General features: G+C 40.9%; 1 protein-coding gene across 1 annotated transcript; it reads right to left on the minus strand.

Annotated features, from left to right (window-relative positions):
- Positions 1 to 94,685: 94,685 nt before the first annotated feature.
- SMARCA2 (SWI/SNF related BAF chromatin remodeling complex subunit ATPase 2) lies at positions 94,686 to 205,555 on the minus strand. Its single transcript, XM_084278945.1, has 34 exons — positions 205,429 to 205,555; positions 195,726 to 195,986; positions 189,215 to 189,338; positions 182,677 to 183,009; positions 181,744 to 181,845; positions 179,339 to 179,588; positions 168,403 to 168,529; positions 166,996 to 167,169; positions 166,597 to 166,770; positions 159,617 to 159,787; positions 155,819 to 155,872; positions 154,291 to 154,421; positions 154,043 to 154,103; positions 151,907 to 152,007; positions 151,458 to 151,605; positions 148,845 to 149,008; positions 147,191 to 147,257; positions 146,546 to 146,656; positions 144,532 to 144,774; positions 144,125 to 144,238; positions 142,093 to 142,200; positions 140,214 to 140,300; positions 139,282 to 139,328; positions 137,714 to 137,880; positions 134,249 to 134,412; positions 131,638 to 131,865; positions 127,910 to 127,987; positions 124,934 to 125,152; positions 111,406 to 111,623; positions 101,425 to 101,530; positions 100,624 to 100,725; positions 97,445 to 97,577; positions 96,204 to 96,346; positions 94,686 to 95,607 (listed from the first exon to the last, which is right to left on the minus strand). The coding sequence occupies exons 2-34, from the start codon at positions 195,948 to 195,950 to the stop codon at positions 95,572 to 95,574; spliced, it is 4,710 nt and encodes a 1,569-aa protein (XP_084135071.1). The 5' UTR covers positions 195,951 to 195,986; positions 205,429 to 205,555; the 3' UTR covers positions 94,686 to 95,571.
- Between the last annotated feature and the right edge of the window lie 82,803 nt (positions 205,556 to 288,358).

Consider the following 288,358-nt stretch of genomic DNA (forward strand, 5'->3'; position numbering starts at 1 on the left):
CTAATTTGCCTATAAAATTTTCATCTTCTCAGATGATGTACTGCAGGCCTTCAGCATTAGGAGCTATAAATTATTAACTTCTGGAAAAATTATTTAAAATGCATAGTGTAAAAAGAAGAATGCTGAGATAGCGCTTAAATTGGCTGCTAGCCAGAGGCTGTGACACCTAGGCAGAATTTCATTTCTTAGGTGTCTTTTATCCCATTCTTTATCAAACAGATCCTTTTGGGTCAATTTCTTGGATATGGTTTCTTCTTTGTGCTGTCTTTTATGATTTATCTATTTTGGAAGAAATAGTATCAGGACTATTGGATTGGTCGTCAGAAAGATCGTTTCTGATTTCAGTGACAGAAAGGAATATAGACAGAGGGAGTGTCAAAATAACAGAAATCTAGGAATAACCTTTGCTATTATTAAGCTTTTTACTTCTGGAAAGGAAGAGAATTGGTGCTTACCACTTACTTTATTCATTTCCCTGTAGATGAATAAAGCTGTTGTTACTGTGTTGTGCTGGTTTATCTGTGCCAGATAGTTTAAGATAGCATTAAAAACCACCAAATGGTACACACTCTCCTATATGCCAGCAACTTGAACGTAAGCTGTTCAGGGAACAAGGGCACTGAACTATTCATTCTCTTCAAGACATAGCCGATTACGTTGCTTGCTAACTGCGTAAGTACTAGCACAGTATCTGTAAATGTTCTAATTTCATTTAAGAATGGGATAACAACATATCTGAGGTCTGAATGTTCTTGTGGAAGGACTACAACTCAGCTACATCTGGCAGATTCTGCTTTGCCTCTAGTTTAGCTAATTAATTTGTAAGGCAATTTGCCAAAATTGGCTATTGTGTTAGCTCTTTGAAGCTGTATAAGATGAGATGTATCTGGAAGTCCACTTCGTGTTTAATTAAACTGAAGGTTTACAATTATTTATATTAATTATTGATACTGAACTCTAAAGCATGTGGCAGAGGGAGGATTATCTCTAGTACAATTCACACTTTGCTTTCTTGTTGCAGCACAGCAATACAATTACCTTCCTATAACATCCTCTAATGACTTAAAACATCTCATAACCGTAATCTTCTCTGGTACCCCAAAATCAGAACAAGTCCTCACAGCACAAGTCCTTGCCATCACAGTCCCTACAGCTGAGGTTCCCCACACAGACCAAGCAAAAGCCTGGGTACAGGAAAAAGCTTTGCTGCTTACTTATGGTGTACTGTCAAGGTGTGGAATAAGCATTGGCACATAGTAGTATCTGCTGTTGACTTGCTGTAGGCTTTTTGCCTTGCTTCTGAAATATGCAAAGAACATCTTCAGCACAGATGTCTAAAACATTTGAAATGGGGAGAGAGAAAGAAGAGGAAAACTTGAAAAGATCATAGGTTACTTACATAAGCATGAGTTTAAAAGGTAAAAGGAGAAAGTAGTGAGTAAAAAAAAGAACAGAAATTATAGAAGGCAATACGTTCAGGTAGCAAGTACTATACCTTTGGAAGTGCTAGCCGATGTCCTTGCTATGTAAGTGATGCTTTTTACAAGAGCGAAGGCTTGACACTGTAAAAGATGCTTTTGCAACTTCTTAATTTCATCTCAAGCAAAAGAAGAGGTTTGAAACCAAATTGATCCTCTGGACTTGGAGACAGTGGTTATCTGCTTGGAAACCATCTTCCATACCTCATGTATTACACTGCCTAATGCCCTTGCAATGCAGCATTTGTTTGATACTTGCAGGCAAGATGTCCTCCAGCTACAGTAGCCAAGGGAGATGATTTTTATATATATAAACTGATGGCTCTGTTATAAACTCCACAGCTGATAGGCATCCTGGAGCTTGTTCCAAAGAAATCAGCAAATCTATTGCATGGGACCAGTGGCTCAGGACTGGTCTTGGGCAGGTTCTGTCAGGTGCCAAGTGCAGATCACAGCACTTATCGACTGCCACTGGGTTATGTGGGAGAAGTGCTGTGGTCCTATTTCAAACTGCTACATTCCTACCTGTGAAAATCTGTTCTAGAGTTTAAAAAAGCAAGGTTTTATTTCTTTTTTAAAAAACCAAACCCTTCTTGTGTTAACACTGCAAAATAATTCCCTTTCCAAGCTCAGAAGTGTTTTCATATTGTGTGGGCAAATCCACAGAAAATTTTGGAAAAAGCAATGAAACCTCTGAGATAAGGTGCTTTTCATTTATACAAAATATCCCCAGCACCCCCAGAACATAGAAGTTTTTCCCAAATTTCTAAAAACTTATTAAAATCTGTGACACTCTGCATGTAACTCTATTTTTGTAGTGTCTTGTGCTATGACCTTTGAGCATCTCTTGGTTTTGGCTCTCACAGTACTTAAGGGAGCTGCATTACCCCAGGGAAGTCTCCAGGCAGGCCAGGGGCTTAAAACTGGTTTCTAGGGCATATTGGCTGTTTATTATTGTTTGGCCCACACATTAGCTGTGTGGAGTACAAGGAGCAAAGCTGTAAGCTATCTTCTGAAAATTATTGGGGTTCAGCGGATAAAACTGCAGGGCCTTCATTTACTTGTCACAGCTGAAGAAATTGTCGGGTTTGGCACAGCCTGCTTACAGCCTTTGATAGAGTGAACTGGAGTAATCAAGCTCAGAAGTGATCATGCCTGGGTCATTGTGACCATTGCTTATCTGGGGAGAAGGGATGACTCCTGCTCAGCTGGAGGTGATAAAAGGCCTTCTCACAGCCTTAATAATATATCCTGAGGGCTTAACTTGATGCACTTTGAGAGATGCTCTGTGGAGGATAAGGCCAGTTTTCTTCAAAGGATTTCTCTTCCCCAATCAGCACTAACTCAGCCATACTGGCTCCTCTTGAGATCTGCCTTGGAGGCATGCTGATGCCCTGGGGGACAGCACTGTTGGTGAACAGACTTTTGGTGTTTGCTGGCAATAACCATGGGTCCATTGTTGAAATGCCTGGAGCAATCTTGGCTGTGCTCCCTCAGGACGGTCTTTTGGTCGTTGTGCATGAGGACAGTATCTGCCTACATGACAGTTACACTGTTCAAAATCTAGGTTATGTTCCCAGGCAAGCTGTTGGTCATCTGCACTGAGCTGAGAGGATACTCACAGCCAGCAGCAAATTGATGTTCCCCTGAGGAAAGAAGGAGAACTAAGGCTATTAATGCCTGACTCACTCCTGTTGTGGCTGCTGCAGGGGATGAGCATCTCTATTCTTACCCTTACACAGCTTATGGAAAATCACTAGTAAATCCAGTATTACAGGTGGTAAGATAGTTGTCTGTGCTGTTAAGGTTTTGCATACTCTCTCCCAGCTACTCTGAAGAATCTTATTCCATAACTGCTTGTCACTCACCGCTCGTCTTTCAGTCTCTTGATAGCTGCTTTCATTGGTCAGCCTGCAGAGGTCCAGAGGAGTCCTGTGTGTACACACTTACAGACCATGCTGCTACTATTGCAAAGTGTATGCTGATGATTGCTATCAGCGTCTCTCACAGTATGTTGTTTTTCAGCACACATCTCTACTGGACAGCCATTTCCTCTGCTCCAAGAGGCACCATTTCAGTCCTTAAGTGAAGCCCTGGGCATAAAACTACCTGCTCTGTTATGTACCATTTCCCTCTTTCCCATGAAGGGTTTGGTAGCATAAAGCCAAAGGTAGCTTACCTCATTTCTGAGCAACAATAGCTTTATTAGTCAGCCTTAGCAGCAGAACAAAGAATAGGGTGGTACACACAAGCTTAATCATAGATATTAAGCTATTTCTGTAAAATACTGGGTTGCTAAAAGTTTGCACAAAAAAAAATCTCATAACCTTTTGTAGAAAACCAGTATAGAAAAGAAAAATGGCTTTTCAATTAAATACATCAAATCCTTTCTCAACATTTATCAAACCAATTAGTGTATTCTGAAGAAAGACTGTCCTTCTGAGCATGTGGCATTTGTTCATCTTCTATCTACAAACAGCGAACTGAAGACATTAAATGAAGTGCTTCCAGTATGCTTGGAAAAGTGACATTGTTTCATTCTGCATACAAATATATATGTATACATACATATATATGCACATATATATACACACATATAAGGCCGCAGAAACATCCCAAGTGTTCATTGTGATTTTTCCAGGAATATCTCTTGGAATTCTAAGAACAGGCTTTTGCATTTGCAAATATGGAAGAAGTAACAAGGGTCAATTTTCACCTTAAAAGTGATTGGAGGAGAAGAGAAGGAAATCAGACAATCATAGACTCATGGTTGGAAGTGACCTTAAAGATCATAGGAAGAAACTTTAACACCATCTAGTTGCAACCCCCCGTGCCCTGGGCAGGGACACCCTCCACTAGACCAGGTTGCCCAAAGCCCCATCCAACCTGGCCTTGAACACTGCCATGGAGGGGGCAGCCACAGGTCCTCTGTGCAACTTGGTCGAGTGCCTCACCACCCTCATAGTAAAGAGTTTCTTCCTAATATCTAGCCTAAATCTACCCCTTGTCCTATCACTCCATGCCCTTGTAAACAGCCCCTCTCCAGCTTTACTTTTGGTCCCCTTCCAGGTACTGGAAAGCCACTTCAAGGTCTCCCCATAGCTTTCTCTTCTCCAGGCTGAATAATCCTAACTCTTTCAGTCTGTCTTCATAGGAGAGGTGCTCCAGCTCTGTCAGTATCTCTGTAGCCTTATCTTTCCAGTGGCCTTTCTGTATAGAAAACAGTGCATGTTCCATAACAATGATTTCATATACAAAGGAAAATTATGTAAGCCCAACACAATTGGAATAACAGATGGGTACTTATGACAAACAAATTTTTAGCTTTTTGACTTTTACTTCCACTTGCTTTGTATTTTGTAGAGGACATGAGTTGTTTTTTATTGACCTTAATATCTAATACAACAATGCTCCTCCTAGTCAACAGAAGATAATAAATAGAAAAGAACCTGTCCTATGGATAATTAAAAAATAGAAAAGTTAATGCAGGTAATCTAACCTAACATCTGTTAAAGCTACAGCATTAATTTTAAGTATCTTGAATGACTCTGAGTATGTTCAGTAAAATGTGCGTGTCAACCCACAACATGCTCTGGCTGGACTCCTGCGAAAATCAGATAAGGTACAGGTTGTTTTCTTCATCAGAGTCTTTGGAAGATATTGTCTGGGTGGAAATGTTTAATAAACTTTAGTAAGAATAGCTAAAATGCTAATTCACGACAATCTTTGCATTTGCTCTAATCCTTGAGACAGAGACAGGCATTTTCATCATTAAAGCCAAAGGAATGGGTATGGTTGAACGCACCATCGGTATGGTTGAACAAATGCAGCTTTTGCATGTAGCTAATGTGTTAGCAAATAAAGTAGTTTGAAAAGAAAGAAATGTACAAATGCAATGGTTATTTTTATCCTATTCAGGGACTGATTGCTCTTAATAACACTGAGATTATAAAGGGGTTTTTGGACTGATGATCAAAGCACATGGCATGCTTCCTAAACCGGAAAGGGGGAGGTGGAAAAAACATGTACAGAACTGGGAAAGATTTCAGAAGATGTAGGAAAGAACACTCCTTTCAGAGAGGAAGAAGTTGTGCCAAGTTTCTTGATGATGTTGTTCTCAATGACGTTGTTCTCTGTTTGGAGTGTTTATGTAAGTACGTATTTATACTTAGCAAGGTAGGACATGGCAAACCACAAATAACAAAGTAAGATTCTTTGGGAGCAAAACCCTGTAAAGGATGTGAAGGCTGATGATATGCTATTGGATGTCATTTCTTGGGCTGAGTGAGCTTTCTGTACCAAATAAGAAGTTTTCTTATTTCAGGACTTTTGCTTGCTAATTTTTTTCTTTCTTTGTTCAAAACATGGTTTCAAAGTGGAATCTTCAGTGATTTTTGAAGTCATTCTTAAAAGACTGATAAGGCAGAGCAACTAATTAGTCACCATGGCCCTTGACATTTCGAAATAATTCTGCCCTGCTTAACAAGGAAGACATGATGGAGGAACTATACACTTGATGAAAAAAAGACTTTGGTCTATCAGGGATGAATAGGTCATTTGGTGATTATGTAAATATTGCTTACAGACGTTCTGTGTGAATAGAATGGTATACCAGAGGGATGATTTCTTCCAGAAATCTGGGGTGAAAGAAGGAGGAAAGCAAAAAGAGTGTCAATTGCATAAAATAAATGACTACTTTTGAGGAACAGTTGAATGGCCAAGAATATAAGCTAAGTGATGTAAGCTTAATTGCAGCTACAAAAAAGATGCTCATTATAGTGTAGAGTGACCTGGATTTCCCTGCTTCTGTAAGGGAAAGGACAGTACAGACTGAGTCCTGGTGTACTGAAGTTTTAGGGTAGTTTCCTCCCTCCTTTCCAGTGAAGTCACAGTGCTACGCTGGTTAGTTTTTTTCTTTTCTTCTTTTTTAAAAAGCATGCTGAGAAGTGCTACAGCTCTCAGGCTTTGAAAATACTGTAGCTGCCCTCATGCAGTTCATCCTGACCTAGTAAGCCAAACAGAATCCCTTATCACTTCAGGAGCAGTGCTGCTTGTTGAGCCTGTGTGGGGACTGTCGGAGTGCTCTCCCATGAGATAGCGGAGCCCAGGGCATTCGTATCTTTTCACAGGACCTCTCCATGAGGCTGGAGAAAAGTTGTATACCTGCTTCCAGACTTTTCCTAGCCACTGTCTTCTCTCTACATATATAGGCATCACTGATTTTATCTGGTAAAGCAGGCTACCGCATTGACCAATTCACTCCCTAAAGTAATTTCTTGTCAGGAAAGCTAAGGCACATCAACTGATGGTGTGAAGATGAAGTGTTGAATTAAACCATGTTATGCTACTCTCATTCAAGTGTAACATCATTGCATTGCAGCAACTTTCTCCTTCTCAGTGGAAGGATAATTTACTGTGATCACAGAAAAAATGTACAGGAGGGAATGGGAGTCCTCTCAGAGGGTGAAGGGCTAATAGTCTGAATTTATGTACATCTACAGTCCTTGTGTGGCAAACCCACTCTAATTGCCACAGAGAAGTCTGGTTGAGTTTTTTATTATTACTTTTTGTAGCAATGCATTTTTAAAAGGCAAGCAAAACCACCTTGTGTCACCTGCTTAGTCTGGGTGCGTGCATTGGGCCTTTAGTTGTATCTCACTTATCACCTTCAAGTCCCTGTCCCCACATCAAACCATTCTGCAGGAGTCTGGGAGTAAGTCAGTCCTGAGCTGGCACAGGATGTGAAAACATACATTTTGAATGCAAGAACTTTGTGTGACCTTCTCATCTGGTTCATTTTACTGTTCTGCCTAGCTGCTGTTACGTGTCATGTCACAAATTTTCCATTCCCCTGAGTTGAGCACCCAGCAGGCTAATGAAGCTATGGCAGTGTGCAGCTTGCAGGGCTTGCATGAGAGATTGTTCTTGATTTCAGTGACTTGAGACTAAACCAGAGATTTTCCACACCACTCCCTCACCCCCTTTTTTTCATTTATTTGTTTCAGGTTGGGGTGGGGTGGGGGTGGGCAGGACGTGTGCATCTCAGTCCTGTAAGTCTATAAATTACATCCACATGGTCCACATAAGGTAGCTAACAGACCCTGCTGGCAGGAAGATAGATCTTGCTATGCAAGGTGTCCAGCTTTCCCAGGAAGCATTTAGGCATTCACAGATTGAAAACCTCTGCAGAAAACCCAGTGGCACAGTAAATGCCTCAGGATTAATGCCTGCTTTATTTGATAAGAGGTTTGTTTACATGGTTTAATGTCTTTAATTAGTCTGCATTGTTGCTGAACTGCTGCTGTAGTTTGCATTAAAATTGTTCTTTGAGGTTGGTAACTGAATACATTTCCTTAAAGTATTTACGACTCTTTAGGCTTTGATTTCACAGGTCCCTGTGCAAAATATTGGCTTTTGATTGGGCTCAGCAGGTATTCCTGTGACCAGTCTGACCAGCTGTCTTCTTTCTCTTTCTTTTGTGTTCACAGATCAAATTTATCTCACAGAAACAAATGCTGCCAAGTGGTTTGTATTAATAATGCACTGAAAGCTGCAGCCACATCTGATGTTTTCCCCTACTCTTAAGGAAAGGACTGTTTTACACCTTGAATGTTCCAACTTCTTCCTGTTCCAGTCTGAGTAATCTTGAGGGCTCTTGAGGTACTCTAGGAGGGCTTACAGGAATGTTTGTGGGCTCTTCAGAAAAAAAAAAAAATCCTACATTTTCAGTTAGTTCCAAAGAAGCTTGTCTCCTGCTGTGGAGGAATCCTGCTCAAATACAAAAGGCCTGCAACACATTCTACCCTGTGGATTAAAAATGGGCAATGCTTTTGGTTAAATTAGCCAACATTATGCAGGATTGTTTCTTCTGATGTCTTTTTGTTGTGGGGCTTTATTTTTTCCCTGTCTCATACTTAAAGAAGTTAAAGGATAGAAGGCTTTTTTTTCTCTTATCCCCATAGTGGAGTTCATCTAGGCCCTAAACATGCTTTGTTGTTCTCTGAATTTCATCCCTCCTTTGAACATCTGTGCCTTTACAGCAATCAGATCTAAATTCTTCTACTGGTGTCCTAGGGACCTTGGTACTATCTGTGGTCCTGCAGTCTGGGACCAGGAGTGAGGTGCCTGTGCTCCCTGCCCCTGCATGGAATACGGCTGAGTAGTGGTGCTTACTTGTCTTGGGGCTGCACGGGGACAGCAAAAAGGCTATAGTATGCATGGGCATTTGAAGTTCTATCAATCTCTGTTGGACCTATCTTTACCATATGGCCTAGAAGCCTGAACAGCAAATGAGGGACCAGTGCATTTATTCTGCGATCTTTTTCCAATGTCATAACTCTTTTCATAACTCACAGAGTGGCACAGTTATTTACAATAGGAAATGCTGGTTCAGGGTATCTTCTCCCTCACTTGTACTAGACCACACCTCTTAGTGCTCTCCAATGGCAGATAAGGCCATGAACTGCCATTATCCTCTTAGCCCTATAGAAATCCTGAGGTAAGAGGCAGTGTGTTGCACACTATCTTTTTTCCATTCTCTCTGGCAGCAAATCCAGGCTTAAGCCACCATGGTCAGCATCAAGGAACTACCCTGAAAGATTCTGAGCTACTTTCTATTGAACACATTTTCCTTAACATGTTTGGTTGGGCTTTTTCTTACTAACAAGATCTCATTGTACTTTCTGCTTTAGTTTCTGTCTTCTTTTGTCATTCTTTGGATCTTGCCCTCTCACTGAATTGATAGATGTGATGAATACTAGCATCAGCTGTGCATGTCCTTTAATTTCTTTTCCAGTCTATAATGTGAATGTTACACCACGTGCTGGGTCTCACATGCTTCCTGCTACATCTGTCTCTACAGGTCCTCATGAGACAAATGCACTTACATTATCTTGCATTTGCGTTTATTTTTCAATTAGGCAGTACTCACTTGCAAACCTGTGACAGTGTAAAGCATCTTGCAATTTCTGACAATATGAATCAAACTCTAAATGAGATCTGTTTATGGCAGGGTGTTTTGTGTGGAGTGGTAGTTAGTTGATTTTAATGCCACTAGATGTTTTGATAGACTGACACTTTCACACCTGGTACTGCAGGCTGACCCTGCAGAAACTAATAAGGCATTAAAATCACCATCAAAGGAGTGAATGGACCATCAGCTGATTTTATAAATCAGTAATAAATATTTCAGAAATGTCTATATCTGTGTTCTGGGGAGACCTGCAAAAAAGTACATTGCGCTTCTTACAGAAGAGAAAATTGTAAACAGTGACTGAAAGTCAGAAAACTCTTTTGAAATCCAAATAGATCTTTATGTTTCATTGGTTACAATGATGCAGTTATGGGCTGGTGTTTCACTGGAACAGTGGTCTTGAGCATGATTGGTTGGCTTTTGAAGTAACAGAATGCCAAACAAAATAAATATGCAATTATAGGATTAATGGGGTTATTTCTTTTCTTGTTTTCATGGTATCTGGCACACCTACTACTCTATTGCACACGGTTTCTCTCGTATATATATGTATATATTGACTAAACCAGCTTTGAGCGTCTCTACAGGTTTAGCTGGAGATACCTGCTGGATCCCGTTAGGAAGGTTTCTGAAACAGTCTGAATGTTCCCTATACCTTGTTCTGTTTTTTATAGTATATCTTCCCTAGGAATCAGGCCATTTATGGCCCTATGTGTGACTTTGTGTGTGTGTGTGTGCTGCATGCACAATCTTAAAGTATGTTACAGAAGGGCAAAGGAAATCTGAGTGTGACTGGTGTAAATGGTGGGCGGGACCTTTGGTGTGGGGACCACATGCTGGGAGGATGCAGTGGTGGAAAGGTGAAGAGAATGAAGCAAATTGAGGTACTTGTGGCAGGAGAGATGAGCAGCGAGACTGGAGCATGTGTAGGGAGAATAACAGATCTAAGGAAGATGGGAAAAGGAAAGAAGATTGTGAGCAGCTGAATGTCTATGTGGGTTAGCTTGGAGTGTAGAATATTGGGAAGGAAGAGAGCAAGTTAGAAGAAGCTAGCAAGTGGAGATAAAAGGGAACTGCAATATTACGAGGAGATGGTTTGGGAAGAGTGGGTGAGTTTTGGCATGGTGGAGAAGAGAGGGATGTATGTGCTGATAATTTTGCATTGTCAAACAACAGGAATTCTTCAAGTCTAGGAACACCAGCCAAAATCTGTTACTGGGGAGTTAAGTAAAGCTACTGTTTTACCCATTACGCCCACTGCTGTGATGAAGAAATGTGATTTTCAGAAGCAATTGTTCAATGGAATATGGATCCTGTTGTGACAACACAATTTTTAGTGATCCCAAAACAGTTTGCTGTAAGGAGATAGATTTTAAAGAAAAATCCTGTGAATTTAATGGGGAGATGGGGGAGAGAAGGCAAATCACCAAAGAGACTTTCAGACTGTCATTTTGCTACACTGTTCAGCGCCTACCATAGTCCTCTCTATGGAAAGACTCCACAGGGCTTGGGCTTCTCTCAAGTCACTTTGAAGGTTCAAGTGGCTTGTGAACCTTGTGGTGGGCATTGGCAAACAGCTGTATTTTTGTCTTTAAGGCACAGCTGGTGCTACTCTGAAACATGAATGTTAAAGCTGTGTTTTGTTACGAGAGTGGGTTCTTGTCTTCTGATCTATGTCATTAGGTTTGCCAGGAAGCTGGAGCTGCCAGTGATTACTTGTAGGGAAGTTACCCCTTTGGCCAGGCCTTTGCTTACTAATGAGATAATTTCTGTAGCAAGACACTTCAGTTCTCGGGAATTAATACAGCCACCAAATTTTACAGTAATGCAGGTTAAAAATCAAGCCAAATAATGTCACTTATGTTCCTGTAAATTAATAGAAATGGTAGGCTTATAAAATCATCATCAGGAAAGCAAAGTATAATGGGGAGGCTCAGCTTCTTTTTTACACTTACTCTAAAATAGCCATAAAGTGGATAAGACAAATAAGTGCCAAAAATACTGTAAAATAAGATGTCATTAGATTTTTTGTATCTGGTGCACTTTCCTGTTTGTACTCAAAGATGCTCTAAGGCATTGCAGAGATTTCCCATGAAGCATAAAACTGGATCTGATAAGCAAGCTCTTGACTCCAAAATATATTGACAACTTACACGTTTCTATTATCCTTCTTTTAAAAAAGCTGGCCACATTAACAGTAACAAAAGCATTCCGGGGAGAAAAATGAGACCTTGAAAGCAACCCAGGGTGCAGACTTGAGCTAAAGAAGGAATAGGAACAATCTGTGTGTGTTGTGCTTATGCTGTGTTACGCTGCTTTCCTGTTTACACCTGAGGGCAGGTGTAAGTACAGTTCCAAATCAAAACATGGTGAAACTGCTGAACTTGAATGTGTAGGTAGTGGATGTTGAGATAGCCTAGATCTGAATGGCCTAAGATGTTATTTTTGTCATTTGAAAGCATCCTGGGAGATCTTTTGCTATTAAAGTCCTGTTACCTCTGAGCAGCTTGGCAGAGAAGGGTAACATTGATTCAGGTCTTCATCATTCAATGTCTTCATGTTCTGATCTGTGAAAAGGGTGTTACAGGAGATGGATACATTTCTGACACATTTTAGAAGGTTGAAGTGGAGCTAGCAAAAGCACTCTGTACTGCTTGCATGCATATTTATCAGGAAAGATCAATTACATCAAATATCCTATTGATTCCTGTAAAGAAAGGTTGATATTAATTCGACCAGATGGGACAAGTACTGAAAAATGCATCGTTGGAGACTCCCACTGTGTGAGTACCCTGTCAGATTGTGTAGATGATTGCTGCAAAATGGGCTGAATCTGGTTCTCCCTGGTAAAAGGTATCCAAAGGTATTGGCAGAGTAGGCAATGATTAAAAGAATTGCTCAGTTTTTAATTTTTTTTTTTTCAATAAGCTTGTAAATGTGTAGCAAATGCATGGGAGAGCCTGCTCTGTTTCAGCTGCTCTGCTGGACCACTTCATCACGGAAAGAAAGACACAAATCTACTAAATTTGCAACCTGTGATTCTGTACTTGTATGGCTGGAAAAAAAGAAAATATATCTGGTCCTAATTCTTTGTCTTTGTAGGATTCTTGAATTGTTTGAAGCAGTGTAAGGGCACCTTAATATTCACAGGTAATCAATCGATCCTTGAATACTTGACAAAATGCAAAGTTGTTTTTCATAAAAACCAGTGCATTATGTATTGCTTTTATAAATCCTAAATAAATACACCAATGATGGCTCTACACAACATTTTACACTGAAAAAAAGGAATAGTTCTTACAAGTCAAAATGAGAAAATCATAACCAGAGTAGCTGAATTTTCCCTAAGATTATGTGGATGTAATGAAATATAGACAAAACCAAACAAATTTCTGTGTCAATAACAGTATGAAAACTGCTCTGAATATAGGACAGGATGACCAAGTTTTCTTCATAAACTCTTATTTTTGCACATTCTTTTATCCAAATATTGTTGGCACATCTCAATATTCTGACTACAGTTACATAAACAGAATGGATTCTGATACCTCTGTACATGAGGTTATATGTGAAGTCAGCTTTCTGTGTAAAGCAACCTTAGCACAACAATTTTGCAAACAAATCTAATTCTCACATTAAGAAGAATGCACACCCCTTTGCAAGTCTGTGAAGAAAATTCTGTAATTTAGAATAAGTGTAAATAAGCAATACAGATTTTCTTTGCCTTATACCAACACTTTGAATATACAATGTGTGCATAAGGGCACTCTGAAAGCTTCCTTTCCAATCTTCTAATAGTTAATCATCATCGACTCAAGTTGGATATGATTCCACATACCAAAAAGCAATCTGTGTCAGTTTTTTCCCCACCCCCAATATCCATCACTGTTTCTTAGCATTTGTTTTTAGCATCTACATGCTCATTCAGATACAAGCTAGACTCCCTTCCCAGAGGATTTAGTGAGAGAGTGTACAGGTACAGAGTCACTTGCATGCAAATGCCAATTTAAGTCCGAGCTTTTGTGAACAGTTCTAAGTAGAATGAAAAGAAGAGTAAGATTCTCAGCATTTCCTTCTGTTTGTATAAAAACAGTGCTCTTGTGTCGATGTACTGTAGTGAATCCTTAGTACGGACCTATAAATATAATTCATGTTAACATAGAGACATTCAACAGCATGATGGGTGAGCAAATGTTCAATTCCCTGTTCAAGGGCCTAGTTATCCTCTGCTCTTTAAGGACTATGATTCTGGCACTTCTGAATTTTTGACAGCATAAAGCAATAGAATTTTGTAATATTGACTTTGTGTATTGAGACCTTCTCTGGGTTCTCTGACTCAGAACATCAGATACTTACTCTGAAGTAACCATCTGAGCCAATGTTGCAGGTGAAGTACTCAGAACGGCTTTTTCAGACCCTTGCACAAAGGTGTTTGAATGGTCCACACCTACTGTATCTACATGGACCCCTATGCGTAATTAAAATGATGTCACTTCACGTATCTAGGCTTAAAAATTAGAGCTGAGCATTGTAGAGGGAATGAGCAATAGTTCTTAAATACTTAAAGTGGAGAAAAATGCTCACAGTAAAAATTAAGAAATACAGAGAAGCATAGGAAGTTTTAATATCTTAGGCAGCCTACGCCTCCCCCACTCCATCCCCTTCTGCAGCTTTTTCTGTGCGTTGCTGCTTTTGTTTGCTGCTCATTTCTCTGCTCTGTCCCTCTCCTCTACACTTGAAGTGTGGGTGAAAATCACCTGCAAGTGCAGATGGCCATCCATCTCTTGTGAGCAGAGTACTGGTGCCTCTGTCTTGTATTTAACGGGACCTAGTGACTAAAGCAATTGAATCCAGCACAACTTCGAGACCCTATGGTTCATCTCCAGCCTCTATTAACAGAAGTAGAAAGTCATTCCTGGTGATGGCTTTTCAGTAGCCAGGGAGAAATAATCAAGTGCTGTTAGCCTATTCCTTATGACTAAATTGCTTCTGAGTAAAACAAACACCCTGGAGATTAACCCATAGACAGACTTCAAGGCTTGAGAGCAGAAAACACAAACACTGCGTTGATGCTTTGAAGGCTGCTCAATTAGGTCAGGAGTAAAATGTGCAGTGAGGAGAATATAGACCTGTCTCTTGTTTCAAACACTCCTTTCAGATAACACATTCGGTTAAAAGGGGAGGGGAAAAACCCCATCTTGCTTCAAGTAGCCTAGCTTGCATGTACAGTGAGAAATGGCACAAAAAAGCAAGGAACTGCACAAGCTGGTTATTGCTGCTTCTGTACTTAAGAAAAAATACTAGAAAAACATGCTGTATTTGCATAGGAACCATAATAATGGTTTGCCAATATTTACATAACTAAACATTTATGGTAGAAATAGTCCCTTGAAATAGAATTGTCAGATCTGTGTAGTTTGCGTATCCCCCCCAGGGTGTCCCTGCCTACCTGCAAGAGCTCAGTACGTCTGTACCACTGAGATGTACCTGCTAAAATCAGTGCCACCTTGTTCCCAGCACCCTATCACACACTGACAAGACAGCCTGTGTTCCCAAGTATTTACAGTGAATAGAGATAAACTGATCATCATCTCTTTTTACACAGCAGGGAAGTAAGGCACAGATTTCAGTCAAGCTTAAAACAAGAGAGGTGGCCAGCAAGGACGGGGAGGTGATTGTCCCTCTCTACTCTGCCCTCGTGAGGCTTCATCTGGAGTACTGTGTCCAGATCTGGGGCCCCCAATACAAGAAAGATGTAGAACTGTTGGAGAGGGTTCAGAGGAGGGCCACAAAGATGATTACAGGGCTGGAGCACCTCCCCTACAAAGAGAGGCTGAGGGAGCTGGGCTTGTTCAGCTTGGAGAAGAGAAGGCTGCAGGGGGACCTCATTGCAGCCTTCCAGTACCTGAAGGGAACATACAAACAGGAGGGGAATCGACTTTTTTAAAGGGTAGACAATAGCAAGACAAGGGGGATTGAAGCTAAAGGAAGGAAGGTTTAGATTAGATATTAGGGGGAAGTTCTTTACAGAGAGAATGGTGGGGTGCTGGAACAGGCTGCCCAGGTGGTTGCCACGTCCCTGGAAGTGTTCAAGGCCAGGTTGGCTGGGGCCCTGGGCAGCCTTGTGTGGATCCAGGCCTGGAGGTTGGTGGCCCTGCCTGAGGCATGGGGGCTGGAACTCTGTGATCCTTGGGGTCCCTTCTAACCCATGCCATTCTATGATTGATCCTATAGTAAACCATATCCTTAAGTACCTGATGTACCCTTTTTTTGAACACATCCAGGGATGGTGTCTCAACCACCTCCCTGGGCAGCCTGTTCCAGGCCCCGACAACTCTTTCAGAAAAATTTTTTTTCCTGACATCTAATCTGAACCTGCCCTGGTGCAGCTTCTTGCCATTCCCCCTTGTCCTAACTCCTGTAACTTGGCTGAAGATACCATCACCCACCTCTCTACAACCTCCTTTCAGGTAGTTGTAGGTGATGATAAGGTCTCCCCTCAGCCTCCTCTTCTCCAAGCTAAACAGCCCCAGCTCCCTCAGCCGCTTCTCATAGGGTTTTCCTTCCAGCCCCTTCCCCAGCCTGGTTGCCCTTCTCTGGACTCACTTGAGGACCTCAATGTCCTTCTTCTGTTGAGGAGTCCAGAACTGGACACAGTAGTCCAGAACTAGATACAGTTCATCTTCTTACAGAGGAAAACCTAGTAATACACATCAAATCTAAAGCCTTTAATAATATCGCTCTTGAAGAAGAATGTGGGCAATGAAGCCCTTATCTCTCACTTCTAAAACATCTCAAGGACATGCTGCTGGTTTATATAAATATATCAATGTCCAGTCATGAAATTGATGTTAATATTCACACCACAGAATGCATACTTAGTTTTGAAACCTTCTGTTTTCTGCCTAGGCTGTTGTATGATGTTTTTAAAGTGCCAGTGCTTGGAACAAAGCTGACTTTTGTTGCCTAAAAATGTAGCCACTTTCTTAGAACTTTGGGAAAGTTTTGATTAAGTCATATTGTCTGTCACACAGACCCTGAGCACTGATGAGAAGCTGAACACAGAACTGAATCAATACTCTACTGGTTTTTTTTTTTGCTTCAGACTTTCAAAAATAATTTTCTTAGTCTTGTAAACCCAGAAGGATGCACCCTGCAAATGCAATGCAAAGCAGGGCTCTTACCCAAATCAGCAACTGCTTTAAACAGAGCTCTTTGAAGGCAAAGAGGTAAGAAGGCCTGAGACAGTGAAGAAAGCAGGATAAATTAGGAATTAATTTCATAAGGAACTTTGAATTTTAACTGTGTTCAGAAATCTTAGTAATAATCTTGATCATGCCTAAACAACGTGGCTTTTCCTTATCAAAACTCATTTACTGGGACTTGTATTGTTTCTCATAAGGTGTGAATGGCTATATTAAATGACTAATCCTTTCTAACATATAAAATATAAACCATCAACATAAATGAGTCTATATTTCCTATCCATCTGGCCTTCATTTTACTGTGGAATGTGAAATCAATGATCTGTCTTCAAAGCAAGCAAGATCAACAAATTATTTTATCTGAGGTTGTGACATGATGCCTAAAAATAGAACACAAAAAGGAAACAGAGCAAGAGAACCAGCATTTTTATTATTTTTTTCTGTTAAGTCTTGGAACTGGTTAAGATGTTTTATCTTGAAAGTCTCAGTCACTGGCAAAGATTTTTCTCAGACAAACTATAGTTCAGCAAACATGAAATGAGACGGTGATAATAGGGCAGAATTAAGATCATACCAGTCAACAGAATGTGTCTCCTTTCTGTGAACTTTCCACCAAACTGCTCACAAATATTCTTGCATAGCTCAAAACTTGAGGATTTCTTCCTTAAATATTGAATTTCCACCTCTTAAGACAGTAACAGTTTTCATTTTACAGACATTACTCAGCTCTAGTTCGTATATGTGGCTGTGTATTTTCTAAGCATGTATTTAATAATTATTGTTTTTATCTTATTCATAAACTCAATCCTTTCCTATCTTCTCATGCCAAGAGGTTCAGTAGCCATAGATTTACTAGATTTAATAATAGAATAGCCTCTTGTAATAGAATGCAATATCCTGTGTCTTGTACAAGTACAGTGTTTTGTTTTCCTGGAGAACCACTCATACAAGAAGAAGTTAGCTTCTCTCTGGTTTTGACAGTAGGTTAGATCAGTGCCTGATGGGTATGCTAACACAGTCACTAAATAATAGAAATTGCAGATTAGACACTAAAAGCAGCCTGTGGAAGTTTAGCATTTTAATGCAATAAGTGATTCCCTAGCAATCAGGCTATATTTACTAACAGTCTTTAAATATCTGAGCATGCTCATTCTAAAAAGGGTACTAAAAACTGAGAAGTTCAAATACCATTTTCCCCCCCATAATTATGCATAAAGACTAACAGTATTGTCATGGAGATGCAGTGAATTTGTACCTGGAACTAGTGAACAAGAGCTGAAACTTTGAACTGCTTGGGAGCATCTGTTATGATAAAAAAACCTATGCCTAACAATAAGGTTTCTGAATTGAATCAATGTATTATGGACCCACAGGACTAGATACACCAACTATACACTGTAAAATCTCTTTTACATGTATGGTACTTGCATGGTTGTAAAGTGAACCAGGGACATTTTTATGTAAAGGTCAGGGACTGTCATGACAGAATGAGGCAAACTGGTTGTGCCATATGGGCAGACCCCCATAACATGCCATGCTTCTTGCTAATGCCAGTTAGAGATGGGAGAGATATTCGGGAACTTATTTACATTAAGTCTTAAAGTGAAATAGACTTAGTACTGAAAAGTGGAATTAAGGTGAAAGACTCTGGCATCTTAATCTTACTTGTTTGTTTGGAGATGAAGTCCCTTGTCCATTAGTGTCAATATCTATCTGAACACATTTTGCTATGACCAGACAACATTGAGTAAAGGTTCAGGATGTACCAATGTCAGGTATCACAGAGTAGTTCATAGAGAAAATCTGTGTGCCAGCATTCCTGATTTTAGGTTTTGTTAAAGTATTACCTGTGACACAAGTTAGGAATCTGCATTAGGTGGCTTTAGGTACAGAAGTTTTCCTTCTGGATGCCCGTGACTGCCAAGCAGTTGCACTAAGTCATGCATTTGGCATAGGTTGTCTTCTTCTCGCCACACAGCTACCTGACACTGGTAGTACTCTGAAAGAGAATGTGGGTTTTTAATTAATTAATTGAACCTTTGGTAGATGTACAAACCAGATTTTAAAACAGCTGTATATTTGGAAACTGCATGAGCCACTGAATTGATTTCAACTCTCAGTTTATGGCATGGGTGTGCAGTGTGGTCCTGGCATGGGGGGAAGGAGCTGCTGAGTCACTCACCAGTGACTCTCACTGGTCAGGAAGGTTTCCCAGGTGGCATCTAAACCTGTTCAAAACAGCCAGAGTGGAAGTCCTACCATCAGTTCAAATGGAATCAGAGAACAACTCTTTATAACAGCATGACTTCAGAAGGCCTTTCTTTTTGTTCTCTGGGATAGTGTGTGCTGTAAGGGCTCTTGGTCATGCTGGTTAGTGGATCCTAACTGACAGTTGTGTGAGAACTGATGGTGATGATGGTTCCCCTTCCTTCTAGTTAAACTCCTTGAAGTCCATGAATGAAAAAAGAGATTGGGTGTTAAATTGCCCTGGACTAAAAGCCTACAATCTAATGCTAATTTTACAGTCAGTTGAACTACTTCAGTTTTTCCACAAAGCATGGGAGAATTTATGCCTGTGCATCAACTCTGACATCTGGAGTAGGGATTGATAGTTCTCCTCTATCCAAGAGTTACTAATCTGACCAAGATGATAGAGAAAATGGCACAACTTTCTGTTGACATAGGCCAGCAGCAACCTGTTAGCACTCCTGATGACTTGCTCGGAGGACCAATGTTCATTTTTACAACCGTTTATTTTAATAGGAAGATCTGTTGCTACTAGAGAAAAACACACTTCCCAAAACATTGACAATTCAGATCATTTTCCTTCTATTTGCTTGGAGCCTCTAAATCAGCTTGGGTTTTCTGGAGTTTGGGGCAGATTTTGCTTTTCTTTAAGCTATCTCATGGGTTAATAGAAACTGTGCAGCCGACTCCCTCCTGAATTGCAGTAATCATGGTTGAGTCTGCTACATCATTTCCAAGTGGCTTGTTCTATTACAACACTACTTTGTCCAAGAGACCGAACAATGTAGATATACAAGTTCATTTGAAGACAAGTTCAAAGATGAGGTCATAAGCTGTTCCCTTTTTCTTGTTAAACATCTGCTTGAAATATCAGTGTGTTTTATTTTTCAATGCCACTTACATCAATTAAGTATTGTTTCAGTACCCCAAAGATGCACTGAAGCTTACTGTTACACTTGCAACTAACCCAGCTGACTTGTTTCTGAGATTTGCTGTGCAAGCGGAAAGGAGAGAGGTGGTTGTAACATACAGTGCCATGGGAAGAATAAGGTACTTCAGAAGCTGGTATGTACGCTTGTTGTACTTTGGAGCACAACTTCTGAATCTGAGACAAACACAAAAACGAAAGGATTATGAGAGACACAAGGTACAGCCAGGGCCTGGCAGAAGAACTTGCTCTTGTTGATGTGGATATAAAATGCATGCCTTGCAGGTACTACTGCTCTGGCCTTGTGCTACAGAACTTTACGTCAGGTGTAACAAATAATAATTAAGAAAATATTAATTAGAACAGATCAGACACAATTTTTTGAAGGAATATCCTCCCTTTCCTGCCACTTATTAGAGTGACAGAGTAAAATGAGGTCAGACGACTTCTAAGCCTGCACAACAGATATTCCCTCAAATATTTTAAGTTGTTAAGAACTAGTCTGTCAGATCTTTGAACTGGAAATGCTTCTGTAGTGCTCAACTGGTCAGCTCCCAAGTTTCTGCAAAGGATAAAGCTGCCACTCCACTCCTATCCCAGTGTTTTGCCTAATGGCAAGTAAGCCATCATATTAAAGCTACACAAACTCAAGAAGTCCATGAATAGTTCCACGGGAAGCACCACTTCATTACAGCTGTGTTTCCATACACATTAGATCTGAGATGTAATGAAAGAGTTTTGAGAGTATATTACCATATTTAACCAAATTGAAAATTAATCTTTTAAAGACATCTGACTGTTTGGAATATAACAGACCAGTGAAAAAATTTCACTGCTTGTAAATATGCTTTTTTTGGTAACACTGTAGCCTTGAGGCTGATGGTTTGGATTTTGATGTCAGGTTTTTTTTCCATACCAGTCAGGAAGATAATTGAAAATATATTTTATACAACCAATGGGTTGTTCAACATGGGACAGCTCACAGATCAACCCATGTAAAGTTGCTGTACAGAAGAAAAAGAGAGTTTAAGGTTTTGACGCTGTTGACCTAACTTTGCCTTTTGACTTTCCTAGGAGCCTAGTATTAACGTCATACTAGTTTTCCCTCGTTGTAACTTTGCCTCTTGCATTTTAAGAGATGCAAGTGAATTCTGTGTATTTAGTGAAATACTGATAAGCCAAGACAATCATTCTGGTGTGATGTGCAGGATCAAAGCAATTTTTTGTGGTAAAGTATTTTAAAGGTATTCTTGCACCCTTAAATTAATATCAGTATTCTTGGAGGGTGGAGTAGACTGGATGTTTTGCTCCCCCCCCTGCATCACTGTGTTGGTACTGGTATTCAGAGCTGGGGTCATAGCTCTCAGAATAGCAGCTGTTCTTCATCGTACAGCACCATATCACAATTAGGGAGAAAAAGTCCAGACAAAGAAATCTTCATTATTTTCAGGTTGAATTATGCTTTGCATAATCAAGGAGGAGACAGAAATTCCTCAGCATCTAATTACTCACTGCAATCCAGAAGAGTGAAGGCCATTTCTTTTTCATGTCTTCAAAGTGGATAGCCATATGAAGCAATAGAGGTGATGCTCTCTGCATGTGGTGATCCACAAAACAGGTATTTTGTACTTCTAAAATATGAGGGTGGAGAGATTCCCTCAGTTAATTTCTTCATGAATAAACCACCATTTTCCTACAAGTTTAGTATTAACAGCAGCTCAGTAGAGAGCACAATGCTGAATAATATGTATTTCTAAACTAGAGACATTGTTCCCTACAGCTTTTGTAATCTTCTAGCTGTGTGACAAGAAATAGTAGCCTCTATATGTCTCACAATCTGCCAAGGCACTGCTCTGTTTCAAACATTTTCTTTACCCAGTAAAGCAGTAGTCTTGATCCTCCAACTGCTGTCAGATTTGTGCTTGCACCAGTCTTCTGGCATATGACCTTGTCAGCTCACAAGAACAAGACTGAGGGTTTTGCAAGTGCTGGTCTCACCAAAAGCCAAACAACTTGTGCCTTCCTCTCCTCCATTTCATCTTTTTCAATAATAGGAAAGAAAGACCGAGAAAGCAAATTTTACTTTAGCATAGAACTCATCTGCTATATGACCACTGTTGGCTCAGTAAAATAATTCTCAGAAAACTTCCTTATTAAGGTTGAAGGACCATAAAAAATAACGTCTAATACTTCAGTTCATTGATAGAAGACAAATGCAGCAATAATTAATATCTTTCTTTGATCAAGGAGGCAACACAGGTTGAAACCTAGTAGTATTTCTTCTGACAGTAAGAACAAGGCCACAAGTAAATGAACAGTTAGGGATCACTAAGCTCCAAGCTGGAAAGGCAATCACTCCATGTTATCACTGATTAATTTTATGGAGGATTCATAGTTGTTCTGGCATGTCTCTTTTCATGCAAATGGATTTCTATCTCATCCTGCAGACAGAGTTATGTGCTGCTGTGAGGCTGCATTGACTCCAGCAGGCGCAAGAGATTGTAGGCACTGAAGTCCCAAGGACTATTTCTCTTAAAGCTAAGAAGCGTAGACAGGCAAATATTTCTGAAATCTTCTTGCATATATATGGTTTATGTATCAAGGGACACTGTATAGCCAGTCTGGAAATTGGTGGGTAGTCAGCACTTTGAAGAACTGGGCTTGTAGTGAGAATTTTCTGTGAATGTTGCTTCCCTTCTTTGAAGGCAGTGGGGAGGGAGAGGGAGGAAATCTGAAAAGAATGTATTGCACATTTTTTTGTCTTGATATTTTAGAAAACATACCTTTTCAGATTTCATTGCTTGTAAATTGCTCCTTTATATGCTTTATGATTTTTGTCATGTGGCTTATAAATAACTGATAAAGAAGTTCAAGGAAAACCACAAAAATTACTTAAAAGGATGCTGTCAAAATTTATGTTACCTTTAATTTTTTTCCCTCGCCTTCAATATTTAATGACTTGATTTTCCTTGTTTCATACTAGAAAAGAAAAGCTCCACCATGCAGCTAAAGTGTTGGATCTTTTTAAAAATATAGCACAGTAGAATCTCAGTTATCTTACTATGTATGCTTTTCTGAGTATTTATGAAATAGCATGCAAAAAGTATTATTGTGGCTTTATTAGATACTGTGAAACAAAGTCCACATATTGAGCTCTTCAAATCAGATTTGAAGATGGTCCATGTATGTTTTCAATGAGACTTCCAGACTCTGAAAGTAGATCAGTGCTAAAGACAGGTATGGAAAATGGAAAGACATGGAGTCTATTTCTGTAGAACTCCACAAGAAAGCCTTGTTTTTTTTCTCCATTGGTGAGTTCAAAGTTCAGAACTCCCCAGGTCACTTCCTAGAAGGAGAAGAGGAATCAATGTTGCAGAGTGATATGGTATATCTGATGCCATGTTTACCTAAGTGAAGTGAATGTCATTCACAATTTTGGAGCACAAGTCATGAAATTACAGGAGAGCATTTTCTTAGTTCCAGCCATAAACGTCTTTCAGCCAGCATTCAGTTCAAAACTTCGCTTTGATTTTCCTCAGTCCACACAGAGATCTCCCTTTTTCCTTCTCCTTAACCTTTCTACTGCTTTGGATGTATGATCCAAAGATCCACAGTCCAACTACTGCTCTTGTTCATGTATTTATTTGCCATTGTTATTTGGTCTCCAAGGAAACCCTTTAGACCACAAATGAGTTTTCTTTTAAGGACTGTCATGTGCCAATAACTTATATTGTTTTTTATATATATATAATTTTAATTACATTAAAACTACATCCAAGCAGCTAAGAGTTTAAGAGAGGCCACAGCAATAACACTTGCTGCTTTACAAGGTGATGGAATAAAGGTGATGGGACAGAGTGATCTAGTGAAAGGACGTGATCTAGTATTTGCACCTGAGTTGTTCTGGATCTGCCTGTTTCCTGGCTCCAGCTGCACAACACAGCATAACCTTTACTTTGATCCTGGAATAAATATAATTTCCTCAAACAGCATTTGATGAGCTGTGAAGTGAGTAGAATGGCAATTTTGTGACTGTCCTATAGAGACAATGGACCTTCCCACCGTGGAAAGCAAAGCTGAAGTTCTAAGAGAAAAGGAAACTTGTGCTGTGGACGGACTGAATCCTTATTCATTCGGAGATACTAAAGGTAATTTCTTCCTAGTGAAAGGTCTACAAGTTTTCAGAGATTTATAACTGTACATGTTTTCTCACAGCTAATTTGATAAACTGTTTATACAATAATAAGCATTGAAAAATAGAGCAATTAGGAAAAGTAGAAACCAAGTAAAAATTATACAAAGTCATACAAGAGTAGGTGATACCAACTGTGTTAGGTGTGAGCCGGTGGATGATTTGGTCAGCATGGTGGTGGAGCTTAGGGAGGAGGTGGAGTGACAGAGGAGCATCAGAGAGTGGGCAAGGGAGATGGACTGGTGGAGCCACTCCCTGTCATCCTCAGAAGAAAGGCACTTGGGGGGGGAGGAGGGAAGAGGAGGGGTGTGTGCTCCACAAGATGCTTTCAAAGTAGCAGGGGTTCCCTTACCCCATGTCCATTAGGCTGAAGGAGGGGACCAAGGGGACAGGGATGAATCGAGGTGGGTCCCTACTCAGAAATGCAGGTGCATCTCCTCCAAGTCATCTTTGCCTTCCCAGGTGCTCTTGCACAACAGATTTGAAGCTCTGGAATTCAAGGGGCAAGAAAATGAGGATGACAGAGGATCAGCTAGGGTGAGTTCATCATCCCCTCACCTCAAGACTGCCTCTGCAAAAAAACAAAAGGATGATTGTCATAGGCTTCTGACTGGAACAGAGGGGCCAAAATGTCACCCAGACCCTACCCACATGGAAGTCTCTCTGATGCCCAGTCAGGGACATCATTAGGCAGCTCCCTAAACTGGGATGGCCCTCCGACTGCTACCCACTTATGGTGTTCCAGGTTAGCAGTGATGACATGGCAGAGAGAAACCCGAGGGCTATCAAAAGGGACTTTAGGGCATTGGGGTGATTAGTTAGAGCTGCAGGGGCACAGGTGGTGTTTTCCTCCATCCATTTAGAAACCAGGAAAAACACTGAGTGGAGCAGAAAAACACCCCTGATCAACTCATGGCTAAGAGGCTGGGGCCGTCAGTGGAATTTTGGTTTTCTTGATCATGGGATTATTTATTCAGAACTGGGATTGCTGGTGGTAGGTGGGGTCCCAAAGTGGGAAAAGGATCCTAGTGTGGGAGTTGGCAGGGCTTGTGAAAAGGGCTTTAAACTAGATCTGAAGGGGCTAAACCCAGGTTCCCCAGCAGTGAGTCAAGAGACAGGGTGTCAGGGTTGGGGGTAGGACCAAAAATCCACCTGGAGTCCGTCGACATGGCTGGTGATAAAACAGGGATAGGTGTGCTACAATCAGAGGCTCTCTGTGTTAGTGAGTTCCTTAGGTCTGCTCCAAGACATGCAAGGTACATTGAAGCACATCTGAAGTGCTTCTACACAAGGCACGTAACAGGAGGAACAAGCAAGAAGAGCTAAAAATCCTGGCTTGGTTCCAGAGGTTTGACATCATTGGCTGGGAAGAGTCCTGACTGGTGTGCAGTGATGGATAGCTACAGGCTCTTTCAGAAGGGAAAGGCAGGGCAGGAGAGGTGTAGGGCAGGGGGGATGGCACTGTATGTAATGGAGGGGCTGGACTACACTGAGCTGTCAGTTGGCAGTGACACAACTGAGAGTCTCTGGGTAAGGATTGATGGACAAACAAATAAAGGGGATGTGATTGTGGGAGTCTACTATAATCCACCTGGCCAGAACAACGACATTATCAAATTATTCTTCAACAAACTAAGAGGCATCTCTAGATTGACTGTCCTTGTCCTTATAAAGGATTTCAACTTGCCAGATGTTAACTGGGAACACCACACAGCTGATACAAACAGGTCCAAGAGCAACCACATGATAACTTCCTCGTTCAGGTATTAATGGAGCTGACAAGGAAAGGTGCCCTCCTAGATTAGTTGCTTGTGATCATGGGGGAAGAGGTGGGAGGTGGTCATCTTGGCCATAGTGACCATGAAGTAGTGGAATTCAGAATCTTTGGTGAGATTTTTGTCTCCAAAAATTCAACACTAGATATTGGGGGAAAGGAGATTTTGGGCTGCTCAGGGAACTAGTTGGTAAGGTCTCCTGGGAAACTGCTTTTGAAGGCACTGGGGTCCATCAGTCCCGGTCACCTCATAAACGCACAGGAACAGGAAATTCCAAAACTTCTTAAATCAAGCAGGCGAGGCAGGAAGCCAATTTGCCTGAATAGGGGTCTTCTAGAGCCTAAGTGGAAAAAGAAAGCCTATGACCAATGGAAAAAATGTCACTGTGGGAATGTGGGAGAATTACAGGGATGCTGTTTACCTTTGTAGGGAGAAAATTTGTGTGGTCAAAGCTCAGTTAGAGGTGAGGCTGGCCAATGCTGTGGCAGACAATAACAAGAGATTTTTCAAATACATTAACAAGAGGAGGACCAGAAAGAACATTGGTCTGATACTTGGTGAGAACAGGGACATAGACAAAGCAGAGATGTTTTAATACCTTCTTTGCCTCTGTCTTCAATATAGTTGATGGGGTCTGGGAGCCCAGATGCCCCTAGTTGCAGGATTATGACTGCAGTAATGATGTGAACTCCAAACTTGTGGGTGATCTGCTGCTCCATCTGAATCAATATAAGTTCATGGGCTCTGATGTGAGTCATTGCAGGGTACTCAGGGAACTGACTGATGTCATAGCGGGGCCTGTCTCAGTATTTTTCAATGGTCTTGGGAATCTGAAGAGGTCCCAGTTGACAGGAAGCTGGAAAACATTGATCCAATTTTTAAGAAGGGTAAGAAAGAAGACCCTGGTAATCACAGGCCTTCAGTCTCACTTTAGTCCCTGGTAAAATTATGGAGAAAATCATGCTGGGAGTTACTGAAAAACACCTGAAGGATAACAGTCATTGGTCACAGCCAACATGGGTTCAGGAGACGAAGGTCCTGTCTATCCAATCTGATTTTCTTTTATGACAAGGTCACCCAGCTGAAGACCAAGAGAAACCAGTTGTTGGGAGATTTTTGGATTTCAGTAAAGCTTTTGATACTGTGTCTCACAGTATCTTGATGGACAAAATGTCCGGCTTATAATTAGGAAAAGCCATAATGCATTGGATTGGGAATTGTCTGAAGGGTCAGGCCTAATGGGAGATAATAAATGGGATTACATCTAGCTGGTGGCCAGTCACTAGTGGGGTTCCCCAGGGCTCCATTTTAGGCCCAGTTCTTTTTAACATTTTCATAAATGACCTGGATTCAGGAATAGAGGGTGTCTTAAGTAAATTTGCAGAAGATACCAGATTAAAAGTAGCTGTGGACTCCACTGAGGATGGAGAAATCTTGCAGGGAGACCTGGACAGATTAGAGAGCTGGGCAACCACCAACTGCATGAAGTTTAAGAAGGTCAAGAGCTGGATTCTCCACCTAGAAAGGGGCAACACTGGCTACACATCCAGACTGGGGGTTCAGATACTGGAGGCCACCCATGCTGAGAGGGAGTTGAGCTCTCGCTGAACAGCAAGTTAAACATGAGCCGGCAGTGTACCCAGGCAGCCAGGAGGCATCAAGCCAGCATCATTGCCAGCGAGTCCAAGGAGGGCATTGTCCCACTCTACACTGCACTGGTGTGGCCTCACCTTGATTACTATGCGGAGTTTTGGGTATCACAGAAACTGTTGGAGAGTCTCCAGAGGAGGGCAATGATGATGGTGAAGGGTCTGGAGGGGAAGTATTATGAGGAAAGGATGAAGTCCCCTGGTTTGTATAACCTGGAGAAAAGGAGACTGAGGGGAGGCCTCATCACGATCTATGCCTTCTTGATAAGGGGGAGCAAAGGGGCAGGTGCCAGTCTTTGATGACCAGTGATAGAACCTGAGGGAATGGTATGAAGCTGAGACTGGGGAGGTTTAAATTGGATATTAGGAAGAGGTTCTTTACTTGGAGGGTGGCTGGGAACTGGCACAGATTCCCCAGGGATGTGGTCAAAGCACTGAGCTTGGCTGAGTTCATGAAGCAAATCCTTAACATCAGGCAGCAACCATAAATTTCCCATTAAGATCTGTGCTTGGAAAAAAAAATTCCTTGCGTTACCAGTTTAACAGGAGCTTTAAGGATTATACTTTATCAATCTAGTTTTGAGATGTGCTCAACCTGGTTGGTGACTGGAGGGCAATGGAAAGATTTAAGATTTCTCATGAAGATAGGAATCAAACAGCATTCTACAGCACCATTTCAGGGAGAACATGACCAATCTAGAGCACAAAGTAGCTTAGGATCATCACTGTCATACGTTATCCTCTTAGAATAACAAAATCTCTGGAAAGGTATGCATCTTTGGTACTTCAGTCCATATTGAATTGCATTGTGACAATTCAGGCTGCAGTCCAGTGGAGGTCAATGGAAAGATTTCCATTTATTTTCAATAGCTTTTGAATCAGAGATATAACGCTGGTGTTTTGCTGTCAGAATTTGCTTAGGCAGACCAGGACAAGTAAGTATGCATTTCGCAGAAGAGCAGTAGAACACTGAAACTGGTCTATCCCCTGCAGCTATATCGAGGATCATGCCTGATTGGCAAAGCTTTCCAGAACATTTATTCTTCAAATTAATTTGATGGTCGTGCTCAGCACAGGCTAACACAGCAGCACAATGTTCTGTGTTATTTATTCACATTTTTAAATGAATGGTTGTCAACAGTATTTTATTTCTCTTTGTTTGCCTTTTTGATAAATCATTCTGGTGAATAAGTTTGCTAGCTGGAAGGGATTGCTGAAACAGCAAACCTTAAATTGGTTGTACTCTTCAGTCTATTAGTGGTGAAGTCCATGCTTGCTATAGCTAAGGGTGCAGCTGCAGTTTGTGTGGTTGTGCACAGGCGAGTTTTGTACCGTCAGCTGTGCTGAGTGGTCTAATTTATGCAGCTGATCACAACATGCAGTGTAGCCACTGCAGATTGAGCTGTCTCTGGATCCTAGTAAATACAAGACTGGCACAGCTTTTTTTAGTGGAGTAACTGCTTGGCACATCTCCTGCTGTTGGCAGTACATGGGAAAACGCATCACTTTTATCACCTACAAGTTGCAGGGAATTTATGTCTGGTAGAGATATTGCACATCAGCAGGTTTTAAAGGCAGTGCCCAGTGGCAGTAGGAAAAAGTATGAAAGTTAACTAGACACCTGATTTGTTAATGCTCACTTTACAGAGTCCTTAAAATAATTTCAGATATTGCAAGAGTTGGTATCTAAGTTTCTTTAAAAATTACACTGCTACATCCATCTCTTTCTTAAGATGCTTTCTCTAAACAGTAAAACCATGCAGTGGTAATCAAGAGGATAACACCAATTGTCTACTTTGAGACAAAATAAAGGATGAGTCTGTAATTCATGATCTGGATTTTAGAGGTCTGGGCTCTTCCATTTTAATTGCTTTTCTGACTGGTTTCTAAGATGTTGCTCATTCTCCTGTCAGTTCTGCACTGTGAAACAGGAAGAATCTCCTGATTTTAGGGAGAAATTTGTCAATTTTTTACTACCTGCCATGAATTCACTTGTATTAGAATCGAGCAGATCCAAATCAATACATTGAAAATGGTGCTAGAATGGCTTTCATTTATACTGCAGTGCCATTGTTTATTTTGAAATTGTTAAGACAACATAGAAGAGGCATTTCTTGTACCCAAGTTTATAGATTTTTCTGAAAGTGATGGGAAAGAGCTATCATTTCTAGCAGATAGTTAACAGGTGGCCACAGCCTCTGTGGGAATTTCCGATTGTTGATACTTGTAGCCTGCAAGTATTCATGGTCAGAAAGAAGCTGTTCTAGCAGATCAGTACTCCTACCACACTATCCAGAGAAATGGGAAAATAAAGTGGATTTATTGTACCACACACACAATTTCAGCTTTAAAACATCATCCACTATGAAGGAAGTGATTCTGTATGATCCCGACGGGTAACATGACAAGTTGGTGAACAGGCTACAGCTGAAGATATTTACTCTGTCCTCAAGTGTGTGTTCAGGATGGATCATCTACACAACCACAAAATGTATGCAAGTGTTAGGTGTATGTAAATATTTAATACATAGAAGTCTGTAAAATTTTCAGTAGTCTTCAAGACGAGGCACTATTCTTGCAAAAACTGTAAATCAGACAAGCTTGATAAAAGCATGGATGAGAGCTACTGCTTCTCCAAGCAGTCACAGGATGTCCCCAGCAGGATATTGCTCCTGGCATACACGCTGACCTGGCTCCCCCTTCATAATGCTGCTTCATAATGTTCTTCTCACCAAGAGAAGTAGGGTACTGTGACTGAAACTGCAGACAGCAACTCCCAGTTTTTTGTGTGAATGTTTACCATTCTACTACTGGGAATGAGAGGTGAAGGGAAAGATCTTTTACCCTGAAGCCAAACAAACCCTCAGCCTTGAAATTAGGTATTAGTTATTAGTAGCAATTTGTATTATCAAATGCAGGCAGAAAAGATACTAAAAACATCCAAACTTATCATCGGAGTCCTGGGAAAGGTTTTCCTGTTAGCTACTACGGGTTCTTCTGAACGTATCACTGGAGAATAGAGGAAAAAGTGGGAAATTTTGCTTTAACTATAGGCAGTACACAATTTCTTTTCTTAGAACACTAGAATACTTTCCTCATTTTAAATTATCTGGCATATACATTTATGTTCTGCTGATGCATTATATCTGCATTATGAATTATATCTTCATATAATAATATGTGTTCCTATAAATCTTTTTCAGCCCTGTTAAATAAACTCCCCCAAAACACTGCTAACAGCAGAGGTGACAAACTACCTTTGGCTATCCAGATTAAATACTTACAAGATACATTCTGACTTGCACCTTTAGGGATTTCTGTCTGTTTTCCTTCCTGTTGTAAAACTCTTGAAAGAAAAATTGAAAAGGTAGGGAAAAATATTCAAACCTTTCTCCTTTGAATAAAAAAATTTAATCTGTTGTCTGATACTGCTTTCTGTTCCATGAACTATTTACAATCTATACAAATACAGTTTATGATGCTGAATTTTTTCCTCCCTGGACCTGAATTTATTCTCCCATTTTGTTCAGGATGGGACAGCCTGATCATTCAGTAAAATGACAATTGAATCTTGCTCTGAAACTGTGAAGTCCTAGAAAGCACCCTCCTGCCAGAGGAGATCAGCATGTTCCTCGGAGCTGTTTATGGCAAATAATGTCTCCTGCAACAAGGTTCATGTCTCAATGCTGTGGTTAGTATTACATAAAGAGAGCAATGTTCCTGTGACCTCTATAAGAATTTTGTTTCTAATCATTTGTGGCAGGTTTCTCTGATACCAAGCCTCAGTGCCCACACCCTTCTTCTCTGTGTCAGACTGACAGAAAGACTCCCCATGCAGTTGGACCACCTTCCTCCGCTCAGCCCATCTGTAAGAGGTGCTTGGTGAAGAGCATTCCGCCTGCTGCAGAAATACGGGACAGTTTTACTACTTGCTTCAGCTTGGCTTTTGCTGTGGATGTTTAGCTGCTTTGGATTTGCCACCAACATGCTGTTTCCTGCAGCTTTGAGGCTTTTTGTGCTCAGCTTTCCACTGGCAGCTGCAGTGCCGTGTCCCACCCAGTCACCCCTGGATGTCACCTGCATCTGTGGAAGTTGAGTCAGCCCCACTCCACCTCCACAGTGGTAGCACTGGTGGAATCACACCACCATGGAGTAGGTTACACCATCCTTGATTTTCAGAAGATTTTTTTAGTCCCTCTGTACTTGGCTACAACCCCACATATCTTCCCCATTCAGGTGGGCTAGTGGCTCTGTGGAAAATTTTCCAGAACACATAGCTTAACCCTGCTTCCAGTGAGGCCAGCAGCAAAAATGATCACAACCTCGGTACCTGCAGGGCTGGATTTACTGTAAAGGAAGATGCAGCAGCAAAGCAAGTTCATAGTGCATAGCATCCTCCTTTCATAAACCTGGGAGAGGATATAACTCTTATATGACTAGAAGGATATGTAGGAAGCAACTGGTTCTGGTATGGCAGAAATACTTTGAAAATATATGGTTTCATTAAGAAGATTAAATTTATCCTGAATTTCCAGGAGAGGCAATATTTTATTTTAGCCTTACATACCTGCTTTATGTGGCTTTAAGTGTGTAGCTGTATTAATATTTGTTGATTAAAAGCTGTCTCCAATAAGAGATGATCAGTAATCAACCTTCTCACATACCTTTTCTCAGCCAGTCTGTTTTGGAGTGTAGTGAGTAGCACTGAGTAAAACCTGATGAAAATTAACACATCTGAAAGTCTTCCCACCCCTAGACTGGCAGAAGCAGGAAGACTTTAGTGCTTTATGATTACACAAACACAGACATCACCCCTCTTTGTTTCTGAGCAAAGAGGGCTGGACTCATCAGGTAAGGCAGCAGGTGATGTTTTAGTGTGCATCGCACAGCTTGGTGGGATCACGGTGAGAGAAGGAGAGAAAACTTGCTTCTGTCACTTCTCTGGCATTTTAAACCAATCTTGTCTGGGATTAATTTGAATCCTGGCCCTCTGTCTCTTGTATCAACATCCCCACCAGACCAACAAACGCTTAAATTAAAAAAAAAAAAAGCTCCATCTAGTGGTTCTGGCTGCTTTCATTGGAACAACTTCTACAAAGTAGTGATGGGGGTTGCGGTTGGCCTCCGACTTTCCAAGACGCCGCAGGCTGGTGCTGACAACATGCTGGCTGTTGCAGAACCCTTTCTTACCTCTGGATCTGCCTCCAAATCAACAACACTGATTCCTGTCAGTGACCAGAAATAGGCTACACAAAGCAGTGACTACAAGACACAGAGGAATCGAACATCCTGGTCTTCTAGCTGCTGCTGGTCAGCTGCTGATAAAATACATTTTTAAACACTAACCTTTTGCTGTAATTATAATACCTGCAGCAAATTTTTGAAGCCGTAACACTTGATTTTTTGAAAACATCTGGTAGCAGCAAGTAGCAACCATTATCTAGGAAAGGTTCTTTTCACCAGTGTCTGACTTTGTAACCCATCCCTCCCACAAGGTTTTGTTGTACATTGATTATCTCTGTAGCCGTGTTTCATGTGCCTCTGACTTTAAAAACACCTCAGTAGCACCAACTTTCTGTGGGAAAAAATGAGTTTTTATGAATTTCACAAACTAGTTTCTGGGTAGATCTACAGGGGCATTGAGACTTCCATAAAAAGGAATTTCAGCATTAAGCTTTAAAAAAAATCAGTGATAGACTAAAAGTGGTCTGTCTTCAGGTTATTTCTGCTATTGGACTATAGTACAGTGAGTAAGTGCTGGTCACACATGAAGACACACCTCTTGAACAAGCTAAAATGCTACCAACCAGAAAACTTACTGCTGGTGCAGATGCAGGGTGGCAGTCAGGACTGAAGCAGCTCCTAGCTGCAGACTGGTCCTGCAGTGTCAGTGCATCCTGACTGTGAGAAGGGGAAGACCCAGGGTGACAAGATGTAGTCCAAGTGAAGCATACAAAGTCAGTGACGTGTAGGTAGTGACACCCAGAAATATAGGTGGGACTGTAAACAGCAATTCACTCTTTATACCCAGCATATCAGTTGCTGGTATGCACTAACTCCAACAACACATCTGAAGGGGGACAGGACAACATGCTAAAAGCCAGTCAAGTTAGGATGGAGGGTGCTGGCAGCTGACTTGCCAGGCAGAACTTCACACCCCCTCAACCTTGAAAAGCACGAAAATTCAAATGACATTTTAAAGACTTCTGCCATGCATAAGTTTTTCCCAAAGCATTTTGATTCCTATGGTTATTAATACACATCACAGATCAACAGAGAAACAAATTAGCACAATGAAAGGAATTATTAAGCTTTTTGTAGCTATACATCTTCTCCTATCTCACCTGCCCAGCTGCAAAGGCACATTATGACACAGCTTGTGATAAAAAGCCAGACAGATATGCACTTATTTCAGGATTGAGTTTCAGAGAATTGGGTATCAGCTCAGTAAAAGGAGCAGGTTATGGGGAGCAAAGGCTCTTGCAAGAAGTGTGTTGTCCCCTTCCCTTCAGCAATGGGATGTGGGGAAACACAGGTAAGGCCTTCACATTACATGTTGGTTTAACCCCAGGCAGCTGCTTGCAGATGAGAAGATCTTGGTGTGTGGCTTATAAATCTCTGTGCAAAGCAGTGGCAAGAAGCAGCAGTCTACATACAGCAAGTGCAGGAACTGGAGCTTTGATGCACTTGCCTGCAGGGTACAGTAACAGCGTGCAGATAGTACTGCCACAGCCAGAACTCATTCATTCCATGCCTCATGCTGTGTAGACCCACATTTAATAGGCAGTTTAGTTCCACACTCACTGGAAGGTCCTAATTGTGTCATTCACAAAATAACCTCAAACTGACATCTTGATATATCTTATCGGAAATCCTCTAGGACACAGTAATGTGGAAGAGTCCTCCCAAGATTGTATGGCTGCTTTAATCACATAAACTAATTTTTAACTATTTTAACTGACATTCAGATAATATCAGTATTGCTTTTTCATTCTTTAATTTCTTTTTTTTTTTTATTTTAAAAATATTTTTTCAGACTTCTTTTTTTTCCTAAGGTTATCAGTGGTAAAAAAATCACCCAGGGTAACCACACATTTTCTTGATATAGAACCATATACATGACTTTTAATTTATGTCTCCAGCAGGATTTAATTTCAGATTTGGGTATTGAAGAGTGAAATGTTTGCCCTCCAAAAATTCAAAACACAAATGTTTTCTTGCCAAAAATAAAGAACCTGTAATAAAAACTGCATAGGCTTCATAGTCTGTATTGTTCTCAAGTTTGTAAGAAACTGAACTTTTCAGCACTTACACAGTGTGGTATTCCGTGTGAGGGAGCAGTGGGTACACATGCAGCTCTGCCTGAGCACATGCAAAAAACCACCTGAGAGTTTATAAATTAGAGGGCAGACCAATGTGAGCAATATCTTAGTGGGTATCTGCTACAGAGACCACCTGCTCAGGAAAAAATAGACAAGGGACCCCTTCATCTGGAAGAAGCCTCATTTTCAGAGTTCCTGAGACATCGAAGTACCCTGGTAGTTGCTGGAGGGACAACACAGCAGGACACAAGCATTCAAAAAACTTTCTGAAGTCTGTCAACAATGACTTCCTGACACAGGTGATTGAGGAGCCAAACAGGAAAGATGCTTTGCTAGACCTCATATTTACAAACAAGGAAGAACTGGTGGGAGATGTGAAGATTGGGGCACCCTTGGCTGCAGTGACCATGAGATGGTAAAGGTCAGGATCCAGAGAGAGACTAGCAGCAAACTAACAGCAGAGTCACAGCCCTGGACTTCTGAAGAGCAGACTCTAAGTCCCTCAGAGATATGCTTGGAAGAATCTCATGGGAGACAGGCCTGGAAAAGAAGAGTCCAGAACAGCTGTTTGATTTTCAAGGACCTCTTCTAAACTCCCATGCCAACAAGCAGAAACTCACCTGGAGTTGAATCAGAATCATAGCATGTGTTAGGTTGGAAGGCACCTTTAAAGTTCATCTAGTCCAATCCCCCTGCAGTAAGTAGGGACATCTTCACTAGAGCAGGTTGCTCAGAGCCCCATCAAGCCTTACCTTGAATATCTCCAAGGATTTGGCCTCCACTACCCCTTCGGGCCAGCTGGTCCAGTGATCTAACACCCTCATATTGAAGATTCTTTTTCCCAATGTCCAATCTAAATGTACCCTTTTTTCATTTAAAACTATTACCCCTCATCCGATTGCTACATGCACTTGTCAACAGTTCTACCCCTGTTTTCTTACAGGCACCTTTCAGGTACTGGAATGCCAGTATAGGTCCCCCTGGAGCCTTCTCTTCTCCAGGCTGAATAAGCCAAACTCTCTCAGCCTGTCTTCACAGGAGAGGTGCTCCACCATTTTTGTGGCCCTCCTCTGGATGCGCCCCAACAGGTCCATGTTCTTCTTGTGTTGAGGGCTCCAAAGCTGGATTCAGTGTTCCAGGTGAGATCTCACCAGAGCAGAGTAGAGAGGCAGAGTCACCTCTCTCTCGAGCTGCTGGCTACACATCTTTTGATATAGCCCAGGATGTGTTTGGCCTTCTGGGCTGCAGATGCACACTGGTGCCCAGCTTTTCATCCACAAGAACTCCCAAGTCCTTTTTCTCAAGGCTGCTTTCTAGCACATCATCTCCTAACCTGTATGGATAACATGGATTGTCCAGATCCAGGTGCCGGACCCTGCACTTGGGTTTTGTTGAACCTCATGAGGTTCACCTGGGCCCACTTCTCCAGCCTGCCCAGGTCCCTCTGGATGGCATCCAGTCCATCCAGCACATTAACCTCACCACTCAGCTTGGTATCATCAGCAAACTTGCAATTACTAACAATATTAAATAGCATCAGTTGCAGTACAGACTGCTGAGCAACACCACTTCTCACAGTCTTCCATCTGGACATTGGCCAATTGACCACCAGCTTCTGGATGCGACCATCCAGCTAATTCCTTATCCACTGAACAGTCCACCCATCAAATCCATATCTCTCCAACTTAGAGAGAAGGATGTTGTGGGGGACTGTGTCAGGGGCCTTGCAGTTATCCAGAGAGATGACATCCACAGCTCTTCCCTTGGCTACTGATGCAGTTACTCCATTGTACAAAGCCACAAGATTGGTCAGGCAGGACTTGCCCCTAGTAAAGCCATGCTGGCTGTCTCAAATCATCTCCCTGTCCTCCAGGTGCCCCAATATAACTTCCAGGAGGATCTATTCCATGATCTTCCCAGGAACAGAGGTGAAACTGACAGGTGGGTAGTTCCCAGGGTTGTCCTTCCTACCCTTTTTAAAAATGGCCATGATGTTTCCTCTCTCCCAGTCACTAGGGACTACACCTGACCACCATGACTTTTCAGATATCATAGAGAGTGGCTTGGCAACTATATCAGGCAATTCCTTCAGGACTCTGGGATGCATCTCATGAGGTTCCATGGACTTGTGCATGTTCAGGTTCCTCAGATGGTCACAAACCTCACTTTCACTTACAGTGGGAGGGACTCTGTTTCCCTGGTCCCCGTCTTGTGGGCCATCAACTTGAGAATGGTGAGGACAGAGGTCACCAGTGAAGACTGAGGCAGAAAATCTGTTGAGCACCTCAGCCTTTTCCTCATCTACTGTCACCGGTTCACCATTGTTGCTCATTGGGGGTACACTTTTTTTAACCTCCCTTTTCTGGTTTATGTACCTGTAGAAGTCCTTGTTTTTCTTGGCATCCCTTGACAAGTTCAGCTCCAGCCTTCCTGACCTCGTCCCTACACAACCAGGTAACATCCCTGTACTTTTCCCAGGATACCTGTCCCCGCTTCCACTGCCTGTGTAGTTTCATCTTGCCTTTTGGTTTGACCAGCAGGTCTTGACTCAGCCATGCTGGTCTCTTGCTTCCCTTGCCCTATTTCTTACACCTAGTGACCGAGAGCTCTTGTGCTCTGTTAAAAGTGTCCTTAAAGATCTGCCAGCTCTGTTCTGTCCCTTTGCCTTTGAGGGACACTTCCCAGGGGGTCCTGTTGCCTAACTCCTTCAAGAGATGGAATTCAGCTTCCCTGAAATTCAGGGTTCTGACTACACTTTTTGTTACACTAATTTCTAACCTGAACCTCTCCTGGCACAACTTGCTGCGATTCCTTCTTGTCCCATTGCTACTTATCTGTGAGAAGAGGCTGATCCCCAGCTCATCACAACATCCTTTCAGGCAGTTGTAGAGATCAATAAGGTCTCCCTTGAGTCTCCTCTTCTCCAGGCTAAATAGTGACTGTTCCCTTAGCTGCTCCTCATAAGACTTGTGTTCTAGACCCTTCACCAGCTTCATTCCCCTTCTCTGGACACACTCCAGGTCTTCGATATCTTTCTTGTAGTGAGGTGCCCAAAACTGAACCCAGTATTCAAGGTGAAGCCTCACCACAGCTGAGTACAGGGGGATGCTCACCTCCCTGGTCCTGCTGGCTAGTCTACCTCTGATACAAGTAAGGATGCCATGGGCCTTTCTGACCACCTGGGCACACTGCTGGCTCATGTTCAGAAGCTTATTCTTTCAGACCTTCAATCAATAAAATGAATGTGATATCTACTTCCCTTGAAACTTTCTTTTTGTTTCAGAGAATGGTGTAGACAGTGACATTTTAAGACACTTAGTGGAGGAAAATGGATTGCAACAGATGTCTCAAACTCAGAGGTTTCTAATTTTCCGGCTCCCAGTCACTTCGACTAAAATTTTCCAAAGACTCCTTTGGGTACTTAATGAAAAGCCACATTAGCAGCTGCTGCTAATCACAATGGACAAAGTAAAAAATGTAAGTCTTGCAGATTCAGGGCTATGCAGTATTACTTGTACATGAAACACAGCTTCATGTCTGCTAGCAAGCTGGAAATTATTTCTGACCTGGCAAGGATATCCTATACCCTGCAAATGAAAGACTCCACATGAGTGCAAAGCAGAGCAGTGTTCTGGCATGACATGTCTCGGTTTTTTTGGTTGGCTGGTTGGTTGGTTGGTTGGTTGGTGGGGAGGGGTTATTTGTGTGGTGGTTTTTGTTGGGTTTTTTGGGGGTGGTTTTATGGGGTATTTTTGTTGGTTTGGTTTGGTTTGTTTGTTTGTTTTTCAAAAGTGTTATGAATGTCAACAGAATTTTATATGGGGTCACTTTATGTTTTAGTCATAGGAAAGGTCTTCCATACTCCTCAATTTATTCATCATGGCACACAGAGTGTTCACTTAATTTGGCTATCAACCTGCTCTGTGGCTTTAGGCAAGCTATTTTATTGTCTAAGTTGCCTTTGTAAAATGAGGACAGTGACACTAGCATCCTTTTAAAAAGGCTTTCACATGCATTTCATGTACTGCCCAGCAAGTAAGAACTGAACATGCTGTGCTTTAGTGCCAAAGATGCAGCTTATCTGTTCCTGGGGAGATCAAAAACACTTTGATGCATGAATCAATTTCAGTAGAGATAAGATCATATTAATGGCATTACACAAGGCATTGGCAACATTTCTGCAGCATACTGTGCAAGTTTCTCATTGCCCATGCTTAGGAAAGATCTACCTAAATTGAGAAAGATATTGGACAGGATTAGCAAAATTGTTAGGAGAAGGGGATGTAAACACCTTTGAGTTGCTTAGTTTAGAAAAACCTTTCTTTTTGTTAGAGGTCATGACTTATCTAGAGAAATACACAGGAAAGGAGGGAGATCTGAACAAAAAAAGAAAGAGAAGAAATCAATTAACCAATGTTGGCATGGGAACAAATGGGCAGTGCCTGCAGAACTAAACCAGAAATTAAAGGTTTAGTTCTTCCAGGCTAGTGAGATTGTCTGTAGTTTGGCTAATAGTGTAATGAGATCACAGGGAAGCGCCTGTTCACTTTATAAACAGTATTACTGTTACTGTCACCAGTATTACAGGTTTCTGGTGATACCTGGGACAGACAGGTCTCAGTGACAGGAAAAAACGTATTATGGAACTGTATGTTACTTCCCTCTGAGTATCCTGTTTGCTACTCCTTCTTACTCCCCTCAGCCTCCTACCTTCACTGGTGCCAGTAAGAACAATGACCTGAGCAAAGGTTAAATGGAGGAACCAGCCCCATGTTGCACTGAAGACCACGGTGTGGTAATGTCTTTTAATAGCCTGCTCTAAAAATTACTTGGGCAAGGGAGGCACAAAACTTCTTGAACGAACCTTGTTAGCAATATAATGACTTGGAATAAATGGTGAAAGCTTTTAACTAAATTAAATTAAATCCATTGGAAATGTAATTTTAAAATGTCTTACCCAAAAGGAAAAACATTTATGTTTTGTCAGTGCTGAATTATTTGCACTAATCCTTATAAAGCAGTCTTGTGTGATGACTAGGGTTTTACTTTCCCAGTTGATAAAATAAAAAGCAGATGGGAAAAACATAGCTGCCACAGATGTGCCTGCTCTTTCTTCATAATCTGCCTGCCTTTGAGCAAACTGTAACATAGATGTTGAGATGCTAGATCCTGTCCAGTAATGAAAAACTGTCCTCAAAGCTACAGTATGCTTTCAAGCTGCAAACATAGTCTGGACTCTGAAAAAACTGCTTAGACAATCTTCTGTAACTCTGTCATTGCTGGCTTCACAGTACTCAAGGTCTGTGAATCACATGGAAGGAAATATGCATTTCCCTCTGCCTCACTCCAAGCAGCCAGGGCACTGGCTGTCACAGCAGTTATATGAGGTGGTCTCTGGGGGCCTGCTCTTGTGACACATGTGCTGCAGGAGACTCAGCAACTCACGGTTCCGTCTCTTCCCAAAAAGATCCAGAGGTGGCGAGAAGATGAGATCAGCCGGAGACTAAGGGAATAGAATGATGGAAACATATTGGATATATTTGTAAAAATTCAACAGTAAAATGGGAGGGACAGCAAATGGAAGGGAAGGTACATTTTCCTCTCCAACTTCATAAAAAGATTAGAAAATATAGGAAAACATCTAAGCTCAATTTTTTTTTTCCTAGATAATACTTAAAGGCTTGCCTATAGAATAGACAGTCTTTAAATCTGGATTAAAATTAACAAAAGTAATTTGATATTTCCTGCACTTTATAAATTAGTATATCAGCATCCTATCCATGGCTGAGTGCCAGCACCCCATTATGGAGTGTCTCAAAGAAAGTGAAGTCCCAGTAATTGGTAATTATGGAGCAAGCTGCCCCATGGGGGTGTTTCCTCTTTGCTCCTGTCATTTAATAGTTGGGTTATGGTCCTAAGCACAGGTGTTTATATACAGAGAGCTCGATGCATTTCTACTTCCATGTCCTGTGTCAGAAATCCACATAATTTGTTTTAATAATCTTGCTGGATGCTCTTCATTTTCTTCTACTTTAATACACCTCCCTGGCTGCACTTATGATGGAAACAGTGTGAAAGAGGCCTAGCTCAGCAGCCTTTCCTGGGAGAAACATGCTCCCTCCTATTAAGCCAGTTATGACACGACTGGAGCTCTGAGCAGCTGAAGCACTGTTTACTCTGTCTCTACAGGGTTACAGAATGGTTGAAGATGGAAGGGACCTTGTCTAGAGAATAGTCTACTTTCCCTGCTCAAAGGAGGGTCAGATTGAGCAGGCTAGTAAAAGCTGTGTCCAGCAGAGATTTGCATTCCTCCACTGGTGGAGACTCCATAACAAATGACACCAGACAGGTTCCTCAGCATTCAGTGCATTCCATCAGATCTCACAGACTGGAGTAAGTCCAGTTTGTTTAATGCTTCTGAACCTGATTATCCTCCAGCAAGGCATAGTCTGCATCACCCTGGCCTTTCCCCTTTGTCTCAGGAACCTGGGATTCCTGAAGGCTGAGGTAAAGAAGGCACAGATTAACTTGGCATTTGCTGTATTCTTTGCCATGAAGTCCCTGCTTTGTGTAGTCACAGGACTACATTTTGTCTAAGATGTTCTTTACTTCTGGTGTTTCTGTAACAGTCTTTCTCTTTTACCTTCTGCTAGAGTAAATTTGAGGTGAGTTTTGGCTTTCCCTCCATGGCCGGACAGCATGTCCCTCTTAGGTCAACTGCCTCTGCTTCCATATCCTGTACACTTCTCTTTTATGTCTGCATCTAGTCAGGAGCCCTTGCTCATCTATGCAGGTCTCCTGGCCCCTTTGCTTGGTTTCTGTTTGTGGCATGGACCATTATGGAGTTTGGAGGAGATGATCCTTGAAAATCAAACCGCTCTTCTCAATTCTTCTTCTCCCTAGGGCCATATCCTATGGGATTCTTCCAAACTAATCTCTGAACAGGACAAATTCTGGTCTCCAGAAGTCCAAGGCTGCAGTCCTGCTGTTTGTCCCATTATTCCATCCTCTCAGATCCTAATCTTCACCATCCCATGGTCCCTGCAGCCAAGGTTGTTCCTGATCTTCACATCCCTGACCAATTCCTCCTTGTTTGTAAGTATCAGATCCAGCAAGGCATCTCTGCTCCTTGGTTCCTTGATCACCCGTGCTGGTAAACTGTTCATTCTCACACTGGAAATGTCTTGAACATCAAGTCTATTGGTGTAAAAACACAGTAGGTAACAAACCCTTTTGGAAAGAACAGCTTGTTAACTTCATAGATACAGGTGTTTGCTATTTGCGTAAATGCTGACCTCAACCTGAAACACATCTATAGTTTTTTCTTATTGCACAAACAGGAGCCTGAGGATTACGGTGACTTATTTCTCAAATGAAATTGGCACAGATACCAATCCTTGACTCACCGGGCAGTGGAATGATGGTTCAGTTTGTCAGTAAGTTGTCTATTTTAGAAGCTGCTGGACTGTAAATTACAGAAAAACATAAATGTAACTTTGCATTTTTGAAATACGGTTACTGCACAGATTTGTAAATCTGTACCAAATGTGTTTTGGGCTTGCATGGCAAGGCTTTGGTAATGCGATGGCTACATGGGTGGTTTCTGCAAGACATTGCTAGAAGCTTCCTGTAGATCTGACAGAGCCAATACAATTTCGCTACAAGACAGACCCACAGCAGGACAAGGCCAAGCCAATCAGTGATGGTGATAGCACCTCTGGGAAAGCATAGTTAAGAAGGAAGTAAAACCAAACAACCTGGAAGCAGCTTTTGCAGCTAGAGAGAGGCATGAGAATATGTGAGAAATTTTGCAGCCACCCAGGTCAGTGAAGAAGGAGGGGAAAGAAGTTCTTCAGGTGCTGGAGCAGAGATTCCTTTGGATTCCCCTGAAGCCTGTGGAGAAAAGCATGGTGAAGCAGGTTGTCCCTCTGAAGCACATGGAATAGGACAGGGAGTAGAGATCCCATCTGCAGCCCATGCAGGACTCCACGCTGGAGCAGGTGGGTGCACTGGAAGGACGATGTGACCCTGTGGGAAGCCAGTGCTAGAACAGGCTCCTGCCAGGACCTGCAGCCCATGGAGAGAGGACCTCATGCTGGAGCAGCTTTGCTAGCGATACTTGTGACCCCATAGGAGACAAGAGCAGTCTGGTAGAGCAGTCTGGTCCTGAAGGTCTGCACCCTGTGGAAGAGACCCATGCTGGAACAGTCTGTAAAAAACTGCAGCCCGAGGGAAAGACGCATATTGAAGAAGTTCAGGGAGAATTGTCTCCTGTGAGAGGAACCCCACGCTGAAGCAGAGGAAGACTGTGATAAGTCCTCCCCCTGAGGAGGAAAAAGTGGCAGAGACTACATGTGATGAACTGACTGCAACACCCATTCCCCATCCCTCTGCTGCTGCTTGTGAGGAGAAGGGACAGAAATTGGGAGTAAAGATGAGTCTGGGAAGAAAGAAGGGTGGGAGGAGGTGTCTTAAGATTTGTGGTTTTTCTCTACTTGTTTGGCTTGGGTAATAAACCAGGTTAATTTTTTTTTTTCTAAGTTGAGCCCATGACAATGATCAGTGAGTGATCTTTCCCTCTCCTTATCTAGATCCACAAGCCTTTCACTGTATCTGCTCTCCCCTGCCCAGTTGAGGAGGAGGAGGAGTGATAGAATAGCTTTGGTAGGCATCTGGCCTCCAGCCAGGGTCAACCCACTGCACAATGACATGGACTTACATTTTTTACTGTATTAATTTACCATATCATCTTACTACATTTAATTAGCTGTTTGCAATATGTTTATTTGCTTTTTGTGCTACTAATTGTGCTGTGAGAAAGGCTTCTATAGTGCCTCCATCAAAGATGTTACTATACAGTGATGGTTTAACTAATTCTTGCTCCACTCCCTACTTAATTTTTAACTTTAATTAATAGTTGAAGACATTTGCTTGCTTTTGATTTGGGGGTTTTTGGGAGAGGTAGGGGGATGTATGACTGTTTTTTATATAAACCAAAATGGAGAAATTCCAAAAATGTTTTTTTCTGCCAGTCTGTATTTAATAAGAAAGTTTATCCAGAATAGGGAATGAGGTTGGTTTTTTTTTTTTTAATTTCAGTGAGTGTAGAACTGCCATGTGAGATGGGGAAACTACATTTTACCATCATTAACTCTGCTCTCCTGACTTGCTGGAAGGTTCCCCAGGGCTCTTTCAAAGCCCTGTCAAGGCTGGAGAAGGAGAAGGAACATGAGTGTAGAAAAAGGGAGAGAGGAATCTCTAGTGCATCCTACAAGTCATTAGGAAATCAACAGTTACAGTGCTGTAGGCTTAGAGGGTGGTCTTAGTGCTGTAAAAGAGATTGAGCCCTGTGACACTAGGAACAGCTGGTTGGGGAACAGTCCTTGCCAGTATGGTCTTCTTACAAAAAGAACCTTTCATCCTGTTGGCTGAAACAACCAGAATCATGAGGGCTACAGACAACAATGCAGCTTTTGCTCCCAGCGAGCCAAGGAGTACTTTGTTCTCCATTTTCACCAGATTCCTCAGTCTTCTTGCTCCTTTGGCATGTTGTCAGTTCCTGCTATAAAGTACAATGAACTCTGTGTTTGTTCTCACCCAGAAGGTGACACCAAGTTTAGAGAACCATAGCACCATTTAGTGCTTCTGTATTATTGCTTATATACAACAAAAGGGTCCAAAATCTAAACCCTTTTCGAATAAGTAAGCTATTTAGCATAGAGATGAAGTCCAGTTAAAGTCCAGTTAAGTCCATTATTTCAAACTTGGAGCAAAGTGTATGTATTGATACACCCATTCACCTTGTGCTATATCTCAAGAACTTGAAAAATTTTAGAAATAAACTTTATTTTATTAATAAATTACCCAGTTAATAAATTAAAAATCTAGAATTAGTATGTTTACTTGTTTATTTAAATAGATGTTTTAGTGTTTTCATGCAGAAGAAAGTAAGTGGAAGGCAGTGACAGAAGAACAAATGGACAGTAACTTCTGTGTTAAAACTTTGCTATTCAAGACTAGTATGGAAATAAACCAAAATTATACTGTTCCTAGAAAAAACTGGAACAGGACAGAATGCCTCATTTATCTGTGTTAACTAACTGCCTGCCACAGTGCTGGGGCTGAAGTTGTCCACTCTAAGGAAATGCTTCAGATGTTGGTTGTACACACAAGATCTCATGAGAATATAATTCAGCCACCACCATGCTGAAGTGGGTCCATTCTCTCCCTATTTATTGTGCTTATGGAGATATAAAATGCATTGAAACCAAAGCGAACAGTACACAAGGAATGCAGAATTAGCCCGGTGAATGACAATTTTCTAGAAGATATTTATGTGTGCAATTGAAGAGTAATAGCTAACAGATTTTAAAAACAAGGAATCCTAATACAGTTTTGGTACAAAGTTTTGCACCTGGAGAAGCAACTTATTGCACTGTAAAAGTCAAACAAAAATATTTCAGGAGTTCTAGTGCTTATTTGCACTGCATCCAATTTAAACAGCAGGCGGGACTGCTGAAGAACTGCTAGAGATTTAACAGCTAAAGTCTATCTGATGCCAAGTTATACTAAGACATAGAAAGTGAAGTTGATCTCAAGCTTGTTTGGATGATCCCTATGTGTCCCTCCTAACTGGAGATACTCTATGGTTCTGTGATTCTAAATTCAGTCTAGGAGAAGAAAAAGTCATTGTAGGACAATTGCATTCAAGAAATGAAAAACTGTGCAGAGATTATTATGCAGGCCTGTTTTCCTTCTTTCATACTTTAAAGAGTTCCATACTTGCTTCTAGAGGACTTCTGACCCAAACCTTCGGAAAAGGTTTTCCTTAGAATATGGAATTTCTTCTTGGAGTGCAGCAGAGCTGGAAGTCAGCACATAAGAATTTGTATTTTGGCTTCACATTGTCCTGATACCTTTCAAACTGGATGACTAAATTGAAATGGAATTTGCCACCTGGGGATATATCACTCAAGCAGATGATCTTATTTCTGCCTTGACCAAAGCGCTTTTGTGAATTACAGATGTTTGTATGAAATATAGTCATATGAAGGCACTTAGTGGGTTAAAAATTTCTGACCCACCCATCTAGCCCCCTTGCACATAACACACAAGAGTGTTATCTTCCATGAGTGTGGATGTTCTCTGCACTTTCTGACAACATCAACATCAACAGACAACTTAGATGGAGTATTTCTACTGGTTTGTCTCTAATTATAACCTCCAACATGTCAATCATTAAGGGGAGAAAGGCACAGTTATCTCTCTTTAAGAAGAGAGCAGATAGACCAAAGTTATGTTTTGCATTAAAGATTTCATCAGCAGGTAATACAAAAAGCCAAAAATATGGGCATAGTATATTTAGACTTAGTACCAAGGTGGTTTTTTATCCAAGTAATCCTGCTTGCATTTTTTGACATTCACATTTTTACTCCCAATGAAGCATGAAATCCTGTAATAATTTTGGTAGTAGTGTTTTCAGACGTTGTAATAAGAAGTAGATGAAGTATTTTCAAGCTAAAATAAAAGATAGGACTTAAGGTATTTCTGTAATATTGCTTGTCATATCACAAGCACATATTGTACAGCTTCATGTTACCAACCCATTTTAACTTTCCCAGATTTTAGCAAAGGTTATCCAGACTTTGTCTTGTCAATCATTATTCTTCCAACTATTTTTCAGCATTTTAAAGCACAATTTAGTCTTCTTTTTGCTGTGTTCCAATAGTCCTAGTAAAGCAGCACTTCTAATGTTTCAGGTTAGATGTTCATAGCAAACTGGACCATGCTGACCTTTTCCTACTTTTTCTACAAGGCTGAAAGAACTTCAAGATAAAAATACTGTTTATTTTACATGTAACTGTAATCTTAGAAGTAGCAGAGCAGCTACACTTTATGATTATCAAATGTATCTATGAGCTAATGCTGAAATGAAATGATGTTGTTTGTGTTATTGTGAAGAACTATAGGCACACAGAAGTTGTGGAACTTCTCATTTCCTGCCAGACATTTTAAATTACAAAAGAGAAGACTCGCTTGATAAAATTCCAAATGAAGAGACATAGCCAGGAAATCAACTTCAACATTCTTATTCTTTAAGTTGTTTCAGAACCCCTTAAACATAAAGCCATATAATTCGCATGTTGCTCTGTTGAAGAGAGGATGAGGCAAGCAAGCATTCTCACAGATGGAGTTCTGGTGTGGATTTAAATCCTCCCATTAGATATGCTCGTCTGTATTTTCAGAGTGCTTTGCTAAAAGTGTAAGTACTAAAAGCACTACTTGTGCACTACTAAACCCAGCAGCTTTCTTATCCATATTTACACTGTAACGTATCCACCAGTTGTGTAAAGCTGGCTACCACATACTTTGGGACAAAAGCACTGACAACATACAGTTAGGATTGTTGGTCGGCCAATGTGTTAGTTAGCATATTGACATATAGCTTATGTAGCTGGTACGCATAATGCCTGTAATACTAAATTAACCAGACCGTTTAGACCAGTTTGAAATATCTTGTTTGTTTCTCTTACATTTCATGGGTATGTTCTTCCTTCCTTTTGAGTTTTTCAGTCTTCCTCCCCAGCACCTATGTTGAAGTGAGAGTGAACAAAGTCCCATGCTTTCATTTGAAAAGACAGTTTTAAGCTAGCCTTAGGGATCATTCAACTTCTTGGACTACGCCCACGCTCCTTAATATTGAGCAGCTGAATTGTACAGCAGAGGCGGAATCAAGGCAGGAGGTTTGCTTGTGTGTTTCCGAGCCTGTATTATACACCATCTGTATTTCTGCAGCTAGAAAACGATCCTTTTCAGTCACTTCTAACAGATGACATCCCCTGTCACACCCCAACAGCTGTGTGTCCTATGTCAGCTTTCATGGAACTTGCCTGATAAAATTATCACAGATGACGCCATCAGGATGATTACCTTAAAATATGTTTTATTATATCTGTTGCTTTTTTGGGTCAGAATTGGTACCAAGATCACCTCTAAGCTGTGGAAATCCATTTTAAACCTCGCCATTTGAGAAACAGCAGCCTAGAGTTCAGAAACCTGTTAGAGGTGGTAGCAAATACCCTTGCAATGGCAGTTACCACTTCACTCATCAGCCTACTGGACTGATATCCAGGAACTGTGACAAGTTTCTACCTTTGTACATTTTCAGTACCCACCCAGACAAATCCACAGCTAATATGACTGCATCTTCAAGAAGTAGGTTAGACTGGGTGCCTTCCAGACATATTTCTTTGTACTAACTCATAGAGGAAAACCGTCAAAACTCAACATCTGTGGATGGAGTTTTTCTGTTTGTTAACTGTTGTTTCTCAGAACAGGCAGCACTGATTGTTTAGGTTTTCTATTGTAGAGATTGTGAAAAAGCTGCCTGCTCTGGCCTTATGCTATGAAATTGTCCCCTTGAGCAGAACTAGTGTGTAGCTGCAGTGTGTTGTTGTTCTGTCTCAAAAAGACAAAAAGTTTAATAGGCTACTCAGGAAGAACCCAAACAGACTGGTGTAACAGGAGTTGCATCAAACAAAAGATGACCAGCAAGGATTAAATTCAGCTGTTCTGTATAATCACCTGATCACTGGAGTTTGTTTGCATCTCAGTACTCCAGAGAAGTGCAGAACTGGGGAGAGAAGAGACAACCCACCTGTGCAGAAGAAGCTATGTTCAGCAAAGTAAGTTCAGTCTTCAAATATTAGTGGTTGAGACCATAGAGAAAGAAACAATCTATAACAATTGTACAACATGTGAACAAGCTGAGGGAAAAGCCTTCAGGCCAGTACTAATGCAAACAGAAATCACATGGAATAGGTCAGATTTGAATACCTTGACTTACACATCATAATGCTAGGACTCAAAGGACAGCTGGTTGTAAGTTCTACCAACTTAAATTTAAAAGAAAAATCATTAACAGTAGCAAAAGAGGGAGGTTTTCTTTAGAACAACTAACGTATGTGGAGAGCAAAATACATGTTAGCTTTGACTTTATTTGGAGAGTTCTTAAAGCCAAATTCTTTTTGTTTGGCAGTACTGAGTCCCCTTGAAAGACAGTATGGTAAAGGTTAGAGATAGTCTCTAATGTCCTATTCACTGTAGCCTGACTTTAACTGACCACACATTTTATTTATTTGGTTGTTATCTTGTGGCTTCTATTGCTATGCACTGAAATGTTTCCCAGATGTCTTAGTGATGTCCCTGTGTCAGCAAAATTTATGTGCTGCAAATTGTCTGAAAGTTATCAGGTCCAGGTTGACTATTTTCCATTGTTTAACACGTCCTAGGATACGTTCCTTTCCTATTAAATGTTCATGTTTCTACAGAGTTTGCTATATGTTAATGTATTCTTTCTAGAGTGACAAAAGTTACTACACATTCAGGTTATGTTATCAATAGCTTGCAAAAAGAGTGGTGGATTGCAGTTTGGTAACAAATGCAAGATGATAATATTTTCTCCATCTTTGATACCTTGCTATCAGCAACTAGATAAAGGTGGACAGCAATGGAAGACCTGTCACACAGATAAATCCAGGTCAAATTTTTCCACAGAACAATCCCTGAAATAATTTTTGTAATGTGAGAAGAGGATTACCTACTGCAGCAACTTCCTTTCAACTCGTCATGTAGAAATCAGAGGTCCTGGACATCTTTCTGGGGCCCTCTAACTACTTTAAAATATGACATTAATTTGCAGAGTTATCTAATATTTCAAAGATACTTACACCCAGTTTAATTTAGTCCTAATCCATACTTGTACTTCCGATCTTTCCAGGTTTGTTTCATGGAAAGGTGCAGTCTTGACATTTTGAATAAAGTTGTATTTATCTTCACAATAAAATCTATATAAACTGTTTATCTGCTCTGTGAAAAAATCCTGTGAATAAAGCATGGGAAAACATGTCCTAGAGAAATTTCTTAGATAGAAACAAACAGCGGGTCCATCTTTAAAAAACAATGTTTTGGTGATTCTTAGCACTGCCAGTCATACGGAAGTATGACTGTATTGGGGTCTGAATCCCATTTTCAAGGTGTCCTTGGCTCTTCAGGGAGAATTTATAACCTTTAAACGTGGCTATAGATCTTCATCTTGTTACTGAAAGATATGTATCTTCAGAAGGCATTCAGAAGATCTGAATAAATGCTCAGAGGTAAACCATGGAATTCGCTAAAGGGAACAACATGCACAGAAACTGCTCTGTATTATAGACAACTTGCACCTTACTAATTCAGTAAGGATTATATAACTTTAAGTATTTGATACTAGTTAATGGTAGCAGAAAACACATTTCTATGTCATGTCCAAGAAGCATCAGAAGAGTGGTTTTATAAGCTGTTAAAACATATTTCCTCCAAGTTATGTTGAGAAGAAAAACCACAGAAACCAGAATGGTCACCCAAAGGGCTTGAGAGGCTTTTCTCATGATAACTCTCCGTCCAAAGGCACTGTGGTTGTCTGCGCAGACCTTGACAGGTTTGGTCCCTACAGCAGCTTCTACAGTGTACTGACCTTTTAAGTATACTTCTTTGTACTAATTAATATCCCCACTATTAAGTGAACAGGAGCAGGATCTGTGAAATGCTGATGCTTCTTTCACCAGCACTAATTAATATCCCCACTATTAAGTGAACAGGAGCAGGATCTGTGAAATGCTGATGCTTCTTTCACCAGCATGGATGTTTTTTGCATGGACTGAATGCTTTCTTCCAGAAAAAGAGAGGACATGATATGCACATCTTTTCTGTGTATGAACCCTAAATATTTGAGTTGGTAACATGCATGAGATTTACATTGCATGTCGCTCTCTGCCAAAGATAGAGCCATTCCCTTATTGCCACAGTCAAGTTCAGCCACTCTACTGTAACTTCACTAACTTCAGTAAACATTTCCTTCATGTCCTCTAACCCTTCCCACACAATGCTGTGGTCTGGGCATACACTTAGGTCAGTGTATGTCTCACTCATTTAATGACCAGAGTCACAGATAGAGTCTTATTTTATCATTGCTTTTGGTAAAGGTGAGGAACAGCAAAAAACCTGGTGATGACCAATGAGTCCTTCCTGTGAGAAGACAAAATTGTCTTCCATGTTAAAGCTAATCATTAAAATAAATTACCAAGTCCTGTCTTGAGGTAAGTAGCTCACTAAATCAGCAGAATATAATGACATCAGAAGAATAGTTCCTTCTAGATTGATTTTACCAAGTTTTGCTAGGCACAGGAGGCACATTTTTTGTTGTCTTGAACGTATTGCATTGTATTTCCAGCCAGAGAACCATGAAGCTACAAAAAACACAACAACTTTACTATCTTCTGACTGTATACATCAACATCCATATTTATACATTTAAGCAAGGATATTCAGTGGGCATTTATAACCCACCAACAAGCAACCACTTAATTATGGCAAAGAGTTAATCCTACAAAGAGGGGAAAGGGAAGAGGGGACATATGGGTCAACTCATCAATAGGATAAGGGAAGGAAAGTCCTTGACTCATTTGTTTATATACTGTGTCACAAAGTTTGCTGTCAAGTTTTAGTTGATAGCCATTAAGAGTGCCTTCCAGAGTGATCCCTTGCTAAACAATTAGCATGTTTAAGTCAGAACTCTTAGATCCAAGTAGGTAACCAAGGAGGTATAGCCAGAAGAAAAGGAAGGACTGCATTATGCAATCATGGGACTGGGATGCAAGACTGTTAGGTCCCCTTCCCTGATCTCATCCAGATGTACCAGCCTTCTGCGGGGCAGATGGGTTTAGTCTGCAGCAAAGCTAGGTGCTTAGTTGAAGGCTGCTGAGTATTCTATGTACCAAGGAATAAACAGATGTTTGGTCGCAGCAAGCCAACTACCTAAGAGAAGGGAATGTAGGTACAGAGATTATACCATGGAAGGTCACCTGCAGAGCGTTGCCTCTTGTGAAGCTGCATTGCAAACAGGCGGTTTTGAACTCCCATGGGTCCTGCCTCTGAAGCACACAGCCCAGTTAGGAGGATTTGTACTAAGGTATCAAGTATAAAGGCTTTGGCCAGAACAGAACAGACTTCTATTTACTAGTGTAGAGTCACAAAGCATACTTAAAAGTCATACAACATGGACACACTGCATGGGACATTTGTGTTTCCTAAACACTGTCATAATGCAGCCAGCAGTTAGATTAATTGAATAAAACTATCTGAGTTGCTATAGGGTACCATCTCTGACTCTGTGATTATTTCCATCTAGTTAACTAAATTCTCAATCTGAAACTGTTCAATTTGAAGCTTTCCCTGTTTCTGGAAACAAACAAACAAAAACCACTCCACACAACCAACACTTCTCTTAGAAGAGGGAATTTGTTTGGCAAGCTCAACCTGTTGCCTTTCTACTAACTTAGCCTCTAAAAGAGAAAGAGTTGCACTATTAAGAAACAGAGTGGGAAGGAGGAGTAAGCCAATCAGCTGTGCCAAGTACTATTGGTAGATTAATTTTTCATCTTGGCATATTCTAAAACAATGTAGTGCAGAAGAAATCCTTCCCTGGTGTCATGCTTCTTCCCTTCTCTAAAGATGCTCCCATGAAGGCTTCTGCAAGCATAGGTGAAAGAGATAAACTTTGGTATCGTCTCAGTGCTCACTGAGTGATGCTGGTGAGTGCATGTTTTGCTGCCTCTCCTCCCCGTATTCTTTCTTCCACATGAATGCCATCTTCTGATACCAAGCACACAAAAAACGGCATTTGAAACTCTTGTAAGATTTCAGTAGAACAGTAACACAACAGTAAGTTATTAAGTATACCAATTCCTCCAACATTTAATTTATAAGGAAAGCAAACAGAGGGAGAGATCAGCAGGACAATGGAAGATTTTGGCTTCCAGCAAGCATTCTGTGTTCAATTTCCAAGTGTCTATCAACTATATTGAGAAAAGCAAATTATTCTTTTTTTCCCTGCCTGGCATTATCTGTCCTTTGACAGTGCCTTTTCAAAACTGTATGAACTCATTGGAGTGTTAACATGCATTAGTGTGTTAGTGTGACATTTTCAACAAAACATTCTAGTCATCCAAGATAGCTACGCAGGAATTCACGCACTGTGTGAAGGTACAAGATGCTTTTCTTTATCTGCATCATCATCAGGAGATGCTATTCAACATCGGCCACCTCTAACAGGGAAAAAAGTGAGAAAGAAGTCCCTGCAGATAGAGCAAGCAACATTAAGCTGCTGCTGACATCAATGACCCAGAAGAGTTTTGTTTTGTGTGTGAGTGCGCTGCAACTAATTTTTCCTTTGCAATCTAGAGATTAGCACAGGTGCCACATACTTTGACCTCAAACACAGCACTCAAATCCAGTTATAATAGATCAAATTGAGGATAATAAATTCCAAGATTGGCTGAATTCTTCTGTATTTGTCCATGGGTATTTTTTCCCAATCCTTAAGGTGACAGTGTAGTAGTTTTTTTGTCCAAAGCATGGTACAGCTTAAGCAGAACACATCTCAACAAGCAAGACTGAGCTGCCTTTCCCCCCTGCTGTATGGCACCCTGAATGTGCATGCTGCACTGCTTATTAGAGACACAGCCAATACATTCTCAGGGAAACACTGACTTCAGCCAAAATACAAAGGCTTTGACACATAGATTTTGATGAAACTTCTTCATTGAGCTAAACATTGCCGTCAAATACTTAGGGAAACATAAGTTTACTGAAGGTGCTCAAAAGGATTTTTGTTAGTTAAAGTCACCACACAGCTGCATCACACTGTCAGGCTGTGTCCCGTCTGGGTCGTGTCATCCTGTGTTCGCCCCACCCATGCGATAAAACTGATCTCGGGCATGGGTCTAGCAAGACTTGTACAAAAACTACACAGATCACTAATACCATCTCAGCTTCCATCAACAACCAGGGAGTTTGGTGCTTCGCTATTTGGAACCAGACACATGTCAAACTACACACCAAATAAACAGCACTCTAAAACCACGGAGTGGTATACTTCATCACTTCATCAGTGATGAACTTCATGCTGAAGTCTGAATGGACATTTCTAAGTGCCTAACTTAGAACTTCCACTTCAGCCTTTATTATAAAATGAGAAAAGGTGATGGAAAAGCATATACTTTGCATACAAAATAAATGCACACCTGACCTTTGTTGAAATAATGGTTAAATTGTAGATTTCTACATCACAAACCCTCTTTCTCCCTTCAAATTGCAAGAGATGCAAGAATAGCACATGGGGCTCATTACAGCACAGTTGCATTTTCAGTTGATGCTCTTTCTTTTTTTTAGCTTGATCAGACAAACTCAACAGGAAGACTCACTGAGATCAATCCCTACACAAATAGTCCTCTGCAGTAGCCAGAGGCAACTTCCCCATGGTGCTGGAGCAAAGGAGGTTTGGCGTGGAAACCAAGATTTGTACTTCAACTGTGCCTTGAGTCTCTGTCCCAGGGGCAGAGGGATCCCTCATTCACTCTTCTGAGGCTTTTCATCATGCTTCAATTCAGTGTGGCTTTGCACAAGACTACCAATTTACAGGACACTGTGAGAGGGGCCTTTTGAGTGACAACCTCTCCTGTCCACCTAACAGGGCTGCAACAGAGCTCCCCTTTCACAGACTATGGGAACCAGTTGTTCATTTCAGCCACTAGTACCATGTTCCTGTACTCCAGGCATGTTGTTAGATTCACATCTCATTGCACACTGCTGCAACAGGAATATTTCATTGATAGTAACAAAGCAGAACCAAGTAGTGGTTTCTAAAAGAGATTATGCCATAGAATATTATTAAACAGATGTAATACATAGTCAGAAGCTGATAACATTCACCCAGTTCCCTCTGTGCCATGACACAGTGGAATGGATTTGTTGCATGGCAGAGTCTCTATTTGTTTTCCTCCTTTTCCCAGCATGTGGGATTTTAAGTTAAACAGTTCTCTTTCTACTCAAATTCAGTACTGTATCCCAGATTGGCTCCTTGACAACTTCACGGACATTTCTGATTCATAACATCTTCATCCAGAGACATTACAGTAACTAGGAGGGAGCCTGAATGTAGGAACAGACTTTTTCCTGGAGAGTTATCCTTGGGATTTTAATGTAATAAGGCACCCGTATTAATTGAAAGCTTATCTGGAATGGCAATATGGGTGCAAGAGCTAATCCTGTTTACATGAGCACAGGAATGTTTGGTATTTGCACTCAGCTTCAGAACAACCACCAGCTCAGGAAGCCTCAGTTTCTGGGTCATTTGCCCAAGGATGTTCACAGCATTATATGTAATTTTCCTGAAAATTTGGCTCATTTTCTAGACAGCAGTGAGACAAAAATTTATAGACAAAGCATTGCACTGTAGATGCACTGTAGATGAATTGCATTGTAGATGAATCAAGATTTCACAAAAAAGTTCTGGCAAATCAGTTTAGAAGGAATCATTGGGTTTGATGCTGTAAGAAAGGTCCAGGAACAAAAGGGCTTTAATTTCCTGAGTTTACAGGTTTTTAATCTGGACATTACCTTTTTCTTTTTTTCTTCCCCTGGCAGCACACATACACACAGTCCTGTTATATACTATTTTATTATATCTAGGAAAAACTTGTGAGTTAATGCATGACCTCAGTGATCTTCTTTCAACAGATATGACATATCTGTTACTGTTTATACAGACTGACATGATTCTCCATATTTGGCCCTGTCTCTCTAGTCACACCTGGATCTACCAGCCAACATTAGTTATTCAACTCCTTTTGCTTTTGTTTCAAGACAAGATGGACCACCTTGAGGATCCCTATATCTGCTAAGCAAAAGCTCCTGTTATTTTGAAGCTTAGTGATCTGAGGGGAGATGGATGTTGAACAGTCATTTAGTCAGCTCAGCACAAACCAGTCTAGTGGAGAACTGTAGACACCCATGTTCATAGTTTGAAGTGGCTCTTTGTGGTTGTGAGGTTACGATGGCAAAGGGGCCTACCTAGATGTGTCAGGCAGGAAGTAGAGGAGGTAGATGAAGTAGGGGAGGCAGGAAGCAGAGGAGGTAGATGAAACAAAAAGGTAGATGTAAGGTAGATCTGGTACAAACATACCCCTTGATTTCTTTCTGAAGAAAAAAAAAACACATAGAGTTGCAGCAAGGGGTGCATCTGCAGCATTTATGTCAAAATACTGTTTCCCCCAGTGACAGGCAGCTGTCAAGAATAAAGACAGCAGAAAAGCAGAAAAGCTATAGGAAGCGAATTTGTTACTTACAAGAAGAAGGAAGGGGTGACCACCTAGACAACCACCATCAGTTTTTTTGTTTTCACAGATTCATCAGCCTCATACTATCTCTATTTGTATCAGGTCTTTGTGTGCTTCCAGTTCTGCTGGAGCTTTTGTTTCAGAAGAAATCTGGACAGATGAAGAAAAAAACCAAACCAAAACCCTGTAAAAAAATCAAGTACAGTGTCTCTCTAATTCTGATGAAACATTAACCAAATAATGCTTCCAAGAGAGCACTAAAGGCCGAATAGCTTCTAGCTTGTGTATCAGTTAAGTGCTAAAGAAAGAGCAAGAGGAAGAATGGAATTGCTGTGGAGAAGGAAACAATAAGATGGTTATGGTCTTTCAGAAATACAGGCATGAAAGACAGACATGCTGAAGGAATTGCATACAGTATAATTCGTGTTTTAGAAATGGCCTTTCTGCCCATGATCACAGCCTGACCTTAAGCTGTACCCACCACAGATCCTTTCACTGCTACTGGACAAAATGCTGGACCAAGGCCAAGGTGAACACATTTCTTGTTTTGTTACGAAGGATAAATGCCAGTTTAAGTGCACTGTAAGCCAAGAGGAGAACAGCTGCCTGTAGAAGGGGAAGACAAGAGGAGATTGTCTGAGCCATAACTCTGCTTTGTACCCCTAGGATATAGGCCACAGGGCAGCAAAATGTGGTAGTGGTGTGGGATTCCCAGGGGACACCCAGAGGGCAGAGACACTCTTAGCCTTTCTTTGCATGTTCAACATAAAGGACAGATCCAGAAAGAAAGGAACCAGACAGCAGATCTCTTCAGAAACTCTCCAGAAACTGTGCTGCCCACAGTAGCCCAGCTTAGAGAAGCAGCTCAAAGCCTGGGAACTCCTGGGGACTGTATCACTGCTCACAATGCCGACACAGGGAAACTAATAGTCCTGGTTACTACCTTCATTTCTTCTACCAGTAGACCACTAAAGCCCTGATCAGCCCTTGATCCAGACCCTAGCATGACCAGCTCCTGTAAAGCCTCCTGCCCCTTCCTTTCTACTGCTGCTGATGGCAAGGCATCCGTCATCAATAGTGGGGTTCCACGCTCCTGCTTGAGAAAACCTGGGGAGTATCTGGGGTCCTGCATGAGGAGGACTCATGTACTATTAGGCTTACAGTTTTGAACACCATCTTTCATTGCTTTTGCTTATTTTCCAAACCCTTTAATCACAGCTTCCTCCTGTTGCTCCTGCCAACACCCTCCAACAGCATCTGGGCCCTCCAGCCTTTTACAGCTGCTCTTTAAGCTTCACAGGCAGTAATTAATTCTATGATGGACCAGGCCAAGTTCCCTTTATAATGCTCACACCATCTCAGACCTGCCCAGGCAGCTGGAATAGTACAGCAGAGGTTTAAATATGCTCCTTCCTCTGTGACCTCTGTCTTCATGGATCCTGGCTCCAGAATCACATATATTCATGCCAGCAGGTCAGGAAGGATAATGTTTGAAAGCCCAGCTGTTAGAGGAAGCAACAGTGGCTGGCTGAAACACCAGTACAGTGAATTTTGACAACATCCTGAAATGCACCGTCTGGGATAAAATGGTAGAATAAGCTTTTGAGGTCTGACACGAGTTCATCGAGTCAAATCAAGAGAAGACATTTCCATAGTTATTTATACAGGAGTGTTCAGGGCCTGGAACACAGAAGTAGCCCTGCTTTACCAGGCTAAGCTTCACATGAGGCTTAACAGGAGATGGCTTCAGGTGGATTCCCATCTTGCTCTTGCTTTACAACCAGGTAACTAAGACTTCTCTACTGGATACTCCCAAAATGCTTCTGTCTGAAGCAGTAAACGATGTTGTCTTTTGGTTTAAAAATCAGCTGAAGCTGTGTTGAACTTAACAAAGATGAAAGGATTAAACCAATAACTATGAGGATTCGTTATTTTTTTAATATGCTCTACTCCTCTGAATTAACTTTTATTGATCAGAAAGGAGAAAATTTCTCCTTTATTATGAGAGAGCATTAAACAGATAGATTTGGCTCTTTTCTCCTCCCTTATCTTTACCTAAAAAGACTTGGCTCTTTCCTCCTCCCGTATCTATAATTCAATTTGGCCCACATGACATGTCTTTCTGATGTCGGAAGCAGGAACTGAAAACACATTTCCCTATTTATTACATCAGAAGCTATTTATCAGAAGCAAGGCTGTTTCATGGCATTTTGCCAGCCTTCCCCCAAAAGTGTAGGCGAGCCATCAGTACGATAACATTGGCAGACCCAGCTGGTGTGTCATGCCCTTGTATTTTACTCTCAGGTGCAACACGAATAAATTTGCACAACCACCTTCCCTGCACACACATTGTGGAAATGTTTCTGCAAAGCCATCAGGGAAAGAAAGTAGGGCCAGAGAAAGTATGAATTACATTAGCACCTAAAATACTGAAACCTTGTAGCCCAAAGGGTGCAATGACAGCATTGCAAAACCCTCCTGAAGTTACGCTCAAGATATTTGCATTTGGAAAATGATTTTCTGTTCCACCATGGATAACAAGAATAAACCAGTGGTATGGAGAGCAAAAAAAGCATTCGCTTCTGTAGTGCACACTGAGAGGGTGGCTGGAGAGAGAGAATCTTGTTTTCTGCCTCTAACCTGGGCTGGGAAATGTAGTCTCTTATTTTGACTGTGAAACTGTGAGAGACATCTTCTTTTTAATCACCTAGCTGTCATGCTGATAGTGGCTTACTGGACAGAAAAGTAATTTCAGCAAACAGCTGTAATCTGTACAAGAAAATGTATGTGTGTAAGTGGTAAGCAAATGACAACTGAGCAGAGGTGTGATCAAAAATACTAGAATATATCTCTTTACAGATCTTACTTATTTGTATGTATACATACATAGATTTTTTGTATTATATACACACACATACCCTTATGCAGGCTGGATTTATTTTGCTTTAGAAATAGGGGGTTTTATTGTTTGGTTTGTAGGTTTGTGTGGATTTTTTTTTCTTTTTTTTATCATTGCTCTCTTCCTGTCCTCCCCAGAGAAAAATCAACTGCATACTCAAACAGGATATCGGATGAGTATTGGACTTGGAGGATCATAAGTTAATTAAGTTAAATAAAGTAAATCCTTTACATGCTTAATTTTAGATGTGTTGAAAACATCTCTTTATCAGTTCAGAACACCAAAAGTAATTGGTGATGAAAAGCTGTTCAACAGTTTGTTGTGCTACAGCTCAGGTGAGATGTGGGACAAAGCTGTCTGGGTTATACCAGAGTCAGAAAAAACAAGAGGCTTGTGGTGGGCACATCTTTTTTTCTTCAATGTTTTCTTCCCAGAAGCCCTCTTTCTGTGAGTTGGGGGATCATCAGCAGGGAAGCTTGGGGTTTAGAGGAAAAAGGAGACATGCTGCTGAGTGGGCAGGGGTGAGTGGAGCAGCCTTGGGGACAAGGGGAGGGAAAGGTTGGAATTACAGTGAGAAAATAAGCAGGGAGAAAGGCACGGGAATGCCATGTGTTCTGCCTATGCACCTACTGGGAAGGAGGACTCCTGCAGTCTGAGGATGCTAACAGAGAGACAAGGGGAAAGATTAAGTAGCGAAAAAAAGAACAAAAAATGGAAAGAGGACAGACATGGTGGTAAAAGGGAAAAGAAAGACTTGAAAATGAGAGCTTGAATAGGAACAAGGTGGAAGGGAAAGACAGAGACAGCCAGTATGGTATTTTAGACATTAAATGTCAACAATATGTTGTGGTGATGGCTTTTGTATGTGTCCCTTCCTCTTCTCAGCTCAACTTGTGTCAGACTGTGGGACAGTCTGACATAGGAAAAATTGTGATTTAATGAGCAGAAAACTGATATGAATCATAACTGTAGCAAGGAAAAACTGCAGGAATTTCACCTTGGACATGTGTACTGGGAGAGGAAGGTTACTGCTCTGCTGTAGTGAGTACCATTACAATGCTTAGCACAGACTCCCTTCAGACTCCTTAAGGAAATCTAACTTACTTGGTTTAGAGTTTGGAAAGGAAAGTTTATGTAAATTTAGTATGAAATAGTAAATTCTGTATACTTGGATCACAATAATCTGTTGGTTTATTACATGGACAGCCTGAGGCTGTGCTCTTCTTTGTTTCTTAGGATTTCAAAATTATGTGAATGCTTATAGTACTGATGAACAACATAACCTAGTCTTCGATATTGATTTATTTCTTTTCAGACCAATGGGCAGATCTTTAAACACTTTGAATACTCAGGCAGAGGTAACACAACTAAACAACAACAAAAAACCCAACTCAGTAATGCATTTTGAATAAGTTTATCATTTCACTCTCTTTTCTTTTTAATTTTTAAAATTTTTTACACAGTAAGTCCTGTACAGATGCTATGAATACATACATTCAGTTTAAGTACCTATACCCATATAAAGTGGATTTCCCAACAAAAATGATTCTTGGGGATACGACAGGTCAAAACCAGTATATTTGACTCACTCAACAATTTTGACCTGAGCTTGAAAATGAAGGTAAGACAGATCAAAACACACTTTTAGGAGGAAACGAAGAGGGGTCTGCTTCTGAACTCCCATAGAAGAGGTCCCTGTGGCTTTCACAAAAGGGTCAGAGAGAAATAGTTGTTAGCATTTTCTAATCACATAGCTTCGGTGAGGGAATATATCATTGTTATTTCAAAGTTGGGAAAATCTGGGCAGAGAGATGACAATGTGATTCCTTCAAGGGCAGATAATGAGTCAGAGGTGGAACAACACAGAGTGATGTTCAGATTTCTAGGCTGGAGTCACAGCTATTGGGTGCACTGACTCCCTTGGCAGTATCACATGATGAACATGCCTAATTATCTACCAGTTGTGCAATTTCTATTTGCACTTCTGATAAAAGCTTCCAAAGACCCAGAGCCAGACTCAGGCATCTCAATACCCAACTCCAGTTAACTGTTAATGAAATAAAGAGCTGTTTATGCTGAAGCAAGGGTACATGAACGCAGAAACACAGCTCTGTGTTTAGGCAAATTTATGGCAAAACTGTGGTGCCATGGAGGTAGCAGGCTTTCAGTAGAGATGGCAATTGCACTGAAGTGATAGGAACGTAGTTGGGAATTTAGGTTCTGAGAGTAGGACTTAAGGAGAGCTTGGGTCCTTAAATCCTTTGTAAAATTCAGCCCTCGAATCTCAATTTGTGCTTCTCTTTCTCTGTGTATTGATCTCTTCTGATTTGAAAGCAATTTAATAGCAGAAGGTCTAGTCCCACTCACAGAATTCTTGAATATCTGGCTCCAGGAATCTCATCAGAAAGGAGTTTGTTGCATTGCCAGCCTATACACTCTCCAGTGCTCTAATATAAAAGATTTTTTTTCCTTCTGCACAAGAAATTCAGTTGCTGAGGTAGTGGCTTGGCAGCTTGAGAGTTGCAGGTGTGCACACAATGCAGACAGTGATCCACTGCAAAATGTTATTTCTATCACTGTTTCCAGGGTCATATGTAATATTTGCTACACCTTTTTCTGATTTTAGATTGTCAGAAACTAGCAAGTACACAAGGGTTATTGATTTTATGGCACTGGTGACTGAGACACCATGAATACACTCCATTATGCTTGATACAATAAAAAAACTTTTGGACACATCTTAGAGGGATGCATTCTCTTTTCACACATGAGCCAGGTTTAGTAAACTGTAGTTTGTGCACACAATTCTGTGCATTCATGTAAACATGAGAAAAGACTCATGTGCCTTGCAGTTCCAGTGCAAGGAACCTGTGTTGTCAGGCTAGTATTTCAGCAGTGTAAAAGTTGTTGGCATTTTGGAGGGATGCCAAAGGGTCACAAAGCAGGATTTTGCACATGTGTTTGAAGACATCTTTTTATTACAGTCACTAGCACAGAGGTTGGTACTGAGGCATTCGGGAGCAGTAACAATGCCATACACCTCAGACAACAAGAGAAGCACGTTTTTCCTCATACTTCAGACCCAGAGGAGAAACCCATGAAACGTAGCTTTGGGGGTTTTGGTTTGGGTTTTTTTCACCCTAACATAACTGCAAATGTATGGCCCCATCTCTGGTGCATTTCCCCATGCTCCATCCCTTCTGTGCAAGGCTGCTCCGTCATTGCCTTCCGGTGCAATTTTGCTGCTTCACCTGCATGCTGACAAACATGGCAGATGGGTTCAGTTTTCCACCACACGCAGTGAGGAGCCAGAAAACAGCCAACCAGGGAAAAAACACAAGCATCTAAATCCAGGTTTGACTTCAGTTGTTTTCAGACACATTGCAGGTTCTTCACATCACATTCTTATTGGTGTTACTGGGGCTTGGACAGAAAGCTGTATACCAGTGGAGACAGGAGGTAAGGGAGGTTTACTCAACAAGTTGGGGGAGTATCCTTGCTACTGCCTTCAGTTGTGAAGAATTTTCAGGGAATGACCTTGAAGTTTCTGCCTCTCAGAAACCATGGCAACCAGTATTTGTTCTCGTAAAATAATTTCTTGTCGTGCAATGAGTGATCACATGCCTCATCCAAACTCTGAGGTAGAATGTCTCCATAAAGGAAAAAAAATATTGAAGAGAAAGCCTGAGTTGATTGTTCTGAATTGCTATATCCTAAATAATGCACTGCACTGTAGTTTGCTGCCAACTGAACAACTAGCTGAAGAGTAGCTGCTGGATCATGGTTCATTCCTGTTTCTAGGTTAGCATAACTAAGCCTGAAATAAACACAGACATAGTTGGTGAATGGTGTTCATCTCTAATTAAAATCTGACAACTCTCAGGAAAAAACACTCCAAGATTATACTGAGGCACTTGCTGAGTCTTTCATGTTTGTGAATCAGTCATACAGGCATTTGCCTGTTCTTAAACATATTTTAAAGCCATTTGTGAGTTATCTGTTGCTCATAAAGTCAGTCTGTGTGATTCTGCCTGTAGCATCTTATGTATCTTTTGCTTATTCCATGGAAAATATCCCATTATCTGGCCATACGATGGAAGATAAATGACTCATACATGTATACAGCTGAAAAAGTTTATAGAAAAAAACCCCAAACCACAAACAAAACAAAATCTAAAAAAGATTAAGCTGCAATAGCAGCTGAGATTGTCCTTGTACCACAACATGGTTCACTTGTGGTCTCTCAGCAGTGAAAAAATGCATTAAAAAGACATGGACAAGCCTCCATACCTGCTTTAGGGTCATCTCTGAAGTGGCTGGCATTTCATTTTATGTCAAGGCAGGTTGCTAAGGCAGTCAACTGTGGTCTACTCATCACAGCTTTATAGCTGCTTCCTTTAGTCTGAAAAAAAGGTCCAGTTGCTGAAAATTGCATATTTTAAGTCTGGGTCCTAAGGAAATAAATCCTAAGGGAGATCCAGCTGTTTTTGTCAGTGTATAATCCCCCTTCTGCAGCAATTTTCAGCCTTTTGGCAGAATTCGAACACATCTGAATGAGGAGGTGGAAACCTTAAGAACACTGATGATTTTACAGGTGTGCTGAGCACTGGAACTTGAGTAGGAAACAGACACCAGTATTACCTTCCTTCCCCTGCTGCTCTCTGCCCAATGGCTCTGCACATCCCAGCAGCAGATCATGAGGTGATGACCCCAACTTGCTTGTGAGAATCCTGCAGTTGTCTTCTCTGGCTCCACAGGGAGTCCCACAAGTTCAAGTTCTTTAAGGTGTGCCAGGGCAGGTTCAGATTAGATGTTAGGAAAAAAATTTTCACTGAAAGAGTTGTCAGGGCCTGAAACAGGCTGTCCAGTGAGGTGGTTGAGTCACCTTCCCTGGATGGGTTTAAAAAAAGGGTAGATAATGTACTTAGCATAGGACAGGTACAGTTGGACTCGATGATCTTAAAGGTCTTTGCCAACCTTGTGATTCTGTGAAGTCCGGAGTCTTCTTCAGCCTGTTGCATGAGGCAAGGAGAAGATGCTGGGAACATACATCTAACTGCTGTTGCAGTTGCCCTTTAAAGCATTTTGTTTCACCTGATGTACCTCTCCTTGCAGCCTGTGACCTCCCTGGCAAAGCTAACCCACAACAGGTTTGCAGTCACACCATCTCAGCAGCTTCTACAGCACCCTGTCCCAAGGTCTGACCCAGGGGGTACAGCCACTGGAAGGGCAACAAGCAGGCAGGGCGGTCATCTCAACAGCTCTAGGGAAGACCCTCTGCAGCCATTTTCCTCCATTAGGTCTCTCCTCACCCTTCCTTCAGGGCTCAGCCACCTTCCCTGGAGCCTGGGTCACCCCTTGTGCCCCCTGTCACCTGTGCACCAGACAGACTGCACAGGCAAGATTTATGTGTGCTGTAGTATCCCCACAGTTAATGCCCTTTGCTGCTTTCCTTTATCACAGACAAATATCTCTACATTAGAAGTAATTACCACTCATAGCATTGTTAGTAGCAATTAAATGTCAGTATAAAGTCTTATTTCATCATGAGGCTGCTTTCCTGTTGCTTGCAGCTTTAAATCACTGTGCCATGGTCCACAGCTAAGCCAGGATTTGGAGTCCTCCTATCAACACCATCACTCCCTACAACCCCACAAACAGCCTCAGGGAAGATGCAGCTAAGGCTCATTTTTAGGGGATCAGAACCTATGTTGCTCCTGACCTCTGGCCAGCATGGTGGCTGGGAGAGGGGCAGGTTACAGTGAGACCTGCGTGTACCAGTTCAAGGCACTACTGCCAAAACTGGCAGTAGAGGGGCTGTGAACCAAGGAGGGATACCCGCTGCTTGAGGAGGCTTGCTTCAGCATGTGGTGGAAAAACAGCCCCATGCAGAGCTCTATGGTGGGAGATAAAGGAGCTCTCTGGGAACTCTGATAGCTCTTGGTGCTTTGGGACCACAATAGGGTCCATCACAGACCCACAAAACCACCAGCAGCTGTGGTTTTATGTGGGGAATATTATTGCACCCGTGCACACACAAGGACTAGGTGTCCATACCATCCCAGCCTCAAAGCCTGGGAGCCTGGAGACCAGAGCTTTCCCCAGCCCCAGCCAAAGGGTTTTGCAGAGGGGTGCAATGGTGCTGCAGCCAGACCTGCAGGAGCCCTATGTCTAATAGATCCCCAACCCTCTTGGGCCACAAGTATACATTGCCCAGGTGTCTCTTTTGAAAAAAAAAATTCTTAGCAGACATGTGCATTAGCTCCAAAACTATCTCTGCAGCCTTTCCCAACTGGGCACTAGGAAGTGGGAATTGAGAGCTGAAAGCATTGCATGGAATTAGCCATGCATCTGCCATTAAAATCAATCCTCTGCACTCAATTTCCAGCTATCTGCCTCTGGGACACAAGGGAAGAAAGGAGAGGAAAGGAGAAAGGAGAAAGGGGAGAATGAATCCAGAAACTTCTCATATATACACATTGTGACTACATGGCACTTCTTAATGATATTGGAAGAGGTTCACTTTATTCATCATGTCAAGATCTTCAGAATATTTTAGTTCAGGTTCAGTTCTAAGTGTCTGAAAGAACAGAAGCATGACACAGTAATCAGGGAAAAAAAAAAGAATCTACTTGTTTTATATTATACTGATGGACTCAGGCACAAAACTTAACTCAGGTCCTAAATACACACATTTTTCACTAGATTAGGAAAAAAATACAAATGTCTATTTTCTGTTACTCTAAACTTAGGGTTTGTGTGGAGGGGTTTTTTTTTTAGCCTTGGCCCAGGTGAGGACTTCAGCGCTTTCCATGCAGCATGTGTGTGAGAGACTTGCACAAACAAACAAACCAGCACCTGAAAATCTTCTGTGATTGCTCACTTCTGGATATTGTCACCTTCAGAAATCAAAAGCTGCAAGGACTGGTGTGGTTGTGAGCTAGCATGTGTAGGGGGTGGTGATGTATGTTGGGAAAGAAGGAAGCTAGAATGATAAAACAAAAACAGTTTTAAAAGTTGCAGGGGAAAAAAAAAAGTTAAATCCATGAAACAGGTGGTTAAATGTTTCTGTGTATGCTCCCAGGGCTTTTTTTTTTTTCCAGAAGAATGTTTAATATGCCAGACACAGAAAAGCTGGGGTACCTGTTGGTGTTAGGAAATGATACCAAAGAAAAGAATCATATCACAAAGCAAATACTGATTGCAAAGCAATCACACGCACAAAAAAAAAATTCACAAACCAACATGGTAATTCCTAGCTTTGTTCCCCAGCTGCTTTACACCTGTTTCTTATGCAGGTAGATCAGAGTGGTAGACTTGCCCTTTATCCCCCATTTGGCTCCCAGAGCAAGGGAAGTCTAGCAATGTATCTCTCTAGGAAGAAAAATGGGTTATGAAAGTGAATTGAGGGTAACAGTGCTGCAAACTGAGAGACCAAGAATGAACACAGGAAGAAGGGAGGAAGGATGTTGCAAGAAGCAGATTTCCATGGGCTAGGGCAACAAGGAAGACAAGGGGAAAGAGGTGGCCACTACAGACAAAGGAGTGAGAGGAATCAGGCTGCTGAATGGGCACTGCAGCTGCTCATCTTTACCTTTATTCCCAGTCCTAACATTTCATTCTTCATATGACTATGCTTATTTGTTAAGCTGAAACCTGAAAAATTCCCTTTTGTGCCAGTTTTCATCCTAGCCTAAACAAAAGCATCTGATTTTGTAGCCAGTGTATCAAAAGCAGAGGAAGCAGCTCAAGGGTGAGCAGAAGAACATGAAGGTTTTCATCCCAGCTCCACCAATATCTTAGTGATTTTATCAACAGGATTTCTGTAGCAGTCCCTGAGATCAGAGGGAGACGCTGGACTCTGGTCTCACACACCTTAGGCAGGTGGAGCCCTTGATAGGAGAAACTGTTTAATTAGTAACATGTCTGTTGCCCACCACCCTGGGCCTGACCTTTTTATGAAAACAGTATCGAGTACATTGTTCAATGAAGAAACCAATTCCTCAAACCCCACTGCTCAGGAGAATGGCTCTAACAGCTATAGCATCACTGAGAAGGCTGTGAAACTAAAACAGGGTGGAAGTTGCTCTGTGTTTCTAAGCATTTTATTAGTAGGCCTGCCAAAAGACAGCACCAAAATACAGAGTGACTATGGCAGCCGCCAAACAGGGTTCGCGCTGGGGGAGAAGGTGATGAGAGAGCAGAGGTGTCACAGTAAGTGCTGCCTGCAAAAAGAGTAAGTGGGTAGAGAGCCAGTTTCATTTGCACAACGTGCTACTAACCACTCGTGACCAGCAGAGCTTCAAGATGCACAAATGCTTGGAATAATTAGGTCAGCTCTGTCTAGGTGCAGAGACAGTTAGACTGGGCTTTGCCGTGCTCTAGCTTTCATCGGCAAGCTGTCACTGTCGCAGCACTGGAGATAGGAGAGGACTATAAAAGGGGATACTAAAGCTACCCTATTGCCAACAAACTGAACAGGACATAGGTGCTGCCTACACCTAAAAACTCCCTTTGGTCCCTGAGGATTGCTTGCATAGGCAAGTGTTTGACTACAGAGGCTAACTGTGAGTAAACAGGGGAGATCAAATGTACCCATCCTGTTTAAAGAAAATTCTCTATATGGCAGAACATGTATGTCCACGCAACACAGTGTGTTTTCAAGCCAAAGCTCACACTAAAGGATTTCTGTGGGCAGGGAAGGACTCTGGGATGGCAGCCCGAATGTTAAGTAGCTTCACTACTTCCACAATATCAAAACATCACCTTACGGTCAAAGAGGATTCTTTGATTAATATAATTAGCACTGTTTTCCCTGGTATGTGAGGCAGTAGGTGTGTCAGACCCAAGTTTTCACTGGCTCCTGTTAGCACAAAGAAGGGAATGAGTACTTCTGGCATCAGAGCTAAACAAGCATGACAGTAGCAGGCACATCACCAGGTCCCAGACGGTTGCATCAGTGTCCTCACACCAGAAAAATCAAAGGAGTAACCCCTTCCTGTAGCACTATTCTCATTTTGTTTTCACAATGTAACAAAGAACTTCACTAGCAAGAGCACGAGAAACTAATCCAGTTTGGTTTTGTTTCAAATAGGAGATTTGCAGGTCCCTGTGACAGGAAAGAGAAGAAAGATTCCCTCGGTGTAAGAACAAAGACTGTGATAAATAAGTTCTTGAAATTGGCTGCATTCTTATAATGAATCAAGTATTCACTCAAGCAACTCTGTTTCCTTCTTTGGTGTGCATTACAGGCCACACCATTTATTTTTCATTTGATTTAAAGTGAAATACAGAGAAGCTTGCTAATTAGCAGTAGCATAAGACTACAGTACAAGCCAGTCCCATGCTCTGACTCAGCTGGCCCTACGCACAGCCAGGAGTTGGACTTGATGATCATTATGGGTTCCTTCCAACTCAGTGTATTCTGTGATTCTATGATTCTAAGTGGAATCTAGATATTTGGTAAGAATAAAGGGACATTTTTTTCCCACAACAGCATTCAGAGATTTTATCCCTACACATAGGAGTTCTTTTAGCTTATGATGCAAATTATTCTGAAGAAACCTCAGTGCTAACAGAACTGCAGTCCTATCCAAAATTATTATATTTTACCTTTACTGCTAGCTGTCAGTATTTTAAACATTCTCTACAATTGCCGTAATTTTTTCTTGCCTGCCACAACATCAGTAAAGAGCTTAGAGCCAAATACAGTGGCTTATACTACAAATATAAATAGATCAATAAAACATCACAGAAAAAGAACTCACAAAACAGCAGTTACTGAAACAATACTAGTTGATTATCTAAGTACTCACTTCCTACATTCAATCTCTGTGTATCCAGTAATTTATGGAGAAAGCCATTGTATTTTAATATACACTATGCTTATTGTAGACACCACAGGATTTCTAATATCATAAGACCTCCTAGAAGCTTTCAGCTGTGGAAGCAAAGAGTGTAACCATGCCAAGGACATTACATCATACACAGGCCCCGGTCAGCCAGTACCTTATGAGAGAGTTGTGGAAAAGATTAGATTTTTATATTGTAACTCACAACAGCATACCACCACCTCAGGAAACAAAATATGACAGCAGTTGACAGGAATATACCATATTTCTGGACGACAACTGAAGGATGTCAGCCTGCCAGGTGTGACAGGACAACAAATGAAGTTTAACAATGTTAAGTCATGAAAATTAATTAGAAGCAGTGATTCCAGGATCTGGATTTCAGTCTCATCTAAAAGGTAACACATATTATGTGCTTATGTGTTCCCTGTCCCACTATTGCTTCAGAAAAACCCTCACTTTGATTCTCCTTATGATATTAGATGTTTCCTGGCATAAACCCTGCAGTTGCCCAAGTGGCCAACAGCATCCTGCCTTTTAACAGGAAGAGTGTGGCCAGCAGGAGTAGAGAAGTGACTGTCCCCTTGTACATCCTCCCTCACTGGTGAGGCCACAATGTTCAGTTTTGGGCCCCTCACTACCAGAAGGACATTGAGGTCCTGGAGTGGGTCCAGAGAAGGGCAAGGAATCTGGTGAATGTTCTAGAGCACAAGTCTTATAAGGAATGGCTGAGGGAACCAGGGTTGTTTAGCCTGGAGAAAAGGAGGCTGAGGGGAGACCTTATCACTCTACAACTATGTGAAAGGAGGTTGTTAGCTCTGTGTGTGTTGGTCTTTTATCCCAAGTAAGAAGTGATAGGACAAGAAGAAATGAACTCAAGTTGTGCCTGGGAGGTCTGGATTGGATATTAGGGAAAAATTTTCACCCAAAGGGTTGTTAGGGATTGGAACAGGTTGTCCAGGGAGGTGGTGGAGTCACCATCCCTGGAGGTATTTAAAAGGCGTGCAGAGGTTGTGCTTAGGGGCATGGTTTAGTGGTGGACTTTGCTGTGCTAATTCGGGATCTGACAATGCGAAAAGTACTTTCCAGTTTAAATGATTCTGTGGTTCTGTAATTCTTTTCTTTTCCCTATGCCTGCACTTTGAACACTCACAGCACATAAGAGTCATCTTTTATGCTAAAATGCTGGTTACATTGCTGTAAAGGGTGAGCAGGTCCGGAGACCTTCTCAAATGCAGTGTTCTTTGGTGCCCTCTTTGGGACTAAGACCCACAAAGCTCTCAGGGAAAGTGGCATGGGCAGCTGGGAGCAGAAAGTGCAAGAGGAGGCCTGTATAGAGTGGACCAGCAGTGTAGCAGCAGTTCAGCCAGAGAAAGGAGTCTTTATACAGTAAAGCTTTGGGAACAGTTCTCAGTCCATGTGTACTATCTGTACTAGCAAGGGGCCGTCCAACCACAGCACCAGTTGCCCCGAAGAACTGAATTACTGAGGCTCCAGCTGTACCCAACCCTGAGTTCTCCTGTGGGCTTTGCCCTTTCATGCAGTTCCTTTGTGTATTTAAATGTCTCAAATTAATGAACTCACTACTTGTGTCAGGAAAGGGAGAGCAACTGGAGAGGTTGTTTGCCAAGGGAGGGGGATTGGCCAAGCTTGCATCACTTTAACATTTCCAGGCAATCCAGCCTACTGGGACTGACAGGAGAGAAGGAGGCCAGGAGAGAAATCCTGGGAACACTTAACACCACTTGGCTCTGCTGTCAGAACCCAAATTCAGGGCATTTGTTTGCAATGTTGTTTTGGGGGTGGGATGAAGCTACAGCGACGAGCTTTAGACAGTGAGGAAAACTGTCCTCATGTCATTTGTCCCATCTTTCCTTCTGGAGAATCCCTTGGAAATATCAGTGTCTCTGAGCCTGATCATACTGATGCATCCAAACAGCAATTCTTCAAAAAAAAAAATTCATTCTTGGCTTATTTCAGGCTTACAGTAAGATGGCCAAAATTGAGAGTGAATTCTTCTCCTAGAAATGCTAGCATTTCAGAATTTTTCTGTCAAGACATTCTGTAAATGAGTCCTTTTACTGAGATTTCAGTGTTGAAACAACTGCATGTGGAATGTTTGAAGTTACAACTCACAGCTTAATTTTTTAAGAAATTAATTTTTAATTCAGTAGGAATAGCACAGCTTTGTCAGGAAATAGAAAACAACAAAAGCATCACACACCATTCACATGACAAACTGTTCAGTGCAGCACATGCACCTGAAAGGGACATCTTATCAGTTTGTTGAAATACCTAAAGAGAGTAAAATCATCTGAGCACACTGCTGGACAGCCAGCAGTGTGCTCAAACACTTGAGCAGAGAGGTTGGACCAGGTGATTTTAAACTGTGTTACACTTTTCCACATGTTGTTGTAATTTTACTTTTTCTGGTTTTGACTGTTTATGTGTTTGCATTTTGGTACTCTGATCTGCAGAGGTCATTTCCAGACTCAGACATTCTATGACTTTCTGAAAATCTGTATTGCTTTCAGCAAAATTAGTCCTGTATATTTATATTAAAAAAAAAAAAAAAACCAAAAAACAAAAAACCCACCAAAAAGCCAAACCCACATATCTTCTTACTTCTAAGGACAACAATGCTGATTCATGTGTAGTGCAGCATACCTCAGACCCTGTATCCTCACCTGGAGAATGTTGTGCTAGAACACGGCTTTGGAAGTCATTTGTTTTATGCCTATTACATAAGCAGAGGATGTGTTCAGGATCTTTTAGTGTATTATCAAACAATGTTATAAAGAAAGCATGAGAAATCAAACCAGAACTGGATGTGCATCATTTTCTCTCCAGAGTGATGCATCATAGCCTACCTTCTATTTATATGTGACCTGCACAGTCTGACAGGACAGAAAGAGACCTTCATTTTTTCCTTGGATTTCATGTTCCATGGAAGTCTAGTGCTGTTTCCTCTGAAACGAGTTTTTAAATTATCATTAAGTTTAATGAGAGTGGGACTGGTCTACCTGCCTTTAGTTGAAAAGCAAGTCTTAGGCTGAATAGCCAAAATAAATCAGAACTTTGAATAGAGCCTTTAAGTTTTCTGCATGTTGTTATGAGTGTCTGTGGACAGTATCAGGGAAGAGCATTAACAAAATAGGCTGTTAGCAAAGAATGATGGTTCCCTGCTGTTAGATGGTTTCAAAAGGGAAGATACCACGTTTATCTCCCTGTGACAGTGCTATGTTTCATTTAACTTCATTTTTCTACAATTGTTTTTGTATGGTGTTGATAATTTTTCCAAGGGAAATTAGTGCTATTACCCTTTCTTTCCCTCCCTGTCTCTGCAAGTAAGAGAGGAAATAGTTTTTAACTGTTACAGATGCTATACCTGGTTTTCCACTATTACAGACACACCAGCGAATCAATTTTCTAGAGGTGAAACCATGTCACATTTACATGGGATGTGTGCTTACACAAACTGGGGTTTTAATCAAAAAGGACCAGACAACAGCTAAGACACAGTTGCACAGCTGTGTCAAACTTGAACTGGGTCGGTGTCATTCTAGGAGATGAGGCAGCATGCATCTGCAAAGCCACTACTTTACCAGTGTTGTTCAGTGGGGTTCAGCAGAGCAGTATTCCATGAGTGAATCTGGCTTTATGCTTTCAGATCAAACATGCTTACCCTGGAATTACATTGTTTGAAGTTTCATGCAAAAGGGAATTTATGTGCCTGTTTCGTGAAAGTAAAATTAAACCTCCAGTAATTATTGTGAAAGTTAATTACCAGAATCTACTAAGAAATGGTCAGTTCTTTATTTCTTACTCTCTCCTGATCAAGTGTAGATTTTTTTTACTTTTTTTTTTAAATTATTTTGTTGGGGTTGGGGTTTTTGTTCTGTGTGTGAAGGCAATGCTTTCTTTCATTAGACACCAATTTTAAGACTCCACACAGAGTAGCCAGTCAGAACTGTATGGTGTGCATCAAGCAAGAACTCACTGCAAGCAGCCAAGTAGTGCTTTCTGAGCATGGGCTCTATTAAAATAGGGTAATAAAACGCAGCTGCATTACACTACATAGGATGAAATCCCTTTGGACTGAAACTTTCCCTAAATTTAAAAAAAAAGATCAACCAAACCCAAATCAAAATGCTGGTTTTGCGCTGATCAACAAAAGATTACAACAGGAATTCCCAAGAAAGGAAATAGTCTCGGAGACAAAGCTGTAAATAGAAAGATATACATTTGGCAATTACTTTTTTTTTTTTTAAATTCAGGCCCTTACAAATTTTTTGACACTATTACAGCTAGAAGCTAACCTAATTCTTATCAAGGCACTTTGTAAACTATCTACACTGCCTAATTTTTTTGTTCTTTTACTGCTCTGCCAACTCTGTCTTAGAATCATAGCCTTACCTTCTCCCCCACCACCATCCCTGCATAACTTTCTAATCTTGGAACACTGTGCTCCTGTTCCTTCCTTGTTAGATTATCATCATCAGAGCAAACAGAGCATTGCTCAGGTCAGACAGGATGGGGCTTCTCAAGCAGCCCACACAAAGGAGTGTGGCTTTCCCAGTAGCCGTCTGTTACATTAGCTTGTAGCCTGAGTAGCACAGTGTATTCTCATTAAAAAAGCTTAGATTATAAAAACTGGTTGGCCTCCATGCTGTATGACAAGGTCATGCCCTCAGATGTTCACTGAAATTCACTTCTTTCATAGCTGTGGCCCTTGGTCTTCTCTACCACTGAACTACATGAGAGGAGAGAAAGAGCCACATGGAAAAATCCCAGAAAGATTTCTCTAGGCCATCCTGTGAATTTTTTGTCTGTTTTGAAGATCTCAGGCTAGCCACAATAGAAACAGTGTTTTATTGGTGTCCAGATAAGGCCAAAACTGTTGTTGCTGCTTGACTAGAGAGTGGTAGGGATGCACGTGGTGGCTAAGGTACCACTTCAGGACTAGGGTAAAGAAATAGAGAATTGTAATAGTTTTGCTTGTCCTACTTAGGTTGCCTGGATGTGTCACAAAGATAAACATTGAGCAGAATATGAATTAACCTAGTTCGTTAACTGGACTGAAACCACCTACAAAGACAGAACATTTCAAGTTACCATCTTTTTCTAGTGACACGTGTCCTTCATCCTAAAAACACAGGTAAGAGAAAGATGAGTGACGGTCATCTGGGAGCTTGGTACAAATGAGGAGTTCTACCATTTCAGAAAAGCAACCTCATGCAGAGGTTGTTCCTGAGAACAGATTTCCCAGCAAAGGCCGCTGGTCTGCTGATTCTTCTGTTCCCACGGCCTGACTTGGAAAAGCTGTGGTGTGATTTAATGAAGCACAAGGCACCTGCAGCTCTCAGAGCACTATTAGCATTTCCAAGCTTGGTGTCGCTTACCAGTGAGCCAGACACGCCAGAGGTTCCCTATGCGTCTGTAGGGAGGTTCCATACCTACTGAGAGTTGTCAGAAGCACCTGATCTTGCTAGCATCTGCACAGATAAAACTTGTCAAAGGAATCACAGAAAGGGCTCCTCTGCTCTGTTATGTGCATATAAAGTTCAGATCTCAGAAATCCACTGAAAATCAAAAGCTGAACTTGAAAATAACGGTCTTTTTAAATACTTCCTAAATCCCACTCAAAAACTGGCTGGATGGGACTTTGGGCAACCTGGTCTAGTGGAAGGTGTCCCTGCCCAGGTAGATGATCTTAAAGGTCCCCTCCAACCCAAACCATTGTATGATTCCAGGGCAATCTGTCTTCTTTTTCTCCCCACTCAGGCACACTTGGGTTTTTCTATTTCAAACAAATAATAAATAGAATTAACCACAGTGATGATCCAGTGTACAGAAAAGATTTGATTTTGCTCAATGTAGCTCAGGACAGATACATCAGTAATACAAGAACAAAAGGAGTAAAAAAGCCATGGGGTATTAAGCAAAGTTTATCTTCAAGCAGAAAGTCAGTAGCTCAAGAATTGAGGGGAAAAAGCAAGTGGTTTTGGCCTAAAGAAGTCACTGTTGTAATTCTCCCTCGGCATTTTACCCAGGATGATTCTTACTCAGGCAAAATATTAACAAATATGGGGAAAGCTTCCTATTTATTTGGCTTTTGTGATAGTAGAATAAGGGCAGACTGAAAGGAAAACATTTCAGACCATTATTAGGAAATTACTTCATACACATCACAAGACCACAAGGAATCCATTGTCACAAATTAAAAGTGAAACCGGTAGTTTAGGAGGATTATTAGGACTGAAGATTATTTAGGAGGATTATTTAGGACTGAAGAACAGATATTGGCAGCATGGCATCTGGCTACAGGAGGCTGCCAAAGACTAATTACTGTCCAGAAAAATCATTGTGCCATCACCATGAGAATGATAAAAAAAATTAAAATGTTTCCTCTTTGGGCTGAATAGTTCCTGACAGCCTTTCTTGCATGTTCTTCTAATACATCTAACGCTAACCTGTCAGAGACAGAAGCAGGACAGGTCCAACCCGCTCTGTCTGACTGTGGCTAGTTTAGCAGTTTTTACTCATGCTTAGGCCTGTCTTTGTTAGGCATGGAAAGTGTGCAAAGAGGAAAAGGAGGGGGTGGGCAAGTGTGAGGAACATATTCTCAACTCTTAAAGCAAAAAGGCACATCAGCTGCTGAAAACAGTCCATTCATAAAAGAGATGTCACTTGGTTGGCAGGTCGGCTCCATTATGGTTCTTCCTAAAAATAAAGTAGATATGCTTGTGGTGGTGGGCGTTTTTGAAGATGCAGACTGACAAAACAGCACCTCCTTTATCTTTGCATTTTTCTCTTGATCTCTCAGTAATCCTTCCATGTCAAATATTTAAAAGAGAGCTATCTTTTCCCAATCAACATATTTACTCCTCCAGAAATGCTAATAGGGACTCAGCACCAAAGTAAGAGAGGAACACAAAGAGGGTAGCAGAGCTGCTTTAATCTGCTACAGCAAGCAGCTGTCAGTGCCAGTATAAAAATTACCCCACAGGCAGGCCAACTTTGTGCTAAGTAAACATTTCCTGAATCTATCACATACAGCAGGAACCTAGTTTTTCTCTGGTCAACGCTCTGAGTAATTATTTCCCATTCTTTCTTTCACAGATTCACGGAATCACAGAGTGGTAGGGTTTAGAAGGGAACTCTGGAGATCATCTGGTCCAACATCCCCCCTGCTAAAGCAGGATTATCTAGAACATGTTTTACAGGATCACGTTGAAGTGGGTTTTGAGTATCTCCAGAGAAGGAGACTCCACAAACTCTCAGGGCAGTCTCTGCCAGTGCTTGGTCAACCTCAAAATAAAGGAGTTTTTTCTCATGTTAAGAAGGAAATTCCTGTGTTCCAATTTGTGCCCATTGCTCCTTGTCCTGGGCACCATCGAGAGGAGTTTGTCCCCATCATCTAGACATCCACCTTTTAGATATTTATAAGTATTGATAAGATCCCCTCTCAATATTCTCCAGATTGAACAGACCCAGCTCTCAGCCTTTCCTCTTGAGAGAGATGTTCAAGTGCCCTTATCATCTCTTAAACCCTCTGCTGGATTTTCTTCAGTAGTTCCCTGTCTTTCTTGAACTGGGAAGCCCAGAACTGGACACAGTACTCAAAATGTGGCCTCATCAGGGCAGAGTAGAGGGAGAGGAGAACCTCCCTTAACCTCCTGGCCTCATTCTTCTTAATGTGCCCCAGGATACTATTTGACTTAAGGGGGACATCAGAACAAGCACCTTAGACTTCCGTAGGGCTGACTTTGGTCTGTTCAGGAAGCTGCTCAAAAAGATTCCTTGGGAGGCAGCCCTTGAGGGCAGAGAAGCCCAAGAGGGTTGGTTGCTCCTCAAGAAGGAAATCTTGGTGGCACAAGAACAGGCTGTCCCAGTCTGTCGGAAGAGGAGTCAGCAAGGTAGGAAGCCAGCTTGGCTTAGTAGGGAGATCCAGGAAGATATTCGGGAAAAGAGGGAAAAATATGACCTTCGGAAGAAGGGGCAGGTGTCTTGGGCCGACTATGGGAATTTAGTGAGATCATGTAGGGAGAAAGTCAGAAGGGCTAAAGCTGAACTGGAACGCAGACTGTTCAGTTCTGTAAAAGATAATACAAAGTCCTTCTATAGGTACATTAACAGTAAGAGGAGGATGAAGGAGAATCTCCAGCCCTTACTGGATACTGAGGGAACAGTAGTGACAAGGGATAAGGACAAGGCTGAGGTCCTTAATTCCTTCTTTACCTCAGTCTATAATAGTAAAGATGGTTATTCCCTGAGTACTCATCCTCAGGATCTGGCTGACAGAGAGGGGAAGAATAGCATAATTCCCACGGTTAAGGAGGAAATGATTAGTGACCTACTTGTCCAGTTAGATACTAACAAGTCAATGGGGCCAGATGAGATTCACCTGAGGGTGCTGAGAGAGCCGGCAGATGTGCTTGCCAAACCCCTTTCCATCATCTACCAGAAATCCTGGCAGACTGGGGAAGTTCCACTCGACTGGAGGCTGGCAGATGTGACACCCATATATAAGAACGGCCGGAAGGAGGATCCGGGGAACTACAGGCCTGTCAGTCTGACCTCAGTCCCGGGGAAGATCAGGGAGAGGGTCATCTTGGGAGCTATCATGCAGCACGTGAGTGATGGCCAGGGGATCAGGTCTAGTCAACAGGGGTGTACAAAAGGTAGATCCTGTCAAACTAACCTGATCACCTTCTATGACAAGGTGACCCGCTTAATGGACCAGGGCAAGGCTGTGGATGTGGTCTACCTGGACTTCAGTAAAGCCTTTGACATGGTTTCTCACAGCATTCTGACTGAGAAACTGGCTGCCACTGACCTTGACAGGTGGACCCTCTGCTGGGTTAAAAACTGGCTGGATGGACGGGCCCAAAGGGTGAATGGAACCAAATCCAGCTGGAGGCCAGTCATGAGTGGCATCCCCCAGGGCTCAGTCCTGGGTCCAGTCTTGTTCAACATCTTTATCAATGACCTCGATGAAGGGATGGAATGCTCCCTCGGTAAGTTTGCAGATGACACTAAGGTGGGAGGAAGTGTTGATCTGCCTGAGGGTAGGGAAGCTCTTCAGAGGGATCTGAACAGACTGGACCGATGGGCTGAGACCAAAGGGATGAAGTTTAACATGGCCAAGTGTAAAGTGCTGCACATGGGATATAACAACCCCATGCAGCACTACAGACTTGGGGGATACTGGCTGGAGAGCTGTCAGGCAGAGAAGGACTTGGGGGTGATGGTTGACTGCAGACTGAATATGAGCCAGCACTGTGCCTGGGCGGCCAAGAAGGCCAATGGCATCTTGGCTTGTATCAAAAACAGTGTGGCCAGTAGGTCTAGGGAGGTAATTGTGCCCCTCTACTCGGCATTGGTGAGGCCACACCTTGAGTACTGTGTGCAGTTCTGGGCTCCTCACCATAAAAAGGACACTGAGGTCCTTGAGCAAGTGCAGAGAAGGGCAAACAAGCTGGTGAAGGGGCTGGAGGGCAAATCCTATGAGGAACGGCTGAGGGAGCTGGGGCTGTTTAGCCTGGAGAAGAGGAGGCTGAGGAGAGACCTTATCACCACCTACAACTACCCGAAAAGAGGTTGTAGAGAGGTGGGTGATGGTCTCTTCAGCCAGGTGACAGGAAATAGGACAAGGGGAAATGGCATGAAGCTGTGCCAGGGCAGGTTTAGATTGGATATTAGAAAAAAATTTTTCACTGAAAGAGTTGTTGGGGCTTGGAATAGGCTGCCCAGGGAGGTGGTTGAGTCACCTTCCCTGGATGTGTTCAAAAAAAGGGTAGATGAGGTTCTTAGGGATATGGTTTATCATAGGATGGGAATGGTTGGACTCAATGATCTTCAACGGTCTCTTCCAACCTTGTGATTCTGTGATTCTGTGACTTCTTGGCCACAAGGGCACACTGCTGGCTCCTGGAGAACTTGTCTACCAGGACTCCCAGACCCTGTTCTGCAGAGCTGCTTGCCAGCATGTCAGCTCCTAACCTGTACAGGTGCCCAGGTTTATTCCTCCCTAGGTGCAGGACCCTATCATTTGATTTTTCTTTGCCCCATTCTCAAATCTGTCAAGATCTTGCTGAATGGCAGTGCGGCCTTCTGCCTCCTCCCAGTTTTGTATCATCAGCAAACATACTCAGAGTACACTCTTCCCCCTCATCCAGGCCATCGATGAATATGTAGAGTAAGACCAGACCCAGTATTGACCCCTGGGGCACACCACTAGCTACAGGCCTTCCCACTAGAATCTCTACTGTTTATCACAACTTGTCAAGCCCTGCCACTCAGCCAGATGTCAATCCACCACACTGTCCACTGATCTAACCCACACTTCCCAAGTTTGCTTATGAGGATGTTATGTGAGGTGGTGTCAAAAGCCTTGCTGAAGTCAAGGTAGGAAACTTCCACTGCTCTCCCTTCATCCACCTGGCCAATGATGCCATTATAGAAAGCTACCAGATCGGTCAGGCATGATTTTCCCTGGTGAATCCATGTTGAACACTCCCAATAAACTTCTTCTCTTCCACATGCTTATTAACAACACACAAAATAAGCTGTTCCATCATTTTTCCAGGGATGGAGGTGAGGCTGACTGGCCTGTAGTTTACTGGGTCATCCTTCTCACCCTTTTTTAAAACCGGAGTGACATTGGCTTTCCTATTGTTCCTACATACACGAAGCCAGTTACCTCACTGTGGAAAGCCACAGTCAATCTGGTCAAGCATGGTTTCCCCATTGTAACTCCCATCTACTGTAGAAGGGGATGAAGTCCCTGTGGTGTGCATGAAAAACCTTTTGGGGAAGACAGTCTGGATTATCTTTGCTTCAGGCAAAGGCAAACCCATCTATGGGACTGCTTTTGCTCAGGGACCCAGGTGCACTTGGCGGGTAATGTGCATGCACAGTCATGTCCAGTGTGTGACCCAAGGGGATCTGATTTTGGGTGAGGATAGACATTAAATTGTGTAATGTTAATTGCTGTATGATGTATCGATGGTATTATTTTATGAACCATCAAAATTAATGAAGACTTTAATTAATGATAGAGTTTAATTAATGATAGATTTTGATGAAACTGAGCAAAGTTCTGTGGTAATGAACCTAGAACTGACTTCAGCAACCAGTGCCCAGCATCTTAGTCTCCATCTCTGGAGATACTAGTCTCAATCTCTGGAGATATTCAAGACCCATCTGGACAGCTATCTGAGTGATATGTCCTAGGGAGCCTGCTTTGGCAGGGGGGTTGGACCCGATGATCTCTTGAGGTCCCTTCCAACCCCTACAATTCTATGATTCTATGATCTTCCTTGAGATCGACAACTTCAACAGACTGCAAGCATGGACCACACCAGGCACACCCCAGCTGCAGGTTCCAGATGCAGCGTTCAACAGCTCAGTATCACACACCATCACTCCTGCCCTGAGAGACTGTTAGGACAAATTGAACCTGAAGTCATGGACTAAATGAACTCACTCAGCATTTTAGAGGGGTGGCCCATAGACTGAAGGAATGGCATCTGTATATATGTCTTAAAGTAGGGGGGAGCAGTAGTGTTTAATTGAAAATGTAGGATCCAGGCATGATGTAGATGTTATGGAATAAGGGGTGGATAATGCCCTGGTTTTTGCTAGGATAGAGTTAATTTTCACAAAAAGCCAGCACAAGTGAGTTGAGCTGGTCCAGGGTGTTTTCCATACCAAGTTGGGGAGGATCCATGTCTCCAGGACAGTATGATTGTGGGCTGAGTGGCCGGTCATAAGGTTGGTAAAGTGCTTTGTGTTATCACCATTTGTACATTCTGTCACAAGTCCTGCTGTTGCCCTTCCTCTCTCCCTGTGCTGTCCCAGCAAACTGTCCTTACCCCAGCCCGTGGCTACTTTTGTCAATTTCTCCTCCTCCTCCTACTGGGGGAGGAGTGAGCAAGCAGTGTGTGGTGGTCGGCTGCCAGCAGGGGGCTGAACCACAACACTCCTCCCACATCCTATGGGATTCTTCCAAGCTAATCTCTGAACAGGACAAATTCTGGTCTCCAGAAGTCCAAGGCTGCAGTCTTGCTGTTTGTCCCATTATTCTGTCCTCTCAGGATCCTAATCTTCACCATCCCATGGTCCCTGCAGCCAAGGTTGTTCCTGATCTTCACATCCCTGACCAATTCCTCCTTGTTTATAAGTATCAGATCCAGCAAGGCATCTCTGCTCCTTGGTTCCTTGATCTTTACAGTGCTGGTAAACTGTTCATTCTCACACTGGAAATGTCTTGAACATCAAGTCTATTGGTGTAAAATCACAGTATGTAATGAACACTTCCTTTTAGAGGGAACAGCTTGTTACTTCATAGATGAAGGCTCATGTCAGTCTCCCTGACACTGCAGTGATACAGCCTTGCTGTTCTGAAAAAATGCTCTTGGACTATCATGTGCATTCCCCTTGCACACGAAGAAGTGAGTAAAACCAAGGAAAAACTTTAAAATGGCCAGTAGGTATGGAGAGAAAAGAGAATTTGGTCAGTGCTTTTCAGAACAAACAGCACTGGCACTGAAGTTTGGAAATCAGTGTCAGGATTTGTGGAAACAGTAATGAAGGGTTGTCAGAATGTGCATGCAAAGCATGACATCTGATCAGCCAGACACTCTGATACGGGGGCTAAAACACTACTTGAACTAAATATTAAGTTTCTTTAACAGTTACCTTTCCCTTAAGTCACATGGGCAGAAAAGAGCTGCCATTTCCTGAGAGAAAACCCTGTTGGACACAAGAAACCAAAAGCGCAACAGGATGCTGTAGGTTACTGAACCATCATATGCAATTCTAGTGGGAATGCAATTCTTTACTAAACTGAATTGAATAGGTATGGAAAAGCTGGGTGAAGTGCCAGGAAGGAAGCATGGGCTGGATACTCCTGCCACTTCATTCTCTAACTGCTAAAAAACTCCCCTCTTTCAGTCACTGCCATTTCCTCTGTACCGCAAAGAAAGAAAATTGCAAGATTTGTGCTACAAATGGAAATGCCTCAACACAGAGGTTTGACAAGAGCCAGGCTGTCTGATAATTTGCTGCATTAAAGGCTTAGTTCCCACTTGCAGGACCAACAAGGGACCTGTACACAACGATGCCTTTCAGTGAGTCAGAGTCTGGTGGTGATGTTTAGCTTATGCTCCAAGGACTTAGAACTAAGCCTGCTTGGCCCCAGGCTGTGATGCTGACTGAAGAGGGCAAACTAAATGAGTTAATTCCCAAAGCCACTTCATGGGAAATTGGGAGAAGAGGTCAGAGCAGGAGAAATGGTAGGCTGAAAGAAAGCATGAGGGGAAGAAAAGGAGAAAGACACCTGCTTATAATGCCTGATTAAACAACTCAGCTGAACTCCTGATAAAAAGTAAAGCAAGCCCTCTGACCAAACTTGTGCAGAAACACATAGCAGAAATTCAGGGCTATTGTGGCTCCTAAAAGAACTGGGTTTTGTGGACTTGATTTATTTTCTTAATTAGTTTGTGTGTAACCCTAAGCATAAATATTGAACAAAGCCAACATAATGCAGGAGAAAACTTATGGACCTCCCAGAAAGACTTTAGTTGGCACTGAGGGACAAAAAGTGCCACAAACAAAGCACTATATTTCAGTGACTTGCTGCAGCCAGAAGAGAAAAGGAAACAGCAGATCTACTTCTTTCCAGACGTGAGGTCAATTGGACAGGAAAGGACTTCTTTGAGCCTAAGCAAGTTTTTCCAAGATTTGAATGTCACCTAACTCTATTATGCCAACTAATTAAGAGAGAGGAAGAATGGAGCTTTCCTCAAGCAGCAGGATCCCATCACAGGATTCAACAGACTGTACCAAGTCACATGGGGTGAGACTCCAGGGCTGGTAGTGACCAGCATCCATGTGCGGTCTGCTGGTGCTGGGCAAGAATATCCTTGGGGATTTTATTTTCTTACATTCCATAGAGAATGTAAGCAGAAAAAGTGGAAGTAGAAGATCACCTTCACCTTTTTCGTCTCAGATTGTATCAGATTTCTGCACCATTAAAAAAAAATCAAAAGCTCCATAGGTTAGAATTGTCCATTTTGCTGTAATATTCCCTGATCAGTCACCAGCTGCAATTCCATTGTGGAAGGAACAGTTTCAGTTTAGGTTGGCCAGGAAGTAAGAAAAGAAATGACTTTTTATTTCTTTAGGTTGATGTAACAAAGTGGCTTTGAGCTTGTTGGAGGTGAAGTGGAGGTTTACATTCTGTGTGCTGTGAGTTAAAAGGCAGATGTCTGCTTCAATGAGAAGTCACCTTACCTGAAGTTACTATCTTGGTTAAGAGTTAAATACATTTCAAAGGCTGTTTTTTGCATTATAATTACCATGGCTATCCCACTGATCAAAACAAAGAGTACAGTCATACCGCCCTTCCCCTTCCAGATCTGAGGACAAACAACAGAGAGATGAGAGAAAGTAAACGGGGACAGGCCAAGACTAACACAAGGTGAAAAGTTTGCAAGTAAAAACCCCTAAATTTGATTTCACTTTGAGGACTTGTGCACTTCCTTGCTGATTAGGTTTTTTGATACTTTTGCCTTTTTCTTTCTGCTAAAGTTTTATTTCCATGGAAACAGACACTGTATTGAGGAAAACAAGGAAGCAGGTTCTAAAAGCTGACATTTAAAGAAAACCCACCTCTTTGTACCTGTTTATGCAGAAAGGTACTATTTTAACAGCAAACTGCATCTACATGGTCCATATGTCTACAGAAATGTAAAATTTTGGATTGCAGTAGTTAGCCTGGTTTTATACAAATATACCATCCACGGAAGGCTTTTGTTTCAAACAAGCTTTTGTCCCTTGACTCCTAAGGGCATTGTACTACCTCAAAGCATGACCAGCCAGTGGGGGCTTGTTCAGAAAATACCTGGTCACTTTACTGCTTCATCAGTATAAATTACTGACATGGACCTGTCAGTGCATGAGTTTTCAAGGTAGAAGTCTTCAGGAATTCAGTGGAACAGTCTGCAGTTTTCCTTTATTTTAGGCTTCCAATTGTAATCATCCTAAGCAGACCTGGATGAGACCATTGCTTTTGGTTACCAGCAGCCCCTTGCATACACATAAGCAGCCATTTTTCAGCTGGGGTAACCTGTGGGCTGGTCTCTGAGCATGACCTCAGCCATGTGCCTGTCCCAGTGATGAGGCCCCTGGTCATTGTCACTGGCCTGCCATGCCACCATCTGCCGCTCCCAACTCTCCTGCCCTTGCATGGCCCTGACAAGGCTGTTCCTTTGCTCCAGGAATATTAAATTCAAATTATGTCTTAATTACTAGCTATTTCTATGTTACAGTTGCATTAATTTACAAGGAGAAAAAAGAATTAAAGACCCAAAAATACAAGATCATTAATCAAATACCTTCCTTGGCAGTAGACGTAGGTTTATATAACGTTCTTTTAGGTTCGCTAATATTTTCAGTTCTTGCAGTATATTAAAGTCTGGGTTATGTTTCCAACATGCTAAGATGGCATTGAAATACTCCATTGGCACACATAGGTTTACACAGGATCATAAAACCAAGAAGCTGATGGTTTGCTTAAGGAAGTATTACTGCAAGGCATGTTTCTCCCACTGAAATTCAAGAAACCTAAATACTTGTATCCTTAAATGTTTTTTGTTTGTTTGTTTAAATCAGTTTTCTTTGGTAATATTTGCAATTTGATGTAATCCAGAGATTCCCACCAGCCTTGAGATACACCAGCGTTCTTCAGAGATTCATGGAGAAATGTTTCCTTTTCCTTGGTCTATAAAGTCTGGAGAAGAAATAGATGCATTTCCATATTGAGCGGGCAGTCAAACACTGGAACTGGCTTTCTGGAGGCGTTTGATGCACCAAGCCTGTTGCGGTCTAAGAGTTCTTTGGACAATGCCCTTAACAGCAGGCTTTAACTTGTGTTCCGCACTGAAGTGGTCAGGAAGTTGGGCCAGATGATGACTGTAGGTACTTTCCAGCTAGAAACAGTTCTGTTCTGTTCTGTTCTATTCTATTCTGGGTTTATATTCTATTCTATTCTTCTATTTTACAGTGGAATACAATGAAGCAAAACATTGAAGATAGCTGAACAAACAGGTTTTTCAACTTTTTTTTTTACATTTTCAATTAAGTGGTTCTACAGCAAAAGGTAAGTATCTTTTCTAGCACCTAGTAATGCCACCCACGTCTTAGTCTGCATGTCTTCACATTCACTGCATTCATGTTTCTGGCACTTTCTGCTAGAGTTCATTCATGTCATTGGTTTTGTTTGGTTTTTGTTTGGTTTTGTTTGTTAGTTTTTCTTTCCCCAGAATGTGTATCACAGAGTAAGTCGCCTCCTCAGCTTTATTTTTGTTTTCAGTGAAAAATGAAACACAACAGTCAGGATATCTGTCAGACTACCTGGAGTTCAGGGTTGGAGAAGCAAAGGACTTCTGGTGGCCAATTAGGAAAGCCTTACATATTTAACCAGCACCACACTGCAACTGCCTTATGATCTTATGATTCACTGGGGGAAAAGGAGGTCAATGAGTAGGATCAGTCAAGATTTTGGGGTCTGAAAAAGTTCACACAAGCCTGAAAAGGGAAATTAAGTCACATGACATTTAGCAAAAACATAAACAGAGGGAAGGAAAAGACGTAAATCTGGTAGCCAGGGTGGAGCAGGATGACTCTGTAATAGGGTTTATATATGCCTGTAAATATTGCTATTTCCAATTGTAGCAACATATATTTTTCATGTCTTTCAGTAAAAATTCTAAGAGATTGCTTTTTCTAGTATTTTTCAAATGGACTATTTTTTCCTCATTTCTCTTGTATCTTTTGTATTCCTTTTCACACATTGGGGTACTCTGGACAGGAATTTTGAGGTCCAGTAGGACCGTGCTGAAGAACGCGTCTTAGCAAGAGCTCAGCACTCGCTCAGTACAGCATGTCCCATGCCTTGAACCAGATTTAAACCCTTGCTACCTTCCAAAGCTGTTGTATGAGTCCACAAATGACACTACAACAAAAGAGCAGAATGTATACATAATAAGACCTTCTCTTCAAGTTAGCTGTAATTCACTCCTACATCAGGATTTCAGTGCCTGCCAGGTGGAGGGGAAGCTTTGCTGAGGTGCTTGTCCATGACCACTGTGAATCATGATGTGCAAGTTTCAGAGGTTTAAGAGAAAACTGCAAGCCAGTGGTGCAGAGATAAAATGCAGAGGGTTACAGGCATATTCCTGTTCCTTTCATATATTATCCTCTTTATTCTTTATAATGGAAGTCTATCACAGTGGCCTTTACAGGAGAACATAAGTTTCAGACAAAATCTCAGTGGGCTTGACTTTCTTTGCACTGAATTGTTAATAACAGTCTGATTTCCACTTGCTGTACACCTACAAGTAGATCCTGTCACTGCTGGTACTCCCAAAATATTTCACAGAATCAGAATCACAGCGTGAAAGGGATTGGAAGGCACCACAGGACATTATGTAGTCCAACCTCTCCCTGACAGAGCAGGATCACCTACAGCAGTCTGCAGAGGCCAGCATTCATGTGGGTTTTGGGTATCTCCAGAGAAGGAAACTCCCCAGCCTCTCTGGGCACTTCAGGTTGTTTTTTTTTTTAAATAAAGTTTAAAACAATGTGATGTTGAAATTTAGACTGTGTTTATGAAACATCACTACCCAGATAGATGTGGATGAGAAGAAAATATTCATTAAAAATAAACAGGCTACTATATAGCTCAAAGGATCAACTGCAAGGTTTGAAACCTGTCAGCTTTATTTCTGTTCACATCGGAGGAAATAGAAGTTGAGCTTGAATTTACTCAGCCAATAATTGCTACAATTTGTCATTTGCTTGCTGGTTTACATGAAATACTGATAGCGTAACTCAAATTCCTGTTGAACAGGTATCCTCAGTGCAAACCCGGCAGTGACTGAGACTGCTGGTCATCTGAAAGAGCCGACTTCCTGGGCTCTCCTCCCCTGCAGCAACAAAGAAGCTCCTTGCTGTAGTGGAGAGACCACATGGCCAGAGAGGCCTACAGAGGCTCCTCAGACTAAGGTGGCTACTCGCAGGTCTCTGAACACACGCCTGCAAGACCTCTCATCAGGCTGAAATTAATTTCTGAAAGAGAGCAAGAGATACTTCAGTAGAGATCTCAAAAATTACTTTCTTGACCATGAATGTAGACGGTTTTTTACACTTCCCACTCACTCCTCACTTAAGGAGTTTCATTTTTGTTTAAAGGCCCCCCTAGGGTTTGCCGTTATGAAAGTAAAATTGTCCTTGCTATCTAAAATCTTCAGGGCAAAATACAATCCTCTGCAAGGAGGGATCATTTAATACACTGTTGAGTTACTGTCTTTGACAAGACAAACCTTGTCACTGACTACAGGGTGCAAAGGCTACCAGAAGACAGCTGATGCGTTTATGTGAGACAAGGTATTTTCTGGCAAAAGTAGAGGGCAAAATAAGCCTCACCAGTGAACATGCAGAAAAGACATGTGCAACCTTCCTGACAATGTTTGCACCTGCAGTGAGTGCAGCTTTCACAGAAGAATTATTTGCCGTAGCTGCCTGCATTACTAACATTTAAAAAATGTGTACTGATGTTTCATCTTTCTAGCATTTTTCAGGAGTGAATAGTCTAATCAAGTCGAATAGTGACATCACATGGCGCACTGACAGACCTTCCTTGAGCTGGCTGCAGCATATGCATCCTGAGCTGCAGCTTAACCCAGGTGAATAAAGGGCGGCCTTACTCAAACAGGTCTGTCATTTGACTCGTCCCAGTGCTCGTTACCAAAGTACGTGGTAAAACTGAGGTGGGGGCTGACAGCTGAAAAGGACGACAGAACTTTAGGAGGCATGATGAGTTGGAGATATAGTCTTCTGGCAAATCCTTGGGGTACATTTTGCTCTCTTTTTGCATAGCAAAGTGTGAAATCTTGTATGGAGAGTCTTTTTTTTCATTTTTTTTTTTGAAGATAATTGTGAGAATTCTATAAATGGGAGGTACATTTCAGAGTTTAAAATTATGATCTTTTCATGAAACTGTTACTGTCCAGCACTGTGTTAGTTCATCCTGTGTCTGGACACAATTATCCCCATTCTGGGGTAAGTTAAAAAATATTTCACTGTGCAAGGTCATTTAGTTTAGAGACCACTTTTTGCTCAGTGACCCCAGAGGATGAGCAGCCTGAGGGGGCTCAGGCAGGTGAGGTGGCTGAAGGTGAAAGGCACACCATGACACAGTGTAGGTGATTGCCTTCGCCATTTTTGTAGGGTTAGCATGTGATTTGCTTTATCCACCTAAGGTAGATCCCCATAGTGTTACACTATGGGTGACAGCAGAAGCAGTGACTCCAGTGTCTCCAGGGTGAATGCCATGAACTCTTGGAAAGTAGCAGAGAGCCAGTCACATCTGGCTGTTACCAGAGAGGTAATGGGATTGTTCCCCAAGGCCAGAAATCTCATATCAGTCTCATATCAGCCAGATGTTAGGCCATTAACACAAGCAGCCTCGAGGAAGCCAGCAGCACCCTGTGATCACTGAATTCAGGTGTGATGATAGTGCTCACCTAAGCTCTGAGAGGTGATGAGCTGCCCATGTGCACAGCTGGGCCTACCAAAAGTTTGCCTCCTTTATTAACCCCTGTACGTCATCCAGGGAAGCAAGCGTGTTCATATGGAAGGGTGGCTTTGAATTAGCTTCTGCTCCACTGACTGCAGCAGCCATTTTTCTTGGGTGCCACTTTGCATTAGGACTCGGCCCAACTGTGAGGGTAGAAAGCACCACCCATGGATGTAGTCAGAATGATGGAATAAATGCATACAACCTCTTAAGGAAAAACGCATCACTTTAGTGCTTATGAGGAGTACACTCAAGCTTCTTCCTTTAATGTCCAGTTTGGTGGCTGGCTCTCAAGCAGGCTGAACCTAGGGTTTATGTTCTGGGAATGAGGAGGAGGCTTTAAAGTGAATCTAAGTGACATGGAGAAAGAAACAGTAATATCCTTTTCAATATGTTTATCCCTAAGCAGAAATAATCAACTTGCCAGATACAGGACAAGTTTGCTGGTTTGGGTTTGTTTTAACCCATCCATCTCAGGGAAATCATCACTGAGCAATGTATCCAGATTCTGGTATGGGCCCTGCAACACAGGGTTTCCTTATCTGCCAGGTTCCCAAGAAATAGTGAAAAATTGGACTAATTATGCAGGGTAAATTATTTTCCTATAAGCACTCAAGACGATCACTATTTAAGCCTTGACTGGGACACAGAAACATCAGGATACAGGGACGGCATGAAGAAATGGTACAAAAAGTTACGTCCAGTGATACAGCAACGTAAATCAGGTCTATAGGGTTTTCCAAGGCTGAAGTAAAGTACTCTTACTTAGTTAAGATTGCCCGTTATGTAGATTAAATGAATAGTGAAGTCTTAAATACCTATTTTGGTTAGTGCTTCTGAGCACTTAAGTGCACTGACTTGGAATACTTACCATCTTTCATGTGTCTGCAGAATGTCAGACGTGCTCAGCCTCGCTGCTTTGTTCCTTGACCTCAAGAACTGCAGGAGCACTGATGTGTCCCTAGGGTTGTGCCAGTGGGTAACAGCAGTTAACCACAACAAGGTGTCCTGGTACCAGAGAATGATAAGCCCTAAGTGAATGGTCAGGCAGTGCCTTTTTCCTCCTTCTTTCTCTCATTTCATGCTGGAAGGGCAAAGGAGATGGCAAATAATGCTGCACAATAAAGCAGAAACTGTTGCAGGTCTGTAAGGCATTCAGGTGAATTTAAAGTTGATTTCAGGGGAAGGTTATGGGCAGAGGAACAACTACGCTGGAAGCCCAAAGGGATAATATACATAATTGATACTACTACAGTAAAATGGGATGTAAACTGTAATGCAAATAACACACGTGGATATAAATTCAGCTGATGTTTGACATACAAATAGTTCTCTTTCATTTGCAGGGAATTCATGTATTAGGATTGGAGTCTTCTCTTCAACTCCATCTCCTGGTGTAAGGAGAAGAGCCTAAGTAACAGCTGGGTTCACAGGTGGCACGTGATACAATACACAAAACAGTCGGTCCCATCAAAAGTGTAAAATGTAATGAAGCATCAGTGTATGACACCACAGCAATGGGTTCTATGTGAAAATATGACACTAAATACCAAGCATTAACTAAGGAGGCAGCTGCCCAAGCTAGAAGTTGTCATGAAAATGGTCTCTGTCTCAGGTATAATTACCAATACAATTCTTCTCGTCACATAAAATAATTTTATTTGCTGTGATTCAGCCTTTAACAGCAAGTTGGCATATATGGGAAGAAAACACAATCTGTCATCATCTAATTGGAATGAATTTCTTGCAATGTCTGCTGTGGCCATGAAAATACGGGAGAAGCAAAATACCATATGTATTGAAATACAAGCCCTGTAATAGAGGCAGAGGAATAAAAATATTTTACCTCCTAAGTGTCAGATCAAGGCAGAGAGTTCAATAGCTCTTCAGCACAACCACTTCCATGTATGAACACAGAGTCAAAAGTATGGCAAGTATCACCACATTCACAATGGTCACACAAGAAAAGCACACAGAGACACAAGGACCAGTGTCTAGAAAGCAGGTGTGACCTCTATGTGAGAAAGAAGTAGGGATAGGCCTGCACCGACCTTCTCTCATTTGAGGAGAGGATGAGCTTGCTTCTGGTTGTTAAGAGAAAGTAAGAGACGGGTGCTGGAACCTCCAGTTAACTTCTGGTTTATGTCATGTTTAAATAATTGTTGGATAAAATCTCATTTTCTGACTTTCCTCATAGAGAATAAGCAGACTGCATTTGGGTAATCCCTTATGACATTTTTGCTTTACATTTTAGTCAATAAAGTCACCCCAAACATAAATATGGTCCTTCATCTTTAAACACCTAAACTGTATGACTGCACAATCCCAAAGTAGAGTTTCCACAGAACAGGATGTTCCAATTTCAGTAAAACAGAACTACCTAAATGTTTATTGGTAACTTGTTTCACATCCTCTGCTTATTTTCTGTTTCATCTACCTTCTATCCCTTGCTCAGCAGACTAAGATGGGTGATGAGGTACTCCTAAAATGATATACAGTTCTACTGCAAAGAAGTCAAAATTGTGTACCACTCACCTCTTTACCTGCCCTGAACCTACTTCCCCTTCCTCCTTACAGCCAAGGCACACACACAAAGTACTTTTGCTAGCACTTTCTGTGCACCTACAGAACTTGACATACAGTCAGGTTTCAACTTACAGTTTGAACCCCTATTGAAAACGGAAAATTAATTTTTTTTGAATTCTAAAATATTTCAGATAATGAGCAGAAAGGAAAGAAAGAGACCAGACTAAAAATCATTTTATAAAACCTTCCCAACTTGTGTTGTGACCTGTTTTGTAGACCAGACAATGTGTTCAGTAAGCCTGAGTTTCACTACTAGTGAAAAAGTGGCAGCAGACTGTGTTATTAATGTCCTCTTTGGATACCTGACCAGGACTGAGCACGTACCAACAGCTTAATAAGCAGATGCTACTAGAGGCTTACCACTGCACCAGCAATGCCTCTGTCTTACAGCACATAGAAGCTGTGGCAGCATTTCACAGAATCACTAGGTTGGAAAAGAACTTTGAGATCATCAACCAACTATACCTGTTTGCTACTAAACCATATCCCTGAGATCCTCATCCATCTGTCTTTTAAATACATCCAGGGATGGTGACTCAGCTACCTCCCTGGGCAGCCTGTTTCAATGCCTGAACAATCCTTTTGGTGAAGAATGTTTTCCCTCATTTCATGCTGTGTCTAATCTGAACCTGCCCTGGCACAGATTGAGTCTATTCCCCCTGGTCCTATCACCTGTAACTTGGGCAGAGACTAACACCCGACTTTCTACAGCCTCCTCTCAGGTAATTTGTTACAATACACCCTGCCCCATCTCTCTGCCTCAACCGTCACTGAGTTACCAGCTTTATTCACGACCCAAGTGAGTGACCAGAGAGATGTGTGGGTGACAGGGACATCCTGACACTTCTAAAGGCGGCATACGTGACAAGGAAAGCGAAGACACATGTGCGTCTGAAAACAGAGCAAGCGCAATACTTTGCACCGAGGATCAGACACATTTAAGCAAGAAACTACTTGTATTAATGAGCAAAAGGTTTTGCGTATTGTTTCTTTCAGAAGGTGTGCGAGGGGAAAAGAAAGAATATTAATAACATCTGAAATGTGTAAAAGCTGTTAAATGTTAATCATCTGGCCCACTCACACCACTGCCTGCTTCCCAGGAGAAGCAGACGCAACAAGAAAACCTCATACCATTTACTTCACTTTGTTTACCTTCCTTGGTGCCCAAGCTACACCATTTCCAATTTTGCTAGCGAATTTTCTGAAATTAAGGTAGAAAATGAGTTAACTTCTGTCAATACGGCTTGTAGCATTGGGCTTTTATTCGTGTATTGTCCAAATATTATTCCAAGTGCTCTGCACTTGGAATTTGTGTAAGAAAGGGAATCATGTAAAACAGAAAGCATTCCTCCATCTATAACATGGACTTGTACACACCTTAAAAAAAAGATTTCTCTTTTTTTTTTTTTGGTAAAGCATTTGGAAGGTTACACATGACAACAATTTACCTAGAACCTTTTTCTTTATATAGTGAAGAGCTGAGATTACCAGAAAAAAAATGCTCTTGCAAAATGCAATAAATTTATGCAGAAAAAGAGCAAGATAACAATTAGAAAATTACTCTGGGAAGAAATTAATTAAAATGCTAACTAAAATAACAGGACCAACTGCAGTGGAAGTATGGGCACACTTTAACAGTAATATATAAGATTTAATCCAATGATACATGCAGTTGTTTCTTCTTGAAACTCAAGAGGGGCATTGAAAATATTTTTAAATTACTTAAACCTGACAAAAACCAAAATTGGCAGCAAGGAATTAAAATGGATTTCTTCACGCAAACTGATAGGCTCCTCATACAGCTTATAGTTATTGATTTAAAAAGTTATTTTCATTTCTAACAGAACATTGGGTTGTCTTAGTTCATTTTTATTCTCCAGCTGAACACTCATCTGTAAATAATGCGTTCTTGAAAAATAAATCAAAGTGGGTCACTGCAAAGTCATAAGGCACTCTGGGGATGGGTAACATGATACTGTGCTTTTTATATCTAAGTTGCTAGTTTAAATCCAGTCTAGGCCAGCAGCAGTCGAAGCCTACTGCCAGATGTTTCTTGTCATGCACAATGGGTTGGTAGGCTTAGTTCATTTTGCAGTGAAAGAACAACTTTATGGTGTTGTGAAACTATCACTGAAGCCAATATGGCTTCTCAAACAAAACTACGCTGTATCAGAGAATCACAGAGTGGCTGAGTTTGGCAGGGACTTCTGCAGGTCATCTGGTCCAACCACTCTACTCAAGCAGGGCCACCAACAGTCAGTTGCCCAGGACTGTGTCCAGGTGGCTTTTGAATGGAGACTCTACCACCCCTCTGGGCAACCTGTTCCGATGTTCAGTCTGCTCTCACAGTAAAAACATGCTTTCTGATGTCCAGAGGGAACCTTCTTTGGTTTAGCCTATGCCCATTGGTCACATCACTGGGCACCACTGAGAAGAGCCTGCCTCTGTTGTCTTGGCACCCCACCCTCCCTTTAGATACTAATTCAGGTCTGTAAGGTCCATTTCGAGCCTTTGCTTCTTCAGGCTGAACCATCGCAGCTTTCTCAGCCTGCCTTTTTATGCCATGTGCTCTAGTCCTTTAACCATCTTAGCAGGCCTTTGCTGCACTGGCATAGTATGTCCATGTCTGTCTTCTACTGGGGAGCCCACCACTAGACAAGGGACTCCAGATATATATCATCAGGGAAGAGTAGAGGGGAAGAACAACCTCCCTCAACCTGCTGTCAATACTCCTCCTAAGGCTGACCAGGATATTGTTAACCTTCATTGCCACAAGGGTGCATTGTTGGCTCATGTTCAAGTTGGTGCCCACCGGGTCCACCGGGTCATTTTCTGGAAAGCTGCTAGAGACATTAGTTTCGTCCATGTGTCCCTCTGAGACCAATGGTGTATCTCTGTGACATACAGTCCCTTCCATTCAGGTGGGGCACACGTTAGGAATGAAATGTCTGAAGTTGCTAACACTTCTGCAGCAAAGCTGACTTTCCTCAGTGTAGGGCTAAGACACACAAATGGGCACCTGACAAACTTAATTTTTTTTTCAACTGAAATAGAAAAATCTGAAGCAGTTAACATTCTGCAAGGCAGTATTCAGAGAGGTGATGCAGACACATACTGAGAAACACACTTCCTGTAACAATGAAATGTTCTGTTTACAAATCAGCTCCTAGGCTTGCATATTTTCTATTCAGTATCGGTTCAACTCTAAGAAGTTTTGATTTTCCAGAGTAGCAACGTTAACTGTAGGTGCATCATTCAAATTTTTAGACTACTGTATCTTGGTGCATCACAACCCCGATACCTCAAGATCATACTTAAAATAAACTTACAGTTGGGCTGACTGCCTGCATAACTAAATGTATTCATGCCCACTGAGACCTATGGACACACATTCTTGGAAGAAAAAGAAACGTTAATTTATTGCTTAATCACTTCAATTGTACTTAGGTTATGAATTACACTTCTACTTCAAGGTGTTATTTTACTACTTCGATTTAATTATACTTATTTTAACACGTATTGCATATCTTCTCTTTGTATCTGAGAACGTTGCTTTGGTATTTGAATGAGTTCTTATTTTACATTCAGGACACACCACAGTGGACCTCTCTACAGCAGACATTCCTGTCCTCCTGTCCCTACTATAAAAAGATTTTTGTGGAACTTGTAACACAAGGTTGCTAAATTATCTTTTTAATAAGAAAGCACTGACACCATGGTCTTCAAAATTACTGGAATTTTATTTGCCTCAGGCTTATGACTTGCAACCAAAGACATTGTGCAAAGAAAGCAAAGATTAAGTACACTTTAGGGAAAAGGTGATAATCCACGTTGGTAACATAGAAGATCAGTCTGATGAAAAAAGCCATCCATTACACTATATAGATTGCAATATTCAATAGCATTTTTTTAACCCAACTTTTTGAATCAAGGGAAAAAAAAGTTAAGCAAAGTTTACAGTAGACATAAATTTGATACAATTCAAAAAGCATTTTTCTGAAGATCATCAAGCATAAAGGGGAAAAACGTATATGGGACAGGCAGATGAAAGCTAACTACTGTACATTTATAAGCTATTAAAATAAAGTTGCATATATGTACCACAGTGTAAAAAACCAATGCAGGACAAATAAAAACTCTGAAAACTGCCTGATGAAAAATAAAATAACCAGTGGCTTTTAATGGCTTCTCCTGGTTATCAATGCTACAAAAGACTTCTTCTTTTTTGTCTTTCTGATGCCACTGAAAAACATCACTAAATGATAAAACCAGGCATAGTCAAACCATTACTGAGTCAAAACCGGTCTATAGAAATATACTATCAACCCACATTTTCCATCAAAAGCTTTTTTGCTGTTTATTTTTAAATCCTTTGAGGCCCACTTGGTCACAATATGTTATATTTTTTCCTTTTTTTTTTCTTTTTTTTTACACTATGATATCATATGTTTGTCTGGCACTATCCTAAAGCTAATTTATAGAGTATGAGAATACAGAAACAACCCAATGTCTATTTGACAAAATAAGTTCACTGGGTGTAAAATAGGAGAAAGGAGAAGAGAAGGGGAAGGGGTCAGTTCTGCCAAGAAAATAAACCCTATGGATCACTCATCATCACTTCCGCTTGCTTCCGACTGGTCCTAGAGGTAAGAGACACAAGACAAGTGAGAAATTCTTTGCCAGCTATTCTGTGGAACTTGTTAAAGAAGGAAAAATAAAGTAAAAGGAAGAAAAATGACAAACTGACAAATCAAGACAACCTTAAGAAAGTTGCTTTGTTATCTAGTATTTTTCTGTCATGCCTTTTAATTTAATTGCTGTAGACTTCTTTAGAGAAAGGAAGGGAAGAGACAGTTAGGAAACACCGTATGCTTCTTTCTACCCAGACATTTATAATTAAGACAGAAGAAGTCTGATTTCAATTGTTGCGAGAGCAGCAGCACCCACCAAAAAAAAAAAAAAAAAAATTAAGCTATGAATAAACAGACCATTAGTTTTAAATGTTCAGTGGAAGTAGGAACAGCTCCGAACCTCTTAAGACTTCTTGTCTTTCAGCACCAGGGCCACTTCTCACACCCAGATACAATTAACACCCCTGCCCAATTCTCTCAAGGATCATCAATACAGATCAAAAGTGTGCTTAAGCATTAATAGTTGGGAATTCTGACAGGAACCAGAACCGGGCAGAGACGCAATCACTGCAACCACTTCCACAGCCTCAATGAACAGAACTTACATTTTCATCTTGATCCTCATCACTATCATCATCACTCACGACAGGCTTGGCTTTTGCTCGGCTTTGCCTCTTCTTGCCTTTTCCTTTCTCCCGACTTTTTTCATCCTTCTTATTTAGCTTGATTTTGACTTTCACTGATTTTGCTGCAAAATGTTTTACAGCATACATGAATGTAACTTTCACTTACCAACTTTTAAATGCTGTTTACGTTAACAAAAATTCATGCCTGGAAGCAACCTGGAAAGATACCCCCACTCTATTCTTCACATGGACTGTAGGACAGTGAAGCTGAAGGATTTGCTTTTATTTCCTTACTTCTAAGTAGTTTTAATGGTAATTCTATTAAACTATAAGGAATAACTTTTAAGTTGGCCATGTGCATCTTCTTTTCATTTTCAGAAAGCATGGTGTCTACATGCCTCTATGGTCCTGTGAGAAATAGTTTCTTCCTTGCATATAAAAAGGTTTACACCTTGTACAAACAATCAACTTCCTTGCTTTAAACTACAGAAGTGCTATATGGAGATGACTGGCAAATTCTCAGTTGACACCTTTCTGAAAAACATGTTAATATCCACTCATTTCCAAATGAGGTCCTCAAGCGGCATGCTTTGCACACCCATGTCACATACTTGGAAGAGCCACTCAGGGCAAAGTACTATGGTTTCTGTAACCAGAGAGATAGGGTATCTGGAGGATATGGGTAGATGGGTGGCAGAAAGAAGAATGAAATGATTCCTCCTTTTCTACCATATCATATTTACAACTCTTCAGGGACTGAATGAGTGTGACCTCCTGCTTCTGAAACAATCAGACTTGGTGTTGCACTGAAGAATATTTGCAACATCGTCTGGTTCTTAACCAGGTGATGAATTCTATGTGTCACACGATGCCTGAATATTGACCACCCATGGATAAAGACTGTTTTTACAGGCATTTTGATTTAAAAATAGCATGAGCAGAACCAGAAGGAGTCACAAACACTCATGGTCGGTCAGATCTTTTTCCACAAAGTACCTCTGTGATTTGTTTCTGGCTTAAAAATAGCTTACTAAGCTCTAAAAGGTAGAGCAGGGACGTACACTCAAAAGACTTAAGCTCAATGTTAACAACCAAAAGCAGCAAACTCAGTAAGAAGTTACTTCCACCCATATAAAACAGACCTTTTAATCAGTCTCCAGTAGAAACTGGAAAGCTTCCCCTAGATGTACTTTCTTTTCAGTATTTAACAGGGGACTCACATTCTGATTCTGATTCCTCCTCTTCATCATCATCTTCATCATCATTGCTTTCATCCTCACTTTCTTCTTCTTTGGCAATTTTCTGTCGTGCACTTTTGAACACAGACTGAAGAACAATGGAATCCTCATAGATCTACAGTGTGAATACAAACCTCTCTCAGAACCACAAAGTCAAGCGCTATCAACAACTGACAGAATAGATCTTCATTTCCAGTGCAGACAAATACTGAATAATAATGCTGGAGGATGAGAGGACTCTCAAGAGTGAGAGGACTACCTTTGACTTTTAAGACATTTCTCAGATAAACACAGTAAAAATTTTGTCGTCTTGCTGCGTATCTGTGACTTCATAATCACATTAACAAATGAGCTTGTACATTTTGTTCTGTAAAAGGTCAGAAGCCAAGCACTGGGCAATTCAGAACTAGAAAATTAAGAACATTTAACAGAAAGGTAGAGAGTCCTAAATTGTATCTGGTTTTGTCATCATCATCATCACTTGAACTACACTGGCTGTCCTCCTACTATTCCTTTGGCTGAATTACAGACTTTCTTGTATGAAGGGACACCAGGTATACGTGAGAAAGATAAGGGAAGGATTTTTGGTTGCCATTATATGATAGGTATATGAAACTCCATGAAACTGCTGTAACACTTTGCAGGTTCAAAAAAATTAAGAGATTTTTTTCAGAACACTTCACATGAAACATGCTTTTTTTTGAGTGCCAAAACTTTCTTAGAAAAACAGTCTCTCACTGAAGATTGTTTCCCAGTTCTCTAAGTACTGCTGTGCTATTTGTTATGAGGTGTTTGATAGCTCTTGACCACAGTAAAATTCCTTGACAAATACATATAATGATTATTAATGTTTTGAAAAGGCTTTTTTCCTATTGTCTTAAAACATTAGTGGGCTGTGAGACCCCACAGTTCCTTCCTCAGTCATATGACTTTTTACCTGCTTACTTTCAAGTCAGTTAACTGATGGAGAACCCTGAGTTCCTCCTGAGGACCACTTATTTTTCTAATGTATTCCTTTGTTTTTAGGAATGGATGTTTCAATTAACCCTGCTTTCCTTTCTCAGGCTGTATACTTTTCTACAACAAAAAGAATTATACTTTTTAAATGCCAGTTAGTACATATTTAGGGTATCACTGTGACCCAGATTTTAAACAGAATTTCCTAGGGAAATAAAGGGGGGTTTAAAAATATTTTAACCTTCTTAACATGGAGTTATTTGTGATATTCAGTATCTATTTTGATTCAGAATAAACCTTGGGCTGCTTCAGGAAAAGCTATGCAAATGGAAACTTTCTTATTTTGACCAAAATCCAACTCCAATTGATTTCATGAACACAAGCAGCAATGACAATGGAACTTCCTTCAAAAAGAAAGAAACAAAGATAACAGAACTTCATGACAAATCTTCTATTTCAATAGAATGCGTATTATTTTTAACCCATGCCTGTGCTTCATTTGACCATTACAATATGAAACACTTCAACCTACTAAGGTTTCAATGACGAGAAAAGACTCAATACACCAAAGTCTCTCTCCCTTAAAACCCCTCCTAAGGTTCCAGCTTAGATCGAACAGCTTTGCTTCAAGGATGCATCATAAAAACAGAACAAACACGTAGAATTTCACTTGAAGTCGCTGTGTACTTAATTGCCTGAAGTAGCCTTCTGATTCTGGATACGGACACAACTGATCTGGTTTACTAATGTGAATTATGTCACTGCACAGGTGGACCCAAAGTATTACAAGTAACATGAGAAAGCCTTAAAAACTGGAGGACTGCTGCAAAAATGTCCTGAAATTCACTGGAAATCAAAATGAATGGTATGAGTACTTACCAGAAAGAAACCTAAAAAAAGTATTTTAGAAATTAGTTATTTAGGCTTCATGACATAGAAAGTAATACTTTAGCTATTGATTTATCTATGCTTCTGTTTTACCCCCTCTACCAAGTTTTACTATTTTCCTAACTTTTTAGTATTAGCTTTCCTTCATGGTTTTTTTACCATTAGATACTTAGAGCTGTTTTACTGCTACATGACTACGCAGTAAACTGGCAATTTACCTTTGGAAGTGCAGGAAAATTTTGTCCCATGCTTCCTATAATCATAAATTTTCTTACTCTAAATTATTTAGCTGAACTATTTTTAGGTTGTTTCCATAAAGATGAAGAAAGTAAAAATACTGCATGTACATGCAACAGAAAACATTTTCTGTATCTAGATAACAAAAACAACTAAAAGATGGTAAGCTGTATTCAACAATCCTTCCTAATTAACTGCATGCTCATTTTAATTTTTAATTCTCAAATTTTAATATGAATTCCCCATTTTAACTAAGGGCTATCAGTAATATTTAAGAATTTAAAGGATGCATTAGTATGGGCAGCGTCAACCTTAGGTGTTTTTAATGTCTTTTTTTTTTTTTACACATTATGGGAGTTGCTTTCATATCGTCTGTTTCAATTTAATATTGTGTGCGCATCACATTATTTGGACCTCATCTACAGAAGTAATCATCCAAGACTATGTTTCACTGTATTGTGAGACAACTTTCTTATGTTTTGTTCAGATTTTGTAGTCTTTCATGTCAGTGTCCTGTTCTGAATTCACAGCACTGAGATTGTGCCTTCTAAACCTCATCCAGGATTTATTATTTCTGTCTCTTAAAACAGACACTGATCTTTCAGCAATAAAAAAGAAAAAATTACCAAAGGGCTCAAAGAGTATAATGCTTTACACGCAAAGCTTCACTGTTGGACAAACCTTGTATTTTTCCATTAGTAGAACTGCAAAGTTCTGCTATGAAGTATTTCCTTGACATCCCGTCTGAAGCTGTACTGTCACAACTGCATCCATGGTGGCAAACCAAGCTGATGTATCACTCCACACGCATTGTCTTATCTAATCTTACCACAGATTCAAATGGTCTTATGACAGCATTAAACTGCACACAGATCAGAAAAACCTGATCTCGGAATTAGCATCAAAACGAATTCCTCTGCAAGTGTCAAGTTAATTCTGGTTGATCTGAGCTTTTATCAGTATTCAAAACAAGAATTGAAATACAGTGTTTATAACATTACATAATGTAATAATCCACAAGCACTGAAACATTAGGTAGGGGAAATCTTGTCTTTAAACACTAAGCTGTTCATACAGACCTGTGATCCCTCTAAATTGAATGTCTGAGCATTGTGACACAGCAACATGACATCCTTCTCCAAGTCTCCAAGACTGCGGTACTTATGGTTGCGAATTCTCTCCTGTTGTGGAAATGAAGAGAAGTGTGGATGCGCAGTAGTGTAGAAAAAAACCCCAGCAGACAGGACACTGAATATTTGAATCAAATCTTAAAATGTATTGCTAACATATTATTTAAAAAAAATACACCAGGGTAACAGGGTGGCTGTGTGAACCAGAAGGGACAAAAGCAACGCAGATGAAACCCTTCTGGTAAAAGGAGTTCCAGTTTCTTCTTTCTAGCATAGAAACAAATTAAGCTATGACATGGATCAAAGTCACCTAACGTGCAACAAGCTGCCCAAATCCCACCTGCACAACTGTGTTTGGATCTGACCTGACTGGTCCAAGATGTGATGCTAGTTTAGGAATGACTATATTCCCCTAGATCCATTAAACTCTCAAAAATGCTGTGTTTTTACCAAGTATGTACTTACAGATTCACAGTTCAGTCTATGCAAAGAAAACACTGAGATGTCATCTCTGAAAGTGCCACTCATGTCACACCACTACATTTTGATCCAGCTTTGAAATTACAGTGAAATGTCACGATTATACACTTAAAACTCCTAGCAAGGTAGGTCACAACGATTAAACTCTAAGCCACAAATACAGGTACATGCAATATTCATGCTGTTGTAGTTTTAATGATGACTTCATGCTCACCCTTCTGTATTACAAAAAGAAATGGAGGAATCTCCATTTCCTAAAATGGTGATTACCTTTATCTTTTTGAAATCCACGGGTTTCCTAATCAATTCATAATACTCTGGTAATTCTTTCCTAGATGGGAGCTGAATGAAGACTTCACTTAACTGCCGTCCTGAACTGTTGAGAAAAACAAGTACATCATGCAAAGAATTATTAGAGCTTTCTCACAAATAACACACAATCTATTCTTAAGGAAAAAAAAATAGAAAGAAAAAAAAAAATCACAATTTCTTCTTTCAGATAATTAGAAATTTAACCCTGCTTTGATTTTTTAGTTTGGCACAGACTAATTTACAATATGAAGCATATGTCTTGCGGCAAACACCCCTCCTGTTACTTTTGACTGGTCATTTTGTGTTGCTTTGTACCTCCTGATCATTGCAAACCATGTGTTCATGCTGATTTCCATTGATAGCTGATTCCTACCAGACTAACTAGAAGTTACAGCATGCCTCCCCCCGGGGCAATTTCCATTAATGTCTCTGAGGTTTCTGCTAACATCACGGTTAACTGTATTGAAAATCACCACTGCCATTTGGACTTCTTCAGTCGTCTGAAATAAAGCAATGAGTTAACTAAAACCCTAGGATACTCTAGGAACATTGCCTATTACTTACAGGTGTTTAGAATTTTTCAGATTACCAGATTTCCCATTGTTCACCCTTTATGAATAGCTATTTTAACATTTCCAACTTCAGGATTTTTCTGATCTTATTTGTGGCTTCCCAAATAACACATGGCTATGTCACCTGGAAAGGAAATGTGTTAATGGCACTGACGGGCTTAGTCTTTCTCCCCCATCCCACATGTGCATGTTTTGTTTTCTCACAACGCAGCAGAAAAAACCCTCTTCTGAGAGAAGCTGTAATTCAGTGCAGATAGCAATCATAAGCATTTCCCAGTCTACATTTGCATGGTTCCTCCTCACAGACACTCCAAAAAGGTCCTCTTTTCTTACCTGCATCTTCACTTGGTAACTCAGGATACCAATCTTAACAAGACTTTGGCAAGAAGGCTGCCAAGTCCTGATCTACCTCAGCTTCTCTCTGGCAGTCACCCTCCACAGTGGTGTGGAATCTTATATTGAATCTGAGGTTAACTGAGGTACTTCTGCCATAGAGGGTAAGGATGATAAAATCACAGAACAGCTCTGCCCTTTATGAATAAAGTAATGAAAGCCTACAATGTCTTACGCATTTCTTAATGCTTGATATAGCATCAGAACTTGAGGAGTTGCTGCTTTTCTTATGGACCTGACAGGCCAATGAAGAAGTAGGAATAAACAGAAATTCCTCATTTCCTAAGTAGCTGTTGCTCACCTAATCCAGGACTTCTTACTGTTCTCAGTTTAGTGCTGGGACACTGCTGCTCCTTATATACTTTGCATCAGAGAGGACAGTAAACTAAGCAGCTTGCTCATCAGTGCTGTTTAACTATTATCCTGAGGGACAACCAGCAGCTACAGTATTTTCCAAAAGCCTCTATCTCATTCTGACAACTTTTGTGTGGCTTGCAGCAGCAGAAGCCATTCCATTTGTCTGCTTAGCAGTAACTGCTGCCTCCCAGACTGCAGCAGAATTTTGGCACATGCATGAATACACTTCTGGATGCTGCTGCTGCATGACAAGACAAGGTGGTGTAACTGTGCACTTTTCCCAAGGAAGGTGAGATTCAATTCTCTGTACCCCATGCAGCTATTGGGGTAGATACCCTGACAGACCACCTGCACCTCATACTCCAGGCAACTACTAGCAATTTCATGCAGCAGATCTAATTTATTTGGGAAGCACACTGCTACTGAAATAGAGGACACCATAAATTGGCCAGATAATTGTCATCCCAAGTGTAACTATTTCTCTCCTGTTAGCAAATAACTGTGAAAGTCAGACCACTGCACTTCCCATCTCCTTTGGTACTGATTCACACCAAAGAGACAGACTCATTACTTTCGTACTTCCCCTGTGGAAGTGGGAGGTGTTTATACTATGGATTTAAAGGCACCAATCTCGTTAATGATCTGCGTGAGAGACTACTTCATGCCGCATGCCAGAACTTGTCATCTTCTCATCCCTCCCAAAGAGAAACTGGAAGCAATACAAGGAAAAGCAATGCATTAAGTACATTTTACATGAGTAAGTTAACAGGTGTTTCTGCTTTGTTGCAAACTGAGGACTGTATTTTATTTTTCTTAATACAGAGAAGCATTGAGGACTCATAACTGCAACTGAGACCAATGAAATTTGTTCTGAACCTACAGAACACTAAGCAGTCTTGAGAAATCAGTTCTCAGGTGCCCCAATGGTGTCTTCCAATTAAAGTTTCTATTCCTTATTTCTAAAGTTAGAATAAAATGTGAAAAAAGTTCCATATATCACAGAAACATAGTGGTTGGAAGGAACCTTAAGAGGTCATCAGGTCCAACCCCACATGGGAAACATTCACACTCCTTATGTGAATAAACCCAGGGGGAATTCAACCGTACATCAAGTGATCAGTGCCCACCCTGTATGTGCCACACACTGATCCTGTGGAAAAGTAAAGCAACATAGAGCAAAGCAGAACAGTACACTGCTGCACCATACACAGTATACTGTAATATATCTGCCTGAGGGAATTGCATTGGCTTTCCTTTTTTTTTTAAAAAAAAATATATCCTATTTTTCTGTTGGCTTGACTATATGAACATACATAAATCTGTGCAATATACTGACATATGATACAGATGTAATCTAATCCTTTTAACAGTGTGAAAAGTTGTGTTCAAAACTTTGTGCAGTATGAATCTGGATTTGCTATGCAGTGCTTTAACTTTCAGCAGATTCTTTTAGCACAGGTATCTATTTGAGAATAATTACTAAACCACTGACACTGGTGTTGCTTCAACTACACAACAGAGTCTAGCAATAAACAGAATTATTTACATATAAAGGAAAACAGCTACCAATAATCTAATTTTGATCAGAGTTTAAAACATATATAGCATATCTGTCCTATTAAAAAAGGTCCTGATGTTTATTATAGATATTTTCATCTCATGGATGTTCCTCCCCCCCTTTTTACATACTTCCCCATATTGTATTTTATATTAAAAATATAATGGCAGTAAATTACTAAACTAATATTCTATTTTCAAGATTTAAATCTAGCCAACTGTGATTTGTTCACACATGTTATTAAACTAAGAATGCCAAAGAAAACCTTCAAGCTTTGGCTTGATGTAGTTAATTACTGAGAATCATTTAAGGCCATGAAAGAAAAAGCACCGAGGGCATGAAATATGCAACAGACAGACGAGTAGCGCCTGATTTTGTATACTCAGATCATTAACGGTTTATTCTGTTCTACCGTTTTTTAGAACTTCCCCTCACAAAGGCATATTAGCTTCTGCTCCCTTTCTATATATGCGTCTATACTGCAGATTAATGTGATCTTTTCTTACATCATCCCAAACGCCTGTGTTGTGAATACAACAGGAGAAAGTTACTAATTATTAATGCAACTCTGATTTTAATCTGTCCCCGCTTTTGTAATTACAAAATAATAACCACCACAGCTACCACATAAAATTCATGCGTAGTAAAAAAAAAAAAAAAAAAAATCACTTATGGTTGCCTAGCAACTAGCAGGATACGTGCTGAAGGGAAGAAGGATCAGAATAAATTAAAAGACCTGACTGTGAAAGAACTGTGAGTGACAGTTCACTGCTGCTGCATCGACTCAATATGCTAGTCTTATGTGCGCTCACGTAAAAAAATACTTGCATGATGTGAAAGTTAAAAATCACCAAGAAATACCACCACTTTAAAAAATGTTTTTGCTTAGAAAAATAATTGTGGCTTTGTGTTTTTTACATGCACTCATTCTTGTCAAACTGCTTACCAGGTACACAGAAGCATGTATTTCCACCCATTTACTCAGTATTATCTTCAGTGGAATTAAATGCAGGAGCAATTAGGACTCATTTGTACAAACCTCCTTTTGTATTTTTTTCTCTTGGTAATATGTGGCCAGAAGCAAGCCACCACTGACCTGTTTGCAATCAACACCTTTTCTCCTCTGAAATCAAAGCAAGAGGCAACTATGAAGCTGAAACCACAAGATATTCTTATATTTCTGCCAAATTTCAGTTCTAACAAATACTGAAATTCAATTTGTGTGTATAATAAAGAGTGGGTAGAATAAAAAGTCCTGCATGCTCACAGAACCACAGTGTGCAAATTAAAAGTCCTAATCAAATGCAACTCTCAAGGATGCTCTTTAAAAAAAAGTGTGTGGGGGGGAGAAGAATTAACAGCTCACATATCAAGGTGGCTCCTCTGTATTTAACAACTTCCCACAGTAACCCAGCTACATAGGAAGATGATTCATTTTTCTTAAACTGTATTTAACAGTGCTTCATTTTTTGAACTGTCTGCAGTAATACATGGTGGACCCGTCCCCTCATTGAAATGGAAATGGGAAAAAATACTTCAAAATATAACTCCTGGTTTTGACATCTGGCTATATACTCCATTGCTGTAGCTTTGCTATAAGGAAGGATTATTTACTTTGCCTGTTTGAATACTCAAGATACCAGTTGGCATAATTAATTGTTAGATTAGCAATGGCTAATTACATTACTTACCATTTTACAACAGTTACAAACTGGCCACATATGCAAAGAGCTGGAAATAATCTGAGTAAAATTCTTTTCACATACAGAGGAAAGCAGTCTTTCCCTGATTTATGTACCATCAAACTGAAATGCAGTGGGCACAAATTAAGGTATTTTGACTTTAACAATGCAGTGATCAAAATGCTCCAACTGTGTAATCAGCTTTTTATTAAAATATGTTCAACAGCCCCCATAGTTTTGTGAAGTTAACTGGTACACCATGCAAGTTTTTAAGTCTCATGAATAGAGCAGAGATCTAGGGAAATGTTAAATGAAAATCACTCCATGTAAGACAGCTATCAGCATCCTGGGCCTCTTGAAGTTAGTTGCTGCTATGTAAACAAAGCTAATGCTAACAAGCAGTTGCTTCAAATCCACATCTAGACAAGAAACATGAAAATCTGATGCAAGGCAGAAGAGGACAGTGCATTTGTAGGTAAACTGAAGGATTATAAAGTATGAAGTAATATTCTTCAAGTTAAGTAACTTAATTTTAACATTCAGGAAAGGGAACCTACACTTATAGCTTGTGTTCTTCAGAAAAAAAAAGAAAGAAAAACTTCAAAGAGGAAAAGACTAAAAAGGACTAAGCCTGCATGCACATGATGCAAAATCAGCATCTGGGGGTCATACTTGCAAACAAATTCTTAATTCTGTAAAGAACATCTATCTCCAGTAAAACTGTCGCTGCTTTCAAGAGGCTGAAGTGTTTAAACTAGACATACAAACTAATTCTGTTTCCTGAAAATATAAGTATTAAACATCTGATTCTATGATTATCCATTTCTATCTAAAGTCCCTAATTCTAGAGGGCAGTAAAGAAGGGTTTCTACTGGAACTGAGAAAAAGCGTGATGATAATACTGGATTATCACTGAAACGACTGCATTTCAACTTGCTCTCTTCTAAACAAGTGTTTTATACTGCAAGATCAGAACAAGGTACAAGGGTGCAAAGAAACCTAAATCTTAGTTTACTTATTAATTGCAACAAAATCCCAAATTAAAATACATTATTGACATGGATAGTCTGCAAAGATGATGCATATCCTTCACACTGAAGAACCAGGTTCTTGAATCTAGGTCCTCGGTATTGTAAATGGTCATATGAATGTTTTGTAACTCAAAAGTTTCCTATTTTTAGTCTATTAAGTACCTTATAATGTACTCTGAGGTATTGTATTTCATGCCACTTCTTTTACTTCAGACATAACTGTGTCAGTCCTCCATTAATACCATCTCAATATTAATATTTTAAAACTATATTTTGGCTAGGACACTCCTTGACTTTTTAAATAAGTGATCGGTGATTTGTAAATAATGAATATTGTGATTTATGCCAACACCAATACTTCAGGAACTTTCGTAGTATCTTCTTTCCAATTTGATAGTTCATTTATTAATGGTGTGTTCAGGTACAGATTTTTCCTTGTTTTCATTCAGATTGGAGAGCTTACTCAGTAGATCGCTTTCAAATTTGACTACAATTTTCCTGTGGTACTCTAACAAAGGCATTATCAATAGAAAAAACGAATCATAAAATGGTTTGTTTGGAAGGGACCTCTGAAGATAATTAAGTCAACTTCCCTCTTGTGGGTGGACAGGGACATCTTCTGTTAGATCAGGTGATTAAAGGTCAGAGGATTCTGATCTTTTTTATCTTACTTTTGCTTCACTACAGATTTATTCTGCATTCTCCAGATTAACTCAGGTTCACCTATGATTGCAAAGGGAAAAAAATAAAAGGCTCTGCATACGTAGTACTGTTCTGTATCTACAGTTGGCCACGTCGTATGGTTTGTACTTAAAAGCTCAATAATAGGAGCACAGGTGCAGTTTAAAAAGGTTGCACTGAATCCAACAAACATTTTTACAGCACTTACCTCACTTCTTCACATTGAGGTACAACTATTTGTTTCAAGAATAACAAAGATAGATACAGAGTTATGATAAAGAAATGCCTATCAACATGAAGAAATGCTTAAAGCACACCACCCAATACTGTAATCCAAAGCACAGTAACCTGCAGAAAGCAAGTTATTGTCAAGGGCCTCAACAACTCCCACACCAAAGGAGTCAAAACAGTCTGAGTTGAGCATATTCACAGCTCCTCACATCTCTGTCGTTTTTCTCTCTCTTTACTTGTTTTTTTCTTCTTCCTTTCCATGGGAGACCGACCAGGTACCAGATTCTGGGAAACTAATGCACTTAGGCTGCCAGTCAAGTCAAAACTCAGCATAAACACTGAAGTTTTCTCTCCTTCAGTGCGTTCCTAGTTCTCTAGAAAGACCCAGAGAATCTCAGCTATAGTTATAAATTGTTCTGTAAGAAATATTAAACTTACCATTAAAATCAGGATTATGTTGGGAATGGGGGGGGGGGGACAAAAAGGAAATGAGAGTTGCTATACACTACTGCACAGGAGAGAAGAATCTAAAGAACAAGCTTGAATTTGCACTGAGGATATGACAGGGACAAACAGTAATTTGACCTCAATGATAACTTCCACTATCTTGCCTGCAGTTCTTCAACTGGGGTTTGCAAGAAGCTGGATATACACCTCAGAATTTCCTCTTGAAAGGATCATATGCTGTATTTCTCTACACTGAAAGTTTACCTCAAACATTGCTGATCTGTCTGACTAATCTTTATTTTAACCTTTATATAATTGTGTAGCTCAAACTTCACTTTAATAGAACTTACTGCTTGCATTATTGTAGCCTCCCAGTCATAGCAAACCCAGCCTAATTTTTTTTTTTTAAGCAACGAAAGGATTCTTTTGTCCCCAGATGCCTTCAACAAATCAAATACAAAGGAGTTAGGAAAGTACTTGGACACTCTACATAAATATTATATAGAATCACTACAGAAAACCAAGCAACTGATAACTCCTGTTTTTTTTCTGGGCACCATGGAGAAATGTTTTTTTAAAAAGAAAGATTTTAATAAGAACAAAGAAGCAGTTCTGTGTTGACAAGCAGTTCTACTCAAAAGCAAGGGGAAACATGAGATAAAGCACACAGAAGTTCATTAATTTAGCAATGCATTTTCCTGTTTTTTGGGGTGGTTTGTTTTTTTTTTCTCCGAGTTATTAACTGCAGCAAAACTTTATTAAAAACTGTAGAATTGGTTTTGGCAAAGAAACTCAGGCCAAAGTCAGTAGATTTTGGATGGCGTAATTTGACCACATTTTGGTACACAATCAGCTCTCTGTGGTCCTTATCCACCATCTGGGCTTTTGTATAGTGGAGATGAAACATCTTCTAGCACTGGAAATTTAGCTTAAGACAAAGCATTCAAATAGTAAATACATGAACAACCTTTTTTTATTTCCCCAGATGAAGCTCCCGGCCTACTTTTCTTCCAGTTACTCTGTCCCTCTATATTTGCCCCAATTGCCTTCACACACACAAAAACCTAGAAGCTGAACAAATATGAACCTCCAAAAAAGCTGAAGGGTTTCAACGCCTAAAACACAGTTAGTTCTACAGCTGCAAATCCTGGAAATGTTCATCGAACTCTAGAAAAACCTTGACCTACAAGTCTTTAAGACATTAAAGTTACTCAATGCCCAAATTTGCAATTTTGTTCTGTCTCAGCTTTAGCAGGATTGAGTGATTTGATGCTAGCTCACAAAAAAAATCCGAATACAGGAATGCGGAACTCCTCTGTGTAGCTAATCACACTATAGAACTCAGTTTGACTAGCATTTTTAATTCCTAACAGACTAGAGCTCCATACACTCTTTAAAGTGGGAACCAATTCTGTCTTGCATAAATGTGGGTTCCTGGAAGACAGAATATTATGTCTTGTCACTACACAATAGTACAGCAGTTAACTTGTTCGACAGGAATCAGATACGAACTTTCTGTGGAGAGGTAAAACCCTTTCACTATCCCAGTAACAACCAGTTATTATCAGCAGCCATTCCCTACTTGGAGGCTAACGGAAGTAACTTAGCTTGCTATTTTAAAAATGAGAAGAAGGTGTCCTGGTCAGAAGTCCTTTCCTTCAGGAGAAGGCTCAAGGCCAGGAATCAAAAATGAAGAGACACTTCCTTGCAGTCCTTTACTGGAATACCTGAACTTTAAGCACTTCTCCCCCCTAAGCCATTCCATTAGTTAAGAGTGGCAGCAAGCTGAATATGTCAAGCTTGTAGTCAGTTTCATGCTCATCATGTTCACTGCTGTGATCACTATTCCAATGAAATAAACTTTTTAATAAACTCTAGAGAGAGCCCATAGATAACAGAAAGCTGCGTTTCAAGAGTTACATGACAGAACAATAAGATACCACAGTTCTGCGTGCTTCACCAGGTAGGTACCACTCAAGTTAACCTTGTACAGACAGACAGACCCCAAACCAGCAGCTGCAAAAAAGAAGAAATCCAACTTGCCATTTGAAGTCACAAATTAAAAGCTGTTTATGTGCAAAAATTATACTGTTAGGATTGTGCAGCTGACTTAATGCAAATACTTCTTGATTTTCTCTGATTGCACTTAATATTTATTCAGCTTACAATTGTTCTTTACATGATTTAAGTAATCCAACATACAGCAAAGAAGGGACAAGTAGACCAAGAAGTCTTTACTGACTCCTGCAAAATAGCAGTTTAGTTAAAAATACAACTTTCTTGAGCAAGTCTGCTTCAAAGATGCTATTAAGTAATTCTCAATTTCTTCCTCATGAATCACAGATGATTTGCAGTTTGAAAACCTGCAAAGCAGAAGTCTTCAAATGACATTTCAGATTAGAAGGGATACTTTTTCCTAAGGTCCAAATATTTAGCATTTTGTTATTCTGAAAATAGGGATTTTTTGACAAACAAGCTTGCTTCTCAGCTGCGGACCACATAATATGCTCAGTATTTCTCCATTTTTTATTTTGGTTCATGATGTGAGCTCTACATTTTTGGGAAGTCTTTCAGATCATGGTGAAACCCAAGTTAACTTGTATTAATAAATCTGTAGTTATGTATTTGAAAAGATTAACCTTAACACACACTGCACAACTAAAACGAAAGAAAATCCTGCTTCATCTAGGTGTTCTTAAATACAACTCCTGAGCAGAATGACTTCATTTCTAAGATGAAACTCTACACTTGCTTTTTGGATTTCAGCAACTTCTTACCAGATAGGACTTTAAAAAAAAAAAAAAAACAACAAACCACCACCTTTCTCAAAAAGTGAGACTTACAGGATCAGGCCCTAAGTGGAATTACCTTTCAGAAATGTCAGGAAATCCTTCTAAAGTTTGAAAATAGTAAATCCATTAAAAAACACAGAGAGATAGAGACAGGGAGAGAGCACATGTATCACGGAGAAGCACCTCCAACCTCACCTATCCTTGTAGTTTATCACAGTATCAATGATAGCATTCATTTGTTTTGTCAGTTTGGGAGGGTTTGGTGACAACTTCTCTGCAGGAGGTCTGCCTCTTCTTTTCTTTGCTTTCTCTCCATCCTCCTTCCCAGAATCTTTATCCACATTTCTTCGTCTCTTCCGTTTTTTAAGGCGGACTTCCTCTTCCATTTCTTCCAAATTGCCGTCTTCAATTGCCTGACAACCATGCATTTAAAAAAGTATGATTTAAAAAAAAGAGATATTGCAAAAGAAATTACAAACGGCTTTAAAAAAAAACTATAACAAAAACCAAAACCCCGTAACTCAAAATGTTCAGCTAATTTGTAAATGAAAGTGCAATGAGAAATTGAGTTACTGGAAATCCAAGGGACACTAACTACTAATTTGTTCCAAGAATCCTGCTGTCATCTAAATAGATGTGTGTTTTCTGAACCTTTAATTCCACAGCAACTCAGTTTCACACACAGCTATGGCCTGTATCAGTAACCATACAACATTCGTTCGTTCACATCAGTGGCAGATATGGCTTATATAGTTCCATCCAAAACAGACCTTGATATTGCAGGTTTTTAAACAGGACAGTCTGAACATGCTTGGCTCCTAAAGCCAGATCACATTCAGCTCTGTGTATGCAAACACCACACAGGTACTTTATGCAGTTACCAACCCAACTTCTCCTCTGTATAAGCTTAAGCAATTTCCAAATTTACTAAGCATTAAGCAATACCTAAAATGTATTTTTTTTTATAATTGTAAATGACAGGCAGAAGTACTAATGACACAGTATTTTACTGTAAAAAGCACTCAAAAATAATAATAAAAAAATCCACAAACCAAAACCCAAACCCCATACAGCCACAAAGAAAGAACACTAGTTTCAATTACCTGGATGTACGCTTTTAACCAGACCCAGCAGCACTATGCAGAGGGATAAAAAAAATTGCTACAAAAAACCCAAGCTAGGAAAAAAGGGAACCTGTTCATATACTGACTATCAGATCCATGTAATAAAGCAAGAAGCTGAACTTTTCTTGATTTGGGAAAACCAACAAAAGGTAAGGAAAAAAACCCAAACTAGATCATAAGAGAATGGAAATCAAAAATAAGAAAAAAATATTTAAAATAATATTAAAACTAGGCTTTCTGACTAATGCTTTCTCAGAGCGTAACTGATGTTGATATTTGTCCCTTTGCCTCTCAATATTGCCTTGAGTACATGCAAATGCTAATCATTCCTTTCTCGTAGCTCAAAGAGCTCTAATCATAAGGCAATTACCTTCATTTTTCCACAGCACCAAACATGGCTAATATTTATGATCATGTGAGCATAACAATAAATATAAAAAGAGTGATTACAGCCCAGACATAATTTTTCTCAATTGTGTACAATGTCTCTTGAAAACATTTTGTGAACAAAACCTGATATACAAAACAAAACAACCTGGCATGTTAAAAACACCAGTGGGATTTTGAAATCTGTTTCCTACGCATCCTCCAATGTGCAAATCCACAGAACAAACACGAATGCAGAATCCTGAGGGACAGCCTGAAACTAGGCCTTAATAATCAAAAGACAATTTACATCATGCTTCCACAGTATTCAGATAAACCATTATGAAGGAGGCTTGAGATCTGATGAGTTAGGAATTAAAAAGAAGGAAAAGAAATATTATGATTTGCACACAAATTCATTAATATTCATTTGGCTAAAGCAGGACACCCACTATAAACCACTGCAGCTAACAAAGGTTACGAAAAAGAAATTTCTCTGCGTATCTTGGAAGCTAGAAAAGCAAATAATAAATACAGCATGCAAGGCTGTCAACAGTTAATGTCATTGCTCTCCTTAAGCACTCGGTTGTACATTGAAATACAAAGAACACCGACTTTTGATGTGTAACACACCTACACATGCCTGTGATGTAGTTCTACTGAATCTTCAAGACGGCAATGAAAAAGGATATTTACCTTACCACTATCAGCAGGCCGGCTATCGGAAATCACAGTTAGTGGGGATAAAATTAACAAGCCAGCAAAGCAGCGAGCTGCTAGTCTCTTCATCAGCTGATCAGGAAAAAAAAGAGAGCTGGGGAAAGGCTATGTTTTCATATACAAGTAATTTTATTTTACTGAAAATTTAATACTGAAAGGATTGTGGATACTCAAATATGCTGTTTCATTCTACCTACTACAAGGCCCAAAGCCTAGTTCCTTCAGCCTGCTTCGATATTGACAACTACTTATCATATTTCTCCCCTTGTTATTCAAGGCATCCGAATTAAGATTTGTAGCTGGGCAGTTACTGATTCTTGTTAGCATTTTAATTACAATATTATGATTACACAATTTCATGTACAATTTATAACTGAAATATGCTGCATGCCCTTTGAAGATGCATTTATTACAGAAAATGTATTATTACTGCTCCGCAGGGAACAGATCAGCTTTTGGTTATTGAAACCAATTAAAAAAAAAATCTATTCTGATTTATAAGAAATTAAACCAAAACATAACAAGTTATCATTTTGCTCACTTTGGTGATGTTTTGCTGTCCTTCAGAAAACCAGTATGCACCTAACAAAAATATGTTTTTCTTTGCTTGACAAATTTTCTACCACTACAAAGTAACATCTCTCTGAGATGTTTTCTAATATCTCACTGTAGAATTTTGCAGAAAGTTTTTATTTGGAGTAGGGAATATTGTATATCATGACAAAATGATAAAAGTATTTTTTTTTTTAATATTACATATAATAATGTAGCAAAGACAAAATAAAAACCCACTCAAACAACCCAAGTAAATTAACATACATTCCTGCACTCTTTAAATTAGTGACTCACAGTTTCCAAATTATTTCTTAGCACATTAAAGATCTGTAAACAAATACTGGCCTGGCTACTTAGCTAGTAATATATCATTTGATTACTACACTCTGCTTTCAAAATGCAGATGCACGAATATAAACTTGGACAGTTTTCCTTATTTTAAGACTTTAGTGACACCACTTGGAAATGTCCATGACAATACCAGCAGTCCAGTATTGCTATTATGACTCCTAACATTATTTTTCAAGTGGCAAATTTATATTTTGTACATGAACAGTGATATTTAAAACTAAACCTATATGATTTAGGCTGCCTTAAAAGATGGCTTAAAACTCTATTACATAAATCAGTGATCAACAGAGATATTAATGCTCTGTCCGTATGCCTACACATATTATCCATTCATGTGTGTTTGAGCAACAGAGTATTTATCAAACTAATTCATCTGGCTGAGCTCTTCTGTTAGAAAAACTTTCTTTACTAGGGCTGAAGTCCCACACTGAAAAGAATGACCTTCCAAACATTTAGTAGTATGATACTGATACAAATCCCAGGCACACATCTCCAGTTGGTAACAGACCGTGTCAGAGTAGCACAGACATCTCCGATGTTCGGATGCCTCTGGATTAGTGAGGTGAACACCAAAGGAATCAAGGACAGTAGTACACAAGTAAAAATTTAAGGCTTCCCTTAAGGAAGCAGGACAAAAGAATACAATAACATTTGGAGATTTCATTTTTTGAAAGAAAAGCTGTGAATATTTAATGTCAAATTTTACCAAGGGTGGGACACCTCATTAAAGGCAGACATGCCAGTGAAAGTGTGAGGACCCAATGTTAAGTCCAGTACTGACAAAATCTTCTGCCTTTAAGAATCTTATTGCTGCATCCTTAGTCCATATACACAAAACAATCTCCCTGCTAAAGAGCTAATAGTATGCCAGCTTCTCAGGACACTAGAATTTTAAGAGACCATACCGACTATGGATTAAAGAAACCCTGATCTTCCCTAAAAAAGGAGAACATTCTTCCTCCCAAAACCAAAACTGGATTTTTAAGAGGCAAGTAGAAGTGAATTCTGAGACAGCTGTCCTTCCTATTGCTGCCTACAATTACATTTTCCTCTTCATAAAGGAAGACAGCCGTTCTGAGGTGGAAGTATTCTAAGTGAACATTGATACAGATATAGAAGCACCACAGAAAAAAAAAAAAATAAAACTTATATGGAAATTATTTTGTTTATTTGGGCATTACGGGTGTATTATTAACTCTTTAGAACATGACAGAGCACCATGACCAGCTTTCCAATTGCGAATTATGGACCAAATTAAGCACTGAGAGCTACAGGTCTGAATTTTGTTTCATGATTGCCCCCTGCTATTCAACAATCATGACAGTCTTATATTAGTTTTAAATTAATTTTACAGGAATTGAGTAACTCAAGCGTGGTCATAGTCAATCAGTGGAGGTGTCTAAAATCAGTTCTGGTGTCTAAGTGTCTGTCTCTGATAGTAAGATGACACAACACTCTAAGACATGGTTATTATTCCAAGAGAAATTCCACATTTTTTTCTCTTGCTCTATTTGAAATCCCTCCTCTCTTCATTTTACTTTATTCTTCCCAGATTATATCTCACAACTGATGAAGACTTAAACTTTCCCAGCAGAAGTTCATCTGCCGGAAAAGATCTCTTAAAAAAACAGTTCTTAGTTTCTCAACAGTGACATTCCCGATGTCTAACTTCACACAGAACCACAGAATCACAAGTTGGAAAAGACCTCTGAAGATCATCAAGTCCAACCATTCCCATCCTATGCTAAACCATATCCCTAAGTACCTCATCTACCCTTTTTTTGAACACATCCAGGGAAGGTGACTCAACCACCTCCCTGGGCAGCCTGTTCCAGGCCCCGACAACTCTTTCAGTAAATTTTTTTTTTCTAATATCCAATCTAAACCTGCCCTGGCACAGCTTCATGCCATTTCCCCTTGCCCTATCTTCTGTCACCTGGCTGAAGAGACCATCGCCCACCTCTCTACAACCTCCCTTCAGGTAGTTGTAGGTGGTGATAAGGTCTCCCCTCAGCCTCCTCTTCTCCAAGCTAAACAGCCCCAGCTCCCTCAGTCATTCCTCGTAGGAGTTTCCCTCCAGCCACTTCCCCAGCCTGGTTGATGACTGTTCGCTGATTTCCACACACTGGAATTATTTCTTGGGTCTCTAGAGCAAGTTTGCTTACAGTGTAACTAATTATCTCTTGATATGCTATAGCATAGAGTTCGGGATACTACAGATAAAGGCTGAAGAACAGTGTCATAATACTTAAGAATTACATGAAAGGGTGTTAAGATACTCTATCAACAGCGCAATACTTAAAGATAATTATAAAGACTGATTAAGAGTTATCCTCTCCTTGTTGGAGAGGACTGCACATTTACCAGACCAGTTTTGCTGGGACTAAACTGAAACAGAGTATAAATTAATATCTGCCAAAGACAAAAAATTAGTGAATACATCCAGCAATACCTCCTTGCTTTTAACGCTGACTCATTTTCTTACACATTAGGAACATTCCAAAAGTCCCCATCCAGTACTTAGTCAGAAATGAAAGTGGTTTTATTTTAAATGCAAACAAAATGCCAATTATTGCAAAAATACAAACTTCCATAAAAAAAGGAAACTGAGTCCTTCATCCATATGTTCATCAGTTAGGGTCTGCATTTTAATATCACTGACACTTGCTTTTTTTTTGAGAGGCAAGAGAAAATTTTCTTTTTTGCATATGGAAACTATTTGCAGTTCGGTAATTTGCAAAGAAACTCCAGGGTTGTTGTTTTTTTTTTTTAATTTGACATTGAAGAAAGCAATAATGAAAACTATAAATAGATTTTCCTTGCATTTTGACTTAAACATTGATGCCAAAAAGATGTGATAGAACCATGCAAGAACATACTTTCCTTTAAAGAGAAATGGTCTTAACCAAAGAACAAAGTGTAACATTAAAAAGTGGTATTCAGGTATCTGCATAAAATATTTATAGGATAAAGGATTTTCTCTGGTCTGGGAAAAATATTTTAGATAAATTATCCTAATACTTAATATTAATGTAAATATACCTTAGTGCTTAAACTTAATCTTTAATGTGACAATTACTAAGTAAAGCATCACACAGAGCCAAGCACTGAGAAGCTTGCTCCAAGTCATGGCAAACTACCCTGATAAGGACATAATTTTTCTTCTGCTCAAAAATGAAATGTCTTTTAAAAAAATATCAATAGTCTCATTGCTCATTCCTGCAAAAGACAATAATTTTCAATGGAACCACTCAAAATATTTTGCACCTAATGAGGTTTTCATAAACTTTGGGGCCAGTGAGACTGAAGAGCACAATAATTACCAATGACAACAGGACCCACAGGCCTGCTCAGAGAGCACAGAAGGGCTCCATCAGGGGGAAGGAACTGGGTGATAAAGGGAACAACTGTACCAGGACCTGTGTTTTTCAAATCTCCTTTCCCAAAAGTTAATCAGATTTTTAAAAAATAAGAACCTCTCATCAAGGCTGGTAAGAAGAGCAGAAGTCTTGGATTTTTTGATGACTTCAGCTGCCAAAGGCTTGCTGAATTAAAATAGTCAAGCAAGAAATTCAAGCAAACATCTGACAGGAACTCAAGTAGGAAGCATTTTATTTCACACCAATCACAGAAATGTCCTATTTAGGAAAGAGGGCTCTGACAAGTCTTCCTTGGTACCTGCTGTACCAGCAAGAAAAACAGCTGATGGAAGACAGATATTTCCTGACTTCAGATTCACCAAGAATCCATCCTGAAGTAGAATCTAACATGACAGATTCCTCAATTTTCCCCTTTATCTTGTTCACTGTGACAGAGATGCATAGACAGGATTCTGGAGCAGTTAGTGACTGGTGTTTTCTTCCTTTTTTCTTTTATCAATGTTTCCTCCTTGACTTATCCAGAATTCTCTCTCAGGAAAGTCTATTTTAGCAGTGTAGAGGAAGTATACTGACAAAGATATTGTGATGTAACTATTACTATGCTTTTTTTCTTGATCATTATCTTCTCCAGAAAAGGTGAAGAAGATGCTGCTTGAGAAAATTACCTTTTCTGAGGGGTGCTGGGAAAGTGAGAGATTATTTTTTTCCACTTTTTCCTAAATTTCTTTAAAACAACAAGCATGGAATTTAGTCAATGGCATAACACTTTTATGCCCTACAAAAGGAGGTTTACCATTTTCCTTCACATCTTCATAAGGAAACACAATTAAGGGTTTTATGGCTTAGTTTGCACTGTGGCTTTCACTTTCAGATCTTCCTTCTTTAGTCTAGAATAAATCTTTTTAATGGAGTGATATACCATTCTGCTGAGATTATTTTTTCCTTCAATTTTTAATGATTTGTTAAAACAGTTGATAATTAGTTTAGAACTTATGAACGAAGTTTAAGACAATTTACTAGTATTTCTCATAACATCTACATTCCATTCAGGCTCACTGACAAACGTCAGAGAGCAGGACACAAGCTGCAATAAAGTCATGAAGACACACAAAACTAAAGACCAGATCCCAAAAAAAACCAGAGGAACTCTACAACATCTGTAGGATTTACCGTCTCCCAGTCAGATAAGACACTGCTTTTTGTATTTATGAGTTCACTTGAAAAATAAACAAACAATCAGAAACACATTTATGTATGACCACTGTTATATAAGATGTCTTCTCTTCAAAGTCTTGAGACAATCATTCTCTATTGCTGTTCACCTTCTCTTTCACAAAATACTGTTTCAGTTGCCAAAGGTCTTTGGCTCCTTGATGCCACAAAATTATTTTTTTCTTGAATAATAGGATTAGTTTTATTGACATTTACCATTCTTTTATGGACATTATGTTCTTCTGTTGTAATGCTGCATGTCCTTGTAGACTGGCAGTGTAGCTAATGTTCTGCAGTTAGTAATGCTGAGAACTAAAGACAGACCTCTCATGTTCAACTTTCTTCCTCATCAAAAAGTTCTCAAAATTAAATCCTTCAAAATGGAAATTAATGGATTGTATTAAAATTTATTTTAAAACTTTCCAGGGCTTAGCCTTCCTTCAGACAAAGAGCATCATTTTCATTTTCTTCTGAGACCCTAACAATTAAATCAGAAAGATATGCAGTACAAAGATAGGGTTTATACCCTTACCAGATCAGTCTTTTCTAAAATAACTGCAGTATTGGCTGTTTCTAAGACCACATGCACTTCCAGTGAACGCTGCTGACATTTGCAGTGATAGATACCCTTTCTATGGTAAAAATAAGCACTGGATAAAACTAACTAGAGAGGACTAACTCTTGCTGTGCAACTCACCCTACAAGAGGATATCATAGCCTAGTAGAAAGAAAAATACTAGAAGTATTTTCTCCCTTTTTGATCAGCAGTAGAACAGACTTAACTAAAAACATCTATTTTATATGTGAGCATAAATTTTATGTGTGCCCTGCAACACCACTGTTCTAAAGATGGAACATAAGAAGCTTGTAGTACAAAGCTTAAACTGGCACTTTCATGTGTGTCAAAGTAAACTCAGCTTCTGCCCACAGTCACACCCTGGTACTCTGTTTGATATGTTCTTTATGCCTTGTATTCTAAGAATATTCACACATTCTCAGGTATGTTTTATTCCAGGTTTAAAATGTGGAAGATAACCAAACAGGAGCAAGATGGAGAAAATAAATTCAAAAGAAAACACATCTTGCATTAAACAAATATAATGGGGAAAAATAGCTTTCAGAAAACATTATATTTTCATTATTTTTCAGTGGACGTTCATAGCATCTCTTGTATCTACTTATTCATAGAAAAGGATTTTTGCAATAGCATGGTAAATTTGGATACAGACATCTATCACTATTAATGCAAGTACTCTGAGGCAATTAAGAATGGGGAGCATGCAATGTTAACAGAGCATGATACAAGAAAACATGCAGCAAGAGATTAGCCTAGTCACCTACACTGCCTATGACCTATCATTGTAACTGTCAAGGAATGTCAAAGAACATAATGATGGAGCAGACCAACATATTAAAAAGTTTGCTGCTCTCTTTCCAGTGCGAAATGAAGGTCCTAGCAACACCAACATTTCAAAGTATTAATGCAGACTTTCATTTTTGTGAATCTTGTGAAGTATTTAATAGTTCTTTGTGTTTCAGTTTTGGAAGTTTAGTTCAACATTTATCTTCTATGTGAAGTATTTCAGGCATCTTACCTTTTGCGTTTGAAACAACAGCAAAACAACAAAACCTGAAACCCAGAGTTCTACCTCACAGTTGCTAGGCTGTATAAACTTAGTATTTTAGAAAAGTATAGCTGTTTCAAAGAAACTGTATTTTATTTTAGTTGGAAGTTTACAAAACTATAAACCTCTTTTAAAAATACAGGAAGGTGTTTATATGACATTATTATTCTAATGTTTTCTATTACATTCTAAATGTAACAATTCAAATCAAAACATATAGAACATAATATGGACTAAAGCACAGACTAAAACCAAAGAAATCCTACAAATCCTTCCAGAAATCAGCTTCTACTTGCACAAGACTTAACAGCTTCACCTTGCACATTAAAAAATAGTACGTGGAGCATCCTAGTGATCGCAGGTCACAAAATTGCTAACACCCTGGGTCAGTGGACTTTTTAAACCTCCAATGACAAAATCTTTTACATTACTTTTAAATGTGATTTGTTTTTCCCTACAGCTTAACAAATTTAATTGGATCTGCAAGTCAATACTACATAACACAGTTTAGATCAGACTGCCATTTTCTTGAAGCACCCTGGGCAAATACTCATTCAGCTGTTAGAGGTTTAGCAGCAAGTAAAGACATTTTGGAATTGTAACCAGAAATGGTATAGAGCACTAAGGAAGGGAGAAAACCAGGGGTAGATGTACGTGAACTACGCAAAAAACACGCACTGGGTAAAAAGTTAATTCTTTTCTTCTCCTTCACAGAATCTTAGCTTACAGCTCAGACTATATAAAAACCCCTGTTACAATTGAAAGTAATAAGCAGTATATGAAAAATTACAAATATCAAATGTAAAGACAATTTTCCACACAGCTTTTTCAGTATCTAACAAAGACTACTGTACGATCAAAGTTTACAAAACAGGTCCTAAAATACCTTCTTAGTATTGATTCTGAAGTTGTGCGCCTAAAAGTGAAGCTCTCTCAGAAAATACAAACCTAACTGAAAAAAACATTCAATAATTTGTATCAAGTTATAGGAAAAAGTTGACCCAACCTTACTACCTCTTACACCAGACCTAACTTTCAACAGACTATTAGAGACTGTGTAAAATGAAAAAAAAGTTATGTGAAGTTCTACCTGATGAGAAAACAGTTGAAAACATGCCTAACATTTTCCTGCTATGTAGCTTCATTTACTATACAACATATTTACCTTAGTAAACTTACACAAAAAAGCAAATAATCCTTCTGTCGTGATTACATTAAACAACAATCACCCAATATTCTGTGTGTATGAAAGCCAGCACTTGTTTTCTTTAAATTTAAATAAGACTGGTTAATTACAGACCAAAAGCTTGAATTTCACTTACTATTCTTCAGATCAGCAAAGCAAGCAGTTCACAATAGTTGACTTTTGCCTGTGTGTATGAGGTAAACAAGATACTGTCATTTCCTTGACCAACAGCCAAAGCTATTTCAAATGAACTGCACAACTAGGGAGTAAAACTTTGTTCTTGTCACCTATTCACAATTAAACTGAATGAGAAGCTGAATCCAGGTGCAACTGTCTTAGGAATCTTTTAATTACTCAAATAAATCCTCTGATTCTTGGAAGAGTGCCCTAAGCAGTGGAGTCTTTAGTAAATGACTCCTCTAGAAAATAACCTTCCTCAGAATCTAACAAAGCATTCTGCAGTCCTGTTAGAATAGTGAAAGGATAGAATCTGCTAGTGTATGAAATACTTCCAGAACAGAAATGCACTCTAGGTTCAGGATGCAAACTCCTCCTTCCTGTGTGGGCTACTTTTTTTTTTTTTTTAACAAAATGTGGTTGTCATGACAACAGTTACAGAACAGCAGGCTGCAGCGACAGCTAGTGATGAAGCCTGTTTGTGTCTTGGGGAAGCTGTTAGTGAATTACAAGTTGTTCAGTGTAGCAGCACAATCTCACTAAACACTGTGTTTGTCCACAGATTAGGCTTCCGTAATTATTTTGTCTCCTGCTTCCAAAGTCAGGTACCTGACCTCCTACCAAGGAGGGAGCTGGCACACTTTTTCCGTATACATGAATGCATACGGACCTTGAGGTGTACAGCAGAACCCATGGGGATCTGACATGATCTTAATGAGACTCAGAGTCAGGGCCTAACTGAAAAGCAGCAGGTAATTGACGTCCACAGTTGTGGCTGCTGACTGAGGCAAATCTCCTCATAAGTGATCTAATCAACTTGCCCAAGGCACATAAAGGAAGACAACTGAGGACTGGATATTGATATGAAACACACTTATTGGTCAGAAATGTAAAGTTTTACTCCAGAAAACCCCAGGAGAAGATAGCAATAGATCTGTAACAGCAGCACATAACTATAGAGCTGTAACAGCAGCACAGTGAAAGACAAAATGAGGGGTACCCCCTGAAATAAATGTCATTCTTCTGTAACACTACAGTAAGAATAGGACTATGAACAGTTACTTTTGGAGACTGGCAGGATATAGAACATAGGTAAAAGGGTGTGTAATAAATTAAAATACTGTTCTTAATTCAGAACTTACCGGATCTTATTTTTTTTGTTTTACTCATATAAATAGTTTGCTGTATCCAACTTAATGTGCAATGACTGATTGATTCAAAGTTTTCATGCAATATGCACAATACTGCTACCTTAAAAAGACCTTAGACAGTCCCTTGAAAATGTTTTACAAGATTATTATCGCTTTTTCTACACTTTTCCAGAGATGTCATTACAGAAAAAGGTGAACACTTAAATTCTCAAAGATAACACAAAAGTGATGGTGGTAGGAAGGAGATCAATGGGTGTGACACAGACATCTGTTTTACGCACGTGCGCGCACACACACACACATAGACACACACACACACACACACAAAGATAATGAAAAACCTCAGAAAACTTTACTTAGATTTCAGGATCCACCCAACAGAAAGGAGGTTTTGTGGTTTTTTTTCTGAACCCACATAAGCAGTGTTACACTGTAATGCCTCTGAATAAGGAGTCTAGAAAGTATTAGACTACACTTGCATTTGTTTGAACACACTCTCAAGTCCACCTGAAAGCATAAGTTAAAATATGTATACAATAGTCACGGTTCTCTGCAACACACTGTGCAGCAATGTGACCATACTTGACAGTAAAACACTTAACACAGGTATCAGAGCCAACACAATACACAAAACGTACAAGCTGAAGCTATTTTCCATGTTGCCATATGCACAGTATGCCATCATTAAAACTAATAATCTTAAAATAATCTTGAGTAGATGTACACTATACTGCAAGCATTTCCACTGTAGGAAAGGGTAAATGCTTGAGAATCTGGACAGGAGTTTATATTTCAAGGTTTTTCTTCTCCAATGACTACTCGAAAATGTCAGGTATGTACTTTCACAAACTTGCTTAGATTTAAGGCTAATGCGTAATTTAAACCCTTTGCCCTAAATTTTACACTCAGCAGCTGAATTTGGATTAGATCTTGCCGTAGCACTGCAAAATGCACTCTCACAAATACCACATTTGTAACAGAATTTCGACCTATCTTTTGTAAATTATACACAAAAACAATGCTTCAAGCTACCATTAAGGGTATAATTGTTCCATGACAAAATGTACTCTGTCAAACCATGTAGACTAGTTTTGCATATACAATACGTTACATGTTTTGGAAATCATAACATTATCAGATTTCCTGGTCTGAAAAGACTTTCCAACAATTAATCCTCACCTCCTTACTACACCTGCTACTACCATTCTAGAAAGACACATGCATTAGAATTCATTAGATATAGTTTGCAGAAGAATGGCAAGAATCTTCAAATACAATGAAATCACTGATTTTGTGTGATTCAGAATCACACCAGTTCAGCAGTTCAGAATCTTTACTTTCAGATCTTAAATTCTTGTATTATTTATCAACAGTTTTGATCTCAGTGGAGCCAAGCAATATTCAGGACTTGGAAATGAAAGAGCATGAGAGAAAGTAGACTTACATAGAATTTTCCAAATTCTTAAAAGGGTGAAACTCAGGTATTTAAAAAAATGAAATAAAACTTCTGCAGCAAAGAAAGCTGTTATATCCACTGATCACTGCTCCTCTCCACTGGAAAAGAATTCATGTAACTTATGAAAGTCTCTAAAGATGAAGATACGTATCAAGATCCAAAGCAACAGAATAGTTGCAACTGAAAACTATCAAAGCCCTGATGGAACCTTTAGTAACACTGATAAAAGTTTCATCAATGCAGCCTAAAACTTACTTCTGCCATCAACACAGGAGCAAAACTTGAATAATGAGGATATTAGGCATTAACTAATTAAGTACATTGTGTTTCCCTGGTGCAACTGTGCAGTCTTCAAGAAGAAAAAAAAAAATCCACTATGAACGAAGTACTTTCAACTGTTAAAAAACCGGGACAACCTACCCGCAGCCATTGTTTCTCTGTGAGAGCATCACTGTAGTCCACATCCCTGCGTTGACGGGATCCTCTCCCAAATATTTTCTCTTCTTCTTCTTCACATGTAAGCCTTTCAACTTCAGCATCATCCTTAATAATCCAAGATGGTAATTCATCCTCCTCCATCAAGCGAGGCTTACGCTTTGGGTTTCTGGCATCCTCCCTGCGTCTGTCCATGTCCATGCGCTGAAATGGTAGTTGGGAAAGTATAAAACACTTGCTCTTCAAACTGTTAGTGAACCATGGAAATTCCTGGCTACGTAATGATATTTGAAGCTAAATCCTTCCATGATACTTGTAAATACTTCTAAAATGCAACAATAAAAAGAATCTACACTAGACTGTTGATTTTCGGTAAAGTTCACTACTCCAAAACTAGGCTTTGATGAAGTAACGGAGAGAAATATGTGCTTTTACACTTCTTAAGCCTAAAAACAATAACAAACTAAATCACATTTTTCTTGGATATTACAGTTCCGTGAATTCTGATTACATTTGCACAGCCTTAAAGGGGGAATGAGACAGCACAGCACTGAGGTAAGGAGAACATAAACCTATCTCTATGCTACTTATTGAACTATGCAAGACATAAAATATTGATAAAAAGAAGACAAGCCCTGACCACCAAACTTGTTTTTCAGGAATTTCTAATTAAATTTACTAAATTCTTTAGCAAAATTCTTTACTAAAATTTAAAATTATTTCATAGCCATATTTAACTTCACTATTTCTGTTCTAAGTACTTTCAAAACCCCTGCCTTTCACAAAGCACATTAGCTTTGCCATCTTCAAATTTTATTACCTACGAAGAAATATCTATTTTCCCTTAAATACTCCAAGTAAATTAATACAAATAACAAAAATTCAGCCCAAATAGTGCTAAAATTGTCTTCGCTCTTGGGCCTTTAACTGTTTTACTGAATGGCTGTCAATAGCCTTCAAACATAATCCATTAAGATGAAGCTGTAAAAATTTCCTGCAAATAAACATAAATTCATCAGCTTCTTTCAATCCATGGAAAGGGCCTTTCCTTCTGCATCTGAAGAAGGAGTACTGAAAAGATTTTTCCAGCAGCAAATACATTTCCACAGAACTGCAGGCTGAATATAAGCCAGCAGTGTGCCCAGGTGGCCAAGAAGGCCAATGGCATCTTGGCTTGCAGCAAAAACAGTGTGGCCAGTAGGTCTAGGGAGGTAATTGTGCCCCTGTACTCAGCATTGGTGAGGCCACACCTTGAGCACTGTGTGCAGTTCTGGGCTCCTCACCATAAGAAGGACATTGAGACCCTTGAGCAAGTGCAGAAAAGGGCAACCAGGCTGGGGAAGTGGTTGGAGGGAAACTCCTATGAGGAATGACTGAGGGAGCTGGGGCTGTTTAGCTTGGAGAAGAGGAGGCTGAGGGGAGACCTTATCACCACCTACAACTACCTGAAGGGAGGTTGTAGAGAGGTGGGCGATGGTCTCTTCAGCCAGGTGACAGAAGATAGGGCAAGGGGAAATGGCATGAAGCTGTGCCAGGGCAGGTTTAGATTGGATATTAGAAAAAAATTTTTTACTGAAAGAGTTGTCAGGGCCTGGAACAGGCTGCCCAGGGAGGTGGTTGAGTCACCTTCCCTGGATGTGTTCAAAAAAAGGGTAGATGAGGTACTTAGGGATATGGTTTAGCATAGGATGGGAATGGTTGGACTCAATGATCTTCAGAGGTCTTTTCCAACCTTGTGATTCTGTGAACTCAGGTTACTTTCAGACAATAACTTGACTGAAATTATTCCTTCTGAGTTTTGAATCAAATGGCCACCTCTTGACTTCTGTCATGCAAATCTCTTACAACTGAATCACTCAAGGAAAATTTAAAAAGACTGGCATCTGTAAGCATTCATTTTCTCTGCAGTCTAGCTTTAGGGATGTCAGTTCTGAATGGCACTAAATGAAACTTAGCACAAAAGAACTCAACTGGTAAGTCAGCAATGGTAAAAGGCATGACCATGTGGGAGAATATGGACTGTGAACTATGCACCTGAACAACTGTTCCTTAAGTAAAAAGTGTCCCTGCACATTTGTGTAACAGCGAAGTGTTACAGAGAAATCCTTCAACAGGAGATAGTGAGAGATTAAAAACCTGTGGTTTTTAATGGTTGTTTCTATGGATACCATTTGATGCACTTTTTAAATGCACATATGAGTATATCTTGTTCCACCTTGCAGAACAAAGCGATCTCTGTAGAATCAGAGGGGATGGTACTTCATCTTCAGTATTCCTATGTTGCTGTGTCAGTGAATCGCAAAAGTCCTCCAGCAACCTCACACTACACTCACTAAAAGGCAAGAGTCATGCCTCCACTGACATTTTAGTAATCATTCCATCAGTGTTGTTTCAGCACTAACGAAAAGGGAAATACTAATAAAAATGAGTTCCTTGCATCTGAACCACTGTCACTACCTCTACTGCAGTAACTGTTCAACAGTTGTAGCAAAAATATGTGGCTAACTGGGCCCTGGACAAAAGCATGAGCGAATCCCAGTTAACTCACAAAGAAAACAGCACTGTCAGTCTACTGATTTACCATCCTGTTAAGTTCCTGTAGTTGTCCTTGCCAATATCATAGCCTGAAAGATGGAAGAAATACTGAGGAAAAAAAAGGACACTGTAGAATTAGCAAGTCAAACTGGGACCATCAATTTTGCACTGTACATTTCTCAGGTTACGCCAGACTTTTCCTCCAGACTCTAACTGTTCCACTATACTGTTTGCAAGGATCTCTGAAGTCTTTCCGTTATATGAAGAACTCTGTATTAAGTACACTGCCCTTCTTTACTCAAATAAACAATACAAGTAAATACAGCCTATTCATCCCACAGAGGTTCGGAGAATTTGAATGCCAAGGGGTTAATGCCTTTATTAAAAACACTACCGAAGATATTCTTATAATCGTATCATCCTTACCATAAAGAGATCAAATTCCTCCTCACGTCGAGCAATCATCTGATTCAGCGTCTCATCATCAGGAACTTCATCTTCCTCCTAGGTACACAGATGGACGAAGGTGTTAGAAAGAACCTACATATAACCTGAAGTAACAGCCTCCATCAGGCTAGTGTTGGACAGGCCATCGTTCTGTCATGACACATGTGAGAGATGAAAAAGGAAACTAAAACCTCTAAAACTGTTCACCAATTCAGAAGTAATGCAAAACACACATAACTAGAGAGACAATCGGGACTTATTACCACCTTCATAAATTCAGAATGAGGAAATGAGCAAATATGCAACCAGGAAATTTTGGGTTGTGGTTTTCCTGGGTCAGATGCACAGTTAGTGCTTCAGTTAAAACATATGCATTTCCGTTCTGCTGTTCTACTGTACTCCTTTCACAATACCATTCTGTATTACATGAAAAAGATGTTGAAAAAGAAGAGAAGGGGGGGGGGGGAAGAAACATCATTCCCCTGAAAAATATTTCTGCTGAATCCCTCTTTCTCTTGATTATTATCTGCTTATAAATTGAGATGTGAACCTCCGACTTTGGACAAAAATAATTATTTCATAAAAACAGTAGCAGTCCTTAGAAAAACAATTTAGAAGTGTAGAATTCAACTAAAAATGGTACACATTTTAACACAGAGCCCACAATGTTCAGTGTTCCTCTCTGAATTATTTTGAGAACACATGTCATTTAAAATCAGACAACAGGTTAATCAAAAAAGAAAAACAAACTACAGATTAGCTCCTACACAGAACAACCTGTGTTACATAGGTTCCAACCTATGCTACAGAATGTTGCAGACATTTTAATGAAAACTCAGTGCAATAGAAGTACAGAATACTGCATATAGCACACAAAAACCTAGCGTTCTGTAACTTTTTTCCCCCTGGAATAAACAGAAAAGGCCTTTATTTGTATCCATATATCTTATTTTTCCCACACATGCAAAATTTCTAGACCTAAAAAACCCCCCAAAACATTCCTTATCAATGTAATTCTCAGTGAACACCTCTGCACTGTAAAGTACATATAATTTAAATTTTTACATGAAAAAAGCAACTGAGAAAATGACAGAGAGTTCTTATTTCTAGTCAATGCTCCTTCAGTGTTCAGGGAAAGGAAGTCATATAGTTACAGAGAAAAAAAAAAAGAGTACACATCCCTTCTTTTATGACCAGTGAAGAATGCGACTCTCATGAAGGTTCTGCATGCTTCCTATCACCTCTAACAAAGCAATCTGCCACCTGAAAAGAAATGGATCTCACAGCAGAAACTTTCAGAACCAGTGTCCACATCATCTGTGATTAGTGTGAATAATGCTACTGCCAACCAGGTAGGCTTGGCAGAAGAAAAAATTATAAACGCTAGTGCCAACAAAATCTAAGTGCAAAAAGTTTTGATATGCAAGTTCAAGTCATGCTTATCATGGGAATATTTAAGTGGTGGTCACTAAACAATCTCTTTATTATATATTTCAGTCTATGTTTCCAAGTCAAATTGATTTGATATTAATAACTTCTAACTGAGAGATTTAATTTTCTTATCAATCCTTCATTTGAAACTCAAATTTTCTTTCCAGTGCTGTTGCAATGAAGAAGCAATGGCTGACTGTTGCAGAATGGCTTGAGAAGCAAGGCCATGAGCCTATTGAGAAGTTGTCCAAGCAGTCGCCTGTGTAGCTTAGTAAGGCTAGGCCCCACGCCATCTTGGTGAGAACTGAAGGGTCAACAATCGGTCAGCGTATTTTTGTGTATCATACAGCATGGCCACAAGATGTGGGAACAGGAGGTGTGATAAGGATTCAGCACTCCTGGGACTGAGAAGAAGACATGATTCCCAGGCTGCAAGATGGGTGGAGTATGTAAATGTAACCTTTAGTTAAGAGCCAATTAGAATACAACAAGTGTAACACGTGGTAGGAATAGTGTAAAAGGAAGTGTGTGCCTGCAATAAAGTTGAAGTGCTTTATCAATCACATTGATTGGCAGCATTCTTCCCTCTCGTCGCAGCAGCTGACCAGTGCAGGATGGTGCAAATTCAATCCCTCTTACTGCCCCCAGCAGTTTCAGTGTTTGGGCAAAGTTTTGCATAGTGACTGTTCACAAATTTTACTTGATAGTTTCAGCTTCAGTCTGACTGTCAGGAGTCAGACAACAATACCAATGCTTGCTTTAAAGACTGATGCCGGCTTATGGCAAGTAATTAAACCTGTACTTGACACAGGCTGGTGAATCAAGTGTGTGCAAACAACACACAAGAAGCAGATTGCTCTGAAGCCATCTATGAAATAAGGCTGGTCTGGCTTTTTTAGAAGTCTTGACTTTCATGATATTTGCAGGTAAGTATTTTCCAGGCCTTTGAAAACATAAGATTATGCCAATTTTAAAAACAGATCCACATACTGGAAATTTCTATTGGTTTCCAGTTAATCTATCTTCACATATAGATGGTGTTGGCTGCTCGAGAACTGAACTTTTACTTCATCAAAAATGGTACATATACATCATTGCATTTCTGCTTTCACACTCTAAATAAAAGACAATTACTGCTAAAATTGTCACTCTTTAATTTCCTATGAAAAATACTAAAACAACAAGAGAAAATTCTATCCTGAAAATATACTAGCTTTTTATAAACACAAAAGAATTTAAATTACTGAAGAAGTAAACTCCTTGGGTTTTGAAACTTTACACCACATAATGAAGGATACCAGTGAAACAGACTACACAATCTTCTTTCAGTGTGCACAATATTCAGACACACAAGGCAGACTAAGAAGCAAAATTAGGCTTAGCAATCTCTGTGTCTTAGACCAGTATAGGGTATTCCTGAGCTGGGAAAAAGTCATTGGAGAATGGGGTATTTTTGTGTGTGTCTTCAGCCTGTGTGTCTTCAGCCTAATTACCACATCTATATACATGCTCTTCCATAAGCAGCTTTCATCCAATTGCTGAATTTTGTTCACACTGAGAGAAGAGTCTGCAGTGACAGGCAGAAGAAGGGTATAACCATTCCATAATCACAATTCCAGGGAAGAACACAATGAAAAAACAGGGGCATAGAATCAGTGTTACTATAACCTCACTTCCCACTATTATAGGAAAGACTTGCCAGCTGTTTTTAAACAGTTAATTGTTTCTTGAAGAACAAGCAGTAATGAGAAGTCCAGGTTGGACACAGGAACAGAAAGAAACCGTCATTTTGCTAGCTAACCCTAAGTCCAAAACACATCAAAGCAGATCTTAACTCTTACCCAGGATCCAAGAGAAGGCCAGTAAGCAGGTCTTTCATGACTTGAACCTAAGTACTGTTAGTTGCTCAGCATGTCTGAAAATCAGATTACCTAGTTTAGCAAATTAACTGTATTTAGACACTGTTTTATAATCTGTTTTGGAAAAAATCTTTGGATAATTTTGGCCAAAATTATGAAAGGACAGAACAGGCTTAAATCACAATGCTTAATTCTACACTAAGATTTAATCTTAAATACTCCATCATGGCCACTGCACTATAATCTGCTACTGTGACCAAAAAAAAAAAAAAAATTAAGTTGTTTCTTTGACTGGGTGGTAAGAATATGATGACATTTCTGATTTCAAAGATCATGACAATCTTTGTAATCGATGATAAAAAAATGACTTGGTACTTCCTGAAACATCCTCTTTCAGATTATTTCTAATTGCCTTACCTCATTTTCTTCTTCATGCTCCAATATAGCCTGTAGGAAGGCTCTCCTTTCATGGCTTGAAGATTTCTGATCAAACATTCCAGCCTGAATAACTTTCTGATCTACATTCAACTTATACTTTGCAGCAGCAAGTATTTTCTCTTCCACACTGTTCACTGTGCACAGCCGCAGGACTCGAACTTCATTCTGTTGACCAATTCGGTGAGCTCTATCTTGGGCCTGCAAGTCCTATTAGGCAAAGAACACAGAGAACAACTCATATTCTAAATGTGCCACAGAAATCATTCTCTACTTAAAGGATATCATAATGCTGAATCCTTTTTGATATAAAAAGTAGTCAAACAACAGTCCACCACAATTCACATAGTTTGCTCCTCATGGTTTTCTTGCCCAAAGTTTCTTCAGTCCCAGGTAGTGGGAAAATAGAAAAGAAAGAAAAATGCTCTGTACCATGTAAATGCAGTAAGCCAGTAACTTCTTGAAAGCATGTGTAGTGACTTGAGAAGGACTGATGTATATACTTTCCCTTTCTCTTAAAAGATCACGATTTTCCAAGCTGGAATGAACCTTAAATTATCCCTTGACTGCAGGAAAAGAAAGCACCAAAATTACTAAGAAAAATGCTATATAAGATCTGCCAAGGGAGAGCCATTGCTAAATCTTAACTATGATAACTAAACATTATTTGATCTGGGGAATTGACTTTTAACCTGGATTATCTATGTTAAAAGAGCTTAAATATGATCTTCCTGATTGAAAGTTCTTATGTACAAAACCCAATGTAACTGTTTTCTCATCAGATGACTGCATTTAGAAGTCACCTGCACTGCAGGTCATCACTAAAGAATTTCTTTTACTAATTCGAAATCTTCTTTGTTGAAAAGAGAAATCCATTAACTCCTACAAATCATGTGTGTCTACTTCAGCATAGTGAGATTATGAAGAGTGCCTAACTTAAAAATGCTATCATAGTTTCATACTAGCTCACAATGCAGAAAATCCTTAACATAGAGGAAAAAAAATATCACAGGCAAGGAGTTTGCCTGTTTCAGACCAACACTTTGCTTTTGCTACCACTCTCAGCACTGCATACAATGCAGCTGCTGTCATCTAAAGATGTATTTGAACATTAACAGTGAAGATGAAGCTACAATTTGAATTTATTTGTAGAATCATTCTTGGAAGCACATGAAAAAAGTAAAGCAAGGAAAGAGAAGTTTTTATTTCTGGAAATACAGTGTTTTAGCGCTACTCTCCACCATGCTCCCTGCCCTAGCTATCCCCTTTAGAACACATCGCTCCAATCTGCAGTAGAGGAGAAACTGAATGTATTGAAAGGAGGCTGAGAAGAGACATTATCATTCTCTACAACTACCTGAAAGGAGGTTGTAGCCAGATGCTGGTCTGTTCTCCCTGGTAACAAGTGACAGAACAAGAGGAAACGGACTCAAGCTGTGCCAGGGGAGGTTTGGATTGGTTATTAGGAAAAATTCCTTCACCAAAGGGGTGGTCAGGCATTGGAAGATTGCCCAGGGAAGGGTGGAGTCACCATCCCTGGAATTAGTTCAAAGATGTGCAGATGTGGCACATAGAAATGTTTAGTGGTGGACATAGCAGTGCAAGGTTAACAGTTGGACTTAATGACCTTAAATGTCTTTTAAACCTAAATAAGTCTATGATTTAGCAATCTGCCCATTGAATAATCCAGAAAATATTCTGCAACTTTAAATTCAAGGATTTATTGTTATCCAACTGTTGAAATATGCAGTACTCTACATAAAGCTTTCTGTGAAAGTGATCTAAACACAACCACAAAATACAAAGAATGAAGCACTTTCTGATCTCATTTTAAAACCTCTAAACATAATTGCTCTGGATTTCTTAAGCCTTGCTGTAAAGAATTCACCATGGCATCTATGGGAATGCTGCTTTAAAAGTTCTATATAAAGTCTCACTTCCCTTACTTTTACATGTGGCCACTAGAATGATCTGGTTTACAGATAGTTACGGAATAGCTGACAGCACACACAGAGCTATGTACTTCCAGAGGTATCTAACTCATTTTTTTTTAAAAAAGGCACTAAACGACAGACTACTGGTAAGCCTTTCTGGCTATTTTGAAGAAGCCAAAATGTTTTGATACCCTTTTTTCCCTGGTGATCTATACTCACATCTGTACACACAAACATTATAAGTTTAGTGTCTCAGGCCAAGACTGCTGTCCTCACACAGTCACTAACTTCGTAAGACAGGCAGCACTCTGCACAGCCTTTACCAAAATATTGCAACCTACCTACCAAGAACTCAAAATGGGGAGTTACTTAGTAAGGTACTAAGAGTTAAATAATTAGTACAGTTATATATAGGTAGGTGTATAAGGTCCCTAGCTCTGAGGATTGCTTGAGATGCAGATAAAACATACCAAGAATTACTTCAGTGATTCAAACAAAAATGTTTCCCAATTACATTTTTCTTCACAAAACAGAATTTTAAGACTTACCTGGGTCTATTCATTCCACCCTAGGCTACACTTCCAAGTTAAAGAAGCAACCCAAAAAATCATTATGAATTCTTCTGCACATTACATGAAGGTAAGTAAATAAAAATAAACCTGGTGAGGATTCCAGTCACTATCAAAGATTATAACAGTGTCAGCAGCCTGGAGATTTAAGCCCAGCCCTCCAGCTCTTGTACTCAGCAAGAAGATGAAATATTGTGATCCAGGTTCATTGAACTTCTTCAGCAGAGCAGCTCGATCCTCTGATTTTGTTGTGCCTGAAAATAAATAATAAAAAACCCCGTACCTATAACAAAGATGTGAACTGAAATAATGTAAATACAGTGTCACTTGCTAAAGATTCATATGAAAGGGAAATTTTAACTCACTTGCTCTTTGCTATCTCTGCCAAATTTCCCGTAATACAAAATATATAGTGAATGTTTTGGACAACTGCCTAACAGGCGGACTTCTTTCAGACATTTCAAAGGCAGACTTTAAAATGGTGTATAGCATTGTTATATCTTTTTATGACTCACGTAAATTTCAGTAGAAGTTACGATACTATATAAGCCAATAGGGAGAGGGGCACTACTGGACCTAATGCTGAAAAAGAAAGAGGGACTGATGGAGAGCATTAAGGTGGGGGCAGCCTTGTTTGTAGTGATCACGAGAAAATAAGAGCTCAGTAGGACTGCAGCCTTGGACTTTAGGAAGGCTAATTTTGACCTCTTTAAGAAACCGCTCAGAGAAATCCTATGGCCCGGATCTCTGGCATGGGGACTCACGAGAGCTGGCTGATATTCAAGGACCACTTCCACAAAGCTCAGGATTGCTGTATCCCTAAGAGCAAGTATACAGGCGTGGGAAGCAGCAGACCTGCTTGGTTGAGCAGCATGCTTCTGAAAAAGCTCAAGTGGAAGAAGGAAGTTATGTTTTGTAGAGGAAGGGACTGACCACTTGGGAAGATTACAGAAATGCTATCAGGGTAAGCAGGGATGAAACGAGAAAAGCCAAGGTATCCTTGGAGCTAAGCTTGGCAAGGGACATCATTGTTAACAGGAAGGATTTCTTCAAGTATACTCCTTCCTGAGATACTCAAAACCTGTCTGAATGCTGTCCTGTGCAGCCTGCTCTAGGTGATCCTGCTCTGGCAGTGGGGTTGGACTAAGTGATCTCCAGAGATAACTTCCAACCCCTATCACTCTCTGATACATAAACAATGGAAAGCTCCAGTTTTGGTAATACGTTCTGGCCACAACAGCATCTAAGTATTTTTAAAAGTTATTTACATAGAGAATTAATAAAATGTCAGAGATGTCTTTCATAATTATAATATGAAAACTGAGAATTCTTAAAATTCCTTATCTTGAGGCTTATGGTGTACAATGCCTGAGGGACAGCAGGCAAGGAATTCAATCACAGTGAAAACATAGACAAAGATGCACAGGACATGATTTTTCTTCTATTACTCTGGGGGATAGTCCACCTCCCACCCACTTCTCTCACTCTTCCTCAATAGTACAGAGAGAGAAAATACAAAAAAGAAGCTCCTGAGCTGAGGTAAAGGCAGTTTAATCAAAGCAAAAGATGTGCATGTAAGCAAAGCAAAAAGAGGAATTTATAAACTACTTCCCATCACAGGCAGATGTCGAGTCACCTTCTGGAATGCAGAGCCTCAGCACCAGTAGTAATTTCTTGTGAAGACAAATGCTGTAGTGAGGAATGTCCCTGTGCGCTTTTATTTCCCCTCAGCTTTTATTGCTGAGCACGCCCCTTTTGTCAGCTTGGGTCAGCTGTCCCAGCTGGGTCCCCTCTCAACTTCTTACCCATCCTCAGCCTACTGGCCTTGGGGTTGCAGGGGTGATTTGGAGAGGAAGCCTTGACACTATCAAGTACTGTTCAGCAACATCCAACACACTGAAGGCCTACCCCTGCTGTGTTATGAACCGTGCCTAGCCAAAAATGCAAAGCACAGAACTATATGAGCCGCTAGGAGGAAAGTTAACTTTATCCCAGCCAGATACAGTACAGTCACAGGGCAAATCACTGGCCCACAGAATCCCACTCCCTTATGAAGCACATGACTTGGGCAGTAAGCACTGCATCTGAAAAGACAGACAGATAGAAGCTATATAAATGGAAGATATCTGTCATCATAAAGAAGAAAAAAGGGTTCATCCCGCTAATTTAATCAATTAGCTGCAAAATCTTAAAGAAAATGAGTTGTATATATGTGCTGCATATTTTGATAGAAGTTCTATCATAAAAATAATTCATTTTAAAATATGTGGTGTGAGGTAATTTAATGTACTATAATTAGTCTTTCTTGAATGGAAAAATTATAACAGCTTCAAGCCTGTTAGTGTTAGTGTGATACTATTTTCTTCAGCCAGTTTTAAAAAAGACATTCTGTGGCACAGTAAGACAGCTTTTTTATGTATCAGTTTCATTGCCCCATCTTACATTTGAGGTAAGTGTTTCAAGTTTATGTTCATTAATATTTGTAGAGAAGGAAAACAATTGTAAGAACTGCTTTTACTTCCAAATAAGGCATAAAGTCATGAGTCAACTTAAAATGCTGTAAAAAGAATATTCAAAAGGACTTAAACTCTGACTTTATTCATGCTGTTCTCTACATTTTTCTTAAATCACTGCTTCAGGTATTCTGATAAATGCTGTAGGACCTATGTAATACTATGATTTGGGAGATAAATGCATTAAGTAAAAATAATTGGTATTTAAGAAGGTCAGTATGATGTAGATCATGAGTATGGAAGAAGAACATGGTTTAAGCCTCAGGTGGGATATGATATTTTTAGTATTGTTCCTTTCAATATGGAAACTTTTAAACACCACTGAGTTTCTAAACATGTAGACATAAAGTAGTAGAAGAGAAAAAAAAAACAAACAGGAAGAGAACTACAGGTCAACTACTACAGCAAAACTACTATTTTCCCTATAACTGAAATTCAGCTATCCTGGGAAGAACAGCAGTCAAACTTTAAACAGGCACAAATTAATTAATTTTACTGGAATCTAAGTAGAACATTGGCATTATGTCATCATGAGAATACTTCCAGGCAACTTAGTGATGACTCTTTTGGACCTTGGATTTTCAACCTTGCTCAAAAGAGAGATCAATCCCTCCACATCAAACCTCTACATAATTTGCATTCCAGGAACAGATTTGAGTGTTCGTCACTACAATCCCTGACCAAATGGTTTGAAGGTTAAACAGATAAAAGAAAATTGTCAAAAAGCCAGGGAGATGGAGAACTACTTAATATAAACTCTACCAAGAGAGGCAAGAGTACATCCTGCTCAGTATCTTGTCTGTAAGAACAGGGAAAATTCTAGTAAGCTGTGGTTTAAGCTACTGCCATAACTTGATAAATACACTAGCAGACTCTTCATTTATGGATTTGTCAAATAATTTCTTGAACCTGTCTACGCTTCTGTATAGCCACATCACAGCACTGGCATGCCAGAAGGATGCTAGGAAGAGGTCCTTCCATGCCCAAACTAATGAAGCATGCTATCTCCTAACATATTAGTCATGTTTTTTAGTTATCTTACCATCCAGACGCAGGTAAAGGAAATTTCTGAAGGCAAAGTAGTCTTCCATAATAGTCATAAGTGATGTCATTTGACAGAAAAGAAGCACACGGTGGTTAGTGGCTCGTAACTTTGGTAGGATACGATCAAGTAGCTCAAATTTCCCTGAGGCCCGATAAAGTTCAGCTCTGTTGAAGAGAAAAAGCACAGTAAATGCCGAATTAACCTGCATTTAGAAAAGTTTTTAGTCATTATAATGTCAGAGTATAACAGAGAGATTAATTTACTTAAGATAAAAAAGACTGGTATCACCTCTCTCTTTAAAATTGTTTATGTTATTTGAAAAAAAAAACCACCCCAAAACCCAAACCAAAGTGTAACACCCATATATTATTCCCCTGTTTGGAAAGGACTTTTCTTCAATTGCAAAAACACCGTGGTCTTTCAAACACATTGAATGCCTTCCTTTATGAAACTCAATTCTATTAATTTTTTATTGAAATGAACTTTATTTCTTAGCTAGATAAGCCTTTTATCAGCTAAGGCATTCATCTGCTAGTTTTGGTTTCAACTGGTATTTACTTTAGCTCTAAGTTGTACTCATCAGGCATATGTTAGAGACAATTCCCCTTCCACTCAATTACTATGCACGTGGAAGTTAAATATTCCAAACTGAACAAATATAGAGAGACAATAGGAGGAGCAATACAGGCTCTTTAACCATATAACCTTAGCAGTCCTGAACAGCAGTTACTTTGATTAGCTGCTCTTCTGTCTTCTATGCTATGAGTTATGAAACAGACTCTTAGCACTGAAATTCAAGTGGTGACTGAGAAAATGAATAAAAGTAAGTAAGCATAACAGTGATACGCTTTCCAAAAATAAGATTCTCATAACTGTTTTCTTATCTTGAGTCTGTACTCTCAAAATACAATTTATCATTAGCAACACTACAATTGAAACCACAAGATACATGGCCTTCTTGTATGCATACATATGTAATCAGCAAATGACTAAACCATTTAGGAGACAAGTAGTCTCCTAGTCTCCTTAGCTAAGGCAACAATCTGGTCTTCTACATAAAAAAAAAATAAAATAAAAAAAAAGATGTTCATTAACAAGAACGGGGTCAAGTGTCAGATACACACCTTTCCTTCAGAAGGCAGTCATTTCTGGACAGTTGCACAAAAAAGTGCCAAGAACAAAATTTTAATCTATTTCATTTCAAATAATGGAAAAAATACTGTTTTATTTTGGAGTAAAGATGGCAGCAGAAGGCAAAAGTAACAAGAAAGAGAAGAAAATCCCAACTGTTCAAAATGATTTTCAGATGGTAACTAATCTATTTCAAAATAACAAGAAGAAATCTGTTTATAGCCTTCTCTGCCTATCCTCCTGAAAGAGACGGAGGTTCATAAAAAGCTCGTAGAATACATCTAGTACTGCTCTTTAGCTTTAGATATGTGGCTTGTGCCTCCTCTGACGTTCTAAAAACTGCTCAAGTTTGTAAGCATGCACCTTTTAGAAAAAGAATATGATACATTACTTCAAATACAACATTATGAACAGCAGGAAAAACTGAGACTTACCCGTTGATGACACCATTTGAGTAGCCTAAATGTTCAGCAAAGGACTCCTGCAGAGTTACAAGCAATAAACAGATTTATCGCAAACTCCACAGTAACCCAAAATTTGGCATTCTCATATAATTTAAATTAATCCATGACGTGTTCATGTTACATTATATTCGTGCTCTTGGAATACACCTTGTACCAACAGTGTTCTGCCTAATGTTTTCTCGTACTACTATCATCTAAAATTCACAGTTTGCAGAAGTAGCTTCTGTTAGCACACATTTTACCAGACTACAAATGCAGTAGAACTTGATTAATCTATATGGAATATCTATTTGCAAATTACTCAATGAATCAGCAAACTAGAGGAAAAAAAGGAGTGAAATTATAAAGATAATACTTCACAACACATAATTATCCATCCATAAATGTAGCTGCAGTCCAGGTATTTATTACACTTGATCTTTCCAGATATATTATTATATTTATGTACTTTGGGTGTTAATGAGAGATGCTATATAGAAAGTATAATTTTGTTTCAAAAAAATATGAATAGGTCAATTTGGTTTGATACTTTAAACAGTTAGCAGCCTTCTATTTATAAAGATACTATACGCAGCACTTTGAACTACAGTCTCTACATCATAAATTAGGTCTCAGTAGATACTAAATTGCTCTGGAACATCTTACATTCAAAAAACCTCCACTTTTTAAAGAAACTGTGTCCACAAGATTAAAAACTTCAGACTCCAGATTACCAGTAAAAAGTTGGCGGCTGGTCATTTGCTTCCACAAATAAGGCACTGTAATGATTGTGTTTTGCAAATGTGTCCACAAATGAAGTAGACACAGATGTCCCCTCCCACACACATAGGATCAATGGCAGTTTCCTATTATGCTAGTCATCTAATAAATGCAACTCTCAAAATCAAGCCTGTCAGTCTTACCTCGATGTGTTGAAACATGTATGGGTGATTGCATATCTTTCTCAACTGCATGATAGTGTTCATCAGAGTTTTTGCCCCACCTTTTCCCTATGGGTACAAATAATGCAAATCAAAAGATGAACCTAACTTCTTTACTCATTAATGAAGGTTCTGAAAGATATTTTTAAATGCAGGCATAAAAACACTTCTACCTCAAACCTGAATATGACACCACTACTGAAAAAAAAGCAACCCCCCCAAAAAAAACCAACAAAAAACCATCCAAAAACCCAAAAAAACCCCAAAACAACACCCCATTCACAAAGGGAAAACAAACCAGAAGCTACTGTGCACTAAATTGTTTTTCTTTATAAATTCACCTACCATAAGGATGCTTCACAACAGAAAAGGAAGATCTGTAAGTGATCTGTGAACTGCATCACATCTCTACCTGCAGTATTTACAGTGGGAAGCAGGGCAGCTACAGTCCTGCATACTGTTTATTTATACTGTTTATTATGAAACCATACAAATTCCATTGGGTCTGACCCTCTAATAGGAAATTATGCTAGCTGGATGCTTTTCAATTCCACAGTATCTCCTCCTGTCTGTTAACCAGATATATGGGTTTCTCAGGCCACAAAAAACACAGGGCCACAGGCAGATAAAAAACTAGCGATAAGCAAATCTCATGAGTCATCTTAATATTGAAAAAAGTATATTCTCATAACCTATTGTACAGTGAATCTTTTTTAGAATAAGGGCAGATTTCACGCAATAGTCAGGTGTGGTAAACTCAACTGTATGGTTAAAAACTAATTGCAACTGGTAGATACAAGTTTGAGAACTTCGTAGTAATATTGCCGAACACCTGACACTTTCAGATGCCAATTTTTTTGTTCCAATTTTATGAAAATATAATCAGACTAATGTAATATGATTTGTCGCAATATTCCAGGCTTACTGCTTGACTAGAGAATTATTTTTAAAGTCCACAACAATTTAGCAATTTCTAATAGTAAGATTATGGAAAAGTAGACTACTTGATCATACTATATACTACTCTCTTCTGGAAAGTACACTAAAACCATTAACTTCCATCTAGAGCAGAGGTTTTATGTTTAAAGGGGGTATGGCACACTAATATAACTTATTTTAGTTCCTTTCAAAATCTTCTCAGGTTTGCTCCAAAATGACTTGTTCTAAGAGTAATTTCCTAGAGCTGTCCAGCTTAAGAAATTCCCTATAGTCTGAGCAGTTTTCCTAACATAGTAGTTAGTTGAGCATTGAAGGCAAGAATTCTCAACCACCACTTCCCTCTGCTGGAAACAGGTAGCATGGATAAAGAAAGCCTAATGAAGCCATTAAAGAAAAAAATTAATTGAGAGATGGTGGCAAGAAAGGAAAAGTTTAAGACCCTTAGGTAGAGGGGAAGGAGATAGAGGTGTTAGAAGACAGGAAAGGCGATTTGAACTAGTTAAGCAAAAAGCTGGGCGGAGAAGCAAGTAGGGAAAAAGTTGCAGAAGAAAAACCAGCTCTGAAATACAAGATGAATGTCCTGCAGCCAACACTGCCACAATCACAATTATTCAAGTACATTATTGGATTAAACTTGTCCATGGGAAATGCTGGGCTTTTGGGTTTAGGGTTTTTTTTGTCCAAACATTGCCTGTCTGCAGAAAGGCACTGTAACTACAGGGAATACAAGTGCTATCCTTCCCTTGGGAACAGAGAGCACAAATTTCCATCTTGTAAAACAAAAGCATGTCTGACAGACCTGTCTTTTCCCATGACAGACACCTACAGCAAGAGCCTATATACATATTTTGTAAACAGAAATAGTGTTACATATTTAATTGTAATACATTGTTTCCTACATGTTTAAGTCTTTCTATTGTACCTTCTTATCTTTTTCAGAACCATCCGTAAGAAGAATTCCTTTGGCTTGCATGTGACGGTACAGGATCTTCTGAAGAGCCGACATATCACATTTGATAACATATTCCACCTGGTATAAAAAATTCAAACCCAACCATAAACACACTGACATAACAATGTTAGGATCTAACCACAGATTCTCATCACCCTAAAACATAAACCAAAAAACCCTCATATTTTATCCATTACCACCACCACCACATACAATTCCAGTGGGCAGTAGTCCAACTGCAGGCACAGCAATGAGCATCTCTAATTAGAGATTAGATATCTGAGACCCACAACTACTATCGGACATTTCAATTTAAATAATGCAACTGCAGAATTGCCAAACATTTTTTCTCATTCTGCAATTTTAACAATTAAATTTTTTTTCATACTTAACATGCAATGAAAAACAAAATATGTTTAATAGCCTGTGGACTTCAATGTGGCTATAAAGCATTATAAAAATATCATCCTTGGATACCTAGCAAATAAGCAACCCTCAAGAGCGTCTAATTAGCATTATTTTTATGTCTGTATTACTCTAGCCTGGCATAGAAATATATTGTTTTCTCAACATCAGCTAAAACCACAGAGAATTAATCAAGCACTCACCCACATTCAGTTAGACTTCTTGTTCACCTTTGAGACGCTACATTTATTAAAGTGCACACTATCTTCAAATCCAGTAATACAAAGACTTCATATCACAATTTAAAACTTTCTTCTATCACTCAATTTCCAGATTACAGTCAGTATGCTTTTAATAAATTATATAAAAAGTCACATAATAATGCCACGCTACGTGGCTAGAAGTCTTTAAAGTGGTACCTAAAAGTGTAAGATTCCTAATGTTTGATAAATAAATAGAATAAAAAATCATCAGGTTATTTTCTTCTCAGAAAGACAAGAGGATGAACATATTAAAGAGAAGTGGCTATTTCTTCAATGGCTTCTTTACAAAGATTTGTAAGATCAAATGAAACTGATTAACAGGTTTTGGTTAATAAGTTCACTTCTCATAGTTGGACTAATTTCTTTTTTCATAAACAAATTAATGGAAACAAAAAAACACATGGTCCCCTGAGCATCAATATGTATAAAACTTCTAAATCCTCCTCCTCCAATGCCATTTAACAGCTTTATCAAATTCAGTGGCTCTAAGTAGCAGATTTCTGAATAGAAAAATATTTCAGTGATATTTTTAAATGTAAATGTTCTTAAATATTTTTTGAAATAAATGCTTCTGAAGATACTGGGGAATCTGACATTTGAAGGAACAGAAATTCACAACAGTAGCTGTCCACAACATTATAAAGATGAGAAGACATTTTAAAAAAGCCTTTCCTTTGAACACTGTCACAGAGCTCTTTGTTAATTCAGCCAGTGTTATGCAGTCCATAACTTAAAAAATTCCATTTTGCTATGGCTTTAACCCAGTTGACCTTAGCACTCAACTTTCTCTAGCAGAGGAGGAGAGAGCGGGGCAAGGTGAGCTGCCCAGAGATAAAAACAATGATCTTTCAAATCAGAAAAGAAATGTATGTTCTTAATTAAAAAGGCAACAGTTTAAAAAAAACAACAACTCATGCAATTTCAAAAGGGCATTTTCCACAGGACCACGTTCTGCCTGCTTCATAAGGTTATGGAGTACTTCAGGAATTTGAGCAAATTAGCCAGGAAGCAAAGCTTCTACATGGTGCAAAAAGAATGGGACAGGACAGAATCTAATCTTCAGTGTATTGCTGATTCACTTCACAACTTGAATCCAGGTATTATAGGAATAAGTTGCACATATTACAGGAACTGCTACAAATGGAATTTGTAAGATTGGTTCAGGTATTCAGGCTTCCTCTGTGGCCAACTTTCTTTGCAGAGTTACTAGCAAACCAACGACAGCAATAACACATGCTAAAGACCTCTTCTGCAAAATAGATCTGAAAATGGAACATTACACAATGCTTTAAATGAAGTATTAAACCCCTTCTACAACTCCTCTCATTGCAAACCTTTTCTGGCAGTTGAGACTCAACCTCTTTCTTCAATCTTCTCAGCAAGAAGGGTCGGAGGACTTTATGGAGACGACGGATGATCAGAATAGTTTCTTCCTCATTTAAGTCCACCTACAGAAGTTTATAAAAGTCACTACAAGGCAACTTAGTGTATTAGGTAATGTCTTCTCTCACATGAAAGGTTAAGCATGTGCAATATTTACTTGCATGTTACAACCAAACTGACTCTGAGTCAAAGAGACACTGCTATTAAAATTTGCCAGCATTATAAAAAAAAGGTGGCTTTTAGTTATGTTAATTCCCTAAGTACCAGGGAGACTTCAAAAACTAATCCTTCTGCATAAGCTCCTTTCTCTTTTCAAAGTGTTTTTTTTCTGATGTTTTAAAAAAAACTGCCACAGTACCCTTTCTCCAGTCATGGCAAATGGAGCGTTGAACCACTGTTCAAAGGTGCTACAGCTCTTGAAAATGGTTGGGAGGAGGAAATTGAGAAGAGCCCAAAGTTCAGGCAATTTGTTCTGCAATGGAGTCCCAGTCAGCAGTATTCGCCTGGGGGCCACATAGTGAGTATTCAAGACCTGAGTCAACTTGCAGTGGTGGTTCTTCATTCGATGGCCTTCATCTACTATCATGTATTTCCACCGAATCTGTAAGGAAAAGAAGTTGGCAAAGTGAGGGTAGATCAGACTTGGTCAAATTCCTTCCAGCAGGTGTAAAGCAAAAATATTACAAACCGAAGATATAAGTCAGTCTCATTTATGAGAAAAGCCAAATCAAGCTTGCCCTTGCAAGCATCAAAACCAGAAAACAAACACTACGTACACTGAGTCTGATGCTGAATTCTGGCTTGAAATGCAACAGCAAACAGTGGATTTCTCCCATATCTGGGAAACAAATTAAGGTGGCTGGTTCTTTAAGGCTAGAATAATGTTCATAGGGGAAAAAAGAAGCCACATAAACTCCAAATAAACATATCTTTAACAAGAACCTTGGCAGGAGATAAAGGTATTTTCAAACATAACTATCCTCACAAACAACAGCAACCCTGAACTTTGTGGTCATAGAATCACAGAATATCCTGAGTTGGAAGGGATCCGTAAGGATCACCAAGTCCAACTCCTGGCTCTACATAGGGCCAGCTAAGTCAAAGCATGGGTCTGAGTGCATTGTCCAGATGCTTCTTGAACTCAGTCAAGCTGGGTGCTGTGACCCCATCCCTGGGGAGCCTGTTCCAGTACCTGACCACCCCTCTAGTGAAAAGCCTCTTCCTAATATGCAGCCTAAGCCTCCCCTGTCACAGATTTATATTGTTCCCTCGGGTTTTATCACTGGTCACTGAAGACCAGTGATAGGACAAAGGCTGTTTTGTTTCAGGTAATCCTACATTTTTACTCAAGAAGAAAATAGCATAATTACAAGTATCTCATGTCAGTTTCTGCATCTTCAAATGAAGCTCCTTTTTTCTTAAAATGAAAGCTTAAAGGCAGTCTGGAAAGAAAGTTGTTCAGGCTTTTTGTTACCACCTGTACGACAACATGGACAGTCAACACACATGCCACATTGACCATATGAGCAGGTGAGCCTAAGTTTATACTTTCATAGATAATAATCCTTTCCCCAGGACAGGTTGAATGGCACAGTGTTATCCTTATCTTTTAGCAAAGGTGGGCAAAACCCTATAGGGGAAGGAAAGTCTCAGATGGTCCTCAGGCATTCAGAATTGAGCTAAGAAAATGTACTGCCTTTCTAGCAGAGAGAAAAAATAATATGCAGCATGTAACAGAATTAAATAAAGTGAAAATCAACAGGAAAGGAACAGTATGACCATATGGTTTCTCCCTATGGCAAAATATTCTCTAGTCCACTTTGTGCATGTATGAAATAATCTCAGATTACAGTACCTTTCAAATTAAATCATTACAGTTGAGGCACACCTGTACACAGTGAGTCTTTAAGAACACAGCCTTATGTAGTAAAGAGTCAGGATTCATGATACAGTTAACTGTCTCATCATTTGGCAAAAAGCAACCACACAGCTGTGGTTCTAGCAAAAGTGAGCTTCAGGTCAGGAAAGAAATGGAAAAAAAAATCAAGCCAGGGGTGCAGATGAGGTTAAATGCCATTAAGCAGAAGGGAGAAAAGTCATGTTTTTCCAGGAACAGCCAGGCATACAGTACTGTCAGAATTGCAGAAAGGAAAAGTCTCCCGGCAATGTACAGGAAAATCTTGATGCTTACAGGAAGAAGCACTATGACTGAGAAGTCCAACCATAAACAGAGGAACAGAAAAGTAAATTAAAGCTTTTTTTTTTTTTAGAGGAACAACTGGGGCTCTGTAAAACAAAAATGTGGTTTCTGCTATGCACTATATGAAGGTGTCTCCAGGGTCTTGCTGTTAAGAGATGACAGTCATTGTTACCTTAGCAAGGATATGTTTGTCCTTTATTATGTACTCGTAAGTAGTTAAAAGAACATTAAATTTTCCACTTCGAAGCTGAGGAACAAGTGAGCGGCGCATTGCAGGCGTACCCTAAGAGAGAGAAGTGAATGATCAAGAAAATATACCATTTTTAAGAATACCAAACACAGAGAAGCCACATGAACTTGTAATCCCACAGTACTGTATACAGGATATTGATGCAGTTCAGATTTCTTCAGAATGTTTTCTCTAAATGGTTGCTAGACCATAAAGCTCTGTTTATTAGGCACTGCAAACACAGCTAGTGGTCTAGTCTCCTTAAAAATTGCTTGGCCATACCAGTGCTACAGTAGTCAAACAGCAAATTATTCAGTTATGTACACACTGTGAAGTAGTTTTCATTTGTATTGCTTTCACCTGAAGCCTTGCAGTATGATAATTAACTATTTTACTCCGAATTTCACTATGTGGAAGTAATTACAGTTTATTACAGTTTTCTTCTTAGTATGATTAACTCTCACTGCTTAGTAACTGATCTACATGAATCAACAAGCAAACAGCTTGGAAATGAATGGAGAGGCAAAGGAAAAACTGCCTCTGTTATCATTCCTTCAACTTTATAATCATATAAAAAGTAAATCAAACCTTGTAAGATATCTTCACCACAGAAGGAGCCCATTTGTCAAATTCGTATGTCCAATTGGATAAAGTCCTATCATGGAGATTATAAAGAAAAAATAGTATGTTTCATCATTTGCAGGTCAAACTTTAGAAATGATTACAAGTGGCTGCAAACTCTTCAACACATTTCAGGTAATCCCCTCAATTAACAGTATGTTTAAAAAAATGCGCTTTGTATATTGTAATAAAATCTCGGGCGTGGAGGGAAGTAAACAGAAAAAAGCGTAAAACCCTCTTCCCGCTCATATTCAGAGGCCTCTTTGAAACCAATTTAGAATAGTATTTTACTTGCATCCTTGTATTTTGGAGCGTATTAAGGATAAGAAACACAACCCTGAACAAAAAATAGATTTTTAAGTTCTTTTATACTGCTTACGATCCAAAAACTGACATTACAATTTTCCAAATACAGCCTCACTAAGGTGATAATAGAATTCACCTGTGTTCTACTCAAGTAGAACTACTCATAGTGCCACCCAGTGCCTCTATGAAGGTTCATTTTTGCACCATGTTTCTGCCTTCTGATCTCAACAAATAGGTTTTCGTGGTTAAGATATTTGCTATCATGATACAGCAACACAAAAATAACAGTAAGATTTTTCTGGTTGCTTTTCTTGGGTTGGTTTTTTTTTTTCTGATTATTTTGGATTTTGTTTTCTTTCTTCATTTAGGTTTTTTTCTTTCTTCTTATTGGACCTGTGATGACAGCAATACCATTCAAGAACAGCAGGGAAAGGTGGCTTTTACAATGTATAAAAGAAAGTCCAGTTCCTGTCTTTTAGAGAAATCAGTTACTACTTCAGTACAGTCAGAAGACAAGATACCTCAGAAGAAATCAAAAGAGATGGTCATGGATAAAATGTATCCCAATCCTGCAAAACATTTCCATGCTCAGCACAATTGGTGGATACATTAGCTAGCAAAAAGGACAGGGAACTTCTGCACATCAAGTCATTTACACAAGAATAAACACAAAATCTTCGATATCCTACATCAGTTTTACAATGCCTGATAGTTCTTCTCTAAAACACAGTACTTCAAGTCACTAAAACCCACATCTCGCCTTTAGAGAAAGGAAGCACATAAGAAGATGTGTATAAAATGCACAGCACCTTGGAAAGCTAAGGAAAAGCAGAAGAGGTTGGCACAATAAACAGTCATGATCTGGACACCTGACCAAAGTGCAAATATTGCTCATCAAGGCTACATCCAGAGTTAGTTATACAGTACTTAAAAGAACATCCAACCTCATTAAAGCACGATTACTTTGTATCAGATGGGGTGCCAGTTGAAACAGATTTTTAATGTTGCAATTATTAATTGAACGGGGAACTCAGGCATGCAATATGAAAGAAATACCACCCCCCTCTTGTGGCTTAGGAGTGAATTACAGTAAGTTCACTAAGTTCAAAATTGGAATCAGGTGCTTTATCAGCTTTCTAGTTATCCCTCCAATGGGGATATTATCTGGGAAGAAATGATCAATGAAAACACTTAATACATGCTCACTGAAATCCCACTGTGCATTTCATCTTGTCATGAAAAACAAGTATTTGTTCTGAATAAGTCAATCTGTGATGCTCTGAATGGTAATAGCAGAAAGAGATCCTTTACTTACGAAAGCGGAACAATGATGAGATAGGGGCCATTGAGTCTTTTGTGCTCCATCAGGTAAGTGATGAGTGCAATAGTCTGTATTGTTTTTCCTAGTCCCATTTCATCAGCTAAAATTCCATTCAGATTATTATTATAGAGCGAAACCATCCATTCCAGTCCCTGGAGCTGAAATCAAGAATTACGTTTTCAGTTTTTTAAGATCCACACAAATCATTAACACCAGTACTACAGAAACAATCTGACATCTCTTTCTAATTTCCTTTAGCAATACTATATGCACAGGAATCCCTGGCTGTCTAAACAGCTTCCCCTCAGAAAACCCAAATCTAATGTAAACTTCTGGCAACAGCTATATGAAAATCATCACTCCTGTTTAGCAGAGTCCATAATATGAAGTCGTATTTCATATATGAATGGTCTTTTTTGTGCTGTACACAAAGCAACACAAGCACTGGGGATGTAAGATTGATAAACACTCAGCATTACAAGAATTTGTTCTTCAAGCTCTACACAGTCAAATGTTAAACTTTCTGTGTATATTTCATGCCACTTATCTGTGTCAGTTAAAAGCTCTCAAAACCAAGCCTATCAAGTCCATACAAACCATCTAAGCCTCGTGTGTGCCAAATGCACCAGTGGTACGCTAAAGCTCTTACAGTATATATCCATTTAGTGTTTGCTGTACACGCGTCCACATGTCAGAGTGGGCCCCTGTGCGTATAAAATCCCAGAGCTAGAAGCAAGTCAGAGTTCAAAGAAATGTCTACATAACAAAGTTTCCCTAAAGTGTACTGCTAGAAAGCACTGACTCAGATTATTCTCATCACAGACTATGTGTGTATCACATGACTCAAGTAAGGGCAAAGTAAGTTTTTGTTTCTAATATCCAGACTTTTGGTTTGTCCCTGCATGAAGAGAGAATGAAAAGACCTGAAGAAGTTCAAAAAAGCCGACACTACATCCTTGAAGTAACCTGTTGTCTCTGTGAGAGAGCATCCAAAATAATTTTGCCAATTTACTGGCTTTTGGGAACACAATGACTTCTAATATTAAATACACAGGCCACTAAGATTTCACCAGAGTTTGTTCTGTATCTGCATGTCCCACTTACAAAGTAGCTTCAGAACTGAGAACAGGAAAACTGTCTCTTAGGTCATTGTCTCCTGTCAGTGGAGAAAGTTCAATCTAAGCAAACTTGACATTAGTAAACAAGGAAAAGCAGAAAAAAATATTGAGAAAGTAAAAGCATGTAAAAGGTACAGGACACAGCAACACTGGGAGGGAAGGGGACAGCTGCCCAACTGTCTCTTCCTGAACGTTCTTTCTAGAACTGCCAAGCCTCAATGCTCCAGACATCCATCTCCTTAGGCAAGTTGCCCCTTACCTCTGGTGCATAACGAACAAATCCACGCATTGAATTGCTAGATACCATATTGAGCAGCTAAAGGACCTGCTCTGATTGATAATCCTTGTGAGTGTCTGTGTAACTCCACAGACTGAATTATTTTGCTTTGTGGCACAAAGAGAAATTGCATTGCAAAGCACAGGTCTGAATAATTTAAGAGTATTTCTATGCTCCATAAGTAATTACAATTCAGGAGGTAAAGGAATTATCACCATCTTAATTCCTCATCCATGAGCACTTTAAGACAATATGGCCATCACATTAGTATCATTATACATCATTTATTACACCAGGTAAACATTCCCAGACAAGATTATGGGGTAAAGACTGCGAACTGCATCTATTGGCTTTCTGCTTCATTGGGTGCACAAACTGGACAATGTATTCACAGAGGCAGCAAAAATAAAGATGGTATCATAACTGAGAAAACAGTATATTTTTCTACATCTCTCCCTCTCTCAAGAGCCCCTGCCCCACAGCACCACTGTCCTCTTCTGTACACCCAGTCTGAACCCTCATTTCAGCTTTTGTTTGCCTCTTTTTTCCCCACCATGTCAAACAGTGAGGAACCCAACATAAAAATGCTAAAATACTTTGAAAAGAGAAATCATCTTAACTTTTGAATTTTAAAAGACTTAAGGTACTGTAATAGCTGTCAGCGCTGATGAGCTTAGGAATAAGGAGCTTTAATCGTAATGTTTCGCACACTTAGGAAACAGTGTTCCTCCTAGTTCTGTGCAAGTAGAAATAGATATACATATACATATACATGAATAAGTATTACTCTTTATGTAGAAATAATGTTCTGACTGAAGAAAAGATGCAGGTTCCAGGAGTTTAACAGAAAGCTGTACAGTAATAGAAATGTTGAAAACATGTACCAAGGACATTTTCAATCATACATGAATCTACCTTATGTCAGAATACAGAAGTATAATACAGGAGGACACCAAAACCTTTAAATATTATTGATCTGCAATGAAATAAAAAATAACAGGCATATGCAGAAAGTTAGGATTATTCTTCAAGCATTATTTTTGAAATGTTAGCTCTGGTAACCATCATTCCTTTGTCCAGATAATTCCTAAATTCTCATTATTAAAGAGCTTCTATTTCTTAACAGATTTTCAGTTTGCCACTTGAAATACCACACTGAAATGTCAAGTGTAATTCCAGTTCACATATTTTAATATTTCAATGATTTCTTACCTGATAATGTTTTAGTGTGCCATTAATAAGGAGGGAAGACTGTTTTTCCACCCTTTCTGTGATCGCATGGGCAACAGTGTAGTAGGACTGAGACCCTCTAGCACTATATTGCATGCTATATTCATCATCCACATCTTGTTTGGCTGTCCTGGAAAGCAGAAGAAGAACTAAAGTGAATTTCCACAAACAAACAGGGTTTTTTGACTACAGCTCACATATGCATGCCTCAAGAAAAAGTGCCAATTCTCAACTGTGGTGAGTACACCAAAGCATGCAGGCTACTTTATGAACAGTATACAATTAATACCAAATGACCATATTCCTTCTGCAGATGTTCATACCAGAGAAGCTACCACAACTCAGTGTAATCTAGAGCAATATACTTCTGGGAAGCACCATCGTAAGAAATCATGATTCCTAGCAAAAAGCAGCATGTAATCAACACTCACTCAATGATTTGCTTTGCATCTTTCTCAGAAACTTCTTCACTGTTAGGATCCAGGACGATCTTCTCATCTGCTTCTAACCTGCTCGATTCTTCTTCATCATCCTATAGATTACAGAAAAATAACAGGGGTGCTAGGAAGTGCAGCATCATTCAAAGTCATACTTTGAACTTGCATTCACATATTCACAGATTTCACTGATCAAGGCTTTATGAGAAAAACCTGAATAATAAAATTCAACTTATACTTATTCTCCAACAGAATTGCACCATAGCATACAATGACAAATTTTGAGATACATTAACCAACAAGAAGTCATGATACTTTGAAATACTCCTTTAATGATCTTACTTTTAAAAGTCTTACTCTGTCCACCATGTTCACCAAAAGAATTCCAGTGCCATGTATAGATCATACTCCAGGTGCACAGGATCACAGAATAATAGGGTTTGGAAGTTACCTCTGGAGATCATTAGTCCAACCCCACTGCCAGAGCAGGATCACCCAGAGCAGGCTGTACAGGACAGCATCCAGCTGGGTTCTGAATATCTCCAGTGAAGGAGACTCTACAACCTCTCTGGGCAGCCTGTCCCAGTGCTCTGCCACCCTCACAGTAAAGAAGTTCCTCCTCATGTCCAGGTCAACCTTCCTATATCCAAGTTTGTGCCCATTGCCTCTTGCTCTGTCACTGGGCACCACTGAAAAAAGACTGATGCCATCCTCCTGACACCCACCCCTCAAGTATTTATAAGAGACCCCCTCAGTCTTCTCCTCTCTAGGCTGAACAGTCCCAAGTGCCTCAGCCTCTCTTTCCAAGAGAGATGTTCTAGTCCCCTAACCACCTTTGTAGACCTTTAGTGCACCCCCTCTAGTACCTCCTTGCCCTTCCTGAGCTGGGGAGACCGAACGATGCACACTATTCCAGATGAAGCCTCACCAGGGCAGAGGGGGAGAAGAACCTTCCCTCCACCTGCTGGCAACACTGTTCTTGATACACCCCAGCATGCCATTTAGTAAACATAAAATGTTGCCAAGAGCTACTACTTTAGGATTCTAGTTTCATTGTTTTTTAGTATCAGACCACATTTTACTTTTTTAAAAAATAACTCATTTTCTGGCTATAGTTGCAACCGGTAACAAGCTGAACAAAACACTGCTCTGAGTTCTGCAAACATATTCTAAGAATTACTTCCACAGTTCTAAATGATATCGCTGCTAAAGAGTCTGTGCTCAAACTGCAACATTCCTCCTAGAATATGACAGGTATCAGGCCCTTTCCTCTGTCAATATTGAGAGCTTTGTAGAATTACATTAGCAGTAATCAGTCCTACAAAGGTATGTGCCTTAACATTATACAGTCCAGTCAATTTTGGTGGTTATTTGGGCTAGTATTATAAAGGCTAATAGACTTAAGAAATCTGAATTCTATAATTAGTTCCACTATTAGCCTGTTGATTGAACAGGGTCCTTCTCCTCAGTTGTCCTCTCTCTTAGAAAGCACTTCTCTGAAAAATACTACACAAGTATTGGCACTGATTATTCATAATATCTAATATCATGACCCTGAGGAATTGGGATCTTTGTGTGTGTTAACTTCCAGATTCTTTTTAAATTTTTGTAATAAGAGTATTTAAATCATCATTAAAGTACTGAATACAATAAGGCTAGCCTTATTGTATTAGAACCTAAATCCTTGGCATAATCCCTAACTTTTTAATAAAAACTAATATATAAATAATAACTGTGTTATTCAGAATAACACCTCCAATGTACAAACATTAAAGACATTAACTTCATTCAGTACAAAGCCACAATACAGCCTTTCCTGACATTTTTATTTTAAAATAGGAACCTGCTTATATTCTCTAGTTCATGATTATTAAGTCAGAGTGAAGTAATTGCTTTTCCTAAGCTTGATTACCAGTTAGGCATTTACAGCATGTATAAAGGGCAACTGCTATGAAGTGAAAAGATTAACAAAACTATTTACTTGTCCTGCTTGTATTATTCTTAAAATACCTACCCACCTGCTACTATTTTCCTTTCCTTTGTTATTAGAAAAGAGGAAAAGATCACATGGACTAAGTACTATTTTTTACCAAATTGATTGTCACAGTATTTTTTTTTTAAAACACATACCTCCTCCTCATATTCAGAGCCACTTTCATCTTCACTGTCTGACCTGGGAGCAACTTCATAGCTAGGACAAAAAGATTAGGAATTACAGGTAAGAGAAGAGATTAGGTTAAATACATCTACTCCACTTACACATAATAAATTAATTGTGTAGGTAAAAAAGAAAAAAGAGTAACAAAGAGAAGCCCATGAAAAAACCAATAAATCAATGCAAACAGAAAAAGCGGGTTGCTTGTATGCTAACTACTTACCCAGGGTTCATTTCCAGCCAGGCATCCAGCTGACTTGCTTTTGGTGCTTCTGGACCAAGAAGAACTTTGCCTGTTTCAGTGTGAGTCACTTTGACGGGTAGGTCACTCATCTGACTGCTCTCATCTATGGGCTAAAAATTCAGATGAAATTTTACACTGTCATGCTTGTCATACATAATACAAAGAACCAATAGCACCTTTGAAATTCCAGATTTGAAGAAGCAGTGAAGTTTTGTTACCACAAGCCAAACCTTTCCACATGACTATCAAGTAAAAAATAAGCCACAGTATTTTTGTGTCTAACATACTCTATGACATCCACAAACACACAGCAGTATTCCAAATAAATTAACAAGAGCAGCATGGATATGAGAAACACTGTTGGCTTCTGTGAAACAAGACACAGGGTATGTCTGTTTATAGACATTTAATCCTGTTACTTACATCAATAAACATCTGTAACAAAAAACCCATTCACTGACCTTGCGACATTTCTGTTACATGGAGCAGCAATTTAGCTAGCTTTTTAAGTAAAGAAGGTATATTGCAAAGAGTTAATGTCCTGACTTCTTCAATTACTCTGACTGAAAACCTACAATAACAAAACCTTTTACCGATTCTTGTGCTCTAACAAAACCAGAATAGTATCATTACTTTTCCTATTACTTCTTTGCCCTGTTCCATCACAGGTTTACTATTTTAAAAACTTTATGCCTTCTAATACTGCTTCTCCTGAAGAATCTTTTCCTTATATGTATATGAACAAGAAAAAGTAATTCTGAAGAATTATAAATGCAGTGACTGATACAATACAAAACTTACCCCATTTCTGAAAATACTGAAGTTTTAGGAATGTTACATGTAACATTCCTTGTGCAACCGTATTTTTTTGCTACCTCAGCAAAAATATCGCTCATAAGACCAAAAGTAAAACAATAAATGTAATTCTCAAGCCTTTATATAAAATAAAATGGAACAGAAAAACAGCATTAACAGAATAGTTCTTAATGAGGCAGCAGACGCTCTGCTACTGAATGAAAAATATTATTCAAATGACACAGAAAAATTACCCACGTCCATATGCTTCTGAGAAAGAACTTTTGCATCTCTTAAGCTATTAGAATACTACAGTCTATCCTGTGTCTGAATGATAATTCCATGTAATATCAATAGTGTATTTTGTAAAAATGAGAAGCTAGAATATATTATGTTTACAATCTCATTTTACAATGTAAATGGTGTTTACACAGAGACTGCAAGAACACCATTTACTTTTAAGCCTGTATCAAAGCTGAGAGGGACTCTTCAGTATACTCAAGAGAGAGAGATTAAATGTATTTTTCTTTAAGTCTTCAACTTTGAGTCAAATAGGCTGCATAAATGCTGGTCAGGATAATTTTTCTTGCTGGTTATAAAGAACAGCTCTTCTTAGAGCATTTCTAGTCATGATTTTGTTTTTAGGCCATAGCAATGGCATGTAGAACAATCATTGGAGAGTTAAAAAACCCCTTCCTTGTAAAATTCATACCTCTCCATCAGGACCAAGACCAGACGCCATTCCTTCTGCATTTTCTTCAGCCTTCTACAACAAATGAAAAAGTGAAAAATATCATGGTCAGATTACAATTACAGAGAAAATACTTTATATGGTGTGTTTTGGACCATGAATATGTTTCACTCGATTTCTGAATAGCCTGGGATGCTCACAATTTAAGGTGTGGGTGGATAGAGATAGGCACAGAGTTACTACTGCACACACAAAACATTTACTAGTACGGTGTACCTACACCAACTCTAATCACTGCATTAAATCTGCATCTAAAAAGTGGCTGGCCTACTGAATTCCTGGTCCGCCTAGAGTTCAGTTGCTTACCAGAGGTTTCCCTAGGCACTGCACACTGAAATTCATACAGCACTTCTGATTTGGGTATGGACACAACTTTTTTTTTTTTGTCTAACAACTAACTAGAAAGGGTATTTAGGGAGTCCTTTGCACTGTGTTTCAATTAAGTTGAGACACCATTATGCAAATTACAACCAAGAAGAACCCTGGATTTCTTATCTGGATTAAGATAGATTTTCTTTTTCCCCAGGCATCACTCAGAAATAAGTAGTATTTTCAACAAATCCTGTCCTCATTTCCCCTACTTAAAAATATCAGGATAGTATGAGAAATTGGAAGACATGGGTTCTTTCTGAATTGGAACTTTACTAAACAATTCTCACAAAGAGCAAGAAAGGCAAGAATACAGCTTCTGCACCTGTCACAGTGCTTGATTTGTAATATTACAGCACAGTTCTGTTTTGTTTACAAATGTAAACAGACCAGACTAACAAGAACAGTTCTCTTAAACTGTGTTTTACAGGTGAACAATTTGCAAGCATTGTTAATGTGTGATAAATTTAGATAATCAGGTAGTTTCTTTTTTTAAAAGAAGTATAATTGAGGAATAGCCACACTTCCAAATATTGTGATGACTTTCAATAGTTCCTTCAGATCAAGCTTTGAGCCTTTGTTTTTGCCTTTGAAGTCCATTTTCCAAGGTATGAACTTCAAATGAACATGCAGCAGCACACATGGGTCAATTCTACTTTTTAAAAAAAGCTTATTCTTGTATCTTTTCACAGCCTTCATACTTCAGGACATATGCCTAATTACATTTGCCAACTACTCTTCCACCAATATTACCATAAATGAAATCTGGCTTGGCTTAATTCTAGTCTAAAACCTTTAAAATATTTATGAACTATAATACTCCTAGTATACAAAAAATAACCTGAAGAAGAGGCTTATAAATATTTCACTGGGCTACACAAATGTCATTGGTCCTGATCAACACAAACAGCTGATGCTCAGTTAGAATCCTACCAACATGAGCCTGAATGCTGCTTGTTCCAGAGTGTTCCAGAGTCATAGGTATGTTTGCTGACAAAGAAAGGAACTGTACCAGAACTAAAAAGTTAAGTGAACAGAGGGGGAGGATAAGTTACAATAGCACATATCTGATCTCAGGTGAATAACCTACACTGATCGAGGATACTTCCTCCTGGGATGAACAAGAGGAGAGGTGCACTCTTTTGCAGATGAGACTGCTCTCTTATACATAAAGATTGTTATAGCTTTGCTATAGTCAATGGAAAGAACCTTACAATTCAAAACACCACAAATAAGCAGTAAGCATCAGTGCTGCTCACTGTGCAAAGATTAGATCCTGTTATGAGACCACAAACATGTTATAAAAGAGATCAATGTAAATAATGACTCATATCTTGCACTTGCATTTTGGGCTAAGCAAAGATGTCTTTAATCTTGAAAAATTTGCTCATTGACAAGGAAATAAGCAATTTTATAGAAATAGGAAGCTATGCTTCCTTCATTCTCCATATGACAGGAAAAACTCCTACAGACAAAGGTGAAGGCTTGCAGAGAAAGTTAAACTGGTCCATCAGGTGAAAATTTAATCTCAAGGTTTGGAGGTTTTTTTAATCTACGACTGCAGTTGCAGTGTGGGACATTACATGAACAGGAGGCTGGAGACATATGACATAAATAAAGGAATGTGAAAAAAGCAAAGAGGGAAAATCTACCATAAAGATTCCCCAAATTGTAACCCCCCCCCAAAAAAAAGGAAATAATTTCAAATGTTATCATTATAAGAACAGATAGCATATAATGTGATCCCTGGCAAAGACAAGTACTTCTTCGTCTTCCACTTCCTCATTGCCATTTCTAGGAGAAAACCCTAGAGAACTCCCTTCTCTCATTTCTCTGGAAGTACAAAATATTTAACTCCAGGTATTAATAGATAAAACTTTGTTTTACATGGATTAAAAACATAAAAGGGTATTAAAAGTGTATGACTCAGGAAAAAGGCATAGTGCCCGCTAACTTCAATGAGTGCTGCAGATGTGAAGTAACAAATTTACAGAATGTTAAATTAAGAGTGCATCCCTGTATTCTTGAGAGATAAGCAAAAGCTTGGTACAAAGAACTTAATTATAAACAAAAATCTGCAAATGATCAAGACAAAGTTGAGATTTTTTTTTCTGTTAATCGTCCTTTAGGTTTCAAGCTGGAGTATTTATAAACACTGAATATTTATGGAACTTATTTCCTTCTTCCTTATCTTGACAGAAAATTGTATCTTTATTGACATGACCAGAAGGTACTCTGTACCTTTTACATACTTGAGCTAAATTATCATAGAAATATAAAGATACCATAAAAGTACAGTTTTGGAGGAATTAATATTTTTCATTAGAGCAGTGCATTTACTCCACACACTATCTCATTAAGGATTATCTGTACTGTGAATTCCATACATTAATCCAGGTCTGCTCTCACTGGCAATACAGGTCAAGAACTGCACGTAAGTTACATCTTAACATTGTAGGCGGAGGACTGTTCATATGTTAAGAACATACTCTCAATAAAAAGTACATAGGTTTTTGAGAGAGACAGTAGAAAACATGAGAGCATTTTTTAGGTCATTCATCTCCAAAATTAGTTTTTATATGCTGGTATTTATTAGCATATTTAGAGTACTGCTTGTAAACCATGTAAAGTTTCGTATCAGCAATTAGTTGCAAACCAGGCATAGAAATAGCTTTATAAAAATCCTCTTATGCATCCTGCAAGAGATGAAATGTACTGAGGTCACAAAAATTACTTAATGTCTTAATTTTTATTTCACACACAGATTTTTTTCCCTTTTTTTTTTAAAAAATAGTATTGCTCCGTTTCCACAACTAGTCTCTCTCACAGGGTAAAGTATTTCATACAAAGAAAAGTAATTTTGAAAAGCTTCAATTAAATGAACAAACCATGAACAATACTACAGGAAGAATACCCATTTACTATAATAAAACTACCCAAGTTCCAATGGTCCTTGTTTCCAATGGTCCTCATTTTCAGTGGTCCTACAAAATGTACTGAGCCAAGAGCATAATATGGAGGTCTAAAAAAATTACCCTATATGAAAGAGATGCACAAACCAGGCTTCTCCTAACTTCTTCATGTAACGTGTTTCAGTTTTATTGCATCCTTTTGGGATACTTTAATCTCAATTTATATGTCTGGCCCAATTTTGCCTCTACAAAGTTTATTAACAGGCCATAACTTTCTAATCCTGCCTTCTTCTCACCTAACGATAATTAATGATAGCACGTTTCATAGAAAATTCAGTGGAGAGAGATGAGTTAAGAATTTGACAGCGTAAATGATTTTCGATACTCTGGAATGACAATTGTGTATCACTACATTTATCAACATTAAAAGTGACTTTGAGGAGGAGATGGTCTTAAAATACCAGATGTAATTACTTGCCTTCTTTCTTCTCCTTCTCTTCTTCTTCTCTTTGGCTGCTTGTGCCTGTTTATGCTCCCATACCAGGTTAGTCAAGTTAGCCACATACTCGTCTGTCTGCTGCAATAGGTAGGCCAGGCGTCGATCCTTCTTTTGGTCAATCAACTTACGGTACCCTTCTTCATCTTCAGCCTAGCAATACAAAACAGACACCAGCCATGACAGCAATGCTTCCAAAGACACACCAACTAATTCCCATATCAGTGATCACTTGTCACATTATATAGGTCATTATGATCTGTGTAGGACAACTAGATGGATAAAGAGCTCGATAGATGATCATACCTAAAGGGTCATACATTTGCATTAGTAGATAATAGGATTCTAGAAACATAAAATCACAGAATGGTTTGTGTTGGAAGGGACCTGCAAAGATCATGTAGTTCCAACCCCATCCAACCTAGCCTTGAACACCACCAGGGAGGGGGCTGCCACAGCTTCTCTGGACAGCCTGTGCCAGGGCCTCACCACCCTCCGTGTAAAGAATTTCTGCCTAATATCTAATCCAAATCTACCCTCTTTCATCTTAAGGCCATTACCCATTGTCCTATCACTACACATGCTGATAAACAGTCCCTCCCTGTTTGTCCTGTAGACTTCCTTTAGGTTCTGAAAGGCTGCAATAACATATCCCCTTAGCCTTCTCTTCTCCAGGCTGAACAAGTCAAACTCCCTCAGACTGTCCTCATAGGAGAGGTGCTCCAGCCCTCTCATCCTCTTCACAGCCCTCCTCCGGACTTGCTTCAACGTCTCCATGTCTTCCTGTACTGAGGATGCCAGAGCTGGATGCAATATTCCAGGTGGGGTCTCAGGAGAGCATCACCTCCCTCAACCTGCTGGCCACACTTCTTTTGATGCAGCCCAGGATGCAACACGTTTTCAGGGCTGTGAGCATGCCAGCTCATGTCTAGCTTTTCAGATAGCAATAACACCCAAGACTTTCTTTGTAGGGCATGGAGGGTCATACTCTATCCAGAGACAATAAGAGGAGGGATACAACAGGGTCCATCCTGGGGCACGTCATGTTTAACATTTCTGTTAATGACCCAGAGGAAGGTATGAAGAGCACAGCATTTAAGAATATAGATGACATGGAACAGGAGGATACTAGTCAATATACTTGAGGACTGGGCTGGACTTCAGAAGGACCTGAACAGTTACTTGAACAGAAGTTGTAGCCTTTCTGATCACAGAGTTTTTTGAGACACGACTGAAAAAAACCCCTTGAGTGACCTGCTTTGAACATGCTGGTATTGCTCTGGGAAGCTAGTTGAACTACAGAGCTCCCTGTAACTCTATGGATTCTAAGCATTTCAAATTATAATGGACTAATGACTGGAAAGTCTACAGGACTTATAACAGGTAAAGGGGAAAAAAATAACATAATTACTTAACATCAAACCAAACAGATTACAATGTCCCCAAACAGAGATGCTTGGTAAGTCTCCTACAGATGACTTTTCAAAGACATGAACTGCAGGTAGTCCATAAGCACAGGAAGGACATGGGAGCTGGATGTGAACTTGCACTTAGTCCTTTTTCCAGTATTAATACCGGTAGATGACTTATCACCTTTCTACACTGGTGTTATTTTATCTTTGATACAGATCATTATCAGAGACAGCATCCAATAGATAAGCCATATCTCTGAGTCATTCTGGCACCTTCTGCATTCTTTATGGCACTGTGTATTAGGGGTAAGAGATACCAGGAAGTATTATTTTCATGTGCTTCACATATATCATGTAAAGATATAATGCAGCATTTGATCTTGTCAGAAAAAATACAATGAAAGCAGCAGAGATGCTTTTGTCAACTTTGGCTCAAACAAAAAAGGAAGTATACAACGACTGAAAAAAAAAAAAAAACCCTAAAAAACCTAAACATAACTAAGAAATATTTTAAGATGATAAATTTAAAAGACAACACTCAGGGAGATACAAAAGAATCTCCTGCCTTTCTGGAGACAGAACGTAACTCTAAAAGTTGGCAACAACAGCTGTAACATTCACCATCAGCTTGTAAAATTGTTTGTAAAATTCAGTTCTAAAGTTCAAGCATTCAGAACTACTATACTGGAAACCTAAGTTGTTATTGTTTTTTCATTATAATTGCTGAATACATTGTCATTGTAATACAGCAAAGATACTTCCTTTATACATTTGAGTTTGTCCAGACAGTATCTTTTAAAATCATACCCATGATCATTCCTCCACGCAACATATACTATCATTAATGACCTGTGACACAATCACAATTCCTAATCTTGGTCAGTGAAGTGTACTATCAATTCAATATTCCTGAAAAGATATGTGATAAATTTTAGACACAGCAGATTTCCTAGAACACATCAAACGTCTCAGAGGAGAGGCTTGTACAAATGTACATATCTTCATATTAAAAATTTATCACAACTGGGCTAAAACTAATTTAGGAAAAATGGCCCCATTAACATACAAAGTTTATTTTTTCAGAAGGATTTAACTGAGCAACAGGGGCAAAGGGTTCTGAGTGCAAAGACACAAACTAAAAATGAAGTGCTGTATCTATGGTGAGAGCTTAGCCACAGCCTTGATGAAACAGTGTTAGGAGAAAGCACAAATATTCTGGAAACATTGGTATCCCCTGCCATTTCATAAAACCATAAAATCACAGAATACCCTGAGTTGGAAGGGACTCATAAGGATCATCAACTCCAACTCCTGGCTCCACGTAGGGCCAGCCAAGTCAGAGCATGGGACGGCATGCATTGTCCAGATGCTTCTTGAACTCAGTCAAGCTGAGTGCTGTGATCACTTCCCTGAGGAGCCTGTTCCAGTGCCCAGCTACCAAAGAATCACAGAATAACAAGGTTGGAAGAGACCTTTGAAGATCACCGAGTCCAACCATTCCCATCCTATGTTAAACCATATCCCTGAGTACCTCATCTACCCTTTTTTTGAACACATCCAGGGAAGGTGACTCAACCACCTCCCTGGGCAGCCTGTTCCAGGCCCTGACAACTCTTTCAGTAAATTTTTTTTTTCTAATATCCAATCTAAACCTGCCCTGGCACAGCTTCATGCCATTTCCCCTTGTTCTATCTCCACTTACCTGGCTAAAGATACCATCGCCCACCTCTCTACAACCTCCCTTCAGGTAGTTGTAGGTGGTGATAAGGTCTCCCCTCAGCCTCCTCTTCTCCAAGCTAAACATCACCAGCTCCCTCAGCCATTCCTCATATGATTTGCCTGACCCTTCAGACAATTCCCCACCCAATGCATTATGGCTTTGTCTAGTTATATGCCGGACATTTTGTCCAGCAAGGTACTGTGAGACACAGTATCAAAAGCTTTACTGAAATCCAAAAACCTCCCAACAACTGGTTTCTCTTGGTCTTCAGCTGGGTGACCTTGTCATAAAAGAAAATCTGATTGGATAGGCAGGACCTTCTTCTCCTGAACCCATGTTGGCTGTGACCAATGACTGTGTTGTCCTTCAGGTGTTTTTCAGTAACTCCCAGCATGATTTTCTGCATCATTTTACCAGGAACTAAAGCAAGACTGACAGGCCTGTAGTTACCAGAGTCTTTTCTTACCCTTCTTGAAAACTGGGACATTTGCCAGCTTTCAGTCAACTGGGACCATTTCGGATTCCCAAGACCTTTGAAAAATAATTGAGGGAGGTCTCGCGATGACATCAGCCAGTTCCCCGAGTACCCTGCGATGAATCACATCAAGGCCCATGGACTTAAGTGGATTCAAGTGGAGCAGCAAACTTCCCACAGGTTCGGGGTTTACTAGGAATTTATCATTACTGCAGTCATAGTCCTGCAACTAGGGGCATGTGGAGTCCTGGAGCCCATCGACTATATTGAAGACAGAGGCAAAGAAGGCATTAAAACATCTCTGCTTTGTCTATGTCCCTGTTAGTAAGGTGACCACTCTCATCAAGTATCTGATCAATGTTCTCTCTCACCTTCTGTTGTTAACGTATTTGAGAAACTCCTTGTTATTATTTGCCACAGCATTGGTCAGCCTCACCTCTAACTGAGCTCTGGCCACGGGAATTTCTCCCCTATGAAGACAAACTGCGACTTTAGAATTCTCTCGCATTGTCTGACCTTGCTTCCATTGGCTGTGGAGACTTTCTTTTCCCACTGAAGCTCTAGGAAAAGATCCCTGTTCAGTCAGGCTGGCCTTGTGTCCCATCTGCATCATTTCCGACATTTTGGAATTTGCTGTTCTGCTGCTTTTAGATGGTGGTACTTAAAAAGTGACCAGGATTGATGGACTCCAATGCCTTCAAAAGCAGTTTCCCAGGAGACCTTACCAACCAGTTCCCTGAGCAGCCCAAAATCTGCGCCCCCCAATATCTAGTGTTGAAGTTTTGGAGGCAGTTCCCCTCCTCTCACCAAAGATTTTAAATTCCACTACTTCATGGTCACTATGGCCAAGACAGCCACCTCCCACCACTTCCCCCATGAGACCTTCTCTGTTTGTGAGCAAGAGATCTAGGAGGGCACCTTTCCTTGTCAGCTCCATTAATACCTGATAAGGAAGTTATCATCCAGTTGCCTTCAGGAATTTCCTGGACCTGTTTGTATCAGCTGTGTGGTGTTCCCAGTTAACATCTGGCAAGTAAAAGCCCTCCCATAAGGACAAGGACAGTTGATCTAGAGTTGTCTCTTAGTTTGTTGAAGAATAACTCACCAATGTCGTTGTTCTGGCCAGCCAGTCTACAGTAGACTCCCACAATCACACCCCCTTTGTTTGACCATTAATCCTTACTCAGAGACTCTCAATGGTGTCATTGCCAACTGACAGCTCGGTGCAGCCCAGCCCCCCCATTACATACAGCGCCACCGCCCACCCCTCCAGCCTTGCCTGTCTCTTCTGAAGAGCCTGTAGCCATCCGTTGCTGCACACCAGTCACAGGACTCTTCCCAGCATGTTTCACTTAAGCCAATGATGTCATACCTCTAGGACCCAGCCAGGCCTCCTAGCTCTTCTTGCTTGCTCCTCACGCTGTGCACATTGCTTAGAGGCACTTCAGATGTGCTTCAATGTACCCTGCACCTCCTGCAGCAGAACTAATGAACTCACTAACACACAGCGTCTCTGATCATAGCACACCATCCTGTTTTTATCACCAGCTGTGTGGACACACTCCAGCTGAAAAATTTTGGTCCCACCCCCAACTCTGACACCCTGCCTCTTGACTCACTGCTAGGGAACCTGGGTTTAGCCCCTTTAGATCATCTTTAAAGCCCTCTCCACAGCCCTACCAACTCCTGCACTAGGATCCTTTTCCCACTTTGGGACCCCACCTACCACCAGCAATCCCAGTGCCGAATAAATAATCCCATGATCAAGCAAACCAAAATTCCACTGAGGGTCCCAGCCTCTTAGCCATGAGTTGATCAGGGGTGTTTTTCTGCTCCTCTCAGTGTTCTTCCTGGTTTCTAAATGGATGGAAGAAAACACCACCTGTCCCCCTGCAGCTCTAACTAATCACCCCAATGCCCTAAAGTCCCTTTTGATAGCCCTCGGGCTTCTCTCTGACATTTCATCACTGCTAACCGGGAACACCAAAACTGGGTAGCAGTTGGAGGGCTGTAACAGTGTGGGAAGCATTTCTGGACATTTAAATTTGTTTCATATTTTTCAGCAGTGGAAATACTACTTATCACACCACATGTAAGACTGACATAGGTCAACCTCTCAATGTACAAAGGTATTTCTAAAATATCAAGATTACTTTTTTTTTTTAAATCGGCTCTTTTCTCTAATCTTTAACATTTTTATGAGCTTGTTTACATAGACTACTGGTAATCAACTCTTATTATAAAAAAAGCTCTATAATTCTGATTACTATGTAATTTTAAGAACAGCTCTAGGGCCTAAACATTTGTTATTCTCTTATGCAGGGCCTTTATTTAAATTCTGCACACACTTTTATTTCTAAAGATAATGGTCTTGATCTTGAAGGTCTTTTCCAACCTAAGTGATTCCATAACACTAAGGTTCTTTTATCACTTTTATTTTGTATTATTTCTGCATTTTATTTTGTGAATTTTAAAACCAAACTTTTCTGTTCTGCTCCACAGTGCGTACAGGTTTTGGACAGTGACTAGAGTTTTGAACTATATCTGTACCCATCTTAGACATTTACTGTTTTTTACCAGCATGTTTCAAAGTAAGCATGCTAATTCCCATTCAATTCCATGTTGGTAAAGTGTTAATAAAGCATTGAAAATAAGCTAACGAACACTTTGAAGGAATTTTTGCAACCCAAGTTGCTAATATACTTGTGCATATGCATTAATCTGTCTGAACCTTAAATTCCAGCATTATTTAACTCCTGAAAAAGGGGTTCTCTCCTGCAAGGAAGGGAAAACTATGTAACAGGAAGAAGGATTATGATCCTGGAGCATTAATGGGTAGAATTCGCTACTATTAATTCCCAAGATACATGCATTTATGCTATTGGTTACGTATTTCATATGTGAAATCATCTGCATGTATAAGTTGCAGAGTAATGCCATGAACAAGTTAAATCACACGGAATCTCCAAAACTATAAAACTAGAAATAAAGTACAATCCAGTATTCATACAATGGAGAAATACTCCTGTAATTATATAACACTGCTAATATAAGAAGGTCATGAGATTAAGTAGTGTTATAGATAAGTGGCTGCGCTAAGTTTTCATGCTGGTAGAAAAAACAATCTTAACAAAAACCTTAAAAAAGAAGTAGCTCTAAGTTAAAAACTAACAGTGTCACATCACTACCACTACCAGAAATACACATAATCAAGCTGCAGCAGCTCTATACTTTTTGCCTCACGGAGGTTTTAGTCTGCAAAAGAAATACATGGGTCTGGCTGAGACTGAAATACTAAAAAGATACAGTATGCAAATTCACCTAAAATAACCATATTCCTTCTTCCAGGTCTTACCATTAGTCTCCTCATTCTTTCTTTCTCAATTCTCTCAGTTTCTTTTTTCTGCTCACGCTCAGTGTTGGCATGCCAAGTTGCCACAGCTTTAGAAAGCTTCTGAATTTTCCCAGCAACTGAACGGTGGTACTCTTTAAAATCTTTAGCATGCTGCAATATGCTATTCAGATATTCCTAGAAAGAGAAACAGGTTAGTGCAGACACTTGGACAAAACAATGTATTTGAAGTTAGGAATACAGAAGTTCTAATCTTAGAATTTTCCAATTGCTTATCACATGATTTGGAGTTTTTTTAAATCTTAAAAACTAGAAAGGTAAATACAGTACATACTAGAAAAGATCTGCACAGCAAGCAAAGTGCATTTCTCTCACGGGGAAATAGCTCGTAAGTTAAAATACCTGATGCTTCTGCCTGCGTTTCCTTTCCTGTTCTATCTTCTGCTGTTTCTCAAGCTTTTCTGTCATACGGGCCTCCCTCAAAGTCTGGCGCTTGCTTCGTTTGTAAGCTTTGGAGTTCAATGCTGTCTCCAGCGTTGTATCACGACGCATGCAAGCTACTACCTCTTGCCTTAGCTAACAGTGCAAATAAGAAAGAAAGAAAGAAAACTTTAATTTTAAAACATGGAGGAACAATGTTAAACACTGGTTTGGTACAGTCAAACATTAACAGTCCAGAAGATGTTCCAGCCTCCTCTTCCCTTCCCATTAACGTTCTGAAAAGATTCTATACAGTTGCAGCAGCTATGTTCCACCTCTCTAAACAACTCTTAAATCTTCACAGGATAGACAAAAGTGTTAATCAGTCTTGGGTAATCATCACTTCTTCCTTCTTTACAAGATGTTGCAAGTAACTGTCCTGCTGCGATGCAGACAAGATGTTACACCATCAAAGTAGAACACAAATGCACAACATACATATTTTGCAGCGCTGTACCTGAACATAGCTGACAACTTGTTTCACTGCAGCAGCACAGGTGACAGCAGGGAGAGAGCTTGGAACAACATTGCCACAGTCCCAGCAGCAAAGCAAGGACGGCACGCTATTTTTCATCTGACCTCTGACAAAACTTGATTAAAGGAGTGCCAAGGGGAGAGGGAAGGAAGACTCGGACATCATGGCACAACTACTGCCAAGGCTTCTGCCAGGAAGTATTTTTGCTTGATTTGCCAAACCACATCTTTGTTCTTCCAAACTAGCTAGAAAAGCCAATGGCAAGAGGTCTGTTAAGAGTCTGGCAGTGTGATTCCTTTTCTGAAATTCATTTATTGACATATACAATCAACATCCAACTTTTGTCTTAGGTATGATCTTGTTACATTTAATTTTCAAATTCCCTGCATTACAGTAGAAATTCTGGAAACAGATCACAGAGAAATACCACACCAAATACCAACATGCAACTCTTCCTAAAACAAGGGGATCCTTGACAAACATTAAGTATGGCCACAAAGAGATGTCTATTGGGATTTGTGTTGAAAATCCACTTGCAGATGGTCCAGCTCTTGTTTGGTCTTTGTGCCAATGCCATGTTCCTTATTAAAGACACAGTTTTACAGATACACTTTTCAGACTTGGAGACACACCACAAAGAAAGCAGGAAATGAAATGAGCTCTTGCACATTTTTAAGAAAAAAAACTAAAGCTCAACATTTTTGTGTCTTCCTTGTTGGTTAAATTTGCTCTTATTCAAAGCCTCCTGCACAGGCTCAGTGCTGCTACAAAGTCTCTTGCCAGTTTACTCTTTGTTACATGAATACATTTGCATGTGACCTCTATGAGAACTTTCCTGAAGCTAAAGGCATTACCTGGCGCTGGAAATTCAGTAATCTGAGTGCCTTCAACTCCACTGTGGCTTTGGTTCGCAGATCAGGTGGAAGAGAACCAGGCAAATTCTCCAGCTCCTGGATTCTGTGAGCAATTCGAGCCTGTAGCCTAAGTAAATAGAAAACTGGGTAAGACACCAGGCGAAATCTTTAAGTGGTTATCAAAATTATACAGTAAAAAATAGCCAATTTCTCTCTGGCATTTGTTTGGCTACTAATTGTTTCTGAACTAAAAAGCTTTTGCAGAAACGGCATTAGGTGTCCTTTTCCACTTTGGAAAGAAATTGACAAATAATGAAATTGGCTCTTGATCCTTCTTTTAATTTTGACTAAAAGTATACACATGAAAAGAAACTTAAGAATTTTATTTTACTTATATAGGATTCATCAAAGACCCTTCTTTCACGGGTGCTATTTTAATCACAGCAGTCAGTGATGACACAGACAGAACTTCCCTCAATATCTGGAATTCTGCTTGCTTATTTTATCAACAAATTAGATGTTCATTTGTAAAATATTCACACTTACATAGCTGTTACACTGTAAATCAAATTGCATTTTACTCTTCATTTACAAGCTCCTTTTGCATTCATTTGAAATTCAAGAGAGAAAGAGAGAATAATGGACAGGACAGACAGAATTTCATTGGTTTTTTTCTTTCTTCTTCTCCTTTTAATATTGAAAAGAAATATCACAGAGCTAACAATTGCATAGGTGTCCTGGTTTTGGTCAGGATGGAGTTAATTTCATTTGTAACAGCGGATGAATGCTGTGTTTGAGAGTAAGATGGGAGTAGTGCTGATAACACCCTGTTTCTAGTTGCTGTCAGACAGTCAAGGACTTTCTCAGCTCTTCATGAGAAAGGAGGGGCAAAGCCAGGACAGGTGACCCAACTGACCAAAGAGAGTATTCCACGCCAGTTACGTCCTGCCCAGGGTATCGGGGGCTGACGGGAGGAAGGCCTGGGTCGGCTCCGGGACGCGCGGTTCTTGGGGGACGGTCGGGTTCTGGGACGGCTCTGGGTGGCACGGCCTGAGTTGTGTGGTTCGGTGAGAAACTGCATTGTGTATCAACAGCTTCATATATTTTTGCTTTGAAGTCCTGTTAGTATTGTTACATTGTATTTTTCTGTTATCTTAGTAAACTATCCTTATCCCAACCCACGGGCCTCTTAATTTCTTGATTTTGGGGTTATTTGCCCCTTTCTCTTCCTTTTCCCTTCCCTTACTTCTCACCCCCCTTCCCCTTCCCTTTAACCTGCCCTTTTTCTTAAAGGAGCAGGCAGCTGCGTGGATCTTGGCCCTCAGCCGGGTGAAACCACGACAGTCTTTTTGGCGCCCAACGTGGGGCCCGAAAGGTTGGGATAACGGTAGACCTGACCCTGACTGGATTGTAATTAAGTCAAAGTTGTGATAAGCACTTTGATTTAAGCAGTCTCTGGTCACGATGCTCCGGTATGTGTATAAGATTTTGCTGCTCTGTCTATTCTTTAGACCGGCAGGGATTAACAATGGCAGCTGGTATGGTGGGAGTACAGAAAGAAATATCTATGCTGTTTTCTCTTCCTTTGGGCTAAATACAACAGCTCTGGTAACAGTTTTTGAAAATTTCCAATACCCCTGGGATATTCAAACTAGCATTTTGCTGTTGTTGTGTTTGGTGAATATGGTTCTGCTTTTGTTAAATATTAAGCAAAGGTTTATGAATACCACTCAAGAGTGTTCTGCGAGGCCAGATAATCATGAGTGGCAGGGTACGTGGCAGAGTATGGGCAACTACCTAGGCACTTTCTCACGTCCGATGTTTTGGAGTTTCACTCCCGAACAGTTACAGGACCCTGATAAAGTGGCTGCATATCTGAAAAGAAATTGCCGTAAGTTTCCCAGAGATGCACAGTTTACTTCACTGTGCTGGGCCCTGGCCACTATTTACCAAACACTGCTTGATAGCAGTCAGCAGTGTCAGAGGGAAAGGAAGGAAAACAGACCAACTGAAACTGCAGCTACTGTAACCACTGGGACTAACACTGAGGCCACTGTAACTTCTATGACTAGAACTGTGGCTACTGCAACCTGCCCAACTGAAACTGCAGCTACTGTAACCACTGGGACTAACACTGAGGCCACTGTAACTTCTATGACTAGAACTGTGGCTACTGCAACCTGCCCAACTGAAACTGCAGCTACTGTAACCACTGGGACTAACACTGAGGCCACTGTAACTTCTGTGACTAGCACTGTGGCTACTGCAACCTGCCCAAGCGATGCTGCAGCTACTGCTGCCCCTACAGCAGATACTGCCGGTAAAACAAAAAATCAACCCACATCAGTGTCTGTTGCTCCCGTACGAAAGAGGAAATACACAAAGAAAGTTGTTCCTGTAGTGAAGGATGAGGATGAGGATGAAATTGAATCAGGGCCACCCGATGAAGGTCAGGATAAAGCGGGGTCATCTGATGAAGGTCAGGATAAAGCAGGGTCATCTGATGAATCTCAGGATAAGGCAGGGCCATCCAAACCATCTCAGGATAAGGCAAAGCCATCTCAACCATCCCGGGATAAGGTTGTTCCATCTCAACCATCTCAGGATGAGGTTGTTGTTACACGATCCCTGTCCCTGAGCGAGCTGCGTGAAATTCGAAAAGATTTCAGCCGCCGCCCAGGTGAGCACATCATCACTTGGTTGCTCCGATGCTGGGATCACGGAGCCAGTAGTCTGGAATTAGATGGCAGAGAGGCCAAGCAGTTGGCATCCCTAGCTAGAGAAGGAGGCATTGATAAGGCAATTGGGGAAAAGCCTGAAATCCTCAGCCTCTGGAGGCGACTACTGTCAAGTGTGAGGGAAAGGTATCCCATAAAGGAATACATCACATGTCAAACACCCAAGTGTAACAACCTAGAGGCAGTTATCCAGCACCTGAGAGAATTAGCTGTACGGGAGGTAATTTATTATGATCTGGACAACCCACAGCTTCCCTCTGATCCTGATGACGTCCTATGCACCCCAGATATGTGGCGTAAGGTGGTACGAAGTGCACCAGCAGGGCACACCAATTCATTGGCAACAATGGACTGGAGTGATACGTATCCACCAACCGTATCTGAGGTGTCCAGCCACCTCCGGAGATATCAGGACAATGTTTCTCTCTCTGTGATCGCAGCAGTAGAGAAACTGGTCGAGCGACTTGACGAAAATGTGTCCATCTCCCAACCCGTATGCAGCCATGTTGCAGCTATTGGGAGAAAGCGTCCATCATCCCAGAAGGGAGGATACAGTAGGTACACACCGCGAGAGACGCTGTGGTTTTACCTGCGTGACCATGGTGAGGACATGATGAAGTGGGGTATGCAGCCCACCTCAGCCCTTCAAGCACGAGTAAATGAGTTGCGAGGTAAAGGAATTGCACAACGCGGTTCTGCCAGGAAGAACGCTGCACCAGTGAACAGCCAACACAGTCAGCAACAATAGAGGTGCCCTGCCTCCAGCCAGGTGGAGGAGAGGGATAACCGTGTTTATTGGACTGTGTGGATCCGATGGCCTGGCACGTCAGACCCACAAGAGTACAAGGCTCTGGTGGATACTGGTGCCCAGTGTACGATAATGCCATCGAATCATGTTGGGACTGAACCTGTTAGCATTTTTGGAGTGACAGGGGGATCCCAACAATTGACTGTGTTAGAGGCTGAAATGAGCTTAACTGGGAAGGACTGGGAGAAACACCCAATTGTGACTGGCCCAGAAGCTCCGTGCACTTTAGGTATGGATTATCTCCATAGAGGTTATTTTAAGGACCCAAAAGGGTACCGATGGGCTTTTGGAATAGCTGCTTTGGAGACAGAAGAAACTGAGCAATTGCGTGGCTTGCCTGGACTCTCAGACAATCCTTCTGTTGTGGGGTTGTTGAAGGTCGAAGAACAGCAAGTGCCAATTGCTACAACGACAGTGCACAGGAGACAATACCGCACTAACCGGGATTCCCTGATCCCCATCCATAAGCTGATTCGTCAACTGGAGAGTCAAGGAGTGATCAGCCGAACCCGCTCACCCTTTAACAGTCCCATATGGCCAGTGCGGAAGTCTGATGGAGAGTGGAGGCTGACAGTGGATTATCGTGGCCTAAATGAAGTCACTCCAGGTATGAGTGCTGCTGTACCGGACATGCTGGAACTGCAGTATGAACTGGAGTCAAAGGCAGCCAAGTGGTATGCCACAATTGACATTGCAAATGCTTTCTTCTCAATACCACTGGCGCCAGAGTGCAGGCCACAGTTTGCTTTCACCTGGAGGGGCATCCAATACACATGGAATCGTCTGCCCCAGGGGTGGAAACACAGCCCCACCATCTGCCATGGACTAATTCAGACTACACTGGAAAAGGGTGAAGCCCCAGAGCACCTGCAGTATATTGATGACATCATTGTATGGGGCAATACAGCAGAGGAAGTATTTGAGAAAGGAAAAAGGATAATTCAAATCCTTCTAGAAGCTGGTTTTGCTATAAAGCACAGTAAAGTCAAGGGACCTACGCAAGAAATCCAGTTTTTAGGAATAAAATGGCAGGATGGGCGTCGTCAGATCCCAATGGACATTGTCAATAAAATTGCAGCTATGTCTCCACCAAGCAACAAAAAGGAAACACAAGCTTTCTTAGGTGTTATAGGTTTCTGGCGAATGCATGTCCCAAACTACAGTCTCATTGTGAGCCCACTTTACCACGTAACTCGGAAGAAGAATGATTTCCAATGGGGCCCTGAGCAGCAGCAAGCCTTTGAGCAGATCAAACGTGAGATAGTCCATGCAGTGGCCCTTGGGCCTGTCCGGACAGGGACAGATGTTAAAAATGTGCTTTACACTGCGGCCGGGGAGAATGGCCCTACCTGGAGTCTCTGGCAGAAAGCACAAGGGGAGACTCGAGGTCGACCACTGGGGTTTTGGAGTCGGGCCTACAAAGGCTCTGAGGCCAATTACACTCCAACAGAAAAGGAAATACTGGCCGCCTATGAAGGGGTTCGAGCTGCTTCAGAAGTGATTGGAACTGAAGCCCAGCTCCTCCTGGCACCCCGACTACCGGTGCTGGGTTGGATGTTCAAAGGGAAAGTCCCTTCCACACACCATGCCACTGATGCTACGTGGAGCAAGTGGGTTGCACTAATTAGTCAGCGGGCTCGAATAGGAAACCCTAATCGCCCAGGAATTGTGGAAGTGATCACAGACTGGCCTGAAGGCAAAGATTTTGGGATGTCACCAGAGGATGAGGAGGTGACACGGGCTGAAGAAGCCCCACCTTACAACAAACTGCCAGAGAATGAAAAGCAATATGCCCTTTTCACTGATGGCTCCTGTCGCCTTGTGGGAAAGCAACGAAGATGGAAAGCTGCTGTGTGGAGCCCTACAAGACGAGTAGCAGAAGCCACTGAAGGAAAAGGTGAATCAAGCCAGTTCGCTGAGGTGAAAGCCATCCAGTTAGCCCTGGACATTGCTGAGAGAGAAAAGTGGCCAATGCTCTACCTTTATACTGATTCATGGATGGTAGCCAATGCCCTGTGGGGTTGGTTGCAACAGTGGAAAAAGAACAACTGGCAGCGTAGAGGCAAACCCATATGGGCTGCTGACTTATGGCAAGATATTGCTGCCCGGTTAGAGAAGCTCATTGTAAAGGTACGTCATGTTGATGCCCATGTGCCTAAGAGTCGAGCCATGGAGGAACATCGATACAACCATCAGGTAGATAAGGCTGCTAGGATTGAAGTGGCTCAGGTAGACCTAGACTGGCAACGTAAAGGTGAATTATTCCTAGCTCGATGGGCTCATGATTCCTCAGGTCATCAAGGGAGAGATGCAACATATAGATGGGCTCGAGATCGAGGGGTGGACTTAACCATGGATGCTATTGCACAAGTTATCCATGAATGTGAGACGTGTGCCGCAATCAAGCAAGCTAAGCGCTTGAAGCCACTTTGGTATGGAGGACGGTGGATGAAATACAGATATGGGGAGGCTTGGCAGATTGATTACATCACCCTCCCACGCACCCGCCATGGCAAGCGTTACGTGCTTACGATGGTGGAGGCAACCACTGGCTGGCTAGAAACATATCCTGTACCCCATGCCACTGCCCGGAATACAATCCTGGGTCTTGAAAGGCAAGTCCTATGGCGACACGGCACCCCAGAAAGAATCGAGTCAGACAATGGGACTCATTTCCGAAATGCTCTCATAGACACCTGGGCAAAAGAGCATGGCATTGAGTGGGTGTATCACATTCCTTATCATGCACCAGCCTCTGGGAAAATTGAGAGATATAATGGTCTCTTAAAGACTACCCTGAAAGCGATGGGTGGTGGAACATTCAAACACTGGGATACACATTTAGCCAAAGCCACATGGTTAGTTAACTCTAGAGGATCCACCAATCGATCTGGTCCTGCCGAGTCAAAATTTCCATGTACTGTAGAAGGAGACAGAGTCCCAGTGGTGCATATGAAGAGTATATTAGGGAAGACGGTTTGGGTCATCCCTGCTTCAGGCAAAGGTAAACCCATGTCTGGGATTGCTTTTGCTCAAGGACCTGGTTGTACTTGGTGGGTAATGCAGAAGAATGGAGAAGTTCGATGTGTACCCCAGAGGGATTTGATTTTAGGTGAGACTGGCCAATATAATTAATAAGGTAGAAATTGTATTATAATAATTGCTCTGTACATTCATTATTGCTATTATTGCTGTATGTTGTTGTATGTTGTACCAATGGAGTTACAGCCGGAGTCATACAAGTCAATGAAAGAAGAGTGCCACGATGACGGGACCAAGACCTGGTGTTCCAAGAACTTTTTCCTCCTTCCCTTTGAAAATGAACATCTTTGATTCACAGACTATGAATATGGACCATGTCAGATGTATCGGTCGACAGCCCGAGATGTAGCATGCAACGATCCAATGGCGCATACTGACACCACGAGAGACTGTTACGACGAATGAAGCCTGAAGATCATCATGGACTAAATGTTCATTCACTCAACAAACTCGGAGGAATGGACTAAGGGAATAATACCTGTATGCACATATGTGCGTATACATGTGTGCACACATATATGTGTGTCTGAAAGAAGAAATGGTTGGATTTGGTCATGACGTAAATGGTATGGAATAAGGGGTGGATAATGTCCTGGTTTTGGTCAGGATGGAGTTAATTTCATTTGTAACAGCGGATGAATGCTGTGTTTGAGAGTAAGATGGGAGTAGTGCTGATAACACCCTGTTTCTAGTTGCTGTCAGACAGTCAAGGACTTTCTCAGCTCTTCATGAGAAAGGAGGGGCAAAGCCAGGACAGGTGACCCAACTGACCAAAGAGAGTATTCCACGCCAGTTACGTCCTGCCCAGGGTATCGGGGGCTGACGGGAGGAAGGCCTGGGTCGGCTCCGGGACGCGCGGTTCTTGGGGGACGGTCGGGTTCTGGGACGGCTCTGGGTGGCACGGCCTGAGTTGTGTGGTTCGGTGAGAAACTGCATTGTGTATCAACAGCTTCATATATTTTTGCTTTGAAGTCCTGTTAGTATTGTTACATTGTATTTTTCTGTTATCTTAGTAAACTATCCTTATCCCAACCCACGGGCCTCTTAATTTCTTGATTTTGGGGTTATTTGCCCCTTTCTCTTCCTTTTCCCTTCCCTTACTTCTCACCCCCCTTCCCCTTCCCTTTAACCTGCCCTTTTTCTTAAAGGAGCAGGCAGCTGCGTGGATCTTGGCCCTCAGCCGGGTGAAACCACGACAATAGGTTTTGCGGGCTTGTTTACAAATAAATACTTCTGTTAACTGCAATTTTTAACACTGCACTAAAATAACAGACCCCAAAATTTTAAGTTACCCATAATTTGTATCTAAGTTCAACTGAATCAGTTCCTCCACTTCCCACGTGCTTTAGGAAAAAAAAACCAAACCCACATCACCAAGCCAAAAAAGCCCAAAACCCCCAACCAAAAGCACACCTGCTCCTTCCCCCAAAACTAGAGCCCCCACTCCCAAACACAAAATCCTAAAAAACCAAGAGCAGGAAGGTATCTCATCTCCCTGTACAGCACAGATGTGAAAAAAATTTCCTTTTCTTTATTTTTACAACACATCAGATCATGTCAGTAAAAGGGGTCTGATGAGGTCTTTGGAACAGCTATGAAGGGAAAAAGAATACACTTTCTATAGGTCTTCTTTCCATACAGTGATCATGTTTCCCCTGCCCTTCCTCCCCCTCATCACTCCACAGTGACATAAACTCTCAATATGTCACCCTCACAGCTGGAAAGTAATTCCCACATAAGGCAAAATGGCTACACCTGGTATATGAAGGAAGAACAAATGAAAATACTAGTATCTCACAGAAAACTCCATGCATCATGACTTATGTATAATCTGAAAAGCAACTGGAATCACTTGTGCAGTTTCAGCTGCCTTCTGGTCTTCAAAGAGAATGACTGCAGTTTGTTGGACTAAGCTATCTTTGTGGAAAAATATTAATATCTATCGGATAAACAAGATCCAAATAAAATGTTTCCTAGATGCTTTTCAATAAGGACTTGAAGGATATCACCTTGTCATGTAAAGAATTTAATTAACCTCTGCAGTTCAGCAATTTATCTTCATCCATGCAGAAAGTGGCTAGTACATCTACACAGACATCATTCTGCAAAACTAGTGAGGCACACCTCTTTGTCACTGCCAGGTTACTCTTGCACATTCAAACCTGTCTGTCATGGACGCCATGCAGTAAGCCACAAAAATACGTAAGAACAGACTTTGCAGGTAACAGAAAGGTAACATGGACAACCTACAGTACAAGAGCCAGTGCATTTTTTTTTTAAAACCAGCAGTAAAAAGGCAGAAACAAGCCCTTTCACATAACAGAACACCTTTAAATTATACATATTATTAGCTTTAGGAGATCTGTTCAAGTGATATTAAAAAGTAGCATTTTGTTTTTTAAAAATTGTAAAGGAGAGTTTTACAAAATCATGGTATGAATATTTCATTCTGGCCAGATTTCAAGGAACACAACAACTTTAACATCTCCCATATATAAGTAATTTAAACTTCTTACATTGAGAAGAATTTTAACTATCTAAATTTCTTTAGGAATGTTATGCTGTACTTTTAAGTGCACTTCTCATTAATTATTTGATTAAGCAAACTATGTAACTTCTATTAATGTGGAGAGGAAAAAGAGTTGATATCACTGACAAAAAATAATTCGATGTAATTCTCTAACAACAAAAAATAAAGTATTTAATGTTCACAATATTGTTCTGTGTGTAAGACATGCTCTAATATATAAATGATGTACATAATCCATTAAGAAATGGAAATGTGTATGCAGTAGCATGTATCCTTGCTCAGAAATCTGCCGGTATGCCCTTGAGAGGTGTGTATACAAAAGAAATAGCCAACCTATCTCAGCAATTAACTTTTTATCATGTACCTCATGAATTAGAACTGAATTACTCTCTCCTCAGCAACACATACTGGAACTTTAGTCCAGAAACACCTTCTTCAGGGTCACTAGTGTAGTTTAACCCTGCCCAGCAACTGAGTACCACAAAGCCACTGGCTCACTCCTCCCAAAACCTTGTGTGACGTGGGGAGAAGGATAAGAGTGAGAAAGAAACTCAAGGGTTCAGATAAAAACAGTTAGTAATTAAAAAAAAAAAGCAAACAAACAGAGAAGAAAATACAATCCAAGAATAACAAGTGATAGAAATGAAAACAATTTCTCACCAAAAAGCAACTAATGCCCAGACAGTTTCTGAGCAGCAGGCTCCTGTTAACCTCCCTCACAGTTTTATTTCTGAGCATGATGATGACAGAAGGTACGGAATATCCCTGGGGTCAGTCAGCCATCCCAGCTGCACTCCCTCGCAACTCCTTGTGCACTCTCAGCCTACTCACTCATGGGATGGTGTGAGAAGCATGGTTTTCTAAGTATTTATTGTATCCAGGTCTGGGCCCCTCACTGCAAGGACATCGAGGTCCTGGAACATGTTCAGAGACAGGCAACCGGCTGGTGAAGGGGCTGAAGGGCAAATCTTAGTACGAGCGGCTCAGGAAGCTGGGTTTGTTTATTCTGGAGAAGTGAAGGCTGAGGGGAGACCTTATCACTGGCCTGTAATTATCTGAAATGAGGTTGTAGAGAGGTGGGTGATGTCTCTTCACCCAAATAACAGGAGATAAGACAAGGGGAAATGGCATTAAGCTGTGCCAGGGCAGTTTCAGCATAGATGTTAGGAAAAAGTTGTTCACTGAAAGAGCTGTTGGGACATGGAACAGGCTGCCCAGGGAGGTGGTTGAGTCACCTTCCCTGGATGTGTTTAAAAGAAGGGTAGATGGGGTACTTAGGGGTATGGTTTAGTAGAAGACTGGAACAACTGGACTCAATGATCTTACAGGTCTTTTCCAACCTAGTCAGTCTGTGATTTATTAAAAAATTTAACTATTGAGAGATTGCTACAAAGACCAAATTCCAGAAGTGTTCAACATTAAAACAGCTTGCATCATTATCTGTGTGCTACCATAAAAAATAAAAATAAACCCCTTCTGTCACAGAATCCGTATTGTAGAACCTAAAGGGTTCTCCATATTAGTAAATGCATCCCCAGCTCCCTCAGCCATTCCTCATATGATTTGCCCTCCAGCCCCTTCCCCATCCTGGTTGCCCTTCTCTGCACTTGCTCAAAGACCTCAGTGTCCTTTTTATGGTGGGGAGCGCAGAACTGGACACAGTACTCAAGGTGTGGCCTCACCAATGCCAAGTACAGGGGCACAATTACCTCCCTAGACCTACTGGCCACACTGGTTTTGATACAAGCCAAGATGCCATTGGCCTTCTTGGCTGCCCAGGCACACTGCTGGCCCATATTCCGCCTGATGTCAACTTACCTATATTCACGTTCTTGGAGTATTTCAACAGGATCCAGTCCCTGTGGCTTCTGGATAGGGCTGATGCGATTCTGCTTTTGCTGCAGCTGAACAATGGGCGAAGGCTGTCCAGGTGGTGGCTGTGGTACAGACGGCCCAGGCATGGAGGCAGCAGGCTGTGCAGCTGGGGGGGCAGGAGAAGGTCTCCCACTGGGTGGGGGCGCAGGAAGTTTCTGCTGTGCATTGGAGGCACTCAAATCTGGGTTTTGGCCTGAATGATAAAACGTGCTTATTCATAACATGAAATATGGAGGCAGGGAAAAGAACATCAAGATGGTTTCTGAAGACTGAACATGAAGCTAAGGTAAACACCCAAAATTAGCAGAAAAAGCACACTGAGACAGACTCCACTCCATATTCAAATAACATAAGAAACTTCAGGTAGAAGTCCAGAGAAAAATAAAACACCTGAAACTATGACACACGTCATTTCTTTCCCCGTTCCTACTGACTTCTGATTCTAGCATAAAAAGAATAAAACAGCTGGAGAACTGATTTCATGCAAGTGTAGGACCTAATTGTGCCTCATGTTCACTACCCTTCCAGCACTTAGAAGGTATATATAATCACAACCTAACAACAAGCACAAGCAGGTCTGCTTAAAATTTCTACAACTGTACTCAGAAGTATCTATCATATGTTAATAGCCTTTGTGTTGTTACGATTTCCTATGAATTGTATTTAAATATTTCAATACCATGAATTTGATTACTGGTTTTTCTAACAGTCTTGAAAATTAACCTCAGTTAACATGAAAATAGTACCTGCCATTTATGGACACCAAGGGTGATATATTTCAGTATGTGATTATGATAACCAGTCACTTGTGCATTCAGACATTCAAAAACAACAGTTGCCATTACAAAGATGGCACTTAATTGTCTAAGGAGTCATTTAATGCCACAAATACAAAGTACATGTACCATCTTGTCATCAACCTTAATTTAAACACAAGATCCTGAAATCACCATTCAAAGATCACCATTTGTCATTCAAACATCCACATCAAACTCCAGAATAGCAACTTGCGCACAAGCAGCAGATTCTGTATTTAGCAACACCCCATTTCAGTTGATACAAAATAAAGGAACCAAGAACACCAAAAAGCTCTGTGTAGTCAGGGAATCATTTTTACCTGTAAAATAGACACTACCATGTAATAGACACTACTATGTAATGAATGGAAAAAAAAAGAATTAAAGAATAAGCACAATCTTTAAAAATACTTCAAATAAAACTGCCAAAGAGATACAACTAGGACAAGTATTTTTTTTCTAATAACACTATCAGCAGTGAGAAAAGACAATTGGTAAAGAGGTTATAGTTAAACAGGATATATGACTATGACATACTGGATTATTTACATAAAACTATCCATCTAGGGATTCAGTACACCTGCCAGCATTTTTACTAGCAGAACTTGATCTAGAAGGCACTGTCTGGTAAATGCATACATACAACCTCTTAAAAACACTTTTTCTCCTTTTTATTATCCTATTCAAATTGTAAGCATTCATTCCAAGAAAAGCGGTTCTACAACTGATTACATACTAGCATTTAATTTCCATTTTGTGCTGCCCTAAGTAACAGACTAACTACAGGGAATTTCTTATGGCAAACTATCAGAGTCACTGTCCCCAGATTTACCCATAGGCAACAACATATCCTAACATTTCTGCCATATAAGCAGCCTGTGTTATTTGCAAGCCTGCATGCAATATTGAATTTACTTTTAAATGGCCTCTTATAAAACCCCAAAACTTCAAAATATAAACATTGCTAAGAATTTCTAATTTTTCTCAATACAATACTTCTTCCACTCTACTTTCAAACAATACAATCAGCCTGTAAAACCAAATCTGAATTACTTGATTCAAAAATCTTATTATCATGCAGTAATAAGTAAGTCGCACTGTTCATTAGATTTCAAGAACTACACTGAACTTCCAAAGCAATCCAATTTAAAAAAATAAATTTTACCAAGGTTTGAAAACATTTGTTTACAGTAGCAGAGACCATAATTGAAAGACACACTTGCTGCAATTATGCATGCTCAGAACATAACTTAAGTAGATTTTATGGGTGTCCCCTCAGGCAGCTTACATATTTAATTCTGATTGTAAAAAAGTGCTTCAGGTTCAGACTGCCTAACATCTGCAGTAATTTCATGTGGTTGAGTAATTCATGGATAAATAAATGGTTCGACTCTCCTTGATTCAAGTCCTCGCCCCAGTAAAGGTTACACTATTTTACTGCATGCTTTTTTACCTTTGCTTGTTTCATGCATCTTTTCCTCAAAGACTACCCACTTTGTTTAATCCTAAAGTCTGGATATGACATAAAATCAGCAATATAATCTGCTATACCTTCAGTCCAAGTTTTAGGGGTAATAGAAGCTGTATGTCCAGGCACCGCTGGAGCAGGCCCTGGTCCAGTTGCAGAACCACCCATTGTATGTAACCCAATACCTGCGATTTGACAGAGGAAAGAAAATTATTAAGATACTAAGCATTTCCAAATATTCAACAGTTATTCCACTTTCTAGCATACCAGTCTGTTCAGGCAAGTAGTATTTTTCTTCATTAAATATGGATTTAAGTAGGAAAAAAACTCATGTAAACAAGTTTATTAAAAACATGCCTCCTAAAAAACCACCTTGGAAGCACAGCCATATCCATGAAGTGAACAGTGTAATTATTAAAATCATTACTAAAAAGTATATACTCAATTTCTAATGAAAACTCAATAATGGCAGTGGTTAGAAACTAATAGGCACAGGATATTTAATGTAACACAGTTTTCTTAGGACCAAAACATGCTTGCTTGTGGCACTGTAACACCTATCACCATCAGAAGAAAAAACCCACAACACATTTTCTTTTCCTTATATTTTGTCCCTGACTGCACACTATACATTGTTGTTTTTACTTTCAACAACCTAAATAATCACTCAACTTACTCCAGATTTCTGAAACTACTTTTCTGCATAGTGACAGGAGACTGAAATTCACTATAAGAAAAAACTAAATTTATGATCAGTCAAGTTTGACTAAGATTCAAATCAGGACAGATGCAGTACTACCATATTGAAATCTCTTCTGTTTCTGTTTTCACAATATCCTGTTAACAATAAATGTGTTCTATGCACTTGCTCAAGCTCAAAACCAAAGGTTGCCGTTCATTTAGATGCCAGAATGCAGACCCAAACTGCAGTCCCGCAGAGCAGCTGTTTCTTAATTTTCCACAGGTAGATCTTTAAGAATTACCTACACAATAACACAAGGCCTAGATTCACTTACCAGATTGTCTGTTGAAGGCACCGGGAGGCTGCTGCTGCTGAATGCCAGGCAGAGTTCTCTTGCCCTGAACAGCAAGCTGAAGGTTTTCTGGTAAAGGCTGACCTCTAGCTAACATTTTGTACGCTAGGATCTGAGCCCGCAGCTGATGCAGCTGTACAGGGCTGAAAGGGGAAGGACCTCTGCTAGGCTGACTCATAACTTGTGGGTCTCCTGGTATAATGGGTCCCGGCTGGCTGGAAGTCATCTGGGGTGGAGTTGGACCTCCTCCTCCAGACATGGGACTTGACACATGCTCTGGTGCTCCTAGTGGGGATGGGTGTGGAGACATATAACCTGGAACAGGTAAGAGGATCACAAACTTAACACTCTGGTTAGTCAAATCAAAATTCTATCAAATTTCTTTTAACAATACATGGAGTATAAAAACATCTCTCCCAAGTCAGGATAGACAAGTATTTTCTGCAAGACCAAAAGTGCAACAGTATAAATTTATTTTGATGACACACATCAAGGAATACCCATACACTGACACAGGCCCTCTCTGGCAAAGCTAACAAACATACAGAAATAGAAAAAGATGGTATTAAAATTCTATACAATTGCTCTTTAATTTATGTAGATTAAAATTTTAGCCAGACAAAGAGCACTCAATACCTTTTACCATCTTGGGTGCTCAAGAACTTAGAACGTCAACTACAACCACAGAAATCACCTTCTGAAGAAGCTGCTGAAGACTCTTACTCTACAGAGTTCTAGGAGAATAAGCACAGCTCTGAAAAGACTAGTATCTCATAGCACCTGAAACCAGAGTGGTTTTAAGTCTGAATTTTAATTACACTTAATAAACTTTTCCTTGAGCTTCACAATGTATCAATACAAAGAGATGACATGGATTTTCCCATTCCCAAAAACACATAGCATGTCAGAGAAAAAAAATTCAAGAAGCAGTTCTTTGGGTAATGTGTAACAGTCCGCTAGATTTTAAAGATGTTCACCAAGAGTGAAAAGAGGTAATAATACTTACCCACTCCACTCTGGTATTGTGGAGTACAAATAGTGCTCTTACCATTTTGAAAAGCCTAAAAATGACTTCAGAAATAAATCAAGGAATCTTCTGGCTCGGTACCATACTCTTTAGCAAGCCATGAACTGAACTCCAAAGGTCATGCCACTGTTCATGATTCTATGACATCAAACTCTGCACACTTTATGACACTCTTGCTGACACTTTGAAGTGAAATTACATCAATTAATCAATTAATCAATAGATAGCCCAGATCACAGAAGCAAGTAATTTAGCCCTCTGTCTTCACTGTTCTTAGTGGCCCTTGCAACACAGGCAAAATCTCAATGTAATTTCAACTTTCTGAATTATAGTAGCTGTTGAGTCACTAGAACTTGTGTAAGTGGATAGTTGAGAGTGCTGATAAATTCGAAGTCTATCAATGCTGAGCTCAGGGGTTCAAAATATTCTAGGATAAAGTAATGATTTGGAACGTCTGAGATAAAGGCTAAAGAAGAGATATTTTCAGCTCTTCTTTAAAAAAAAATAAAAGGAAAATGAAGTAGGGAAGAAGACCAGGTAAGACAGAAAATGAGAAGACACAACGAGTCCAATACAGAAAAATACAGAAGTGAGGTGAGGAATTCAAAGAGAAAGGAGAAAAGAGACCGTAACAAGTTAAAATTACTGATGTTATTTATTAAGTCAATATAAAAAATCGTTTATACATGCAGTGGTGGTGATAAAAGCTATGACAAATCACTCTAAATTTTCTCTAAATATTCATCTCTTTCCACTAACTTAATTTACCTCCTTTTTTTTCAGAGGAAGTTAAAAATCCTTCTTGCTGAGCACACTGCTTTAAAAGAACCACCACTATGCCACAACAAAAAATATATTTTATTATTGTTTTATACTATAAAACAGGGTTTATTGTATTGTTTATCCATTACTACACATTTCTAAATAAATCTCAGAATTTACTTTAAATAGCATCTATTTTGAATTACATTGTTTTCAAAACTGACTTTCAAAGAAAGGTTTCATTCCCTTCTCAAGTGATATTGTCCCAGTTATATATTCCTTAATTACTGACACATTTCAAACGCAGGATCTTGAAATTCAGCTGGACTATAAAAATCTAAAACTGTAATGTACACTGTATTGAGCACTTATTTTCAGTCCTGACAATTCCAGACACAAGTCTGGGACTTTGCAAAGAGTTTTCAGAAGCAGGCTTTTTTTTTTTTTTTTTTTTTAGTTTTCTCAGTATGTATTACTTATGCTTTTTCTCTCCCTCAAAGTCCTATTCATTAAGACTCTTAGCAATAGGAAACTAGGCTTGATGAGAGTAAGAATGAAGAAAAATAAAATGCAATGACATATCTCAGGAAAGGAAAAAAGTTTTCCAAACTTCTCGTAAAGGCTAGAAGAGGTGACATTTACAGAAATTAAATTTTGTAATGCTATATTTTCCAAATTTAAAAGCTTTCAGAAGATTTAGTAGTGTGACAATATATGCAGTCACAAGTCTTTATACCACCTGCTTTTGTCCTTTATTATTACACATCAATCCATGTGCACACATGCGTTCTGAGTAAGTGCACATGAAGACTCACAAAGATTGAAATAAAACAGTGTATGTCATAAAAGAAAAAAACCCCAGTCCATATGAATGTTTAGTATACAAGCAAGAACAGGCATCTTCTTGAACTTTGCTAACTCACTTTCATCCACTATGAAGTATTTAAATGCATTTTCTTCTGGCACACATGAATTTCCACAGCAAGTTTTAAAATATTTCATTCATTAGTCATTACTTACTGTATTGCTACGTACTTATTCCTCTAGATTTTGCACCAAAAAAAAATCCTGTTTTCTATCCTGCATTCAGTTTAACTTAACCTTCAGACTGGAAGATGACTGATGAATTTGCAGACCACTCTCAATAAAAGAATTCTATGCACTGGCAAAGGATAACAGATAACTAACTATAGGTCTGAAAAATTAATAGAGTAGAAGACAACAAATACCAGGAAAGGGAAGCCAAACAGCCCAACCCACCATTTAAAGCTGTGGTAATTCCAAAGCTTTATCAGGCTTCTCCAGGTCTTATGCAGCTAAGTTCTGAAAATCTCCAATGACAATTTTTAATTGTTCTCATGGTGAATTTCAAGTCCCATGAGAATTTCACTTACTTAACTCGCAACCATTACATTTCAACTGTAAACTACATACAGAAAGACTACTGCCTATGCATTTACCACAACTGCTCTACTCAGAGCTGTAAGAACAGCAGTGTTCTATGTAGGATGTCCACCTTCTCTTTGTCAAAGAATTGAAACCACTGTTCCCTCCTCTAGTTTACCAGTTCTCCACAGTCTTGGATCATGTTTAGAAGTTCACAGATTTCTGTCAATAAGGTACCGGTACAGCTACATCATCCTATCTGACTAGTGTAAAACAGACCAAAAACTCTTACCTCTAAACAATTTACATCCACTAGTCTACGGAACAGACAAGGAAAAAAAAAATTCAGTATTGACTTAAATTTCATGTGACAAAACCTACCACAAATACTCAGGTAATCCTTGTTCAAAAGGTTAATTATCTTGATCAAGTTAGATGCAGATATTTAATACAGTCTGAATTCAACTAATATAAATTTGCAGGTACCAAAATTCATTGCACTTTTTTAAAGATAAAAAATATCTCCATTTACAAAGCTTTCTACCACCTCAGAATGTGCAAACTGATTAACTCATCTTTTAGCTTTCAGAGTAAAAAAATCGGGTTTTACATTCTCTTCAAAGTCTTCCAAGTTTCAAATCATTCCTTGGTCTTCTAAAGAAGAGTGAATTTCATAAAATTAAAGAATCATGAAGGCTGGAAGGGGCTTTTCAAGGTCATCTAGTCCCACCCCCTGTTTAAAAAGGGTCAGCTACCGCAGGCTGCTGAGTAATGCATCCAGTCAGGTTTTGACTATATCCATGGACAGCAACTAGACAACCTCTCTGGGCAATGTGCTCCACCATTCAGCCATGTTTATGCTAAAATAACAGTTTCTTATGTTGCAGTGGAATTTCATGTGTTCCCACATGTGCCAGTTCTCTTCCATCACTAATAATCATTGCAAAGACTCCCTCTTCATCGCTCTGTCCCATCAGGTATTCCTGAGCCTGCTCTTTCTCACACAATGCAAGCTTCAGCTCCTTCAGCCTCTCCTTATAGAACAGTTGCTAGAAACATTCAATGCTACATTAAATGTCTTTCTGCTTTGTATGATACAGTCTCATACCATCTACACAATGTACTACATTACTCCTACACATACAACACTGTTGGTTGTGCTAAAATCCATGCTGGAGAAATAACAACGTTCTATTGAGCATCCTGACCAGCGTTTGTAATCAACTTAGAATTTGCAGGTAGCACAGAGTTTTAGCAGTATATAATTACTATCAGCCTGATTTTACACTTTTTTCCCAGATCACTGACAAATACATTAAACAGGAGTGAACCCAGACAGAGTTCTACAAGACAAACTAGAAAAGTCCACAACTGGATGATCACCTTCTATTTACAGTCAGGTTTATCATCTATCATCCAACTAGCTTAATATATTTAATATAGGTTAGATTTTCAAACTAAACACTCTGTTTACTTTAAGGAATGGCTTCTTTACAAGCAAAAGAGTGTCTCTGAATGCAGCGTCAGGTAAAATTTTCCTGATGATCATGCTTGCATTTCAAGGAAATCAGTGGAAGAGTTAAGTGATGGGGAATTTGTCTCTGAAAAGTCAGTCCTGTTTTACTGAACTCATTATTGAACAGTGTGATGGAAAAACAGTACTTTCTAGTGTTCAAGGTCCCAGACAGGGTTTCAGCGGACAGACACTAGGACTTCAGTCACAGACTGAAAAGTCACAATACAGTTCAGTATTTTCTCATTCCAGCATTTCTCTTATCCTATGTAATAAATGTGTAAATACATCAAAGATCAGACCATCTCTTATCAGATATTTACAGCGTGACAAACCAAGATGAGATTCTTCAGGTGTTACTGTAATATAACTAACTATGCAATACAAAAAGCCTTATCTGCTGAACTAAGTAATACTAGCAGGAGTTAAATCTCCAACACACTGTGCTGCTTATAGAATGCATGTCCTTTTATACTGGATACTAAAGGACACGAAGAAGGCACGTGGCAATATAGTAAAACAGAGTTTCCACATTCTGGCATAAAAATATTTGGAAAGAACTTTAATCAGCTCTTGACCAAACATTATAGATATTAGAGAAGGCTTGCCAAGGTTTCCTTGGGTTATTCTCTCTTAACATTCTGTGACCAGGGGATTAAAATAAATGATATTCTAATGCATTTACATTTACCATAGCCAAATAAGACAGGAAAGAAATAGGTGGGGTTTTTTAGTGATGTGAACTGAAATCTGCAATAGATTTAGTCCAATTACTTGCCCCAGACACATACTTGAACTTTAGCTTGACACATGGACAATCCAGAAAGCAAGGGGGTTGAAGTTTGCAGAGCTCACTAAACTGGGAGGAAGTGTTGATCTGCCTGAGGGTAGGGAGGCTCTTCAGAGGGATCTAAACAGGCTGGACCAATGGGCCAAGACCACTGGGATGAAGTTTAACAGCGCCAAGTGTAGAGTGCTGCACATGGCACATAACAACCCCATGCAGCACTACAGGCTTTGGGGAGACTGGCTGGAGAGCTGTCAGGAAGAGAAGGACTTGGGGGTGTTGGTTAACTGCAGGCAGAATAGGAGTCAGCAGTGTGCCCAGGCAGCCAGGAAGGCCAATGGCATCTTGGCTTGTATCAAAAACAGTGTGGCCAGTAGGTCTAGGGAGGTAATTGTGTCCCTGTACTCAGCATTGGTGAGGCTGCACCTTGAGTACTGTGTCCAGTTCTGGGCTTCCCACCATAAGAAAGATATTGAGGTCCTGGAGCGAGTCCAAAGAAGGGCAACCAGGATGGGGAAGGGGCTGGAGGGCAAATCGTATGAGGAACGGCTGAGGGAGCTGGGGATGTTTAGTCTGGAGAAGAAGAGGCTGAGGGAGACCTTATCACCACTGACAACTACCTGAAGAGAGGTTGTAGAGAAGTGGGCAACGGTCTCTTCAGCCAGGTGACAGGAGATAGAACAAGGGAAAGTAGCAAGAAGCTGTGACAGGGCAGGTTTAGATTGGATGTTAGAGAAAAAAATTGTTACTGAAAGAGTCATCAGGGCCTGGAACAGGCTGCCCAGGGAGGTGGTTGAGTCACCTTCCCTGGATGTGTTCAAAAAAAAAGGTAAGATGAGGTACTTGAGGATATGGTTTAGCTTAGGATGGAATTGTTTGGACTTTTCCAACCTTGTGATTCTGTGATTCTGTAATTATTCACCTTGCCTGTGGTATCAGTTCAGCCATTCCAAATGCAGCTGAATGAAAATAATTGGAAAACTAATTGACTCTTTGTGGAATAAAGGGGCCCCAAAATGATACAGCATGCACAACATGTAGAAACCTTGGCTGTGCTGGTCCATTGGACTCTGAGGTGGGCCCATTCCAGGGTGAGGAGGTCGCATACTCTTCATGGAACCACAATGAACATCTTCAACCATTCCTTTTTCGTGCAAGCCATCCATAGACTGTGAAAACAAAGTAAGTATTTATATAGAGATGGTATATAAATCCACTACAAAAATCCAAATGACTTTAAATAAAAATCTAAAGAAATTGATAGAGAGCACAAACTTCTCTTATCAGTCCTTCAAAATAAATACAATGGGAAACTTTACCCTAGATCAGACTTCTGGGGAAGCACAGAGCACCGTTAGACTGCTTGCTCCTTGCTTCCTTTTTTGCCTTTATTTTTTTATTTTATATAAACTGTTTAGCAATGCCAGAAAGGCAAACTGTCCAAATACAAATGCATGAACTGCACTGGACTCATATTACAAAGCAGTGTAACACACACCAACTTATAAAAGTACAGTCTTTGGCTTGGCTCAATTATTTTTAGCCCAAACTTTGCCCTTTCAGTCACCGCTCTACTGGAATGCCCCAAACACTCTTTCTTTTCAAAAACAAAGATGACATTGCAGGACATAAATTCTTCTTTACAGTCAAAACCAGGGATAGCCTGTCAAGGAAGAGAATATATTCTACTCGAATATTCTACTCGAATACTTGAGCTCCCTACAGTTCCTGCTACCTCATTCACTCCTCAAAAACTTGTTCCCATGGTATTTGAAATGCAAAACAGGGCCAAATGCCTTCAGAGATTGAAGAGCAGACAGCTTGGAGTCAGAAAAACACACTGAAGGCATGCAGAGCCCTGGAAAATGCTCCATAATAGAAACTGGAGGACTCTAGATGTGAAAATAGGGGAAAAGTAACATCAGAAGGAAGATACCTTAAGAAAACTAAAAAGTTTTACTTGAAAGCAAAAATTATATAAGGTCCTTAACTAGGGAATAGATCATGCTCATTAATTTCTAACTTAGAGGTCTGCAAGGCTGGCAAAATAAAAAGCTGGCATCAGTTCTCTCTACAGTAACACACAGCTCTGCCCCTCTCTGTAACACACGCATGCCTGCACATTAAATACTGTTCTTGCAAACTGTACAGGCTTTGCCATCAGTTTTACCGAAATTCACACCTATTTATTGACAATTTCTCTTTAAAAACAGAAAACTGACTTCCACAGAAAACACAGGCAGTTAATAAAGAGTGTGCATGAAGTTACATCAAGAAATACAAGTACACTGTCATGTTTCTGCTTTTTGACCAACTTACTGCAAGAATCAATTTAAGAAGAACTAGATATAGGTCATCCTTTATACAAAAGAAAAAAAATACTTCTACTTTTTCATTTGTAAACCCTTCATATAAATATTCCAGGTACACTGGCAACAATCAGATTTGATTGGAAGTATATTTAAGTACTTTTTTTAAATCAGCATCTTTCAATGACTTGAATATATTTTTTCCTTATCAGAAAGTATGGGTTAGGAGGAGAAAAGTTATAGAAAAGGAGAAGTAAAATGGAATTTTGTATTTCATCAAATCATTTAGCTATCATGACAGTATAAACACATTTGCAAGAGAAGAACTTGTATCAGAAAAATACCCTTTACTTGAAAAGCTATTTTTGATGACAAGAACTTGGGCTATGAAGTAGAAATGTAAAGATAGATGACTGACAGACTAAAAATAGCTATCTGAGTAAATCCCAACACCCTCTCCTAAGGCATGAAGATCCCTTCCTCTCCCTTCATCCCTACTCACAAAGACAGGCAACCCAGAAGGGAGCACTCAGTTTACATTCTGCTTGCAGGAGCTGAATACTTCAGAAACTGCAACACCAGTAAAGCTGGATCCATTCCTATTTTATCATGGCATGTGTCAGGGCAACCGAGAGGAGGAGGACCCTGGAGGAAATTTGGTCTGATTTCCAGAGCAGAAGACACCAGCTGTACACATTTGTAGTGTTGATGCACTAATGGGTGTTAACTTTGAAACCTCTGTGAATGTAGGCAGGTCTGATGGGATAAGCTAAGATGGGATATAGCACTGATACTCAGGGCACTAGAAGTACCAGCATATAGAAAGTCAGGAAAGGAGCATTAACAAAGAGCAGCAGTAAGAGGGAAACAACTGTGTGGCCCTTCATAAGAGAATTTAAAAAAAAAACCAAACAAAAAAAACCCAACCCAGGAACAGAAAGGTAAAGATATGACCACACAAAAAATTATCAGTTTAAGTGTTTTTACTATCAAAGCTACAAAAGATGAAAATGGAATAAACTTTTTTGAATACACTAGTTGTACTGATCACAGTTCTGCTAATTTATGCAGAGGCTTGTATTTTCAATAATATTTTTCATCTGAAAGTCCTTCTGCTATGTATGGGAAAAGGCTATAAGAAGACAAGTCAGTGGAGTATTACAAGAACTAAAAAATAGTTATTTTTCATATTTTCTTTGAATCACGGTGTAATTACAGGGTTAAATGATAACTTTAGATCTAAGTAACAGGTTAAAACTTACAGAAAGGATCTTAGAAATAATGTGATTTCTAACCTATACTACCAATAAAGTACTATTACCACATTGGGGTGCTTGTTTTTATTCTTTTAGTATGACAGAAGGGAAACAGGAAGTTGTGACATATTCAACTGGGAGTACACATGACTCTTAACTGGTCTCTGTAAGTAAAGGACAAGCACAGAACAGGCCAGATATATAACCAGTGCTTCCAGAAAAGATAATGAGGGATGAGCTTCAACTGTATGCAAGCCCACACCTACAGACTTGGCAGAATTACAGACTTTACATAATGCCTAACGTATAAGGAACATTTTGCTTACACCGCTTCTACTCTGAATTTAACTAAGGTCTTCTCGCAGACAGCACTGCATCACAGTTTGACTTATTTCCAGGTAAACAGTCATATTATGGTGTATTCTTTTGTTTCCTTCCTTCTTAAAAAAACAAAGACACAAAACACTGGCTTTGATATTAGAGACTAAGATCAAGTGATTTCTTCTAGACCATGCATCCTTTATACAAAAAAAAAATTACACAGACCAAACAGCAACGTGTTGTCACATAACTGCATAGCGTAACTGAATGCATCACTGTTCGATGGCCAGACTGACTCTGGTTGCTCTTGCACTAGGGACTTGGCCAACAATTCTGCTGATCTCTTAAAAATCACTGAAACACCATTTTATATGAGGTCTCTGATGATTTTTCAAGGTTGACAAAAATATTTTGTTTTTCACTGATGTACATATAAAAATATGCAAGGAACATGGCTGTTTAATAAAAATGCTTTACTTCCATGAGAGAATTTTAATATTCTCAGAATGTCTAATGTGCACAGACCTACGATTCAACAATATTTGAAACAGGAAACCATTTACCTTCTGTTTTAATGGAATATCTGAGTGAACAAATGCTGTATTTATTAAAACAGACTATTTTTGTAGGAAAGTATTTTTTTCTGTCACTCACTTTTTTCCCCCCTCACTCAAAACCAGTAATATTGCCGATGAAATCATAATAATTTTTCAACAGCCAGTAATCATTTACAGTACACACCATTACAAATTCATAAAAGAAGTGATTACGGTTCAGGTTATAACTACATGGAAGAGAAAACAAACTAAGAACTCATCCTTCAAGTGATAACCATGCAAACTAAATAGATAGTGTGATAACCAACAGTTAAGCAGGTAAAATCATGTGGGCCAGCTCATGTGTAAGACATAGAAGACTGCATCTGTTCAGACTAAAACCATCTAATGCCATCTGCTACCTCCAGAGGAGCTCATATGTGGATGCTGAGGAAAAATAAGACTAGGGTAACCACATAAAAATGCTTTGCTTTAGTATCTTCCCAGATTCCAAATATTTTCTTCTCATGAGACTCTCTGAAGCTGTTACGGTTTGTTTACTTAGCAGTACCCCCCAACAGTCTTCCAAGTGTTTCTCCTTAAGTGTACCTGTCTTGCATCCAAGATATACCTCAGTAAAACCTGGAACTGTAAGAATTTCCCTGGCAATCTGATCAATATTCTAAATACCACTTATGAAAAATAGCTTATTTATAGTTTCTGCCAATCAAAAGTAAATTTTCCTATGAAAGTGTTTGTTGGTTACTAAGTGATTAAGTAGTCAAATTTCCATATTAACATTTGTTAAGTAAACATAATTTAGGAATTATGGCTTCTTTATTTATATCAGCCAGTGTTTTATCTATTATTGGATACTTTTGATTTTTATTTTTCATATGTTATATTATAACATTTCATATGTTATATATTCTAACAGAATGAAGGTATCGTGAATTTTACAAGAATTGTGTCCCACTGCATACATGGGATGTGTACCCCATGAGCAATTGCATAACTGGGACACAATTTGCGCAATCTCTCACTTTCCCTGCATTTCACAGGGAAAAAAAGTGGTATGTTACATCAGGATGTGAAAGTCAAACTACTTTGCATAACACTATCCAGAAAGAACATGTTTACTTGGTCAAACTGCAGGTGGCTGATCAGTTTTTCAATTACATGGAAGAACAGTCACATAGTATTTGTAAAATAGCCTAGAGACACCTTTCCACAGCATTTCTTAAACAGACCTGTCCCTCAAAGCACTATTTCTGGGTTTGCTCAGGAAAATAGACCACAAAATTGGTCTAGACTGAAAAAATAACCAAGATTTTGTTTTTCTTCACCTGGATCAGTTTGACTGACCCATTTTCTAGCTTAGTCACACACAAAAAGGTGCAGTGGAACTTGTGAAATGGCAACCTGGAGGACAGCAAGGCTGTGGCTGCTAAAATAAAGATTTGTGAAATTACAGCCTTTGTTCCACTATCGGAATCAACACAGAAAATGAAAGTAGTTTTATTACAATTATTCTGGTTAATCATCTTTTAATTAGCTATTCAGGCTCTTCACATTCATGGTACATTTTTCAAAACATTTCAAAACACGATTCAAAACTAGAATTTCTAGTCTCGCTCACTCAACTTCTCATCCTTCTGAAGTGTCTGAAAGAACTTAGTGGGATCACATTTGTTGGTTTGTTTTTATTGCTATCACAGCATTAAAAACAAGTTGAAAAACAGGATATAGCACCTAAAAACATCATGTATGGAGCGTTCAACCACTCAAATGGAAAATTTGTGGCGCTCTCTCTTCTGCAGAAGAAAGCAGAAAGAAACAAGAGAAATGAAGGAGGTAAAACTGGCTGTCTGTGAAGCTCAGGGAAATCACTACAGTCCTGGAAGCTTGAGCTGTAACTGACCCCAAAACCAAGGAAATGCCAATTGCAAACACCTAATCTGGCTAACAGCTAAATTACACATTTCAAGATACAAATGTAAAGGCTTTAGTAACTGAATGTACTGACATCTCAGAAATCATAACAGTTCAGTACAAAGGAGCAGCTGGATCACGGTCTTCATTTCAGCTGCTTTTACACTACTAGAAATTTTAATCATACATTTCTTCATGCAATAGGTAGCAGTGTCATGTCCCTACTGACTGGACAATGTTCTAATTCTTTTAATGAATGAAACTGATCCATATACAAAAATGGCAACTTGAAAAAGCTGCCAATTCATGAGTAAAATTAAAATATGCTTATGTTACTTTAGAACTATATTATTATTTTAAATTTAATTACTTTCTATGTGTATATAATGATTTCCAGTAGAATCAAAAATAGTTATCATAATGTTTTCAATATCTTAGCTCTGTAAGCTGTTAACACATATTTCTGAGAGTAGGACACCAGTGAAATTGAAATTATCCTAAGATCTAAATCTCTGGTGCACAACCAAATAAAAATGACAATATATAAAGAGGCAGTTCTCACAAAAGAAATTCCACACAAACAAATATTTCCTTAAAGCAAAAGACATTAATAACCTAAGCACACATGTAATTTTAAGTGTATGAAAATAACCACTATAAGCACTAAAATGCAATTATTCACATGCTCTAGAATACATAGTTTTAAATTCCTTCCTAAGATGAAGCCTTTACAGAATAACTTTGGGAAACCAAGTTTTTCATCAACATTAAAGAGTTAACAGATTTGCAAGCACATACACATTAAGAGTTAAAAATTATTTTTTTTAAAAAAGAAGAAGTCCATGCAAAACTAAAAACTACGCCAGAAAGGCGAAGAATATGTCTGGACCAAAAAAAGAAAAAAAAAGGCAGCAGTTAGAACTGTCTACCACAAAGTTTCAACACTAGAATTCTTTTTTTTCCTAGGAATATGTATCTTACTGAAAAGTATAATTTACAATGAAAATTTGCAAGGAACAAGGAAACTCTGTTTAATCTAATATATGCATCATCTTTAGTAAGACAGGAGTGTACCTGCAGTTTTTCAGGTGATACCATGTGTTACAGCACTTATGCATGTCTAAATGTACTATAAGTATTTTTTTCAATCTGTGGAGAGAACTCTAGGATAAAAAGATTCACTTTTAGTAATAAACTATTACCTTATGCATTTGGTGCATGCCTTCCTGTGGATAATCAGTAGGCCCCATTGTTGGCATTGGATGTGGGACACTGGGTGGACCAGGACTTGGCCCCATCATGCTGTGAACTGAGCCAGGAGATGGCCCTGGTCCTGGGCTAGGTCCTAGAATCGGTCCAGGTGAAGGTCCCGGCCCAGGGGAAGGACCAGGATGAGGCATGGCACCCGGGTCTGTAGGCGTGGACATCTATTTTCTGTCTCCTTTTCAGTTAGCAGAGTATGTCTAACAACAAAAACAAAACAAAAACAAAACCAGAATTTTTATGTGACATTAGGAGCATTGAAATATAACAAAATCTACTGGCAAGCATTACACACACACACACACACAAGCTGTCATCTGCAGAAGATGCTTAAGTGAACCGTAATATTGCACACTAATTTGACTGTCCTTCTAAAAGTCAGCTAGAAGAATAAGGATCCTGGTAGTTCAGTCAACTTCTGGATGTTTGTGCATTACTAATAGAGCAAAGCAACTACTACTATGCTACGAGAAACATCTACCAGAGACAATGGTGGTTCAACTGACTTGCTATCATCAGCTGTATCACGCAGGGTCAAGCACAGTACTACTAAAGGCAGGAAAACACCCAGACACCTCTGTAATATATGTGCATTCAGAAACCTCTCCCTAAAGGGATGTGACTGCACTGGGATTTGTACTTACAAAATTCATGTTAGCAACAAAACACGTATTAAAAACATTATTATTTCCTGTTTTTTATTTTTTTAAGGTAGACATTAATGCAGGACCTCTCTGGTTATCTCTGTATGCTTTCACAATATCACACAAAACAGACAACAGAAAAGACCATTATGTTGGGCTGAAGACTTGTAATTCACTCCAGGGGTTCTGCTGATGTCATAAGCCAGAATAGTGCATCTCAAGTGGCTTAAAAAACACTAAATGCCCTGAGAACAAATGACAACCTTTTACAGGCTGGAGAATCAACTATTATTTTAGTTTTATTTCCACATTCCTAGTAGAACAAATTGAAGCAGGCTACAGGAATTGAAACAATTCTTCACTTTTCCAAGAACTTCTATTAATGTCTAATATTGGGAACTCTTTGTTTACTAATGTCAGTGATGCAGCTGCCGTATTTTTACAAAACTGATTGTTGGTTAGTGCTACCAAAATCTGTTACTTTCTTGATGTTCCACACTCACAACAGCATCATTTTCATGTGCTTGATCATGCAGTGACCTCATTATCTGAATAGTTAAGCTGGCAGAAAAGTAATCATCTACTAAAAAAAAAAAAAAAACCAACCAAAAACCCAACACAAACCAAAACCAAACCAAACCAAAAACCTAACAAACCATCTAATCATTCAGGTTACTAAACTGATTTTCTGAACAGACAGATGAGTCCCAGTGCAAGTATAATGAAGCAAGTAGGATCACCACTTTCAGCAGTAGACTTACTGCTAGCAATCAGGGAATTAAAAGTTTACAGAACTGATCCTCTTTCAAGAGCAAGAGTCTTTACTTATCAGAACCCACACAGAAGATAATATGCCACTACCTCAAGCCCATTTTAACTTAGTTACCCCCAATTACCTAATCATTCTGTCAGAATCAAACCCTGCTTTGTAACTTTTGCTTATAAAGTCCCTTTTGTTATATTTTAATAGCTACTATTCTCTTCTGATTAAAGGCAAAAAAACCTGAACTCATTTAAAAAGAATATCCCCACCTGATATAAGCTACCTTGGGATCCTGCTTCCTTCCAAGACAGAACAGGGATATGTCTATGAAGCTTCCCTGTTCAAAACAAAACACTGTAGTTGCTAATTAGTCCCCTACAGCCCCACATTACCACAAAAGGAATCAAGTTATTAAATGGTCACGGCTTCATACACCATGCCATATCTTCCTGTAAGAGCCCTACCATGTGGCTGTAGGAACCAACATCTCCACAAAACAAAGAGGCAACCATTACATTGCAAAACAAGACCTACACTCTCACCTTTGACTCTTTCTCTTCCTTGTAACCCAAATTCAGTCAAGGCAGAACCTAAGAACACTACTGCTATCCAGAGAAAAGTATAGTGAACCATAACACAATCAATACAAAACTACCATCAGTATACTGTAACACAAAATATCCAATTTCACAAAAGACGTCTACCTACATCTGTGCATTAAAATGGGTATAAAAGTCTCCCTATTCACCTCTATTTCAAATTCAACTTCCAGTTCTCATAAAAAATAACTGGCTCCAGTCACAGCTTCACTAGTTACACTGTTATTTAGACACACATTAAACATGTCTTGTATGATTTTTTTTAATTAAAATTTAATGGGCTAGCAAGTGTCCAACCTGTGAAAAACATTAATTACTGGAGGGAAAGTTGCATCTTACACCAGACCAAGTCCTTTCACTATCCTTCTGTAAAAGCATATGAACTGACCTAGTCCTATATGTGAATTGTCTTAAACAGATTCATATTGAGAGATTTTTGTTGTATCTAGAACACACTACCATAAAAAAAAAGAAAGTACTTTATAGGATCTATATCAGGAGAACATATATTAAGAAATACTACCTGAACACAAGTAATAAATCTTGTCCAAAGAGACCCAGAGACATAAAGAGACAAAGCAATTTTCTCTGGCAATAGTAGTCCATGAAACTAAAAAAAACCCAAACAAACCAGCCACTGCCATACACCAGAACACGATACATGGTTCTCTCAACTAAGGATCTATTCAAAGAACAAAACTGCTAAAAATCTCATGATTTAACATATTGCAAAACTAGCTTTGTTTATATTTACTAAGACTGTATAAAAAACTTAGAAACAGGCACCCTGCTGTTCTTAAAATTCAGTAAGAGCTCGATATCTAATTTCTCTTGGCCCTTACAAAAGTCTCATTAAGGTCAAGGCAAAAAATCTACTAAGAGGCAACAAGTGCAATAGTTCCATCCAGACAACATTGCTATTTGTTTGGCTAAATTCTGGTGCCTGTAAAGAAATACGCAAAAGCAAACCAAACTCCTGCCAAAGCCAGTGTCAACCCATTTGTCTGGACTACATTTTCATGAGCAGTACCTGTTAGAACTACAAAGTGAGGAAGAGAAAGGAGGAATAAAAACCCTAAGTGCTTCTATCAGATTATAAGGACTTTAATAAATTAATAACAAAACAAACAAACAAACCCCACACCACCACCCCCAAAAAGACAATCTGATTGTCTCAAATGATAGGGCTTTGTCACAATACCAGGTCTGCTGGCCCTGATTCTCAAATGTGTTACATACTTCCCAATTGTTTCTGCAGTATCCAATCTTAACATTTCCTCAAAATACTCATGGGAGTAGTATTATTCACATAACTTCAAATAAAACCTCTCCTTTCTTTAACTGTAATCCTTTCTCACTTCTTAGGGTTTTTTTACAACAACATCATCAAATCTTTTTTTGGGAACAGCCCGACATGGAACTAGTGGGGATTGAATTGTGGTGTATCACGCAGTTCTTCCTATGGTCCTGGAGAATTTTTCCGCCTCTGCTGGACACACCAGAGTAAAGGCAGAGGAAAAAAAAAAATCTATCATTGTCAAGATAACTTCAGCCAGATGCAAAAAGAAGGAAGAAGAGCCACTAAACTAAGAACTGAAGCTGCAGAGACAAGACTTCAGACATCTGCTCAACTATTTCTAAATCAAATGGTTTAAGACAGTGAATATCTGCATTACAAAGAATTTGTGGGAATGTTCCCCAAGTGTAAATGTTTCTGCACTATCACTTTATATGCACCTAGACTGTTTTCTAGTTATAGCTAATTTTTTGTATAATAGGATGTCCATCAACTCAATGTTCCAGAACCCACAACATCCAAGCACATCATACATACTTTGGTACTAACCTGCTACCAACCCAAAGGTAACAAAGGCACAGATTTCTTCCACACGAAGGAAGCCTACAATATTAGTATATCCAAAATAAAACACAGCAGTTAAACTAGTCGCATCACTTAGGAATGCAAAAGCAGCTGGATACCCAAAGAGATCCAGTATAAACACCTCTGACACAGGGCACACACCCATCAAATCGAAGAACAGATGTAGCAGTAGGCACTTAGGATTCTTCTAGCTGCTTCCCTTCACCATCCAATAAAACTTCTGCCTTTTCACGACACAGTCAACCCAAATTGAACTTCAGCCAGGGCATTTTGGCTGGAACCCCTGCCTTGTGATAAGTAGCGGAAAGCAAGGAAACTGCACCACTTAGATCTGATGAAAAGGAAATGTGGATCCACACAGCAGCCACACATAGACTGCAAAGCAGACTGTAACTCTGCCTTTGCCGAAAAAATAATTACCATCTACTCTCCCCACATGTCCAACTGAAGTAATGATTCACGAGTGGCTTTGAAAAGACATACTGTGAAACTGCGATACACTACAGGCTAAAGGAGTTATCTTTATTACACTACCACAGAAAACACAGAATTATACTGTCAATGATTTGTAGTATTGGCTTAATCTGCTAGCCATAATCAAATGAAGATGTTAAAAGTTTACGAAATCATTAATAATGACAGCAGTTCATACCAATGAAAATAACTCAAAATGCTTAGAAGCAAATCAGTGGGTTTTTATGATACAACCCCACAGGACACAGAGTTAAGATTTATTAGGATTTAACTATTGTCATTTCATCAAACAATGATTCTATTAATAAACAGGTTTACATAAAACAATAGATCAGCGGGAGAAGAGTTGAAGATTCAACTAATATAGATCAGTTACTCAGTTCACATAAGCAAAGCCAAACAGTAATACCAACAGCTGAGAGACTCTGCCTTTGCATACTCTTTTACGTGACTTCATTGTCATTTCAAAACCTTCTGGAAGGGAATTTGCAGTGTAAACTACAAACAACAAAATCAGAAATGCTGCACCTTAGTTGCTTATCCAGACATTCAGGCCAAAGACAAAAAGTTCTGGACACTGCTTTAGGCGCTTGTTTGGCTGTCTACCAAAGACTGCCCTCATGCGCTCCTGCAGAGCCAGCAGAATAGATGGTGTGCTCACAACAAAACCTTCACTGTGGAGTCACTCAGCATTAAGTCTCCATTCCACATAAAAAGTCAGTTTACTATGGAACTCCTACATTCAACCCCTTTAAAATATTCTTGCAGAAATTCCTATTCTTACTTTGTAGCTGTTTTGACTTTCTCATAAAGTAAATTCTCCACTGCTCTCAACTTCCAGCTTACTTTCTTAGGAAAAAATATGAGCACCAAGAAATGACTGGCCAACTGCTGGGTATTCAATGTACTACAGTCAAAAGGCATCGTCACAAGCCACAAGTTCATACAAGTCAGACTAAACTATGCCACCAAGCCTTTCAATGAAGAGGCTAAAGCATAGAGGTATGATTCTTTCTCGTGGCTTTGCTGCAGAGGGCAACTGCATTCAGAAAGAGGAGGGCATACAGCTGCAGTCAGAAGTTTTAATTGACTGCTACAGTCATGGCAGACAAGTCTATGTTTGCCATGTGGGTAGATTCCACTTGGGCACAAAAAACCTGACTTACGACAGCACTGACTGGTTACAGATCAAGTTTCCATACCATGACCTTTACTATGTATATTCATCAGAGTTATTGAACATCCTCACATTAGATTCTAAAACACAAAAGCCATAATGACAGGTAGGGAGAAGGAAGGGTATTATTAATGACGGGGTTTTTTTTACTTAAATGAAGGAGCAGAGGAAGAAAGGAGGGGACTTTTACATACAAGTTACTTATGGTAAAATATCAGTGAAGAAAAAATGGTACAGCTTCTGTAACAACAAAAGCTCCTTTTAACATTATTCCCAAAGGTCTCAGCTGTGAATGATCACCTAGGTGCTCTATCAAACGGAGACAAAGAGGAAAATGTTTACGCCTAAGTTGATGTCTTTACACGTGTCAGCAACAAATAAAACTATTTAGTTTTAGTTGTCTTCTGCTATACTTCGTTGTCTTCTGCTATAATTGCAAACTGCATAGTATATATAGAAATCCTTACATAAAAGGGTTTCTTTCCCTTATTCACCCTTCCTTATTTTATCTTGCCAATTAGGCATAGACTTTTCTCTGCTGCTACAAGTGATCTTTATGTTAGTGTTACGATTACTAGAGGATCAAAGAAACGAACAGCTAAACAAAGTTCAAAAGAGGTGAAGGTCAAGGAAACACTCTTTACACCCAGACAGCATAAACTGTGGCAAGAAAAGACAAAAAAAAGCATAACCATTTTCATTAGTAACTTGCAGAAGTATTCTCAGTCATATGAAGAATGAAAAGTCTTCTGAAAAGGATCACCACTTCACAGCAATATTACTAATCAAGACCATTGAAACTGGAAGTAAAAGTGCAGATGGGTTTTAAAGTTGCTGCTGTGCACATTCTGACCTTAACTTCAAAAGTCCTACAAAAAATTGAGAAAATATATCCGTATATATTAATTTCATACAGATCTTTGTCAAGAATATATTTAATATAACAGAGCTGGCTGGAGCACTTTTTTTCCTGTCAATTTTCAAGCCTCAGGTGCCGGTGAAAGCATTTTTCAAACTTGACAAGGAACACACAGACCACTTCAGAAATGAACAAAAGATCTAAGACTGCTTTGAACGCGCTCTTCTGGCGCACGTTCTGTGAACCACCACAGAAATACTAGTCTTAAGTATTTAATGAAGCTTTACCCTCACTTCTGTGACGTCCACATATGCTGTAAAATACACTTAACTATAAAGTTATTTTTGAACACTTATTGTATGGATAATATTTTTGCTTTCTATTACTTATGGGCATGAAAATTTGCCTCCAATCCTATCCTTCTGGTACACCGTTGTTTTTTTTTTCTTTAGAATAACAAAAGGAAAAGAGAAACAAAGTCAGTAATAGGGCAATTACGTTCCCAAAGAGAAAGTGTGCCTTTATTTGCACAACAATACTAACTTACACAGAAGAGACTGCCCCACCCCAAACGTGTAACTGGTATACTCCCAAAGGAATTAAAATCTGGTACAATGCTGTCTGGGTCTTAGAGACTGCGGTTACAAGCAAGTAACACTGAAGAAGTGTAAAGTAAAACAGAAAAAGAATATAAACAGAACAACAACTTGTTACATATCCCCTATTTTTTATAGAAAGCATGAGGAACGCTTGAAATTGTGAAAGAAAAAAATTTTAAATCTGTACAGCTTCGTCAGTTGGTTATTTAGCTACCTACCTAAAATATTCACCATAAGACATCTTAAAGCAGAGCTAATTTAAAGTTTGGACAGTCTGAGCAAGCAGCGGATACCAAGGCAATCCAATTTCAGTGAGACCTATGCAGTCATGCTGACACCTAACCACTCTTTCCCTGACCATAATGCACGCTTAGGAGGAAAAAATAACAAACCCAAATAAATAAGGACAACCAGTTAACGCGCTTCCGAGGAGTTTAGAAGAGCTGTAACTTTTCCAGCCGTGAGCCGTTTGTTGTCCGTTCCAACACCATAAATTTGGGCGGGGGAAAGGGGGAGGAGACAAAAACTCCATTTTCCCCCGCACCACGGACATAATGAAACGCAGTCGGGCGGGGGGGGACGGACACGGCACCATGTGTTCGCGCGGGCACACGGCCGGCCGCACGACACGGAGCGCTTGCGAAGGGTCGGCAGCGGGCCGCCCGCTTCCTCCGCGGCAGCGCTCTGCCTCGGCAGCGCCGCGCGGGTCTTCCGGCCCTGACGGGCGGCGCGTAGGCCTCAGCGCCGCGCCGCCCCGCCGCCTCCCCCAGCGAAGGCGCCGCGGCGGGCGCGCACGAAAAGCGTAGCTCTATTCTCCACCTCCGGCCCTTCTTAAAAGTTTTTGCCCCCTTCAACAAGCTCTGAGACGTCCCTGCCCGGAGATCCAGCCCCGCTGTCTGCTTCCTTAAACCCCCCCACGAAGCAATGGCTGCGTCGCTCCCGGCGGCGGGCCGTGCAGGGCCCCGTACCTCGACGGCGGTGGAAGGGTGGAGGTCGGCGACGGCAAGCTGGCGACCAGCCGGGAGCGTGCCTCACAGCTGGGCTGGGCCCGTGTCCCTGCCGCTCCTTTCTTCCGCCACCATGTCACGCCGACCAAACATGTCTGTGCGCCTGTGTGTGGCGGCGGTGACTTCCTAATCCTCCGCTGCCGCCCGCACAGGCAGAGGGACGAGAAAGGCCATCCCACACCGCCACCGGCTTGCCGCCGCCTCCCTCTCCCCCGCGGGGAGCCCGCAGACAGGCTCCGCTGCCCTCCTGCCCCACCCAGGATCTAGCTGCAGCAGCGGCCCGCAGCTTGCCCCCGCCTCCAGTCGGGGAAAGAACTTTTCCAGGTGCCGACCACCGCCGTCCCCTTCTCCCAGCGGAGCGGGCAAGCCGCGTCTACCTGAGCATCCGCGTGTGCATGGATCCTCGCTCCCGCCCGACACGATCGGAAAAAAAAAAATAAAAAGATTTCCGCGCACACCGGAAATAAAAAGCTTTTTGCTTGGAAGGCGATTACAAAATTGCAAGCGCATGTTTTGTGCTACTCTGCTTCGTCGACTGCTGCGAGGCGGGGGGGGGGGGGGGGGGGGGGAAAGGGTGCAGAGAAAATAGAGAGAGGGGAAATAACAAGGGATTTCGGGAAGTAAATCGCGACACCTTTACAGCAAGAGTGTCTGACTGCACAGTTAAAGACAGAGACCGAAAAGCAACAGGACCCGCAGCCTGTCGGGCGAAGTCCCAGCCCCCATCTCCTCCCCCCTCCCCGGTGCGTGTAGTGCTTGTGACAAGCAGGCAAGGAGATTATCCGGATCATGGCATCCCTGGCTCTGCCGGGTAACGCCGCTACTTTCACAGGCAAGACCGCTCCCCGACGCACCATCTTCCTCCGTCCTCATGCCTCCCCACTTCCCCTTTCTCGGCCGGGTCTACGTGAGCGTGTGCCACAGCGGAGAAACAACCCCACCGCAACACACTCTCCCGCCGCCGGGCACTCACAACTTCACCCTGCCAACCCCCGGCAGCCGCCGAAACGCAGCACACCAGGCGGGGCAGCAGGCGAGGCCGCCCCCGGCCCACCGAGCTGCCCCGGGGAAAGAGGAGGAGAAGGAGAACATACTGTCGCTCCCCCGGATCTGTTTCTCTGCCGGTCGCGCCGCGCGGAGCTTGCGACACGCTCGCTTGATCGCAAGACCCGGGGTGCCACGAACCACTCGTCGTGTCCGGGCGAGCCCGCCGGTTGCGCCGGTGCGAAGCGCCGAGCGCCCCGCCGCACGCCGCGGCACGGCGGTAACAGACGCGCGGGCACGGCGCCCCGCCGCTTCCCGGTACCTCCCGCGGGTGTCACTGACTCACAAGTCAGGCACAAGCGACGCCTCGGGGGTTTTTCCATCACAGCCTCCCACCCCGGAGACTTGCATCGTTATTGTTCAAAAAATACCGGATCAAAACTTTCTTCTCCCCACCCACTGGGAGATGTAAATATTCGGGAGGGCCGGGCGCCGGAGTAGGTGGGGAGAGGAAGCAGGTGGCACCGGGAGCCAGCGGGAACGTTCCTGGGGAAGGTGGGCACGGAGCGTACCAGCGCGATCACTAACAATAAAGGACGGCGCAGGCACCGCTGTCAGGGACGGGGAGCGGACCGAGTTGCAAGTTACATCTACCTTCCGCCGTGCTGGATGTCGCTCCTCTCCCCCTCGGTGAGTCATCCGAGTCCGGAACCGGAGTGAGGGACTAGATTATGAACATGACTTCACTGATGACAGCCATTCCCTCCTCTTACTAAACTCCTGCCCCTCCTCCGGCCCCCTGCCACCGCCTCTCCTCACAGCCACCATCGCTCAGGAAGCGGCGTTTCTATTGGTTTGAGGGCTAAGGAGTGCCCGCCCCCTGCTCGGACAGGATGGCCTTATTGGTGTTGGTTTGCTGTCACTCGCTCGGGAGGCTGGGTGGGAGGTGTTGAGGAGCGTGGTGTATGGAGACCGTTGATTGAGTTTGCGTGTGCCCGCCTGCTGAGGGCTCCCGCTTGTGTGATTGCCGTGTAGTGGCGGGGCGGTTTGGGCTACGACTCGGGGGCGTTTTTGGCGCCCTCTCACCACTCCCCGGCTCGGATGCCCTAGTAGGAGGTGTGGGGAGGAAAAGCGCCGTCCGTCTGGGAGCAGTGGTAGAAGAAGTCGTGGGTGTAGTTTGAGGGGAGGCGAAGAAGGTGCTGGAATTTCGTCGTGTTGCTGCCCCGGCCTGCCGGGGCTAGCGCGTTGCGGCTGGGAGGGGGTCAGGGAGGAGCCACCCTGCGCTGGGGTTTCCTTTACCTGGCGGGGCGAGGGGAGGGTACCCTCTCCCGCCCTTTAAGGAACAGAGCGGGGGAAATGACAACAAGCGTGGGAGAGCGCTGTCGGGCACCCCGAAACTTTACATACACTCCACCCGCCACCCCCCCCCCACCGCGCCCCCAGCCCCGTGCCCCGTTCGCCATGGCGGAGGATGCCGAGAACATTGTAGCCGAACCTGCCTGTTGTTCAGGCGAGCTCTCGCTCCCGAGGCCGCCCGCGAAGAAGCACTTCCGCGGCTAGCGCCCGCCCGTTTGGCAGGCACGTCTGCTGCTCGTCGCCGGCCTGGAGGCGGCTTTTGGGAGAACTCGCCAGATACGATAAAGTTGTGTGAGGGGCCGAGGTGGATCTCACCATCTTTCTTAGGGATAGGAAGGGTAAATGGCGCAACCGAGTGTGTTCCGTCTCGCTTGCAGCTTTTTAACGCCGGGTTTGGAGCCACGCTTTCAAACTCGGCGTGCCGGTGCTTAATTTTTTTGTTTGGTTTTTTTTTTTTTTAACGCTGTAGATCTTATACCCGGTTGCAGAGCTGTCGCCTTGTTTGTTTGTGGAAGCTATACTTGTTTAACGCGGCGAACGACCACGTACTTCATTAAAGAAATGGGCCTGCCTGTCCTCAGGGTTTTGGTTTGTTTGTTTGGGGTTTTTTGTTGGGTTTTGTTTTTTTTTTTTGAACACAAGCTGTAAAATCGACTTAAAACCAAAAGGCGAAGCTTGGTTCTATGCAATTACGTATTTTCTTTACTTTGTCACGTGGGGAGGTATTTGCCGCTGTATTTGCCTCCTACGGCGGGCTTTGCCTTGTGCCATGAGGTAACAGTGCCAGGAGGAGCTCCACTATTAAAATCGGCAGCTACTACGACCGTTCAGGCTAACAGGATTTTAACTCTGCTGTGGCCAGGTGGAGTAGCTAAGGTCCTGAAGCAATGCTGGAAGCACCGAAAGTACCTCCTCGTCATGAAGTGACAGCTGTTGTTTACGCGGTGTTTAGCTTGGGGCTTTTCCACTGGTTGAATGGGAGAAGTATCTCCCAAGTTGCAATGCTGACAGTACAGTACTGCTGTGGGCTTACAGGGTGGTACGAACTGCTGAGCTTCATCGTTGCTTGTGAAGTAGCTACCAAAATGACGAAAGATAAGGGTGTAAAATAATTAGTGTAACTGGACAGCACTGAGTATGCAGAGGCAAAAAAAAAAAAAAAAAAGCTGTATTCTTAATTAGCTGTTGTCCGTGAAAAATGCTTGGGAACAAAATCAAAATATACAAATACAAAATAGCCAATATAATTTTGTAAAACTTCTAATCCACAAGTAATTTAGAGGTTTGATTTTAGTTTTGTCTTACATGAGTTGCAACCCAGTGTCTTACAGATAAAATAATGTAGTTAACGTTCTTGGGAAGTGATGCCAATGGAAATAAAAGGGGTAAAGGGATTGTACCTTTTTTTCTTTTTGTCTTTTTTCATGCTGTACTGTAATTCTCATTAGGCTTTTTTTTTTTTTTCCACTATTCCCTAGAGTAAATCTGAGGGCCCTTTGACTATCCTCTATCCAAAAGAAAAAACAAGGCTTAAATAATGGAGGGGAAGATTCTTTGCAAAACAGCTCAACTGCAGCACTCAAACCATTCTAAACCAGCTCAAACCATTCTTTTTGGTAGAAAGTGTACGGGGGGGGGGGGTATGAATGAAAAAATAATCTTTCAGGCAAAAGAATAAAAAAATTTGCATTTGACTGGGATAAATTTGCCTACGTTTAGTTAATAATTCTGCTTATTTTGTTAAGGCTGCAGTGGCCAATTTAATTTTGGAGCAACAAAATCTCCAGTTGAATGGGCATTTTGTTGATGTCAATCTGAATGCTTTTTGTGTTTTGATGAAGTATCATTTAATCTCCTTGTAGCCTATATTGAGGCTTTTGTCAAGGCAGGCATATGTTCAACTGATGTCAAAATATTTCCTGAAATTGGTAGGATCGATAAGAGTTTACTATGAGACATGGACAGCTGAAATTTCATGCATAATGAATATGCAAACATGGCATATTATCACATAATAAAGGATAAATCCGTTCTCCCCTGATTGATTTGTCCAGCTTAGCAAAAGGAGAAAAGGATGAGCCCTTAATTGAACTAATGCCTTGGATGGTGCCAACAACAGCAAACTTGCGCATAAAATTTTTAAACTAGATGAAATTACCACAGTGAAAGAGGTGCCATTTTGATTAGCTAGATGTGGTGACATGAAACTAAAGCTCGTTCACGTGAGGGATGATACCAATATAGTTAAAGCTGTTTAGAAACTGATAGATGAGTGGAAGTCTTGCAGGATGCCTGTACACCAAAAGAAGGTCATTACTATCAGGTAGTTGCAGATGTGTACAGCAGATACTTATACCTCAGGACCCCTCCTGTAATACTTTGTGGTGATATTTCTCTGTTTGGTGCCAACTCTCTGCCAGAGGTTGCAGCCACTGAAGCAGAAATGGCAGCATTTTGTAGTGCATCAGCTAGTTCCTAGCAAAGTCCGGATGGCTAAATGAGGTGGCCAGTAAAAATGGGTTTGAGCTAGAATGTTCCATGAAGATTGGTTAATGCTCAGGTTTCATATAAACAACAAAACAGAACAAAAAGATATTATTTCATATATGTTCAGGGAGGTCATCAGCAAACAAACTTAAGACTTGCCTTACAGAAATGTACAACTTTTTGCTTATGTTTATTTCTTTAGTGGGTAGTGTTTGCCTCTAAAATCAAAGAGAAAAAACATACATGTTTGAACTTTAATCAAAGTATTTGAAGGTGAAAATGGGGTAATGGCAAGATACTTCTGCAGCTTTATAGTGAGGTAAGTTCATTGAGGTGTCATCACATGGGGAAGGAAGACTGGCCTTTGTGACTTTGCTGCAGTAGGGTGGAAGTCTCTTGTACACTGAGGTAATTTATGTGTCTTGGGTAACTAACAAAAAAAAACAAGGGTTCTTTTGTTGATTTTTTGTTTTTTTTTACTAAGCAGTGAAGGTAAACTCTGTTTTTACAAGAATATCACTTCCAACTTGATTTTACTGAATTCTGTCTTGAGCATTTGTGAGTTTCTCTGCATTTTCTTGACATTATTTTAAGTTCTAATCCTCTCTTCTAGGGTCACTAGCTTTGTGTGAGCTGCAGACTCTATAAACAAACTGATCGCCAAAGTAATTTAAATTAATATTGAATAGAACAATGCTCAGAATAGATTTCTCTGAGATTCTGAGGTGTCCTCAGTTATTAAGTACTCATTCATGGGTGCTAACCTGTTCAGTTTCTGGCATCTTTTGCTATGTTTTGCTAAGGTAATCCGTTTCTTAGGTCAGGCTATGCCTAGCCTGTTGAACTGCCTGCTGGAAGTGGTCAAACAACTTTTGCTTAGTGGGGCAAACCCAGGATTCTGAACTGGTTCCAGTAGTTCTGAGAGAGGCCCTTTTGCTGCTCTACTTGTGGTTAGTAGTGCTCCTACTGCAAATGTGAACTTGCCCGTCTTGAAAGAGACTCAGTGTTTGTCTCTTGAGCACAAGAGACGGAAGTCAAGTCACTTGTGTTATGCTTTCTTCCCTGTATATGTTCCTTCAGTGCTGTTTATGCCAGTGTCATGTACCTAAGAAATACTCAAATGAGAGCTCACTGTTTCTTACAAAATTCAAGAACCACTCCTTCTTAGGCTCCTCTTCTCGAAATACGGACATGGTTTTGTCCAGATACAAGTATGATTAAAACAGTGGAATCAAAATAAGGTGAAATGTGGCCCAAATTTTTAAACAGCTTCTAGCTTCGTAACACAAAAGATGGGATACACTTTTACTGACAACCAAGGGTGGGGGGTGGGGAGACACAAAAGAATAACTCACACTCTGAAGAGGAAAAAGTAGAGATTTTGGCCTATTTTCACAGTATTATTCTGTTTCCTGTGTTCTCAGGTGTGAGACTACAACGTGGTGAATCTACAAGCAAAGTACAGGTTTTGTCAATGTAATTCTGTTTTGTTCTGTGAATAGTAGAATATGTTTGCAATTTTGCAATCATGGCATCTTTTTTCACATAATAGCACTTACCAAGTAAGAGTATAAAATTTGCAGTATGTTTTAAGTCAACCCAAACAAAAGTCTGTTTTGTATCAAGTAGCAGAATATGTTCAGATTCTCTCCTACTTAAAGGTGTAACTCTTGAGACAAGTCCAAGAACTTCTCATTAACCTTCATATCAAAAATGTATTTTATAAAAAAATCAACCCAGTGGGTATAGTGATAAGGGAAAACAAAACAGTAAAGAGGGTAATGGTCAATTATTTCAGCATTTGTTAAATATATTTCCAGTGTGCAAGGGCAGTTTTGACATGTGTACTATAATTCAATTTCCGTGGATGAATGACAGCTGTCTGCTCAGTTACACAATTTGATCAGAAAGGCCAAAGGCAAATAGCAGACTTGGGATGTGTAAGCTTCTCCAGATGCTATCAAACACCTAGATAAATTGGGACCATCTCTGCTGTCATTCAACATGTAGAATAATGGCAAGGTACAGCCTAAGGTTCTGTTCATTCTCGCTTATGAGCTCATTGTTAGCTGTTACAGGTAAGTCAGACTCTGGAGATATTTTTATTTTAAGCTTTTTCCTCACCAAATAAGACTCGTGAACATGAAATACAGCTGCTTGGTAAGAAAAGTACCTGATTTAAGGTGTGGAGTTTGATTTTTGCTAGAACATACTGGTCACATCAATATGCAGACTTTCCTAGTTTTGTTTTCACACATTGCTTAGGGTATAAGAATGGTTTGATTCCGTTTTAGTCTGTTGATCTTGAAGCCAAAATAAATAATTTGCTGTGGAACCATGTACAGGATACCCCTAGATTTAGCTATTTCAGTGGAAGTGTCAGCTTCTGCTGCTGCTTGTAGTGATTTCCCAACACAACAATTCATAGGACCACTCTGATACTGGAAATGCAGATACATCACGTTAATTTTGACTGCAAGGTAAATGGTGAGAGCTGACCCATCAGATTCTTCTGTAGAGACAGGAGAAAAGAGAATGCTCCTGGAATTGGTCTACTAGATCCTTAGATATTTGTGGTGATAAGCTACTGTCAGAGGCTTGAGTGTGCTGTTCTAGTGTAACCCATGGTAGCTGAGGTGCGGTCATGGCACTGCTGCTGAGCCAAAAACATGGAAATGCTGATTTTTGCTATTGTCGGGGGATGTGAACTAGGACAAGGTGGTCTTACAAAGATGTGGAAGAGCAGCTTGTTCTGAGGGTCAGTTGAGGATTGGAACACCTTGGAAACAGCTTTTCCCTTGAGAAGGTGTGGGGTGGAACTGGATCTATATGCTGAAGGCTTTAAAAACAGGCAAATTAGTAAACATGCAAGATTCAAAGACAAAGTTACTCCTTTAAGAGAACATTAAAGGGTAGTGGTGACTGACCCAAATAAGAAAAGAGATTCTGTTGCTGTCCATTTCACAAAGTCACCCAATTCTTTTGTTGAACTGAAACTAGAGCCTACTGAAAAGGTGGCATCCTGGTGGCTGGGACACTCTTTTCCTGGCTGGCAAAAGGCAGAACTATCTGTGTGCTGCAGTTTGCTGCAATGCTTCTGAGACAGTCCTACAGCTCTTTCCAAGCACAGGTGAAATGCAAGCTCTTTAACGCTCAGGTGAAATGCAATATATGTGAGACACCATTATGTAAATCCAGAATACCTTGTTCTGGTCACCTGTTTGCTTTTTAGGACTTGTAAAAGCCTGTATCAGTGTGAAAGCCACTAATTGTGTCTCAAACATAGATGTGTCTAGCCTCATGCTTTTTTCCCAGAGAGAATAATTTTGATGAAAAAACCGTGTGCGTAGGGCTACAATCTTGATTTTTTATTTTTTTTTTCCCCTAAACAAGCCAAGTTTGAACAATGTGAAAATACCCTGTTTCTGGTAAGATGCTTAGAAAAGTTAAGTTTTGTGTAAAAGGCTGATATCAGTCATTTCAAATACTTCTGTTAGCAACTGTCAAGAAACAAATTATTTTATTTCACTTTCTCTAGAAGGTATAAAATATACACATTTTACCAACCCTCCTAAATTTCTGATAATTTACCACTTCCCAAAAATACCTAGGACTTTTCTGTGAAATTAATGATGACTTCTTCCTCTGTAAAATGTGTATAGAGTGACCAGCTAAGAGCAGTAACAACAAAACAAAGCAAAGAATCTTAAATGTCAGGTCACTCCCTGGGGCAGAGTAGGGAAATCTGGGGAAAAAAATCAATTACCGTTTGTTATCTGAGGTAGTTGTTGGGGTCAGAGAGAGTCTTAAATGACCTGAAAGTAGTTAAAAAGTATTGCTATAAGATACTACTGAGAAAGATGTCACAGGATCTTAACAGACTTGTATCAGGGAGAAAGTAGGTAAGTTTAAAATCTTAGAATTCATTTGCTCAAGATGAGAGATGAAAGTATCAAAGAGAACTGCACATCAGGCTACTGAGCTTGTACTTGAGGTTTGTTTAGGAGGGATTCAAACTCTAGAGCACTTTCTAATTTCAGTAAATATACAGGGATGCATTTAAATGGATCATCATCCGCAGGCACAGTGATTCGGCTCCCTGAAAGCCGAGGAGCTAGATAAACTCACACTCCTTAGTTACAAAGAGCCTGATGCTAATAGCTTGGAGGATGGAAGTGGGTAGATATATCATCATTACATATATCATCATTACATATGTGTAATATATGTATATAAAACTCATATTTAGCAGGACAAATGGAATTTTCTAAGGAGTCAGGGGTGCAGTTCCCCACCTCAGTGTTGTCTCTATTCATTCTGATAACATTATGCTCATGATAACATTAAGGATTATCCCTGTGCACCTTTTGCCCCTGACTGCCATCTGCCTTCTGGCTATTTAGGTTGCCTGGCAAATTTGCCTCTGGAGCAGGCCTGTAAAACTCTGCTTGTCACAACATGCAGAATTTTGGAAGAAATGGATCAGACCATACACCTTAAGGCAGTAGCAGCAAGATCTCATTTCAGCCCATGGGCAACTTGATGGTAAGGCTGCTAAAAAAACTCCTGGACACTGGGTCTCACTGCTATTAGGCCAGCACCCACACAAAATGTTTACAAGGTGTGGTACTGTATTACTCTGCCCAACCTAGAGGTGAGGGTCCATTACCAGCAGTGTTAATATATCCATAGTTACACACTGCTGCCTGTCCTACCACCTACTAAACAAGCAAAATTTTGGCCGTTCTGAAGAACGGAGGATGCCATTAGAGAATGTGTACTTGTCTACACACCTGTTTCCTTTCCTATACCAAATTCTTCCTTTCCCTTTCACTTTTTTTTTTTTTTTAAATCTGTCCTCAAATGTGCAAACGTACATAAAACCTGCCAGCTTGCTTCTGTATTAGTATCTGCTGTGCATGGTCTGCCTGGATGAAAAATGGCCTTTGTTTATTTGAGGGAGGAGGAGAAGAATAAAGACAGTGATGATCAGAAGAAGCGCGAGAGGAAGTAAGAATGAGAGGTAGGCCATAATAGCAATGAGAAATAAGCAGAGACTTACGAGATGGAATTCAGGTCAGGGAGTGTGCAATGAAGGTTCTTGGCAGCTAGTGGGAAAAGCATTCGACTGAGCCATTTTTTTTGCCTTCTCGTGGCTCCTTCAGCTGTTGCTGGTGTATAACTTCAAAACAGGTATTTATATGTTGCTTCATCAGGTGTTTTTTGAACATTCTGCATAAGCAACTTCTCACAGAATCAGTTATGATTGTAGTTGGGTGGAGGATGAAGTAGCCTGTGTAGAGATTGAAGTAAGTAACCCTCTTAAAATGCTACCTTGACTAGCATACACTTTGTTGTTTTCTATTACAGTTTAAGCAATGATAACTAATTTAAGAAACAAGTACTTAAACACTTCTGCAACTGTGGAGAGGTTACTGCTGATCTGAGGAGTAAGGAAGTCAGCCTTCAGAGAAGATATTATTTATTACATGGGCAGGCTGGATCAACGGGCAGAGGCCAACTTTATGGGGTTCAACAAGGCCATGTGCTGGGTCCTACACTTGGTCACAATAACCCCAGGCAATGTTACAGGCTTGGGGCAGAGTGTCTGGAGAGCTCCCTGGAGCAGAAGGACCTGGGGGTGTTAGTTGACAGCCAGCTGAACTTGAGCCAGCAGTGTGTCCAGGTGGCCAAGAAGGCCAACAGCATCCTGGTTTGTATCCAGAATAGTGGGACCAGCAGGAACAGGACAGTGATAGTTCCATTATGCTCAGCTGTGGTGAGGTGGTGCCTTGAGTACTGTGTTCAGTTTTGGGCTCCTTATTATAGGAAGGATGTGGAGATGCTAGAGCGGGTCCAGAGGAGACCAACAAAGCTGATAAAGGGTTTGGAGCACAAGTCCTGTGAGGAGTGATTGAGGGAGCTGGGGCTTTTTAGTCTTGAGAAAAGGAGGCTGTGGGGAGATCTTACCACTCTCAAGAACTGCCTGCAAGGTGGTTGCAGAGATGTTGGGGTTGGTCTCTTCTCTCAGGTGACAAGCGATAGGACAAGAGGAAATGGCTTAAAATTGCACCGGGAATATTTAGGTTAGATATCATAAAGAATGTCTTTACTGAAAGGTTTGTCAAGCATTGGAATAGGCTGATGGTGGAGTCACCATCCCTGGAGGTATTTAAAAGGCATATAGATCAAGTGCTTAAGGACATGATCTATGGTTGGACATGATGATCTAAAGGGTCTCTTCTAACCCAGGTGATTCTGTGATCTCCAGTGTCAGTCATTGCCACAGTATCATTTTCCAGGCAGTGCTGTTCAATATGTAGGTAGATTTTTTGTTTTGTATTTTGGGATATTTTCACTAAAGAAACCTTCTGGCTATTAGCAGGCACTGGTGAGTAGAAAATTTGTTGCAGAAAGGACTGTGATGTTTATCACAGGCCATACAAGGGAGCAATATAACCCACAGATCAGACAGGAACAGAGGTCTGCAGCTATATTGTGTTTTGTGTTGAATGACCGAGCTTTGACAGAGATCCTCTGGAAAAGAAACAAAGCACTGATTCCGAGAACTGGCAAAGATATTAGTGCAGATGGGACTTGAAATGTCACGGGTGGAACATTTCCTACTTTGTTTCTGAAAGTATACACGTGTGATAGTTTGTCCTTCTTTGGAAATTCTTCAATTTTTAACTTAAGTAACAGCAAGTGAATTGCTGCCAACGCTTTCTGGAACTATACTGCACATAGCTAGCACATTGTTATCTTCCTGAGAATACTGCTTTCATTTATTTTGTACATTGGGTTAAAGAAAGCAGCATTAAATTGCTTTGGATGCTAAAATGAGTTAGTAAACACTACCAAAGCTCCTGTTCAGATCCCTCACACTGGCCTTCTTACATCCTGGCATATGAAACCATGTTGACACATGATGGTAGAATTTCTAGCTCAGCATGCCATGATGGTGAATTTTATCCCCCAGTGTTTCTTATTGTCTGCAAGTGTACTGTGGAGAATAATATCCTCGTTTTGCAAATGCAATTTGGCCAAGCACCAAATTCGTGCAAGACAGAGAGTCCCTACTTCGAAAGCACAAAGACAGCATGTGGTTTCCCAAAAAGAAAAAACAAACTAGTGGCTGAGGTATGGACTGCAGACAGCGGTCAACTCTTTATCCACTGTTCTAAGTGGTAGAAATGTTTGGTGATACAGTGACTTTCCCCTTGCAGCTCAATAAATTGCATTAATTACTTGAGGGAAACAAAAGGGGTGTTTTGAAGGCATTCAGTGAAACAGCCACTATCAACAAGAAATATGATGGGTAGGTTTAAAACTTGTAGCTTTAAATTTGCTTTCCATTCAGTAAAAAAAATAAAAATCTTTAAAAAACAAGCCTTCCAAGAATAGTTAATGAAAATAAATAGTGACTCATCCTTGTAACAACTTGCTGAGTAACTCCATGGGGTGGAAATTGTTTGTAGGAGGATGTACTTTGATTTCAAATACAAGCAGGGCTTTGTAAATATGTTCAAATCACTGTGCACATAACGGCTTTGTGCCTGGAACCTACTCCAGATAGATTATATATAAATGGAATACAATCCTTGTGCTACAGTTACAGTATTATGCAATTAACGTATTTAAAGGTTTGCTAAGATACCTTGTAGTTTTCTATCCAATCCCATAGAAATTCTGCCATCCAACTGATCATCAATTTTTTGCCTTTCAGAGTTTCTTTGTTGCTGTCTCCAAAAAGCACATTACAGATCTGCTGCAGTATTGGTCTGTGCTGGTTTTTTTGCCTTGCAGCTGGATTGTTGATTGCATGTCAGGGTAAAACTACATCCAGTTCCAGAAGAGCCGTTTTTTGGTATTAACTGGTACAGCTCACCATGACTCGTAATCCAGTCTTCAAGATCCATGACCCACAACCACTTTTTGGGCAAATTTAAGGCTGAAAAAGGGGAACCAAAGAGTGGCTGAGTCACTTCTGTTGTATGCCAACAAGTCACTCATTTGCTGATTGGCCACCTGCCTTTGATCTGGATTACATCTTACCAGGGAGCTGCTCCGGCTAGCCAGAGACTGGGGAATGTGAGCTGTAGTCAAGGATACCTGCAAAGCACTGGGAGCTGCAGCAGAGCGTCTTTGAAGAGAAGCACAGGGAAAGGCAAATTAGAGGGAAGGCAAGGGAAAAATAGGGGCAAGGAGCCAATTTCTGATCTCAGCATCACTGATGTCACCAATGAGAATCTGGTCCACAGAGTGCTGGGGAAAGAAGAATAGAAACAGGTCAGAGGGAAAGGTGACAGACAAGCAGAGGTGACAGAGGGAATAATTAATCATGTCTCAACTGTAATCTTAATGACTACTCTGCTTTAACACTTGTAATGCCACTTACTCAGCCAGGAGCACAAAATTAGTAGAATCTTTCTAGGAGACTGGCCTGTCTGTCATAGCAGCTCCAGCTGTGATTTTACTGGTGGCACACTCACCTGCAGTTCCATCTGAAGAGCAATGTGCACGGATCTAATAAAAAGAAAAAGGGTTAAATCCCATGCTTCAGGTGAAATCCTATGATAATAAGCTTACACTTAAGATCCACTTTCTTGTCATTTTCTACACATTTCCAATGTTGCTTAATTTGCTAGTACTCTAAAGCTAGATAAACACCAAAAAGCTTTCCTGCTTTTTTTTTTGTTTTTTTTCAAAGCTTCAACTATACTTCAGAATATGCTTCTCTCAAAAAATTCCAGCACAACAAACTAACCTTTCTGAAAGATTTTCTTTTGAAAACACCAATGCATTGGAACTCTATTGGCGAGACAAATCAGATGAAAATAAATGTAATGTTTAGTGCAAGGATTTTTGTTTTTTTTTGTTATTTCAATAGACTGTTGGTTTTGAAATGGAGGAAAAGTATGCTGGAAGAATGCTTGTCTGCTTTCTAATATTCTTCATGCTAAAAAAAAAAGGTTTTGAAAAAGTTTATTCTTCAAACTGTTAATAATTATTTTAAAAAGTTTAAATAATAAAAATACTGTCATTAAAATTGTAGTTGTTATTAATGTTATGTTTATATTTTAAATTATTTGCTCATAATGACTCCGTTCCAAATTCTTTGATTTTACAAACACTTGCCCAGAAAAAAATTCAGGTAGGTTGACCTGCAGTCATAAAACTAAGGCAGCATCAGTTTCATGGGCCTTTCAGTATTAAAAGATACATTTCAGTTACTGTCTTTCCATAAAGAGGATATCTTCCTCTAAAATAAGGCCCTGGAATTCTTTGTTAGTTGAACAGCTGCCTGATTTTCAGAAGTGCTGTCTCAGAAGTTCCACTGAACTGTGAGAAAAGAGGGATTGTCTCCTATTTCTGTGGTGCAGAAGGAGGCCTGATCTAGCAAGAAGGTGTGCTATGTCATTTTTCTGACCATAGCCTTAGAAACAGCAATATTTTTTGCTGGAATATTTTTGAAAGCTTGTCTTTGGCTTGAAGCTGACAAAGTTTGTCAAGGTTGAAAAAAACCACACTACCACCCCCTTCCCCCACCCCCACCCCCCCCCCAAAAAAAAGGTAAGAAAATTTTACATCCAGTTAGGGACAGCCTTAGACATAACTGAAATAGCTATGCCATATTAAAATCATGGACATACCCCTGCTCTGATAACTAAGCTTTTTACGAACTCATTTGAATGTGTGGCATGTAACATATAACATACAGACACCATTTTTTAATACTGCTGGATGAGGTCATTCTCCCCCTACATTGAAAAAAGCTTCCTTAGGGATAGATACTTATTAAGAAAAGTCATTGAGGGAGTCAACAGGATCTTATGGTTCTCTGTGAGTTCAGGAATACCTCTAGAGTTTTGCAAGTCAGTTCCAAAGTTAAAGAAATTTTAGAATGTCAGATGTCTTGCTGTAGTAAGTTTACAAAATGTTGTAATACTATTATTTTTGAAAAATAAGTTGTGCTTAAATTTTCACTACTGTACTTACATCTCTTTACAGCAGCTGGAGCTGAGATGCAGTCCATGTCTTCCTGGTATAACTTGTCTAATAACTCATCAAAGTACAACCATTAGGGACAGAAATTCGCACTAAACTGCTAGTATGAACTCCAGCGTGCCATATACACGGCCAGTCAACTTCTTGCCAGGACAGCTTCTCTCCTGGTCTGCTGGTGAGGGATCGCACCACAGCGATCCTTTTTAGAAGAGTGATCTGCTCTTTGTTGTATACTCAGTAGGGAGTATGGGTGAAACCCACAACATGATTATAAATGTTCCTTCCCTTCAAGGTTGGCTTCTCTTTCTCATGTCTTAAACAAAAAGTCTATTCATTGCCAAGAGAGCTTTCTCCATTTTTCTGGGAGAATGTGTCATGAGATAATCATATGCCACACACCTCCTCTCAGCAGTTCATCTTCTCCTATCTTGCAGTCGACACAGCTGCTAGTTTGGAGGTAAAGCCCATTCCATGCTGAGTTCACCCAAGCCCGATTCCTTTTCAGTTGATTCCAAATAAAAATAATCATATTTCAAAGTTGAGTCTATAGTTTCACCAGCTTTGATACAAAGGTGTGTTAAGAAGATGTGTATTAATGACATAGAGCTGTAATTCACAGATGGTTTGGTTTCAGACAAGTGCTTTGAGAAATGCTTTTCAGTCTCTTATCAACATCCATTTTATATGCTGCTTGTTTGAAAAGATTCACCTGTTACACAAATTGCAGCCAGGAATAATGAGGATGTGTAAGGACCTGCTGGAAAATGAGATGACACCCTTGACATAAATGAGTGCAGGGGCCATAGTACCACTGACATCATAGCGGTGGGTTTGCTGTAGTCTGTAGCAGATTGATTTATTGCACATTACAGGATACATGCAGATAAGCTCCTTGCATCACATGTAGTAAAGAGGCCCTGAAATCCCCAACAAGAATGTTTCTGCTCCGCATTCTGCAATAAAGAATGATACCTGATGAATGTGAAGTATATATACCAGGAATGTATCAAAAAAAGAGTTCTCTGAGGTTAAAATTGTATTTGATCTGGTAGAAAAAGAATGGAATTTAGCACCATCCAGACAATATATTTTTCCGCTGGCAATGCCTGCTGTTCCCCAAAAGTGTCTGCTTTTTCATACTATTCTCCTTTCATTCATCTGCTTGCACAGTATTGTCTTGCAATTTCTTTAAGTATAAGATCTTTCTGGCTCATGGATCTGACATGAAAGATGTGATCCTCTCCCCAAGCAAGAACATTCTTCATGCTAGTTTGCAAACTTACAGTCAGGCAACACATGGGAAATACTGCTTGGGAAAATTACCATGATTTCTTGGTGAAGTTATGGAAGAGCTGCTTGTTTCCCATTCTTTTATAAATCAGGTTAATATAAAAAGCACTTACTGCTGCAGGAACTGATGCCAGTCTTGATGTGATTTCAGTAAGAACAATATAACTGATTCTAAGTATAATTTATTCTTTCTGGCACGTTAAAACTATCGGTAGTTTCTTCAATCCAATCACTTAGCCAATCCTGTAACTTCCTGTAGTTCAGACATTCCTCACTAATGCGCTTCAAATACCAGAAACAGTTGAAGTTTAAAAGATGTGCTGAAATCTATTTGGCTTAATCTACACCATGTTTTGAAGTAACAACAAGACATGCATTAAATGCAAGCAGAAATGAAAGATGCTTCTGATATACATAGCAGATGCTCATAGAGCTTTTTGAAGCCTCCAGGAACTGAGTTTATGCATTAAATCCTCATAGATGAGCTATAAATGCTTTTGTATTTCTGGTTTCTTCACCTTATGACAGGTTTGGTTTTAGGCATTATCCCCTCAGACTACCTTAGGGTGTTGGTGGTCCAGCACTCTCTGTGTATCATTGAAGTGCTGTAAGGTAGTGCGCTGATAAAATAAGGCTCCTGCTGTTTTCCCACAGTAACTTAGAAGTAGCTCTTTAATGTAAACAACTGTAATGCTTCGCAGCTGGTGTGAATTGTTTGCCCAAAACAGGTTCACATTTTGTCCAGAAACCATAATTCCATTCTCTTCAAAAGTTGGATTTCTAGTCTTGTAAAAGAAATTGTAAGATGTTAAACTGTGTTCTGTGAAGCTTGGAAGTGATTTTAGAAAAAAAGATTATTTGGCTTCCAGTTGCAACTATATCTCCAAATATAATCGGAATGCAACCTATGCTATTTTTGCCTAATCTCAGTAATTTCGTAGCTTTTTTCCCTGTAACATTTTCCTAAGAATTACGAATGGAGAACTGAATATACCTAAACAGTTTTTGATCCGGTATGTAATTTTGCTTTTTGATTGGAAGCGTAACCTGGTATAGCTACAAAGAACACTGATGTCCACAAAAGTTTGAGTATTAGTGACATTGAGCTCCATCCAAATACAAATTGCTCAGCAGAAACCTCTGAAAAAAGACAACGTTATTTATGAGACTGAGGTGACTGCTCACACAGTTTCAGCGATCAGAAGTAGTCCTCTGTGGGTTGCTATCTTTTCTGACAGCTTCATGGACCTTACTTTGGCAATCATAGGTTTGAAAACGGGTATGAAGGAGAATCCAAAAAACCCTAACAATTCTTACTTCTGACAAGACAGTATAAAATGAGCACTTTTGTGTCCAAGTAGTATAGTTGGTGAATGATAATGTGTTACTGAGCTCAGACCATCATTATTTTCTTTAATTAAATAACAGCAGAATGCATATTGAGCTAGGAATAAGTCTTTTATTTTGCCCATCTAGAAGCATACAGACACTGCTTCCTTGTTTATGAAATAAGCCAACATAGTTTTCCATCAAAATGTTGATGCCTGTATTTCCTTGGCCACTGTATCTTGCATTAAGTATGTTTTTTAAGCTCCATACTCCAAGAAAAGGGAAACAAAGAGATCTTTATTTCATCATTTTTTCTTGTCATTAGAAAAAGCATAGGACATGTCAGGTTCACAACAGGAGAAGATGCTGACAGTAGGTGTCTGAGCACTTTAGTGCCAAGGCTTGCTCAAGTACGGCACAGAGATCTAGTGTGTGTAAAGCTGATTCCCAATGCCAAAGAACCCTGAAGGGCTAGAGCATGAAAAAACATCTGAAAATAAAAGAAAGGAAGCAATATTGTGCTGAGGATCTTGTAGGGACTATTTTCCTTTGTGAGAAAGTTGTTGAATGAGTGACCGTATGCTCAACAAACGGCAATACCTAAATAAATAGTAAAACCTTCTTCTTAATACTGGTAATCAAGGTCAACATTTTCAAAAGTGCAAACCATTAGTCATGGAAATATGGGGCCTAATCTTACAATCTTTATCATGAGGAAAATTGTCTTGGATACGTCAGCAGTTCTCACAAGATTAAATGGGCTAAGACCAAACCCCTCTCACCCCAACTTCACACACAGAAGTTTTGTCACCACTGGCTGGCTAACCCTGTGAAGGGTGCTGGAATACTGGTCATATTGGTGTCTTGTTTTTGAAAAAGGGAGTGGTAAGAGAAAGGGAGTGCTGCTGTCTAAAAAGCAGAAACAGCTTCTGGGATTGTTAACAGTTTTTTGGCTGAGTTCAGCAGCAGAGCGCTTCCTGGTTGATACTTCCCCCCAGACATTCAAAACAATGTAGTTAGAGCAAATTTTTCATTTGCAGAGAAGCAGCCTTAACGAGGCAAAGCCTACTTTTAAAAATGGGGTACCTATGGCACCAGTGGTAATAATCTTTAGGGTTTCTTGCAGCTGGGCGGCTAAGCAGGATTTTTACAGCTCAAACGATGTTATAACTAACGTTTCCATAAGTGATCCACTCATAGAAGCTGACAAATCCTCCAAATGGCTCATTTCACCTTCTTCAGCCACCAGGGAGATACTTGAACTTAGAAGCACAGCTTCTTGAGAAGCTATGGAAGCAAATTCAAAGCTGACCAGAACTCAGACATTTCCATTTTCACTGACTGCTTAAGGTTTCCCTCTTGCAGTGATTTAAATAGACCTGACAAACTGTGTAGATAAAACCAGGCAGACTTTCATCTTACTTCCATTGTTTATGACAATAAGCATTGCTTGGAGGAAGGTGCATGTGTAAACAAGCTCTAAGGTAAAATTATGGCAAGTTTGCAAGAGCTTAAAATTGAGCATGCATCATGCTGAAGCGCTTCCTCAGCAGAGAAAAACAATCCTCGCAGATGCTCATCTCAGAAATGTTGCACAAGATGTCTAAGGTTCTTGAAAGGAAAAGTGATGTAGGAGCCAAACTTGTTAAGCTGTTTCTAAAGATCAGCCTGTACCCGGTGGAAATGACATAAAATGTGCCAACTTGCACTTTCAGTAGTGAAAATAACGTTCTTTAGGTTGGGTTAATTGAAACATGTTAGCTAAATTTTGCTGAAACCCAGTCATTTATTCTTCCTTTAAAGTTCTGGAAGACTGCTGGGATGATTTTTCCTGCAGTCCTCAGATTTATAAGAGGTTCTTTTTCTTGTAATGCTGGAAAGTGAGAATTTACTTTGTGTACTTTTTCCATTGAAGAATTTCCTTATAGAAATTATATCAAACTTACAGTGTCTCTCTGATGTGATATGGTATAACTGTGTGCTACCATTTGTTTTGTATACCATTCAGGTTATTTCCTTAGCTTTTGCAGATGTTCAGCTGTAACATTAATTTTGTTCTGTAGTGAAATTTCACTTGCAGATTGTGATAAATATGATATTAAGTAACATTTTTACTTTTTCCCTTTAATTTTTATAAAATAAGTAAATATTGCCCTTGTTTTACAGGTTGGCAGTCAGGAGAGAGTGGCTAAGTCTGTTAATGTGGTAGAGTTTGGGCACTTAGAAACTAAATCAAAGCATGTGATGCATGAGGGTAAGAGAACCATGGTCACTGAGGCTGTGGGGCTTTTCTAGCAGATACGGCAGGTTGCTTGGGTCTGTGTCTGGTTGATTTTGAGTAAGGATGGAGAATATGCATCATCTCTGGACAACCTTTTCTACTGATCACCCTCACTATATACATATATTTTAATTGTGGTTAAATGGAATGTCTTCTATTTTGATTTGGGCCCTCTGCCTCTTCTCTTACTTCTCTTCTCTATTACTGTGAAGAGTCGGACTCCATCTTCTTTATTCTCTCCCACTGGCTATTTATGTGCATTTATAAGACTGCCCTGAACCTTGCCTTCTCCAGGCAGAACAGTCTCATCTGTCTTAGCCTCTAAGAGAGGTGCTCCAGTCCTTTCATCACACCTATGCCCTGTCATTTGACTCACTCCAGGATGTTTCTGGTGGCCTAGACCTTTACCAAGCATCTGTATGTGCATCACCAGTGCTGAACAGAGGAAGGGTCACATCTCTTGACCTGTTAGCAATGTACTTCCTAATGCAACCCAGGATACCATTGACTTTTTTTTTTCCAGGGGAGCAAATTGCTGGTTCATGGTCAACTCAGTGTCCACCAGGACCCCCAGTATCTTTTCTGACAAGTTGTTCTCCAGCTGTTCAGTCCCCTTTGTGTAGCGCCCATGTCCAGTGGACTCATGTATGTCCAGTTTGTACATAGGCTTATCTAAGGGTGTAGGCACCTTTCATCATAAGGTACTTTAGGTACCTGTCCATGCCCAGGCTGCAGCTGACTCGGCAGGTCTGAGCGCTCTGCTTTACAGGTCATGCCTCAGCCTGTTCAGAGGCTCTTTAGTAAGTGAAGCTGTGTCTATAATTCCAGAGGGATCCAGTGCCGTAAACTGTGTTTATATCATACACTGATGTCAATGAATCATCCCAAAAGAGAGTGCTGTGGTCATTTTCATCCTTAAACACAGCTAGCAGTCCAAGTAAACATCCATCTTTCTTTTTATTTTCCTTTTTTTATTTTAACTTTGCAGCAGGACTTGATCATCAAACAGGAAACTGGGCTTATTGGTTTTTATCAACTTCAGGAAGTTCAAAATCACAGCTTCCAGAGAACTCAAGTTCAGATTAATTTTCTTTTCAAGCCAGTGCCTACATGCTGTTGCATAGCCCTGGCATGATAGTACCTTTAAGAGCTCAGCTAGGCTGGATGCTGTTAGTATGTCTGCAGCAACAAGCTGCCTTTTGCAGTGGTGCTCAGATACCATGGCAACTGTCACTTTATAAATAGACATATAGCAACCCAAGACCCTGAACCATCCCATTGCCCAGAGCTACTGAAGCTTTGCAAGTTCCAGTGAACACTGGGGACCGCAGTAAGCCTGATAGAAGCAACCACAACTCCAGTAACTTCAAAGGAGTTTGTCCCACTGTCACCCTCACTGAAATTACTATTTCGATGTCAGTGAAATAATTCTCATCAAGTGCAAATTATTTGAACTTTTGGGACAAGTTAAACCTATTCATCATAGCTATGGTAAGTGAACCGAAGACAGGAAATCAATCTAATTTTACTGTTTTACTAGGATGTGAATGTTGGAAGTGGCTCCACTACAGGTAAATCCCTAAAGAGACCATACATTTAAAACAGAACATCCTGCCCAGGAAAGCAGGATCAGGCCATATTAGACAAATTAATTTTAATCCATTTGCATCTGTTCATTGCAAAAGTAATTTGTCTTACCGTCACTACATAGAGAGACGAGGGTAATTTGTCTTTTTTTTTTAAAAGGTAACATATGATAACTGTGGAAAGCATGGGACTGCCAAAAGGCAGACTGAAAGGGCTCACGTGCTCACCAGGTAAGCCAGAGCTAGGATCCCTTGCTACCATACTCAGCCGCACCTTGAGTAGTCTTGGGCCCCTCACTACAAGAAAGACATTGAGGTCCTGGAGTGGGTCCAGAGAAGAGCAACAAAGCTGATGAAGGGGCTGGTGAGCAGATCTTATGAGGACCAGCTGAGGGAGCTGGGGATGTTTAGTCTGGAGAAGAGGAGGCTGAGGGGAGACCTTATCATCACCTGTGACTTCCTGGAAGAAGGTTGTGGAGAGGTGGGTGATGGTCTCTTCAGCCAAGTGACAGGTGATAGGACAAGGGGAAATGGCACAAAGCTGCACCAGGGCAGGTTCAGATTACATATTAGGAAAAAGTTCTTCACTGAAAGGGTTATCGGGCACTGTAACAGGCCTCCCAGGGAGGCAGTTGAGTCACTGACCCTGGATGTATTTAAAAGATGGGTAGATGATGTGCTCAGGTGTATGGTTTAGTAGTGGACAGAAACAGTTGGGCTTGATGACCTCAAAGGTCTTTTCCAACCTTGTGATTCTGTGATTCAAGGCATTTATACTGGCTCTGGCTGGGATGGAGAGCATATTCTCCATAGCAACTCCTGTGGTGCTGTTAACATACTGATGTTCTAGGTACTGCTGAACAGTGTTAGCACAGCGCCAAAGTCTAAGCTGCTCACTCTGCTCCCACACTGAAGAGACTGAGATGCGCAAGAGGTTGGGCGGGCACACAACCAGGCAGATGATCCAAACTTCCCAAAGAGATTTTACATGCCAGTAATTAAATGGGGGAGGAGTGTTTAGGTAGGTTAGCTGTCTTTTACTCAGCTGTTGGTGGGGCATCAGTGTAGCATGGGAGGTGCCTAGTGGTTGTCTTTGCATCACTCACTTTGCTTTGTTTTATTTATTTCTTCTCCTTCTTCACCTATTAAACTATTTTTACTTTGAGCCATGAGTTTTCTTGATTTTACTCTTTCATCTTTCCCCTTGGCACTGGGTTGTGGGTAAGGCAGTGAGAAAGTGGCTGCATGGTGCTTGGCTGCCTTTGGGGGTTAAAACAAAATAGAGTTTTAGTGTAACTCATGTAAATATCAGTCTTCAGGACAACACTTTAGGTGTGTCTTTAAAACCCATGAACTAATGGAATTGAAGCTTTTTGTGGATCAGTTTTATGCTATAAGGCCCATGGAAGAGATGAGCTTTGCACAAGCAAAGAAATTCCCCACATTGTCTGCAGAGGACATTGTGGAGTGAGACAGCATCACGGAATCCCTCCAGTGTTTTCCTTTTCTTCTTTGTCTTTCATTAGTTAACAGTGGTGACTGACAAGACAGTCTTTAAAATGCAGTCACCTTAGGAAGATGTATGTCAAGAGAGATGAAGACTACTAACAGCACTTGTTTCAAACCCATTGTGTCCTTCCCACCTTAAAAAAAAAGAAAATCTCACTGCGTATTTGTGGTTTTCATATTTCATGGAAGAGTTGCATTCATTTAAGAGAAAACTGAATTTGCAAAAGTAATTGGGACCAAGGACGTTGTTCAGCAAATCATGTGCTGGTTTTAATCAGGAATTCAGAATTCAACTTGGTTGCGAATTTGTGATGAAATTAGATTTTACTGTCTTGAGTAACCAAAATAAAAATGATCCATGGTCTCTCACCTGAAAGATGCATCTCATTCTGTGCCTTCCTATGCCAGCTGAGCTTAGCTGACAAACTGCTCCAGTTCCTAAGAAGTGGAGATTCTGACAGAGAGTTTTCAACTTCAGTCTCATTTCCCTGTCACAGTGGCCTGTAAATCTATAAAATCACATCTTCCTGATTACCTGCTTATCCTTTCAGTCTCCTCCCACTCACTGTGACATATGACAGTCTTACAAGTCACTCTTGATAAAACAACTTGATCTTAGAAATCAATGCTGGTATAAAAACTCAGAAGAACAGCTTCAAATCCTCTCTGTTGAAAGGTAATCTGTTTTTTTCTAATCAAGATATACCTACTTACAGAACTGTTGGATTTCTCACTGTGCTAAGACATAAGCATGTGTTTAATTGTAAGTATATGCTTAAGTCCCCCAGCACTCATTAAGACTTAAAGCATGTGCTCAGTCCAGCTCATGATGGAGTAGAAAGTGAGATGGCAATAGCTTTAAGGATGTCTTCTTTACTGCGATTATAAATGCCATTACAGAAGAGGACTTACTTTTCCAGGCTATTTATTTGTTTGTTTATTGTTAGGATGCATGAAAGGCATGTGGAGAATAACAATAGAAATGGTTTCCATCTTTTTTTGGTTATTTCAGTAGGTGTTTATGGACAAGGTTAGCCTGTTGGCAGGCCTGGTTATAACGGTATAAAGGTTGCTGAGTGGAGGAATTTGAATCATTGGAAAAGGGGATCAATGTCTGTCAGGTTTCTTCAGGGCTTCCAAGCAATGCTGTGTACTTGTGATCACTGCACCACAACAAAGAAGGCGCTTGCTCTTCCATGCAGTGTTAGAATTACTGGAAGAACAAGACAAAGTATTATTGTTCTCATCATTGCTAAAGGTGTAACTGAAGAATAACTGGCTTCAGGCACTGATAGCTGGCACTGAAAAGGGTGTAACAGCATGCAGTTTGAGTCAAGGTATGCCTGTGCTGTGAATTAAGCACAGAATTCGTTGTGCTTTTTGCCCAGGCATGCTCAGGAAATGCATTTCATTTGTAAGGCAGTGCTGGGATACCAATTTAGACTCACCTCCATGATACTTAAAGGACGAAGTGTGAGCCTGCACCATTCTTCGTCCTAGGTGATCTGTTTCCTTTATATGATCTGGAAGGACTGAACACGTTCATAGCACAGGACAGTCCACATAAAGCTGTACAAAGATTTAATCTTTCAGACAACAATGTTGGTGTCTTGGAGTCTTGAGTTTTTGCCAGACTGACCAACAGCACTGGTCCTGGAAAGAGACCAGGTGGTGGGAACCAGCCTGCTCATGTCTGCTGTCCAGCTTGTGCTTCTTCTCCAGGGTGGGCAACGCATGCTGTCTGGCTCATGGGCATGCCCCCTCCCATTCTCTCCATCTGTACATCCTCCTCCCATCCTCTGCATCTAAATATTACCTGTCTGCTGCCTTGAGATTTTTGTTTTTATCACTGCCTCTTCTACTTCTTTAGTCATTATTGCACCATGCATTGTAAAATGTCAAGGTAGGATTCACAGATAGAGTATGAATAATAAGACCCTTTAAAAAATGCTAATAATATAAATATTTTCTGATTATATCCTTTCTGTTACACATTATACAGGGTGATTTGCCATTACTGTATAGTCCCTGCACTTGGCAATGTAGTGTCGTGGATCAGATATGACCCTGACAGTGTGACAAGTGCCTTTGTCACAATTCCTTCTGTATTTATACCACCCACCAGGTGACATATTCTGATAAATGAGCTCTTCAGTGCTAGATTTTATATCGGCACACTTACACTTGAGAGTGTAGTGTACTTTTGCTTTGAGTATCCTGGCAGTTCATACAGAAAGTCCTGGATTTACTTCATCATAGCCATAACGAGGAAAGCATATGTGTGCATGCTGCATATTATTACTAAGGGCTATAGAAGTGCGTAGTACATCATTGTTTGATGGATTATTCCCAAAATACAATTCACAGTACATATAACAAATCAAAGTTCAAATTGTCTGAATGTTACAGTCTAGGAGGTACTGCATTCACCAGCAAGGAATTCATGGAACTCTAATCCATTAAACAGCAGGATGGATCTTTTTTCCCCATTTGGGGAATCTATGATAAACTTTCTCGCTGTTTCCATTTCAACATTTTTCTGCAACCTGGATTGGCTCTCACAACATTATATGCCAAATTCTCTCTGCTATTGTGTCCCTGGACTTATTAATCCATAATTGTATTTGGCCTGACATTTCAGATGTTAGATATAAGCTGTGATATTTGTCTTGGCTATCACAATAAATAGGTTTGGAATAGTAACTCAGAATCCTTCACCAATGGCTGTGTCCACCTCTTGAAGAGCAATCTGATGGAACTACCTTTTTCCTGATTTAATCCTTCCTTTCACGCTCCCCTCCCTCAGCAGCTGCTACAGAAATAGAGAAAAAGCCATGAGCACGCACACACGCAGAGCACTCAACTGCTGGACAACGAACGCTTTCATTCTTTTCAGATAAATTGTAATAAACCTGTAGAAACTCCTGTTAAAGAAGGTGTGTTACCACCTTGAACTACACAACAGCCTACATCTGAAAAAAACAAAGAAAAGAGGAGGACCACAGAATAAGAGAAAAAAGCAATTATTTCCTTACTGAAATGCATAGTTGTAATTGCCATTATTTTTTGCAGGCTGAACCAAGAGCTTGTGTTGGTTGCACTCTGTGATTCATGAGGAGAAGGCCAATGGAGAACCATGCAATAACTTTCTATTAAGGGAAGAATAAAATTTCCTGGACATTAATTGATACAGATTTTATAATACAAGAAAAATAAAGATCCAGGTTGGAGCTGCTCCATCTCTTTGCAAGGCAAGCTAATTCATATAAATCATTCATCGACTTAAATCAATTGTACCATGTGGTTTTCATTGCCAAGGTCTTCTGTGAAACCTGCAACTGTCTGCTCAAGTCAAAGGAAAAATAGTATTTAAAAAATCATTTAAAAATATAAAATACATAGAAACAGTGTGACCAATGTATAATGATTTTGCTAGATTTAGGAAAAATGCAATTAGTGATACTTAATGCATTCTCTAAGCTTACCCACAGGGATTGATGGATGGACACGAGCTTGCATATGAAGAGAGAGACTGAAAGAAACATCCCAGATACAACCTAAGTCATGAAAGTGGAGCTGGAGGCCTGGGCCAGAGTACCTCTTATGAATAAGGTATCCCAAATGAACAATCCAGCTATAAATAAACTAACAACATTTGAGAGATTCAGAGGAGACAGGGAAATAAAATGTACAGTGATGACATTTTCATGGTCTCACATTTTATGGACCTCCAGCACTACTTCCTTGATTTACACTTTTTTTTTTTTAATGCAGAAGTATGGAATCTGATGGAAAATAATAAAGATAGTATTAGAATGCAGCTCCTTCTGTGTCAGAGAGGAGGAAGTATTAATCAGAGCTACACAATAACTGCAAACAGCTGAGAATACCCATAAATATAGTTGAGAAGCAGAGCTTTCCCTGTGGCACCAGAGGCATATTGAAATGACAAAATGGAGGAATAATTACCAAACTGGCAATGACCATTGCTGTTGAGTATGCTTCGCATAGCAATGAGTATGCTGAGCACCACCACCTATCCTAGCTACCTAGGTGATATATCAAGATATTGTAATGTTGCAGGTAAATGAGGCAAAAATGTTTGTGTTGAGGGCTGGTATCTTCTTTGTCACCGGAAACTGACAATGACAGATAAGGACTTAATTCATAAAGGCCATTTTAGCAATGAATGATTATTTGCTTATTGCCTACGTGTTTAAGGCAAAAGTCTTTTGAAAACACCTGCAAAGGAGTGTGATGTTTCTCTGGGAGCCATGTTGGCAGAGGGAATAACCTACAGACCAAGATGTGTTTTCTGAGTTTGAAATAAAAAGGCATGGAAGTTCCTCCCATGAAAGATGCAAGAAAATTATGCTCCTGTTCTCAATGAGATGTTTTTGAGGCCCTGACACTTAATTGCTCTCCACAGATAGATGTCTGAAATGAACTGCGCCTCCTTCATTTCTCCAGAGGTACAGCTGACTTTCCAATGAGGAAGCTGAGAGCATCCCCTTTCTTCACAAAGTCCATGTTGTTCACCGTGGTCAACTCTGCAGTACAGAGAAGGCTCCTGGAGCACCAAGCTTCAAGGCTGGCAGGTGGTTGGCATAGTTTCTTGGGTATGGAAGGTGTGTTTTAAGAGATCTTTGTTAGTCATCACTCCAGTGAGAGCTTGTGACAAAATAGGAAGTGACATTGCAAAATATCCTAAGTGATGGATTCCTCCTCTATTTTAAAATTAACTCGTATTTCTATTTACGATCATGGCTCTGACATTGATTTGCATTGACATCATTTCAGTCCAATATATTTTTAATGTAGTTTTGGCTTTCTGGGGCTCCAAAGTAACAGAACACATATATGCATGGGGAATATGTTACTATACTCCATATAACAATCTCTTTTATACACTACACTTATGCCATTGAAGTGATTTAATTTAAGGTTACGTCCTATGTACATCTAGTAGGAATCAGCTATTTTATTTGACCTTGGCTCTACTTGGCTTAGCCCAGCTCTTTGTGGTTTTCTTATCTTGATATAAAACCTTGTGATTAAATTCTGGCTGTTAGAGACACGAGTACCACATCAGAAGGGCAGCAGGGTACCTCACAAGCCCTTTATTATCAGTAGGAACTTCTTTTAAAGTAAGACTATTATATGACATGTGGTGTCACCAGAAGATGTGAAAAAAATAGACTAAGCTGTTAACAATTACAATATTAGGAAGTAAATCTAAACCAGATAGTCCAAAGCATGCATGGATGCTCAAATGCATATGGGAGCATATAATGTAGTTGAAAGTAGGATGAATACCTTGGAGTGTTCATCTTGGTGTCAAGTAAAGATACCAGCTTGTATCTTAGACAGAGCCCTAACACTTTATAGCTTTTAATAAAGACTCTGGACTCTTTTTTGATTGCAAAATATCTGTACAGCAAACCACCTGACATTTCTCTTGGTGTTTAAGGTAACCGTCTTCTGCTCATGCAAAAGTTTTCCTGTTCGTTAATTTGTTCCTGACAGATAAAAAATCAGCTAAGACCTCCCATTCTACTTTATTGGCAAGTCATTCAAGGCAGATACTCTTCTAATGAAACATGAAATTAGTAGTCATTATTTCCTTCCAATTAGTCTACCATTGCCTTACACAGTATAAAGAGACTGCATGCAGCTGTTCAGCTGTGGCTTGCCTAGTCTTGCTCTACTCTATCCATCAGTTTGCATGCTGCTTTCAGTGGTTGATCTGCTTTGATCTGCAGCACATTTGGGGCACAGAAGAGCTATACTCCAGCTGTCTACCTCTGCACCATCAATGGTCTAGCGACATTTTTCTAGCTAACTGGGTTGACCGAGTAAGTCAGAGCAAGCAAGGGACTTGGTGAACAGTAGCAAGTGGCACTGTTCAGGAGAGTAATGTCCTGGTCGCAGCCCCATGCCAGATCTTACCATGCTCTTTCAGGCATGTTCTGCTCCATCATCCCAGGGACTAATGCCTCCCCACTCTGACAGGGCAGAGGAAGGCCCTTCATACACAGTGGGTGGACTTAAGTGTTGTCACCGAAGTAAGTTAAAAGGTTTTTTTAAAAGGAGAGTCCAAGCACTGAGCACTGTCGATATATAAACCTGAGAAAAACCTTTCACTCAGGGATCACCGTGAAAACATGATTAAGTCAGAGATCTTGATCAGATGGCCTTCTCTTTTTTAGGTATGGGTGCACTTAGGAATTTTTATAAACTTCATAAAAGGAACATTGGGACAAAACAAAGCTGTTTTTTCCTACTTAGCAGCTGGAAGTAATGTGAATTTATCATCCCTACTGAACCACAGTGGCCCACAAAGACAAAAAGCAAGTGAGTAAATCCAGCACAGTATCCCATGATTAAAATGATCTCCACCTTGACTTGTATACCCAGAGGATATACCCTTTTTGTTACAGGGTAGATGTAATTCAGCCTCTACTTTTGGCACTTAGCTGAGGAGAAACTGTAAAATATGAATTATTTATTATAGGGTTGAGTGTGTGTGTGTGTGTGTGTGTGTGTGTGTGTGTGTGTGTGTGTGTGTGTGTCTATGTGTGTGTGTCTAAACAGCTGTAGTTCAGTAGGGACTGAAAAACTAATTTTCAACTAGGGTGGACTTCATTTAAAGCAAAAATTAGTATTTCACTGGCTAAGCCACCAGTTCCTCTTTTTCTCCTCTTTCTTTCCCTTTCCACTCTTACAAATACTCCCTATATGACATCTCCACTCATATCCAAGTGGATAAATATAAATACAACTGCATAGCTCCTCCCTGCCCATCTACAAAAGAATTTGTTGCGTTGCAGTAGGAAGCCCCAAAGTTTATTACATCTCTGTCTAAGACGAACCTCAAAGCTAGCACTTCATCCTCTCTCATGCAATCATCATGAGGTAGAAAATGAAACTTCCAAAACCTAAAAGCATGCTGCAGAGAGCTTCAGGGCAGCGCAAGTCAGTTTTTTCTTTGATGTATGCTGTGTTTAAAAAAAAAAAAGAAAAGCTGGGGTGGGAGGGTGGGGAAGGGGAAGGGGAAGGAGAGGAAAAAACATTCACTGAGTGCCTTCCTTGAGATTTCCTCTGTTGCTTAACTCTTTAGTTGTTAGTGAGATTTCAGAGAAGGAAGCAAATAATCTCTCCTTGCTGTCTAAAGTGAGAATGAAAGTATTCTGAGGAGACATTGTAAGAACTTCATTTAGCGAGATGGATGGTTTCACATTCTCTCTTGCATCTTAATGAAGCAAGCATCACCTCAAGAATGGCAGTGAGGCTGTAATGACTTTTAAAGCATTGGTAGGATCAGCTGACAAATGCCAGTTACTTTGTTTCCTGACATGATTTAGAAAAGTAAGACTTGATCTCAGGCTAGTGAACTTTATCACCTGACCCAGAAGTAAGGAGGTATCATCCTGGGGGAGCTGAGATTTATTGTGTGTGTTTATCCATGCACTGAGTGTTAGTTTCCAAAATGCCTACTGCTGTTTATTTCCTAGGAGAGCCGAGTGGAACTCCTAAGGGTCAAGTGCAATTGAATGCATTAATGTCTTGCTTTCTCTCTCTGTCCCTCTCTCGTCTGTTCAGTAAGCCATTTCAGCACACACTGTACTATGCTCCCAAAGCAGAGATGGATGTTTTTCTTCCAGTGGCAATTGAATCCTCCCTACCTGCTTTCATCAGTCGGTTGAGTCTTCAAAATAAGAGCTCTTTTTCTTACACGTTTTCCCTAAGCCAACTTTGGATCTCCCGTCCTCCTCTCTGCCACCTCCTATTTGCACTTACAACTCCTGTCACTGTCAGCTGTGCCTGCCATCTGCTTCCAGAGTATTATGAAGCTGTAATCATAGGACATTTTGAAATTTATTCATATAAATTAAAGACATTCAGTTGCTTTTGGATTTAGTGCTTGGGAAGGCATGGTTCTACTAGCAGAAACTTTCAGAGCCAGCAGCTGGCAGAGAGAGGCTACAGGAGTTTTCCCTGCCCAGTTTAGCCATCCCACCTAGCTCATGACCTCCAGCATTTCTGCGTTCTCATGGCAGAACTCAGCTGAGACAAATGTACTAATTGTGCTAGTTGTTTGCCATTTAGTGATGAGCTTGAATCCGTGTGAGGATGAGACCAAAGTAGTTTTTCACTTGTGACTGCATTTATTCCTCATGGAGAAAAGCATATAGCTACACCAGTAGCCTTTCTGTCTTGTTCCCTTTACAAATAGACTGTGGCTCAGTTTATTTTTCCTATTCACGTTGTTTGGGATAGGAACTACTTTATTAAGTCCAAGCAGTGCCTAGCACAGTGGTCTGATCCCTGTCAAGGGCCTCTAGGTGCTATTCCAATACATAGTGGTAATAATGTGAAATGCCTGTGGTTAGCTAGCTGTGTCTTCCCACATGGATAGCAGATGCTAAAGGTTACTCCTGCACTGCTCGTTTTTATACTCTCAGCTTTCCAGTTTAACAGAAGAGGTTGTAATAGACTTTGTTTGCATTTTGAAGTGCTTCTACTCCTCTCTCAGAGAGGTCCTACAATCTGAAACAGCTGGTGCCCAGGATCTGCATACACAATGTGCACATTTCGAGGTGGTGAGGATTTTTTTGTTTTGGACTTGCTCTCATCCCCCAGACTGAACATACATCTGGTACAGAAGTGCATAAGATGCATTCTTGGTGTGCAGCTTCCAGTGTAGCTTTATCCAGGGGGAGTCTGATCTATGCTCCATGGTGCCAACCAAAGTTCACTTGATGGAGGACTGCAAGTTTCTGTTCCAAACTATAGGGCTGATGTGGATGCAGCCAAGAAAATACTGGTCTCTGCAACACAAAAAGTCCATTCTTTCCCTCTTGCTCTTTCCAGAGTGCTCCACTGACTTGGAAACTATTTAAAGTCAGTTTAAAAAATTTTACTCTTTCACAGTTCAATATATTTGGTGCATTGGTGCACCTTTTAGACTGTCTGTACTAGTTCTCCCAGTTTCCAAAAGCACCTGCACGTATGCCAGCGTTTTTTATAAATTGCCTTAAATGAAATCATCATTATGTGAGTAAGACAGCAACGATGAAAAAAGAGCCGTTATGTATTTCTGCAAAAGCAAACCAATCCCCAAATGGTTTCCTTTTTCCCCAAGACCTGTTGAGAGTTGGAGATTCAGGCTGTATATAATGTGCCTGTGGTCCCAGCGAACTGAATGTACATTGTCTGTGCTGGTCATGGTAGCTAAGCTGTCGCAGGCTCAGCTAGTAGCTGGGTGCCAGCCAGCTCAGGATCCTGGAGTCTGTAGACACAAGCCAAAGAGCTGTGGTCAACTGCTTGGCAGGTATTAGGCCACAGAAATAAAATGAGTAGAAAAGCTTCATTTGGCTCCATTATAACCACTGAGTTGATGTGTGGGAATAAAGAAGTGTGACCTACTGATTTGCACTGGCAGTACAGCAGCCAGAGGCCTGCAAAAGCAGGATGCTTTAATCCCAGAGGGCTTATTTTTTAAATTTAGGAGGAGGCCTCCAAAACACACTGAGAAGAGCTAAATGTGACACACAGCACAAAGACAAACAGCATTTCCAAGGGATCAGATTTAAGATTAATTGATTCCCCATAATTGCCTACCTACCCCCTGACTGGTGCCACAGCAATTGTTAGTATCCCCTCAAAGGTGGGAAAAACTGATGAAGGTATACTTAATTTGAATTTTAAATCCCTGACAAGGGCAAAGAGTACATCAGGAGAGGAAAGGTTAAGAGTCAGCTGGTGCACTGGCTTTGCGAGGTACTGCAGCTGGTAACGTGTCAACTGAAGGCTGACAGTGACACAGATGAAAGGGCAGACATGGAAAGGATCAGCAAAGGCAACAGTAATGAGAGAGAAATACCAGAGATGGGGGAGAGGCCACTGTATGTTACTACCCTGGATGAAAAGCCTGAACCTTGGTCCCATGGTGACAGTTTGCCATCTTTGCTGTCAGGTCCTGTGGAGCAGCAGTAGAGATTCAGAAGTGCTGGAGAAGGAAATGGTGATCATTGGGTTTTAACTGGGGAAAGCAGTCAGTAAGGCATTGGGGTCCTTGAATCACGCTGCTGTGTGGAGGCTGTTGTGGGCACAAAGTGGTGAGGCAGGCAGTGACACCTACCAAAAACCCATTCCAGTTCTATTAAATGATTTAGAACCCAGGCAAGCACATGCTTCTTTGTAATGCTGGTTCCAATCATCTCACAAAGGGACTGTATCCTTTAAATGAACTTCAGATTATTTCAGGTGCAGGACAAAGAGGTATGAGAAGTTCTTCATCCAAAATCATACTATCATAGAATGCATTAGGTTGGAAGTGATCCTTCAAGGTCATGTAGTCTGACCCCCGCTGCAGCAAGCAGGGACACCTTTAAATAGATCAGGTTGTGCAGATCTTCAGCAAGGCTGAGCTTGAAATACACAAGAACAACTGCAGCTTACTTGGACAAGCTGAACCAGCCTTCAGTTCGTTGCTCTGTCCCACAGCTCCTATGTGAACATGCTGATGTGCATGGCTTGGGATGGGATGTGCAGCCCCTTTACCTATTATGCTGTTTTCACCATCAGAAACAGGAAAATCTTATTAACTCAGGCAAGGAGCCTCATGTTCATCACGGAGCTTCAAGTCCTTGTCCTGGGCCATAACAGGCAGGTGTGAAAACAGGGGTTGGAGCTAATGTGACTACTTCTGAGCTATGTGGAGTCAGCATGTGGGCACATCTATGCTGGGTGGTGGGTACAGGCAGAATCAGAGACCCTTGAAAACCTGATCCTTTGTTGTCAAGGTCTGGACAAACAAGTTCCTTTCAGGCCCTTTTTTCCCTCAGTGTCTTTTCTGTTAAAACCATAGGGGTACAAGATGACAGCACTCCCCAAGAAATACACACCTTACTAGGGCATGCATCTAGGGTCTTAAGAGCCTTCCCAGGTGCTGCAGGGGCATCCCTATGCCTAAGTTCCCACCACTTTGATGGAGATGTGGCACTTCACTGGTAGCACATTGTCTCATAGTTGCCAGCAAGGATAGGCTTCACAGCCTTGAGACAGAGAGGGTAGCTATGACTACAGTCAAGGACACTGGCAAGAAACTGATTCTTAGGAAGCAAAAGTTCAAGGCAGAACAAAAAAAGCGTTGTTGTCTTTTTGCCTAAATTAGCCATACATAGACTTGTCTGGGTCTGAATGTAGGTGGGTTGTGGTTTTTTTTTAGAGAATGCATTCAGCAAAGCAGTTTTAAACAGCTTCACTCCTGGCTACAGAGCTTCACACCTTTAAACTGTGTTAGTTGTACATGCCTAGCTACGGACTATGTCAGTTATAAACTAACATGTATTAGATCAGTGTTCTATGAACTGAACCTCAGCCTCGTTTACACAGCTTCAGCTCTCAGGTATTTTATCTCATATCTGTCTTTGAACTGAAAAAGTCTGCTGAAGTAATTATTGCTGTGCAATGGGCAATACAATTATTTTTATGTGCAGCCTGCAGTGAAACATAGGTATATATCCATGGGTCGTGCATAAGTCACACAAAAAGCTGGCTTTGGTAGTAAACTATGCGGCTCACAAATGTTGCTTCTTCAAGTCCAGCTCAGTATTCTTAGTAGGACTGAAAGAAACACCTGACAGTTCAGAGTAGATGATTCAGTGCTCCCAGGAGTCCTCAAGGGGCACGTGTTCGGAGGAGCACAACACCTGTCTTCCTAAATTTGCAGATCTGATGTTAAGTGTCTGACACATACAGTCTTGTATGTGCTGCTGTGAGAGCTCAGAATGGGACAGCATATGAAGCTATAAAATAGGAAACTGCAACATTAATTTGAAGGAAAACACGTGAACAATTTCTATTTGTCTTTTCTTTGCACAGAATGTTAAGTACCATATTTAGGAAAAATTATGTGACTTTTCAAGGTGCTTCTTATTAGGAGATTCAGATTGAGGCTTACTGTTTGCTCGCAATATGCTGATGATAAATATTTTGCCTTTTACAAAAATACTCTGTTGTAACCCAAGGACTAATACCTGCAGCTAAACTTGTGCTTCAACATGCTCTTCTGACATGTAAACCACTCATAAATTATAATCGAAACTGCAATTTCACATCCTCTTAGAAACCACTCTAACAGAGGCATGGCAAGTCATTGAGCTAGTTGGCAGGGCAAAGCCTGTCAGTACACCAACACTGCAGGCATGTAACCTGCTTCCCCTTCCTCCATCTGCCACGTCAATTTGGAATTGGGTAGGCATTATGCAGAGCAATAGCTGCTACCATTTCAGAACTATCTATAATTTCCCTTTGTTTCACAGTAATTTCTTTCCCATCCTATTGCATCATACATGCGGTGCTTTATGAATCTGAGGGAAAGGGAACTAAAAACATGATGGGAACCATGGTTTTGCCAGGAACATGGTAGACTATAAGAAGACCACGGACAGATGGTCCATTAAATGCTTGTCCTTTATAAGTGTGAGGAATATCACTCACATGGTATTTTTATGTGTGGCCTCAGGCCACCCCTACAGATAGGAAACCTGCAGAGGAAAAGAGTGCTGCACATTTTCCAAGGTCAGACTCAGTGATAGAGGCTGGAGACTTGCAACCTTGAGGACCCTATGGGATTGAACTCCCCTTGCCTTCTGTATTTGGAGCAGAGTGGACCAGCCTGGGGTGTCGAACCACCACAGATGCCAGGCGTGGTGACACAGAGACTGTGGAGAACAGCAGGGGTGCCATGCTGCACCAGGTTGCAAAAGCATTGCTAAAGTTACCCAAGGTTACTGCCCCAGGTGTAAGGCACAACCACGAAATCAGCACCTCTTCATGCCTTCAGCACCTCACCCTGTCTTCATGTGGATGCATGATGCCTGCGTGTCTTTCTCATGGGAAATATTGCTCTGAGACCGCTGTGGGTTTTGAGTGTCACTACCACCTGTCTCTCCCCAGTGCCATCCCCTGAATACCACTGTATCCAGGGAAAGCACTCTGAATGCAGTTGCTTGTTAACAGAGAGATTGTCAATCGTCAAAGTGAAAAACTCCAATAATGGGAGTTGAAAATAAGAAAGTAAGCAACAGCAGAGAAAGGGTGAGGCTTTTACTCAGCCAGAGACTTTCCTTTTTTAGAAGTAAAATCAGGACATGTAACAAACAAGGACAAATTGGAAGAAAAATTATCCCCTTGTGTCTTTTTTTGTCTTTTCTCTTAGGCTCAGACTTGTACTGTATTGGCAGCCTAGACTCCCATTAGAGACATCTGTTTTGAGTTCAGAGGGTTATTTGTTTGGTAGTTTGGAATTTTTTTCTTTTCATTTTTTCTCTCTCTTGATTCTTTTCTTCCTCTGAATTTCCTCTGGTAATATTTCCACAGCTTTTGTTTTATCTTTTCCTCTTTTTTCTTTTCCTTTCCTGTTTCTCCAGGCATGTTTAGCTGTGACTGCTCAGCGCACTATCTTGCAGAGTTAGATCCTTGAAGATGACCAGTGTTCAAGCTTTAGAAAGACCTCTTCTTTCCTTTTTTTTTTCTTTTTTCTTTTCTTTCACCACCTTTTACTGTCAGCAAAACCAGCCACAGAGTCGGAGAGAGACTCTCCCTCCTTCCAAGGACACAGTGCCACCTTACTTAGAAATGGTTTTCCTTGACTTCTGCAGCTAATGGAATAATTTCCTCTCCTAGTTACTTTGATGTGTTTCCTTCTCTATCTCCCAGTGAGTGAGGCACCTGTGTGGGGGTTATTGGCAGCCAGGCACTTTATCATACCCTCTCTCAAGTAATGGGTTTGATTTTCATGTTCATTAAGGTTGCTCAACACCTGGTAAAGTGCTGCTTTTAGGACTCTCTAGTCTCCAGAGTTAGTGTAAAAGGGGTTTTGGCACTAGTGAGAATAAAGACCAATACTGTTATTACCTGCTGTTCAAAATGACTCGTTACTTACTTTTCTCTGTGAAATTTTTGCTATCAGTGATATGAGAGAGGGAGAATGTTCTTGCCACTAAAAACATTGTGCAGTGACTTGGGGTATTTCAGACTCACTCGTGTTTTTGCCAATTAGGTAGTGCATAATGCCATTAGGTAATACAGCTTGAGCCTAGGTTTTGTCTCCAAAACATGAAAAAGTGCTTCTCTTTTTTAAAGGTGCTAGAGAATTTTAGGATTAATTTTTATTTGTACAGCAGAAGTGGCCCCACACCCTTGTCTTCACATGAAATTAATCTGAAAGCCTCAACTGAAATAATTTTCTTTTTGTAGGTGCACTCATTTCCTTCTCCTTGGATATATTCATCTGTAGGGTGTTCATGAGAAGGATTTTTGCATAGTCTGAGCTTTGTTTCTGAGGTGGTAAAGCCCAGCTATCACTAACCTCTTAGAAAAATACACTATTCCATATGCTGAGTTTGTGTTGAGCACCATTTTGTTTTAAAATCAATTTTGCTTTAAAATCAATGTCTATTTTATTTTTCAGTGGCTTCCCTTGAATAAAAATTGGAGATGAAAACTGTGTATTAATTCTGGCATTTATAAAGCATTAATCCTAATCTGTGCTTAAAAATAAATAGGTTTTCAGAGTTTAAAATCCTGTCATTTAATGTTCTTCCATAGCTCCTCTTTCAGTCAAAATTTTCCCTTTGAATGACTCATGCGTAAGTCATTTCCACAACATCGGCACTTCTTGACCTCACACTTTCATAATAACTGTTACAATTTGCTGCAGTCATTTTCTTTGTTCATGGGATGACATGGGTCCATTAGATGACCTCTTAAATTCTCCCCACTCCCCCTCTTTTTTTGTGTGTGTGTGTGTGAAGGAAATCGATGTCAGGTCTGAGTAGGCTTTCTATGTATTTTAGAATATCTGTCTGGTGCATCATCTTGAAGGAGATGGGGAGTGTGAGTTTGCAGATAGATGTTACCATATCTTCTCAAGGTCACAATTTTCAGTGAGTACAGCTACACCAAGGAGCAACATTGCACAATGCCAAAAGACATCAGCCTTTGTCTGCCCAACAGCCAGGTCTCAATGCACTCCACTTGCAAGCAGTTCTGTCCTCATAGAGGGTGTTCTGGAGTTGGCAATAGCCTGTTCAGTAGAGTAATTATGCACTCAATAAATCTCACAATAATGGAATATTATATTTAATTTTATATTGTGCTTATTTTTAATAAGGTAAAGATTATTAACTTCAGAATTCGGGAAGTTCACACCTTTTCAGTGTTTTTTCACTTAATGTGTTAAGTTTTGAAGCAAGGCCCGGTGTTCCTCTCTTGCCTTGTCTCTCCAGAAAAAGCGTAAATTACAGTGCTTTCTACCTAGAGAGATACTACTAGTTATCCTTTATAAACTTCTGCTTTTGGCAGTAACATGGTTTGACACACTTCACACAAGCTGATTCTCTTCCCTGCAAGAAGATGAGTTTGGCTCTGTGTCAGCTGCATTTCTCCACACATTAGGCTACTGCCATTTTATTAACAGTATTAATGCTTTAAAGCTGATTTCATGTGAAACAAAACTTAAGGTTTTGGAGCTGTAATGACTGATGGGGCATTGCCCATCACTTAAGGAATTACTGCAGGAACTGTCAACCTTTAGCATAGGTGGCCATTAGCAGCTGAGATTTACCTGACCCCAAGCTTATTATTAATTGGTTGTAAGTGTCCAACCAGACAGTCATTACATCAAGCATGAAATAAGATGATTCTCTTTTTTTCTGTGTTTTAAAGTTAGTGGCTGCATGGGGCGCATCCTGAGGCACTGACCACAGGAGCACCAGTCCCGCCTTCTGCTGCCAGCCCTGTCCTACTTGCTCAGACGGCAGCGAGTGCTGGAAAGGCTCTTGTCTTTCCCACTTTCAAAGGTTTTTCTCCCTCAGATGCCAGTGTTCCTTTTCAAGGAGTGTGCTGCTGTTCTGCTGTTGCAGCTTCAGACTGTGAAAGTGCAAACACACTTTTCCTGACCCTGGGTGAAATTATTCTTACTTGAACCACATTTGGGGTTCAGAAAAAAATCTAAGAGGCTGATGCTGTGAAAAGCCAAAAATCAAAACTCAGTAGCCTTGGTGACTATTAAGCACCTATTCTTTATTGCAGCGGTGGTCAGCACAAGGGATCGATCACTCCTCCTAATGTGCTCACCGAACGAGTTAGTTGCACAGCTTATATGCAGGTTATACATACATATTCATGACCTTTCTGAAAAAAATGACTAGCACAGTAATTATTTTTCCAAGAATTATCATAGGTTTCCACCCTTTTCCACACGCATACTACAGTCTTTAGGTGGTCTTCAAGGAACCTGGAGGCCGTTTACTTCACCCACTCATCTTCAGCACTGTGTTTTTGCCATGAACTACAGCCCTGATCTTCCTCTTCCTGTTTACGAGAGCTTCTTGGGCACATACTCAGTCGGCAGTCAACCAACACCCCCAGGTCCTTCTCTGCCTGACAGCTCTCCAGCCATTCTCCCCCAAGCCTGTATCGCTGCATGGGGTTGTTGTGTCCCAGGTGCAGGACTCTGCACTTGGTGTTGTTGAACCTCATCCCATTGTTCTCAGCCCATCAGTCCAGTTTGTTCAGACCCCTTTGACGAGCTTTCTTATCCTCAGGCAGATCAACACTTCCTCCCAGCTTACTATCATCCACAGATCTACCGAGGAAACATTCAATCCTTTCATCCAGGTCATTGATAAAAATATTGAACAGAACTGTAAATATACAAATATTCCTGTCTAGGCAAGAGGGCTCTTCAAAGGAGGGGCTGAAGGAATCAGGTGTCCTGCACCAGGATGTGTACAGATCCTGTCCTGCAAGTGCACAGCTGATGGCCGGGACTCAGAGGCCCAGAATCACATATAGATTAGAGTGAAGTGTTTCATACATTTTCTGCGCATAGAACAGCTAAACAGGCTTTAAGAGGTTTTTTAAATTCAAGCAGCCTACAACTGAAGCTTGCTATACACTACTGTGTTACATAAATGTGTGACCATTACACAGAATCAGGGTTCTCATTAGCAGCCCTGTCAACAAAAGCGTTAATAATACACATTTGAAAATGGATCACCTTCCAGTGCAGGGAGTTTTCTGATTATACAGGCTTCTGATTAAACAAATTAAGTTTTCCTGACCTTCTTTTTTTCTAAGAAATAACACAGATAATACAGTTTTATTTGCACATAACTAAAATAAAAAGCCCCAAAGCCTTGCACTTCTGAAAGTTTGCAAAGTTTCTGATGTTTTCACCAGGTCAGAGACACTGCATGCAAATACCTGTTCTGCCGTTTAGTCAGTGAGGTAAAAGCTAAAATCAATCCCTTCCCTGGAGTAATTGCTCAGCAAAACAGGATGTATGTAATCCATTTTCATTATTAATACTTCAGTTAAGATTCTGGTACCGTATTTTACATCTTATAATAAGCACAGTTTTACAATGGATGTGTGGAGCTCACAGTACATAACATCACTGACAGCTGCAGAATTCCTGTCATGTGCACCAGGGCTGGATTAAATATAAGTACATTTCTCTGGGCAGTAACAGAGTGTAGAGAGAGAAATTTGCAACATATGCCTACTTTACTGCCTGTGTGCAAACCTTATTTTCCTTGTTAATTCATTGCATGGACATATGTGTTATCATTTTATTTATCCACAAAGCTAAGTTCTTGCTTATAAATTGCAGCTCTGGTTCAGAAAGAATATAAACCTGTGAAAACTACTGTGGTGATTGGTCCTGTGTATTTCCAGATCCCAATTCTTTGGCAATATCCCTTCTAAGCTCTCATATAATTTGGGATGAAAGCCTGAGATTATGTACTTCACCCCCTAATTTGTTTACAGCATAGAAACAGGAGATTTTGATTTCTATAATAGCAGTGACTTGGCAGATTCATGGGTTCATGATTTTCTTCGGTGCTAGCTATATCCTGAGAAGAGCAAACAGGAACAGAGTGGTCATTAAAATAAATCTCTTCAACTACTGCCTGGTTTTCATTCAGGTTTTCACGCACTGGTGGGCAACATTTTCCTGTTTCAAACAAAGATTAAATCCTAATTGCCACAGCCCTCATGAAAAGATTGTGCAGCTGATTAAGAACTGTCTTAACTATTTTTCAAACAAAGTTTAAAAATTTTAAGTTGCAAATCTGCTGTCCCCCATGAGTCATCCTCCTCACTGACAGATGAATACTGCCGGGTCTGGCTTGAGCTTGGCTTTACTGCACTGGTGCTTGTTTAAGTCTCATGAAAGATCATCATGGACTTTGTGCATGAGGCCAGATCAGGGAGAGGGGCATGAGCTTCTGGGGCCTTCACCTCACACTGACAGCTGATGCTCACATGGTGTTCAATAGCATGCTCCTTCAGCAGCATGCAGATTTCTCTGACCTTCCTCATCTTAGGAGAAGTCCTTTCAGGGCAGAAGGCTCCTTATTTAGTGCATTGGTGGAAGTGTGCACTGTGGAAGTAGTGTTGAACGTGGATCAGTAGAAATAATTGTGCCTCTGAGGGTTTTCAGGTGCCATTTTTTCATGTGCACAAAACTGCAGATGGAAAAGCAAAATGAGTAGGACAAAGAAGACTTCATTTTCAGCCACTGGAGAGGTTGGACTCATTTTTCCATCCTTTTTTTCATGGCTACCTATAATTTCTGGGGAAGTTTTCTACCTCTCAATCCCCCCAAGATCATTCTTGCATCTAACCTAATAAAATCTATAGTGTGGGCTCTCAGGTCCCCTGTGTAAATATCTAATGGCTACCATCTAAGTACAGGAAGGTATGAAGATGAAGCATGAAGCTAACATTTGTGCCAGAGAGATTTCCTCTCCCAGCCTCAGCTTGGATGTTGTGTGTGATGTCACATTGCCATGTTTCTCCACAGTTTATGCAGCTGATCTCTGTATTTCTGTTGCCTCAAGTGGATGTCTTGCTGTACAGTTGTCTTGAAGCACCAGAAGCATGTTTTAAATTTTCTGGATCTCTGTTTGCTTAAGATACATGTAACTCTACCAGCATGTAACTGCTCAGGACAAAAAAAATCCCGAAACCAAACAACCGCTGAATGATCACAAGATTATTGTTCTCTCACTGTAGGGAAATCTGTTTAATCTCCCATAACAGACTATTCATTAACTAAACACTCTGGTCCAGTCACTGTGAAGCAGCTGACTGTGCACAGCCAAAAATACCAGTGGGAAACTATGCCCAGTGCTCCAACAATGGAGCACATTCCTCCCCCAGCCCTGGAGATACTGAAGAAACAGAAGGGGAAATCTCCTTCAAACTGGTACCAAGCCACCCACAGCACAAATTTCATCAGAAAGGTGCTATTAGCAATGCCCAGTTGGAGCCTGACTCCTAATCTATGCTAGGCTTTTATTAGGATTCACTCATAAGACACGTGGTAAGTCTGTAACATCAAGGAGACAGTAAATTTAGCATTTCATACAGAAAGCACTCAATTTTTAAAGTATTAGGCTTGACTCACAAAGGCAGGCACAGTGCAGATCTCCAAAAGACACTCAGACAGCGTGAGCCCTGTGGAGGGTGCAGCCTGTCCTTGCTACCCATCAGAGAGAGGAGAAAGAACAGACCCTGTACCATGAGTGGTAACTCTTGCAAAGGAGAGAGAGACATCCTCTCCTGCACTTAAATTTGTGTCCACAGGCAGAAGAGCAAAAGGCGGTATGGTCTTTAATATGGGAAGAAGAGTGCACAGCAGAAAGGAATTCCAGCCACTCCAGCCTGTGAATCAACTTCATTGGGGCCTTAACTGAAATGCCTCTATGCAAATGCATGTAGCATGGGGGATAGAGGAGGAATCAAAGAAGTGCACATGTTTGCAGGGCAATGATCTCATTGGCATCATAGAGATATGATGGAGTTTTGGAATGGAAGGATACAGGCTTTTTAGGAAGGATAGGAAGGGTATATGAAGAGATGTTGCTCTCTATCTCAGTGACTAGCTGGACCATGTGGAACTCTGCCTGGGAATGGATGAGATGGTGACCAAGAGCTTATGAGTCAAGGCAGAAGGGTGTACAGGGTCAGGTGACATTATAATTGAGGTCACCCAACCAAGAAGACTGAGATGCTGAGGTCTTCTATACATAGATAGGAGCAGCTTCATGTTCATGAGCTCTGGTCCTCATGAGGGAATTCAACCCCTTCAATATCTGTTGGAAGGGCAACACAGTAGGGCATAGGCAATCCAGGAGGTTCCTGGAATGAATTGATGAGAGTTTTCTTCTGCAAGTGATAAAGGAGTCAATGAGGAGAGATGCCATGCCTGATCTTGTTCTCACTAACAAGAAGGGGCTGGTAAGGAGTGTGAAGTTCAAGAGCAGACTTGGCCACAGTGACCATAAAAGTGTGGAGTTCAAGATCCTTAGGCAGCGAGGAGGGCACACAGCAAGCTCACTACCCTGGACTTCCAGAGAGCAGACAATGGACTATTCAGGGACCTGTTTGGTAGCATACCATGTGACAAAACCCTGGAGGGAAAAGAACCCAAGAAAAGTGGTTGAATATTCAAGGATTCTTCCTTCCAAGCTCAGGAGCATCTGCATGGATAAACAAGGAGCTTCTGGGCAAACTCAAAGACAAAAGAGAAGCTACAGAGGCTGGAAGCAAGGGCAGGTATAGCCTGGGAGCAATACAGAGAAACTGGATCCAAGAAGCTAGGAATCAGGTTAGGAAAGCTAAAGCCCTGGTATTATCAAATATGGACAGGTACGCCAAGGGCAAGACAGGTACACCAGAGATAAAAGGAAGACTAGGAAAAATGTGGGACCTCTCCAGAAGGAAATGGGAGACCTGGTTGCCCAGGATATGGATAAGGCTTTTTTGCCCCAGTCTTCTCCAGCACCTTTTGCCTTAGCCACACCGCCCAAGTCACTGAAGGCAAAGGCAGGGACTGAGAGAATAAAAAAATGTCCACTGTAAGGAAAAGATCAGGTTTGAGACCAACTAAACAATCTGAAGTTGTACAAGTCCATCAGACCTGATGAGATGCATTTGTGGGTCCTGGGGCAAATAGTGGATGAAATCCTAAGACATCATTTATCATGTTTGAGAATTCATGGCAGTCCAGTGAACTCCCTGCTGACTGGAAAAGGGGTAACACAACCCCCATTTTTAAAAAGAGGATAAAAGGAGACCCAGGGAACTACAGTCTGGTCAGTCTCACCTCAGTGCCCAGCAAGATGATGAAGCAGATCCTCCTGGAAACTATGCTAAGATACATGGAAAATAAGGAACTGATTTGTGACAGCCAACATGGCTTCACTAAGGACAAATTGTACCTGATAAATTTGGTGGCCTTCTATGATGGGCTTATAGCATGGATGGATAAGGGAAGAACAACTGATACCATCTACCTGTATTTGTGCAAAGCTTTTGACACTGCACAACATCATTGTCTCCTGTCTATCATTGGAGAGTCATAGATTTGACACATGGACCCCTTAGCGGATAAGGAATTGGCAGGATGGTTGCACTCAGAGTTCTGGTCAACAGCTCAATGTCCAAATTGAGATCAGTGACAAGTGGTGTTCTGTGGGGGTCAGTACTAGGACTGGCACTTTTTAGCATGTCAGCAACATGGATAGTGGGATCAAGTGTATCCTCGGCAAGTCTGCAGTCAACATGCTGGAGGGAAGGAATGCCATACAATGGGACACTGACAGGCTTGAGAGTGGGCCCATGACAACCACATGAAGTTCAACAAGGCCAAGTGCAACATCCTGTCATCTACCTGGACTTGTGCAAGACCTTTGACACAGTCCCCCACCACATCCTTGTCTCTAAATTGAAGAAGTGTGGATTTGACAGGTGGACCATCCAGTGTATAAGAAGCTGGTTGACAGATCGTAGACAAAAGGTGGTGGTCAATGGGTCTATGTCCAGGTGGAGGCCGGTGACAAGCGGTGTCCCCCAGGGGTCTGTCTTGGGACCGGTGCTGTTTAAAATCTTTATCAGTGACATCGACGATGGCATTGAGTGCACCCTCAGCAAGTTTGCGGATGACACCAAGCTGAGTGGTGTGGTTGACAACAGAAGGAAGCCATCCAGAGGGATCTTGACAGGCTGGAAAGGTGGGCCTGGGTGAACCTAATGAGGTTCAACGCTGCAAAGTATAGGGCCAGAGGAATCCCAGGTAGATGAGGTACTTAGGGATATGGTTTAGCATAGGATGGGAATGGTTGGACTCGATGATCTTCAAAGGTCTCTTCCAACCTTGTGATTCTGTGATTCTGTATACAGAGAAACTGGGGGAAGATCTTATTGACAGTAACCCAGCTGAGAAGGACCTGGCAGTTCTGATGGATGAAAAACTTAACATGAGCCAGCAGTGTGCTCTTGCAGCTCTGAAAGCCAATGCTATCCTGGGCTCTATCAGAAGAAGTATGTCTAGCAGGGACAGGGAGGTTATTGTCCCTCTGTATTTTGCCCTTGTGAGGCCTCATCTGGAGTCCTGTGTCCAGGTCTGGGGCCTGCAATACAAGAAAGATGTAGAACTGTTGGAGAGGGTTCAGAGGAGAACCACGAAGATGATTAGAAGGCTAGAGCACCTGCCATACTGAGGGAGCTGGGCTTGTTCAACCTAGAGAAGAGAAGGCTGTGGGGGCACCTCATTGCAGCCTTCCAGTACCTGAAGGGAACATACAAACAGGAGGGCAATCAACTTTTTTAAAGGGTAGATAATGATAGGACAAGGGAGAATGGACTAAAGCTAAAGGAGGGAAGGTTTAGGTTAGATATTAGGGGCAAGTTCTTTACAGATAGAGTGGTGAGGTGCTGGAATGGGCTGCCCAGAGTGGTGGTGAAGGTGTTCAAGGCCAGGTTAGCTGTGGCCCTGGGCAACCTTGTCTAGATCATGCCTGGATGTTGGTGACCTCTGTCTGTGGGAGGGGGTTAGAACTCTATGATCCTTGGGGTCCCTTCCCCTGTCTCCCTCCCCCAGGATGGTTTTATCACAGAATATCAAATCTAAAGTGTTCATAATTTACTTACCACTTACCACAGGAATGAAGTCTGTTGAGATATGGAGTGAGGAGAAGCTGTCTGCTGTCTTCTGAACAGGCCAGAGTGGAGTAAAGAGGGGTTTACGTATTCAGGGAGAACAGGAGCAATATCACTCCTGCTTTTGCCAAACTATTAGTTTGGACTTTATTGCCCAGTAGGAGACATCTTAAGATTCAGAAAGCCAACAGGGAGGTAGCAGCAGGGAGATTAGTCCTCTGCCCAGACAGCCAAGCAGCTCAGATCAGCCTCGTACCTTTTATATGAAACTAGAAACGTCTGCATACTCTCCAGCTGGCATCAGGTCTCTATTTACCATCAATCCTCAGCTTCAGAGAAGCAGTAAATTATTCCTTGCCCACACAAAGACCAGGGCTTCATAGGAAGACTTATATAGCCTGCTGGTTGCTGCATTACCTTGGCCTATTAGACTCAGGCTGCTGAAAACACTCCACAGCTTGTTTCCACGGATTTTATACTATGCCCCAAAGTCACATCATAATCATCTAGCCAGCACTGCTGGTACCTTCACATGTCTGTGCTGAACGCAATACCTTCCAAATGCACCAATGTACAACACAGCACCAGTCACCATTTCCCAGCAGTGTGCAGCTGACGTGTGATGGAAGTATTCTGTCCTGACACCTCTCTCATTCCCATGAGAGCATCACAGCACACTGTCAAAAGAGCTCACTTGTCAATTGGCAGCCATCTGTGCTAAAAAAATTGGGTGCAACCCATCTTGTTTTTATTGCTATTTGTTAATAACATTTCTATTTGTTAACACCATTTGCTGAAAGCTGATGGTATACAGCAAACACACTCGTCCAGCTGTGTTTGTGAAACACGAGGATATCAATTTGATCTAAGTATCGTTCTCATCTTGGCTGTTCATACTTCCTGCACCCTTATATGAGTTGCTTCTACACTTCATACCTTCTGTTTCTCCTGCTGCTTCGTGTCAATAATGTCTGTTTACGCTGCAGAGAACATCCAGGCTTTATGTGCACAACAGCGAGTACAGCAGGGCCCCAAACTTGGCTGGGGCTTATTCATGGAGAGAGTTTCTCCTGCAGATAAGGCTTGAATTTTAGCATTATTCTGGACTCAGGCTGAAAGATGCACACACTCATTCAGGCTAGGATTCAAAGGCGATGAATAGCAAGGTGATAGATAGCTACTTCTGCCTTTTGGTATGTAAGCAAAGAAATTAGTCGGCTGTAACCATTCTGGCATACACAGCCTGGAACAGACTCTGAAATAGACAGGCACTGATGTTTGTGTCAGATAAAAAAGACAGCAGCAACAAAAATTTGTAGAACAAAGAACAGTAATACTTCATAAAGTGACAGGGAAATCTCAACTACCATCAGAACACAACATTGGCTAAAACTTTCAAAGAGCAGAAGGACCAATTTTAAAGTGCTCAGCATGCCCAGTCAGGGCCAAGTTTTCAATTTAGCTTGGTTCCCATGGAGGCAGCTAAACAAGAGCCAGATTTTTTAAATCAGTCAGTATCCAGCTGTTTCCATTGCAATAACTCTGGCCCAGTTTTTTAAAAGAGCTCAGCATCACGCATCAGGCTTTGTCATTTCAAAAGTTTGCCCTAAGTAACTTCACACCTAGGGTCATTGCTTTCCTGGCTACCTTGTCAGAGGCTCAGGTCACCTTCATTTCTGTCTTATTGCTCTTTTTCTGAGGCCTGATGTGGTCTGAATAATATGAACCATCAAATAACTTTTCTGGGTAAATGTAGAGAGGGAATGTCAAAAGATGTACCACACGGACTGTGGCATGGTGAGATTCATAGCTCTGCCAATTTACCATGTGTTTTTGAGCTGCAAGAGCCAGCATTATGCTTTGACCTGCCAATCATGTGACTCACGTCAAATTATGTCATCTTCCAAATGTCTGAGTTTGGAGGTGTCAACCCATTTTCACATGCAGATGAAGCCAAGAGTTTCTTTCCCTTGAAACCTGCAGGAAAGCTGAAAAGACAGGAGACACCATGATTCAGAGAAGGCTGTGTGTCAGGTAGTATAAAACATTATCTGGCTATCAAGATAGCTAGAGAAACTGCAGTCTTCCTTCATCAGCATGTCAGTGTACAAGATCTCAAGGGCTGGAGTAATCCTTTGCTAGTTATTTCAGCTTGAGAATCCTAAGCCACACGCAGATCCTGTACTCTCCATACTCTCCAACTTTCTGTGAGCTTCTAGGAAGAACTCAATAGACAGAAAATCTGGTTGGGAAGGGTAATGTCTTCTGCACTAGTGCTGAGTGTTTTGCCTGGTTCTTGTGTAAGTGGAGATGGGCTTACACAGTGTAGAGGATGAAGTGCAAAAATTTTCAGAAGTGGAGTGGTCTGCCAAAAGAAAAGAAAAAGCAGAGTTTTTCCCTTTTGTTTGGGTTGCTTTTGTTTTGTTTCTGATTGTTTGGGAGTTTTTTTATATTCGTTGGTTGTTTTGTTGTTTTTTTTCCTTTCTTTTAATTGAAGATCTTGGAGATATACAGAAAGCAGAGCTGATCAAAAAGGCAGCCCACCACACAGACAGCCTCAGGCATGGTTAGCTGAAGACACTTTTCTGCTTTCAAGCTAGCAAAATATGTCTCTTGCTGAAGCCAAAGTCCCTGAAACAAGAGAGGACTTGAAATGCACAGCGTGTACTACAGGCCTCCTGATCAGGAGGAGCGAGTTGATAGTGCATTCTATAAGCAGTTAGAAGTAGCCTCAAGATCCCAGGTGCTGGTCCTTATGGGGGACTTCAGTTACCCAGATATTTGCTGGGCAAGCAACAGGGCCAGTCATATGCAGTCCAGACAATTTCTGCAGTGTGTAGAAGACAATTTCCTGCTACAGATGGTGCAGAAACCTGCAAGGGGAGGGTGGGTACTGGACCTTGTTTAAACCAACAAGGATGGGCTCATTAGGGAAGTGAAGGTCAGGGGCAGCTTGGGACAATGTGACCATGAAATGGTAGGGTTGAAGATCCTGAGTGGAAGAAGCAAGCCAAAAAGTAGGATAGCTACCCTGAATTTTAGAGCTAACTTTGATCTCCTCCACAACCTAATAGGAACTATCCCGTGGGCTACACTGTTAGAAGGTAAGGGAGCCTGTGAGAGCTGGCTAGCACTTAAACAGCACTTCTTCCAAGCCCAGAACCGGTGCATCCCTTTGAGCAAGAAATCAGGAAAGAGTGGAAGAAGACCTGTGTGGATGAGCAGGCAGCTAATGAGTGAACTCAAAGAGAAGCAGAAGGTCTATGAATTATGGAAAAAGGGTCTGAGCACCTGGGAAGAATATAGGAGTGTTGTCAGGGCCTGTAGGGATGCAACGAGGAAGGCTAAAGCCCACTTGGTATTGAAACTAGCAAGGGACATAAAGGATAATAAAAAGGGGTTTTTGAAATATGTGTATAGTAAGAGGATGACCAGGGATAATGTAGGTCCCTTGCTGAATGAGGAGGGTGTCCTGATTATGGGGGATGCTGAGAAGATGGAGATACAGAATGCCTTCTTTGCTTCAGTCTTCACTTCAAAGGCCCCCCGGGACCCACAGACACTGGATGATAGTAGGAATGTTTGGGAAATGAAGAATTTCCCTCTGGTAGAGGTGGGGGTGGTCCAGGAGCGTCTCAAAGGGATTAATGCACATAAATCCGTGGGCCCAGATGGGTTACATCCATGTGTGCTGAGGGCGCTGGTGGGGGTGATTGCTGAGCTGCTCTCTGTCATCTTTTAGAACAGGAGCAGTGCCTGAAGACTGGAGGATAGCCAATGTCACTCCAGTCTTTAAAAAGGGCAAGAAGGAGGATCCAAGCAACTATAGGCCAGTCAGCCTCACTTCTGTCCCAGGAAAGGTGATGGAACAGCTTGTTCTGGACGCCATCTCCAAGCAATTGGAAGAGAAGAAGGTCATGAGGAGTAGTCAGCATGGATTCACCAAGGGGAGATCATGCTCGACCAATCTCATAGCCTTCTATGATGTCATCACCAGCTGGGTAGATGGAGGCAGAGCAGTGGATGTCATCTACCTTGACTTCAGCAAGGCTTTCGATACTGTCTCCCATGACATCCTGATAGCAAAACTGAGAGAGCATGGGATAGATGAGTGGACAGTGAGGTGGGTTGAGAATTGGCTGTCGGACCGAGCTCAAAGGGTGATGATCAGTGGAGCAGAGTCTGATTGGAGACCTGTAACTAGCGGTGTTCCCCAGGGATCGGTGTTGGGTCCAGTCTTGTTTACTATCTTCATCAATGACCTTGATGAGGGAATAGTCTACACCTTCAGCAAGTACACTGATGATACAGAGCTGTGAGGAGTGGCTGACACTCAGGAACACTGCGCTGCCATCCAGCGAGACCTGCACAGGCTGGAGAGCTGGGCAGGGAGAAACAAGATGAGGTTCAAGAAAAGCAAGTGTAGAGTCTTGCACCTGGGAAGGAATAACCACATGTATCAGTACAGGCTGGGGGATGACCTGCTGGAGAGGAGCTCTGTGGAGAAGGACCTGGGGGTCCTGGTTGATGACAGGTTGGCCATGAGCCAGCAATGTGCCCTGGTGGCTAAGAGAGCCAATGGGATCCTGGGGTGCATCAGGAGGAGTGTGGCCAGTGGGTCTAAGGAGGTGATCCTCCCCTTCTACTCTGCCCTGGTCAGGCCCCACCTGGAGTATTGTTTCCAGTTCTGGGTTCCCTGGGATAAAAAAGACAGGGATGTCCTGGAGAGAGTCCAAAGGAGGGCTACAAAGATGATTAAGGGCCTGGAGCATCTCCCCTATGAGGAAAGGCTGAGTGAGCTGGGACTGTTCAGCCTAGGGAAAAGAAGACTAAGGGGGAACCTTATTAATGTTTATAAATATCTTAAGTATGGGATGCAAATATCTTAAGTATGGGGTGCCAGCCCCTTATCAGTGGTCTGTGGAGACAGGACAAGGGGCAATGGCTGCAAGTTGGAGTATAGGAAGTTCCAACACACAGAAGAACTTTTACACAGTGAGGGTGACAGAGCCCTGGAATAGGCTGCCCAGGGGGGTTGTGGAGTTTCCATCTCTGGAGGCATTCAAGACCCATCTGGATGCCTATCTGTGTAATATGAGCTAGGGAGCCTGCTTTGGCAGGGGGGTTGTACCTGATGATCCCTCAAGGTCCCTTCCAACCACTAAGATTCTATGATTTAGCTTCTTTAAAAAAACATGCTGTTGTTCATTTCCCTGTTGGAGAGGGATGTACCTCCCCATTTGAAGCTTCCTCGTCTGTCATTCCTTCCTCTCATTTCCTCCTGTGTGACCATGTGATAAACAGCCATTTGGTGAGAACTGAGAGAGATATTGGCAGTCGGGGAGCTGTTGTTCCCCCTTATGTACATAATTGCTAAGTGCATCATCTGTTGTAATTTACACATACACGCATGGCATAGATCAGGGCAGTCTTCACATAAGGATGCAGTGCCTTATTTTCTTCTCCTCTGCTCTTCTGGGCAGGAAAATACTAGTTCACCTAGACCTCATTTTGCTAGGTGCTGCACAAATTCCCTAAAAGACGATCCCTGCCCCAAATAACTTACACTTTCAATACAGCTGCAGAGAACCAGCATGGGTGAGACTATTTAGCTCTACCACCTCACTTATAGGCAGCACACCCGTTGGCAACAACCTGACTAAAATCGTATATGGAGGTCTGCAGCAGGTGTGGGAGAGAAGCTAGGAATGCCAAACCCAGCATTACAAAACCCCTCTGCAGTTAAAGAGCCACTGAAGCAAGAGTTGTGTTGCTTCACCATGTTACCTAATCAGGAAGCAAGCAAGAAAGCGGGCGGTGAACACTGGCCTGCAAGACGAGAATAGCAGCTCTGTAATAATAAGGGAAAACAAAAGTCTTGAAAAAAAATAAATCGAGAGAGAATGTAAAAGGGATTTCTAATCGTCTTCTTTGTCAGATGTTTTGACTGTCACTATCACAACAATTTGGCTTCTCACAATCTTCTGCAGCAGAAGCCAAGACACAGTCTTCTCCTTTAGAATCTTCAGATGCGGGTCAGAGAGAGAGCTGTCTGAAAGTGAAGACCATACAGGAATATCAGAGACCTCAGAAACCAGCACTGTGCTCCATGATGACTGGAAAGGGGGGTTGTCTGTCATCCCCTTTCCACTCTGTTAGGTAAATTTGCAGCCCCCAGTGTGCTCTGAATTCCTTTACCGGGTTGCATATCTTGCACAAGATCCCCAAGTTACCCTTTAGGAACTTCAGCAATACACCCTCACTGCCCAAAAATCACAGAATCACAGAATCATAGAATCATAGGGACCTCGAGAGATCATCGGGTCCAACCCCCCTGCCAAAGCAGGCTCCCTAGCTCATATTGCACAAATAGGCGTCCAGACAGGTCTTGAATATCTCCAGAGAAGGAGACTACACAACCTCCCTGGGCAGCCTGTCCCAGGGCTCTGTCACCCTCACTGGGAAAAAGTTCTTCCGCATGTTGGTGCGGAACTTTCTGTGCTCCAACTTGCAGCCATTGCCCCTTGTCCTGTCTCCACAGACCACTGATAAGGGGCTGGACATTTCCCCCTGCATCCAATACTTAAGATATTTATAAACATTAATAAGGCCCCCCTTGGTCTTCTTTTCTCCAGGCTGAACAGCCCCAGCTCACTCAGCCTTTCCTCATAGGGGAGGTGCTCCAGGCCCTTAATCATCTTCATAGCCCTTCTCTGGACTCTCTCAAGGAGGTCCCCGTCTTTTTTATCCCAGGGAGCCCAGAACTGGACACAATACTCCAGGTGGGGCCTGACCAGGGCAGAGTAGAAGGGGAGGACCACCTCCTTAGACCTGCTGACCACACTCTTCCTGATGCATCCCAGTATCCCATTGGCTCTCTTAGCCACCAGGGCACATTGCTGACTCATAGCCAACCTGTCATCAACCAAGACCCCAAAATTATTATTTTGTGGCAAACTCCACCAATGTTTATTTTAGGATCCTTTATTCTGTGGCCTCTGACCATATTTTCTTGGGGGTTTGCATGCAGCCTCATCCCCTTCCCTGGCACCTGGAGTGCTACATCACCATTTTAAAAGAGATTCCAAAGAAAAACTTTCTTCTCCAACATCATTCTTTAAAACAACACTGCGTCTTATGCAAACACAAGGAGGGCCCACGGAGCATCGACCACTGTTGGCATGCTGGTTCTTTTGCTCTGTGAAGCAGAAAGCTGTGCTGTTGCATGCTACTTTCTGTACGGCACCACTAGAAGTGGGGAAGCTGGGGGCTTTCATTGAGCACCAGGCATTTACATACATGTGCTTTCAGGTTATGCTTTCTTTGCATGTTCATGCAGAATGCTTCGCTTGGCCCACGTGTGCCATGGGGACGTGACCCCCAGGCAACGTCACAGCCAGTAGAGGGCCTTTGAAGGACACCAGAGCAGTAGGTAGCTGGTGCCTGGACAAGCCAGCCCTGGCTCTGTGATCCACTGTGCCAAAGTGTAGCATATAGCAACCGGTCTTAGCCCAGTGCCCATTGTGTCTTTCTGCGGTTGCCCCTTGCTGCTCTGGGTTAGTGGTTTGCAGCAGACTGGGCATAGGTTGTTCTCGTGATGTGTCTGGGTCTGCTGCTCGAAATGGGCAGTAGATGAGGTAGAGTTTCTTGAACTACCATGGCTGCCTTTAAGAACAGTTCAGTCACATTCAATGAGAACTATCATGGCCAGCTTAATTAAAGTGCAGTTTATTAAAGCAAGAGATACACAGGTTCTTTTGGATGGCTGGTGATAAATTCACTGTCTGCAAAGCACTTGTAAATACCAAGGGTCTTAACTACTAGCATGTTACAAGACGTACAGCAACTCTATAGAGATGTATAGTTTCCCAGTGAAGCACTTGGTGTAACCAATTGTTCAAATCTTAACCAAAGGTGTCCCAATGGGGCAAAAGAGAGGCTTACCCCATCAGCTGATCCCAGGAGTCGGAATAGTATGCCATGATATCCTCCCATATGTGATGGTATCTTCCCTAACATCCTCTGTCCCATACGCTATGTTTATGGTATTTCTTATCTCTAAGGTGGAGCTTGAGAGACTCTAGCCATATATACCTCTGTTACAACTGGTGCAAAATTCTCTCACTTCACCTTTAAAGGTATGGACTAATAAAATTCAGAGTGCATGCTCAGTTTGGGTTGGTCGCACCTTGGAGGTGGGTAGCTTTCAGGATGGAGGTGTATTGTTCTATTATAATGATATTATAATGGGCAAAGTTTACTAAAGGATGGCATTTTGTCAAATGCACAACAGATTTTTGGCTTAGGGTACCAAATATACGGTTTGTCAGTTCTGTTTAACCTTTGAGTTCCATACTGTCACAGAGCCTGCCACTCTGCTCCAGCCTCCATGCAGCTATCTCAGGGTTAGCATATCAAGCTCCCCTGATGTAACCAACCATCAAGATTGCCTTGGAACTTATTGTGAAGAAGGATGTTAAGGAATGTATGGTGATGAGGGTGCTTGACAAGGGTGCTCCTCAGCCTGGAATGTTTCTTGAATGCTGAACCTTTCTTTAGAATGTGAACATAAGTTTAGTTTCTAAGTTACCCCCAGAAATTATCAAGGCAGAACTCCAGGGTGAGACTGAAATACTGTGCCTGGTACACAAAATCATGACTCATTGCTACTTGCCAGGATGCAGCTGGTGTGTTGTCGGAAATGTAGGCTGGCTTTATCTCAGGACACACTTATTTGTGGTGGTGTGAGCACCTGTCTGCTCTTGGGGGCAATCCTGCTGGACGTGTGATGTAGTAACGGTGAGCTTGTGCTTCTTGCACTACCCTTCAGCTTTTAGGAGCTTGGTTTGAGCACATCACACTTTATAGTCAAGTGAGGCACATAGAAATCTACTCTTCAAGTTTCAAGAACACCTCAACCGTTGGTACTGGGAATATTTTTATGTCCTAGGTAGGGACAATGAGTGTTTCCTGGGACATGGTAGCAGACCTATGGATAGAGCATGAGAATCTTGATATGTGATTCTGAGTCCAACATTCAGCTTTTATGTAACAAATCAGCTTTTTCACACATTGAGCTGTCTCTCTTTGCTTGTGGATTAAGACCTGGGAATCCACAAACTGAACTAATTGTCATAATTCTTTCCTTAGAGATTTAAAAAAAAAAAAAAAAAAAAAACAAACAAAAAACCACTTGAACTGGGAAGTGTGTGTTACATTCTGCCTGGAGGAAAACAAATTATCTCTCCAGAAGGTAAACTCAAGATTCTCCAGGGCTCTGAAAGCAGCTGAGGATGATGCCTTCTTGTTTTAGATAGTTGAGGATTTGAGAGGGATGATTTGAGATGGGAGCAATGGGGGAAATTCCCTCCTTGCTTTCTCATTCTCTTCTCTTACATGACTGTCACACAACAGCTGCTGAACAGGCTTCCTCAAAATCATTATGGCAAATGCAGATGACATATCACACACAACAGTTAGTTACTGCAAATCTTGAGAGGTCCATCCTTTAATGTTATAGTGGTTTCAGCGAGGCCACAAATGCCTTTGCTGATCAACAACCTATAGTTTCCTCCATGCCCCAGGATTGAGGACTGCTTGGAGGACTGAATTAAGTAAATTATTTCTTTCCTAGAATGAACAGAGTGCACTTGAGTTAAACAGTTAAAACTCCCTACTCCCTGTTTTCAGGGCAGCTATGTCAGTTTAAACTTCTTAGTTCTCCTCACACAGCTAGGAGAAAAGTACTGTGGTCCCATAACTGCATACCACAAGCTCTTGGTATTTCCTTTTGACTGCTGTGCAAATTCTCGACTGGAAGGCACCTCTGGCAATCATCTGGTGAAGACCCTGCTCAAGACAGGGCTATTGCGAAGATACCCTAACGTGATGGATCAGGTTGGCTGAGGTGAATGTGGCATTTACACACATCAGGTTTCAGCCATCAAGAGGGGATGCAAGCTTCATAAATAATGTTTTATCACTTTAATAGTAGTCAAGGATACACACGTACTGGGTTTTAAGGTGAGCTGAAATCACGTATGGAAACCCTAAGATACCACCTTTGTAGAATCTTCTTTGCTGCTATTGTGAGTCTTACCCTTGTGGTGTGTGATATGGGGGACACACAGCAGCTGTGCCTCAGTGACATCAGTATGAGAAGGGCAATTTTACAACATCAGAGATTAATTGGACAAAGGTAGAAACAACCTTTCAGGGTAGCCACTAAAAATCCTGTATTTGAAAAGTGTATTTGCTTTCCTAGATCAGTACAAGTGCGAGAAGTGCTGGGATAGAGAACATTTAAACAAAACATTGAAAGATTGGGTTCTGCAGGAATGGGCTTTGTATATAAAATGTTGGTGTTCTGCAGAAATTAAATAAATTATCACTATTGTAGTGGAGTTATGGGAAAATGAAGATACTGAACAAAGAGAAATTATAAACCTTATGTAGGATTATATCTTCCTCATGACTGAACTGAGGACGATCAGGTAGTGAAGTGGATTACTAACTGGTTCAAGGAAAGAAGTGAGACTTGTGGTCAATGGGCGACAGTTTAGCTGGTGCCCCTGTATCTAGTGGAGAGCCTCAGGGGTCAGCACTGGGACCAGTACTATTCAATATATTAATCACTGACTTGGATGAGGGAGTAGAGTGCACCATTTGCAAGTTTTCTGATGACACAAGACTGAGAGGAGTGTCTGACCCTCCAGAAGGCTGTGCTGCCATCCAGCAAGATCTAGAGAGGCTGGGGAGTTGGGTGGGGAGAAATGTAGTAGAATAGAACAAGAGTAAGTGTAGAGTCTTGCATCTGGGGAAGAACAACCCCAGCTACCAGTATCAGTTGGGGATGGATCTGTTGGAGAGTAGCATAGGGGAAAGGGACCTGGGGGTGCTGGTGGGCAGAAGGATGACCATGAGCCAGCAGCATGCCCTCATGGCCAAGGAAGCCAATGGTATCCTGGGGTGTATTAGAAGGGTTGTGGTTAGTAGGTCAAGAAAGGTTCTCTTTCCCCTCTACTTTGCCCTGGTGAGACTGCATCTGGAATATTGTGTCCATTTCTGGGCCTCTCAGTTCAAGAAGGACAGGGAACTATTTGAAAGAGCCCAGCGAATAGCCACAAAGATGATGATGGGAGTGGAATGTCTTCTTTATGAGGACAGGCTGAGGGACTTGGGTCCCTTTAGGTTGGAGAAGAGGAGACTAAGGGGTGACCTCATCAGTGTCTAGAATTATGTAAAGGGTGAGTGTCAGGAGGATGGAACCAGGCTCTTTCTTCTCAGTGACTTCCAATGATAGGACTAGGGGCAATGAGTGCAAGCTGGAGCACAGGAAGTTCTGTATGAACATAAGAAAAAGCTTTTTCACTGTGAGGGTGACAGAGCACCAGCACAGACTGCCCAGAGAGGCTGTGGAGTCTCCTTCTCTGGAGACACTGAAAACCCAGCTGGGCATGTTCTTGTGTGACATAATCTAGGTGATCCTGCTCTGGCCAGGTGGGTTGGACTAGATGATCTTTCAAGGTCTTCCAACACCTAACATTCTGTGATTCTGTGGTATCATGATTACATCAGGAGGAAGAAGGACTAAAGGCCAACATTGGTCAGCCAGTAAATACAAAGCAAGTATACTGTACACTGACTTATGAATAAATAAAGACAAGCTTCAGAAATTTCTTAAGGTATCCAAAACATCTTTCTGAACTGTGTTTGCAGAAAGAACTATAATCCTTAGTGTATAAAACACGGTTCTGCGATGGGCACACATCAGTATTTGCCAGCATTTGTCTAAGTGTTTGTGCTAATGCACTTAATAAAATTAGTTGAGATGCAGGTATGTGGTGGCATCACAATTAAAACATCGTAAGCAAAAGTTAACATTCTTATATTTGGGGTTTTTTTCCTCTGGTGATACCATTTGCTGTAATAAGACAACAATGACTTCTGCTATGAAGGCTTTGATAGTCCAATGTAACTTGTAGCCCTGAACTTTGTCACCTTCCTGGTAGAAACACAGAGGAATATTTGGAGGTGTGTGTTTGCTAGCAAAGTGCCTAATTTCCTACAGCTAGATGCATTAGCTACATGTAGATTTTAAAACGTTTTCTGTTTCTATTCTGTGGATCAAAAATCCTTAGCCTGCTCCCTGACTCCCTCATTAAGCCTGCTGGAAGAAAGGTCTGTGCTCTGCCTTTTGTGTAGCCTAAGGTCTCTCAGGAGACATGTCTTGGTGGGTGAGAAGAGTGCCCCAAGAAGAACACATGAACCTGAGGCATAGAGCAGTTTCTGACTTGGATTGGCTTCCTTTTTGTTCCTGTCCCAATCCCAACTCCCACACATTGAGAGCCACATGTGTGGAATGAGTGAGCAACCTACTGTAGGGGCTTTTATGCCCCTCAAAATGTGACTTTCATTTTAAGCAAAACAACATTTTGGCTGGGGCAAGGTCTCAGTTACACTTTGGCCACCAGATTTTTTCAACATTACAATCACAAGAATCTATCTATCTCGGAAGAGTAGATTGCAGGTAAAGCAACTTACTGAGAGGAGTGCTGTTTTTCTGTACCTCATTCACAGGGGCAAATAATAGCTATTATTTGAGTGGATTTCTAGTTTAGCTGACCAAGGCAAGTGTTTGTCTTCTGCCGAACGCTTTCTGTTGCACTCTGCAAACACAAGCTGCCAGGATGACCTCAGCACTTCTTTATATTTTATTCAAAGTCATCAAGATGTTTATGATTCAGTTTCTTCCCCATCTCAGCAATAAATACCTACACAGCAAAGGCCTGTAAATCTGCCATTCAAGCAGCAAAAACAACAACATGACAACCCAATAAATTACTCCCTCACATTGTTTCTATTATACAGAGGGCTTTTTCTGTGCTCCATCCAAGAACATCATGCTGCAGGGGAGAGGGTTCAGAGGAGGGCCACTAAGATGATTAGAGGGCTGGAGTACCTCACCTACAAAGAGAGGCTGTGGGACCTGGACTGGTTCAGCCTGGAGAAAAGAAGGGTGTGGGGGGACCTCATTGCAGCCTTCCAGTACCTGAAGGGAACATACAAACAGGAGGGAAATCAACTTTTTAAAAGGATAGATAATGGCAGGACAAGGGGGAATGGATTAAAACTAAAGGAAGGAAGGTTTAGATTAGATATTAGGGGGAAGTTCTTTACAGAGAGAGTGGTGAGGTGCTGGCACAGGTTGCCCAGAGAGATGGTGGATGCCCTGTCCCTGGAAGTGTTCAAGGCCAGATTGGATGGGGCCCTGGGCAACCCTGTGTAGATCCAGGCCTGGAGGTTGGTGCCCTTCCTGTGGCATGGGGGTTGGAGCTCTATGATCCTTGGGGTCATAGAATCATCATAGAATCATAGAATCATAGAATGGTCTGGGTTGGAAGGGACCCCAAGGATCATAGAGCTCCAACCCCCCTGCCACAGGCAGGGCCACACCACTCAGCTTGGTGTCATCTGCATACTTGCTGAGGGTGCACTCAGTGCCATCATCAATGTCATTGATAAAGATGTTAAAGAGCACCGGTCCCAAGACAGACCCCTGGGGGACACTGCTTGTCACCGGCCTCCACCTGGACATAGACCCACTGACCACCACCCTTTGGCTACGGTCTGTCAACAAGTTTCTTATCCACTGGAAGGTCCACCCATCAAATCCACATGTCTCCAATTTAGCAATAAGGATGTGGTGGGGGGCTGTGTCAAAGGCTTTGCACAAGTCCAAGTAGATGACATCGGTTGCCTTCCCTTTACCTACTGATGCTGTCACTCCATCATAGAAGGTCACCAGATTGGTAAGGCACGAGCTTCCCTTGGTGAAGACGTGCTGGCTGTTCCGGATCACATGCTCTTCCCTCATGTGCTCCAACATGTCGTGCAGGAGGATCTGTTCCATGATCTTCCCAGGCACAGAGGTGAGGCTCACCGACCTGTAATTCCCTGGGTCTTCCTTGTTCCCTTTCTTATAAATGGGAGTGACATGACCTTTTTTCCAGTCCCCAGGGACCTCCTCGCCCAACAGCCACGACTTTTCAAATATGATGGAGAGCGGCTCGGCAACCACATCAGCAGCTCCTTCAGGACCCTGGGATGCATCTCATCCAGCCCCATAGACTTGTAGACATTTAGTCTCATGAGGCGGTCTCGGACTTGCTCTGCTCTTACAGTGGGGGGGGATTTACTCCCCCATTTCCCACCTTGAGTTCTAGGGATGCAAGGTTCTGGGATTTGAGAATTATGAGAATCCTGGCTGCCAGAGAAGACCGAGGCAAAGAACTCATTCAGTACTTCAGCCTTCTCCTCATCAGTTGCAGCCAATTCTCCTTTCTCATTTGCCAAGGGGGTATGCTCTCATTGGCCTGTCTCTTCTGGCCAATGTACCTGTAAAATCCCTTCTTGTTGTTTTTAACATCCCTTGCCAAGTTCAGTTCCATCTGCGCCTTGGCTTTCCTGATCCCATCTCTGCAAGTCCAAACAGTATCCCTGTATTCTTTCCAGGCTACACACCCTTGCTTCCAGAGCTTGTATTTGCCTTTCTTTTCCCTCAGTTTGACCAGTAGGTCCTTGCTTAGCCATGCTGGCCTCCTGCCCCTCTTGCCCGGTTTCTTATTCAGGGGCATAGAGAGCCTTTGAGCTCTCAGAAAGGCATCCTTAAAGAGTAGCCAGCTGTCCTCAACATTTCTGTCTCTAAGGACCACCTCCCAGGAGATCTTGGCCAAGAAGTCCTTGAACAGCCTAAAGTTTGCTCTCTTAAAGTTCAGTGTCCTGGTCCCACTTTTCGCCAGGCCCACATTCCTTGAGATTACAAACTCAACTAGGGCATGGTCACTGCAGCCCAGGCTGTCTCCAACCTTAAGACCTTTAATGATCTCCCCCACATTGGTGAGCACCAGGTCCAGCAGTGCATCGCCTCTGGTTGGTCTATCCACTATTTGAACCAGAAAGTTGTCATCTATAGACTCCAGGAGTCTCCTGGACCTCTTGCAGCTTGCCGTGTGGTTTTCCCAGCAGATGTCTGGGTGGTTAAAGTCCCCCATCAGGATGAGTGCCTGTGACCGTGATGCCTCCTGCAGCTGAAGGAAGAAAGCCTCATCAGTAGTCTCTCCTTGATCAGGTGGCCTGTAGTAGACCCCTATCACCAGCTGCTCTTTATTAGTCCCATCCCTAACCCTGACCCACAGGCTTTCAACCTGCTCCTGGCCACCTTCCAGAGAGAAGGTCCCTTCCAACCAATGCCATTCTATGATTTTTTGTAATAAACCAGGAAAGTCCAGCAGAGACAGGCAGCACATCTGTGTCACATACACTAAAGCAGAGTGAAAAAAGAGAAGGTGGCCTAATTACCCACTAGCATTTTATTAAATCTTGAAATTGGCCAATGATTCTGACAGAGTCTCTTATGATTTTTTGGAAATGGCCTTCCACAGCTGCCATCCATGAGTACCTGGATGTTAAAGCAGCGCTGTATGTCTTTTGCTATTCTTTCCTGCTTCCTGGCTAAGAAAACAAATTATTTGTCTGCACTTTTTGCTGCTGACCCACTAGTAAGGGATGATCAACCTACAGACAGTTGAAGCAAACTGTTTACAGGCAAGTCATGAACTCATATATGTCTACAAAGCGTATTTTAAATTCTTATGAACAAAACAACCTGTCAGATTGTAAGCCAGTGCATACATCATTAGCAAACTGAAGAAAAGACTGCCTCTCACTGTTGAGCAACAAAGTGTATGATAAAGCAGAAAGGACAACACAGAAGCAGTACTATTGCTCCGATTTATAAATGCACCAGAAAGACAGGGTTCTTGTTCCACTATTGCTGCTACGCTTTTGAGAGCCAGGGGAAATGTGATTTATTAGCTTTTTTTTATTTCCTTAAAAAGATAGATAGATTTTCAACATATCTTTGCCACTTAGGAATAAGGAGAAAACACCTGCAGACAATTAAATAAATCCCAAACAACACCAACAAACAAACAAAAAACCAACAGAGAATGAGGAAAAGAAAAGGGCTCAGAGATCAAAAGTTACAATCAGATTGGCTCAAAGGCTTATGTCCTTAAGGACTTGATTTTCTTCCATATGTTTGAGTTCAGCCTGTGGCTCAGACACCAGGACATTTTCCTCCTTCAAAAAAAAAAAAAAAAAAAAAGAAAAAAAAATAAGCCATGCTCTGTCATGGCACAAAGCTATACAAATAGCTTTTTACCTGCCCCAGGGAAAAGAAGAGGAGGAAACAACCAGGATGATTTTATTAGTTTGTTGGATAGATTTACAAATAAAAACCCATGGCATTTGCTTCAGTGGGCATGTTTTAAACCTGATACTAGGAAGAAAAGTTGTGGGACTGGGAAACAGAGAGGAATCCAGAGTCACTTCAGTGAAGGAATACTGGAACACAATTAAGGGGGAAGAATGAGCAGAGAAGGGAGATGTGAACAAGAAGGAATGATGGCAGTCTTGAAAACAAGATGTACAGAACATTGTAGAGAAGACAACATTAAAAGGAGCAATCAGCCAAGGAAGCTGAAAACAGGGGATCCTGAAACAGGGTGCAGTGTTGGAAGCATGAAAAGAGAGGAAAGGAAGATGGCAAAAGTCTCAAGACTAAGGAAAGCTAAAGTGTTGCAGTAAGGCAGAAGGAAGAGAAGAGGTTAGCACAACCTCTGTTCTTCTGCACAATGGCAGTGAGGGCCCAATGTGCATGCACACTTGCACAAGGAGAAGGGCTTAACACAGACCGTCTGCACAAGGAGAAGGGCATAACGGCACAGAGTGTGACTGCACTGCAGCTCACTAAAAAGAGCATTTTCACAAGAAAGAGAGAAAGACGCACACCAGAGTGTTTTAGCACCAGCTGTGCTGATTATTTTTTTAATGGGAGTTTTCCTTGCCTTGTACAAACTAACCTAATTTCGAACAGAGTATTATTGTCCCTTCACTGCTTTCTCCTGCAGCTGATGCTCTGTCAGTATCCCCTACCCTAAAATACAGACCACACTGTAACGATGCTGTAGTGCACAGAAAGCAGCAAGAGCTACACTTTGATAATTGTGCTGCCACTACGACAGCAGGAACAAAAGCCCTTCAAAAAGAGATGGTCTGATTGCTCCTTATTAAGGTGTTTAGTACATTTTGTCAAGAAACAGTGTGAAATCATGAAGTAACCCATTGGGCAAAGCACAAGGCCTGAAGAACAATGGGGAGCCAAGGGTGACTCCTTTTATCAAGCTTCAAAGTACCTTGTTGATCGTGGCATTGTAATAATAGTGCTTTGCAGGCAGACTCTGTTCCTCTGCAACACTCTGTGGGAACAAGGGAAAATTAAAGGATACGGAGCTGTTGCCCAGCTTCCCCTCCAGCAGGACCCATCCCTGGAGAGAAGCAATGCTGCCCAGGGCAGGAATAAGGACTTCCTTACGGGGGGCTGAAAGGTCAGTTCTAAGAAGAACAAAAATATGGCAGCTTTTAAAAAAGCCAGCATCACAGCTGTTTGAAAATATCTTGACAAAGACAAGATAACAGCTTGCTCCTGCCTCTTTAGTCTCTACCTATTATAAATGCCAGCACCCTGCTATGACACAGGACTTAAAAAAGTATTTCTGCAGGCTGATTTAAGAGCTGTCTGTGGAAAGATTATCTAAGATGTCTATCTCAGGTACATAGAAAACCTTAAGACAACTTTACGGCAGAGAGCTGTAGTTACCTGGCACACCAGAAACATGATTCAATTACACATCTATTGCAGCAGTGCAGCCAAAAGCCACACCAAAACTTGGCACATTTTTGCATTTCTTTGACTGTAGAAGACTGAGGAGTCCAGTAACAGTAGCATTGTGTTGGCCTCAAGGAACTGTATTCAGCATGCTACAGGTTTGCCGCCCACAGCCTTGCACTACAAAGGAGGTAAGAACAGAGGTCCCTTCAGGCATTGCAGTGGAGCTGTTTGCTTCAAGGACAATTTTCAAAGTGTGGCTTAAAGCAAGACTAAGATATGGTATCTTTAGAGCAGTGCTGTTTCCCAGAAATGCCGCCTTGCTTAACTGCCCTTGATAAATAGCCAACCCATCAAAAAATAGAAGGGTAGGACTAGCACAGTGTGGGCATGGATGATGTGCCCTCTGAGGCTGCATCAACAAGGCAGGTTGGGGAGCACAGCAACACAGGCAGAGCAGGGAAGAGCGACCTACCCAAGAGGCGGGCAGCCCGAGTCTGCTGAGTTTTGCTGAAACTCTGGTGCTCTTTCTGGAGCCATTAGTCATCAGCCCAGGGATGCACTTCTTCAGGAAATGTGTAAGAGTGCATATATGTGTTCCCCAAGGACCTTGAAAAGAGGATACAAATTCTGGCATCAGTGTCATTCATCCAGCTGCCCGTCCCAGATCAAGACAGGCAATAATTTTTTTTCAGAAAATTATGGGGATCCTCAACATCGCTTTACTGAAACTTGTGTAAAACCCCACCTAAGTTCTAGCACCCATTTTTTTAATAACCCTTTTTTCTTAGCCTTTTCTCAGGAAGATTATCAAACAGCAAACAAAAAAGGACTTTGGAATCTAACTCTCAGAATTTATTTTATCCTGTAACAAGAGAGGAAAGTGAGTTTCTTTCAGCTGTAAGAATCTGAAAAAGATCTGTAAAGCACATCCACAGGAAAAGTTCTCTCCCTGCAGCCCTCATTTCCTGCCACAGTAGGCCTGTTAACATTTCCGCTGATGAGTTGTTCAGCTGCTGGGAACGAAACAGCTCCCAGTCTCTCAACTGAAGTTTGGTCTGTTTGCATCATAAATGGTCATATAATCCTAACTGCAGTGTCTCGGATTTTCATTGCATCCTTCTGAAATGGGGGAGGGGGAGGGGAGGAAATGCTTGGTGCACAAATCTTCCTTTGCCTAATTTTGTGTGCCACCTCATTTTTACCGTGTTTAGACATGCTACACTTAGCCAGCATTCATCCTCACTGCTGTGGCAGTTTCAGTGAGTTCCTTGTTCAACACACAACACTGAATTTTCATTGTGAGCAATACCCACGCTGTCTGTGTGATAATCAAGCAGAACAGCTTGAGGCATAAACTCCCCCACAGAGCAGCATTCACCTTCCTGAAGAGGACAGACCTATGCATCAAGTTCTGCGTGAATCCCTGCACAGATCATAAGCCCTGTGGACAGACTCCAGCCCTCTTTACCAGGGCTCCACAAACCCAAGCAAAACTTAAGAGGAGCACATCAGTCGTACAGCCTGCTGTTTCCCAGCATGCCTTTCTACCTTGAGCTCACCTGCTATTTTCAGGGTCCGGAAACAATGCACCAGGAGAGGAAACTCTTACCAGACTTCCCTGCCACAGTGCTCTGTGCCTACAGGACAAATCAGCACACTGGTCCTACCAGCACATCAAACTGGACTCAGCTGCAGCAGGCAGGAGCAGGAGCAGGGTGGAGCCCTTGTGAATCCTAGATTAGTTGCAAGATTGCAGGCAGTCCTGCTCCCTCAAAAGTACAACCTTCCCTCCAGGCCAGGATTGGAAACCTTCACATCACCTTAGCTAACCTTGATGAATGCTCACAGCCATTCTCCTGCTGGAGATGGGTTGTTGGCTTCAGTTCCTGAAAGAAAACGAATCAGATAGAACCACACTTGAATTAAAATCTGAAATTTAAAATTCTGTTCTGCTGTCCACAAGCAGCAGAAACGTCTGCATTAGCTGCAGGACGTCACAGCAAGACAGCTGTTGTAAATAAACTCTCTTTTTCTTAGGTACACTGACACAAAAGAGTAGCCTCATGGTTCCCCTAGCATTTGTGTTTTATGTCACACTGTGAAACAGTCCCCCTATGGGTTTCACTCATCTGTTCATAGTGAAAGTGCTTGTAATAAGGTCTTGGACCACACATTCAAGATGCCCTCAAACTTGCTCAAGACAAAACAAGCCAAAACAATCTCTTTAGGGAAGAGGTTTTACCAGCATGAAGGTGCTGAGTGTAAACATAATTCTCCTCTCAAGAAAACATACTGATGAACATGCAAGCTTAAGGGAAAAGGAGTAAGGCAGATGCCTCAGTGCATGAAACTCATCTCCTCTCGTCCATATATTCCTCCTTTCCCCAGATTAAGGTCATGACTCCTGTTTTAGTTGCTACTGAAATTTTTCTCCTGGGAAGAACTCCAGGAAGAGGTTCAGACTTGAAAATGATCATTTCATTACTTGTGAATTTAAGCAGCTGGTGAATGCCTTGAGAAAGAACATCCATCCCAAGGTTAAAATTAAGGAAGTGGTCCTTCCTGGAGGACCACTTCACCTGCCGTCAAGCCTTACGTCTTTCCTATGATTAAACTGGTGCCCACAGCAATAGCTACTCTCCATGCCTCTCCATGACTGCTTCCATCTGTACAATTATGTTGGGGTCACTACTCTAACATCTGAAGCTATTCTCAACCTTTCCCTCACATATTCATTTGTCACACTGACAATTTTCCATCTGGTGGGTCCACTGATGGTGGAAGAGTCTTTGTGAATGTAAGCATTGGAACGCCTGACCTACAGTAGCCATTTCTGACTCTATCTAGGGAAAAGGCACTAACTGTTTATTCCTCCCCTCTGTTAACTAGTGATGGGGACTGGGACTTCCCATACAATGCCCCAGCACAGGTTTCCCAAAACACTGTTTTGCATCTAACATAGTAACTGTCTAAATAAAACTCCCGGTCTGAGCAGCCCTTGGGAAGAAGCTCCATCCTGGAAGTCTGCTCCCAAGACTGATGTGCATAAGGTTCCACAGCATGGATATCCCCATAGCTATTAATTTCTGCTTCAATATGCTTTGGAAGAGCTGGTCCACTACTGTACAATATGCCTTAGTAGTAGGAAATTTTGACATTTCCTTTCTTTTTTTCTCTGCTTTCTACAATTTCATGGCATGTCAGCAGCCTTCAGCTCTCACGTTTGGTCCCCTGAACATTTACCAAAGATTGTACCGCTGAGAAACATACCGCAGCAGCAAATCTACTTGCTGACTGGGATGCTGGCTGTGCAACACACTGTGGACGGGCAGAGTAGGGCTGTGCATGGTTCTAGCAGCCACACTGTGTCTACCATGCCTAGCTCATTCCTCCCTACAGCCAAAGGTGTACCCCAGCATGGGTGGAGTCCCTGGGCAACTTCTAAAACTCTTCCACATGCAGAAGAGTCATAGCACTGAACTCCAGCCTTTTATTAACAAGCTTTCCACAAAATGTGACATAGACATGTTTTAAAGCACCTATTTGAGCACAAGTGCCTGTTGTGTGCCCTTTCCTGGCTGAGGAGATGTGCATGAGAAAACACCATCCCATTATCTCCTCCTTGTGTGGGTAGAATGATTGACCTATGTGCATAATAGGGGCTTAAAGATTCCTGGAACGGAAAAAAAAAAAAAAAACAAAAAACAACTCACCACCAAAACACAGTAAGAATATACAAAGAAAACTCAGTTGAAAAGAAATTAATTTTTCTTCATCCTTAATAAACAGTTGGATTCTTAAGTTTGCTATTTTTATAGCCACAATTTTTTTAGAGAAAATTCAGGTAACGCCAGCCAAGAGAAATACTATTTTGTGTGTCACATTCGAATTAATGACTGAGACATTTTCATTCTCAGAGAAGTGTTCAGTATGGAAAAGTGCCTTCTGGGAATGCAAATAGCCCACACAAGGCATTTGGCAGTGATAAACAAATGAACATTTGCACAGATGTAATTAAGAACAGAAGAGACAAACCTGTGTGCAGAACTGATTTGCAGAACAAACTCACCTGCCTTGACAACCCAGATTCGATTGCACGTTGCTGGATTATCAAATTGGTGTTTCAGGGATGTTGGATTACCGGATTTGCAGAATGGTGTAAATTAGGTGATAACTGTGGAGTCAACCTTTTAAAGTGGAATTGGTTTAAACTTAAGCCGTGTCAATGGAGGTGGCAGGATGTGGTGGGGCGAGTAGCAGCTTACTACAAGAACTAGAAGTGTGTCTTCCCAAACAAAAACACGGAGAACTCCAGGCCATACAAAACACTGAAGTAGAAAGTAGTGTTTACCTTCACAGCAGCATGGCTTTTCCAAATAGCACATGCATAGATAAATAATATTTTTCACATTGAAGATGTGCCTCCAGTGCTGATGTAAGGACAAAAGCCTATATGGGACATGCACAAGATGCTAGGAAATGCCATATATTATGCAGGAGTCATCATAAACTTCTATCTGAATCTAATTCTGGTATTGTTAGTGTCAAGAGCTCGAACACTAAAATCAGACTACAGCTTAAACTTGATTTTGTGCAGCTCAAAAAGTCTGCTAAATCTCATCACAGAAGGACTAGTTCAATTCTTTATTCCTCCCTTGTGTCAATCAGCCAAACTCGATTTCAGCAAATTTCAGGAAATGGAGAAATCTACCAAAGACTCTAAAGAGGATTTGAAGAATTTTGAGTCTTCCTTACATCTCATCCTCAAAATGTGTAACCACCAGCAGATGTCTCTGCAGCTACCTGATCAGCAATGCACACGTGAGCAAAAGCAGGGGCAGGGGGGGAATTTAAATGCTGAGCCTTTCTCCTAAAGATTTACCTCCAGAATCATCAAACCTGCACAGAAAATCCTGAAAGCACTCCCTAGGAAGGAAACAGCCACAGACTCGTTTTACAAATAGTACTGCAAATGCCTAAGAACTCTCTACTATTGGATTGGCGAATCAGTAAGTTTCTAGATCTGGTGTCTTTGCCTGTATCTTCCAAGCTATTTTGTTGTGAAAAAAGGCAGGTTTGTCTGCCTTCCCAGGAGCTGACATGTGACTGTGGAATGAGCTTCCACAGGTGGGGATGTCTGTCACAAGCATCCCCCACACTGCTCCAAGACAAGGCAACCAGCTTCAGGCTTTCCTTTGCTAATGTATACAGAGCAACATGTGAAAAAAAAATAGTATTTATTCTAGAAAAAAACCTCCCTGCTGTACATTGAATTCCCCCCATGGGGACAGGCTGAGCTGGAAAATGAGCCAGATGATTGTTCTGAGTCACACTATTTAATACTTTGTGGTAAGGCACTTAAATGTTATGACTGTGAGAGCAATAGGAGAAGCTATCTGCTAACAAAGCACATGTTTTTTACCACTGTGATCTGATTTGTATGCCCAGTCAGTTGCTGCCTAGCAGCCTATGGTCTCCTGGTAGCATCATTTTTATTGAACCCTGCTGATATTCAAGACCGCCTGGCAGATAGATTTGGTTGGTGTTTGCGCTTTTGTACAGAGTCAGTCCCCCTCGGCACAAGGTTGGGCCTGGACAATTGGCTTCTGACTTGGGACAACCCTGACAACTATATGCACTCTGCTTACAGGGTGCTGTAAAAGGAAAATGTCTTCTCTGTTCTTAAATAGGGAAACACATTGAAGGCATAGATAGGCTGTTGAGTGTGAGTGCAGGCGCTACATCTCCCCCACACTATGTGAATGCTGTGGGTGGTGGGGAGCACAGGTTGGGGTTGCACACTGAGCAAAGAGCCCCTGCTCTGCCTGCTATATCCTCTGATGTGTCAGACAAGCACAGGGTACTGTCCTTGCTTCAGAAGCTGTGGCAGTGACACCTACATGAATATATATACATATATATATGCGCCCCTTTATGGGAAGAAAATCTTAGCATGTAAATCACTGCTCTTGATTCACTTCTCAGAATATGTGTGCACAGGGCCACAGTTTATCAACTGTTTTCTCCTGACCACCTAATTATTAAAGTGCAAGAATTTCATTTCATTCAGGTAATGCAATAGGAAAATCCTACTGGCCTTCTGGTTCTTGGTCGCAGGCACGTAACAAATGTAAAACTTCTTCTCCTTCCCTTTCCAAGTGAGACAGTGCGACATTCGATTTGTGGGGGGGAAAAAAGGCCAGGTGGCAACAGACATCTTTATTATATGACGTATGTTTGTATAAAAGGTTTTGATTTTCTCTGTTCTTTAATTTCCATGAATTACATTTTATTCCTTCCCTTTGTTTTCACAAAGTACGTAGCAAAATTTGTATATACGTTTTACCACTATTTTATTAAAAGGTTGCAGTTCGCACCTGTTACATGTGATGTATGATGTATATAGGAAAAGTAGCTAGTGTTGTTACAGACCTTCATCTTAATTATGAAAATTTTTAATTTAAATGTAGGGCTGAGCATATAAAATAACAGTACTAGGCCATCTGTTAGTTTTCCATCTGGGCTCATTTGTAAAATACTCTCTGTTTTCCTCCTAAATGCTATTTATAATCTTCCTTGGAAAACAAATATGACTAATCTATGGCACACTAAAGATAGCTATTTGCATGCAGCTTTTAATAGAAGTAGCTATATGGTTCCAAGTAGTAACAAAATACATTTATTTTGTTTTGCATGCAGGTGTAAAAGCTCACATGGCTTCTAAACATGCAACAAAAACCAAACCCTTCTATGGTAAATACTTTTAACTAGCACAAAGTGAAAATCCTTAAGACATCTGACTTCAAGGGAAATTTACAAACTACAGAGTGGTTAGCATCTCGTGTCTCTGACCATGATTTCTGCAGCAGTTCTGAAGTGGCTTGTATTTCAGACTTGCTCAGTCTGTAATGTCCCCAGAATCCTGATTTCCAAAGATGAGCACTCAAGTCATTGCAAAGTATTTTGAGCTAAATATCCCAAAGTTAGTATAACCACTAGTCATTTGGTCCAAATCCCTATCTGCCACAGCAGTAGAAGCACAGATAATGACTGTACCTCAAAGCAGCAGTTGCAGTCAGCCTGCTGGAAGCTCCCTGGAAGACATGGAACTGATTCTGGGCCACTCCCTAAGACCTTCTGCAAATCACTACCAGTGTAATCCAGGGCATGGGCAATGAGCTGCTGTGATTTACATCCTATTTTCTCTCTCCACTCAGCACCACAGGGAGGTGAAGGCCTCATTCCCCGATGGCTGCTCCCTAATTACTCTTTTACATCGTTGAGTCAGGTATCATGAAGTGCCTTCTCAGGTCTTCCTAGCTAGGAAAGAAAGACCATTGTCTTTGGCCAAAGTCCATTTGAGAGTTTCCAGAGTGGAAAGCAAAGAGAAGCTTCTTTCAAGGGTTTAATGAAGAGCAACTATTTAGTCTTAGGAGCATCTTACTCTCTTCTTCACCTTCTCCTAATTTTTCAGTGAACTGAAAAATGCCTTCAGACTCCCCTGTTTCATTTTAATTCTTCATTAAAAGGCAAAAGCTGTTTTCTCCTGACTAACTTGCATGCAGAGTTCTGAGTAACTTCTTTGCAGACTCATGTGGAGTCATTTTTGTGAGCAAAACTAGAACAATTTTGTTCTAGAAAATGCATTTTAAAAGTCTGGACTAAATTTCAGGCTCCCTGACACTGCACCTTCATTCTGCGTGATGTTTCATTGCTCTTGCCTGTCTTCCTGCCATCCCTGTCTGATACTTTTTAAGTTCTCTGCAACAAAGACTGCCTTTTTTTCTCTTTCCCATTTTCATTAGCATCTGGTTTAACAGTATTCTTGCAAGCTGAAGCTTCCAGGTCCCTGACTACTGATTGTGAAATGGATCACACTTGAAAAGGTGCAACATCCCATGTGCAGAGTCCTTATTGTAGCACCTGCAAGGCCTGAAAACTCTATGCAGCAAGCTGGCTTTTATTTTATGCTAATAGCAACAAAATGACACCCCAAAATACCAGCTGTCTTTTTAATTTCTCCCTGTCAAAGATGAACAAGCTGCCTTATCTCAGGGTGTTGTATACATTTACAAGGAAACAGAAAAGCAGAACAGATGCAGGAGATACAAAAGAGAGATAACATACTGAGTTTAAATGACTATAATGCAAACATTAGTAGCTATTTACTAACAATTCAATTAACTCTCCCCCCTCTCCCCCACCCCCCAGCCCCACAGCCATGCCACCTCAATTTCTGTTCTTTCAATACCACTGTGAAAACATTTCCCCCCCAAAATGGTTGCGTGCTTAGGACTGGAGGTGGATCAGGATCTGCAGGCACATGGTAGTCACACGGCTTCACCGGTGAGGCTGAGCAATATAAGACTAAAATGGACCTCAGTGAGACTTTGGGCTACATGGTTTCCCCCTTCAGGGGACTTTAGAGCTCTTTCTTTACCTGTTTTGGCTCCTGCTGGCTGTTGTGCTGCTGGTGATTGTCCTGCCCATTGCACACCCATTTCTGCTTGTGTGATAGCTGCAGTTAGACCCACCACTTCATCCTGGAACCATCTGAAAGCATCACATTGCTGCTTGTTGTCAGAGCCAACAGTGCGGGCTGCCATGTGGAGGGATCCATTCTGAGTCAGCCGGCACAGAGAGTTGCACATACAGTTAACCCTTTTCCCGAAGCCTCTCCTGTTATTTTCCAAGAAGAAAATAAACACTAAATAAGACTCTTTAGAAGGTCACTAATAGTGAAGCTTACTCTTGACCCTTCAAAGGTCTTTCCTTACGAGCCAGCATCAGCACATATCCTTCCCAGCTAAGTCAACAGAGCTGTTTGACGTACAGTCACTGTTTTCTGCTGCACATGGTTTCTATATCTGGGATGCAGACAGCAGAAAGGCACCTACCTACTCTAACAGCATCCTTAGGACTGGTGTGTGTGATGGTTGCAAAAAAAACCCCCCCAAAAACCCCCAAACAAAGCACAGTGGCAGCACAGAAGAAGGGGAGGGGAGGGAAGGGGAAGGGGAAGGGCAAAAGATACTAGCAACAGAGAAACCTCTGTTTTCCATTTGTTGCCTCTGGTGTAGTATGAGGTTAAAGGTAGAAATCATGTAATTTGATGTCTCAGTAGGTCAAGACAGGTCCAAACAGTTACTCTGTCAGTCTCCAGTTGGCATGAGTCTCAGGGTTTAACATGAGCTGTAGGAGCTAGTGGTAAAGCTTCCACAGTGGTTATGATTAAGTAGAAACAACACAGTTTTCAAAACTACTGAACAGCCACATTTTTCATCAGTTCTCATGAGATATGCAGATGCTCAAGAGTTTTGAAAAATCATGTTAGCCTTGCAAGTGAATTATTTGCTAAATGGTCTGTTGAGAGATGTCTTCAAGGTTATTGTTATGTTAGTGTCTGGGTTGGTTACTGTCATGCAAATGGTTACTCCTTCTAACAGGATTTTACAGAATCTGTTCTGGAAATTTTGTCATGCTTTAAGTCAAACTCTTAAATACCGCACTTTTTGGAAAAAATGAATAAAGATGTCAGATTGCCGATTCACAGAATTCTTTTTCCTTTTCTCTTAACAGGTTAAAGGAAAATTTTCCATGGCAACATAGAAACAATCACCAACCCATTAACTGAAAGCAAGCCCTGATTAATTTTTTTCATTGTAACAAGTATAACTTCATTTAATTTATAAGTATGTCTATTTCACATCATTTACTACTCAATGCTTTCTGTTCGTTTCAGTCATTTGGATTGCTTATAAATATTTGTTAATGCTAACTGAATCAGCAGCCCATTATTAACTTTACACAGCCTGAACTGCCGGTCTCTCATTTTCCAGGATGTGTGCATATTCAGCAATCTCTGCCTATAGAATTAAAAACTTTTTGTTTCCCCCCCTTTTCCCCACTTTTGCTAAATAGAGTTACTTTGTAAATGGAAAGAGTAGTTTTGTGAAAAACCTTATGCAGGTAGGAATTGTGCATTTTAATACTGCTCCATTTGTACATTGTCCAGAAGAGACAGGCCAGAGAGCGTACCCCCTTTGAGAAAGGAGAATTGGCTGCAACTGATGTGGAGAAGGCTGAGTTACTGAATGAGTTCTTTGCCTCAGTCTTATCTGGCAGCCAGGATTCTCGTAATTCTCAAGTCCCAGAACCTTGCATCCCTGGACCTCTATGTGGGAACTGGGGGAGTAAATCCCCCTGCACTCTAAGGGCAGAGTAAGTATGAGACCGCCTCATGAGACTGAAGGTCTGCAAGTCTATGGGGATGGATGAGATGCATCCCAGGGTCCTGAAGGAGCTGCTGATGTGGTTGCCGAGCCGCTCTCCATCATATTTGAAAAGTCGTGGCTGTTGGGCGAGGAGGTCCCTGGGGACTGGAAAAAAGGTCATGTCACTCCCATTTATAAGAAAGGGAGCAAGGAAGACCCAGGGAATTACAGGTCGGTGAGCCTCACCTCTGTGCCTGGGAAGATCATGGAACAGATCCTCCTGGCTGACGTGTTGGAGCACATGAGGGATGAGCACGTGATCCAGGACAGCCAGCATGGCTTCACCAAGGGAAGGTCGTGCCTTACCAATCTGGTGACCTTCTATGATGGAGTGACAGCATCAGTAGGTAAAGGGAAGGCAACCGATGTCATCTGCCTGGACTTGTGCAAGGCCTTTGACACAGTCCCCGACCACATCCTTATTGCTAAATTGGAGACGTGGATTTGATGGGTGGACCTTCCAGTGGATAAGAACCTGGTTGACAGAACATAGCCAAAGAGTGGTGGTCAATGGGTCTATGTCCAGGTGGAGGCCGGTGACAAGCGGTGTCCCCCAGGGGTCTGTCTTGGGACCGGTGCTCTTTAACATTTTTATCAATGACATTGATGATGGCATTGAGTGCACCCTCAGCAAGTTTGCGGATGACACCAGCCTGAGTGGTGAGGTTGCCACAACAGAAGGAAAGGAAACTATCTTGACAGTCTGGAAAGGTGGGCCTGGGTGAACCTAATGAGGTTCAACACTGCAAAATGTAAGGTCTTGCGCTTCGGCTGGAAGAATCCCAGACATAGATACAGACTGGGAGAAGAGCTTCTTGAGAGTAGCCCTGCTGAAAAGGACTTGGGGATTGTGGTGGATGAGAAACTTAACATGAGCCAGCAGCATGCTCTTGCAGCTCGCAAGGCCAATGGTATCCTGGGCTCCATCAGAAGAGGGGTGGCCAGCAGGGACAGGGAGGTGATTGTCCTTCTCTACTCTGTCCCATCTGGAGTTCTGTGTCCAGGTCTGGGGCCCGCAATACAAGAAAGATGTAGAACTGTTGGAGAGGGTTCAGAGGAGGGCCACTAAGATGATTAGAAGGCTGGAGCACCTCACCTACAAAGAGAGGCTGGGGGAGCTGGGCTTGTTCTGCCTGGAGAAGAGAAGGGTGTGGGGGGACCTCATTGCAGCCTTCCAGTACCTGAAGGGAACATACAAACAGGAGGGGAATCAACTTTTTAAAAGGATAGATAATGGCAGTACAAGGGGGAATGGATTAAAACTAAAGGAAGGAAGGTTTAGATTAGGTATTAGGGGGAAGTTCTTTACAGAGAGAGTGGTGAGGTGCTGGCACAGGTTGCCCAGAGAGATGGTGGATGCCCTGTCCCTGGAAGTGTTCAAGGCCAGATTGGATGGGGCCCTGGGCAACCCTGTGTAGATCCAGGCCTGGAGGTTGGTGTTTCTGCCTGTGGCATGGGGGGTGGAGCTCTATGATCCTTGGGGTCCCTTCCAACCCATGCCATTCTATGATTCTATGATTTGGAATTTCAAGTTGAAACAATTTGAATAGAGATTTAAATAATGGCTCTCTGGACCTATTACAGGTGATCTAGGGGCATCCAAACTTAGTGGTAAAGACCACATGCACTTCATGTGATTTTCCTTTGAAATTAAAGACAGCAGATATTTGGCAGGGACTTTTTAAAAAACAATACCATAGTGGTATGTGTATCTGAAATTTTTCCAGGTAGGTGCCCAGCAATGGTCAATCCTGTTCAGAGAGGTAAAAACCCTTGAGAACAGACTTTCATATACAGATTTCAAGTTTTATGTCAAAATCAAGATATAAATTTCTTACATTCTCCAGAATTTTTCCACATTCATCTTAGCAACTTCACAATATTTCAGTATATAAAGCCAATGGCAGATTAGAGCACACATTTAAACCTGGCAGATGTTTTAGTTGCAGATGTGGCATTTAGGGAGATGCATTGCTGGGGAGAAAAACAGAAAAGTTTGCGTCCTTCAGATTGCTAGAAAGAAATGTGAGGTCCATCTTTATCCATTATCCATATCCTTTTTAATTAAAATGTGTCCCACAATAGTCATTACCTCTATATCATCATGCAGAAGTACTAAAGAAAACACCACATGGCACAACCTAGGATTGCACAGTTTTCCTTCTTAGAAATCACAAAAGGTATCAAAATTTATCAAAAAGCAGCATCCCCTTCACACAGATGCCTTCAGGGATGGTCTCTGCCATCTGATCCATGGCACGTGTGTTAATCACTACCCTAAAAATCAGAACATCCTCTGAGGAGGTTCACTACAATTGAATTCTGGTCCCTCCAACACTGTGAATACTTACCTCATTTACAGCCAACACCTTGAAGTTTCATCTGGACCCATTTCTAAAAAGTCCGCAGAGAGCGGGAAGGGATGGGTGAGGGGCTCGGGTGTGTGTGTGTGTCAAATGCATGAAGCTGTTGGCCATTTGAATAAAAGAATTACAACAATCTGAAAACTCTCTCAGTGCTGTCAAGACATTTCCCTCTGCTTTTCCCTGCAGTCTGATCATGATAGGCGCCAAGTTAGGTACCCCAGTGTGCTTTGTTACACACTTGAGTTTCCCGCCCTGGATTTGCTGGACTGGCATTTGCCTCACACATATATTTCTGGGTGGGCAGTGGGCAGAGAAGGCTTTAGTCCTGTATTTTTGAGCGATTACCTAAGGACACAGAGAGGTGTTATCCCACCACTTCCTTAGTCAGCACAGGAGCTCAGCCCTGTGGAAAGATGGACCCCAAGACACCTCATGGTAGGGTTTCTTGTCCTTCAGATTGTGCCCACAGACATATCACAGAGCTGCATACCCTTGGGCATGAATCTTCAGAAGACTTTGGTTAGAATTTGCTTTCCTGGACAATTTAGCTATAGATTGTCACCTGTTTTGTTGAGACATTTGATTTTAAATGTCCCTCTCATGAACAGTCAAAATACTACAACTCATCTGAATGAACAGTGAAGTACTTCTATATCTCAGCACAACAATGAGCAGATATAAGGCCATGTTACCATCAAGGAAACAAAGCTTGCCATGTCTGACTACTGCCATGTCACCCCAGAAGCAGAGGAGGTGATAACAGGCATGTTTTGCAACCTCCATCTTTTGTACAAGACAAAGAATAACCATAGTTTCTACTAGCAAGAAAAAAAAAAGTTAGCATCGCTCTCATTCTCCATGTGCTTGATAGCATGCAGAAACAAACACAATTTACACTTCCAAACCACCAGTATGTTTTTTAAGAGATTCCATGGTTCATTTCCCAGGAAAGGGAGAACCAGCACTGTACAGCCTGGGGTCTATTTTCAAAAAAACCCCATGATTCATTTGTTTTTATGGACTGGAAAGAATGGAGTGCGTTCTGTATTGGCTGTTACCAAAATGGGCAAATACACCCTGCCCTCCCTCATGGTAAATCCAATGCAGATGCATGTTATTGCTTGAACAGAAGCTTTCACAAACATTGCCTAATTGTGTATCTCCAGGAACAGCCACACAGCACTCCTGTCTTGCTCCCTAGAAGCTGTGCTTTTCCAAGAACCACACGATTAGACAGACCAAACCAGGAAAGTCAGTCTTCATGTTCTGTTTATTTGGCTGGAACGCTGCTCGGCACAAACAGCTCCGAGCTTTACAGCCTGCAGCGGGTTTTGTTTTCACTAGTGGCTAGGGTAAATCCAGTCATCCAGCTGAAGCTACCTGGAGCTATGCCAGACTGGGAAGACCAAAGACAGACTAAATCTATCCTAACAAACTCTGCCAGTTTGAGAAAGGGATGGGGTGGATTCCATACAGCTGGGTACAGGAATAGTGAGTAGGTCTCAGTTTATGTTGTTTGAATTGTCGCAGAAGAGGTACCTTCCTCTCTTAACTGAGTTTGCCCATATTTTTTATTATATCTTTTCTACACCATTGTTATTGCACAGAACTGTGCACCCAAAGCCTCAGACAACTCTAATAGGACTCGTAGAGGTGAGATGATCCTGTTGAGTGATAGCGTTTTTGAGAACACAAAAAGTGTCTTAGGAAGAGAAATCTGCAGTGGTGATCAGTCACTCTCCCAGTGAACCATCCCAATAAAGAAGGGCATGACATTAAGTCATCTCTAGGCTGCCATTGTTCAACCCACTCATCACTCCAAGACTTCCACAGCTCCATGATTCAGGCAGAAACAGAAAAAAGTGCAGATGCAACTGTGGAAGAAAACACTCTTTCACACAGCTGTCAATGCTGCTTTCAGCTTTGCAAACTCCTTTGCCAAGGCTGTTCTCTACCTCAAAGAGACCACTACTCCCAGGCTGACATCAGAGGCCAGAGGGGCAGTTGCACCGAGAGGACTCTGAGTAGCCTGACTGATGTTGACTGTAAGCCCAACAGCAGAGAAGACATACTCCAGAGCTATTGCTGAGCCACCAAGTCAGCTTAAAGAGCTCAGGGTCAGGCCCTTGCTCAACAGTGAGGCAAGTCACTGCAAACCCTTCAGAGAAGTAAGGGGAAGGGATTTATCTTGGAGATTTGCAGGTTAGTCATTGTAGTTTGTTTTTCCTTTTTTTTCAGATGTAGGCTGCCCTCACCTGCCCTCTGGTGCAAAACTGCAAGTGAGAGCCTGAGTCAAGATGGTTCCTGGGTTTGGGGGGGCACAAGACAGGGCAGTGCATGGCTACAGGAACATAGAAGGAGCTGGTGGGACTTCACTGGTTCTTACTCCCCTCTGCAAATGATGAAGTGCTAAGGCACCCTAGATCACTCACCAGCTACTGCAGCAACTCACCCCCTCACCCTTCTTGACAAGATAGTGGGGAGAGAACTCTGGCATGTCTCCTGACCCCATCACCTCTCTGGTTTTACCCCCAGTTGGAGTGTCCTTTCTTTTCCCTTTAATCCTTGTTGAGCAAGATTCGATCCCCCCCCCCCCCCCCCCTTTAATCTCTCACAGCTTCCCTTGGCTATACTTTTGAAAATTACTCTTCTTCCAGTCAGAACCTGAGCCTCTGTTTCAGAGCTAGTTTACACTAACACACTTGCATTAAAATATTATTGGTTGCAAAATTCTGACTTATCAGTACATCTTTATTTTTGGGTACCATTGCTTTTTACAGCTTTCTAATTTATATAGCCATTTGTTTTGGCTGTCAAAACATTTATAATTTTAATTACCGTGTATCATGCTTCTGGGTATAAAGCTGTCAGATAAATCTGAGTATCTGCAATGTGGGGAACTGCATGTGTTACCGCTCAAGAATTGCTGGTGGGCAGCAAGCAAACTTCTCTGTGCAGGATCTGTGTTCAGCTGCTGCAGAATGGCACTGGTAGGGTTGAACTGCTGATCAGCTGTCGAGCCATGTGCAGTTATGTCCTTGACTCTGTATTAACACCAACTATCCAGACTACACAGGCCCTCAGAAAAGCAAAGTAATGTGCACAGTCAACCTTTTACCCAGTCAGTCAAATCCAAAGTGCTCATTTGGCAGGACACCCCAGACAACTGGTTTGTTCTGTTCGTAAGAGAAAAAGAGGCATCATTTGCTGTATTGGGTGGTCAGCAGATAGGTGATGCCTTGTCAGTCCCTAGGAACAGAAACTTGTGTTTGCATTTGGCCTTTGCAACAATGATAAGCCTATTTTCTGTGTGCAGTGACTGGAGTCACCCTTTACCAGCTGGGAGAAGATGAGGTCTGCAGTGCCAGCTTTGTGCTGCTGACCACACACCGTAACGGGGCACCATGAGCGGTCACTTACACCCTCCTCCCTGGCTTAGGTCTGAACTAAGTCAGGCAGATGACCCATAGCACTGAGGCACAGCACAGTCTGGACTCTGAGCTCCTTGAGGAGTGAGAAGGCACTCTAAGCTGATAGTGATATCACTGCCAGACAGACTGCAGCCACAAGGCACCCTGTGAGCACAATCAAGTGTTCCACTGACGCACAGCACTAGATAACATGTCCTGCCAGTGTATCTCCAATGCTCCTGGAGCCCAGTATGACAGAGGTCACTCAAGTTTGCAAGGACAGCAGTTACTCTAAGGAGGCCAGGAGAACTTTAGTCCATACCAGCATCCTGATGCGCTTTTTCAGCTGGACTGTGCAGCTGAACACTTAAGAAGCTGCATCTGCACTGGGCCTAGAACAATCACATTTTTTCCCTAATATTTTCTGTCTGGGAAGATGTCCCTTTATCACGCTTTATCAGAACAGGCTTGGATTTGTTCAGTTATGGCACTCCACTACACAAGGCAGGACTTTCCTGACCTCCATGGACCTCCAGACCTGAGACTTTAATTGATTATGACAGCAAAAAGTTTTCTCCTCATTTTTTTCCAGTACCATGCAGTAACTTGCTGTTCATGTGAATAGTCAGCGGTACTTGGTGCTTCTATCAAAGTGCTCACTGCTTGGGAGACACAGACAATAACAGTCCTTCACACACTGCCTACTGACCTTGTCTTTGTTTGCTGTCCCTGTTCGTACTGTCTCCTCTGGCATTTGTAATTGGAGGTCCTCAGAGGTGGAACTCCATGTGTCTGTGTACACATCACCTGGCACAGCAGAGAAAGGCAGTTCTGTACCACAGACACAACATGTTCTCCATCTGCCAACCTTAGGGGAAAATGTATAGAGCAGAAAGTCAGCAGACATGCCAATGCCAGTGGCTGTTCTCACTCAGCACAGCTATGGAACAGCTACGACGTTCCTGCGGCTGTTGTTTCAATTAATCCTGCTGCAAGTTAGACATAAAGCAGATCTTCTGACACGCTTCTCTTCTGTTTACTCCTGGCTTAGGTCATGTTGTCCTTGCAACTATTTTGCTATTTTTGCTGCTACAGATGTATTATTTCACTTTTTAATAAAGAGTCTGTCTGAGGCAAAGAGGGAGTTGCTCTGATCTTTTGATAAACTCATCTTTGCTTTTTCATTTTGTGCCTCAGATGCTCAAATCAAATGAACTTTACTGCCATCTGGAAATGCAGTATTTTCATTTACGTTCATCATTCTACCTTTGAATCTCATTAAAGGCCCTCAATCTAGGGCTTAAGAAATAAAAGCATTTTGGAGTTTTTACTTACCGTAATGTTGTACTCCTCTCCAAAGCAATTAGATGCTGAAACAAAGATAAGCTCTGGCATCTCATGATAACTTTTAACTAAGCAGGCTAATCCACCTAACAGCAGACCCCTGCATGGTAGATGTGGACTGCTTTCAGTGTCAGAGAAAGATGACACTGATCATAGTATGGTCTGGGTTGGAAGGGTCCCCAAGGATCATAGACCTCCAACCCCTCTGCCACAGGCAGAGACACCATCCTCAAGGTCTGGATATACACAAGGTTGCTCAGGGCCCCAGTCAGCCTGGCCTTGAACACCTCCAGGGACGGGGCATCCACCATCTCTCTGGGCAACCTGTGCCAGCACCTCACCACTCTCTCTGTAAAGAACTTCCCCCTAATACCTAATCTAAACCTTCCTTCCTTTAGCTTCAATCCATTCCCCCTGGTCCTGCCATTATCTACCTTTTTAAAAAGTTGATTCCCCTCCTGTTTGTATGTTCCCTTCAGGTACTGGAAGGCTGCAATGAGGTCCCCCCACACCCTTCTCTTCTCCAGGCAGAACAAGCCCAGCTCTCCCAGCCTCTCATTGCAGGGGAGGTGTTCCAGTCCTACTGATGTGCTGCAGTGCCACTATGGCTGCGCAGAGAGGTTGTGGAGGCTCCCTCTCTGGAGGCTTTCAAAACCCTCCTGTATGAGTTCCTGTGACATGCACCAGGTGAACCTGCTTGGCAGGGTTTGGAGTAGATAATCTCTAGAGGTCACTTCCAACCCCGATGTTTATGTGATTCTGTGGTTGGTCTGGGACCCAGGGAAATGAACAGGTAAGCCATGCCCTACATCTGAAACCTATTATTAGGTGGAATGGGCCGAGTGCTAGATGGAGCAGCTGTTGAAGGCACAGTTTTTGGATTTCACAGAATCACAGAATCATAGGGGTTGGAAGGGACCTTGAGAGATCATCGGGTCCAACCATCCTGCCAAAGCAGCTCCCTGGCTCATATTGCACAGGGAGGCATCCAGACGGGTCTTGAATATTTCCAGAGATGGAAACTCCACCACCTCCCTGGGCAGCCTGTCCCAGGGCTCTGTCACCCTCACTAGGTAAAAGTTCTTCTGCATGTTGGAACCTCCTATGCTCCAACTTGCAGCCATTGCCCCTTGTTCTGTCCCCACAGACCACTGAAAAGGGGCTGGCCATTTCCCCCTGCATCCCATACTTAAGATATTTATAAACATTCGTAAGGTCCCCTCTTAGTCTTCTTTTCTCTAGACTGAACAGTCCCAGCTCACTCAGCCTTTCTTTGTAGGGGAGATGCTCCAGGCCCTTAATTTACCTTATTTTCTGCTGTGCTGGTGTAAGCTTTTGTACTAGGCATAGCAGTGCTGTGCATGAGTAATAGGCTACCAGCTAGGACATACGCTCTGGGTGTGAATGTCTGCATAAGAGAGGTACATGATCTTGTACAAGAGCCATGAAATGTCATGTCAGCCCTTGCAAAACACATTACTAGACTCCCTTGGAACTAAGGACAGCATTATTTCAGTACAGAAACTACAGACTACCAAAGGAATTTAATTTAAAATGAATGAAAAGTGGTTTGGGTTTTTTCTTTTGCTCAGTAAAGCTTGTGAAGCTCCTTCCCAAAGGAAGCTGTGGATGCAAATTATTGGTATCACATCATATGAAAATGGGACTAATGTGTACAAGACATTAGGCTACTCAGCAAATCACATCCGCCTCAGGAAATCACCTGTGCAGAAAATAGGTCAAGGATGGGAGAGTGGAAGAGTCCTGGAGACACAGGAGGGGATATGCTTGTATTGTTCTTACACTTTCCTGAACATCTGCTAGTGCCAAATGCTGGAGATGGGATGCTGGGCCCAATGCACCCTTTCTTCTGAGAAAGCACAGCCCTTCTTATGTTGTCATTTTATTATGACAAACTTAACAGCTGGAGGAAAAGGGATTGATGCAAAATAGAGGGAGTATTGAAATTTTGGATAATTTAAAATTGTTATTTTTTTCACTTGACACTTAAAGATAAATTATCTTATGAAAGCTTAGGCTCAAAGAAAGTAGAAAAATTAGGGTAGCAGTTCTGATACAATTCCACATAAACTTTTTTCTACTTGCAATAACAAAAAGTACGTTTGATCGAAGTACAATAACATTAACTGCTCAGTACTGCCTTACATCTGCAGTCATTCTTACTAGTAGTCTTATAATAGTTATCTGAGTAATTAGAGTATCTGTGAAGTTATGTGTTTCTTTTCAGAGAGGCACCCTTGTTCTTTGATGTGGGGACAGTATTAAATACAGGGCAGAGTGAAGGTTCTTGCGATAAAAATGCTCTTGCACTTTGCACTCACTGAAAAGGAATAATGCCACAGTCAAATAAATGATAATCCTTGTTACATTTTTAGTTGCTTTAGAGGGCTTGAAACTGAAGGGGGAGAGGGGGGACAAGAATTTCCTGCTCTTAAAATATCATCAAGACTTGGATTACATTGACACGAGCTGCTTTTATGACTAACATGCACAGAAGAGATTGCAGAGAAGAGAATGCAGAGAAGAGAATAGTTTACTGAGTAGGATGGCAAGTTCTTCAAAACCCATCCTTCCTCACCCCAGCAATCTCTCCTGCTATTTTCATACCCCAGCCAGTAGCTGGAATTGCAGCACCTGTGGTGTTTCAGATGTTGTGTACCGAGCTGCAACGAATTGTGGAAGTTAAAGCACCACCTACACCAGGACATTTTTCAGTCAATATCCACTGGTTCATCACTCTAGAGTGTGACCTCAATATCCATGCTGCACTCCTCACATGACCCACTTCAGGTCAGTTATTGGGCAACAAACCCCATGTCAACAGGGATTTGGCAAGACTAACTGTTAGCTTCCAATTAGTAGTTGTTCGAGGTTTATCTCGTGTTGTGTCTTTAATTAGCAAACTAAGATGTAAACTACAGTGTCCTTTACAAAGTCAGCCCCGTGGGAATAATAAGAGCCTGATTGCTGTTGCTGGGTAGTAATAAGGAACCAAAAGGGATTTGCATATGAATAGAAATTAAAGTGTATAGTAGTAACAGGAATTTAGTACCTGGAATGTTAGAGTTCTTAATGACCCCATTAAAAGGAGTAAGGTCATTTGTTATTTAAAGGTTCAGGAGGCACTGCACTTTCTAAAGATACAAAGCATACACCAGGTTAAGTACAAGGGTGAGAGCAGCGGGTTGTCTGTTGTCCATTGTTAAGTACTGCCAAGCAGTTAGCCTTCTGGGTCAGAGCATTTCTTACACTTTTTTAGTGACAAAATGTCTTAAAGTCCCAGGTGTTGACTGCCTAGAAAGAGTGAATTTAAGCAAGCTCATTTTGTAAATCTCATGTGTTTAACATGCCTGAGTTTCACAGGGCAGAGCTGATGAGTAGGTGGGATTTGCAGAGACGAAGCTAAGGGAATTTTAGTGCTTCAGGTGTTCTGGCTGAAGAACCAGGTAGGACAGCACTTTCTAAATTTAGTAGGACAGACTCAGTTTTCTGTTGCAGAAAGGCTGAAGCTCAGTATTGTGAATCAGGCTATCAAAATAAATATGAAAGGTTGGAATAATA

Source organism: Gallinula chloropus, assembly GCF_964237585.1.
Source record: "Gallinula chloropus genome assembly, chromosome: Z".
Classification (NCBI taxonomy): Eukaryota; Metazoa; Chordata; class Aves; order Gruiformes; family Rallidae; genus Gallinula; species Gallinula chloropus.

Excerpts from the sequence above, each read along its gene's own strand:
- SMARCA2 (XM_084278945.1), bottom strand. The coding sequence starts at position 195,950 with ATGTCCACGCCTACAGACCCGGGTGCCATGCCTCATCCTGGTCCTTCC. Across the intron at positions 152,008-154,042 it reads GCTCTGAATATGAGGAGGAG|GATGATGAAGAAGAATCGAG; the intron begins GTATGTGTTTTA and ends TGTAATCTATAG. Across the intron at positions 144,775-146,545 it reads ACAAACATATCCTTGCTAAG|ATTCGGTGGAAATACATGAT; the intron begins GTAACAATGACT and ends TTTTCCTTACAG.